This window comes from Chanodichthys erythropterus, chromosome 17 (assembly GCF_024489055.1).
Source record: "Chanodichthys erythropterus isolate Z2021 chromosome 17, ASM2448905v1, whole genome shotgun sequence".
NCBI lineage: Eukaryota > Metazoa > Chordata > Actinopteri > Cypriniformes > Xenocyprididae > Chanodichthys > Chanodichthys erythropterus.
The window spans coordinates 16857066-17144048 of record NC_090237.1 but is presented as its reverse complement, the minus strand read 5'-3'; the positions used below and the strand labels follow the sequence as shown (position 1 = coordinate 17144048).

General features: G+C 37.6%; 21 protein-coding genes and 1 long non-coding RNA gene across 35 annotated transcripts in view; 14 read left to right on the top strand and 8 right to left on the bottom strand.

Moving 5' to 3' along the window:
• The first annotated feature begins 904 nt into the window (after positions 1-904).
• bbc3 (BCL2 binding component 3) lies at positions 905-13228 on the top strand. The gene is made up of 4 exons (XM_067365139.1): positions 905-1104; positions 3067-3325; positions 6958-7160; positions 10520-13228. The coding sequence occupies exons 2-4, from the start codon at positions 3079-3081 to the stop codon at positions 10619-10621; spliced, it is 552 nt and encodes a 183-aa protein (XP_067221240.1). The 5' UTR covers positions 905-1104; positions 3067-3078; the 3' UTR covers positions 10622-13228.
• A 4920-nt stretch (positions 13229-18148) lies between these two features.
• sae1 (SUMO1 activating enzyme subunit 1) lies at positions 18149-31844 on the bottom strand. The gene is made up of 9 exons (XM_067365083.1): positions 31288-31844; positions 30926-31037; positions 30062-30235; positions 25992-26137; positions 25798-25897; positions 23320-23425; positions 21754-21898; positions 20150-20219; positions 18149-18525 (listed from the first exon to the last, which is right to left on the bottom strand). Exons 1-9 carry the CDS (start codon positions 31386-31388, stop codon positions 18433-18435), a joined length of 1047 nt encoding a protein of 348 aa, XP_067221184.1. The 5' UTR covers positions 31389-31844; the 3' UTR covers positions 18149-18432.
• Positions 20588-30130, top strand: LOC137005305 (uncharacterized). The gene is made up of 3 exons (XR_010892223.1): positions 20588-21079; positions 29351-29426; positions 30011-30130. It is a non-coding gene; the product is annotated as an uncharacterized lncRNA (long non-coding RNA).
• A 1069-nt stretch (positions 31845-32913) lies between the features above and the next one.
• zc3h4 (zinc finger CCCH-type containing 4) lies at positions 32914-45784 on the top strand. 2 transcript variants are annotated; one of them, XM_067365369.1, is made up of 14 exons: positions 32914-33267; positions 36265-36496; positions 37071-37178; positions 37324-37555; positions 37810-37958; positions 38336-38432; positions 39212-39348; positions 39441-39542; positions 39729-39840; positions 39966-40075; positions 40167-40612; positions 40701-41035; positions 42318-42560; positions 43032-45784. In XM_067365369.1, the coding sequence occupies exons 1-14, from the start codon at positions 33188-33190 to the stop codon at positions 44648-44650; spliced, it is 4002 nt and encodes a 1333-aa protein (XP_067221470.1). In that variant the 5' UTR covers positions 32914-33187; the 3' UTR covers positions 44651-45784. The 2 variants fall into 2 exon arrangements, with proteins under 2 accessions (XP_067221470.1, XP_067221471.1); XM_067365370.1 differs by lacking the exon at positions 32914-33267 and adding an exon at positions 33279-34666.
• A 6256-nt stretch (positions 45785-52040) lies between these two features.
• On the top strand, positions 52041-55622 carry zgc:154093 (uncharacterized protein LOC777623 homolog). Its single transcript, XM_067365444.1, has 2 exons — positions 52041-52251; positions 53882-55622. The coding sequence occupies exon 2, from the start codon at positions 54101-54103 to the stop codon at positions 54935-54937; it is 837 nt and encodes a 278-aa protein (XP_067221545.1). The 5' UTR covers positions 52041-52251; positions 53882-54100; the 3' UTR covers positions 54938-55622.
• Positions 55623-56800: 1178 nt separating this feature from the next.
• ercc2 (excision repair cross-complementation group 2) lies at positions 56801-65448 on the top strand. Its single transcript, XM_067365394.1, has 23 exons — positions 56801-56934; positions 57049-57148; positions 57471-57548; positions 57652-57714; positions 57829-57942; positions 58036-58152; positions 58523-58639; positions 58737-58860; positions 58947-59043; positions 59133-59266; positions 59424-59592; positions 59702-59820; positions 62313-62382; positions 62480-62549; positions 62914-63015; positions 63451-63514; positions 63603-63724; positions 63811-63903; positions 64027-64099; positions 64186-64256; positions 64334-64477; positions 64884-65027; positions 65245-65448. The coding sequence occupies exons 1-23, from the start codon at positions 56930-56932 to the stop codon at positions 65335-65337; spliced, it is 2283 nt and encodes a 760-aa protein (XP_067221495.1). The 5' UTR covers positions 56801-56929; the 3' UTR covers positions 65338-65448.
• A 734-nt stretch (positions 65449-66182) lies between these two features.
• Positions 66183-82476, bottom strand: klc3 (kinesin light chain 3). Its single transcript, XM_067364915.1, has 13 exons — positions 82293-82476; positions 73334-73558; positions 73020-73250; positions 71404-71479; positions 70774-70999; positions 70609-70696; positions 70428-70529; positions 68917-69090; positions 68713-68812; positions 68557-68606; positions 68323-68453; positions 68169-68235; positions 66183-67798 (listed from the first exon to the last, which is right to left on the bottom strand). The coding sequence occupies exons 2-13, from the start codon at positions 73541-73543 to the stop codon at positions 67712-67714; spliced, it is 1542 nt and encodes a 513-aa protein (XP_067221016.1). The 5' UTR covers positions 73544-73558; positions 82293-82476; the 3' UTR covers positions 66183-67711.
• A 6804-nt stretch (positions 82477-89280) lies between these two features.
• On the top strand, positions 89281-92506 carry ckmb (creatine kinase, muscle b). The gene is made up of 7 exons (XM_067364774.1): positions 89281-89418; positions 90594-90803; positions 90924-91078; positions 91149-91281; positions 91364-91659; positions 91762-91951; positions 92041-92506. The coding sequence occupies exons 2-7, from the start codon at positions 90614-90616 to the stop codon at positions 92217-92219; spliced, it is 1143 nt and encodes a 380-aa protein (XP_067220875.1). The 5' UTR covers positions 89281-89418; positions 90594-90613; the 3' UTR covers positions 92220-92506.
• Positions 92330-142865, bottom strand: mark4b (MAP/microtubule affinity-regulating kinase 4b). Of its 9 annotated transcripts, XM_067364773.1 has the most exons (19): positions 142018-142865; positions 128958-129155; positions 128539-128592; positions 112599-112647; positions 111930-111995; positions 110372-110442; positions 110099-110155; positions 109700-109936; positions 108857-108976; positions 108636-108735; positions 107695-107804; positions 107433-107616; positions 106381-106592; positions 105634-105737; positions 101940-102215; positions 99202-99284; positions 96217-96261; positions 95916-95955; positions 92330-94408 (listed from the first exon to the last, which is right to left on the bottom strand). In XM_067364773.1, the coding sequence occupies exons 1-19, from the start codon at positions 142066-142068 to the stop codon at positions 94075-94077; spliced, it is 2391 nt and encodes a 796-aa protein (XP_067220874.1). In that variant the 5' UTR covers positions 142069-142865; the 3' UTR covers positions 92330-94074. The 9 variants fall into 9 exon arrangements, with proteins under 9 accessions (XP_067220874.1, XP_067220867.1, XP_067220866.1 ...); XM_067364766.1 differs by lacking the exons at positions 95916-95955; positions 99202-99284 and adding an exon at positions 129319-129355; XM_067364767.1 differs by lacking the exon at positions 95916-95955 and having other exon boundaries at positions 94202-94408.
• A 19644-nt stretch (positions 142866-162509) lies between these two features.
• Positions 162510-165084, top strand: si:dkey-182i3.11 (insulin-like growth factor-binding protein complex acid labile subunit). The gene is made up of 2 exons (XM_067366077.1): positions 162510-162608; positions 162999-165084. Exon 2 carries the CDS (start codon positions 163023-163025, stop codon positions 165060-165062), a length of 2040 nt encoding a protein of 679 aa, XP_067222178.1. The 5' UTR covers positions 162510-162608; positions 162999-163022; the 3' UTR covers positions 165063-165084.
• Positions 165085-167251: 2167 nt separating this feature from the next.
• si:dkey-182i3.10 (oocyte zinc finger protein XlCOF6) lies at positions 167252-172748 on the bottom strand. The gene is made up of 4 exons (XM_067366078.1): positions 172534-172748; positions 171904-172111; positions 171745-171812; positions 167252-168625 (listed from the first exon to the last, which is right to left on the bottom strand). Exons 1-4 carry the CDS (start codon positions 172684-172686, stop codon positions 167255-167257), a joined length of 1800 nt encoding a protein of 599 aa, XP_067222179.1. The 5' UTR covers positions 172687-172748; the 3' UTR covers positions 167252-167254.
• A 1295-nt stretch (positions 172749-174043) lies between these two features.
• On the bottom strand, positions 174044-178560 carry LOC137004802 (zinc finger protein 93-like). Its single transcript, XM_067365440.1, has 5 exons — positions 178291-178560; positions 177965-178157; positions 177784-177860; positions 177596-177674; positions 174044-175500 (listed from the first exon to the last, which is right to left on the bottom strand). The coding sequence occupies exons 1-5, from the start codon at positions 178438-178440 to the stop codon at positions 174059-174061; spliced, it is 1941 nt and encodes a 646-aa protein (XP_067221541.1). The 5' UTR covers positions 178441-178560; the 3' UTR covers positions 174044-174058.
• A 756-nt stretch (positions 178561-179316) lies between these two features.
• Positions 179317-185722, bottom strand: LOC137005078 (zinc finger protein 235-like). The gene is made up of 3 exons (XM_067365852.1): positions 185313-185722; positions 185093-185174; positions 179317-180832 (listed from the first exon to the last, which is right to left on the bottom strand). Exons 1-3 carry the CDS (start codon positions 185454-185456, stop codon positions 179559-179561), a joined length of 1500 nt encoding a protein of 499 aa, XP_067221953.1. The 5' UTR covers positions 185457-185722; the 3' UTR covers positions 179317-179558.
• Positions 185723-186240: 518 nt separating this feature from the next.
• Positions 186241-190514, bottom strand: si:dkey-182i3.9 (zinc finger protein 678). The gene is made up of 5 exons (XM_067365899.1): positions 190298-190514; positions 189809-190004; positions 189620-189717; positions 189451-189538; positions 186241-188083 (listed from the first exon to the last, which is right to left on the bottom strand). Exons 1-5 carry the CDS (start codon positions 190451-190453, stop codon positions 186615-186617), a joined length of 2007 nt encoding a protein of 668 aa, XP_067222000.1. The 5' UTR covers positions 190454-190514; the 3' UTR covers positions 186241-186614.
• Positions 190515-190643: 129 nt separating this feature from the next.
• Positions 190644-199193, top strand: hmbsb (hydroxymethylbilane synthase, b). Of its 2 annotated transcripts, none has more exons than XM_067364749.1 (14): positions 190644-190787; positions 191293-191346; positions 191823-191895; positions 192028-192077; positions 192174-192229; positions 192391-192468; positions 192678-192755; positions 195154-195229; positions 195387-195500; positions 195623-195661; positions 195766-195885; positions 197010-197063; positions 197151-197237; positions 197331-199193. In XM_067364749.1, exons 1-14 carry the CDS (start codon positions 190764-190766, stop codon positions 197508-197510), a joined length of 1083 nt encoding a protein of 360 aa, XP_067220850.1. In that variant the 5' UTR covers positions 190644-190763; the 3' UTR covers positions 197511-199193. The 2 variants fall into 2 exon arrangements, with proteins under 2 accessions (XP_067220850.1, XP_067220849.1); XM_067364748.1 differs by lacking the exon at positions 190644-190787 and adding an exon at positions 191066-191213.
• Positions 199194-201729: 2536 nt separating this feature from the next.
• On the top strand, positions 201730-210814 carry abcg4b (ATP-binding cassette, sub-family G (WHITE), member 4b). The gene is made up of 14 exons (XM_067365293.1): positions 201730-201961; positions 203929-204046; positions 204331-204463; positions 204630-204680; positions 204770-204915; positions 205034-205157; positions 205243-205357; positions 207599-207741; positions 207947-208045; positions 208197-208365; positions 208521-208621; positions 208790-208948; positions 210381-210499; positions 210589-210814. The coding sequence occupies exons 1-14, from the start codon at positions 201730-201732 to the stop codon at positions 210812-210814; spliced, it is 1935 nt and encodes a 644-aa protein (XP_067221394.1).
• A 2101-nt stretch (positions 210815-212915) lies between these two features.
• On the top strand, positions 212916-223471 carry nlrx1 (NLR family member X1). 2 transcript variants are annotated; one of them, XM_067364944.1, is made up of 9 exons: positions 212916-213274; positions 215533-215657; positions 216075-216144; positions 216230-216339; positions 216469-217091; positions 217855-219278; positions 220918-221004; positions 221343-221594; positions 221681-223471. In XM_067364944.1, exons 2-9 carry the CDS (start codon positions 215552-215554, stop codon positions 222033-222035), a joined length of 3027 nt encoding a protein of 1008 aa, XP_067221045.1. In that variant the 5' UTR covers positions 212916-213274; positions 215533-215551; the 3' UTR covers positions 222036-223471. The 2 variants fall into 2 exon arrangements, with proteins under 2 accessions (XP_067221045.1, XP_067221046.1); XM_067364945.1 differs by lacking the exon at positions 212916-213274 and having other exon boundaries at positions 215577-215657; positions 216088-216144.
• A 250-nt stretch (positions 223472-223721) lies between these two features.
• On the top strand, positions 223722-233243 carry nherf4a (NHERF family PDZ scaffold protein 4a). Its single transcript, XM_067364693.1, has 11 exons — positions 223722-223794; positions 224889-224916; positions 225104-225168; positions 225264-225469; positions 227412-227619; positions 228178-228314; positions 228423-228627; positions 230499-230695; positions 231025-231219; positions 232259-232507; positions 232587-233243. Exons 1-11 carry the CDS (start codon positions 223722-223724, stop codon positions 232617-232619), a joined length of 1596 nt encoding a protein of 531 aa, XP_067220794.1. The 3' UTR covers positions 232620-233243.
• An 83-nt stretch (positions 233244-233326) lies between these two features.
• Positions 233327-237837, bottom strand: phykpl (5-phosphohydroxy-L-lysine phospho-lyase). Its single transcript, XM_067364694.1, has 12 exons — positions 237636-237837; positions 237396-237514; positions 235446-235605; positions 235297-235371; positions 235108-235195; positions 234908-235024; positions 234565-234647; positions 234264-234489; positions 234006-234160; positions 233795-233884; positions 233590-233720; positions 233327-233463 (listed from the first exon to the last, which is right to left on the bottom strand). Exons 1-12 carry the CDS (start codon positions 237692-237694, stop codon positions 233420-233422), a joined length of 1347 nt encoding a protein of 448 aa, XP_067220795.1. The 5' UTR covers positions 237695-237837; the 3' UTR covers positions 233327-233419.
• Positions 237790-248901, top strand: ube4a (ubiquitination factor E4A (UFD2 homolog, yeast)). 2 transcript variants are annotated; one of them, XM_067364691.1, is made up of 20 exons: positions 237790-237907; positions 238544-238711; positions 238797-238973; positions 241205-241317; positions 241446-241598; positions 241738-241897; positions 241978-242180; positions 242274-242465; positions 242556-242889; positions 242972-243098; positions 243581-243885; positions 243974-244106; positions 244193-244383; positions 244464-244564; positions 244988-245101; positions 245285-245459; positions 245666-245846; positions 245955-246102; positions 246207-246364; positions 247316-248901. In XM_067364691.1, the coding sequence occupies exons 2-20, from the start codon at positions 238585-238587 to the stop codon at positions 247449-247451; spliced, it is 3228 nt and encodes a 1075-aa protein (XP_067220792.1). In that variant the 5' UTR covers positions 237790-237907; positions 238544-238584; the 3' UTR covers positions 247452-248901. The 2 variants fall into 2 exon arrangements, with proteins under 2 accessions (XP_067220792.1, XP_067220793.1); XM_067364692.1 differs by lacking the exons at positions 237790-237907; positions 238544-238711 and adding an exon at positions 240149-240215 and having other exon boundaries at positions 238835-238973.
• Positions 248902-249765: 864 nt separating this feature from the next.
• On the top strand, positions 249766-283527 carry kmt2a (lysine (K)-specific methyltransferase 2A). Of its 2 annotated transcripts, none has more exons than XM_067365544.1 (35): positions 249766-250083; positions 259687-259756; positions 261037-264395; positions 264482-264659; positions 264760-264985; positions 265082-265143; positions 265224-265700; positions 265955-266025; positions 266301-266537; positions 266622-266768; positions 268010-268105; positions 268194-268314; positions 268394-268507; positions 268868-269052; positions 269136-269309; positions 269487-269597; positions 269695-269768; positions 270444-270646; positions 270834-270931; positions 271048-271185; positions 271315-271473; positions 271569-271686; positions 271790-271868; positions 271952-272112; positions 272232-272351; positions 272453-276944; positions 277049-277117; positions 277210-277292; positions 277382-277549; positions 277692-277766; positions 277873-278047; positions 278208-278315; positions 278538-278621; positions 278720-278849; positions 278970-283527. In XM_067365544.1, the coding sequence occupies exons 1-35, from the start codon at positions 249838-249840 to the stop codon at positions 279243-279245; spliced, it is 12684 nt and encodes a 4227-aa protein (XP_067221645.1). In that variant the 5' UTR covers positions 249766-249837; the 3' UTR covers positions 279246-283527. The 2 variants fall into 2 exon arrangements, with proteins under 2 accessions (XP_067221645.1, XP_067221644.1); XM_067365543.1 differs by having other exon boundaries at positions 249767-250083; positions 272199-272351.
• Positions 283528-286152: 2625 nt separating this feature from the next.
• Positions 286153-286983, top strand: part of c1qtnf5 (C1q and TNF related 5) — a 6734-nt gene continuing 5903 nt past the window's right edge. The window contains exon 1 of the mRNA XM_067365338.1: positions 286153-286308. The gene's annotated coding sequence lies outside the window, so the exon portion shown is untranslated. The remainder of the gene's footprint in view (positions 286309-286983) is intronic.

The window sequence follows — 286983 nt, the reverse complement described above, 5'->3', positions numbered from 1 at the left end:
ACAAAAAGATCCTCTTTAGCACATTTAATTTTATGAAGCGATGAGAATACTTTTTGTGAGCGAAAACAAAACAAAATAATAATGAGTTTATTCAACAATATCTTCTCTTCTGTGTCATTCTCATACGCTGTTTACGTCCAGCGCTTCCAGGCTCTACGTCAGAACGCCGACTCATTATTGGCCGGCTCACACGCATGTGTTGTGCTGCTCACGTGAACAGCTTTGGCCAATACTGAGCCGGCATTCGTACGTAAACACGGAAGCCTTCACTGTGCTTACTGCGTCACCTACATATGAATAATGACAGAGAAGAGATTGTTGAATAAAGTCGTTTTTGCACCTTGAAAGTGCTGATTATATGGCTGTCTACAGACGAGTCACATACCTCTCGGATTTCATCAAAAATATCTTAATTTGTGTTCTGAGGATGGGTGTGGAATGACATGAGGGTGAGTAATTAATGACAGAAATTTCATTTTTGGGTGAACTAACCCTTTAAACTTGTTGTTTTGAATGTGAGCCACATTCTATTTTTTTTATGTCACTTTCTTGAATTAATGCTGTATGCAATATTCTATGCAAAACGGTTCCAATAAAGTAGTTTGTAAACTGAGAGACTGACAATCATCGACACGATCTCAGTACGCATTACAGTACAGCACACTCAGTACATACTACAGGAACGCTACTCGTATTGCCAATAAACAAACAACAGTGGGCGTGTAAGGGGTGCTGGTTCCTGTGCTGTCTTGACTGCTCGCTCTATGTGTGTGTGTGTGTGTGTGTGTGTGTACACTCGGACTGTCGCCACGCCCCTTGATGAGCATGTCAGGACTTGTTATGAGACTCTCAGAAGAGGGTGTGGCCTAAAGCGAGCACTTCGCGGGAGTGAAAGCAAGTTGCTGTCATCATAAGGCTACAGTTTACAACTGAGCACACGACTAATTACGCATCCCATGAACTGACAGCGTTTTTCTTTCCGACAGTTTGTGGAATAACATGAACGGACATTTCACGAAGTGATTTTGAAGCACGACACATAACTGGTGTCAGAGCATAACAGCACTGGAAAAACATCCACTGACTTACAACGCATTTTTGAAGGTAAGCATAAATGGGTTTTTATTCGTGATGCATCTCTTTGTTGTTTGCAGGAATCGGTGAAAAGTACTTATTTGGGAGCAAGTAGATGTGGCACATATTATGCACAAAAATACTATTTAGGTAAATGACAGAATCTGAATGCATTAGGTTACACGAATAATCATTTAAGGGTTAGATCAGGTAAGTTAGAAATAGATATTTTAGCCAACAACGTTACTATTTTTTACAGTTTGTGTAAAAATTGGGCTTGGTGTTTTCCTCCCCTGCTTACTAAAAAAAAGCACATGATGGAAACTGTGTTTTGGAATACAGTTGGTTTCTAGCTGGTCCGGGCTGCTCGTTTGTTCAGGTGCAAGCTGCTAGACCAGCTACCAGGTGGTCAGTCAAGCTGGTTTTTGGAACTGGTAGCTGGTCAACCAATAAATAAACAGCTTGGACCGTCTTAGACCAAAGTAAAAACCAGCTACCATATTGCACAACAGAACTACCTGCTTATGTTGGAAGAAGTGATTTTTGTACAACGCGTAGCGTTCATGTCCTATTACCTACTACATATAGCCATCGGGTATTTGTAGATGATAATAAAACAAGTATGTATATCAAAGAACTGTCAGTTTCCAAAAACTTCCACCTCTTCAAATCTTTGACCTTGCATCACTCAACAAGTCACCGGCTGCGCGTTTGTAGGTGCCACTTTTCCGACGCTTCACAATTTCCACGTTCACAACATGAGCCCTTGTTGCCAATTGAGAAAAAATCGATAAAATCATAGTCGGTGTCGTAATTAGGAAAATGTAATATGTATTCCAGTGGAATTAAGCTTTTTAAAAGCACTTGAGTGTTAGAGAGACTCGCTATATCGTAAGATTGTGTTAAAGAGCGCGAGAAGCTGTCTGTGACATCGCGTGCACGGATTTGTTTACAAACACACCCGTGAGCACGAGGCTGCAGTTTCTGCCCTCTGGTGGACGCTCAGAATATAGGTTGCTAGGTCAGATAAGAAAAATGTTTTGATTTTCTTAAATGTACGTACATTATTGTTACTATTAATAATAATTTATATACAATACATAATATTTGTTTTTATTTATAATAATAATAATAATAATAATAATAATAATAATAATATTTAATATTAATATTAAGTCTAAATGAGTGCAAATTTATGTTAATCTTTATTTTGGGATGAGGATGTTTTTTTTATTTACTTTACATTTTATTATTATTATTATTATTATTATTATTATTATTATTATTATTTATTCCATGAAGTCTAAATGAGTGCAAATTTTATCTTTATTTTGGGCTGAGGATGTTTTTTTATATTTACTTACATTTTATTATTATTATTTATTCCATGAAGTCTAAATGAGTGCAAATTTATATTAATCTTTATTTTGGGCTGAGGAAGTTTTTTTTTTTATTTACTTACATTTTATTATTGTTATAATTATAATAATAATTATTATTATTTATTCCATGAAGTCTAAATGAGTGCAAAATTATTTTCATCATTATTGTGGGCTGAGGATGTTTTTCTTTTCTGAAATGTACTTACATTTTATTATTATTATTATTATTATTTATTGTCATCATTATTTTGGGCTGAGGATGTTTTGATTTGTTTTTCTTTTCGGAAATATACTTACATTTTATTATTATTATTATTATTTATTGTCATCATTATTTTGGGCTGAGGATGTTTTGATTTGTTTTTCTTTTCGGAAATATACTTACATTTTATTATTATTATTATTATTAATTCCATTAAGTCTAAATGAGTGCACATTTTTATTTTCATCTTTATTATTGGCTAAAAAATGAAATAATTTTGACAGCATTCCCCTTAAAATTTAATTAGCATGCAATTACATATGATGTCATTGCTGCAGCTGCATCTGTAAACAAAACAGTTGACATTCAAACATTTTTATAACATTTTTCTGCTTTTCTCATGTCAAGGCTGTAACTGTTATGGCCCGACCAGAGATGGAAAGCAGGGTGGATGATCGCAACCCCGGAGCACCAAACAGCTGCAGGATGGAGGTGTTGCGTCAGGACGCCTGGCCGAGCGGCAGCATCATCCAGCCCTGCCACCGACACCGAACCATTGCCACGCAGACCAGCACTGTCTCCGCACCACTACCCCACGTCCCCACACAAGATGCCTTCAGCTCAGACAGTGTCCAGCAGCAGGACAGTCTACTCAGGGATAATACAGGTAAGGCACTGCAACATAGTGATCATGCTGCTGAACTGATGTTTATGCGATGTGCATTGGTGGAAATCATTAGCATAATATATTTAAATGAGATTCAGAAGACGAAATCAATGGCATTGAGTCCAAGGGTTAAAATTCAGCAGATGTGACTGCCCGCCCCTCCCCAGTCAGAGAGCTCTGTTTAGACATGTTTAGACATGTTCTTTGCTGTTGGCTTCCTGTCAAGCGCTGCTCAGTCCACAGTGGCAGCATGTCACAGAGAATCACATATCATCTCAATGTTGTGGTGTCTCTCTCTCCTTACGCTGTCTATTCCTCATGTTTTAAACTAACTTTAGCTATCAGTTAACCTTATCGGACACTTCTGCTGACACTCCTCCTTAAAGGCTTTCCTCACTGGCTGATAGCCTGTCCCTGGTCCCTCCCTGTCCTCCAACTGTCCACCCTATCCCAGCCCACCCCTCATTCCTGTCCACCAATGGCTGGATCTCAGCTCAGGCTGCACCGGCTTGCAGTTACCCTGGCAACAAGCCAGAACCCAGCACTCCCGCTTTCTCAAGTCACCTGCGCCGAGGATCAGCAGATTCTCATAGCTGCGCCACTAATCTCCTGCACGGAGGCATTTTCTCAGTGCGCAAAACAAGAAAAAGCTCACTTAAAGTTAATCTTTAATCTTTAAATGTAATGTTTAGTAAATTTGTAAATGAATATTAATTTTTCATACTGTACATTATAATTCTGCAGTGCCTAAATTCACTTGTAGCATTTAAAAAAAGATTGATTTTAGTCTTTTTATTATATTTATATATATATAATAAATATTATTTATTATATATATATATATATATATATAATATATGCGATTGGGCTAGTTTTAGCTGTGATAGGGAAGGTATTGAATAGGAATTGGGCTGGTTTTGTTAGGCAAACCTGGCAACCCTGCACACCAGTAATGTTTTTTTTTTCTATGGTACATTTTTAAAAGCTACTTAAATGTCCTAATTGAACTAAGGCCTACTTCTGGCTTAACCTAAGCCCTGTCTTGTGAAACCAGGCCATAAAGATGTTGTTAAGAAAAGAACAATACATTTTCATTTAATTGTAAATAACATGCATTTAAGTGTTCAACAACATTATATTCGATTCACACTTAAATATATTCTTTTAAAGTTTATCATTTCTGTAATAAGCACTCTTTTTAAAGGTATGCTTGTTCTTCTTACAAATGACTAACAATGAAGGTTTACTTTAAAAAGGCACAAGTATGAGAGGTGGGGACTGGGATTTTAAAGTGTGTTAGTAGCTATTCGCTGTTCGTGGATGTTGAATTAGGTCATTTGGTTGCCAAGTGTCACAGAAGGTTAGGAAGTCCACACTTCATGCCTTAAAGTTGGCATGAAACGGAAGATACATTTCACTTTTCGCCCCTATATGTATCCGAGTGAATTGGCCTCTTGAATGAGAAAAAATGAAGGGCGGGACTGTTTTTTGTTTATTGGGGAGTTATTTTGATTAAAGATTATGAGGGCACATTAATATAAAATAATAATGATGTGCACACTGCACAGATAAAAATCATTTATTAAAAAAACACTGCAATATCCCATAAAAAAATGAACTGCCCATTTTGATTTCATGGTGACTTTAAGAAGCTAGAAGATTTTGGGATGTTATGCCATGTTAAAATAGCAGTACTCATTCAGAGGTGATACATATTATTGCTTTCCTGCTGTCACCTAAACAATAAGGATATGAAGTTTGCATTCAGCCAATAATAGATGATGAGTGGTCATACATTTAATCAGATTAGTGTCGATGCTACCGTTACTGTACGGTACAGAACAGAATGTGAATGTTAAATAGACCATAACAGAACAACCATTGTGGCTCTACATGCTTACAAAAGTCACTTAAACAAATAGAGAATTTGGCGCACCCTTGCATATGAAATCTCACTGCTATTGTAATCTCTGTTTAATATGTATTTGGTTAGATTACCCACTCCTTTGCATGTCTGCCTGTGTTAAATGGTTGTATAAATAATATTGACCTCGACTGAACCCGTGTAACAGGCCCATATATCTCGGCCCATTATGAGAATACTGTTAACATTGTGCCAGTGGCAATTTTACTCAAAGTAGTAACCTCAAATGAACTTGGGTACTAGTTTGACAGTACTACCAGATTGTATGACAACAAATGACGACTTTCAATGGATCAATTGCACATGATTAATTAGTCCTTAAATACAAACAGCACTAGTTCACTTCTGAATAAACATTTCCTGATAATTTACTCACCCCTCATGTCATCCAAGATGTTCATGTCTTTCTTTCTTCAGTCGAAAAGAAATTAAGGTTTTTGAGGAAAACATTGTCAAAACATTTCGGTCAAAATTACAGTGATTACATGATCCCACCTGAGGAATAAGTGTCTTATCTAGTGAAACGATCAGTCATTTTAACTGACGCTCCACGCATTACATAATCATGTTGGAAAGGTAACGCTTGACGTAGACGAGAGTACTGATACAATGTCTACAAAGCAAATATGCAAATACTAAGCCAAACATCCTTTACAAATAAAAAAGGTAAAACAACAATGTCGGACGATTTTGAAATTAGAGGAGAAAATGAGATGGAGTACTTCCGCCTATGTCACACGTGACCTTTCCAACGTGATTACATAATGCATGGCGCATCGAAGAGCAGTGCAAGACAAGCATTTGTGGTTAAAAAGTATATAAATTTATATTTTTTTTAGAAAATGACCGCTCGTTTCACTAGATAAGACCCTAATTCATCTGGGATCGTGTAGAGCCCTTTGAAGCTGCACTGAAACTGCAATTTGGACCTTCAACACGTTGGTAACTGTTGAAGTCCACTGTATGGAGAAAAATCGTGGAAAACCTTACTTTCTTTTCAACTGAACAAAGAAAGACATGGATGACATGGGGGTGAGTAAATCATTAGGAAATTTTAATTCTGAAGTGACCTAACACTGAAGAGTGGTGTTGCATTTAGCTGAGGAACACGATTAAAACCCAAAGTATACTTCAGCCGCCTGTTCCGCGCACTGTCCAGGTGACGTAATCTTTATTATCAGGAGGGTCTGTGGAAGTCCATGCATTTTTAATTTCCTAATTAAACTTCGATTAATGAATTAATAATGAATCATTTTTAATGCTTTTTAAAAGTCATAAGGTCAAAAATGTTAGGGTGATATGATTTTTTTTTTTTATAAATATAAATTTTTGTCTACCAAATCATAATCATGTAGTGCTGTGCCAACACACAAACATGTTGGGGAAAAAAACAAAAACAGGAAGTGAAGTGATATGATAATCATACAGAGGGGACCCCTGCAGACTTTCATGACTGTGTCAAGGTCAATAAGTCTCTTAAAATAACTTATTTTAGACAAGGATTTTTATTAAAGACAAGGTTCATGTTGTAAAATATCATGTTGTGTGACTCCCCAAAAATGTAATTCATAAAATTCATATTTGTAAAATAAAAGATACTTTTAATTTGAAAGTAAAATCTTTTATGTACACTCATCTATTCAAGGTTTATAATAGGGGAATTGTGTACAATCAATAAATTATTTGTACTCTTATTGTTTTTATTTAGGTACAGGACAGGAACTCTCCAGCCCCAGAGAGAGACTGCTTCCCCTGCCGGATTTGGTAGGAGACCATTCAAGCTCCTCAGAAGACTCGTCCGGCAGCTCTACCAGTGAGGACAATCCCAGCTTGGAGGAACAAACAGTGGAGCGTGTGGCCTTGAAGCTGAGGACAATCGGGGACGAGATGAATGCAGTTTTTCTTCAGAGGGTAAGGTTCACATTTGTCTAGTTGCGTCATTGCATTTGTCTTAAAGCGTCATTAAGTGTGATAAAGTAAACAGGCGCGTACAGGGCAGTCTCTGTTTGTTAATATGAGCGAGTGTGGCAGGGCGTGCACAAATGTAGCCTCCAGTGGGTCTTCTAGTAAATGGATCAATATGATATTCACAATCCTGTAGTGAGTGTTGTGACTGGAATCGAGTTTCCAGTTGTGGCTGAACTTAATAACCTTTCCTCCCTCCCCCTCCCCGCTCTGGATCCCTGTTGTATCGCGTGAGGAGCTAGTCTGTGAAGCGAGCAGCAGTAAACACAGGCTAATCACCCCCCCCCCCCCCCCCCCCCCCCCGACTGAACCCACCTCCCTCTCCTCTCCTCAGAAAAACACACATGACGTCACTGCTTTGCCTTAGCGTGCAGCTCTCCGCTCTTTTATTTACCTATTTTTAAGTGTGTGCGGCACTTTCCTCATTTTCAGTAAGAGTCGATTGCTTTTACACACTCGTCCCAGTTTCCCGCACATGCAAACACACCTGCACCGACACACGTAATGTAATAAAACCAAGTATGACTTGTTGAGGCAGCTGCTGGCACGGTCATGTGCAGAAAGTCTGCGACCTGTCGTGTTGCCTCGTTGAACTCTGATGCCGGTATGTTTTTACTGGATGAAGGCTCTGTTTACTGTGGCCGGCAGAATGACATGATAGGGACTTCCCTAAACGGAGAAGTGCAACAAAAGCTCAGTGTGATTGTGCAGTATGCACGCTCACAAGTACCGTTCTCTTTCGCTGTAACATGTGAGACCAGCGGACCACAGATCCTCCTCCCACCCTCTTGAACTCAATCACTTCTCTCTGTTCCTTGTCCTCTTTGCTCCCTCCTGTAGTTTAAGCCTTCAGTTGTCCAGACACTTTCTCTTAGACTCAAGGCTGTAACCATGTATTGAACATTTGGGGGGCCCTGCCTACTTAGATTTGATTGGCCATCTCAATTGTTTTGACATTGACGAGCGCTGTTAGAGGCAGACCAGACTAAAAATGTAATTATTAAATCTTTTTGTCATCCCAACAACATCACATATATATATATATATATATATATATATATATATATATATATATATATATATATTTTTTTTTTTAAATATTGAGGATGATCATTGGGCCATTTCTAATTATTGGGGGGACTTATCCCCCTCAATGACTATGGTGGTTACGACCCTGCTTATACTCTTGCATTCCAACTTCCTTTTAATCTCTTTTGACAATGAAGACAAATCCCTAATTTCATACCTTCCAGGGATCCTCATTCAAATTTTAAAATCATGGAAATTAATAAAATCTTAAAAAAATATAATTTCTATAGTAAATATAATTTGTTAATAAACATTTTTTATTATATTATGGAAATATATTAAATGTAATTATATAAAAATATATATATATTTTATAATATAAAATTTTATTACAATATTTAATATAATATATGAATCATAGAAATTAATAAAATATTTTAAAAAATGACATTTCTATAGGAAGTATTATTTTTTTAAATATAGTATTATATATATATATATATATTCTATATCTATTTAAAATAGTATATAGTATTACTCATTGTCAGCTTTTGGCAAAAAGATTGAAATATGTTCCAAAATATTGGATCTGTGCAGCATAAATGAAGCCTAAAAGACATGCTGCTGTCTATTATGTCAATAAAAAATATTTAATCAACAATATTGACAAGAAAACCACACTGCTTCTTAATAATATTAATATTATTAAGTTAATAATTAAATATTATTAAGTTAAAATTAATAATTTTTCTTTAGTACTGTTTATTTGCGTTATTACTTGAAGCAATGTTTACTCAATTGACAAATTATTTTAATTAATTTTGTTTTAATTTAATTCGTTAATATTAGAGCTTTTAATTAGCATAATAGTTTATCCTGTTTTAACAAAAACTTGAAATTTTATTGTAAATATGCGTTTTTATATTGGAAATTCATCAGTCAAAAGATGTAGTAACCCTCACCTTCTCAATATTGTGTCAACATTACCCATCTTGCATCTTTCTCTCCGTTTAGCTCATTCTTTCACTGTCACTTTCTTGTTTTCCCTTCTCCCCCCTCCCATTAAGAGTTATTTTTAGTGGATGACTCATAGCAGCTGTTGACTAGTAATGCGCTCCTCTGTGCAGACATTGTCTGTCTGGGACTGCCTCACCCCACCTTGTGTCTATGCACACACACGTATACATAAACCTTGATACACACACTCCCACTCAAACACATCGTCAAAAAAGTTGAAGCAATTACCACACGGCTGCTGTAGGATAGAAGAGGTGGAAAAAGCTAATTACACAAAACAAAAGTTTCGAAATTCAGTTTTCAAAGGGGGAAGGAACTAAGGCACAGACCTCAAATTGAGTTTTGCTTCATACCCTTGTGACATAAAAGAAGTATTTAATAGTATTTACAAGAAGTTCTTAATAGGATTGAATGTGCACTTTGTAGTGTAGTAAAAAACTATATTTAATGTCATATAAATAAAATAAAAGACCACTTAAGTGCGTATTTAAAAAGAGTACACGCCTTAATTGCACTTCTTTGTAAGTTTTACTTTAAAGTACATTTTAAATCGTAATGTTTTAATAATCTTTTGACATGCTTTAAAGAAAGTCACTTATTTTGATTTGTGGAATAAGATACTAAACCACATGTAAAGTACTTGATTGTAATTTTAACTCTAGTGTGTTGTTCAATATTATATTTAAAGTTAATATATATTTTAAATGTACTAAATTGCATAAACAAGTTTCAATAGAAATGACATTGAAATGTCAGTACATTTTGAAACCATATTTCAAAGACTATAGAAATAATTATGAAATTACATATAAAGATGCACTTAAAGGTAGGGTAGGCAGTTTTTTTCATAAAGTTTTTGTTATACTGGTTAAAACTCCACATTCTGATAGCAACTAATAATAAAAGTTGTCTAAATATTAAAATAAATGTACATATATCTTCTGTGGAATTCTCAGGACTGAAAAATATTCGTCCAATCATTGAATTCGGTCCGAATGTTCCAATTTAGGTGTATTCTTTTAAAGTATATTTTTCCATAATATGTACTCTTCTTAAAAATAGGCTAAGTGTACTTGTTTTTCACAAAGGTAGGCAGATGATTAGAGCGAAATCTGAAATCTAAGTAGGTCAGCTGTTTCATTTTACAGTCCCTGAGTGCTTTGCAATGTACAAAAACAAGTTTTTTGTGACTCTTATGTTCCCTTTCACTTTTGCGTAAAACACATGATGAGCTCATTCTCCTCTCATTTTTGTTTCAGAATGCTGCCCCACGCTGGCACAACTGGAGAGGCCTGTACCACGGGCTTGTCACTTTCGTCGCCGACACCATCAACACTTTCTACCAGCACGGGCTCAGATAAACAGACGGGTTACGTCACAGGAGGAGTGCAGGCGCTCTCCTGCCGACCACTTAAAGACTCTGGGACTTTTCTGCAGGATCAGATGTCATGTTTGGTTCTTAATCTGTGTTTGTTTGTTTCTTTTTTTTTTTCATGAATTCTCATGTAGCATAGTGACTGAAGCGTGTGTCCCGGTATAGACGTCGGTAGGAAAGCGTGGCTCTCGGCGTGTTTGCATACTCCTTTGCAACTTTAACTGCAATGCTGAGAAGTTACATTAAGCCGGCTCGCTCTCTAACAAACAGAGTGATTAGATCTGCATAGCGCCTCGGGCCCAGAAGTGCATTATGTGTCATGGGTTTTCCTCTCAGTTGCCTTACAGGAGCAATAACTGCGCTGCACTATCAGTCACCGGTGGCGCAGGGCGCGCACCCGCACACCATTAATGGAAAACGGGCGATAATTATCGAGATAATGGAATGCTCATGTACTATGTTAATGGAGCACAGTTGGATCGTGCCTTGCTAACACCCTTCCTTTACTAAAGCCATCAGGGACAATCAGCAGATGGTGTGCGGGTAAACCGACCCTGTTGCCCCCTACCTGAATCTACACTTCGGGACACAAATTTGCCACTTAATTCAAAAATTGGCCACCTCCAATGGAGGTACGGGAGTGAGGCTGGTAGCCTTGTGGGAAAGCCAGACCACTAGTTATCAAAATGGCTGGAGAGCAGTGTTAATATTTGTATGGATTAAGCATGTACATATGTTGTGAGAAAAAAGGACAGGATTAGAATAAACAGGGAGTTTTGTTTTCTTATGTGTTTTGTATATTTTGATGAAATGACCTTAAAGTACTTAACATTAAGTTCCTTTTTTCGGTTTCATATTTGTTTTGTTCTGGTAACATTTTTTTGGACCAACACTGGAAGCAGTTGTTCTAAAATCCAGTGGATTTCTACTTTTATTTAGGAGCCCTGTAAAACATAAGTGAAAATCCCCATAAAATGTACTTTTCATAGAGAATTCTCAAAGAAATATTTGAGAAGCACAAGCTAATTTATTTTGTCCATCATTTGTACTTTTGATGATTTGTTATTGATAAAAATGTTCATTTTCTGCAATGATCAAGTGGATTAAATAAGCATGGAGAAGATATATGCATTATTGTTGTGTTCTATGGACCAAATATCTCTCTGAAGGTTGTGAGAAAAATCCATTTGTATTTTCTGCTGTAACTTATTTGTATACAAAAAGGACTAAACTGAGCCAAACTTCAATCATACTTGAACAAGTTTGTTCTCTATAGCCCTCTTCGGGCGGCAATTCTTTCTCATGGGAACGTAAGCTATTTTCAGCATTTACGGGGGTTAGTCTGTGATTTGCATTGCCAGTTGCATAAACAGCCATTATGTTAAGATAGTGTCAGGGGCAGTCGATCTTACTTTTCGGTGTTAAAGTAGGCCAAATTCCAATCTACATTGTTATGTACTGACAGCGAGTGGGAAGAATCTGTAAAGATTTGAAACGAGACGTTATGGCAAAAACAGGTATGCAATACAATTTCAAAATATGTATTTTATACATTAAAAACCTGAGCCAAGCAGCTATGTTTACCTTATGTAGGCTGAAAATAGAGGTTGCATTAACTTATTTCTGCAAATGTATACGTTTTTAAACTCCATCCATCATTCCGAGATAAAATTTCAACTATAGCGCGTCTGTTTTCCAATTTTTAAACAGGAGATTTAAATAATAAATAGGATATAATTTTCTTCCTATTAAATATAAATGTATTCTTAATATTTCAAGTGTATGACATTTAATTTATGCGCCTGACCACGTGAGTAGCACCTTTCTGGTTTCGTAGGATTACAGAACTGAAGTTTTATCACTGAGGTGCCATTCAAATTTATTCTTACAGACATCCACATGAGAAACAACTGCCGTCTTAATAGGGCATATGAATCAATGTGTAAGATACAGGTCTGTCTGGGCCTTTTACAGATACATAACACTGTTAGCCTATGGGTTTCAAGCACATTTGAAAAACTGTGGCCAATCGGTGGGAAAACTCCTTTAACCACTCATTTCTGTTTGCATTGGCTACGTCGAACAGAGTTTTTATGGTATATTGTGGAGCAGAGATTCCTTTCCTGTGGCTGCCTATCTCATGACTTCCTGTAAAACAGTTGTGTGGTCTCCTTCCTGTGGCCACCTTGTGACTTGTCATAGATACACGTGTTCTCTGATGCAGAAAGGCCTTATTTGTACACTGTAAAACATTTTCAGCTGGTTAAACTTAGAAATGAAAGTTCACCTGCTGCCTTAAAAATGTGAGAACTCAACTTGAAAATAACCTTTGTTTCAACTCAAAAATAGTCAAGACAACGCATTACTTTAAGTTAAAATTTAAACTTAAACTAATGCATTGTCTTGACTGGGAGTGAACTTTCATCGCTAAGTTTAACCAACTGAAAATGTTTTACAGTGTACTGTCAGATTTACACTAAAGTCATGTCAGACACATTTTCTAGCTTTGTACTTTTGTCGTTTTGAATTTTCGATGTAAAATTTCTACATGAATTTTTGTATTGTTTTTTTCCCTTACCATTTTCAATAAATACGAGAATTACAAATGTGTTTTGATGTGTGTGTGTTTTTTTTTTTAGACATCCTCAAACTCATTTAAAATACACAATTTTCAAAAACTAGCCATAATGGCTGTTCAAAAGTCAGTAAATCCAATGCAATCCCCATAGCCAGTATATTAGATAAGTTGTCTTCAACACCATTTTTAATCTTTAAAACAATTATTTCTTGTAAAAAAAAAAACACTATATTAATTCAACTGTTCATCAATAATGATTATTTTAATGTCTTTGCAGTGTACCCATCAAAACAAATACACAACTTAATATATTAAATACAAATACATTAATATGGTGCTATATGCATGTTTTTATAGGCCAGGCCTAAAATGCAACACAGTTTAAGATAATATTCAACAGAGGGGTCTCTGCTCCTGGTCTCTTTTTTCATTAAGGTATCTTCGACCTGCATTAAATGAACAAAAACCTTTTCTCATGCATGTTTCATCTGATATAGTGTAGGACTATTTTACTGTACTCACGCTGAGAAAACCACAAGTCATATCTGAACAAGATGTGACAGATTGGGATCCTCTGATTTGCGTGTGCCCAGAACATTTCCCATGCAGGCCCATTCAGGCTTCATCAGTGTTTCCAAAAGGGTTGTTGATCATTTGAGGCTTCTTTATCCTGTCACATGGTTATGCATTTCATAGCCAGAAGCAACACATCTGTTCTGAAGTAAGAACGTCTCGCCTTGGGGGTTCCTTCACGATAAGAGGAAGTTTGCTTAATTAAAACGAGGAGCTTAATGCAGAGTCCGTATTAATCCTGCTCTCTCCTCAGCTAGAGAAAGAGCAGTGGATCTTAATCAGTCAGGGTCTCTTTACAGCTGGCGCTGCAGTTTCATTTCTCACTATATCGGCACTGGCAGAGATGTGAAGTACTTAAGGAATTGGACTTAATTACTATACTTCATTATCTTGCTGTAAAATGAATAGTTGTACTCTCAATGACATTTCCAAGAAAAAGAAAATACTGTTTATATTTGTTTAAAACAACCAATGAAATCCATTTGAATATACAAACTGTGAATAAAAACAATGCAATGATGTGGAAGTTACAAATTTCAATATTTTATTCAGAATACAACATAGATGACATATCAAATGTTTAAACTGAGAAAATGTAATTTCATGACATCAACACATCTCAAAAAAGTTGGGACAAGGCCATGTTTACCACTGTGTTGCATCCCCTCTTTTTATAACAGTCTGCAAACGTCTGGGGACTGAGGAGACAAGTTGCTCAAGTTTAGGAATAGGAATGTTGTCCCATTCTTGTCTAATACAGGCTTCTAGTTGCTCAACTGTCTTTGTCGCATCTTCCTCTTTATGATGCGGCAAATGTTTTCTATGGGTGAAAGATCTGGACTGCAGGCTGGCCATTTCAGTACCCAAATTCTTCTTCTACGCAGCCATGATGTTGTAATTGATGCAGTATGTGGTCTGGCATTGTCATGTTGGAAAATGCAAGGTCTTCCCTGAAAGAGACGATGTCTGGATGGGAGCATATGTTGTTCTAGAACTTGGATATACCTTTCAGCATTGATGGTGCCTTTCCAGATGTGTAAGCTGCCCATGCCACACACACTCATGCAACCTGGGTTGTCCTTGTCCTCTTTAGTCCAGATGACATGGCTTCCCAGTTTTCCAAAAAGAACTTCAAATTTTGATTCGTCTGACCACAGAACAGTTTTCCACTTTGCCACAGTCCATTTTAAATGAGCCTTGGCCCACTTCTGGATCATGTTTAGATATGGCTTCTTTTTTGACCTATAGAGTTTTAGCAGGCAACGGCAAATGGCACGGTGGATTGTGTTCACCGACAATGTTTTCTGGAAGTATTCCTGAGCCCATGTTGTGATTTCCATTACAGTAGCATTCCTGTATGTGATGCAGTGCCGTTAAGGGCCCGAAGATCACGGGCATCCAGTATGGTTTTCCAGCCTTGACCCTTACGCACAGAGATTGTTCCAGATTCTCTGAATCTTTGGATGATATTATCCACTGTAGATGATGATAACTTCAAACTCTTTGCAATTTTTCTCTGAGAAACTCCTTTCTGATATTGCTCCACTATTTTTCACCGTAGCATTGGGGGAATTGGTGATCCTCTGCCCATCTTGACTTCTGAGAGACACTGACACTCTGAGAGGCCCTTTTTATACCCAATCATGTTGCCAATTGACCTAATAAGTTGCAAATTGGTCCTCCAGCTGTTCCTTATATGTACATTTAACTTTTCCGGCCTCTTATTGCTACCTGTCCCAAATTTTTTGGAATGTGTAGCTCTCATGAAATCCAAAATGAGCCAATATTTGGTTATCTATATTCTCTTAGTTATCTATATTTTATTGTGAATAAAATATAAGTTTATGAGATTTGTGAATTATTGCATTCCTTTTTTATTCACAATTTGTACAGTGTCCCAACTTTTTTGGAATTGGGTTTGTAAATTGTAATTGTCCATAATTAACTGTCCATAATATGGACAAAAAATTGTCCATAATAAGTCTGTGAGTCATCACATTGTGTAAAGTGATGCAATTTACACAACTATATGCTGAAGATGTGCCAAATGGTCAATGATATGTCTATAAACAACAATACACCAAATATAAATATAAAATCAGCTGCTGACTCTTTAAGGTGACAGGTGTAAGGATATTTAATGAGTGCTCGAGCCGAGAAAATATTGACTGCGCAGGTTGCTTTATAAAGTCAGATTTTTTTCAACCATAATGTGAAGTATATTCGAGTGAAATGGATTATCGGAAAGAAAAAAAATATGTAGGGCAGGACTTGGTATTAATTATCATTGTTAATTGGATAGAGGCAGAATGTGAGCTTGAGGTTGACTGTAAGAAAGACTATACGTGACCCTGGACCACAAAACTAGTCATAAGTAGCATGGGTATATTTTTAGCAATAGCCAACAACACATTGTATGGGTCAAAATTATTGATTTTTCTTTTATTCCAAAAATCATTAGGATATTAAGTAAAGATCATGTTCCATGAAGATATTTTGTAAATTTCCTACTGTAAATATATACAAAAAATTATTTTTTGTGAGTGGATATGCATTGCTAAGGACTTCATTTAAAGGACAACTTTAAAGGCCATTTTCTCAATATATATATATATATTATATATTATATATATATATATATATATATATATATATATATATATATATATTATATATATATATTATATATTATATATATATATATATTTTACTCTTTTACAGATTTTCAAATAGTTGTATCTCGCCCATATATAGTCAAACCAAAATTTATTCAGACACCTTGAACATTTCATTCATTATTACAGTTTATTCACTATAGTTAAAAACAATGGTAATAAAATATGACAAGATCTTTAATCTTTAAAAATTAATCTTAATTATGTCAGATAACACAAGCAAAACATGGTCAGGTCAAAGTGTTTTGGTTCCAGATTTTTATTGATATTACACCCAAAAATTCTTCATACAGTGGACTATGTCACAGTTTACTTTATTTTGCTATCCTCACTTACATAAATGAACTATAGTGTCCTGCACCCACTAGTAAAAATATACATCAAAAATGTCTGAATTTTTGGTTTGACTGTATCTTGTCATATCCTAATAAACCACACATCAATGTAAAGCTCATTTATTCAGCTTTCAGATGATGTATAAATCTTGATTTAAAAAAAATTACCCTTATGACTGGTTTTGTTTCTCCTGCATTCAACAGAATTTTTTTTGTTTTTAATTTCACGAAGTCTTTAGAATTCAATTTTAAAAATATTTTTTAATAATGTTGTTTTTGGTCTTTAAATCAAAATTTTAACATAATACCCAGACTTTACATTGAAAACATCCACATAACCGGGTACATGTTGGTAGAGACATCCTGTCTGATGTAGGAGGTTTGTCTCTCAGTGAACTTTAACAGCTGTTATTATTAGCACAGTAGTTAAAAATCTTTTCCATGTTGTTTCAAACCTGCAATGATAAGAATCATTTTTGTTTGGCCTATTAGTGGTACCCAGTAACCCATGTTTCCACTTTCAGCGCTTTCCCTGAACCTAAAAAAAAAAAAATCAAGAACGGTTACAAGACTTGCTACCACTCCCACTTAGCACCTGCTCAACCAGTCTGACCAGTCTCCTCATCTGACTCAGAATGACTCACTAATGCTGTTGTCATTAAAGGCACATGTTTATTATCTATTTAAGGCCTGAAGTCCCGATTTTGCATGTCTGCAGCACAGTCACAAGATCATAGTACATTTCAATTGTAAATCAACTGAACAAATGTGATACATTTAGTACTGTTTGTTCTATTACAAGAGGCTGTGGGTTTCCTAAACACATGATTGGACTATCAATTGTATCTAAAGTTACATTACGTTCTTTAGCATTCCTCGTTGCCTCTAACTGGACAGGCAGGATCATTTCCTTTTAGGAAAAAAAAAACAAAAAAACAATCAAACCATACAAGTTTCTTCTTGCCTCAGGGTTATAAACCCTGCAGTACCAGTCCAGTAAATGACATACCTGGGCTGAGCTAATAAAAAAACTTCCCGTTACGAACGTCACCCAAAAAAAAAAAAAAACCTAGACCTGACAAGATACGTCAAAATACGCCTCAGGCTTTCACTACAATGTCAGAATAATAACAAGTGTCAAAAAATCACCCGCCTCATTTCAGTGTGGGAATGAGAGGATTTTTTTTTTTTTTGTTTAATTTTCTGAAATAAATGTCTCAAGGGAGCATTAAACATTTCTGCATTCATTTTAAATTCCCTTTAAAGTTGTTTGCCTCATTTTTTAGCATAGAAAAAAATGCATGCAACAGATTAGAGGAAATTGTTGAAATCGATGACTGAAGAAGCACAAAACAATCCAAAACATGTTATTACCATTGGCCTTTTATTGTTTTAATACAAAACGTAGAAATCACATAACCCTGGTGAAAAACGTGTGTGCATGAATATTTAAGAGCGTGTGGACAAAATGTTCTTGTCGCTCTTGGCATCAGTTGATGGGCACACTGCGACGCAAAGGTACCGTCCAAAAGACAGATTTTGATGCCTGCGGCCACTGGCAGAGGATAAACTTCCATGGTGTTTTCGAGAGCGCGCATGCTTCGCCACACATCTCTCCGTGTTCTCCGGAGGCCACTTATTTGGATCCGAAGTAGTCGACCACCCCGCTGCCCTTCAGGCCGTCAAAGAAGAAAAAGTTCCTGTGCGGAGCATCTCTCTGAGACAGCGCCTGTCAAACACATGCAAACAAATCTCCTTCAGACACATCAGACGCCAAAGACCTAGAATTCTGTAATTAACTGCTTTGATCGAAGGCGTCGGACGCATTCTCTGTTGTGGCGACGGAGACTGATGGGCGAGGGGCAGCGAGGAACAGAGAGCCATATGCGAATTGCAGCCTGTTTCATCATGCAGGGAGATGGCGAGACAGCCTGGCTTCACTCCACCGCCATGTGGGTTCAAGGCCTGCCCAGTCACTGCCTCCGAGACCATGGCGTTCACTCCATCACCCCACACAGCCCTTATCCCCACCCTCAAAGACCCCACCGCATCCCGTTCTGGGCTATGACATCACCTTCTAAGAGAGATATTGACGTTTAGCATTTACTGCATCTAGAATGGTTTTGTGTTTTTAAATGGCCTATGCAACAGGAGATCCTCTTTCGGTTCATAATCCAGGTGTAATTATCCACTCTAGACTGACTGATTACATCACTACGCTTTGGGTTATTTAATCTCGTTCAGTTTATGGAATCATATGAGAGGATTTCAACTGCTCTCCGCTGGATTTCATCAGTGACCGGAATATTACCTCGTCATTTCTGGCATTAACACACCATCAACAGATAAAACTTTTGGATTTAGCCCAGATTCTGATGGAGAGGGCAGCTGCCATACGCTTCTCACTGTGCCTCATCAGAAAAGTCACTTTCGCAGCTAGTGAAAGCGGGTGGTTTTGTGGAGAACCAGATTGAAAGGTAATAAGGAGGAGGAAAAAGCGAGGAAACACATTTCACGTTTCATGTATAAATGGAACAAAAAACGTTACAGTAAACAAATCTACAAATCAAGAATTTAGGCAAGTATAAAACCCAAAATATACTTGGGCCATACCCACACACCCCGTCCGCGTGCAGCCCCATTTTTTAGGCCGTGTGGACGGTCTGCGTACAACAGTGCATGTGTGAGTGACTTGAGTGCTTGAAAGCAGCAGTCCGCATCTTTCCATGCTCACGGCCAAAGGAGTATACTTTGAAAGGCTTGTGGTCGAGACACAGAGGAACGCGGAAAACTAAGTATACCCAGGCCTATAGGGTCCTACCAAGATTGCTCTGGCCACTGCTCATTTTTGAGGTATCTGTCTCTACTGTGGAGACTAAACTATTTGAGGAGATTGGGCATTCTGAGAAGCTTCTGCTCCATAGGCCTGTATAGCACAGGCAGATACCTGCAGCTCCCAGTAACATCAGTGGTGGAGGAGTGTAAGGTAACAAAAACATGGCAGGCTATGATGCTGCAACACAAAAAAGATGCAAGAGTACGTCAGACGGACATTTAGGTTAGAACAGGTCGCAAGTGGTTAGCTGGCAGAGCACTGAGGGAGGCGGAGGAGCACCTGCATCATGCTGACATTGTCAGGTTTTAATCGACGAAACATCGAGGAAGGGGGGTGCCCATTTGATAACCCACAGAAGCCCTAAATTCAACCTAAACACAACTCAACTTAAAGTTTGAAGAAGGCATTTTGAGAGAGCAAGAAGAGATAGTGATGTCAATAGCTCACAGATGGTGCAGGGGGAGTGCCTGTAAATGTATGTATTTTGCATAGACATTTAAATGGATCAAAATCTCACCTTGACTATCTCTTGTCCAAGAACACCTCCAACTACAGCGCAGACTGGGGCCATCTCAGAGAAACAGTAACTGTGAGGAGAAAACACAAGCCGGGAGTTGAGAAGCACATTTAGTTTTTATGCGTATACTTAGTATATACGAACAACCGAATGCAAATATATAATATTATATATATATATATATATATATATATAATATTATATATATATATATATATATATATATATATATATATATATATATATATATATATATATATATATATATATATATATATATATATATATATATATATATATATATATATATATATATATATATACACACACACACAAATGCATATACTCCGCGAACACAGGCGCACACTAGAAAGTTTCATCTTTGTCCAGTCTGTGTCATTTCTCTCCATAAGTTATAATTAATGAAAATGTCTTTGTACTCATTTAAACTAAAGTTGTGTGTTTCTCTTAACCTCTTTACACTAGCACTCATCCAACACTGGCGCCTAATCCGTTTCTTTTTTTTTATTGTGAAACAACAGGCCAGGCCAGTGTTGTCAACGCGAATGTGCGACTTGAGCGTAGAGTATGTGCAGTTAGAAAAATCAGCCTGTGCATGTGCAATACACGTGTACTGTGATGAAACAAAATTGTCACGCATGGAATGTCGAAATAATTATAAGATTCTGACTTGTAAAAAGCATTCATGTCCTTGTAGAACTTGTAATTGCAACTTGTAAACTGAATTTTCTGCCACATTTGAGTGCTTCAGACAGGTCGACGTGTTTTGGAACGGCCAACATTTTAACTGCTGTTGTCACTCACAGTAAAAACCAATGAGTTTTTCAAGATGCAACAACATTGCGCAGCCTCTGGTTGTAAAAAACGCAGAGATTTAAATTTCCAAAGAAATGGGGTAACCTTTCACAGGTAAGAATGTTGGTTTGTTTTTATATGTATTAACTCAATGTTACTGGTTGTAAAAATATACTAACTTTTATTAGTTTAGCACTTATAATGTTTGACAAAATAAATCCTTTGGAAATCATTTGCTGAAGTCTATTGCAGATTTAGATATTCATATATGCCTATGGTTGTAAACGCAGTCAACTTGCTCTTGAGTGTTCACGGACCGGCTTTGACCGCTCCAATATGTGGATTGGCTTACATATAGAAACAGCTGCTAATGAGGCATCTATGTATACGAATCTATGGCGAATAGAGCATGTATACATAAACTAGCCTATGATGAAGTATACTTTGGGCTAAACTGAGAGAATATCAGTACATTGCCTCTCCCTTTCCCACACTATACACTATTTCTTAAATACCACGCCTGCCTCTGTGGCAATATACAAAGTGTTGTTTTGAACATTTGTTGTTTAAGAAGACGTGACTGGTTAAAAATAATTCATAAAAACGCCTGCATTCAGTTCTATTTCATTGCACTCTGTTGCACTTGAGAAGCTGGTCAGGGTCTGATGAACCTGAAACCAGACTTAATTATCTTGGTCGTTTACAACTAGATTTCCATATCCTTGGTTGGTAAGAAAATAAAATTGAGAAAATGAACGTGAACATCAAGTTTCTGGGTCAGTAAGTACCTGACAAAGGTGTTGGGGAGCAGCTCCGAGCTCAGGCCCATGGTCTCAAGAACATCATCGCGGATTTGCAAAAGCAGGTGAGAGTCTTCAGCAAAGCTGTCTGGTTGAGGATCGCGACCTTTATCTGTGCGAAACTTCAGAAGCACTGTTGGAGGAAGTAAGAGAAAGTGAGTGGGGAAAGAGTGGGTTTTCCACATTAAAACAGGACACGAGTGGAGGAAAGAAGCGTTTGAAGATTTGTACAGCATGTGAAAAGGCATTCAGCCCCTTAGGCTATTTTCCAAAGTATGACTTCCCCTTTTTGACTGCCCACCATCTACAACACAAAGAACCTCAGCCCACTGCATTTCCACCTGGCAGCGAAGCACACACACATACATGAAAGAAACACACACCCACTCATTCATGTTATCTCACTCTATCTGACACATAGATCAAATTTTAAGTTTCATAGCTGAATTTCTTTATAGAAATTTCTCCAGATTGTGAAAACAACATCTGAGAGTTTGGAAAAAAAATCATTGATGTAATAGTCGCACCACTGGGGTGATAAAACCTCAAATAAATCAGTGAGTTAAGACAGAGGAAACGGCTCTTCCTCAAAAGCTGTTTGAACTGATGTGTGGTATTTTTGAGCACAGCAATGTATTTAAAGTCTTGCTTCAGTGCACAAATAGGAAGTGTTATTTTTTCCATAAATGTAATACTAGATGTTGAGGGAGGGGCAGAGGTGCCGTCAGAGTCTGTTATAATGATAGAGAGGTGTGGAGGTGGCATGTTTTGTTTATGAGAGCCACTGCACATGACTGGCCATGGACAACCTGTGATGGAAAATGAGCCAGTCTCAGTGAGGACACCAGGTGAGCACTAGAATAAAAAGAGAAATGTTGACTATAATTACACAGATCAACAGGCCCTCCCCCTGATAACGGTGTACAACAGACCACAGGAAGAAACGGCAATGTGTTCAGTCACCTAAACAAACTGGAAAAAAAAAATTAACCACTTAAGGCCCTGTTTGCACCTGGTATCCATCTCAGGTGATATGATCACAAGTGGTCAGCAAAATAAAAAAATAAAATAAAATAAAATAAAATAATAAAGCATATTTCTGAAGGATCATGTGACACTGAAGCCTGGAGTAATGATCCTGAAACCTCAGCTTTGCTATCACAGGAATAAATAAAATATATTCAAATAGGAAGCAGTTATTTTTAAATTATAATGATATTTCACAATAGTACTGTAGTTTTGATCAAATAAATGCAGCCTTGGTGAGCATGAAAGACTTCTTTCAAAAATTAAAAACTGGCCCTAAACCTTTGAACAGTAATGTATAATTATGGGTTTTTCAAATCTTTTTTGAGATTTGGAGAAACAGTTGTCTACAGACACACATAACTAGCAGAGTATAAAACCTATTGCTTTGAGTCTGGAATGTAGTACAGACAATAAACCTGAAGATCAATCGGTAAATTACACAATTTAAGAAGGAAACACTCATTTTTCAAACTTTTTTTCAGATTAATTGAATTTTAAATTTATTTCAATAATCTGAAAGTGTACCTTGCAGAAGGAAGTAGTCTGTAGGAATGCGCTTTATATTGCTTTTGGCTTTCTCATTAGTCCAGTCAACCTCCAGGGCTGCTTTGAGAGGGCAGAAACTGGCAGTCTACATAAAGAGAGATGGAGGGGAAAAGTTGCATTAACTTAAAAGGTTAGTTCACCCAAAAATGAAATTTCTGTCATTACTACTCACCCTCATGTCGTTCCAAAACCGTAAGACTTTTGTTCATCTTCAGAACACAAATTAAGATATTTTTGATGAAATCCAAGGGTTTCTGAACCACGCAGACATCACTGTGGTTTGTGCAACATCATTGCACCTTTTGAGGTCCAGATAGGTATTAAAGACATTGTTAAAATAGTCAACATGACTACAGTGGTTCAACCTTAATGTTATGAGGAGACAAGAATACTTTTTGTGCGCAAAAACAAAACAAAAATAACGACTTTATTCAACAATTTCTTCTCTCCCGTCAGTCTCCTATGCCGATCACGCTGTGAACGCAGTGCAGCGCTTTAATGTTCTACATTCCAAAGATGAATGAAGGTCTTACGGTTTTGGAACGACATGAGGGTGAGTAATAAATGACAGAAATTTCATTTTTGGGTGAACTAACCCTTTAAAGGGATAGTTCACCCAAAAATGAAAATTTGATGTTTATCTGCTTACCCCCAGGGCATCCAAGATGTAGATGACTTTTTTTCTTCAGTCGAACGCAAATTATGATTTTTAACTGCAACCGCTGCCGTCTGTCAGTCAAATAATAGCAGTGATTGGGAACTTGAACAATAAGAGTCGAAAAAACTTCCATAGACAAATCAAAATTAAAACCTGCGGCTCGTGACGACACATTGATGTCCTAAGACACGAAACGATCGGTTTGTGCGAGAAACCGAACAGTATTTATATAACTTTTTTACCTCTAATAGGGTTAATAGGGTTTTTACCTCTAAGAGGTTTTTTGACCTCACTAACAGGAAGCTGAACGAAGTTGGACATAGTGGTGTATTAGAGGTAAAAATTATATAAATAATGTTCGGTTTCTCGCACAAACCGATCGTTTCGTCTCTTAGGACATTAATGTGTCGTCACGAGCCGCGGGTTTTAATTTTGATTTGTCTTAGCAAGTTTTATTTACTGTTATAGTTGAAGTTCCCATCTACTGCTATTATTTGACTGACAGAGGGCAGCAGTTGCAGTTAAAAATCATAATTTGCGTTTGACTGAAGAAAAAAAGTCACCTACATCTTGGATGCCCTGGGGGTAAGCTGATAAACATCAAAATTTTCATTTTTGGGTGAACTATCCCTTTAAGGTTGAACCACTGTAGTCACATGGACCATTTTAACTAGGGATGTACCGTAACCATTTTTTAAGGACCGAATACGAGTAATGATATTTTTTTTCCTGGTACTCGCCAATACCGATGCCTATACATTTATTAATTTCTTTTCTTTTTTGGTGATGTGGCAGTTTTCCAAGTACTACATAGTGAGACTAATGAATGTAGGACAGCTTCTTTATTATTACTGCAATGAAAAAAGTAATAATTGTTATGTGCTTGTCAAAAACCAAAGGGCATAATTACCAAAATCATAATGATAATAATAATAATAATAATAATAAAAAAAAAAGCAAGTCTTTTTTTTTACAGAACATATAACATAACACTGTGAACCAATGTAAACACAACTTAGGGTGACCAGATTTCTCATTGTGGAATAGTGGGAAATATGACAATCAATATATATATATATTAATGACAGACAAATATTTAATTAAGCTACTCTCCCTTTAAGACTGAATCCATGAATGTAATATACTGACACATATCCTGTTTTCACCCACCTGTTTACGTCCACTTAAGCCATAAACGACTGTATTTATGTGAGATACTCCACACAATGGACATTTGACAACTATTTGTGCATTTGACCATTCAGGCGCAAGGAGAACTGATTGCGTGCTGTTTGAGAGAACTGGGATCGCGCACAAGAAAGAGAGAGAGAGCACACGAGAGAGCGCTTCTGGTCTGTCATTCAGCGCGATTTGCATGCAGTTCGCAATGTGTCGGTTGTCATTAGTAATTCTGAAGTATTTCCACACCCCTTAGGCTGACATTGTTTCTGCTGCTGCTGCTTTCAGTTACTTCACATGAGGTATCAGTTTTTGGTATCGGTGGTATTTTTACGAGTATGAGTACAAGTACATGAGCATTACTACCTTTTTGGGCCTTGAAATCGGTTATGACGTTGCTGTCTATAGGTCAGAAAGCTCTCAGATTTCATTAAAAATATCTTAATTTGTGTTCCGAAGATGAACGAAGGTCTTATGAGTTTGGAACAACATGAGGGTGAGTAGTCAATGACAGAAATTAAATTTTTGGGTGAACTAACCCTTTAAGGTTGAGAGGTCATGGATATGAGTAAAAACTGGAAAATATAGTTTACAGACATCAAATCAACCAACAAACTCACCTTTTTCACCATTGTAGTCTCACTGGGGTCGACCTTCGGTTTCTTTGCCTCAGGACCATCATTGGCCTCATTAGACCCTTTCACCACTTTGGGCTTTTCTCTGGCAAGTTTGAATAGGATAGGAACATAAGTTTTTTTCCCCCCCACATGAAAATCAAACACAAACACCTTTTCATCCACATTTCCTGACTTACTCTACATAGTGATGCTCCTGGCCGAGGTCGGAGAACATGTATCCATGGTAGCCAAACACGTCTCCACAGAAGACCTTGATGTTCCTGGAGGCACACAGCTGGTCCACCCGCACCATGAGGTCTTTGGAGCACCTGGTTAGACAAATCTGAACAAAACAACATGCGTTAATATGTGGTTGTTTTCAAACCAGTGACCTTGATGTATGCTTAAAACGCATCTTGCTACCAAAAACTTGGAGGAACAAAGGTTTGGCAATGACACACAACTGACCAGAACACTGGCACTCTTATCCAAGGTCCCAAACCTCTCACACCCCCCATTTTGGGTTTGAGATAAGAATGGGGTGGTGTATTAATGCCATCTGAGATACTAATGGCATGTGCCATGATGCGTTAACTGGGTGTATCTTGAAGGACAGCTGAATCATCACAGTATCTGCTGTTGGTTTGTTTACCATTGATTTTGGTTGTTTACTTTTCTTGTCAGAACACCATCTGTGACCTCATAACTTAAAGTATATCTGAAATGAACTGATTATCTAAGCAGGCCTTTTTCAAATGATGTTCAAAGATTACACAATCCACACCTGGATATCAACAACACTTCTGAGAAATACTGTTGCAATGAAGTAGTGCCCTAAGGAGTAACACCTTCACTACTGTTCAAGTTCATCTGGGACATTATGAAACATACGGCGAGACATTGTCTTTTGACACATTCTTCCTGTGAGCATTACGCGCCTCAAGGCAGCCAAACGACTCCAAAGAACGCATCTTTATCAAGCAGTGACCCCTAGAGGAAAAGAAAAAAAACTCATGCCACAATGGAATATCAATCTGAGATGCCAGCATCTACCATATGCCTCTGCTAAATAGCTGCCACCACTTGGCATTGCATGACGTCTGTGCTGTCAAGTCTTTAATTCAGTTTAGTCCTCCACTACCTTCAGTCCTTCAAACCGTACAACCCGGCCAGGGCATGTGAACAGGTTCTTATGGACACCTAGCATACTATTCTCAAAATGATGAAAGTGTACTTAGAAAAAGAATCATAAAAGTGGTCCATATGACTATTTTCCAAGTCTTGTGAATCAATATGATAACTTTGTGTGAGGAACAGACTGAAATTGAAGTTTTATGGACAACTAAGCACTTTTGCATAATTTTTAATTAAAAATACAGTAAAAAATAGTAATATTGTGAAATATTATTACAATTTAAAATAACTGTGTACTATTTAAATATATTTGACAAAGTAATTTATTCCTGTGATGCAAAGCTGAATTTTCAGCATCGTTACTCCAGTCTTCAGTGTCACATGATCCTTCAGAAATCATTCTAATATGCTGATCTGCTGCTCAAGAAACATTTATGATTATTTTCAATGTTAAAAACAGTTGTGTACTTTTTTTTCAGGATTCCTTGATGAATAGAAAGTCCAAAAGAACAGCATTTATCTGAAATACAAAGCTTCTGTAGCATTACACACAACCGTTCAAAAGTTTGGGGTCAGTTTTTTTTTTCAAGGATGCATTAAATCAATCAAAATTGGCAGTAAAGACATTTATAATGTTACAAAAGATTAGATTTCAGATAAACACTGTTCTTTTGAACTTTCTATTCATCAAATAATCCTGAAAAAAAATATTGTACACAAATATTTTGTACAATTGTACACATTAAATGTTTCTTGAGCAGCAGATCAGCATATTAGAATGATTTCTGAAGGATCATGTGACCTGAAGACTGGAGTAATGATGCTGAAAATTCAGCTTTGCCATCACAGGAATAAATTACTTTGTGAAATATATTCAAATAGAAAACAGTTATTTTAAATTGTAGTAATATTTCACAATATTACATGTTTTTACTGTATTTGTATTAAATAAATGAAGCCATGGTGAGCAGACGAAACTTCTTTTAAAAACTTTAAAAATCTTAGTGGTTCCAAACTTTTGGACTGTACTGTACATCACAGCACTGGAGAAAAGTCGTTTGCAACTTCCGGTTCACGCGGACTTCATCTAATCGTCTCACACTGATGTTTAATATCAAAGCCCATTTCCACAACATAATAATGAGATAAAAAGTAGAATATATGGCATACTAAGTTATAATTGAGATTAGAATTCAAAATTAATATGTGAAGTCTAACTGATGACATGCTAAGTCATAATTATGAGATAAGCCAAAATTATGACATACTAAGTCATTATGAGATCATTCGAAATAATGACATAAAAAGTTGAAATTATGACATACTAAGTCATTATTATGATAGAAATGTGAAATTATGACAAATTATGATAAGTAATAATTAAAAAAGATATAATTGGCTAAAATAAATCAACTTTGTCATAATTATGATGTCATAATTTGAATTTATCTCATTATTATGACTTAGTATCTCATCATTATGGAAGTTTGTTTCCGCCACTAAATAAAAAAATAAAAAAAGGAAATTGCGAATTTTATCACACAATTCTGACTTTTTTCTCAGAATTGTGAGATTTTAATAATACAATTTCTGATTTTATGTCTCACAATTCTGAACTTTTTTCTCAGAATTGCAAGATATTGACTCACAATTGCGAGTTATAACGTCAGAATTTCATGATATAAACTCGCTATTGCATCTTATAAAGTCAGAATTGTGAGTTTATATCTCGCAATTCTGATTTTATAACATGCAATTGTGAGTTATAAAGTCTCGCAATTCTGAGAAAAAAATGTCAGTCTTTTCCCCCTAACAATTGAACACTATAACACACAATTTTGAGTTTATATCTCACAATTCTGACTTTATATCATGCAATTGCAAGAAAAAAAGGTCAGAATTGGGAGAAAAAAAAAGTGTCACAATTACCTTTTTTATTTAATTGCAAGCTTCCATACATCATGACTTTTTATGTCATCAATATGGAATACCAAAGCATGATATGTTTGTCCTTATGTAGCAGAAATGGGCTTTCATACATATAAATTGCTTATTTGTGATTCTGAAAATAAAAATTATTTTATCTCAACACCTGCACTTGCAATGCTTTGTACTTGTTGCACAAAACATTCTAGTACTTGTTGTCTCAAATGATCTTTTCATGTATGTACAGGTCCCGACGACAAATTAATTCAGTGTATCATTGGCTTCCCCTTTACTAAACACGTTGTTTATTAGGAAATCACATATAAATAACACGACACATAGGCAAGAGAAGACAAAGACATACACACGCAATGTTTTCTGTGCACTTCTCAACGAAATATCAAGAGAAGCAGATAAAAGAGAATAGATGATGTTAAACCCCCCTCCTCTTTCTGTGTCCCACCATCTCTTCCCCCTCCTCCTGAACTCTCACTAGCACTCCCAGAGGGAGAGTTCAGACGGCTCCCAGACAGAGAGAAGATGAAAGACTGACTGTCTGTGCTTTGAACAAGGTATGTATGCTGACTGCATCTTCCACAGCCAACAGAGTCCAGATTTAAAGAAAATATTGCCTGGAACATATCATATGCTTGGAAAAGAGCACACGCTTGGAAAAGACCAAACTCAAAGTCTCAGATAAAAGTCTAGATCTAGTGCCTAGATCTGACGCTGGCTGTTCATAGATGGGTTCACGCTGAGTTTAAGGGAAAAACAAGGTAAAAAGAAGTTATAAGCACCCTAAACAAAAATTATCAATTGTGTATAGAGACATCTAGTGGATATGAAAAGGCACAAAGGAAAATAATCTATCATAGATGAACCTCAATCACACCTTCAAATTACAGCGAGTCAAACAGACAATTCATGTCCATCAAACTTCCCATAGAAATATAATATTTCATATAGCATTTTTGTACAAAAATTGTACTATGTGCTGTAAAGTTGCATGACGAATTTGGTCCCATGCTGTTTTCGCAAGATTCTATTCTATTTTTTACAAAACTCTTTTGTTTCTGAAATATTTGTGTCATTTTTTACTTGACCAATTATCAAATATAATATAAAATAGTGTCCGTCTGTCTTTTGTATGCTTTAGTTATGTCAAGTCTACAGATGATCCAGTAAAATAGATTGTTCTGGCACTCACCGCATCAAACTGGAAGAAAAAGTCATCCGGTTTGCTCTCCACTGGATCGGTGTCTGCCTTCACTTCCACCATTGGGTTGAGGAACTGAGCTCTCTCCAGAGAGGCCTGAGCCTGGTTCTGACCATCTGCATCCACAGGAATCAAGAACTGAGCACGTCTGGACTCTTCTGTCACCTGATTGATGAAAGTCATAGAAAATACTACTTATTTATGTAGCTGTCAAGGTGCTCTCAGTCACCATTTAATTTTATTGCATGTCTTTTCCATAAAATAAAAATGCATGACGACTTGTCATTCTGCCTTACATCTCCTTTTCTGTTCCACAGAAGAGAAAAAAAGTCTGATTTGGGATGAGGGTGAGCAAATGATGACAGAATATTGTGAATTATCCCTTTGCGCCTTTTTAACCCTCCGTGTGAAGAAGACCCATTTAGATACACTCTGATGGATAGATCCGTTTAGATCCGCTCTGACGGACAACAAAGTTGTGTAGAGTTATCCCTGGATGGAGCTCTGGATAGAGTTAATCCAGGAAGATTTGTCTGTAAGGGTACCGTTTAAATAAACAGCTACCTGACAAATATAAATATTTTTACAGTTATCCCTCCGTGTGAGGAAGATCCATTTAGATCTGCTCTGATGGATAGATCCTTTTTGATCCGCTCTGAAGGACAACAAAAAACTCCCTGAAACTTCTAACTCTTCCATCCAGACAGTGGTATTCTCTGTTTTTACTGTTATTTTTATTTCTTATGCATTCCATTTTTAATCTTATGTATTTGGTTCTTCTTTATGTAAAGCATTTTGAATTACCATTGTATATGAAATGTGCTATACAAATAAAATTGCCAGTCAAATTGATACCTGCTCATGGTCCAGGAGAGTCAGTCCTTTGACTCCAGCCAAAATAAGGTTCTTTGCTACTTCTGCTCCAAGACCCCGGAGACCAACAAGAAGTACACGTGATCCCCTAAGTCTGAAAATGCAAAATTTATATACACGTCATATATTATGTTGTATTATATTGTTTATTATTTATGCATACCTAATCCAAAAATGAATTCGTGTGAATGGCCCTAATACAACACTTTTATTTCAGGCAAAAAGAACGAATGTAAAAGATACACAAATAATGCTTTTGAAATAATGCTTATGATTTCTCCTAGAGAATTCGTTTTAAACAGTCGAAAAAAATCTTTATGCACGTTAGCGAGTTGCCCACAAACCTCTTTTGAGCATCCAGACCCCAGAGGCGAATCTGACGATCATATTGTGCAGCCTCCTCCTCGCTGATAATATTATCTTCTTTTTCGATGGTATCAATCATTTCAAAATATTTCCGTTTTTAATAATAACTTGTAGGGAACTGACTGAGAGGTTAGTTTGACTATTCTACGCTGTTTTTTTCCGCTGCCCATTCAATGGGACAGAAATGCGGCTTTGTGATACTCGTAAAGGCGCGCAATGATGACGCATGAGTTGGGCAAAAGCGCCAGATTCAGAACGCAACAATGTGGCTAAAGCTGTTTTTTTTCTATGGGCTAAAGCTAAGCATTTCATAAAATAAATTAAACGATACGGTGCTACTTTACACAATATTAAAAACAAAAATGCAAAAAAGACTTATGAGGCACTATGCCACTTTAATTTGGTTAATTAATTGTTTAACAATTTTACCCTTTTTTCCCTTTGTTTTTTTTGTATATTTTTCCTATTTGTTGTGAGATGTATATTTGTACTAATTTTGTACATAATTGCATAATAAAAAACAACAACAACGCAACAATGGACAGCTTAAAGCTTTCACACTAGTATGTAATTTATATGTTTGAATTCTTACAAATTAAAATTAAATGATTTTGCATCTTTGACTTTTTTCTCGTTTCTTAAAAAAAAAAAAAAAAACCCACATGTCCCCCATATAAATAGGAAAGAATATGGTTTCCTACATTTGTTTTGTCCAAATGTCATTAAGAATAGTCCTTTGTCATTCTGGTATGATCTAATTACATATAAACAGAACATAAGAATAAGTCTATTTATAACATGGACTCATAATCACATTAGAAATTCAAAGAATAATGTTGGTTTTTTAACATTCTCAAAGAATGACTCAAAAATGTATGTATTAAGATCAAACTAACTTGATTTTCATTTTAAATGGATAATCTGAATAAGTCTTAAACAACTATATAGAGAGATAAAATATAACAAAAATATGTTTATACATCACTGTTTATATCATTAAATTATGTTTCCTTAGTGCATGCTCGATATAAAACTCAATATTTTAGTCTATACAAAACTGTGACGTTTTAATTTAAGACATTATAGTTTAATGAAGAGTGGATTATATAGACATAACCTATAGCCTGTACAATAATGTTCCCAAGCAATAATAAATAAATAATAAATTTTACACCAAGCAATACTATTTCATGTCACAGAATACTCAGCATAGCATATATATATATATATATATATATATATAAAACAGAATTTAAAGAGAACAGTATAGTTTATTTAAAGCATATTTAAAGCAATAGTTCTCAAGCATGGGGCCAAGGACCTAACCAAACAGGCCAGAATGACTTAAAATTACGAAAATTATTGTTATTATTATTATTACTATAATTAATATTAATAATATTATTAATATATTTAAACAATCAAACTTTATTCAAATGCTGAAAAACAAAACAAAAAAAAAACACATAAACAAGAAACTGAAATCGTGTTTTCCCCTTAATAACCATTGTTTTATTGAATAATCTGGAATCGCAGAATGTATTGTGATTCCAGATATATATATGGTCAAAAATACCGTATTGTTCTCCATGACCCGATCGGTCATTTCCGTGACAGACGACGTCACGTCGCATAAGCCCGCCTCTTCGCCTTGGAGAAGAAGCGTCGCCATTTTAAGTGAATGAGTTTCATTTCACATCGCAACTGTAGGACGGAGAACCTCAGGAACGTTTTCAACCTGTTTCTCTTTTAAACTGTTAATGGGGAATTGACTACTATGAACTGAATCTCTTCCTAAAGCCAATCAACAAGTAGATCAAAGTCAAGTAACGCATAAGACAGTTGATTTTTTGCACTGAATGTAGTACGTTAGAGGAAATGGCTGTGGAAAGCATGACTGTCCATCCAAACTCCCCAACAGCCAACCACGAACACAACAGCCTTCTCACTGACGAAAGGTCGAGTAATATCATCATATTTCTATCCAACTATTGATTTGTCCTTTGCTTTTTTCCAAAAACAAAAGCACGGGCATTTGCTTTTTTTCTTTCAAAGGGATTAAAGTCGCCTTTTCTGGGAAACGTACAGAGGTAACGAAACGCCATCTTGAAACGTTACACAGCGCAATCTGGAAGGTCATAAGCGAATCAGGAAAACATTCAGAATATGATCAAATTTACAGTTTCAGTCACTTTTCGAAGCTTTTTAAGTGATCGAAGACCAAGGGGTCCACCACTACGCCAAAACATTGCTCCAGTAACTCAATGTTTTCATCACAGATAAGAACGGACGGACAAAAGAAAAAACACGAGTAAATTAGATCTTGGTTATTAACATACAATTAAAATCTTAATGACGATCGCAAACTGTACGTAATGTGGCGGATAAGTGGTAAAATTCATCCCCGGTAACGCATTAAGGAATTTGTATCTTTAACCATCGCGAGGCCCGGACAAAGCTAAAGCTAACAGTTAGCCGACGACTAAGTAAAATGCAACAAAAACACGGCTAACGGAAGCTAATGAATAGCCACGGACTAGCATGGATATAACTTGCCAGCTTGATTAACCATTCTTTCAATTTATTTAATTAGTCATCGAATACAGTACGATTCAGTTTATCTTAATGTAATATCATTATTTAAGCTAGGCGATGTTAATTTTTCACCGTTTAGCGCTTAGCATGTGTGCTAAGTGTCACGAGCTACGCACGTAGATATATTGGAGACGTCACTAAATAACAAATATATGCTTATTCCTTTAGGATTTTGCTTGTCTGAGTTCTCATTTTAACGTTAAAAGGCAGTATATAATCATAATCATACCACTATATTTTCAAATAGTAGGTTCTTGGAGTGTACTCTTATTTTTAAAATACATTTAGTTAGTGAAGCTTTTTTTTTATTCTTATGTCTATTAAAAAAATCTAACTAATTTAGTATGAGATTTTAGTAACAGTACGACATTTTAATAGGAGCAAACAACGAAAAAATTTGTTTCCTCATTTTTAATGTTTTGACTTCCTTAAGTGGTTAACTATTCCTCAAGTCTTCAACGTCAAATCAATTGTTAAGCTGACAGTGGAAAAATATAATTTATTGTTAATAATTGTTTAAAGTTCCTCAACAGGTGCCCCTGTTTTAACATATTCTAGTTTTGTTGTAAACTAGTTAGTTTTATGTGCACATGCATCCCTTATGAACCAGTGCTTTGTCCAATGTCTCAGAAGCATTCAAGGTCTTACCAAAACATGAAGCAAAACACAAAGGTTCTTAATCATACCACCATTGTCTGCAAATGCCCCAACTGCAACCTTTCACCTTCCATAAAAATCATTTATGCATAAATTAATTTCGCAGTAAGTATTTTCAGTTCATTACCAGAGAAATGAAGGCCATTGTTTGTTAGTCAAATTTGTTTTGTTTTTGCATGATATTGTATCTTATTACTTGGATACTTGCAGTGAACAAAGTTTGTTAGAACCTTTTCTTTAGTAAAATTAGACGTAGTTCTCAAGTTGTCTATATGCCAAGATTTCCTTGCAACATTATATATGACTAAGCAATCCTTTCCTTGGTTACTTTGGCATCCTTTCTTTTGGCAGTTGTTTTTGCAAGGTGTGTTAGACAAGTAAATAATACAAGTGTGGCCTGGTTTTTGTCTGACCATATTGTTTTGGCACTTCACTATGTTCTATAACAAGCAGGAGTGAAAGATCTTCCCTCCGTGAGACTCACTTTGTTAGATAACTGCTGAAGCTTTTTATTCACAATATGATATAAACAGATTGTTTTGACAGAGATGGAGGGATTTGTAGTTAATGCAGTGTTATACTTTAAAGACATTAAATGTTCAGAGGAGTTTAGCCTAATTTAATGTAAGATCTTGTTTACACAATTCATTGAGAAAAGAAGTTTGTATCTTTATTGTAATTGTAAAAAGAAGAAAAAAAAGCTTTGGAAGAATCCTTAAAATTAGTTTAGAGGATTTAAAGTTCAGTAGGTTAAGTTTTGTTTTATAGGAATGGGTGGATTAAGAACTTCCTGCAGACTTCATACTGATTTTAAGATGACTTATAGTATTAAATTGTCATTGCTTACTGATTATTAATGGTTGCAAGTGAAGCTTTTTTGTACTAGATAAAGAGACTTAGATAAATTTTAAACATACAGATGTGTCAGCTGGTTTAACTTCTGTGGTAATTATCTTGTATCTTTTGAATCGTATCTCACACATAGCTTTGCATTGCAGTTCATCTGGTATCGCATGCTCTTGTCAGAAGTTGCTTTGCAGGGAGCTGTTGTTTTTATAGGCCAAAGTTGAGGGCTTAGTTGATAATGTTTTGTCAGTGCACAATTTAAAAGTGCAGCAATGTTTGTATGTCTAATGTGGCAACTCCTTATCTTAGTTTTAAAGGGCAGTCCTGCCTGAATGTAACAAGTGTTTACCAGGTGTCCTGTATATACTTTTATGTTAGATCTTCTATAAACAGAGCGGCTCTGTAATGACTCAGTGGGTGACAAATGAGCAGTGAACATTTGACACCAATAGTGTGATGCTTGAAGCAACTAAATTATAGTATTGCATCTGTAGATCGGCAGTCCTGTTGATCTCTCTTGCCCTTCAGCTCTACCCACACTGTCTATAGTCTGAAAGTTTGAAGCTCAAATGCTGATGTTTGGTTATCTACACTGTAAAGATGTGTGAGTTGTTAATAGCCAGACCAGCAGAAGTTGCTGTGTCAGAATTAAGAATGAAGGCCCAACTATAAAGCAGTCAATAGAGTTAATGTTCTGTTCTGCACAGTTTTTGACAACAGTAACCTTTGTGCAACTAGCCGGTTATCATAGATCAAGAGTTCTCGAATGGCAGTGAGTCAAATAAAAAAAAATCTAATGTCCTACGTAGTCCTATTCAGAGTTGTGATGTTCTTGCTGTGTTTTCCATGTCAAACAGGCAAGAAGATGGGGAACTGGAAGAAGGCGAGTTGGAGGACGATGGTGGAGAGGCAGAGGTGCCCAGCGGTGAGGGAGCTGATCCCCAGGATAAACCTCGCCACAGCAAAGAACGTCATGTCAGTGAATCGGATGATGAAAAGTCACATCGGCGCAGAAGAAAGAGAAAGAGGGAGAGAGAGCGTGAAAAAGAAAAAAGGAGGGCCAAGAAAAAGCGTAAATCAAAGCACAAGGTAAGTGTTTGTGTAGATAATGAAAGAAGTACTGCAATTATTTGATCAAAATACAGTAAAAAGGGTAATACTGTGAAAAATGTTTTCAATTTAGAAGAACTGTTTTCTATTTAATGCATTTTAAAATGTAATTTATTTCTGTGATAGCAAAGCTGAGTTTTCAGCATCATTACTCCTGTATTCAGTGTCACATGATCCTTCAGAAATCATTCTAAAATGCTGATTTGATGCTCAAGAAACATTTCTTATTATTATCAATGTTGAAAACAGTTGTGCTGCTCTGCTTAATATTTTTTCAGTTGAAATCACAAAAGTGTGTTTACCCAGTAATACTGTAGTAAATATATTTCATAGAAACCATGATAAAAATAAAAAAAAAATCAGGATTCTTTATGAATAGAAAGTTCAAAAGAACAGCATTTATTTGAAATACAAATCTTTTGTGACGTTATACATGTCTTTACTGTCCCATAATCAATTTTAACGTGTCCTTTCTGAATAAAAGTTTTTTTTTTTTTTTTTTCTTTAATCATACTGACCATCATCATATCAAATGTATTTGTGTGTAACGCAGCGTCACGCATCCTCTAGCGATGACCACTCAGACTTCAGTGATGACTCGGATTACAGTCCCAGTGAAAAGAGGAAATACAGGGAATACAGCCCTCAGTATCCTCCCGCTGTGAGTAAAACATAATTTTTAATCTATTTAAAGTAACATTTATATTAGTAAAACATTTTCATTTAAAGTAATACTCATAACACAACAACTCCCTGGACTGGCCAGCCAATCAGATTAGGTTTTAATCCCAGTCTATATATTGTAGTCTCAAGGAGGTTACCCTCCTGCCGCCTCTGGTCATGGAGGTCCCATGCCAAAGAAAGGCGGCTATATGAAGATGGACAAGCAGGGGTATGGTGGCTATGATGACTATGAGGAGGAAACGTATGAAGGCGAAGAGGATGAGGACATGGGTGAAGATGACTATGATGATTTCACCAAGGAATTAAACCAGTACCGCAAGGCCAAAGAGGTTGGAGGCGGTCCACGTGGCAGAGGTGAATGTTAATTTCAAAATGAGATAAATGTTTTTGGCTGAATGCATATCAACAGAAGTGCTATACATTATCCTCTAATAATGAGCAGTAGACTTGTGTAGTTTGTCGTTTAGTTACAATGTCATAGGTATGACAAGTACCACATGTTCAGTGTCTGCATACTTCTTTCTCTGGCTCAAAGAAGCGTGTGAAACCACACCAGTGTGCCAGCGTCTGTGTTATTACATATGCTGACCCTTATTACTGTCACACAGGTGGCAAAAACCGCATGAAGAACCTGAGAGGTCGAGGCAGAGGAGGAATGAGGGGGCGAGGTGGGAGAGGAGGAGGCAGAGGGAGAGGACGGGGCAAAATGGGAGGAGAGAATGATGATGGTGATGGCATGTTTGGAGATGAGATGGAGGTGGGTCATAATTCACAATTTTAACACCAAACAAAGCTCATACAACATATCCAGTGTTCTTATAGTCATGGAAATATAAGGGAATTTTAATATTGTGATTTCCAGGCCAAGAAAAAATTAAAACAATTAACAAAATCCTAAAACAACTTACATTTTTATAGGGAATATAGCTCTGCTATAAAATATTTAATGGGCTAAAATTTCTGTAAATGATTTCCAAAAATCATGAGTAGCTGGAAAAGATATGATTTGTCAGATTTCCCATTTATTCCATATCTGGGATTATCAAATCCGTCATTATTACTAGGCAAGCTATACACGTTATTTTGTCAGTTTGTCTTTTACTTCTTCTAAAGCATGCATGTTTTCTTTGACAGTATGGAGATGATGACTATGACAACATGGGAGACGATGACTATGATGACTATTCAAAAGAACTAAACCAGTACAGGAAATCGAAGGACAGAGGGCGGGGTGAGTTCTGCTTGGTTAATCCACCTTTTTCCTGAGTAAACAAAGAGCGCTGCCATGATGAATTCCAACTTCCGTTTGGAGGCTGTCCCGTCTCCATAAGAACACATTGTCAAGACGGGTTAAAAAAAGCATCTGAATTAAATAAACAGAAATTTGAACATTATTAAAAATAAAATTGTGTGCAGGGTTAATCTGTGCTGTTGTTGGCTGCTACATAACAGCAATAAACTGAAAAAAAAATCTTGGAAAGTACGTGTTTTGAGCACCAGCGAATCTGAAGAGAATGTCCGTACACAGCGCCGTATTCCTTGCATTTTATGCTACATTGGCAGGAGAAAACAAGTATGGCTTGCAGCACTTAAGTTAAAATACTCCCCAAATAGCGTATATGTGCGCTCTAATCATTTGAGGACAAAATCCCACAAATTTAATCCTGATCGGTAGCTGCATGTATGAGCGCTCATAAATGTTTTCAGTAACTTCGGACAGCTTTGCATCATATAGCTATGCACTCGTTAAACTTTGAGTGGGGCGCTGACAAAAGATAGTCATTGCGATACTGTGAAGGGATGGCACTCTGGAGCCATAACATTAATTATCATCAGCCCGGAAAATACGCTATTTTGACTAGAAACGCTGGAGTCCGGAAATGTAAAACATCATTCCAGTACGAGTCAGGCAAGACTTCCGCGTTTAGAAAAAGGTGGATAGATGTGGTGGTAAAGCGTTTTTTATGTTTGATTGTTTGGCATTTCTAACCTCATTTTTGTTTTCTTCAGGAGGAAAAGGTGGACGAGGTCGCGGGAGAGGGAAAGGAGGTCGAGGAATGAACCGGGGCAGAGGGAGAAATCGAGGGAGGGGCCGTGGAGGAGACCAAGGTCCTGATGAAGATAACGGTGGAGAAATGGACATGGGGGTAAGACAGTTCTTCAGATTATCCACTTGGTTCATATTTAATAGGCGGAACATAAATTAGCATCTGAATTATTTGTTCTCTGACTGCTTTAGGATGGAACTGGAGGCCCAAGGAGACATGAGCAGGAGAAACATGGGCCGGACAAGAAAGGGAAAGCCATCTGTAAATATTATATTGAGGGCCGCTGTACTTGGGTAAGCACAGTAAGATAAAATTGGTTGAAACACAATTTAGATATCCTTGTTATTTGAGTATTGAAAGAAAGTTTTGTATGTTTAAATAAATGACTCATGTGTAACTAACAAGATTAATTAAAATCACATATGACTTGTTGACGACAATAGTTATTTCTGTACTAATTGCTGTCACTTTATCATCAGGGTGACCACTGTAACTTCAGTCATGACATTGAGCTGCCTAAGAAGAAAGAACTCTGCAAGTTTTACATCACTGGCTTCTGTGCTCGAGCAGAAAACTGTCCCTACATGCATGATATCCTTTGGTCATTTTGCTTGCTGGTATTGTCATATAAGCTCTTATTATCTATAAAAGGACTTGTACCCTGAAAGAGTAAGAATTTCCACACGTGTCAAAATAATTCCTTGACTCCACTGCACGTGATTTCCCTTGCAAGTTGTTCCATACCACAGGGAACTGTGTGAATGGCGAGGAGTGCATGTTCTCTCATGAGTCCCTAACAGAAGATACTCAAGAGCTGCTGGATAAGGTGGTCATCACAGATATTTTAAATGCAGTTGTAGTGCTGTTGTTGTTTCTGTGCACCCTGACTAACATCACACATTTTTTTTCCTTTGAAGATGCTGGCAGAGGATGCAGAAGCTGGTGCAGAAGATGAAAAAGAGGTTGAGGAACTGAAAAAGCAAGGAATTAACCCTCTTCCAAAACCACCCCCTGGCGTTGGTCTTCTCCCAACTCCTCCAAGACCCTCTCCAGGTGATTCCTCCACGCCTATGGAATTTGGAATGCCTGGTGCCCCACATGGTAATGTCCCTCCAAGTGGTCCACCAGCTCCAGGCCCTGGTCCTGGCCCAGGTCCTGGTCCTGGAGTTGGGCCCTGCCCAGGCCCTCCTCCTCCTTGCCCAGATGGAGGCACCTTCCAAGGGCCACTAAACCCCAACGGTCCTCCTCCACCACCTATGGGTCCACCACCTGCTTGTGGAGGAAATGCTGGGAAGAAGATCCCCTCCTTGTTTGAGATTGTGGTGAAGCCCACAGGACAGCTAGCACAAAAACTGGGTGTCAGGTTAGCTATCTTTTTCTTTCTATCAGGTAATATTGGTTTACTTACTAGCCGCATACAGAATATACTGACACAGATGCACTCTTTACAGAGGACCAGGTCCTGGCAATGCTGCTGCAGGTTCTGCAGGACCTCAGGGCCCTCCTTCAGGTCCCCCAGGCGCACCTCCACCTCGCTTTCCTGGTGCCCCACCACCAGGACACATGGTACCAGGCGGTCCTCATGATATGCCTCCTATGGGCCCATCTAACATGAATCAAGGCCCTCCATCAGGACCACCAATGATGCAGAATTTTGGCCAGGGAGAAGGACCGCTAAACCCGGGCATGATGCCTCCAGGTGGTGGATCGTCTGGTAACAACTTCTATGATAACTTCTACCAGCAGCAGCAGCAAGTCATGTCGATAGATGGAGGTGGAAGAGATGGTGAGTTCATATTGTATTTTAACTATGGTTTTGTAAATTCAGAGCATGCAAAAGCACAGTTGCATTTAAAGGGAACCCTTGGTGTTAAGACCTATATGGCTTAATATAATGTAAATTATGTCTCTTACTGAAATATGTAGTGGAAAACCCATGAAATATTTACATTGCACCATTTTGTTTAGGTGCACAGTGCTTTATATGTCGATGACATCAAATGAGCTACTGACATCAGTGAGCTACTGACACTGTCCTATTGCTATTTTTACCGCAACGCAACTTGGAATATAATATACGATGCCACATTGTGCAGCTTTTGGTTGTAATTTTCAGTCGATGAGCCACAAGAGAAGCAATGTAACTCTTTACTGCTTTACTAGCGACCAGAGGAGAAAAGAATGGGAAGTTGTGAAGAATGTGGACGAATAAAACTTCCTAAAGATCTGCGTTTTTGTTCTCTTCACTTTAGCCCTGGTGCCTTTGAGAGTTTTAGTAGACCACAGCTGAAAGAGCTTACAGTTGCCAATGGATATAAGTGTATGCTTTAACCAAATGCCCCGCATATCATGGGCAGCCTATAACACATCTCGATTGAGACAGACTGCCTCAAAGCTTGTGTGTGCCGATATGCACAAGATATCTGTGATAGCATAAAACAGTAGCATCTTCTTAGCATGTTCAAATGTGTGTATGCATTTGTCAACATTCTTCACAACTTCCCATTCTTTTCTCCTCTTATCGCTAGTAAAGTAGTGAAGACTTAAATCTCTTCTCTTGTGGCTCATCGTCTGAAAATTACAACCAAAAGCTGCACAATGTGGCATCGTATATTATATTCCAAGTTGTGTTGCGGTAATAATAGCAATATGACCGTGTCAGTAGCTCACTGAGTGCAACCATTTGACATTAACATAGAACGCACTGTGCACCTAAACAAAATGGCCATTGTCCTAATATGTTGTGGATTTTTTAAATAACGTAAATCTTTCATGGGTTTTCTACTACATATTTCAGTTAGAGACATAATTTATGTTATATTAAGCCATACTCCATTAAGCCATAAGCCAAGTCTCAATACCAGGGGTTCCCTTTAAGCATTTGTTAGATGTTTTTATCCAAATTGATTTTAAATTTTATAAGTACTTGCATTCCCTGAGAGTCGAACCGATGGCCTTGTTGTTGCTAGCACCATTCTCTACAAGTTGAGCTGATGTGAGCTGCTTTATTGTCCTGTCCTATTTCTGAAACATTAGTATTCAGTCCCATTCCTTGCCTCCCGATACAGGTGACAACTTTCAGGGGGTAGGTGGTGGAAACTTCAATGATCAGTCACCTGGGAACCAGAACTCTGGAAGTATAGAGGGTGCAGCTAATGTGGGCCCATCTAATCCGCCTGGGATTGCAGTGCCAGATTTCTTGCCCCCAGCACAGCGTGTACTGTTTATGAGACTCCAGCAGAAACAGCAGGAGGATGAGGAGAGAGCCAGGAGACTGGCTGAAGGAGGAGGAACTGAAAGGGAGAATGAAGGTACTACTGCACAACTCCATTACTTGAGCTGGCAGCATTCAATACAATATCATACAACATATATTTTCTGTAGTAACAACATGCATAGCTTTTATACAAGAATGTTCCCTTTGTACCGAAATACCTTACAAGGAAGCTTTTCGATAATTATAACATCTTTGTCATACAAATAGCTGAGATTTTCAAAGTGCTGACTTCAAATGTGTATGTTGCCAAGGCTATTTCTGGTAAGGAAACATCTCAAGGACTCTGCTCAAAGCTTGACCCTGCCCAGGACTTCATAATACTGTAAACATCCTCTGGCCTGGGGTTGTGCAATCTTGTCACAAAAATATCTTGTCCCTCCACTAGATGGTGCTTTCTTGCACTAAAACTACTGAAACTAACAGAGGCCTCATGCTTTCAGATAATACTACCAGTAAAAGAAAATCAGGTTGAGCTCTAAATCTGTACACTTCCTTTTACCTACAGGAGATTCAGCAAACTGGTATTCCAGTGAAGATGAGGATGGTGGTGGCAGTGTCACTTCCATTCTCAAAACTTTACGGCAACAAACCCAGACCCAAGGCCCTGCCAAGCAGGATGGAGCTCCCAGTGATCCTCGTCTACAAAAGTCTCAGCCCGCACAGGCACCCAGCCGACCAGCAGACCCGCGGCTGGCACGAGATCCACGTCTATCCCGGAACACAGACTCTCAGGCACCTGAGGCCAGTGCTTCATCCTCCCTATCTCCTACCCCTTCAGACCCCCGACTTGCCCGGCATGCAGCTGCCCATGCCCCTAAACCCGAGCCTCCGCTTGTGTACAAACCTCCTCCTTTGACAACCCCAGCCAGTAATGAGGAAGAAGAGGGTGAGAGGATGCTGAGGGACAAGCCCGTGCCCATCCCTCTCGACCCTTTAATGGGCATGGCTTTGCGTGATCCCCGCTCCCAACTACAGCAGTTCAGCCACATCAAAAAGGATGTAGTCCTGAACAAGCCTTCGTTTTCTAAGGCGGTGCTATGGAGTCCTGAAGACCTCATTCCTATCCCCATTCCCAAACAAGACTTGCTCCCACTGCCCCCTGGCATCCCTCCAGTTACCGCCATGGATCCTCGTCTGTCTCGCACCCAGCCCCAGCACCACTCCGCCTCTCTCCCTCCTATTGCTCCTCCTGCTGAGCAGTCGAATCAATCCTCCTCTTCCCTTCCAGACTTTGAGCTACTCTCCCGCATCCTCAAAACTGTCAACGCCTCTTCATCCAGCCCCACTCAAGGTGCTTCTACAGGAATCTCGTCACCTCCGTCCATCTCTGCCGAGAAGCCCATTGACCCTCGCATGGCACGAAAGGCCCCTGCTGACCCCCGACTCCAGCCACAGAAATCTGCCCTTAAGTCCACCTCAGAGCCACCTGCTCCTCAAGGATCTCCCCCAGCTGCCTCCTTATCTCCATCTTCCACCAGCCCCACCATCGCACCCTATGACCCTCGGCTGCTATCGGCAGGAGGCTCTGTTAGAGGCGTGGGAGCTGGCGGTGTCAGTAGTGGCGGTGGCAGCGGCAGCAGCAGCGTGCTGAGCGGCATCAGTCTGTACGATCCTCGGACTCAGGGCTCAGATAAGGCTGAGGGTTCAGGGGCAACTAGAAACACTAGCCCTCCCCCTGAACCAAAGGCAAGTGAAAGTACAGCGGCTTCAGCTAAGCCAAAATCTAAAGAGCCGCTGTTTGTGCGCAAGTCTGCACTGGACCAGCCGGAACCCGAGAAGAGCTCGACGGAGCAGACTACGGATCGCTACAACAGCTACAATCGCCCTCGACCCAAACCTTCACCTTCGCCCAATGCAGGGACTGCTGCAGGGGCCCCTGCCACAGGTGGTCCATCCGCAGCTGGTCAGGGCCCAACTGGTTCTGCGGAGCAGCCCGCAGGGGTCCACAACCTGCCTGTATCCACACTGTTCACCATGGTAAAGCAGGTCAACAAACCAAGTGGCACTGGCAGCCCGTTTGGCGGCAATAGCCCCGCCCAGCCTGACACAACTGAACAGGACAATGCCTCTCTAAAGGACGTTTTCAAAGGCTTTGACCCCACAGCATCACCGTTTTGCCAGTGAACACTCAACTGTGTTGTTGTGAGCTGCTTTAGGACTTTTAGGTGTGCGGCTTCACTGATACCTGATGATATATAAAGACATTCACCCCTGCCAGGTTACACACCACAGTATTCACATATATATTTCTATTGGACAGTTGGGATTGGGAGGGATTAAGTCTGTACTAGTGAGGGAAAGATGAAAACTAAATGTCTATTTTAAAAACCAAATAAGAAACGTTTAAATAAATGTTCATTTTAAGGACCTCTATGGGTGTGTACATCAAGAGACACTGAATTAATTTTGGCATTGTGAAAGACAAACATTTTCATCAGCCTACACCAAACAGGTTTGTTGGCTTATGACCCATTAACCCAGCCACATCATCCTGCTCGAGTTTGCTCATCCGACTGACTTGCTCCACCTGGCAAGCAGGGAGACTTAATTTACTGCCACTCCCTCTGCCTCCTGTGGTGGAACTCAACTAGTTCCAGTTGCTCATCGACACTTTTCATTTGCTTCCCGCCAGTGATTTAAATACTTTTAAGAAATTTTAGCTATATTTCCTCTGCTTAGACTAGTTAGCTCCTTTTTCATGTCTGTATGGATACCCCTTATATTCCTATTGTTTCAAATTCGTGTTTAGCCTGTTGATGCCACTCCACAGATGAGACCTACTGTTGTATGTGTTTGTCACATGTGAGATCATTTTAATTTATTTTTTATACTTATACGGTCTGCTATTTTTTTCTTTGTAACGTGGCTATCAAATTGAACCATTTTATGAATGTGTATATATATATAAATATAAATATATATACATGTGTATAGTACATATTCTTCGCATCTGGTTTGTAAAATAACTTGGATTGCTCAACAGATGATGTTGATAGAAAATATATCATGTCTTTCTTTTGTTCTCTCACAGATCTGTCATTCTCCCTGAAACGTGGTATGTCTCATTGACTGCTCTGAAATATCTGGGTTTTTGTTTTTGGGTTGCCTCTCTGCAAAATGACAGCTTTGTAAATTGAAAAGTGTCCATATTTGAGAAAAGGTAACATTTTGTAACCATTCATTGTAGGTGAAATTGTGAAGTATTTAATAAAGGCAATACCAGATTGAAAACTAGCAGGACCTCAAACAATGGGTGAATCAGTGGTGGTGGTTGTTTTATTCTTTATTCCATCTGTCTGTGTGCGAGCATGATGTGAGTCATTTCCTCTAGATTCCAGGTCTTCAACATTCCTAACTCTGACTGTTGGTATGCTTTGAGAAAGGTATGATAAATGGGCTAGTTTGCAAAAAAATGAAAATTCTGACCTCATTCACTCACCTACATGTCATTCTGAAACCTGTAAGGCTTAGTTTCCTCTCTGAGCACAAAAAGAGCTACAACGCTTGTGACCAAACAGTTTTTGGTGACAATAATATTGGTTTTGGCTGTACTGTATTGGGGAAAAAAAAAAAAAAAATCTCAAAATATCCATGTTCCACAGAAAGAAAGAATGACATGAGGGTGAGTAAATAATGACAGAATTTTCATTTTTGGATGAACTATTCCACATAGGTTACCTTTATGGCTCTTCAAACACAGGTTCATCACCAATGTCAACTGAGGAGAAATTTCAGTTTATCCTCTCGACAGTGTCATTTGCTGTTAGGTTCAACCTCCCTAAATGAGAAACCCCAGAAAGGTTCCTATTTGACTATGTTTTACATGTAGTCCGTTATAAACATTTCTATACAGGGTATCGCCACACCCTGCTGTTTTTATAACTGGAGTGGCAAGAGTGTTGATTTTCTTTGGCAGGGGAAACGGGCGTGATTAAACAGAGGCTAAATTTGCGTAATGTTCTTATAAAGTAGCTTATTTTAGCCCAGCTCCTTTGTTTTTAACTGAATGCAAAGCTTTTCTCAGAACAAAACTTACAGCTACTTTTCACAGATGTAGCGTCAGCACTAATTGAAAATAGAAGAGTTGAATGATGCATTGGCATTTTTATCACTAATCCTCTTAAGGCAACAACTAAATTAAGAATAGGCTTGATTAAACAAAGTGCCCCTAAAATTAACCAAAAAAGATTATACAAATAGTTTTACTTTCTTGTATGAAAACGTTTTATATTTCAAATTAGGAAATATATAGGGCATTAAATACAATTAAAAGTAAAGCTCTCACAGCTAATAAATCCCCACGATTAAATGTTTTATGTGGAAAACAAAATGTCAAGAGACTACTGATAAAACTTTTTACTGTGAGCTTATTTTTAGTATTACTTTAACTGGAAGTCCTGCTGCCAATCTAGAACTGTTTAGGAGATTAAGTCGTACTAAACATCGTGCCAAATTTCTACAGCCGTCATGTTTGCGATTCCCATGTGGTCACAACTACAACCTTCTCTTTGGTCCCTCCACCCTATTTCCTGCCCTTTTTGAGGAATTCCACCCAGCGCTCATTTTTCTTGGGAAGACTGATCTGAGCCAGGCATTGGAGCAGGAACGAGATGTATGCTTGGGAGACCTCAAAAACAAAACTGGCTTCCTTTGGAAAAACAGTTGGGGAAATTCAATCAGTCAATGAGTGGAGCCTTCCTTTTCACTCAGAACACTTTCTTCCTATTCCACTAGTGTGGATGAAGGGGAAATAACATTAAAATAGATTGTTATGTAAAATAATACTGTGGTTGTGACAAAAATAGCATGGAATATTCTGAGTCCTTAACTTTATAAAAACAAAACAAAAAACTCCACAATTATGAAATGCAGTTTAACTGCAGTCATTGCAACTTTTTTTTTTTTTTTTTTTTTTAACCAAGCCATTTAATGTACATTCATTGATGCTTCACAGCGAGATTGTGGTACTGTAAAAGAACATTTTTGTTTGGTTGATTTCATGTGACATCCTGTAACCAAGTAAAATGTACTAAAATACCAAAACTTTTTCAACCATAATTTTTAAGTTGAAAACATTTTCATATCATTACTATAATTGTTTTTAGTTAGTATTTCATTTTCTTAGGGTTACTCCATTGGACCTCAACAAAATGTTTTTTTTAAATGTCCCAGTCATGAGGGTCTAAAAGGAGCCCAAGTTTTCTTGTCACATGACATATATGGCTGATTTTGAATGGGTGCGCAAAAAAAAAAAAATATATATATATTTATAAAGTAAATAAATTTTTCTTGACTTTCAGACATTTTGATTTTGTCAAACGTGTGAAAATTATTTTTTATTCAGAAATCATATTTAAGTCATTGTATAAATTTTATTTTTAAGGCATCTTAAATAAATAATAATGAATGCATATACTTTTACTTGGTTATACCAAGTAAGCAACTTTCAGATTTAACTCAACATGCATTACACGTGTCTGTGTGTGAAAGAGCTGCTTAATGATAATTACTGTAGTTAATTCAAACATAGTCTACTGAGTTCCCACAGCAGCCCCTCGGCCCTCTGGGAACTATCTGCACTAAATGGGTCATATGGTCTGTTTATTTCTTTTCCTGCTGAGCTGTGCCTTTTCCCAGGTCAGCTCTCATTAAATTGCTGTAGTAAATCACACCAATTTTTGTGACATGTCAATGAAACTGAAGTGTTAAGCTATTTCAGACTCAGCTAAAGATAAGATAAATACATAAATATTTTATTCGTCAGTCTTCTTTCTATTTAAACTGTCACCCCCATTTTTGGGGAATAGACATGAAAATTTACTATCCAAATGGTTGTAATTCAAGGATGCTTTGGAGTACAGACCTAAGTTTGGTCTTGTTTTAAAGACGACACTCAGCAGATTATTGCTGACGTGAAAGCACATGAAAAATGTATGGAAGTTTAAATTGCTGGGTTAAAAACAACCCAAGTTGGTTTGAAAATGGACAAACCCAGTGGTTGGGTTAAATGTTTGACCAACCTGCTGGTTAGTTTTATTTAACCCAATATTGTTTAAAAATTACTATATGTATGGCTGTCTTAAAATGAACCCAAAATAGTTTAGAAATTAAAAATCAGACACATAATTATTAGAGGCAACAATAATACACATGAAGGGCAGTACAAAATGAGGAAAAAAAAAAAAATGGACATCTTCATCCTGTTCAAAAGTTTTCACCCCCCAACTCTCAATGCATCATGTTTCCTTCTGGAGCATCAGTGAATGTTTGAACCTTTTTTAATAATTGTGTTTGAGTCCCTCAGTTGTCCTTAGTGTGAAGAGATGGATCTGAGAATCATACACTCACTGCTGGAAAGGGTTCAAATATGCAAGATGCTGGAAAACCAATGGTTCCCAAAGTTTTGAATGGGGTCATATTTATAAATTCAGCTTTTTTTTGTCTTGTGGACTATACGTAAACATATTTTATGTGAAATATCTTACTCAGGACAGTACTAAATAAAAAATAACATGCATTTTGTATGATCCCTCTTATTTTGTTACAATTATTCACATTTTCACAGATTCTGCAAGTGGTTCACATGCTTCTTCATGCAACTGTAATCAAAAGGTGAAAATTTATTCATAAGCAATTTAACAAATATTTATTGTTTAATCATTATTAATAAATTCTCATTTAATAAACATATTAATAAATGTTAATTTCCAACATATTTTGGGTTCATTTTAAGCAAGCAATACAGTAATTTTTAAACAATAGTTGGGTTAAATAAAAAAACCCAGCAGGTTGGGCAAATATTTAACCCAACCGCTGGGGTAAAATAACTCCATTTTCAACCCAACTTGGGTTGTTTTTAACCCCGCATTTTTTAGAGTGTAGTTTTAGAGTGTTTTATCTAATATATTTTATTCTAAAATTGCTATCAAATGAAAGCCATATGTCTAACCAAATTTGAAGTTGATATCACAAAAACTGAAGTTCCTATATGAGATTTTTTAGGCGACGTACCAAAAATAGTGACAGTTAATGGGTTAAGTCCTTTACTTTGTAATGTTTTCTCATCTAATATTGTATTCACTGCCCACACTGGCAGCAATGTATCCTTGAGGAGCAGAGACTAAATAGGCCATGAATGAAATCATGTAGTGTGACTAAAAACTGGTTCAATTCTGTCCATTTGTGTTTATGGCATGCAGGCTTTTAAAACATTCTTCCACCTTTTGAACTCCAGTTACAGTTTAATCTGTCTGTACAGTGATTAATAGGCTTTGTCAAGCTCCATCTACTGTATACAGCGTAACAAAGTTACTCTATAGACAGAACAAAATAAGCACTATTATATACTAAAAAGTCTAATAGGCATGTCCAGACATCACTATGCCAGACATCAGTAAAAGCCACAATTGTTGAGTGTGATTTCACAGTGGAATTACAGCTCTTTTTCCATCTCAGCTTAGTGTGTCATCCTCCCAGTATGCCTTCTGACAGGCCCGTGTGCTGAACACTGTGAAAACACTCAGAGCACTAATGCAAACCACATGTCATATCTCGAAATTCCCAGAATTCCCGCTATAAGGTCACTTAGCTAGTCAATTGTCCTGCAAAATTGGTCTCTCGTTCAGCATTCCCCATTTACTGCCCATTCATACAATATACACAGTAACGTCTTTGATGGATTGACGACTTGCAAGGGCCCCGCTGAAGGGGGTGCCGGTTGACCCGCAGGTTCATCCTGGCCCTCATGCGTCAGAGCTGACCAGTAACTGAACCCTCAAGTGCTAAACCGCTGATTAGTTCAACCAGAACAGACATTAGACCTTCCAAGAAGTGATATGTGGAGGAGACGGTCTTAATCCTCAGATGGTTTCTGCAGTAATCTGTGAATTGGGTGTTGTAAGGAATATATGTGACCTTATTGAAAACTCCCCAGTTTCACAAAACATCACAGAAGTATTTATGTCACTAAAGTTTTGTCTGTTGGAGGAGAAAGGGGAAATTCTAGGTCACTGAATCATAGTCTAAGGAACTTTTTCACACAGATAATGAGACATTATGGAACAGTATTCAGTCAAGTGGGTCAACACTACGACACATAACGCAGTTGAAATTTACAGGAAAAGCTCTTAAGGTTTACTGAAATACACTGAATACTGAACCTATTATATTGTGAAAAACTGGTTAGAATGTGGTGTGTTGAATGTGTGTTAAAGTTATAAATGTCAGTTTTGTGAATGCTGGAAGTCTGATAATAATTCCAGAGGTAGTCATTGATTTTAACATTAACTGGAGCTTAAACCCACAGAGCCATAAAACAGAGACCTGTTTTAAAGGATGGTTTGAGAGGGCCTTGTATGCATATTTGTAGTCTGAGATCAACTTGGCCCACAGTCCTAAAACTACGAAGACTGTGTCAAACAAATGTTTCTAATTTGGAGAAAATTAATTTAATAAAAGTACGTTCTCTACTGTTTTCAACATATTTTAAGATGCTCACGTCTGCATTTTTGTCTTTAAACGCTCTGATGATCTGACAGTCAGTCACACAGAAATGTCACCATTTCAAACTTCTTTGGAAAGATGATACATAATTATGCCATAAAAACCTCGCAAAACTATAATCAGAATGGTTAAAGTAAAGAGTTAATGTTTTATAACACTTGATTCTTAAAAGTTATTTCAACTGCTAATATTGTAGCCATAATAAATAATAAAGAAAACCAGTAAAATCCACAAAGTGGTTTTTAGGTTATTTAGGAAACATTTTTATATTTTATTGAACTTTCATGAAGTCTTTGACAAACATGTAATGCTTGTCAATTAAAATATGTAAATGGTTTCATGATCATTAGTACTTTGTTAAAAATTATTTTTTTTTTAAAAAGGTTCGAGGTGGCTTTTTTTTTTTTTTTTTACAAACGTTACCAGTAAAGGGATATTACAATATTGTTTCTGTACTTATGCAACATGTCTTATTTTGTCTATCACATGAGTCAATACAGCATCATCATGGGAAAAAACATTGCTAAGCACTTGCTATGCTGAGTGGCCTGAAGCTAAAGGAATAGTTCACCACTAAATGAAACTTCTGTCTACTACTGGTACATCAAAGTCCAATGAAGTCATATGATAGCTTTGTGTGAGGAACAGACTGAAATGTACCTTGCTGTTGTTGACTAAAACTTTACATCCCTGTTTGACATCCCTGGTCACCATTTAGGCCTACTTTCATTGTTTGTAAATGAGCAGCGTTGATATTATAGGCTACTATAATTAAATAATGTATTTTGTGTTTAACAGAAGACAAAAAGTCATGAGTGTCGAAAGGCATAAGATTGAAAAAATGGTTTAAAAATCGTTTTGAAGCTGAGTGAACTGTCCCTTTAATTACAAGAAATAACTGACGGAGGAAACGAGCACAAACTATGCTGTTCCTGTGCCTATATGAGAGCGCAATTCAATACAACTTAGAATAGATAGGCACTGTACAGCGGTGCAAACCCTCACAAACGGCTTCCTTCTCCTGTGCCAAAAATTTCATCATTCACGAGCATCATGAGCGCACGCCCCCGTCCCTGCCCTTCTGCTGCTCGTCACCCTCAGCTTCAGCGCACTTAAGAGGTTTATAGCTACCCAACCGAGAACGCGCACAGAGAACAGCTTATCCACTAACCCCCCGGAATAACCTCCCAGAACAAACGAGGGTTTCAACGCAAATATCAAAGGCAAGTACAGATACTTACTGAATATTGTCATTTAAATGTTAAACTCTACGCCAGTGCTGAGATTTACTGTGTCAGGTTGTGATTACTTGGTTGAATCTGATACATTGCCATTTCATTTGTACTATTAAAACAACAACAACAACTCATTAACACTGAAAACTTTGCTTCGTTAATGAGACTTTTAATTTAATTTATGATGAAAAAAACTGTACTGAAAACTCCCATGACTCATAAAACCAAGTAGACATGACAGACACGGTAAATGTATTGGATGTAAGCACACATACTATTACATAGTGAAGAAAACACTGTTTACATTGTGTTTAAGGAATATTTAATTATATCTAAAACTACTGTCATGGCTTTTTCTTTGCACAAATCTGTAAAAGCCCTTAAGTATTATACTTAAACAAGGTTTTAGTCATCCATGTATATACCAAAAATGAAGCAATATTAATTAAACTGATTAAAAATAAAAAATTATAAAATAAACTGGTAAATTACCAACCCTGCCACTATCTAAACACCATGGTGGGTGTGGACTGAAGTCTCAGATATGTTAAAGCAATGACACCATGTGGTTTACTAGGGAATTCTGGCTGATCTGGAGGACTAACAGTGTTTAAGCGTTACATAATAGGAGTGTGTTAGTGTAACTGGTCCAAGTGATTTTCTGAAGGTCACGAGGACGGATGTCATAATGTAAGAGATATACATTAGGTGATGTTTCTGCTCACCATTGACAGAACACTCAGCTTTTATACATTCAACATATATATTTGTCTTTCTTTTAACAAACATGTTTTCACAGTAGCGTCACACACCAATAAATCTCAGCAAGAAGCTGTGAACAGTCTAAATGGTAAAAACATATGGCTCTCATAGAGAAACAATAACACAAATGTGCTTGTTTTAATGCAAACAGTGCCAGCAATGGTGTAATTAGCTTAAGTCTGCTGGGTGAAGCAAAAATAACCACCTTTGATGCTGTCCTTTCCTTTCCTTTCCCTGTCTATGGTCTGGATACATTTGCAGTCGCATGAACTGGTCGAAGCTTACCCTCAGACAGGAACTTACTTACTTATATATATATATTTACTACAAGTAAACAATAAAACTATGCTGTTAGCCTGTTGCGTTCAGTGGAGGGAAGATTTCCAAAGGTTGTGCAATCTTCACACTACATTCAAATGTTGAATACAATAGTATATGTCAGTGTTAATGTAATTTAATGGCTGGAGTTCAAAGGAGAAAAAAACCTGGGGATTTCTAATGTCATTCTCTACTAGCAGTAATGTCCAGGGGCAGTCGAAGGATACTCATAAAGGCATGCATGCAAACAACGTCTTTGCAATTATATCTCAGTAAAAAATCCAATAAATCCTTGCAACACGTTTTGGAAAAACTGAAATTTCAGAGGGTTTGTAATTTATAGGTAAGTAACTGCAAAGACTAGAGAGAAAAAATAGATAAATCACTGCTCAGGGGAGAAGAAAAACAGAGTTGTTTTCTTTCTTGTTCAAATTGCTCAGTAAATATATGTGCTTTTCTGTGTGTGTGTGTTTAATTCTACAATACACTCTTGACTTTCACAGGTTGTAAATCTTTCTTCTCCTTTTTTGTTCCTCAGATCTGCTGTTGTGATGATACATTCCAGGAGCTGCTGAAGAGTTTACATAAAGGACGTCCCGTCCAGGTTCCATTTGGAGATTTAAAAGTGAAATAAAGGCGACCGACCAATCAAAACGTATGAATGAGCTAATATCAGACTGAGGACTAGTTTCCTCTTCATTTCTGCTACAAATATCTTCACAGCACAGACGTTTGACACCGAATACTGGGAAACAGAATGCCAGCCAAGACACCCATGTACTTAAAGACATCTACACCAAAGCGAGGCAAGAAGTTGAAAATACGGGACGTTCTATCAGGCGACATGATTAGCCCGCCGCTGGGTGATGTGCGTCACAGCGCCCATGTCGGGCCTGAGGGAGAGGGGGACATGTTTGGCGATGTGGGATTCTTGCAAGGCAAACTTGACATGCTTCCTGCCCTCAATCAAGCGCCCAGCTCTCGTTCTCACAGCATGGACAGAAGAATGGATGAGATCTTCGATGTGAACGCCAAGAGCCACAGTTACCATCGCAGTCATAATTCTCATCACAATTCTCTCCTCAAAACCACAATCTCTATGCCGGTGTTTATCGCGCCAGTGCAGCCTCCTCCTAAACCCCCCCGTCTGCATTTAGACGAGCAGTCGTCTCCTGTTCATCAGCAGCAGAATCACCATCACAGTCCACAGCAGCAGCGCTCCATGTCTGTGTGTGAGGAAGGGATTGGGAAATGCAGGGATCCCTGCCGTGACCTCACTCTCTCTGCCTCGATCCCAGCCCTGCCGCATCTGGTGCCTTCCACGGGCTCCTTATCCGAGGCTTCCTCGGATGACTCCATGTCGGAAGGTTGTGGCCCGCTGGATCCAAAACGAGGCTTGAGTCTGGACTCTGATGCAGGGCTCAGTAATGAGGACCTGCGGAGCGAACACTGCGAGTCTCCGGCTATCTCACCCAGCATGTCACGCTCAGAGTCCCTAATGGGTTTGGACCTGGACCTGGGACCATCCATTTTGGATGATGTTCTTAGCATCATGGACCGTTATAAAAGTGTGGAAGAGAGACATGAGATATAATAGGATGCCCTTCAGATACTATGATATAGGTCAGCTCACCCATGCCATCTTATTATGCCTGTTTTAGAGGACAATGAAAGAATTGGGATTAAAGAGCAGTAGCTGGTTGTGGCGCAGATGCTGCAGAGTTATGGCACAGCTTTAACCACATGCAATTATCACAAATAGGCAATAATCGTTAATTGCTGTCATTTTTTAAAATGCAATGATCAGTCGATCAGTTCATTTACATAAGGTGATCAGGTAATAACACAACAGTGTTCATGGATAACATTACAAGAGCGGTGTTTTCCTGGGTTTTGGTCTTTCTGACCTAACTGGAGATGTTAAATATTTAAGCACTAACAATTTGTTCATTTTCATATTTGCTGTTACTTATTAAGCTATGTTTTTCAGGGAAAGGAATTGAGATTTTGGCTATATAGTGCATTTTTCTTGAAAATGTCATAAAGTTTAACACCATTTCGAGGAAGGTATCATTTTTAGCCAATTTAGGAGCATATTATCAAGGAATGGCCCAAAATGCATTTTTTGATTTACTTCCATATGAGTAAATATTATGCAGATAGATAAAACATTGTATTCTGTCTAGCTTGTGACCTAAGATACTTATTTTCCCTGCCTATGAGTACAAAGGAAATCACTTTGTAAATGTCTATCTTTGTTGGGGTATAATGTTACAGTTTATTTTATTGCATTGTAATATATGAAATAAAAATGTTCATGTAAATAAAATATTATATAAATATATGCCTCTGGTGTTTTAAATCTTTCTTTCTTTCTTTCTTTCTTTCTTTCTTTCTTTCTTTCTTTCTTTCTTTCTTTCTTTCTTTCTTGTATTTGATCTTTTCTTGTATTTATTCTTGTATTAATGTTTATTAAATATTCTATGGTCAAATTATTAATTATTTAATAAAAATGATTTATTATTTTATTTATTATGATTTATTTATTAAACTACTATTATTGTTATTATTATTATTATTTATAAATTTTAAACTTGTATTTATTCTTGTATTAATGTTTATTAAATATTCTATGGTCAAAATATTAATTATTTAATAACTAATGATTTATTATTTTATTTATTATGATTTATTTATTAAATAACTATTATTGTTATTATTATTATTATTATTTATAATTTTTAAACTTGTATTTATTCTTGTATTAATGTTTATTAAATATTCTATGGTCAAAATATTAATTATTTAATAACAAATGATTTATTATTTTATTTATTATGATTTATTTATTAAATAACTATTATTGTTATTATTATTATTATTTATCATTTTTAAACTTATTGTATTTATTCTTGTATTCATGTTTAATTATTAATAATAATTATTATATTATTATATTAATTATTTAATAACAAATGATTTATTATTTTATTTATTAAGATTTATTTATTAAATAACTATTATTATTATTATTATTTATAATTTTTAAACCTTGTATTTATTCTCGTATTAATGTTTATTAAATATTCTATGGTCAAAATATTAATTATTTAATAACACAAATGATTTATTATTTGATTTATTATGTTTATTTATTAAATTATTATTATTATTATTATTTATAATTTTTAAACATTTACACTCAACTAAATAAATGATCATAGTACAAAGTACAAAGTACAACTGGTCGGGCAGAACAATATTTTTCTAGTGAAAGTTTATTCCGGACTCCTTTTCGATTATTTGGGTCTAACCCCATGGTTCTAAATGTACTTCCTCCAAAAACTTGAATTGACATGCGTATAATCCAATGAGATGAGAGCCTGGGGAGGGGTTTCAAGCGAACAACCAATCACAGAAGCAAAATACCTTACGCGTTTTAATTGCGACAGCTTTTCGTGCTACTAACTCGATAGAAGTCTTTGTGTAATGCACGCATGACAGTTATATAAATACATATATCATTGTGTGGAGTTATTGAAAACTGACCACAAAAACACCCAGTGCTGTAAAGCTACCAGCTAACATGAAGTGAGTAAAACTGTCCAATTTCAATACATGGACTAACGTTACTGCTGCAAATGTCCAAAACCGTTGTTTATTTACCAGAAGTTTTCTGCACTAATGCCCATTTCATCCCTTTAGGCTGAATATCGATGGGTTATTAGTCTACTTTCCGTATGACTACATTTATCCCGAACAATACTCGTACATGCTTGAGCTGAAGAGGACGCTGGATGCAAAGGTATATTATGTCTTATATATAATACATTAACATCATGGGTAGTTGACATGGCATTGCATGCAATGTTACATGCTATTCGTAATCTAAAACTAGATTAAACTGCATTTTCTTTTACTTTATACATAACTATTTCTTTTCGAATTATCATACATGCATTTTTTGTAATCTTATAGTAATTGAGAGACTACATGGGATATTTGTACACAACAGGGGCATTTAAATGACCTAGTGAAAGTTAAAAGTAATTTAAAAACCTAAAGACATGTATGTGTATTTTTCCATTTATCTATAATTTTTTCTCCCTTCTATTATGTGTGCAAAGGGTCATGGAGTTCTCGAGATGCCCTCAGGAACAGGAAAAACAATTTCTCTTCTTTCCCTCATTGTTGCTTACCAGAAGGTGAGTGATTTCTGAATGACTGTGTTATATAATTGGAAACTTCACTATAATGACAGTTTGATAACTGTGAACATATCTTAATTTATATTATTACCTATTGCAGGCTTACCCTTTAGAAGTCACAAAGCTCGTCTACTGCTCTCGCACTGTGCCTGAGATAGAAAAGGTGCCTGACATTTTATACGTTTATAACCCATTGCATAAAAAAAAAATCATATTTTAATTGCTTTTCATCAGTTAATCATGTATGTCTTTTCTGCATCTTCTCTTCTTCTGCCAGGTTGTGGAAGAGCTAAGAAAACTAGTGGACTATTACACAAAGCAAACAGGAGCAAAAAACGACTTCCTCGCACTGGCACTTTCTTCACGGAAAAACCTGTGCATTCATCCTGAGGTAGAAGCTGCTAAATGAGCAGATTTGTGTGTTGTTTCAGTAAAATTTGTGTGCATGTGGACTCATTAAGTGGAAGTGAATGTGTGATTACAGGTGAGCTCTCTGCGTTTTGGAAAAGAAGTCGATGGAAAGTGTCACAGTTTGACAGCATCGTATATTCGAGCGCAGCATCACAGTAATCCGAGTCAACCTGTCTGCCAGTTCTATGAGGTATGAAGCATTTCTCAAGTATATTAGCATTTATTGTTTATTTTATTTTTTTACTTTTACTTTTTCAGTTAGTCATAAGTCGCTCAGTTTTAGGTCTGATTACAGTATATTTTATTGTATTCTAGTGTATAAAATAAACAAGTCCATGTAAATAAAATGCACATGAATGTTTTTTTAAATACAATTTTTTTATAAAAAATAATTTTAAATATTTTAAAACTATTATTATTATTTAAAATATTATAAGTATTTTTCCCAAATTGTAATTTGAACTGTATAAAATAACTGTTTTTTTAATCTTGTAATGAAAGTAAAATATTTAAATAACACTATAAAAATAACAATATTACAATCAATTTCCTGTATGCAGGAATTTGACACAGTTGGCAGACAAGTGCCCATTCCCCCTGGTATATATAACTTGGATGATCTGAAGGACTTTGGGCGTAGAAAGGGCTGGTGTCCGTACTTCCTGGCACGTTACGCAGTGAGTACTTGCTAGATTTAGTATGGTGCTACATTTAGTATAATGTTTTTTGTGCATGTAGTAGATTGTTGATGCTTTCATATGTTTCTTCATTCAGATTCTGCACGCAAACATAGTAGTGTACAGCTATCATTACTTACTAGATCCAAAAATTGCAGACCTGGTCTCAAAAGAGCTCGCAAAGAAATCTGTAGTCGTGTTCGACGAGGCTCACAACATCGGTGAGTAGCAAGTTGCAGGGCTTGTCACTATCATCCATATCATTTGGACAGATCATGGTTATTTAAGCTGATATTGTTCCCTATAGATAATGTGTGTATTGATTCCATGAGCGTCAACATTACCAGGAGGACTCTGGATCGCTGCCAGACTAATGTGGAAACCCTGCAAAACACCATTAGCAGGTGTGACAATATAGAAAGAGTGAATTAATGAGTATCTTATTTATTACTACTTAGATCATTTCCTGCATTCTGCTTGTGTTCTTTTAAAGAATTAAAGAAACAGATGCTGCCAAACTTCGAGAAGAATACAGGAGATTAGTTGAGGGTCTTAAAGAAGCAAATGTTGCCCGAGAAACTGACATATATCTGTCCAATCCAGTTTTGCCAGATGAAATCCTCCAAGGTCAGTTCTTACTATCTACAATGCTGTCTTTTGTGAAATGTTTTGCTTTAAATTTCTAAAAATACCATATTTTGGTTTATAAAGTAAAGACATTCATACATTTTTAAGTGTGGCTTAAGTGCGCAGATATGTTTGACATATGCGACTCTCACTACAGAGGCTGTTCCTGGCAGCATCCGCACCGCAGAGCACTTTGTAGGCTTTATGAAGCGCTTCCTCGAGTACCTGAAGGCACGTTTGCGGATCCATCATGTGGTGCAGGAGAGTGCTCCTCAGTTCCTCAAAGACATCTTCGAGAAAGTCTGCATTGACCGCAAACCCCTGAGGTGAGAAAAAGAAACAGTCCGTTCCATCTGCCAGTCCATACTGGAGATACTGATGGTCATTATTAAGCAATGAAGCCATATATTCACCCCAGCTTAAATCCACTTCCAGATTTTGTGCTGAGAGGCTGCGCTCACTGCTGAGGACATTGGAGATTGCAGACATTGCTGACTTCTCAGCCATTACCCTGATCTCACACTTTGCCACACTTGTCAGCACCTACAGCAAAGGTAAGAAATCCTCGTCCTGCCCTCCTGCCACCACGATGGTGGTCATATCTACCTTTGTTTTGCAAATTTACATGGCTGGAATCCAGTTATTCCAATCAATTAGAAATTTAGCTTGAAAACAAAATATTTCCCAATACAGATTTCACAAAATGTTCAAGTTGGTCACGGATACACCGCATTGACAAACAAAAAAAGCTGCTTGGTTTCAAAGCGACTTCTGTGTGAACTGTGCCTCATCCATTGCTGCACTATTGACAGTGTTGGGGAGTTACTTCAAAAAGTAATGTGTTTCAATATTGCGTTACTCCCATAAAAAGTAACATTACTTTTGTGTTATTTTTTCTCACCTGGGCTGGACTTGCTTGTTTTGTTTTATAAGAAAAGTTCTTTTTTGGGGCAAATGTTAAGGCCATTTTCACACCAAAATTGGTGAATAAGCCTCAGGCTGAAGGAAATGCAAATTCATACGTGTACAGAAGAGGGCGCAGCTCAAACAAACTTTTCAGCTGTGCTGCAGTTCTGGATTGCAGAAGAATAGGATGTAGGAGCACAGACATCATATAGGTAGACGCCCTATTGGCCGCTGGGCGCTGAGATTTGCGGCCGCCATCTTAGACCGGTCGTACTCCTAAACTGCGTCCCAATTCGCCTACTTATACTACGTTCTAAAAGCATTTACTGTTTTTGTAAAGAAAAAGTACATACTTTTGAGTGTGTAGCAGAAGAGTAGACAAGCTTTGGGACATACTACCTCGTCATAACTGCGTCTTTAACGGACGTTCTGTCGCTTATTTACGCAAACTGTAACGTTAACTGTTTAAACTACCCTGTCAATCATCTTGTCACAGTTCCTCCACATTTCCTCCACATTTAATTAAATTTATTTTCCTACCGTTTCGGAGAGAAATGTAGTCGCACGTTGATCTGCCAGTCATGGGTCTTTCATGCAGAGAACTCTCCTCATCTTTGCATAATGATGCATTTAAAAATTAATGACCAACGCATCATTATAAAAGTACACAATGCTGTTGCAGATGAAATATAATGTGGATAACATTTAATAAATATCTTTTCGTCAGGTTATATTGATTATTAATTATTCAAGCCCCTTTATCTTAACCGCTCTGCTTAACCGTCGGACCTCGCAAGTGTTTTCCACATAACTTACTATTCAGATCAGAAAGAAGTTCAAAAGCACTTGTTAGAATGCGCTCAATGCACGAAACTTACTTTTAGCGTTAGGTAACGTTAAGTGCCTATTACCAACACAATCCAATCTGAATTTAATACATACATTGTTCGACCGGACATAACTGTTATTTGTGTTTGTGCACGTGATATCAGGAAGCAATGTATACACATGGCAAAGCGCAAATCGAGTTACCCCTCCCACTTCTGCTAGTATTACTGAGATATCTTATTTTACTGCAACTATCTGTTTCTGCTTTTTTTTTAATCATATTTATAGTGTGTGATTTATAAATTACCTTATATCCTACATCACATATTTTGATTTTGGACGTCTGGTCATCTTATATCAGAATATTGTATAACTGTTAAGCCTACTATGAATATTAAAATACACTGAACAATGTGTCCTGTATCATAGCTACATGAATGACCTTTGCAGCAAAAAAACCCGCGTCAAAATCAGTTAGGTATTCAGTGAGATATGATTAATTAAATGCGCTGACAGCTCACTGCACCTGTCAAACAAGTTACACTGAGTGGAGCTGGCGACCGGTCCAAGATGGCGGCTCCACGGCTCGTCCGTGCCAATAGGCAGTAGCGTTCAATAGGGCGTCTACCTATATGATGTCTATGTGTAGGAGAAGAAAGTTTAACACTTACTTCACCGACTTGTGGCTGAATGTGTGATTGCAAAGGGGATCACTGAATGCTGGGGTGATGTACTTTGAAGTTTTGACTGTTGAACAATAAATAATAATAATTTAAAAAAAAAAACACTTCACCTCTAAAAAATCTAAAGTCATATTTGCTTATGGTTTAACTGATTCATCGAAGGTCAAGTCCATTTGTCAATTAAAGTGAGATTAAATGCATAAAATATATTTGTATTATTTAATATATTTAATTATTGGAGGTTTGCGAATCTTCAGTATACTGAATCATCTTGAATTATCATCGCACAATGCCTCTGCATTTTTTCTCAACTTGGGGACAGAAGAGCTTTCAGTCAATAAATGGGAAAGCAAAGTAACTTGCATTACTTACTTGAAAAAGTAACTCAGATATTTTGTTGTAAATTTAAAAGTAATGTGTTACTTTACTAGTTACTTGAAAAAAGTAATCTGATTACATAACTCAAATTACTTGTAATGCGTTACCCCCAACACTGACTACTGTCAATAGACAATGGACCTTACCCAAGAAATTTTCTGGAACTGTGACCAATAATATCTCAAACTCCCCTCAATCTACTAATGATTTCCTTCAAAAATGTGTTGTTATGAGTAATCGTTCTCTTTTAGGCTTCACCATCATCATTGAGCCCTTTGAAGATAAAACGCCAACAATAGCGAATCCTGTTCTTCACTTCAGGTGCATTAATTCTGCTCTGATACAATTTGTCATTTCTATTAAATGTCTCTTCATTTCAGTTTATTAGCATTATCACTAATTTTTTCTTTCTCTGCAGTTGTATGGACCCCTCTATCGCCATAAAGCCAGTGTTTGGGCGCTTTCAGTCAGTCATCATCACGTCTGGGGTAAGCTGCGCTCCTCGATCCATATGCCCCTATCTTTGCATGAATATTAGATTACATACGCCCTGCCGACTAATCTCTTCATTATAATCCCACTGTAACACTCATGCCATCTGTGTAAGACACACTTCACTTTCACCTTAAGATGTGTAGGCTGCATTTGAAATGGGTTTGCTTTAGCTGGCTAAATTGATTTAAAGGGCACCTTTAATCAAACATCAATAACCTACACTTCTACATCATCTGTTGTTGCAAAACACATGTATTACTACATCTTCTGAAGTTATTTATTTTAGAAGCTTCACCTTTTTTTGGGTTAGTAACTTTTGGATTTAAGATACATTTTTTTTATTCTCCCTTGAAATAGACACTCTCTCCTCTGGACATCTACCCACGCATCCTTGATTTTCGCCCAGTCACTGTGGCATCCTTCACCATGACACTGGCACGAACCTGCCTGTGCCCTCTTGTGAGTTATGACTGTGGCAATGCCACCGAACTGTTTAAGTGTAGTTTACCATTTAGAGAAAGCAATTATGCAAATATTTGCATATTTAATTGAAAGATTTAAATGAAGATAATAGGGACGGGTGTCTTTTAAAGACAAACTTATACAATATTCGAAGGTCCCCGCCATGTAAGCCAGATATTTCCTGTGTTTCAACTGCAATTATGACTATATATTAAATTGATCAACAGCAATTCATTTCTCGATTACACAAGTTACTTGTTGTATTTGTGATTTTTACAATTTTAATTTATAGTTAGATTGTTTTAAAATATTAATAATAATTTATTAATTTAAATACTTTTAAGTCATTCTCTGGCCTCCCTGTTAAGATCCACTGCATTAAGCAGAATTAGGAGTTTTTGCTAGAAAATTTTGTTTTTCCATCTTTTACAGATCGTTGGCCGAGGGAATGATCAGGTAGCGATGACCTCCAAGTTTGAGACCAGAGAAGATTTTGGTAAGTTGTTTTGTGAATTTTGTTCTTGAAATTGGCTTTATTTTGGAGTGCAGTTGAAAGATAACCATTTTGTTTATACATTCAATAGCTGTGATCCGGAACTATGGAAACTTGCTGCTGGAAATGTCCGCCATTGTCCCTGACGGAATTGTGGCATTCTTCACAAGTTACATGTACATGGAGAACATTGTGGCCTCTTGGTATGAACAGGTATGAAGAAGCAACTTGATTCCTTCTCAGATCATTTAAAGTGCTGTTATTATAATCATAACAAATTCTCTTTGCTGGATTTGTAGGGAATCCTTGAGAACATCCAAAGGAACAAGCTCATTTTCATAGAGACCCAGGATGCAGCCGAGACTAGCATGGCCCTGGAGAAGTATCAGGAGGTCAATAAACATTGGCTTTTTAATGCTCCCTAATCCTATTTCCCTTAATCGTGTTGTGTAACGTTGACTTTATTTCAAGTGTCCTGTATTAATGTAATCACTTTTGTTATCTTTCACTTTCAGGCCTGTGAGAACGGCAGAGGAGCAATTCTGCTCTCAGTGGCAAGAGGGAAAGTGTCAGAGGGGATTGACTTTGGTGGATACTTCTTGTTAATCAGCAGATTCTTAAAAAAACAATGAAGTATAAACTTTTGTTGATCAGTTTTTCTTCTTAACCCCCAGTTCATCATTTTGGACGTGCCGTTATCATGTTTGGAGTTCCGTATGTTTACACCCAGAGCCGAATTCTCAAGGTTTGTAGAGCTCCAAGATCATGGTTTATAATACATTCTTGAACTAATAAAAACCCTGACCTGTTTGCTTGAATCAGGCACGGTTGGAATACCTCAGAGATCAGTTTCAAATCCGGGAAAATGACTTCCTGACGTTTGATGCGATGCGCCATGCGGCTCAGTGTGTGGGTAGGGCCATCCGGGGCAAAACAGACTATGGCCTGATGATCTTTGCAGATAAAGTAAGTAAACTGTTGCATGAAAAAGTAGCATGAACTTTTTCGTTATTTACCCTTTATGGCAGTGGTTCTCAACCATGTTCCTGGAGGCCCCCCAACACTGCACATTTCGCATGTTTTTCTTTTGTCTGACACACCCATTTCAGGTCTTGGAGTCTCTGCTAATAAGCTGATGACTTGAATCAGGTGTGTTTGGTTAGGGAGACATGCAAAATGTGCAGTGTTGGGGGGCCTCCAGGAATGTGGTTGGGAACCCCTGCTCTATGGCATGAATTTGTATTTTTTTGGGGAAAAAACATTTTTACAAGCTTGGGAGACTCTGATAATAAAATGTATATCTATCATAAAACATGTCCCCCCTCAAGGGCAACACCATGCAATAGAGGGTTGATTGTTATTTTTCCCTCAGCGTTATGCACGAGCAGATAAGCGAGGAAAGCTGCCCCGCTGGATCCAGGAACACCTCACAGATGGAAGCCTAAATTTGACCATTGATGAGACGGTGCAGTTATCTAAACACTTTCTGCGACAGATGGCCCAGCCCTTCAGACGGGTAAGGTCAACGCATGGGTGACCATGATCATCCGTTCAATGATCTAAAGCTTAGTGGGTTTCATTCAGTAAGTTTGTACTTATTTTCTTTCTAAATGTAATCATATGTACGCAAAAAGTGAGAACGTCAAGATAAGTTTGCAGGAATGAGTTTGTGAGGTGTATATTATTCTCATTTATCTTGAATTAAGAGTCTTTGTGTGGTTTTTGTGTGGCAGGAGGATCAGTTGGGTTTGTCTCTGCTGACCCTGGAACAACTGCAGTCTGAGGACATGCTCCAGAAAATTGCTCAGATTGCGCATCAAGCCTGAGGTCTTACAGCGGAAAGAAACAAAATTAAGCAAATGTATATATATATTTTTTATGATGCTTTAATACAGTGTTTTCTACAACAATCCCAGAAGCATGAATAAATGCTGTTCTTTAACCAATGTCGTTCTGTACTGTTTGAAGTGAAACATGTGGTCTCAAAAGTAGCTGTAGATGGCACACAAACGTACTAAATCACAACTGTAGACTACTGGAAGACACCAGGGGCCTCATTTATAAAATGTGCGTATGCACAGATTTGACCTTATAGTGTGTATGTTAAAATTCACGCCAACATTCATATTTATAAGAACTTTGACGTGGAAAAGTGCTTAGTGCCACGTCAGGTTCTAAGCAGATGTACACACTTTTCCATGTGGATTTGGGAGAGTCCAGAAAGTCTGATTTGGAAATCGAAGCAATTCTTGCTGCTCATGTAGTAAAGGATTTGGATGATTACCGGTGCTCTTTTATATTTTAACAACATTAATTAGGGGGCGTTTACAAGGAAGACGGAGATCTGAACCCATTCAGCTGCGCACAATTTCAAGATCATTTTTGATTTTATAGATTTCACATCTGGAAACGAGCTGTGCACATGTTTTTTTTGTGTGTACATTTGTTCTCTGAATCACATGTACACACATTTGAGAAATGATCTAAGATCAAATGTAGGACAGTCTCTGTGCAACAATGAGGCCCAAAGACTTGGATTCCAGCTATTGATTCAGGCAATATCAGCTATCATTAACCTATTTATCAGACAGTACACATTTCGATTAAGACAGAGGTAGAACAATTTTATTTGGTTCATCAGCAACATTGTGTACATAAATATACTCTCTAAGCTCATGGGATATGTAACATTCAACCATATAGCATGCACAACTGTTAAAGTTATGTAACAACTCATTGATTTCCAGTTGCAAATGCCTTTACCTCTCAATAGCTATTTCCACTAGCTAGATTCAAGCTATATACTGTAGATTACCCTTGTACCCTGAAGTTCTGTTCTTATAAAATCCTTCCTTCCTATTGTCATGAGTGCTAAAACTAAAACAATTCAGCATATATATATATATATATATATATATATGTGCTTGAAATTGAAAAATAAAAAGTCCCTTATTTTATAGGCACAAGTAAGTACCACAATTGTTTGACATTACCTCATAAATATGTTTCATTCATCTTGGAATGTGACATCATGTAGCTGTAGGAATTTTAAGTGCGTTTAGATCCGATTTTAAAACTTATGCGCAATTGAAACGGTTCAATTCCAATACTATAATTTTACAGCATGATGGTGTGAGAACATGAAATGTATTTCAAATAATGCTACAATATTCAAAATAAACAGTGTTAAGGTGTAGTCACTGGCAAAAATTTGTAGAAATGTAATGCTGTGAATTGATAAAAAAAAAAAATCAATTAGTTAATTGCACATTTGACCCATGTAATCTTGTAAACAGTGCTTTAAGATTTTTAGGTAGGTCTAACAGGTTTTGGAAAGTTGTTATAATGCTACTCTGTGCATTTCGCTATTTATAATGTAAGTACACAAGTCAACAAAATATATAACATTGTTCTAGTGGTTTTTGGATATTTTAATCCAAAAATCGTACATATTGTGCCTTTAAATGACAGACAACGGCAGGTTTATTAGGCTGCTGTCACTTTAAGACCTGACGCAGATCTGACACGCATCCCGTTTTTTAACTCATGTAAGACTGCTTGTGAGGATACTAGAGAGACAGGCATTTTGCCATAATTTTGTGTTTTTGTCTAAGCGCTGTCTGAAACGTCTTTCTGTGTGCACAAGTCGTGTGTAAGTCACAAAGGAGATTCACAGAGTAACACACTGCGTTCTCTTTTGTGTCTTGTCATGCATGAATAAAGAGTGTGATCATATAATGTAACAACTGTATTTCGCCAGCAAAATTTTGCCAAGCAACAGTAAATGTGACTGCACCTTTAGTGAAAAACTGCATCCTGATGAAGGTTGTGGTAAAATTATAGTAATCTTAGGAATGAATATGTATTAATATTGGATTGTATTATTAGCAAAACCTCAATCTGGTCATAGCTTTGGAATGCAATTAGGTTAAGATTTTCTGTGACTTTTTATATTGCAACTGGCTTTTAAAAAAAATACAGAGATCAAACTGATTTCAACAAAGTAAAAAAAGCTTCTTCTTTTTGTAAAGCCAAAGTGTGTTTCCCTTTCCCAGGAGCACTTTGACATTGCTTTGACGTGTGTGCCTCAGGGAGGCCTGCATTCATTGTCACATACTATTTCTCATATTATTGTCAAATATGATCTCTGCAGTAATTACAGACCAGTACAGTCCTGATGTCATATGGTGTGGCTGAAGGTTAGCGGTCTCCACCCAGAGATGCGCGGCGGGCTAAACTCTGCGTGCTGGAACTCAGACCCCGTGTGTCTGTCAGCCTATTGGGCTTCTGAAAAGACAAAAACTAGACTTTAATCATCTGTTAACCATCTCAATCTTATTCCTAATTACTGTGAATTTATTTTTCACAATATTACTATTTTTACTGTATTTCTGATCAAATAAATGCAGTCTTGGTGAGCAAAAGAGACTTCTCTCAAAAACATTAAAAACTTTGAAATGTAATAGCATACCACTCCTAAACAACATTTGACGTATCATACATGTCCAAACCACAACCAGTGGGAAACAAGTTTAATATTTATGGTTCGGGGTCTGTTCAAATCCCAAACCCCAAGTATGAGAACACTATAAGAGGATTATATGTGAAATATTTTTAAATACTTGAGAAAATTTGAAGCAAAAGACTCAGCACTTACCATAGCACCCTCTTGATTTTCTTTAAGACCCACATTAAGCACATTGAGAGAATTGGCTCGCTTCATCCTTTTTAAAAATAAAAGAGTAGTTTAAAATACTGCTCTATTCGACATAAAAAGTGATGAGAGCTGAATAAGAAGCAGAAATCATTACCCAGCAGCTCGAGGGGTCGTTTCTTGTGGTCCAACTCCTTTCAGCTTCCGAACAAGTTTTTCACTGCTTCGTCTTATGGATTCTCGGAGCTTGGTAAATGATCCACTGCGCTTCAGACTTCCCAGACCATCCTACAGTACACACACACATACACAGAGGGAGAGACAGAGAGGGGAAAATGTCAAATAAAAAGCTATTTCTTATAAAACATAGATGTTTGCATTGGAAACATACCTGTCTAGAGCTTCCTTCCTCTGTATGTATCCAAACTGGCCGGCCGTCCCCTTTATGGATGTGAAAATATTAATTTACTATTGGACAGGTATGTTTAATAGGCCAAACTACGGAGTGTAGATAATTCTTTGAAGGCAGATGTAAAATTAATTTTACCCTCCACTGAGCCGAACTCCTTCTCATGAGCACGAGTCAGAATCTCTTTATAAAGAGCCTCAGCTTGCCTGTATTTACCCTGCTTGAGGTAGCAGGAGGCCTGAGGAGCACATGAGCCGCAAGTTATGTTAACGCGTATAATATAAAACTGCTAGCATTATTAAAACACTGATCTTTGACAAGCAAGTCGCTTCCTATCCTCACCAGGTTGTTCTTTGTCTTGGCCACATTGGCATCGTCAGGACCCAGCTGGCTCTGGTAAATATGCAGGGCACGTTCATAGTACTGCTCCACCTCTTGGTATTTGCCCTGGTTCTGGCATAGGAGGGCTAAGTTATTCAGCTGCTTGGCTACATCAGGGTGATCCAACCCAAGCACCTGTCAACAGACAAGATATTTAAAATAGACCATTGATTTTCAACCTTTTTGACTCCAAGGCCCCCCAATGTCCACAATAATATTTTAAAGGGCTCAAGACTTTTCCAGTTATTCTTGATTTACTGGATAAAGATAAAGGATATGGATTTTTAAAAATATCATTACTCACAATTTTAGCTGGATAAAATAGAACATAGCTAGAAAAAAGTTTATTCGTTATAAAAATGCCTGTGTGGAGTTATAAGATTTTATTAATATACATGACTAGTAGAAATCAAACATCATATATCGAGGTTTCCAAGATTGTAGAAATCTGGTTCTTCAAAGACAAAAAATGAGTACAAATTGTCTCATTTTAAGAATTGTAAGTCATCTTTAGGCCCCTAGTTGAGAAGATGTGTGTATGCAAAATATTATTATTATTATTATTTTTATAGGTAGAAATTTAAAGGTATATAAATAAGTGGTGTAATGTACACTAGCATTCAGATGTTTGTGGTTGGTAAAAAAAAAAAAAGTTTTTGACAGTAGTTTCTTATTTTCACCAAGGCTGCATTATCAGCAAATACAGTAAAAACAGTAATATTGTGAAATATTAATAAAATTGTATTTGTTTTCACTGCAAAAAATGCTCTTCTTACTTAGTATTTTTGTCTTTTTCCAGTCCAAATATCTAAAAATTCTGAAATCAAGATGCATTTACTAAAGTAGTAAAACGCCATGATGTCTTGTTTTCTGGGGAAACAATAAAAATTAAATGATTTTTTGCTTAAAACAAGCAAAATTATCTGCCAATGGGGTAAGAAAACAAGACATCTTGTTATTTTACTCATCTAGTAAATGCATCTTGATTTAAGAATTATTAGATATTTGGACTGGAAACAAAACAAAAATACTAAGATTTTGTTTTGCTGCAGTGTTTTAATATATTTTAAAATATAATTTATTCCTGTAATGGCAAAGCTGTAATTTTCAGCAGCAATTACTCCAGTCTTCACATGTTCCTTCAGAAATCATTCTAATATGCTGATTTGCTGCTCAAGAAACCTTTCTTAATATTATAAATGCTGAAAACAGTTGTTCTGCTTAATATTTTGGTGAAAAACAAGATGTAGTTATTTTTTCAAAATTCTCTGACAAGTTTAAAGAACAGCATTTTTTTGAAGTCGAAATTTTCTGTAACAATGTAAAAGTATTTACCATCATTTTTGATCAATTTAATGCATCCAAGCTGAATAAAAGTATTCATTACTTTCAACGGTAGTGTACGATGATATGATCTGTCAGTTGCTATAGAAAGGACAAGTGGGATTACCATTCTTCTATTATGTCAGTACCTTTTCTCTGATCTCCAGAGCTCTTTTACACAGTGGCTCTGCCTCTTTGTACTTCCCCCTTTTTCCATACAACACGGCCAGATTATTCAGAGTAGCGGCCACCTACAAACACAAACCCATGTAATCAAGAAAAGGAGTAAGTGAATTGTTTGACTTCCTAAAGCACTCAAACAGTACATACAGCTGGATGGTCCATGCCTAGCGTCTTCTCACGGATGGCCAATGCATCATTCAGGAGATTGGCAGCTTCCTTGTATTTGTTCTGATCCCTGTAAATAATAATTATTTAATAAGATTAGATTTTAAATAACAGTTCAATGATTATTTGATGTTATACATCACTAACCTGTACACTAAAGCCAGGATATTGAGCATGGTGGCAACATCTGGGTGGCTGTGGCCTGAGGATTTCTCCAGGTCCTCCAGAGCTTGCTTGCAGAGCGGCACAGCCACCTCGTAGCGGCCCTGAGATGCGTACTGGATCACCAGGTTGTGGAGCGTTCGGAGACGGGCAGGGATCTCATATCCTCCTTGCTGGGCAGCAGCAGCGGCACTACTGTGTGGCCGAGACACTGCAAATACAAGAGCTGCGCTGAAACACATGTGCACATGCTCCAACAGACAGATCATGAGTTCAAATCCATCTTGTGAGATTCTCAATTTCCTGTCCTATACTCTTATCTCAATAAAAAAAGGGTAAAAACAATCATTTAGAAGTTTAAATTCTAGTTGAGGTTATACTAAATCCTAATCCATCTTGTGACATTCTCAATTTCCTGTCCTGTACTCTTATCTCAATAAAAAAAAGGGTAAAAACAATCATTTAGAAGTTTAAATATTAGTTGAGGTTATACTAAATCCTAACTGTGCTTGAAATCAAACACCGCTCTAAACCTAGCTTACTCTATCCCAACAGCTGACATGGCAAAAACTCTGAAAACAAATGTGTGAAGGAACAGCTGTGAAGAGTATTTACTGTGTGACTGCTCCTCTTCTTCAGTAGGAAAGAGATCATCAAGGGACTCCTTCCCTGAAGAAGCGTCTTTATCCTCCTGTAAGAAACAAACATCATGAACATGTCATGAGTGTACTATTTAATATTTTGGAAAGCAAGATGTAATATGCAATCATATTTCTTTTTCTTAGTTGTTCTTATTGAAGTACATACAGTTCTTAAAATCCCTTTTCCCAGATCTAGAAATCACACTTATACCCCCGGTTTCACAGACAAGGCCTAAGCTTAGTCACAGACTAAAATGCACGTTTAAGCTGTTTTAACTGAAAGCAACTGACGTATCTTTAAATATGTCAGTACCATTGTTTTGTCTCAATATGCACATCAGTAATGTTTTTTTTTTTCTAAGGAATGTTTATAAAAGCTACTTAAATGTCCTAATTGAACTAAGGCCTAATCCTGTCTTAATCTAAGCCATGTCTGTGAAACCAGGCCATAACATTATAAAATACTTATAATATTAACTTATAACTTACAAAAAAAAAGCAGGAATTCTGGTTCTTCAAAGAGAATTTTAAGGCCTCTAGTTGGACACTGGATTAGACAACTTGATTGAGACATCAAATGTATATCTTATGCTTCTAAATATTTTATTTAGATAAGATAATTAAAGATATATAAATAAGTGTTATGTACACTAGATGTTCAAAAGATGTAAAATGCAATGATATCTATTTTTTCTTATTTAATTAGTTCTTATTGAAGAACATACACAAAAAGAATCATGGTTAATCAATTTAATATATTAATACTACCAGTTTTTGGTAACAAAAAAAGCTTTGTCATAATAACAGCAGAAATACCAAGAAAAATCTTCATCAAAGTTGTGCGTTTCTTTAACTTTGGGTACTTTTATGTCCCAGGGGTTGATTTTTGAACAGATTTCAACCTTTTCTTTTTGTTATATGAAGGTCAAACACACTTTTAAACGATTTTTTTCATACCATGCACTTATTTTTGCTACTTTTCAAATGCCTTTATATAAGGATATTATTGTTTTTACATTGTCCCAAACCATTGTCCCAGACTTTTGACATAATACATTATTTAAATCTATGACAATCCAAACAAAAAATAAAGTATACATAACTATACAAGTAAATATAATTTATATAATTTACAACTGTCCCACTGCTGTGTGCCATTAATTCCACAACACATATAAATAAAAAATGCCTGAGATGAAATACAAGATGTAATGTGTGAATAAAAGAGAAGAAAAATCCAGATAAATATCAATTGTGAACAGAACATTGTTATTATTTACAATAAAGCTGTAATTTTGTGTATTTCAGATGCATAAAATGTTTATCAAGACAAAGGAGTCTGCCATTTTATAATTCCAAAAAGTTCATCGAATTAAAAAGTAATTTCCACCACAGAATGCTACTAAAAACAACTTGAGATGTGGTGTAAATGGGACTGTGGTGGGAATTGTTTTATTAATGTTTGTTTAATTATTATCAGGAAACATGATTGAACACACAACAAGAAAACCACAAAGCTAGTCTAGAACAAAATGTTTAGCCTAAGCAGCTAATATTAACCGTATGAATGTTTTCAAGGTGAACCCTTACCAGAGATGACTCTTCGTGGTCGTATTTGCGGATGCTGCTCATGAACTGCAGGTGTCTGTTCTGCTCCTCTAAAGTAACCACTTCCTGTTCTCGCTCCTGTAGCTGCTGCTGGGCCCGGGCCAGCTCATCCCTCAGCCACTGGTTCTCCTGGCACAACCTCCGCACCTGAGCACGCAACTTTTGCTTCTCTGCCTCCAAGGAGCCCAGGTGTGCTGACAGCGCCATCATTACCTGGATGAGCGGGAAATAGACAGCTAGGGTGAGTGGAAACGCTCTTAACATGACAGATGAATGAAGATGACTGTGTTGCTCACTTGTGCCTCTCCTAAGCCCAGCTCAATCCTCTCTAGAGACTCTAAAATGATGCTGGTCTTCTCCTGTTCCAGGCTGCCGCTCTCGCTGGATGTCTGGCACTGGAGTGTTTCCTGCAGGCTATCCAGCAGCGTGCGGTTCTCTCCACGCAAAGCCTCCAGCCCTGCGATCACCTGCTGGGTGCTGCATAAGATTTCCTCCCCTGACAACATGTCTGACCTCAGAACCTGGAAAGGAAAATATGTATTTGGTATTAATGTGCATTTAATGTGCAAATTGAGCAAGGCCCTTTTTGCATTTAGAAATGCATTATAACTTTCCTACTTAAATGATCTAAATTATTTACGGGGGGGAAATTGACAAAAAAAAGATGCTTTTTAAAGAAATTAATAATTTTATTCAGCAAGACTGCATTAATATGATAAAAAATGATAGTAAATCCTTTTAAACTGATACAAAAGATTTCTATTTCAAATAAATGCTGTTCTTTTAAACTTTCTATTAATCAAAAAATCATATTAATCATAAAAATCACAAAAATATTAATTAGTTTTAACACTGATAATAATTAGAAAAGTTTACTGAGCACCAAATCAGCATATGAGAATGATTTCTGAAGGATCATATGAAACTGAAGACTGGAGTAATAATGCTGAAAATTCAGCTTTGCCATCACAGGAATAAATTAAATTTTATAATATATTAAAATAGAAATTTTTAAATTGCAATAATATTTCACAATATTACTTTTTTACTGTATTTTTGATCACTTGATGAGCATGAGAAACTTCTTTCATACACTGTAAACCCGGATTGTACTACTAACTTATAAAGATTGAGTACGCTGCAGTTAAAGTCTGTTAAATCATTGATGCAACTTAAAAGAATTACATTTTCTGAACAAGGAGTTTAGTTTTATTTTTGTGTAGCTCAACATTTTTGAGTAAACTCTTATACTTAAATTATTAAGTTTACTGAGCAATATAAAGTGATGTCATCCATGTCACATCGTTGCCAATGTTGGTTTTAATGCAGTTAAAACGTCGTAACCGATGTTATCAGAAGAGTCTATTTAACATTAAACTGAGTTGGAGCAGATTTCAAGTTCCCAGCATGCTTTGCATCACACCGTGTAAGGGAGAATAAATGTTGAAAATGAGTGTTATTTTGTGTGTTTTTGCTCAAGATTAATACAGATGTGTTATTGTTTAATGTTCTGTTATTTTGGTATTTAAATGTGTTTCTGTGATGTTTAAGTTTTTAGGGTTACCATTGTAGTGAAGAGTAGTGCCTGTGGTTAGGTCGGGAATGGGCTGTAAAACTTTAAGGCTACATATGCTGCATGTTGATTAGTAGTGATGGGAAGTTCGGATCATTTTACTGACTTGGACTTTTGAGTCTCGTTCAACAAAATGAACAAATTTTTTTTGAGTCATTTCGTTGATTTTAGCAAAATATAATTAAAATGTTACGTGTTACTTCCCCAACACATCTACTACTTATGCAAACGTTGATCCCACTACAAACAATACAAAACTACAATGCTATAAGATTCAGAAATGATTAATTCATTACCTGGGTCTTCAGTTTATGACAAGCTGATTAAGCTCGCCTCACCTCTTGTCTGACAAGTCTTCGGGTTTAAGTAATTCCTTAATGACGTGACAGGCAGTCCCATGCTAAACCAATGCATTCTGAGCCGGTAAGAGAATTGATTAGTTCTCTTCATGAGTCTTTTGGGTTTTGAGTCGTTCCTTAATCACGTAACAGACCCATATGCTATTTCTGACATTTCTGTCACTGTTTTTGTTACTGTTTCTTGAGGATCTGTGGTGTGTTATTATAAATAAAGCCCTGTTATAAATAAAATATTGATTCATTTATCTTTTTGACTGTCTATCTGTAAATAAACACTAGGTTATATAATAATAATAATCCAAGCCTACAATACAAAGTATTTATAGCCTAGTTTGTTCATTTTTACTCCAATTTTGAGTTTGCTGTTATAATAATTGCTTTTCCTAGGCAGACTTGACATATTGGTCTTATATAAAAAGATTGCTCAAAAAGGACATAATGACAAATTAAAAGCAAATAACATTTTGAATTTGAATTATTAATGTTAGTTTAAAACATCAAGGTTATGATAACTTCAGCTTTAACAGTTGTAACACAAACTCAAACAAAACTGGAGAGTTAACGTTATTTACTAATACATATAATGTGCTTGGGTCACACAGCATAGTGTATGGGTCTGTCACGTGATTAAGGAACGACTCAAAACCCGAAAGACTCATGAAATGAACTAATCAATTGAATCATCAGGTGAATTACTTCTAGCAGTACAGAACCTGTAGAATATTGCACATGCGCGAATGAACGAATCACCCCCCGAGACGACTCTTTCTTCCCGAGTCACATTAAAGATTTGTTCAAAATGAACGAATCGTTCAAGAACGACACATCACTATTGATTAGCAGTTCGTACAAGTAAATAATGGTAGTCTCTTTGATGGTTACATTAGTGTATGCTGTGCTGCAGAGGTGGGAAGTCCAGGGGTCAGAGAGTAAAAGTCCTGCCATATTTTTATTCCACCCACTGAAGCATTAATGAGATGAATAAGTTTTTAGTTGAGTGATGATTGACCATTATTGAACACACCTGATGATAACAAGCAGAATCACCAAAGGAGAAAATCACTTTTTTAAGTTACCATCATCGAGGTCAGGGTTTGTTTTAGTTGAGCTCTTGACTCTTTAATTTTACATTTTGTTTGGGCAGTTTTAACTGCATTAAAACCAATATTAAAAGATGATCAGGTGGTGTTGGTTATGTTTTCACATAATCATTATTTGATCTGAATCACTGAACTGAACTCGTTTAGAGCCCAATCTTTACATTATTAGTTTAAATTATTGATTACAGCAGCACTGTGATTCTACAGCAGATCAACTTTATCAATACAAACTTTTTTTTTAAAGTTATCCTTATCACACACACACACAAAAAATTATTTTAGGCACATACAGACATCAAGAATCAGCGCATGAATCTCAACAACTGTGACAAGCAACATATTCTGATAAACAGATCAACTCTGAACATTAGAAAACAAGCTACTAAAAAGTCACAGAAAAACAGCAAAATTTAAATAGTGAGAATAGAGAAAATTACTAAGACAATTTAGCTCATAATTTATTCATGCAGCAATGCATGATGGGAGGCATGGATGAATTTTGTTTGGTGGCACCTAGAATGCATTGCAACATGCTTTATTACTCTCACCACTGTTGAGATTCACAGACTGATTCTTGATGTCTGTGTGTTTAAAAAAAAGTTGTTTTTTTTTTAAATCAGAACTTTAAAAAATATATATTTGTAATATTTGTATTGTAAAAGTTGATATTCTGCTGTAGTAGTCAACAATGTAAATCTAACTAAGATTGGGCTCAAAATTAGTTCAGTGATTCAGATCAAATAATGATTATGTGAAAACAAAACCAACACCACCTGATCATCTTTTAATTTTGCTTGGCTGGTTGGTTTTAATGCAGTTAAAACTGCTCAAACAAAATCTAATATTAAAAGGTTAAGGGTCAAGAGTTCACCTAAAACAAACCCTGACCTCGATGATGGTAACTTAAAAATAGTGATTTTCTCTTTTGGTGATTCTGCTTGTTATCATCAGGTGTCTTCAATAATGGTCAACCATCACTCAATTAAACACTTATTGGTCTCATTAATGCTTCAGTGGGTGGAATAAAAATATGGCAGGACTTTTACTCTGTGACCCCTGGACTTCCCACCTCTGCTGTGCTGTTACTAACTAACACTTAAAGGGTTAGTTCACCCAAAAAGGAAAATTCCATCATTTATTACTTATCCTCATGTCGTTCCACACCTGTAAGACCTTTGTTCATATTCGGAACACAAATTAAGATATTTTAGTTGAAATCACATTGACATGACATTTCCTCTCTCAAGATCCATAAAGGTACTAAAAACATATTTAAATCAGTTCGTGTGAGTTCAGTGGTTTAATATTAATAATATAAAACGACGAGAATATTTTTGGTGCCCCAAAAAAACAAAATAACTTATATAGTGATGGCCGATTTCAAAACACTGCTTCAGGAAGCTTCGGAGCGTTATGAATCAGCTGTTCGAAGCGCCAAAGTCACGTGATTTCAGCAGTTTTGCAGTTTGACATTTTGTTTTTTTGGCGCACCAAAAATATTCTCGTCGCTTTATAATAATAATATTGAACCACTGTCCTCACATGAACTGTTTTAAATGTTTTTAGTACCTTTATGGATCTCGAGAGAGAAAATATCATTGCTCCCCATGTAGGCCTCATGGAGTTATCGGATTTCAACAAAATATCTTAATTTGTGTTCCGAAGATGAACGAAGGTCTTACGGGTGTGGAACGGAATGAGGGTGAGTAATAAATGACATTATTTTCATTTTTGGGTGAACTAACCCTTTAACTGTAAAGATTAGTTTATCTAAATTTTTTAAATATTATAATTACTGAATTTGGGCAATCTAAAATATATTTTAAGTTCTACTAAAATAATCTCTGAGTTGTTTACTTAAAAGTTTTTATTATTCTGAACTTATTGGGTTTTACAACCACTGCATCAAAATAATTGAAAAATAAGAAACATTATGTATAGTAAACAATAGTTTTAAGTACAGTGGACTTAAACATTAAATAAAACTAAAATTAAAATTCATTTAACTTATAAGATTTGAGTTGCTTTACTTAAATTTTTTGAGGTAATCGGTGTCTACAATAATTTTGAGTACTCTGAACTTATCGGGTTTCACAGTGTAGTCTTTCAAATATTACAAAAGCTTACCAACCACTAACTTTTGGGTTACATCCAAATTTTTTACATGCAAATAATTAATCTACACAGATCAGAACTCAAAGTGTAGCTAGAGTGGATTGAATCAGATTTACTGATTAGCAAGCTGTTTGTGTGCCTGTCACAACTTTTTACAACTTTCATCACACTGTTAGACCTTGCCGGGCTTTTTTACAGTAAAATACTGGCAACACTGTTTCCAGTTATTTACTGTAATCTATGTTACTGTAAAGATACCATGAACTAAATTAAAACTTGTGTTACCTCATTTCATTTGCAGAAACCAACTGCCTTAAATTGTCAGAAAGGCATTTAATTTACAAAACATTTTTTTTTATTATATGCTAATAATATGAGCATATCATTACTATGAACTTATTTCTTTAGAGTTCAATAAAAACATTTTTAAAAAAGAGATATTCACTGCATCAGCAACTACACAGTCACCATCTATTGAATAAAACAACATGCAGCATATCATCAACATCACTTGATCTTCTCCTGAAATTAAGCACAGGCTCTACTCTTCAGCACAATAGTGACCCACAAAACTCAATTTTACAGTAAACTACTGGCAACAGTGTTGCTAGTACATAACTGTTTTTTTAACTTACATTTTGTTACTGTTAACATACATTTTGTGGGTGTGTCTTTTTATCTTACACTTTTAACCCTTTCAACCCCACAGGAACATCTTCTAGTGTCCACACTACAGAGTAAAAGTAACATTGATGTTGTGTTGCATTGAGATAATTAAGTTAATATTTAAGTGATGATTGAGCATTAATGATGAACACCTGCTGTTAACAAGCAGAACCACTGAAAAGAGGAACAAGAACAGAATAAATACGAGCAGAACTACAACTGTCTTCCAGCCATTACAGATCATTACACTTATTACTGACCAGATTAGCTTTATTTCTACAAAAGAAATCTTATTGATAATTAACAGAAGTTAAGATGTTGATATTTTGGTGAAAATGTTTGGTTTGATGTTACCATTGAGGAGATCAGCATTTGCTTTAGTTGAGCTCTTTACCCATGACCGTTTAATACATCAGTTGTTTTTTGTTTTTGTTTTCTGTGGCTGCTTAAACTATTCGTATATTTATGACAGAAACAAATGTAAAGAAAAAAATGTTGAGTGCTGATAGTTATGTGTTGGTGAAGACATAACCATCACATAGTCTCTTGATTCACTGACTTAATACTGTGTTTTATCCATTGTTATGTTATTAACAGACTAAAATTTTGCATTATTGCCACTGTGAAACTACAGCAAGAGTTCCAACAGCTAAAAAAAAAGTTTATTTTTAAATGCCATGCACTAAAAACAGCTGCAGCTTTATCTAGACACACACATATATCAAAAATCAGCACATCAATCTCAACAATGGTGGCAATAAAGCTACATAATTTATTCATTCTGCAGTGCATGCTGGGAGTTTTGTACTATGCTGGCATCCAGCATGAACTGCAACATTAAACTTTTGGATGTCACCATTGTTGATATTCATATTCTGATTGTTGATGTCTTTGCTGTGCAAGATATGCAGGAGCTCAAAATATTTTTTGCATTATATGACATATATTCTCCTAAATAACTGACTGTTATAAGCTAATAATTGTGGAATCACAGGTATAGTACAATCAATAACAATAAAATACCCATTAAAACAAAGACTAAACACAGAAAGAGATCAGTGAATTAGACAAGTTTAAGATGATTACAGAATCATCACAACAGCCAAACACCTGATCAACTTCATGTTGGTTTTTTCCTGCCATAACAAATGTGTTTTATAAACACACAGTTACAAAAGCCAGAGAAAGCGAATGTAAAAGAGTCAAGAGCCCAACTAAAGCAGACACTGGTCGCCATGATGGTGACTGCAAACTTCAATACATTTTTATTTTCAATAAAACATCAACATCCAAATCTGTTAATTCTCAACAAGAACTTCTGTACATGTATGAAAGAAATAATGTGAAACTGGTTTGTGAACTGGTTTCACACTCAGTGTGGCTGAAGTCAGTTGTACTTCTTGTGTTTCTGCTCGTCTCATTTTTCTGGTCTTGTTTCTGTGTCCTTCGGTGATTCTGCTAATCAGGTGTTCACAAAGTTTCTAAATTCACTCACTTCTTTTTATTCAATCTGTCAAGTGAACTATATTAGTGATCTAATGTAGGGAATAGTGAAAGAGGGTATAGGGTGTGATTTGGAACACAGCCTCTGAGTGTCGACTTTGAGCGATGTTAACTCACAGTATATTCCTGTAGGCTACTTTCTTGAAAATGACAAATATTACCCAGAATGCAGAATGTTTTCTACAGTATATTACTGTTTTAATGGAAAATGGTTTGTTACTGTCAGCATTTGGCTGTTGATGTTTAGACAAACTCTACACAAGCAACTAAACAAGCACAAAAGGGTCATAGGTAAAATTATATTACACACAGTATAGAATATCAGAAACTGACCTTAATTCCAACTAAAAGCACAATGTCCTTTTGGCAGCAAGGAAAGAAAAAGCTTCATAATAAAAATGGATTCTCTGATGGGAAAATAACATGTAAAAGTAACTGCATTGACGAAACAGCCCCATATGTGTGATATGTTCAGTTGGGCAATATATATATAAATATAATATGTTTTTCAGAATACAACTATTTTAGTTTTAGTTTTTAATGAAATAATAGCAGAGACCCCTTATAGCCTTAAAAGACTGAAGTGAAGTGAAGCTTCTTTGCCACCCCAACAAGATGAAAACAAGCAGAAGGGTTGCTAGGTAAGAATCAGTTTACATGTAGGAACAGAGATCCCTCTGGGGAGGTAAAGGCCTGAGATAATGTTTACACCAGACCGATGACGTCATCATACACAGGATACATGGTTTTAATGGTAATTAATTGAGAAAATAACCAAAAAATTATGAATGATAAATTAGGTACCAGTTTAGCATGTTTAAAGGGTGGAGCAGACTGACGGCTAACTTGCATGTTATTTTCACTTGTGTCAACAACTGAGAAGCTTTTCAGTTCTAATCTGTTTGAAATTACATTGCATTCCCTGATTTAATGATGCAGTTCAACACTTAAAGGATTTGTTTCCCCCCAAAAAGAAAAAAAAAGTCATTATTTACTCACCCTCATGTCATTTCAAACTGTGGGACACAAAAACAGAAATGTTGTGCATTGCGCTGGTCGCTCTTCATCGTGCAATTATAATGAATGAAGACTGGAGATTTCAAGACTCCAAAAGGATGCAAGACCATCTTAATGTTTGTTCATATGACTAGTGTACTATTTTCCAAGTCATATAATTCAGAATATCAGTGAATAGCAAACTAAATTTCAGTCTGTTTGTAATAAAAGCTATTGTATGGCTTCAGAGGACAGAAAAAGAGTCATATGTTGTCATTTTAGAGGTTGACTAAACCGATCACTGTTTACTTTCTGTATAGTGAAAAGAATTGCTAAAATATGCAAGGAAGAAAGTCATACAAGTTTGGATCATAGGTTTGGATTGACACGAGGGTGAGTAGGCTATGGTTTTGACTTTTGAATATTACAGTAACTAAAAAAAAAAAAAAAAAAAAAAAATATATATATATATATATATATATATATATATATATATATATATATATATATATATATATATATATATATATATATATATATATATATATATATATATATATATATATATGTATGTATATGTATATATACACACACACACACAAATACACATTTAAATATATAAGTGTATATATATATATGATATTTATGTACTATTTATAACCTAAAATGAACTGAATGAATATTTCCTTATAATAAACACGTTATAAGATGGGCAGGCCCCTTAAAAAGTTAATTTTTTGTAATGATAATTGCAGTCGACTTAATAAACATGTCGACTTTTACCAGATTAGCAGTAGTATCGAATGTTAATTCAGGAAAACAAACACTGACCATGAAACGAGAGTATAACAGTCTATTAAACCGCATAGTAAAGCTGTTTATTCTCCCAGCTCATTAAAAGAGACTATCGGTCAGTGAGTGTAAATACCTGATATTTATTTACCTGCAGTAACTCGGACAAGTGTCCGCGACGCGTCCCAACTTTACAGCCAGACAATTCCGACTAAAATATTCCACATCACATCTTTATTTCCTTGATGTAGTGGCTATAAACGATTAAAGCCTCCGTCGCTGTCATTCATTCACCTGTTGTTGCGTCGCAGACAGGCTGAATTAACAGCGCTTACCTGATCCGTCGGTTCACACCATGTACTGCGGCTGCGCGCGACCACAAGCCACCTATCTGTGACAGCTCTGAACTGCGTTTGGCAAAGCATAATGACTAAGTTAGTTACAAATAGAAGTTACATCAGATATGGAATTAAAATGAAGTTAAGTTGGCTTGAAAAAGCCAACCGACTTATGGTTTTCCTAAAAATGACTATTAAAGCTCGGAAAAATCCCATTGACTTTCATTGACGGAATGTTCAAATGAGCCAAGACTTTTCTTCCAACTGTCAAAATTCAAATTTAAAAAACTTTCTAGCTAGGCTTTTTCAAGCCAATTTAAAGTTTGTCTTCAAACTTTTTAATCTAGTTTCTTCTTAATCTCATTTGGCTCAAATTTAGAAAAGACAGGCTAACCATACAATAATGCAGCACTGTTTGTAAAGCTTGTAAAAATGGTAAAAACCTGTAAAAATTGTAAACTGAGTAGGCTAATTATATGTAAAAAGACACATGATTATATGTTATTTAAATATTTTGTTTGTTATATTTTTATCATTATGGTATATGCATGTTTTGTGTTATTTATTTTTTTAGTATTTTGTAAGCCTACTGTGAATTTCTGACAACCACAGCAGCCAAATTACCTACAAAGTAAATGTCTGTGTACATCTATTTGTTGCATCACACAGTCACAAATCATTCTAAACAGACTCTGTATTGGACATGCATAGGGAGGAGTCTTACTGTGACGCCACATTGGCATAGTTTCAATAAAGCCGCTTAGGGTGGTTGGGGTGTTGTCTGGGTGTGTAAAATAAGCAGCATTAGCCTCGGACCCATCAGACGGGCTTAACTTAACGATAGGAACTACACAGATCAGGATGCATCTTGGAAACGTGTTGAGTTTAACATATAGACTTATCAAAATAAGACTGTGCAGAGTTGAGAGTGACGAAAGGGAGGGATTAACTGAATCAGAATGCAACAGACAAATTAAAAAAGCTGATAATGGCACACTTTTGCATGGAAAGAGTAAAACCAGCATGTGATTTAGGAAGAAAAATGAGTCGAGGGATATAAAGTGGAAGGAGCGTGATGGCGATGGAGCAACTGTGGGCAGATATATGAGACTGGAGTGATTAATGGTTCAGCTGCTAGAGGAGCTGGGGGCAAATTGGTACTCCCAATAAGGGCAGATTGGCTGGGCCAGTGCAGTGCAATGTGCTCAAACAGGGAGAGAGCTAATCTATATTTCTAAATGTGATGAGGCCAAAGTCAATAGAACCACTAAAAACCCCTTTTGAACTGTCTCTCTCTCTGTTGTGTTAGCTCAACCACACTTAATGGTTTATGTGTCATGACTGAATTTAGTTTGTATCTGAGGATACTAGACAGTATCTGAAATTGCCAGTAAAATGCAAATTCAGCAATGCCTTTCCAATTATTATTCCTCAACAACAAAAACAAAAAATTACAATTCTTAAGCTACTACCTTTAGACTTACAAAGTAGCAGTAGGGAAGAATTGTTACTAAAAATATTCATATACTTTGAATAGATAACTCTAAAATCATTCAGTTTCACTGTGGCTCATAAAAGGCACATTATTGGGAAAGAAATAGTAGCCTATGAGATTTCTCTGTAAAAACATTTTTAGGGTTAGGGTTAAGGCAAGGCAGGGCAATTTTAATGTATAGCACATTTCATACACAATGGTAATTCAAAGTGCTTTACATATAGAAATAGCCAATAATGGTCTGCTATACAAAAAAGCTGCAAATAGCCTTTCTCCAATATAGAATATGTTATTCTTTCACATTTATGTGCAATAATACATAATATTAATAAGCATTATCGTCAGGACATACACAGACACAGGAAAGAGAGGGGCAGAACTTGAGAACACAATGGTAAGTTTATTTATGAAGGCAGCAGGATCAAGGCAATGCAGGTGAGAAGTGATTTGATTGTAGAATATAGGATTGAAAGACTGAATGATACAGTAACTGTGGTTTCTTATCTTGGCAGGCGTATGTGAGAATACTTTTTGTGCACCAAAAAAACTAAATAATGACTTTATTCAGCAATATCTAGTGATGGGTGATTTCAAAATCAATTTTACAAATCTTTTGTTTCGAATCAGTGGTTTGAAGCATGTATCAAACTGCCAAAGTCACATCAACCACTGAAATTTCAAAACACTTATGTCGTAACGAAGCTTCGTTTACTGAAATCATGTGACTTTCATGCTCCAAACCACTAATTCAAAACAAAAGATTTGTAAAGCTTCGAAACTTCATGAATCAGTTTTTTGAAATCGCCCATCACTAGATATTATTGAATTAAGTCGTTATTTTGTTTTTTTTTGCCGTGCAAAAAGTATTCTCATCGCTTCATAACATTAAGATTGAACCACTGTATTCACATGAACCATTTTAAATGTATTTAGTTCCTTTCTGATTTTTAATTATCTTTCTGGCAACGCAAGCCTCACTGAGCCATTGGATTTATCAAAAATATCTTATTTTGTGTTCCAAAGATGAACAAAGGTCTTACAGGTGTGGAACGACATGAGGGTGAGTATTTAATAACAGAGTTTTGACTTTTGGGTGAACTAACCCTTTAAATGAGACTTTGGTCTAAGCAGACAGGTTATGGAGAGCAGTGCTAAGCACAGAGAATTCACTGAACATGTCTGTGTAAAGCCCCTCCACACACCAGGTGACGCGCACAGCACAGCTGTTAATTCTGGCTGCTATAGCTGTGCTTTCAAGGAGGAGTTCTGTAACAGCGCATGTACAGAGAACAGTCAATGGGTATCTGTGGGTAAGTTGATTGTATAGATGTGGGAGATGTAATACTATACAGAGCCAGCAAAGTGTCAGTACAAATCAAATGCTCAATGACCTTTTCACTGATGGTAAAAGCAAAGCGAGAACATATCTGGCACATTAGCGCTAAACCATGTGACTTGATGCTATCCAGCAATGTTTATTTTCAAAAAATATTTACAGACCTGTACTGCTGCACTAGAAAAACATAACATGTGGGACATTAAACATGCATTTCACATGCATAAACAAAGTTTGAATATGGTCACTCTAAATTCTGGGGGCAGAGGTCAATGGACAGGCAGAGCGAGGGACAGACAAACTGAGGGACTCATAACTGAGTCAGTGCAATTCAATCTGGCGAGATGGCATGGGGAAAGAGACAACCTTGCAACCTAGCACTAAACATAGTGCCTGTAAGCCAGTTCACCAACTCTGATTTCAACAGAAGAGATTTCAGCAGATGTACGTTTAGAAAATCGCTTTCAAAACTCAGCTTTTTATAAAATATAAAATTATAACCTTTACATTGACAGTAAAAGCAAAGCAAGAACATATCTGGCACATTAGCGCTAAACCATGTGACTCAATGACAAGCAATTTTTTTTTTATTTTATTTTTTTTATGGAAGATATACAGACACGTACCGCTGCACTAAAAACCCCCACCACGTGTGCATAAACGCATTTTGATTACGGTCAGTTTTTTATAAAATAAAAAAAGGGGAAAAGTAAGATTGCAAATGTAGCCTAAATCAAGTTTGCTAGATAGTTTGGGGGCAAAACTTAGTTTGTAGTTATTGATACTTGAACTTTTATTATAAACTTATTTCCTGTAATTAAAGAAAATATGTGTTTGATCATTTTTTCTTTCAACAACATTGGTAATAGGGTTGAATGGTTGAGCTTGCCGAATATAGGCGACACTACAAACTGTGTAAAAATTGATAAAATGTAATGAGTTTATTAACTTGTCTTTTCACCATGCTGTAGAATGGAACCAAATGGGGAAAATCATGGTAGGAAACAGCTAAATATTATGCTTTTGGTCATCAAAACTAGTTAATAATTAAAAATATTTTATAACAAAGATTTGAATATACTGTTAATGAAGTATATCAAAATGATGACATTGTCACACAGGAAAGTCAAGCCCTTGAGAGGCAATACAGGCCAAAATCACCATTTTAAAGTACAAACGTGTGTAAAACTAGCAACTTTTTATGCTAGATTAATTTTATCTTAGCTAAAAAAAGTCACGGGACAGCATTTTTTACCGTAGAAAGTGAAATATACAAAGGTCAAAGTCCAGCACCTTTGTCATGCAGTCATGGGACACACGTCCCACCTCTACTACTTATGTAAGATCAAATGGAATAAACTTGCTGTCTGTTAAAACCAGACTGTAGCTCAATTACGTCTCTCGTTACATCTGCCTGGGCCCCAGCAGCTTGTCACTGACTGCTAATTCGAATGTTGAGTTGGCTGGGTTAAACTGTTAACTTTTCAGACCTGAAGTATGAGACCAAACCAAATTTGAATATGTATGTCACATGTAAATTCGTTTGAAAGCATGTGCATTGTACAATCCTGAAATACAACAGCTATCGAATGGCAAGAGACCATCACGCATATTTGACTAAATATATCTCAAGGTAATCAGCTGACTGAGTTATATAACAATGTGCAGACTGGTATTGACAAGTGCAACAGCCCAAAGTAAAATTTGCAAGGCATTTATTATCAATGAGGTTCATTATCTTTTATGGTCATAGATAAAAAGAACAATTGTTCTCAGAACCATTTCAGTGAAATGAAGTTTACGGAGCTTGTTAAGTGTGGCTATATTTTTGACACGGAGCTTTCAGAGGTCGTGCCCTACACATGGGGTCAAAAGAAGGTACCATTATAACCCATCTACATACCTTTTGTCCAAACAGCTGTGGAGAACCCTAGACCTAACGTTTAGAAGGTTCTCTACGTCAAATCACTCTTTTACCCTTCTATAAATGTCTCAAACATTCACCTAGAAGTATGCAATCAACATGCGCGTAGATATGATACTCTGCATGTACACTGTGCAGCGACCCCCTATCCACTATCATTTCTTAAAAGACATACATGTATGCTGTTATGAGATGAGGGGGTTTTCTCTGTTTATGGGGACCCCCACTCACCCCGTTATCTCATGGCTGGTGGCAACGCAGTTATGTGGCTGTCTTCTCTCACTGCTAGGCATGCTATGGTGTTGGATGCATGGCTGCTAATTTTGGAGCAGCCTGTGAGCTTGAGTTTTTTCCTTTCCACTTTTAACCCTTCGCTTCTTCACCAAATCCAAAGGATCTCCTGTACTATAGTAGACAAAACTCAATGCTTTTTTAAATTGCAAATATTTGGTCATCAGCAAAATAGACTGACGTAACATTTTGATCTGTTTTTGTGCTTATTTTCATATCAAGTAATCCTGAGGTAAAACAAGAAGTTTAGATCACATCAGTGTCTAGATACAAATAAGTTTATGTTGTTGAGGAATAAGTATCTGGCAGATAAGCAAGAAGGGGATAATGGTTAAACTAATTTTGTCACATTGGGACACATAGCAGGGGTGCAACTGTGAAATTGGACACTGGGTATTAATATAGTGTAGGGGGGATGGCTGAGTTTTGTCCTCTTCCATCTTTCTGTACTGTACACACACCTTCACAAACCTGTCGCTTCACTGCTGTTATAGTTTTTTTTCCCCCTCTCAACAGGGTTCCTGAACCTTCTGCCCACCTGTCATATTTTCAGTCATGTGCTCTTAAAGCATTTCCCAGGGTGGGAACAACTAATGAACCAATGGATGCACACTGGAGTTTAACTTACAAAAAACTCCATAATGTTTTCTGGTTTAGTTCCAAGACCATCAGGCTGTGGATGTATCTGTAGGCAGCTTCCTTCTGACTTCACTTTACAATAAGCAATTTACATACATAACAACATAGGGCAATAATACCAATATAGATAATTTTGAAAAAAAAAAAATGACTTAAAACAGAGTTTTTACAAAAAGTTGTCTCCTGAGGACACAGTTTTCATAGCATCGTGTCTAATAATCTAAAATAAATTCAAGTGAGCTTTAGAGAGAACTGAGCAATTTTTTTTTATGACTCCAATGCTTATTTCTAAGGAGTAATGGAATCATAAATTTAAAAAGTGAAAAATTAACAATTTAAAATTAGAATTTAGAATTGCTCCATCAGACCAAACTGTATGCACAGTATTGTGTGATTTCAGATTTGCCTTTGAAAACCAATCAGATGAAAGCATATTCTCTTGAATCTAGTCAATAAATCTTTCAAATATGCTACAGTCACCGTTTGTATATTGCATGCAATGGTTTTAAGCAGTCGAGCTCACTAACTGGACACTGAGAACACTAGTGTGTACTGTACAGTACAAACTGTCTTCACCTCAAGGGACACATGATGCCTTCTCTTACGTTCTCTTAGTATATATTACAAGACACTGATGAATACAGAGCCAACTACTATTTAATGAGAACAGCCATTAATGTACACTATTTCATAGGTAAATAATATTTTATATTATTAAAGTACCATATAAGGCTATTCTAAATCATACATTCAAATCAACAACAATGAATATTATGATTCATTTTAAGGGGTTTTGTTTAAATTTAATTTTTTCTTTATTTTTTTTACAATTTCCTTTAGAAAATGGAGTAAGTAGCAAAGACATTTTGCTAGGCCTCAACACAACAGTACTATAAAATTAATAACTAAATGCATTATAATTCATTAAAATGACAATTTGTGCTTCTGCAGTGCCTTCGAGTTTATTTCATAACTGAACACGGACTGGGAACGGGCCACTATGAGGGGGTGAGGACAGCTGTCTGCCCGTCTCGGGTGTTGTGATGCAGCTTCTTTCCTTTTAGAACTTGAAACCCCTATCAAGGAGTGCAGCTGTCCAATCAGGTTTAAGCATGCAAGAGCCGAGCAGCCAATGGGCAACAAACATCGAAGTATATAAACCAAGGTCTGACATCTAGCAAAGTTGGGCAACCCCTACATTGGCTTGGTGAACAGGATCTGATCCCAAGGACTGTTACCTTTTCTCCCATACAGGTAAACTAAACTACGGTTCAGAGATTTTCAAAGGGTGGGAATAAGGGGTACTCGATGAAACATGAAAAACCTCAGAAAAAAAAGGACATAATACATTGCGGCTTACAGTGTGGTTGATCCAAATTTTTCCCCATTCAAATTAATCAAACCACATTGGTGTTAATGACTCAATCCCTCATGCACTGGATTCTGGATTCTTGTGGAAAAACTATCTTGATTGTGGGAATGTTAAAAATTCTCAGTTTCATATTTTTGAAGATGCTTTGCTTATGCTAGGTCTGCAGAAAGCTTGTCCTTGCCTGATAAGCTTCAGAGCCATAATGTATTGGAAAGCTAACAAAAGTGCAGTCTGGAGTAGATATGCTGTCTATGGCAGGAATGATCTGTGTGTTCTTGACACTTGTTGTATTTTGGTTCAAGGTCATGCCGTCTGGGGTTCATAGCTGATGCATTTTACTCAAGTCTATTTATAATGTCTCAGACATTGCATACTTTTTGTATGCAACTCTATGCAAAGCCTCTAAATATAGACAAATGGAATAGTATGATTTATTACTCCTAAACTATAAGCATTTTTGATATTTCGAATATTATTAAAATGAAATTAAGTTTTGCAAAAGCTAAATTGACGTGGACGTAATACCATATGGGGCGAGTGTGCTCCACCCCCAGCAGAAACTAGAGAGGTGAATGCTATCTGCTGTGAGTGATGGGAGTTTGGCAGCCATGCTAAAAATATCACCTGCTGTCTGATGCATATAAGCATGCAAGCTATGCAACCACCACTCCATGTAGAAATATGAGGTGCTGGTTAGAAAAAGCAACATATTTTGTTACTAAGAGACTGAAGATTACTTGGGACCAGAAATATAGTATGCATTAACTGTTTCTGCAACTGCTGGCATCTTATTATGGATACTAGTGCAGCTTATCCTTGACTAAATACAAATCGGTAGCTGTAATTCTCAACATCAATGTCAGCGAGCAGGGCCGTTGGTTCACCTTCATTCCTGGATCCAATGAGTAAGCTACACTATAAAAGACCTTAGTAGGCTTGGGACAATCTTCCTGGTTGTCCACCCTGATAACGGCCATGTCGGCAAGAGTTGCAGACTTATCCTAGTCCCAAAAGCACATTATAGGTGCCAACTTGCCTTACTTTTGTCTTGTGGCAGGTCGTCGGAAAAGTGCAATCATGACTAAGAACTGCCACAACGATCACAAGATGAAGTTCGCTCTGGAAGAGGAGTTCCCTGACCTCTCCCTGCACAACAACCATATGGCCAAGGTCCTGACTAAGGACATCTACGACAAACTTAGGGGCAAGTCAACTCCCAGTGGATTCACCCTGGATGACTGCATCCAGACCGGTGTGGACAACCCTGGTAAGCAGAACATGTTTGAATACATTCCCCCATTGCAGCCGATCTCTCAAAGATGCCACAAACAACATTTTATTTGTTCTTGAAGATATATAAAGCACTTCCTTTTAATCCTAACTCAAGGCCACCCCTTCATCATGACTGTTGGTTGTGTGGCTGGTGACGAGGAGTCCTACGAAGTCTTCAAGGAGCTGTTCGACCCCATCATTTCTGACCGTCACAGTGGCTACAAACCCACCGACAAGCACCATACTGATCTGAACTGGGAGAACCTGAAGGTACTCTAAAGTTCTTTACATGATCATGGCTGTTTTACTCGTACCATGGTTGATGTTTTCCTGTGTGCAGGGTGGTGATGACCTTGACCCCAACTACGTTCTGAGCAGCCGTGTGCGTACAGGCCGCAGCATCAAGGGAATCACCCTGCCTCCCCACAACAGCCGTGGTGAGCGTAGAAAGGTGGAGAAGCTGTCCATTGAGGGTGAGTCTCAGTCACGTCATGTACTGACTTCTACAAAGCAACATGCCTGGTCTTACTGACATTCACATTGTTCCTCTCACAGCTCTGAACAGCCTGGATGGCGAGTTCAAGGGCAAGTACTACCCTCTGAAGGACATGACTGACAAGGAGCAAGAGCAGCTCATTGCTGACCACTTCCTGTTTGACAAGCCTGTGTCCCCACTGCTGTTGGCTGCCGGCATGGCCCGCGACTGGCCTGACGCAAGAGGCATCTGGCACAACGACAACAAGACCTTCCTTGTGTGGGTGAACGAGGAGGATCACCTGCGTGTCATCTCCATGCAGAAGGGTGGCAACATGAAGGAGGTCTTTAAGAGGTTCTGCGTTGGCCTGCAGAAGGTAAATCCCATTATTTACTACCTAATCACACTGTACTTTTAATCTTTTGGCCATGTAATGCAAAGATAAGCAACCAAAGGCCTGACTCCTTGTATATTGCAGATTGAGGACGTCTTCAAGAAGCACAACCACGGTTTCATGTGGAACGAGCATCTTGGTTTCATCCTGACCTGCCCCTCTAACTTGGGTACCGGTCTTCGTGGTGGTGTGCACGTCAAGCTGCCTAAACTCAGCACACATGCCAAATTCGAGGAAATCCTGACCAGACTGCGTCTTCAGAAGCGTGGCACAGGTGAGCTTGAATTCAGTGAACGTATAAAATGGCAGAGCGTTACACTGTGATCATCTATTTGAGCGACTCTTCCTACCTTTATTATCCAGGTGGTGTGGACACTGCTTCTGTCGGTGGTGTGTTTGACATCTCCAATGCTGACCGTCTGGGCTCTTCCGAGGTGCAGCAGGTGCAGCTGGTAGTCGATGGTGTGAAGCTTATGGTTGAAATGGAAAAGAAACTGGAGAAGGGCGAGTCCATCGATGACATGATCCCTGCCCAGAAGTAAAATGGCAAAAGTGCTTTTCTTTTTTTATTTGTTCTTTCATGCAGTCATGCCACCTTGACTTTTCCAAGAGACAATCCACCCTGCTCCCTTTTTCCTACTTTTTTCCTCCTTCCTTTCTTTCCTGTCGTCTTCTTTTTCTTGGACTTTTCCTTATCTCCCTGTTCCTCTTGTAACATCCTGGGATCAAACCTCCACATAGCTAGAAAACCCTAGCTATGTTGTATTCACCTAAACTCATTTTTTTTTTGGTTGTACAAAGTCAATAAACAGCCCCATGTAACAATCAACCTGTTTTAAGTCTTTACATTCTTTGCAAGTCTTGGTTTTTACCTCTACACAGCTATAAACTTAAAGTTTATGTATGTACATTAATGACTCTATTGTGGGGAATTTATTCAGAATTCTCAAAACTGGACGCCAATATTTAATTGAAACTTTAAGCACACCTTTATGAATCCAATCAGCTAAGCTGACCCAACAGACATTACAGGCACTAAAAGATCAGTTTGTACAGAATAGCACAATGGCAGCCAACAATAATTCAAGCAAACATGATTTGTCATTTCTTTTGGTTATAATGAAGCCAGATCAATGCTTGCTTGAATTATAATGTGTCAGTATATTTGAAAATCATACACATTTTCCAACCTGCAATAAATTAAAAGAAATTGCTGGTACAATGGTAAATATGTCTTATAATTAATTCACTAACTGAAAATTTTAATTATTAATTAATTTGATTATCTTAGATTATAATACCCCCATTGTTATACATTCCTAATATTTTAAAAATCTTCATTATATAAATATCTTTGTTAAATTTTTAATTGGATTTCACAGAGTGCATTTGCTACAAAAAATAAAAATGTTTGAAAAGTGTTTGTTTGCCACGCAAACAAAAGGAAAGAAATCTACTAAATAAACAGACACACAAATCACTGGATTTCAGACAAATATTGTATTAATCATTCTTGCATTTTCTCACATTGCACAGCTCTGACATATTCCAATCTTGACGATGAGGACTTACTATGTCAAATCAGAGATAAACAAAGTCAACAGTCTGTTTGTAGCCATTCAGCAGAGTGCACTTCCGGCAAGATAACAGAGGTTTCTCATCAGCGTAACACATACAAGAGCAACACAAAAAGCACTGTGTCTCAACTTGGCTCAACAGGGTAAATTGCACCATTTGAAGGGAGAACTGCTTTAAAACAGGTGATGTTGCTCACTCAGCCCTAAAGTGCTACGGTGTGACCATGTAATATGACGAATCTAAAAACAAGGAGGCTCAGGAAAGCAGACATCACTTACTCAACCTGCATCACTGGCAAGTTCGATGGCTAAAACAACCAACAAGGACAGATCATTAAAAAAAAATTAGGAGAAATTGCTATCACTTTCAGCACTTGCATTGTCAGTGGCTCCGCATGTTGTCTACGGTTCGAAATGGTGTGGCATCACATGTTTTTTTGTGAATATGGTTACTGAAATGAGGATAGAATAAAACATACTCTTCTCGCCAGCACAGCAGAAGAATAGAAACCAAAAAATGAGTTAAATAGCAGCAGTTGAAAAGGAATGACATTGTACAGAGTGAATACGCAAAAAAAAAAAAAAAAAAACGGTGTTACAAAACAACATGGCTAAGATACCAGGTAAAATCAGCGGTAAAACAGACCCGGTAAAGGGAGTTCCTTCAGCAGGGCTTTTGTGTGAACAGGTGCCCAGTTCTCAATGTGTGTGTGCCAGTCTTTGTAGGCTTAGAGGGGGCGGGGGTGTGGGCGGGGCTACTTCCAATCATCCCATCTTTCTGTCCCATGCTTTTGTCCCTGCCCTCCACCCCCTGTTGCCCTCAGAGTTCGAGTTCTTTGGACACTTTGGTGGCGATGTCCCGAAAGGCAAGCGGTGCCCCCCATAGGCGCTTAAATCGAACACCGCTGGTCTCTGCGGGGCCGTTGGGCAGCTGGCAAACCTCTGCTTCGAAGGCAACGCGGGATCCAGCGGCTCCATGGGTGCAGGAGAGGAGGAAGGGCCCGGCCTGGTGGACCTGGCAACCGCAGCCCTGCGCCGCCTCCCGCAGCGCCAGAACCACCTCGGCCGGGTCCCGCGGGCTCCGCACCCTCACATCCCAGCCGCATCGGGGGGTCCGGGGCTCTGCCGCTTTTTGATACCCAGATAGATAGCGACTGTGGAGGGAGGAGGTGGTGAAATGGGGGAGAAATGGGAGGTGGGTGGTGATGTGAGTGGGCGGATGTGGGGTGGAGGGGGAACAAGAGAGAAATATATTAGAAATCTGTAAGAGCAAAAACCCAAAGTTCTTAAAGACTGACTAAACTGTGTGGACTGCTAGTCTATGATATTATTTAACAAAGCTAATTCATTTCAGAATTTCAGGGATCAGTAAATAGAAAGGTAGCACTTTTTACAGTAAGGTTCAATTTGTTAACATTAGGTAGAGCATTAGGTAACAACTTTTTTTATACAACATTTAAAAATCTAGATTAACGTTAATTTGTAATATACACTATTGTTCATTGTTAATTCATGTTAGATCATATTACATTAAATAAAATTTAATAAAGTTTTAACTAAACTTTAACTGAAATGATACATCTTGAAATGTAAAAAATGTATTATTATAAGAAGAAATTAACATTAACCTAGATAAATAAATGCTTGAAACGTATTGTGCATTGTTAGTTCATGATAATGCGTTAACTAATGTCAAATGAACCTTATGGTGAAGTGTTCCCAATAAAATAATTCTAAATGGTTTGAAAGAAACATCTTAAATATTTTTGAAACCCTTCTACAATAAAAAAGGAAATGTTTAGATAAAAACTAAAACCAGTTACCTTGCAGGAGACACTGGAGTTCTTCAGGATAATAAAACTATTTTCAAAACCAGTTAAAATCTAAGCATTATTTAAATTCAGTGTGACTATCAGCAAAAGGCTGTAGAACATTTTGCAAGGCCTGAATAAAACGTGAATGCCATTCCTTTTTAAAGGTGACGAAGTAAACTACCGTTCAAAAGTTTGGTGTGTGTGAGTTTTTTGCTCACCAAGGGTGCATTTAATTGATCAAAAATACAGTAAAAACAATTTTTTTTTTTACTAAACCCAAACTTTTGAATGGTAGAGTAAAAAAAACATTCATACTTACTTTATTGGGCACATACAAATATAGAAATAAAATACATAATAATCAAGCAAAGTACAGAAAAAAGTGTATAGGTAGAGCACTATGTGTACACTGAAATCAGTACAACCTGTGCAGCCAAACATCACCTGTCATGCACTTCATATGCCTCATACACATTGTACCTCAATGTAAATCTCAACTGAATGTAAACTGCATTCCAAATAAATTCAACTTTTACCATTAATATATATTGAGATTAGCTGGTCACTATTAGCACAGAAAAAAAAAATGTCATTCAAACATCCATGTTTAAAAAACTGAAATGTGACTTTCAAAATGCAATAGCCAACCACTTTCAATGAATATTATATTGTGAATATGGAAAAGGTAAAGGGAAGGACAAATACAGGTCTAAACAAACTCTATTATATCTAAGCTAGTTTTGATGCACAGTATACATACAGTACACAGTTCTAAATAATTAACAAAAAGCAGTCACATTCTTATCAAACTGATCTGACATGGCACAGAGCACATGCTAGCAATTACCTGTATTTTTTAGCCTGACTTTTTGTAGCTGTATCTGTAGCTAAGGAGAAGTAACAGAGTTAAAATAAATTATGTGAGGACGTTTTTACATTTTTACTGAGCAAATAACATTTGTTCGTTTATCTAGATTTTCTTTGTGCTATTATTGTTCATTTTCCGCTACCTATTTTCTGTCTTTCTTCTGTTTGAGTTGCTTGCTTGTTTTCTGTAATGAAGAAAATGGTCTATAATTGGGAGATGGGTGGCTTATGTTTCTCCCTCTGTGAAATTTGTGTATTAAAAAGACTATGGAAACACTCACCTTGTGACCGGAGATCTGCAGACTCTCTCAGGTTCGTCTGTGACCCTCAAGAAGAAGACAAAAAAGGTTCATGTTAGAAATCGATCAGCCAATAGAGCGGCAATTAGCACAGTTTACCCCGCCCTCCACAAACAACCAATCGCAAGAGCTCACATCTAAGACCACAGACTTGCACTGACGTCACCTTTAATCCACAAAAATCACCACTGACAACAAAAGAAACTGACGGCAGTGATGGGTTTTATAAAGCTAGGATTAAGTATGTTTCTTAGAGAATATATTAATTATGTTTTTGAGATGTCACCACACGTTCATGTCAGTGTAACACAAACTAAAGAAATTTAATAAATGTATCTTTAATAACACCATATAAAATAATTTTCTTGTGTGTCTGGTAATTAGCTTTTGAGTGTATTAATCTAATATCTACATGAGATGTTAGTAGTTGCATTAATACATCTTTAAACAAAGAAAGTGCTAGTTGACTGATGTCCACATGAGGGCGCTACAGTTCAAGGCTGCTTTTATGAACACTTGTGAAACTTTCCATTCACATGATGTAGCGAATGAGGTGGCCAGTATATTCCCTCTTAAAGGGACAGTACACGGCCCTCTTCCTCAAACATTACAGTGAAAATGGAGGGCTCTCTGTTGGGTGTGAATAAACCATATCTGGACAGAGAAACATCATGTGGTAAGCAGGGGAGGCAAATGAGCTTGGCCAACAGTGAGTGGGATTTGACAAGAGAGGATAAAATACAAGTTACAACTAATCTGGGTCTAAAGTGAGATGGTCCTCACTGCAGAACACAAGATCCAGGGGTGGGGTTGGATCTAGATCCAACTCCTCCCAATTTACATATCCCTAAACCTACCCATCTCCACCCCCTGATTCTAGATCCGACTCCTCCCACTTTACATATACCTTAACCTACCCGACTCCGCCCGCTGGATCTAGAGTGTTCTGCAGTGAGGGGCTACTGATCTAAAGTGGCGAGAGGGAGACCCTGCTTGGCTCTGCCTTTTCCAAAATTAGGCTTTTGTGATAGAACAGTCCAGATGAAATTGTTTTACAAAGCTCCTTCTGCATCTTAACTGCATTAAGAATCATTAGAAATCTAATAAAGGCACATAGTATTTTTTGGGCCAAGCTAAATGCCATTCCTGTGAATGAGTAAAAGGTGAGAGAAATGCATGAATGAGTGCATGAAAAAAAGTGATACATGGATGGCGCTATGGTGTAAAAGACCTTTTGAGCATCAAACACAAAGAATGCACTTTCTCAAATCTTAACATATCTGCAAAATCTTTTACAAAATGCATTTACAATAATAATCAACATAAGTGTTGGTTCACCCAAAAAATACAATTTCTGTCAAAACTGAAATAATTTGTCAGTCCAAACATGTATAATTCTTTTCTTCTCTTCACAACCAAAATATTTTGCAGAATACCCAAATTGGGACTGTTATTTTGTGGAAATAAAGTAGCATGAATTTGGCCCATACAATTTGTATGCAAGCCTTCCCCTTTGCTGTTGTGCCAAGTCCTGCCACATTATGTCTGACATACCATGTTTAAAATGAATGCAATTTAAGAACCACAGCAAAGAGGATGATTTTTGGTGAATTAAGTAATCATATGACTTCAGAAGACTTACAATAGAGTGTAATGGTGCCTGCCAAATAGGGATTGTTAAAGAGTTAGAAGCCATGAATTAAACCAACCAGCTACAAAGGTAAAAGACTGTGTTCTCAGCAGAATTAATGAGGGAAAGAACTACAATCCCATGAAGCATTGCGAATGACAATCAAATTAAAATGATGGGTAACATAAAACTAATTGATTAATGTATAATTATCATTAATTATCATAGAATCATTGGTACCAGGAATTCTGCTGTTAAACACAAGGCCTTTTCACACTCCGATTAACCCCCGGGTTATGGTCGTTCTAAACACTGATTTTAACCAGTGTAAAGGAACGTTTCACACTTGTAATTTAGAAGCGGGGTTAGCGCCGCTTTTTACCTGGGGTTATGAAACTCTGCTCCGGAGCAGGGTTAGCACCGCTTTTGCCGTGCCAAACTTGTACATTGTGAAATGATGTGGCCTTATAATGTCACAGCTAGACACTTAGCAACAGACAACCAATCGCGTACTTTGCCTGCTCTGGACAGTAACGGAAACACGGCGGCGTATTGTATATAAACAGTAAATTCAGCGTTTGACAGGAAAAATGTCAAATGCTGACGGAAAACGTGACAATTTGAGTTAAGAAGGAACCATTTCATTCTTACCTTTATAGTCCGAAATGTGCATTCAGTAAACTCTATAGTACAGTCGGCAATACGAGGATGCGCAACGCTAAAGCTATGTAAACAGTGACAATGTAAACAATGCTATGTAAACAATGACAACGCAAATACACATTACGCAAATATTAACGTTAACCGAGGGTTTAGGAATGTACAATGTGAAACTTCACATTTAGCCTTCACGGGTAAATTATGGGCAGTGTGAAACGTGACTCAAGTTAACTGTTTACCCGGGATTTAGAATGACCCAGGGTTAACAATTTCAAGTATGAAACGCCCTATAATTGTATGTTAAATTAGAGCAGATTAATGGCTTCAACAAAACCAAAATATCGATTAACAACCCTGAAACTCACATTAGGTCTGCCTTTAAAGGTTATAAGTTATCATTCAAAAACAATTCCCACTGTGGCAAACAAGTAATATTCTACTTTTCTGGTCCTTTTTAGAGCTCGAAAGCTCTCAACATCCAACAAAACCATACAGGTTTGGAATGACATGAGGGTAAGTAAATGATGACAGAATTTAAATTTTGATTTATGTTTCAAAGCTCAAAGAGGTGCTCCGACACCCAGCGCCAACACAGGTGCCAAAGAAAGTGGTGAGACTGTGAGTATTTTTGACAGACTGAGAGATGGAACAAGGCCACAAACAGGAAGAAAACTTACTAACTGTTTTTGATCCCTGTGGCAGAGTGCAGCCCGAGACTGACTTGTTTGAGCTCTGGCGCTTAGAGGGGTCAAGATTGACCCTAAGAGTTGATGAGGGGAAGGAAAAAGAGAAAAGGACAGTGTGATAGACAGAAAGTAGGGGGGGAACAGGAAGATTGAGAGAGAAATAAGATTGCAGCAAGGAAAAAAAGGCAAAGAAACAAATAAACAAAACAGAAACACTGAGCACCCAACAACAGCCAAGACCAAGAGATAGAGGAACACGAGGGGGAGCAGGCGCCTGAAGCTGTCGGTTAATAACAGAGGAGGCTTGAGGAAGAGTTAATACAGAGAGTACATATGCAAACTTATGCGGAAAAAGGACTTTATCCATTGGATGTCACCCTAGATAGGTGCTTAATCTAATCGGGAAGTTTCTTTTAAGAGATGGAAGTGTTGTTCTAATCTAATAAAGAGCTTCTAGCTGCGTATCTCTGCAAAAGTCATTCTTTCTGGCTTTTAGCCCAGACAGGCACATAAACAATTTCACTGAGGATGCTGAAGAGCAAAGCGCCCCATCAGCATTCCTACTTTCTACTGAACATCTCAATCACATTACGGACTCCAAACGCTCCCATATCTAACTAAATTACCTCCTCAGATTCCACAGGACAATGGGCACCAAACTAAATGAAAGATGACTTGATTGGCTCTAGCAGTCAAGCCCGTGCCATTTTGATCTTATGCGGCTAAAGAGCAATTCACATCAAGGATGATAACTAAAAGGATAACTATAACTGTGAAGTTTTAAAACTTCCTTCTAATTTTGTGAGAATAGGGAAGTTCACACCACATATTTAATGATAACCCAATTGTACTCATTGTATTATAACAACATTGTTGTATTTGCTTTCAGAACCAGTTTTTTTCTAGCCTATGTACAATAAAAACAATGTGAATATAAATAATTATCATTATAGTTTTTATAGCTATAGTCCTTTGGTGTGGATGCTAAAATAGTTATTGTTAAAATTATTGTCGGTTGGTGTGGATGCTAATATAGTTATCGTTATAATTAACAGCGGTTGGTGTGGACGCTAATAAAGTTATTGTTAAATTTATCAGTTGGTGTGGACGCTAATATAGTTATTGTTGAAATTAACGTTGGTTGGTGTGGACCCCAATATAGTTATTTGTTAAAATTATCAGTTGGTGTGGATGCCAATATAGTTATTGTTAAAATTATCGTCGGTTGGTGTGGATGCTAATATAGTTATCGTTATAATTATCGTTGTTTGGTGTGGACGCTAATATAGTTATTGTTGAAATTAACGTCAGTTGGTGTGGATGCTAATATAGTTATCGTTATAATTATCGTTGGTTGGTGTGGACGCTAATATAGTTATTGTTGAAATTAACGTCAGTTGGTGTGGATGCTAATATAGTTATCGTTATAATTATCGTTGTTTGGTGTGGACGCTAATATAGTTATTGTTGAAATTAACGTCAGTTGGTGTGGATGCTAATATAGTTATCGTTATAATTATCGTTGGTTGGTGTGGACGCTAATATAGTTATTGTTGAAATTAACATCGGTTGGTGTGGACCCCAATATAGTTATTGTTAAAATTATCAGTTGGTGTGGACGCTAATATAGTTATTGTTGAAATTAACGTCGGTTGGTGTGGATGCTAATATAGTTATCATTATAATTATCGTTGGTTGGTGTGGACGCTAATATAATATAGTTATTGTTAAAATTATCGTCAGTTGGTGTGGACGGTGTCAGTTGGTGTGGACGATATCATAGTTATCGCTAAAATTACTGCTGGATGGTGTGGATCCTAATATAGTTATTGTTGTAGTTATCTTTATTATTATTGTCCTTTGGTGTGGACCCCAATATAGTTATTGTTAAAATTATCAGTTGGTGTGGACGCTAATATAGTTATTGTTGAAATTAACGTCGGTTGGTGTGGATGCTAATATAGTTATCATTATAATTATCGTTGGTTGGTGTGGACGCTAATATAATATAGTTATTGTTAAAATTATCGTCAGTTGGTGTGGACGGTGTCAGTTGGTGTGGACGATATCATAGTTATCGCTAAAATTACTGCTGGATGGTGTGGATCCTAATATAGTTATTGTTGTAGTTATCTTTATTATTATTGTCCTTTAGTGTGGGTACTAATATAATTATCGTTATCGTCTGGTGGTGTGGATACTAATATAGTTATCGTTATAGATATGTATTGTTCTTGGGATGAACAATAATATTGCTATAGTTATCTTTATAATTTTCATTCATTAGTGTCGACGCTGTTCTTTATACAGTAGTTATTGTTCATGTTATAGTTATGTTTATAGATATAGTTGGTATATAGTTGGTCTATTGGTATAAATACTAATATAGTTATAATTTTAGTTATGTTTATAGTTATTGTTCTTGGTGTAAATGCTAATATAGTTATCTTTAAAGCTATGTTTATAGTTATTGTTCTTGGTGTGAATGCTAATATAGTTATTGTTCTTGGTGTGGATGCTAATATAGTTATCGTTATAGTTATCTTTCTTAGTGTGAAGGACACTTAAACATCTTCTGATAGCACAATGCTATACTAAAAAGTGGACAATTTGGAAATCTTGATGTGGGCTTTGATTATATTTCGATCTATTTTTATCTATAATCTTCAAATGTTTACTCTTACAAATTCATTCTGGTTAACAAGATGAAACCGTCGCTCTCCTCTTACCTGCGGGTAAGTTTTGAGGTCAGCTTAGTGAACAGGTTTGTGGTGGCACGGCTACGGGAGTGTGGCAGAGGGCTGGCTTCGTGGGAGAGGGTGGGTGAGGTGGGGGGTGCGTGGGTAGGAGGCCGGTGGTCCCTTAGCTGGCCACCATGGAAGGTGCTGCGGATGGTGGATCCCCTTGTCAGCCGAGAACGTTCGGATGATGTGGAGCCGGAGGCCCCGGCCCCAGAGATGCTGTGGGTGGATGGGGAGGCTGGAGGTAATCGATGTGACAAGGAGCTGAGGAAAGAGATGGAAAAAATGGATGAAAATGAAATTCTCCCTAAACCAAAGTTTTGTAACTTGTCCTGCATTGCCTTTGCTCTGAACAAGAATGATATCCACCAAGAACAACCATAGCAGCATGCTAACAACCACCAAGAGCGCGTTAGCAACAGCATGGCAATGGCCTAGCAAAATGTTAACAACCACTTTAGCAATGCTATAGTATTAAAGTGAAGCCGTTCCCAACCAAGCCTTGGTTCTGGAAGTATTATTCCCGTAGGGATTTTAAAGTTTTCTTTAAAGAGTTATAAGCCATGAACCAAACCAACCAGCGACAAGGTGAAGCACAACATTACAAACTTTGAAAAAAGTGTTAAAAATTTGGACATGCAAATATTTAAGTAGTTTGAGAGTGTAAGGAGACTGACTAGGGATATTGTGTAAGTCAGAGTGGCTGGGCGCTAAAGAGTTATTTTTGTGTTTTGATTCTCTGAATGGTGGTGATGTATTTGCAGAATCATGGGTAATGTAGTTTTTCACCAGGAATTTCACTGTTATTTAAAAAATAACAGTTGAAATAATGCAGGTTGATGGCTTCAACAAAAGCATATACCATCCATTAACAACCTCGTTGCTCAAAGTAGGTTTTTCTTTAGCAGTTTTTAAAGGGGCTCTATGTAGGAATTACAAAGGAATTTCTGAGGAACAAGTAAGTGAACTTAGCATGTTTCCTAAATATCTGAAAACATATCAGGGTATTTTTATGCTTTATTAAAGTAAAAATCTTACATAGAGTCCCTTTAAGTTATTGGTCGAAGTCAGTCCTCTATGGACAAAATGCCTATCCCAATAACATTTTTAGAACACCTTAGCAAAATGAATTTTGCACAGGCAAAGACTCCAGAAAATGCAAAAATCTGGATTCAAATATGACTGCTGTGATACGTACATTCATTATTCCCGCTCATTAGCAGTCATAGTGGTTCTAACTGGAGGCTACTTTGGTGACAGAACTTAATCCATCAGACAAAGTCTAAAACGTACCACAGTAGCAGCTCTATAGTGATACAATTAGACTGATATCAGATCTCGGTGCTTGAAGAGGCAGCTCTCGTTGAGTTTAGTTGAGGATAAATGTGAGGCAGGATGCTGAGTCACTGAGGCATGAGCTCTCTTGTGTTCTTATTCCCATCTCAGAAACAGCCACTTAAGGCAAATTAAAACTGAACCCTTAGCGGAAAAAAAGCTTGCACACGACTGCACATCTCAACGCTGGAGTCAGAGATACCCAGAGAAAAGGCGAGACAAATCACTCTACTTTCCATTTATCAAACTAGTCCCAACCCAGTTCAAAGGACAAAAAGTCAAACAACAAAGAGAGAAAATGAGAGCAAGAAGAAAAGATGATGATTCAAAACTAACACCCACAATTCTACTGGCATTACTAAGGTGTTCTTAATAGTGGATAACATGTTGCTGTGCAATAGAAGAGTATTCTAGGTGGTTACTATGGTGTTGCCATACAATTGCTGTGGTGTTCTGGGTTGTTACTAGGGTGTTGCTATACAGTAGCTATGGTGTTCTGGATGATTATTAGGGTTATTCTGGGTGGTTACTGGTTACTAAGGTGTTTCTATGTATAACCCCTCCTGTTCAAACAGCCCGTTCTAAGTGGGACTCGAACCTGGGTCTGCCGACACAGGAGTTGGGCACAACGAGGAGGCTAAAGACCACAGTCTCTAGCATCAGTCACTAGAGCACCTCTCGAGATCAGGGGAGTGAGGTTTACACGCACAGCTTTTACCAGCCTACGTCCGTTACATATGCAGCTACTAAGGTGTTCTGGGTTGTTACCATGATGTTTCTATGCAGTTGCAAGTGTGTTTTGGGTGGTTGCAAGGGTGTTGCTATGATGCTTCTGAGTGATTACTAGGGTGTTGTGTTGCAGTTGCTATGGTGTTCTGGGTGATTACTTGGGTGTTGTTATGCCACTGCTTTGGTGTTCTGGGTGCTAACCAGGGTATTGCTGTGCAGTTGCCATGATGCTCTGGGTGGTTACTAGGGTGTTGCTTTGCAGTTGCTTTGTTCTACAGTAGGTGGTTACTAGAGTGTTGTTTTGCAGTTACTGTGGTATTCTGGGTGATTGCCAGGGTGTTGTTGATGTTCTAGGTAGTTACTAGAGTGTTGCTATGCAGTTTCTATAGTATTCTGGGTGGTTACCAAGGTGCTGCTATGCAGTTGCTAGGTGGTTACCAAGGACTACTTGACTGCTGTTGGAACCTGATGTTGTCTGATCACAGTAGCACACCTCTCCTTTTATGAGCAATAGGAATAGTCATGCTTTCCATAGCAATCAGCACTAATAATCTCTACGTTCAGATGGGTTCACTTCACTGACGTGCATCACTTGGCATCGGACTGCCTTTGTCCCCTCTATCTCGCTCAGTTTTGGCATAGATCTAACAGATCTCACATGCTGCCTCAGTCTGCCCACTGGCCTGGGGCCACTTCACTTAACGCTCTAAATAACCCTGCGCTGATGGACCTTACACATGCACACACACACACACACACACACACACACACACACACACACACACACACACACACACACACACACACACACACACACACACACACACACACACACACACACACAGGATTTCCTATAACAGGGTTTCACATATTAGCTTCCATTGGTCGGCCACACTGTAGACATTAATAACAGTGCTGGGCAGAAAATTAACGTGATGAAGGGGTCTGAAAAAGCACGGCTGGGTGTGTGCATACAGTACAGTACACATGCTTTAGTGTGCATAAATGGGGTCCAAAAATGTAAGACTAGTCTGGGATTAAAGTTTTTAAAAATATATATTTAAGTATTATTTTTAAAGTAACTAATCAAATAAGCAAATTTGTGACATTAATATCAAATGTAAAATATCAATTCAAATTTAATCAAATTGTAATATTTATAATACCATTTGTAATAAAAACATTGTATTAAATTATAAAAATTATTTTCACTGGTGTTCTCAGATTTCTGTGTATTTGTCAATTATGGTGATGGTAATTTTGTGTGTAGACACGTGTACTGTACTGGCTGGGCTCGGGGGAGGGAGGCTTCTGTAGGTCAACCAGTCAAGCAGCCTTATGACCCAGACCATCCACGTGCCTCCTCTCATTCTCTTTAAGTCACATGACACCCAGTCTTTGGACCTCCCCCAAAGAGGGGGAAAAAAGAGAGAAGGGTGATAGAAAGACAGCTAAGCAGACACCATCTGCCACTGCTGAAGCATAACAGACCTAATCCATCTCAATAATCAAGCACACAGGAAAAAGAAATTTCAGCTTCAGCATGTACATCAATTATAAAACTTCAATACACATACACACACAAAACACAGTGACACATATGCAGAGACACGTTTACCTGTTCTCTTTCCCATTCTGTAGTAAGGAGTGTCTGTCAATGTTGGTGCGGTCCGTACATACATAAGTGTTCCTACGGGTCATGGCACTGGCAGGGATGTTATTCTAAAACATGAAACAGGAAGCAGGAATTGAAAACTAAAAAAGATGGAAATTAACACAGATATATTGCATGTCACTAAGGCTATCTAAATATAACCAGAGTTTCTGACACAGTTGTCCTCAGAAATTGATGCATTTTGTCCCATGGAACATTTTAGGAACAAGCTTGCTAAGAGAACATCACTTTATGACCCGAGAATGCCGATAACGAATCTGAACATGTGCCATTACATCCCAGGGGAAAAGTTGTTGTTATTGATGTATTTGGTGTACAGGAACAATTTAATTGTCATCAGGATGATTTATATTTTCTTCTCTATTAAAGGAAATTAGCTTCCAAAAATGACATCATCATTTACTTATGTCATTCAAAACTGCATGATTTTCTATCTTTCATGGAATACAAAAGGAGTTATTTATAGCAGAATGTCCAGCTTTCCTTTTCCATAGAATGAAAGTGAATGGTGACTATGGCTGTAAGCAAGGTTAATGGCTTAAATTTCAGTCGGTTCCTCACATAAATCAATTATATGTCTTTAAAAGACTTGGAATATAGTGCACAAGCCCTAAGACAATAAACAAACAATCACCTTAACAATTAATATTTCCTGTAACCGTATGTACGTGATTTCCCGTGCTTGATTACCGTTGTTGCATTGATGTCCTTGCGACGGTCAGGGATCTCGGCCTTGTTGGGGTTGTTGGCTGTGCTGACCATGGGGCTCGACGGAGGGATGCTACGACTGCCCACCACGCTGCAGCTGGCCTTCCTTGAGGGGAGACGTTCCTCTTTTAGATCCCCATCTCCTGTACTGGTGGGGCTACGCTTGGGGTGGGTTACTGGCACTGATGGCCCACCTGACAAACATAGTTCATAATAAATAATTATATTATTATTATTACTACTACTACTATTACTTAAGGAAGCTTTTTTCCGCCACTAAATAAAAAATAAAAAGGTAATTGCGAGTTTACATCTTGCAATTCTGACTTCTTTTCTCAGAATTGCGAGTTTATATCTCACAATTCTGACTTTATAACTCGCAAGAAAAAAGTTAGAATTGCTAGTTTATATCTAACTTTATAACACAATTGCAACTATATCTCGCAATTCTGACTTTATAACATGCAATTGGGAGTATATATCACAATAATTCTGACTTTATAATATGCAATTATGAGTTATAAAGTCAGAATTGCGAGTTTATATCTGACTTTATAACACGCAATTACGACTTTATATCTCACAATTTTGACAATATCTGGCAATTCTGACTTTATAACTCACAATTGCGTTAAAAAGTCAGAATTTTAAGGTAAACTCACAATTCTGAGAAAAAAAGTCTTTATAAGACTTTATAACTCGCAATTGTGAGTTTATTTCACAAAATTCTGAGAAAGTGAATATTATGAGATAAAAAGCTGCAATTTTATCTTTTTAATTTTTTTTATTAATAATATTAATTATTTTAATAATAATAATTTTACTATTAATTGTTATAAATATTATATTATTCATGTTTTTTCACAGTATTATAATTTAAGCTATAATTATAATTAAGCTATATATAGCTTATATTAATGCTAATGCTATAACTGGCAGACCCCCCAGCAATACTAACATGGATCACCTGTGAAAACCTCTGATTTAGGCCATTTATAAATATAAAATTATCCTTGAGAAGTGTAGGGACTCACAGAAGTCGCTGTGCCTCCTCTGGCGATGGTAGGTGGAGGCACTGCGCTGGGGTTTAGTGTGACTGGAGGCAGAGGTGGAGCTGGAGGAGGAGGTGGAGGAGTGTTTGCTGGTGCCATTTGTGATGGGACTGGGTCGTACCCGTGCTATAGACAGACTGCTGCTTGACCGGGACTCCGTGCCATCCTATATGGGAAACATATAAGATATTACACACTTATAGGACACAGGCTGCTCACAGGTCAGTGGCAATCCCTATCTTACCTCATTCTTGCGACCTAGCAGCAGATACGTGGCAAATATCTCATTGTACTTCTGCGTGGTCAGAGCATCTTTGATTTCATCACGGGAGTAACCCATTCCCACCATTACATCTGTATAAGCAGAGAGAGACAAAAATAATTTATTAAATAAGCAAGTAGCCATTTAGCAGATGATTTTAGCGACACTTTGAGCAATCTGGGTTTAAGTGTCTTGTTAGCAGGGTTTTGAACTACGGTCTGGTTGCTACAATGCAAAAAAAGTTTATTCTTACTTTTTAATCAGTAATATTTCTTTTAATATGTCTTTGAAAAGCAATATTTTTACAGAATATACACTACAAAGACATTAAATTGAACAAAAGACTTTTACATTGTTACAAAAGATTTCTTAGAATGATTTCTGAAGGATCATGTGACATTACTGGAGTAATGGCTGCTAAAATTCAGATTTGCCACCACAGGAATAAATGACATTTTTCTCTTTCTTTTCTTTTCTTTTTTTATTTTTATTTTTTAAATATATTAAAATAGAAAACAGATCATTTCAATTTTAATAATTTTTCACAATATTACTGTTTTACAGTTTTTTTGGTCAAATAAATGCAGCTTGGTGAGCAGAAGAGACTCCAAAGTTTTAAACTGTATATTACAGTATATTAAATTGTTTATTTTATAATTTGCAAATTGATTTAGTCATATATCTAAGAAAACACAATTTGCCAATAGTGTAAAATAATACAATATATCTTGATTTGTTTCTTAAATCAAGGTATATTGTTTGAAAAAAAGAAGAAGATTAATTTACAAGCAAAATTGTGCAATATCTTGTTTTAAAATGTTTAAATACTGGAAAATAAGACAAAAATACTGATTATTTATATTAAAAGTGTCAATGGTCATGTAAATGGGCTAAAAAGGGGAAGATGTGGCTACGTTTCTTACCTATACGGCTGCTGTCATTATAGTCCTCCACCGGCTCTATATGAGGCTTCAGCTCATCACTTTCATACCCGACATTCATCCACTTATCCTTCATGATTTGCTGAAAGGGAAGAACAGAAAGTCAGATAGAGTGAGCCAAAGGCCACAAGATCTATGTAAACTCAATAAGACGTGTTATCAGCTGTAATGGTCGATTGCGGGTCGCAGTTGCTCCTCCTCACCTCCAGGGTGCAGCGCTTGGTGGGGTTGAGCACAAGAAACCGGCGCAGGATGCTCTCACAGTCGGTAGACATGTAGAATGGCACCCGGTATTTCCCCCTCAACACACGCTCACGCAGCTCCTGAAGGAACAACACATACTTCTATTCAACACCTAATCTTATTCTGAACCAGTCAGCCACCGAATCGCCCCCACGGTACAGAGTAACAATCGCAGCTCACTTGACCTACATTACTTGAGAGCAAAGCATGTCATAAGAGCACTTGATGCACGTGAGGGGCCTTAGAAAATGTCTCAAAATGTTGCCATAAAACTGTTTGGAAATGATACAAAAGAGATTTTACACTGAATATTAGTGGTGACTAGACTTATTAAAAAGTTTGTTACAAAAGTAAACAAAAATGTCTTTAAAATTAAAGTTGAAGCACACTGTGGGAAATATTTAATAAAGTCAAAATTAATTTGATCTACCAATCATGTTTTTTACTATGACTAAAATATAGACAATATGTGTTTTGATGCTTAAATTCACTTGTAGCATGTTTTTGTTTTTTTAGTGTTTTATTTTTCATTTATTTACACAGAATAGTGCAGAATGTTAATAATGACATTTATTGATGATCCGCCATAATGTAAAAATAATTATTGGCTTTAATTATCAGCGATAACTTTATTATTGGGGCATTCCTACCTATTAATGTTAAAAACATTAAAACGAAAGTGAATATCTAGATAAACATGTTTGTTGGATGGCATTTTTGACATGCAAATCAGGAAATGATCCCTGTACTCTTTTACAAAGCATTTCTTTCTTTCGTTTCATATATTATACTTTGTAATTTACCTTGAGGTTCTGTCCATCAAAGGGCAGTGATCCACTGACCAGCGTGTAGAGGATAACCCCCAGACTCCAAATGTCTACCTCAGGCCCGTCATACTTTTTCCCTTGAAAGAGCTCTGGGGCGGCGTAGGGCGGGCTGCCGCAGAACGTGTCCAGTTTACTGCCCAGCGTAAATTCATTACTGAAGCCAAAGTCAGCAATCTTGATGTTGGAGTCTGCATCAAGCAGGAGGTTTTCCGCCTGAGTGAGGTATAAGAATGGGGTATATGACCATGAGCAGGAATTTAATAGTTTTATGCTTTGAGGGTGTTTTAAAAGAGAGCAAAGTGTGTAGCCTTTACTCTTTTATGAAAGCTCCAGAGGTAATAAAAGGATGTATAAGTCATGAGAAAGAACAATAACCTTCAAGTCCCTGTGAACAATGTTCTTCTGGTGACAGTAATGAACCGCAGACACGATCTGAAAGGGAAACACTGACACTAACATCTCTGAAATAGGAAGTTAAACAAACCTGCTACATTTTTATGAGCATAAACTTTTTATAGCATCTTTAACACACCAAAACCAGAAAATAGAGCTTGGTTATGCACCGCTCAGATTTTTATTGTATTAAAGGTGAACAAGTTTTTGATTTATAGATATAGATTTATAGAATTAATTTATGATATGTCCTACCTGCCGGAATTTAGCACGTGCCTCCTTTTCCTTCATTCTCCCATGAGATACGAGGTAGTCAAATACTTCACCTGTCACAGAGGAAATATATTAAAAATATTGGCCAAAATGATTCATAAAAAAATTCAATCAACTCTTCCCCAAGGAAATTATTGAAACAAATCTTAACATGACATAAATCTGACTTATTTTCATTTATTTTACCTGATAACTGGTAAACCAGCCAATAATAAAAAGTCCAAAATTCAATTGAAATGAATCTAAAAATCAATCATTTTAAATGCTACAAGTGAATAGGCATCACAACATTATAGTGTACAGTACACATTTTTATTTTGAGATTTGCTAAACATTGAATTTAACAGTTATTATTGATATTATTAAAACAAATGTAAAGGATTAGCTCACACAGAATTACCACTGTTCTGCAATGCGCCCCGCATTACGTAATCATGTTGGAAAGGTCACGCGTGATGTAGACGGAAGTACCGATCCAGTCTCTACAAAGCGAATGTGCAAAGCCTTTTACACAAAAAAACAACAACAATGTCGGATGATTTTGAAGTTGGAGGACAAAATGAGATGGAGTTTTTTTCGCCCTACCGTGGTACTTCCACGTGTCACGTGTGACCTTTGCAACGTGATTACGTCATGCGTGGGGGATCGCAGAGCACTGCAAGATGAGCATTTCTGATTAAAATGTATATACATTTTTATTTTTTTAGAAAATGACATATTTTGCTAGACAAGACACTTATTCCTCGTCTGGGATCGTGTGGAGCTGCACTGAAACTGCAATTTCAGCACATTGTACTGGGGTACACTGTGTACACATTGTACACAAAGTCCACTACATGGAGAAAAATGTTTTCCTCAAAAACCTTAATTTCTTTTTGACTAAAGAAAGAAAGACAAACATCTTGGTTGACACAGGGGTGAGTAAATTATCAGGAAATTTTAATTTTGAAGTGAACAAATCCTTTAAATGAGTATTTCATAAATTAATGTTCACATATAAATAATCCATTTCCAAGCTACCGCTTTACATCAGTGTCCACACGCTGGCACGTGCATCAGATAGATTAGGAGTGGAAACGTGATTCATTAAGAGAGCAGCCGATTCAAGCGCCACGAATGGGATCTGCTAAAGTTAAAATAAGCCTGATTTGACTATGAGCATCTTTACTAGCTGCAAATCGCTCTAATTGCTGAGCTGTGTGGGCCTGGCTTCAGTGAATGCACATGAAACCTATAGAAGAGCCTGTGCAGCTGCATTCAGCGCAGAGTCTGATTGACGCGACAGTCGCACACATGCATTTTTACGCTTGAGCACGAATAAAGACTGGAGACACATGTGATCATTCATGTAGAAACTTATCAAAGCTTGATGGTACATACAGAAAATGAGAGAGAGAAAGCAAAAATAATATTTACTTTTATCAAGATTTACACAATAATGTAATTTGCTACTTTTAAGCAATGCTCTCCAACATTGTGCATTAGAGTATGTGTACATGTAGGAAGCATGTGTGTATGTTGAAGCGGGGAGGAATCATACCTCCACTGGCGTATTCCATCACAAGGTACAGTGTCTTCTCTGTCTCGATCACTTCAAAGAGTTGAACTGTAGATATGAGAAAAAGGTAATAAGTGTATTGACCAACCAATTGTTGTTATATGATTGGTTCAGGGAAAACCTAAAAATGTAAATTCAGCAAATAATTGAAATCTATATTTATTCAAAATGTTGTCTTCTCATTTGTGCTAGCAAATATTCAAATATGACACACCAGATTTGTCATGTTTTTTTTTCTGTCATTTTAGAAATTCAACAGTCCAACATGAAGTAAAATATATACATATTAGACAAAAATCTTAGAAAAATAGAAAGGTTTCCTTGTCAGCTAACTGAAATAATAAGTTGAAGTACTAAAGTTACTAAAACTGAAATAAAAATAAAGCTAAATAGATGAAAAAAAACATTGGAATGACAAAAGTACATAACAAAATTACTTAAACTTCAATTAAATGAAATTGAAAACATGAAAAATGAAAATAAAAGCCAATTCAAAATATTAATAAATAGTACATAATACTAAAACAACACTGCTTCAGATGCAGATAATATAAACTTCAGAGAGTGTGTTTTGAGAGACCTCAGAATGTCAATATGGATGAAAAGGATGAAATTAAGACATTTTTACTCAAAAGCATCTAAAATACTGACCTATGTTTGGGTGGTTGAGGCCCTTCATGATCCGTACCTCTCGAAAGAGCTGAGAAAAGATAAAAAGAGAATGTAATCAGTAAAATCAGCTATAATTTTTGTTTATACAACAACAAGAACATGGAGAGTATTATAATTCGTAATATATCACTCAAAAATAAATTTTGGATCCCTTATTCAGTCATGTTTAGTGGTTGATAAAGTCATCTCTGTCAGACATGCTTTTATTGATTATATTAATAAAACGGAAGCCGCAATAACTCTTCAAAGACTGACAGATGGGTATTCATCAGTTGTGCAAATCCATAAATACCATTTACACCAAAGTCCATGATAAATACAAAACACAGCCCACACTCTCTGTGATGCAACCCATGGTGCCGCCTGCTCGCAGACCAGCCTGTCCTTCTAACAGCAGTTAAATTGAACGGAAGAGGGATCAAGCCAAAAAAAGACCCATCTTGTGACCAATCTTTCTTTCTGTTGTCTAGGACATCAGAGCTATGCTGCAGTGTGTCTGCTGCTGAGAATCATGGTCTTGAGGTACAAGGTTGAATCGCTGTTATGCACAAAGAATCCTTCCCAATTTGTAACATTTCCTTAATGTAAATAATGACAGTATTTTCATTTTTGTGTGAACCATCCCTTCAAGTTTAAGAAGCTAATGGCCAGGATGAAATGACAAACAAGGTGGGTGAGAACCGTCTGCTGTTTGAAAGCAGAACTCGATTGCTGCAAGGACCTTGTATGACAAAAGGAGAGGGGCGGAGAGACAGAGTTAAAGAGAGAAGTGACGAACCAAGAAAAAGCGTGACTAAAAGACAAAGAGTCATGAAGATTACGAGTGCACATGAGTCTGACAAACAGAAAGGGAAGGTAAAGGAAAGAGAATGAAAACTCATAATAAGCGGCATGTGTCGACGGCTGACAGACACGACACCGTTAGAGCTAATTCTTCCCAAACACACTCAGTCACCCTGGGAGAAAGTCCAAATGAAATAGAGAGAGAGAAAGAGGCCATGTTTTCATTTGTCCTGTTTTTGTCCTCATTCACTGCCCTCTGTGCGTCCCATCAGTTAGTTTCCATTTTCCATTCGCTTTCAATTCAGGAGCTTGTGCTGCTTCACTTTTCCACCCCTGGGCCACAATCATAGGTTGACAAAAAGCATCACAACACAAAGCTCAACAAACTGATACGAAATCGGGCCAAGTTTACTTTTCAGAGCAGTATAAACACAATGATTATGAACACAGTGGCTCTGTTCCAAAGCCTACAGAGGCAGCGTTTTGAGGAATCACATGCCCTCTCAACACAAAGACAACTTAATTATGCTCTTATACTTAGTTTTGGAAACCTTTTAAGACAGAATCCTACGTATTCAGAATGCACTGTGATGAGCTCTGTAAAAAAAAAGCTAACACTTTAGTTTAGGGTCCAATTCTCACTATTAACTAGTTGCTTATTATCATATTGCTAGGATATTGGCTGTTTATTAGTACTTATAAAGCACAAATTAATGCTTATTCTGCATGACCATATTCTAGATGCCTTAATCCTACCCAATGCCTAAACTTAAAGGCGCCCTAGATTTAAAAATTGAATTTACCTTGGCATAGTTAAATAACAAGAGTTCAGTACATGGAAACGACATACAGTGAGTCTCAAACATCATTGTTTCCTCCTTCTTATATAAATCTCATTTGTTTAAAAGACCTCCGAAGAGCAGGAGAATCTCAACATAACACCGACTGTTACGTAAGAGTCAGGATCATTAATATGTATGACCCCAATATTTGCATATGCCAGCTCATGTTCAAGGCATTAGACAAGCCAGTATTAATTTCTGGAGCTGCACAGCTGAATCATCAGACTAGGTAAGCAAGCAAGGACAATAGTAAAAAATGGCAGATGGAGCAATAATTACTGACATGATCCATGATATCATGATATTTTTAGTGATATTTGTAAATTGTCTTTCTAAATGTTTCATTAGCATGTTGCTAATGTACTGTTAAATGTGGTTAAAGTTACCATTGTTTCTTACTGTATTCACGGAGACAAGAGCCTTCGCTATTTTCATTATTAAACACTTGCAGTCTGTATAATTCATAAACACAACTTCATTCTTTATAAATCTCTCCCACAGTGTAGCATTAGCCATTAGCCACGGAGCATAGCCATCAAAATAAACACTGTACTTACGCGATTAGACATGTTGCATGACGAACATCTTGTAAAGATCCATTTTGAGGGTTATATTAGCTGTGTGAACTTTGTTTATGTTGTTCAATGCAAGCGCGAGCTCCGGGGGCGGGGGAGCAAGAGAATTTAAAGGGGCCGTAGTCTGAATCGGTGCATAGTTAATGATGCCCCAATATAGGCAGTTAAAAAAATTAATAAAAAAAAAATCTATGGGGTATTTTGAGCTGAAACTTCACAGACACATTCAGGGGACACCTTAGACTTATATTACATCTTTTGAAAACACGTTCTACCGCACCTTTAACAACTACATTACTAACTATTAATAAGCAGTAATTGGAAGTTTGAGGCAAAAAGTCATAGTTAATGGTTAGTTAACAGTGAGAAGAGGACCCTAATCTAAAGTGTGACCAAAAAAAAAAAAAAAAAAAACCGCAAAAGAGAAATTTAGAATTTAAATATACATACACTATATATTCAGCCTAAAACTTTATTTTACTCAATACTTGTGTGATATGTATTTTATAATTATATAATATTAAAGGTGTTATTTCAGTACCATTGAGATGTATATCTGTTTAGTTTTTTATTTCAGTTTTAGTTAATTTGGTAAATAAACTAAATGAAAATTGGCAACTATCTGAAAAAAATGTCTTATATACAGTATATATATATATATATTTCAGTTAATGTTAATTGAATTTCAAAAGAAATATTTGGTTTTAGTTTTAGTTAACAGTGTCCCATTAGCTGTTTAAAACTTAGGATTGCAGTACTCAGAACTATGTTAAAAACAGTTCAGCCAAAATTTACCCAATATTTGTGTGCTATGTATTTTTATGATTACATACACAGTATCACGTTGTTAGCTTAGCAACATGCTAATATGGTTATTTGTGAATCAAGTCTCATATGTAGAGAGTTATTTGTGTGCTATGCAGTTGCGTTGTTTCCTATGTGGAGCACTCCAAATCAGTCATGTATTAGGTCGTATGAAGGATAGGATGCTCCCTTAGAAGGCAGCTGCCCAAGTAGACAGCAGGCAGCAAGGCCACTCAGTAGGTTTTGGGAAAAAAGCTAATGATTACCTACATTTCTTGATTGCTAGTAGAGCTTTTGAATAATGAAGGCCTATTTTGATGACTAAATTTCCAAAACGTTCGTATTTCTGTCTCTTCTGAAAGGCCTTTTCAAGACATACGACCTCATACGGCTTTATATTTGGCTGGAAGGAATTCCAGTGAAGTTCTCTCTAGATTTATACTGTCTGCATGCTGACAGCCCCCCGAGGAGTTTTGTTTTGCTTCTCGATGCACATACGCCTACCTTTGGGCATAATTTGTTCTAACAAAACCGGTACAGAAGCAGGTTTGCCCTTTATACATCAAACACACTCCAGATAACATTAAGATCAAATTGCCATTGCATGTATTTTGAGAAACACAAGGCCTGTTCGGTAAAGTCAAAGAGATAAAAGATCTTGACATGGTGTCAAAAGCAAGTAGGACTAGTTTTTAGACGCTACAGTACTAAAAAATATATTTTTAAGAGTTGAGTTGACAACATGAATTGGACAGATTATGATAACTGAGGTTTCTCGTGTACATTCTGACAGAAATTATGAAATACAATTTTGATTTCTACATTTTCAGAAGAAGTCAAGCACTTCACTTTAAACACAAAGGCAAAATTTGAGGTACTATAGCGAATGCGGTTCTGGTGGGACACACCAACAGTAAGCATCTGTTTAAGGTCACTAATCTGTTTGTTTTACGCATGTACGACTGGCACACACAAACACAGATGCTCTCAAATGCGAATTGAACTGATCAAGGCAGACAGGTTACATAATGACCCTGCTAATGCGAAAGACTCTGAGCCAGCAGCACAATCACTGTACACAGAAAAGGAAATCGAATCCACTTTCTCATCCCTTCTGTTACAGAGACTAAGTGCTGAAACAAAACAGAGCTGTTACATCACTATTATACACAGGTTATTTGTCTCGAATTAACTCCAGTGTGCCTCTGTTTTCACAAGTGCATTAAAAGTTCAATATATCCCGTGAACCAGCAGGTAAGCAATGCAAAAATGCAAATACTTGTTTTGTTTTATAGTAAAAATGTCAACATCAAGGTCAAATAACTGTTCAATTGCATGCATTGATCAATCGATCACAATAAGACCAGAAACAGTACATTAAGTTATTAAAAAAGGGATGATTTTAATTATCACTAAATAATGATTTGCTGCTCAAACATTTCTTGTTATTATCAATGGTGAATTAGATGTGCTGCTTAATATTTTTGTGAAAATCATGACCAACATGATTTTTTTGATGAATAAAAAGTTCAAAAGAACAGCATTTATTTAAAACAGAAATACTGTAACAATGTAAAAGTCTTTACTGTGATTTGTGGTCATTTTAATGCGGCCTTACTGAATAAAACCTGTAATTTCTTTAAAAAAAATATTACTGACCCCAAACCATATGTTGTACATTTACAGTATATTGTTCTACAGATGTTTTTTTTTTGTTGTTTTTTTAGATTTCTTTCTGTAAATAAGACATAAGAATAGGATCTTTTGCAACATGCATAAGTGACCTTGTCTTTTCAATTTGGAATGTGGAAGTGTATTTCTTTTGCTTTTATGAGCAGTCATTCAAGATGAATCATCACATGACACCAGGGGTATCCTGAGACAACATCAAACTTCACCTGGTACACACACACATACACGAACGGCCCCTTGAGAGTGGTTATAATTGAATTGCACATCAGCTGTTCACCTGAGCCCTAAAGATAACCATCAGATAATCCAGCCCCTCCCTCACTCTCTTTCCTCATGCATCTCTCCTGCTTTTCCTCAAAGACAGGACTTCCTGGTTCATTTCCCAGGCTCTGGCCTCACGTCACCGTTGCTATGGTGACCTGGTATTAAAGCAGGGACTTATCTCACCCCCTAAGTCAGGCAACGCTCCCTCTGCACCTGATGTAAAACCTGCCTCTGCCCCTACATTACTACTCTGTTTCTACCCTTCTCTCCTGTTTCTACTTTCCATTTTTCATGTTGTTGACTTCCAGACAGTGGTAATCAAACCCTGAATTGATCTACTTCCTTTTTTCTTCTTTTAGAGAGAAGAATTTGCTTACAAAAGATCTCTTTTCCTTCTCAGTTTCCCTCTGGATGGCATTGTGGGTGAATGAGGTCATGTTGGTGGTGCTGGACGCAAACATTTGTCGAGCCCAGAGCGTTGTTTGCGCAGGACCACCTCACCTTGACCCCACTGCAGGCCTCTCACCAGTTAATCCAGGCCTTTTGCTGGGAGCCTGATTGAGCAGCATTTACAGATGCAAAGAGCAAAAACCATAACTGTACATTTGCCGTTAAGTTATCATACTTATAAAGAAATGCACAAGCGAAAATAATCAAAATACCCATGGGAGGGTTTACAGTGAGCATTCACGCCAAAAACACAGAAACTCTAGAGTAGAAAAGTTTAAGAGATCAAGTCCAAACATGTAGAGACACCTCTTTATGCATCACAGTAAAAAAAATAAAAACAGAAAGATTGTTAGGTTACAGAAATGAAGTCACATTGTGAAATATAAACCGGCACTGTGATGTAAAGTCGAGTTTTTTTTATTTCTACATTTCTACTATTTATTTCACATTTAGTTTGAATAATTTTAGTACTAGAAATAAATTAAAAATAAAACTGAAATAAACTAAGTTTAAGTTAAATTTTTCATCATATATTTATATTTTATTTAAACTTTATTTTAATGAACGCAAATAATTCTGGTGTCCCCAGAGTGTGTCTGTGAAGTTTCAGCTTAAAATACCTCACATAATTTATTATAGCCTATCAAATTTGCCCCTATTTTGGTGTGAGCAAAAACATGCCGTTTTTGTTTCCCTTTAAATGCAAATGAGCTGCTGCTCCTGGCCCCCTTTCTAGAAGAGGGCGGAGCTTTAACAGCTCATGCTTCGGATACTTAACAACAACAAAACTGGAGAATCTCATGCAGCCAAAATTTCAGAAATTGTCAGTAGCAGTGTTCAACCTTACATTGTTCGAGTCCGACACTGATGGAGAGACAACTTTTAGAATGCAACTGGATGTTTTTGAATGGTTAGTGGATACATTTATGTAGTTGTTGTGGAGTTATCTAGATTAAACTCATTGACTAACATGTACCGTCATGTTAATCTTTTGCGCAAATTTAGCATTACTGACCCTCATTTGTGACCCTCAAGCAGTCTGGCGTAAAATATTTGCACAAATATATAACACTTTACCAACTTTCTTCTGTAATGAAGCAGGATTTTGGACCTATAAGATTTCATTGAGTGACACTTCAGAAGTAAAAACCAAGAAACCAATATAATGTCCATTAGCCCGTTGCTTGTCATACACAAAAACCTAGATTTACATGGAAGAGATAGCTTTAATCTCCTCACATCTGGTGTTAAGACAAGGTGTGTCACTTTACACTGAGGCAATCCTTCAGTATTAGGCATATTTCTTCATGCATCAGATCACTGAAAGTGTCGAATAACCTCAGTTTGCCCTTATGAAGCTCATCAGTCAGACATCAGCACATCACAGCCGTCCACATCCCACTGGGAATCATTTTTCATCTGTGTCTGGTTCTGTCCAGGCCGTCCTCTTTCCACACCGTCTCCAACTGCTCCACTGAGAGGGGGTGAAATATGCAAATCGGAGGCTTGACATTTTTGCATGTCTGAGCAAGAGAACAAAAACGCCCACGCAACACTTCTGACATCAAATAATAGCTATAACAATGAATATTAGCATGTGAATTATATTTTTCCTCAGATCACTGTTGCATAATTCCACAATTAAAGGGATAATTTACCAAAAAAATTAAATTCTCTCATCATTTTTTCATTCTCACGTCGTTCAAACCTGTATGACTTTTTTTCTTTTGTGGAACATAAAATAATATACTTAGAACGTTGGGGTCCAAACAGTATTGTTACCACCAGGTTTGGAACAGTGTTTTATATAATTTATATTTTATTTCACTTTTTTGTTTAGTTTAACATACTAAAATAACTAAAACTAAATAAACTAAAACAAATAAATACAAATTATAAAATTTTACAGACATTTTTAAAAAAAATGACCAAAACACACAGCAAAATTACTAAAACTAACGAACAAAATCTATAATAGCATATCAATGATACTAAAATAATGACCTGAGGGTGAATAAATGATGACAGAATTGTCATTTTTGGGTGAACTATCATTTTAAATATTATGGAGAGATGCAACACAATGGCTGATTGAATCTTACATCCATATGAGACAGTTCAGAATCTTTAAACTGGATCACATTTTGGAAGTCTTTGACAAGGTGCTTACATGGGTGCCACATTTTATCCAAGTCTGATTTTATCCAATCTGAAGACATTGTAAGAGCCTCTCAAGAGGGAAAGAACAGTTCTGCATCGCTGCATATTCTACAAAACATCTGCAAGACTTAGAAGAATCATCTTTGGCTCATGCTGTTCCCATAGGATAGTTTTTTTCAGAGTGATTGTCAGTAATGGCATTCTCATATGGCCGCAGTCGCCTGTCATTCTCTGTACACCATCTTAGTCTCACCTAAAGATGTCTAACATTCGGTCAATCTCACAAACACACAAACAAGCAGTCAGCCGAAGCCTGTAAGAATTTGCCATTGAGATGTGAAAACAAAACAGCGAGAGTATCGAGAAACATTGCAAATAAAGTGACTCATTCACATATATAAGTGATTTTACCAAAGGAAACACTTCAGGATTTCAAAGTACTCCTATGGCTCCCAGGCAATAGTCCATGCCCACGCCATTTCCCTAGCATTGATCTGGAGCCCGGTGAGTGACAGAGAGAGAAAGAGAGCTGGATCACCACAGAGAGCAAAGCAGATGGTCTCATCAGGGCACACCAACAGCTCAGGTCAAAGCTGCCTCTGGGGGGGCTGAACATCAGGACAGGAAGTGCCAGAGAAAAACTTCGGTGTACCCAGAAGCCTCATGGCCGCTCAAAGTGAGGGGGCACATCCCAAAGGAATATTTTATTGCTCAGTGCTCTTTCAAAGCTCTGGAGATTAATTGGAGATCTCAGCTGTCTTTAATGCATGCATCAGCTTGGTCTGAATTCTTTAGGAGAAATGAAAACATACTATAAAATATATGATCATTTGGACTTCTATCAGATAGAGTTTTGACTGCAGATTTTGGTATCTTTGCAAATCTGAGCACAGTCTGAGACATTGCTGAGACGTTCTCTGAGAGTGTTGGGCTCTTTTTCTCAGGAGAAACATCTGAGGAGGGGGAAACTTTCTGCTGGTCTCCATTTGCTCACAATTTGTATATATAATGTTAATATAAATATATAATAATAATATATTTTATATTCTATATAAAAAATGTTTAATATCATAAAGTTGCACAATTACTGTAGGTAAAAAAACAATTTGGGGAATTTTTTTGTCTGTTATGCTCACCAAGGATGCATTTATTTGATTAAAAATATGGTAAAAATGGTAATATTGTAATATTACTACAATTTGAAATATCCGTTTTGAATTAATATTTTAATATTTTGTATTAATATTTTATTTAAATTCTATTTTAAAGTGTAATTTATGTATTCCTTTGTTGGCAAAGCTGAATTTACAGCATCATTACTCCAATCTTCTTCAGTGTCACATGATCCTTCAGAAATCATTCTAATATTGTGATATGCTGCTCAAGAAACATTTCTTATTATTATTATTGTTGAAAACAGTTATGATGCTTAATATTTTTGTGGAAACTGATACATGGTCTCTGGAGATTTTAGTCTCCGAATGTAACAGTCTGAGTTTTGTTCTGCTTAGTTCATGTTTAGAGTTTGTTATTCTTTGGTCACATGTTCCCCTTTGTTCTCAGTTTCCCACCACTTGTTTGTTGTCATGGTTCCTGATTTGATTAGTGTTTGAGTTCAGCTGTGTCTTGTTAATTAGTATCGTTAGATCTTCTGTTCACTGTGTATTTAAGCCCTGTGTTTGTTCAATTCCATTGTCAGTTCTCTGTGTATACCTGGTTGTTCTGTTTGTATTTCCTTAGCCAAGAGTGTGTTTCAAGGTCTTTAAGTCTTTAAATAAACCTCACTGCTTGCAATTAGATCCTATTCCTCATCCTTTGCTGCAACCAGCGGTTACACCGACACTGACTTGCAAGAGAAGAAATTGTTGAATGCATTCCAAGGTAGGAAGACATTAAGGCACGTCCGAATCCACAGTTAACATCACTTCCTGCCTGCTGAGATACCTTCACTTGATCTTTTTTTTTTTTTTTTGAAGGCAGCATAGATGTATTCTTCGCTGCCATTAATGTCCCACAATCCTGTGCTTTCCATTCTGTGACATCTGGCGTCTGAAAGTTTAATAAACCTACTAATTATTGTTTTAATATAGTGTATTAATATTTATTAACTTTTAAATTAATGTAATTTATTACATTTCTTATTATGTCAGTTACAAAAAGAATCGTCAATCAAGTTTATATTGTTTTATCAACTCCATGTCATCACTCCAATGAATCATATCTTCATTGGAAAGCGTGTGTCTCCTCTTCTTTGCTGCCATCTTGTTACTTCTAACTAGGTAAGGAGACCTCTCCAGCTCTCCTAAATTCTTAACACTTAAACTTTTATAAATCCTACTTATTCTTAAGTCTATGAATAAGAGTAGAATTATTCTTAGAATTTTGACACACTTAAGTCTAAAATTTTACTCTGAGCGGCTTTATACATACGGGCCCTGGACTGCAGGCAGGCCAATTCAGCACCCGGACTCTTCTACAACAAAGCCATGCTGTTGTAATAGCTGCAGTATGTGGTTTTGCATTGTCCTGCTGAAATACACATGGCCTTCCCGGAAATAGACGTCATCTGGAGGGAAGCATGTTGCTCTAAAACCTTAAATACCTTTCAGCATTCATAGTGCCTTCCAAAACATGCAAGCTGCCCAAATCGCATGCACTCATGCACCCTCATACCATTACAGATGCTGGCTTTTGAACTGAATACTAATAACTCGCTGGAACGTCCATGATCTCCAACAAGACCACTTTTCCACTTTGAAACAGTCCATTTTAAATGAGCCTTGGTCCACATGACACGACGGTGCTTCTGGACCATGTTCACATATGGCTTCCTTTTTGCATGATAGAGATTTGGTTGGCATCTGCAGATGGCACGGCGGATTGTGTTTACAGACAGTGATTTCTGAAAGTATTCCTGGGCCCATTTAGTAATGTCATTGACACAATCATGCCGATAAGTGATGCAGTGTTATCTGAGGGCCCGAAGACCACGGGCATCCAATAAAGGTCTTTGGCCTTGTCCCTTACGCACAGAGATTTCACCCCGTTTCTCTGAATTTTCTGACGATGTTATGCACTGTGGATGATGAAATTTGACATTAAGGAACACTGTTTTTAAAGTATTCCACAATCTTTTAACGCACTCTTTCACAGTTTGGAGAGCCTCTGCCCATCTTTACTTCTGAGAGACTCTGCCTCTCTAAGACATCCCTTTTATAGCTAATCATGTTACAGACCTGATATCAATTAGCACGTAGCAAGTAGCAATTAGCAAGTAGTTGCTAGATGTTCTCCCAGCTGAATCTTTTCAAAATGTCTTGCTTTTTCAGCCATTTGTTGCCCCCATGCCAACTTTTTTGAGACCTGTAGCAGGCATCAAATTTGAAATGAGCTCATTTAGTGGATAAACGTGTAAAATTTCTCCATTTAAACATTTGTTATGTTATCTATGTTCTATTGTGAATAAAATATTTGCTCATAAAATTTGAAAGTCATTTAGTTTTTATTTTATTCAAATTTAAAAAATGTCCCAACATTTCCAGAATTTGGGTTGTAAATGTACGTTTTTGACCAACATTATCCATTTCTGATACCACTTCTAGCGAGAAATGACTATTGTAGTAATTAAATATTTGCTTAGTTATCACCAAAGCTTGCTCTATTTTGCTGTAGATCATTAAACCGTTACGCTGCCTCAGAAGACTCTCCGAAATCAGTTTTGTGAGGTACTTTTGTGTGGAAATGCTGCCTACAAAGTCAATGCTTAATAAGGCAGCGAGGCAACAACTTAGCTGCCTACGTTTTTGGACACAGTCGATGTCTCACTTATCTGACACACTCATCTGAGGTCTTGGAGTCTTTACTAATGAGCTGATGAGCTGAATCAGGTGCGTTTGATTAGGGAGACATCTAAACTGTGCAGTGCTGGCATTACTCCACGACCAGGTTTGGGAACCACTGTCCTAGATACATACAACACACAATGCCCTACAGTGCCAGAAATAGTGATAATCTCATAATTGATGGAGCTTACATAAGTAATCCATAAGTATTTGGAGTTGATCAGAAATAATCTTGAAGTGTTAGGCAGTGATGCATCCCCAGTGTGACTCATAAATGTCAAGTTTACTTCATCTACTTTTCTCTTTGGAGTTTATCTGGCTCTGCCTGTTAGCGCTCTTCCAGCAACTGCTCTCATTAATGATTTAACAGTTATAATGACCACATACATGGATAATATGCACTAAACTGAAAAGATTTTAAGACATTGAAGTTACTAATAATTGTATTTTGTAGGGATGCACCGATGCCAATACCAGTATCGGTATCGGGCCCAATACCAAGCTCATGTACTTGTACTCATAATCATAAAAATACCCCCGATAGCAAAGACTGATACCTCACGTGACATAACTGACAGAATTTTACGTGCACAGAGACACCAATGGCAGCAGCAGAAAAATGTCTGCCTCAGGGGTGTGGAAATACTTCAAAATTATTGTTGACCACCCACACATTGCGAACTGCATGCAAATCACGCTGAATGACACAGACCAGAAATGCTCTCTCGTGTGCTCTCTCTCTTTCTTGCGCGCGATCCCAGTTCTCTCAGACAGCGCGCGATCAGTTCTCCTTGCGCCAGAATGGTCAAATGCACAAATAGTTGTCAAAATGTCCATCGAGTGGAGTATTTCATGTAAATACATTCGTTATGGCTTAAGTGGACGTAAACAGGTGGGTGAAAACCCGATATGTGCCAGTATCCATGGATTTAGTCTCATGGTGAAATAAAATTTCTCATATCATGGCCATATTTCCCACTCGTCCCGTGTTCCACCATGAGAAATCTGGTCACCCTAGGTTGTTTTCACATTGGTTCACAGTGTTATTTCATAAACATTTGTTCTGTAATATTTGTTTAGCACTTTTTGAAAGGCAGGTTTAAAAAGACGATGTTTTTTTTATGATTTTGATAATTATGCCCTTTGAAGGTATTTGGACACTGAAATTTGTGTTTTAAGTTTAAATGACAAATTATTACTTTTTTCATTGGAGTAATAATAAAGAAGCTGTCCTACATTCATTAGTCTCACTGTGTTGTGCTTGAAAAACTGCCACATCACCAAAAAAAGAAGAAGATATTAATAAATGTATAGGCATTGGTATCAGTATATCGGTACTCGTACCCGGTCCTTAAAAATGGTATCGGTGCATCCCTAGTATTTTGTGGGACTGAGGAGTCAATCATCAATAATAATTCATTATTCATTCTCTTTGATACAATAATAGTCATACATCATTACATTTACAGTCATTTCAAGACTGTACAATGCAAATTATTCAATGATCTAACAACACATTTAAAGTTGCCAACCAAACCATGTTAAGTCAGGGCTTTTTCCCTTTCTGATATTGTGTTATAGACACTCCTCACTTCTCTTGTATGCAAGCTTGCTTTCTCAGGATCTCTGCTCCTGTGCTACGGCCCCTCTGGAGTCCCCCACCCCCTCCGGGCTCAGTTGCCCCCATTGTTCGTATGTCTGGAACGGCACTCCTGGCTGCAAGGGACTTGAATGAGGGACACCCAACCCCCTCTACCCTTCATCACCCACGGGCCAACTCCCGTCACCCTCCCTGAAGGTTTTTTTTTTTTTTATTATTATAGTAACACCGTGCTCTTATGATGACCCATACTTCCATGATCACACCCCAACCCTCACACACACGTTGTTAGAGGCAAATTCCATGTCTTTCCCGGCCCTTCTGAAATCCAGCTGCTGGGAAAGTTCATGGTCAGCTGATTGTGCTCTGCCCCCCTCCATCTCTAAACAGGATTAAACAGAGAGGAGATCGGAGAAGAAAGGAGAAGGAGGCTGCTGGAAGATCTCCAGTGCTGTGCCACATCAGACTAACAAAACCTCTTGATATGCACTAAACATGACACTGCAAATTGGGAGCAGGGCCGTAACCACCATAGACATCAAGAGAGGCACACAATTTTTAGATTTGGTCCACAATCTTGAGGATTTGATTACATGTAGGAGCTTGTCTATCATCACCATAGTTTTTGATGTCATTGTGAAGGCTTAAAATCATAATTAATTAATATTCATAATTAATCTTGACTAAAAACTGATGGAAATAAATGTTGTGATGTTATTTCCATCAAGAGGTGCATCAATTTTTGTTCAAAATCTTGTATTGAAAATGCAAGAGGTGAGCACTCTGTAAAGTCTCCTCCGGCACATCCCAAAGACTTTCAATGAAATTAAGGAGTGAAAATTCATGTGTGAAAATGATTCTTCATGCTCCCTCCCAACCATCCCTTCACAGTTTGAGCCTTGACTTTGTCATCCTGGAATATGGCCATGATACATTTTCCTACATTGTTGTTTAAAGGGGACCTATAATGCCCCTTTTAATAATGTAATAAAAGTGGTGTCCCCAGAATGTGTCTGTGAAGTTTCAGCTCAAAATACTCCACAGATGATTTATTATAGATTGTCAAATTTACCCCTATTTGGGTGTGAGCAAAAACATGCCATTTTTGTGTTCCTTTAAATGCAAATGAGCTGCTGCTCCTGGCCCAACATGGCCTCACCCCCTTTGTTGCGTGTTCTCGGGGGCGGGGTTTATGTAAATTTGAGGATTAGTGATGTCACCAACCCAGGAAGAAGCTTGTTGTAGTTCCTACCAGCCGTTTGTTGAAGTCCTTTAACAGAGATTTCTTTAAAAGAAAATATCTCCCTTTGCATTGAACTTTGAGCGTCGTAACTTCGCAGACATTGTTTGTGCTCTAACAGCAACACTGCACACTAACTAAAGTTAAAAATTGGAAATCATAATTAACCACCCTTTTAAGAAATGAAAAGCTACACCTTCCATCAATCATGGTTTGAAGAACTGTTGCCAAACATATAACATGCTAGAAATTTCATAATCACAGCAATAATGATCCAGTCATAGACTCTTATGCATTTGTCTATTTAAATCTAAACAGTGACTTTCTTTGGCCAGGCAGTGTATTTTGTGTGCATGTAAACGTAATTTGAGAGAATTTCATACACATCTGTCATTGTCAATCATGGAAATTTGTAAATTTGTAGGCCAGATGAAGAATGCAGTTGACAGTTGACCATGTGAGTGACTGAGAGAACAAAGAAAGAAAGAAAGGAGGAAGAGGTACAAAAAGATTCTACTCGAAAATGTCGCCTAGTGTGTTAAAATAATGCTGAAGGGAGAGGCCTGTTTCTGCTGCAGTGTCCAATACACACCAACAAAGACCACAAATGCCTTCAGCAGAATATACTGCAGTACACAAAGCCTCTGACCCATCATTTGCATTTGGTTTCGACCACATGACATCATTCACCAAGACATCACTGATAAAGTGTTACCAACAAATATAGCTAATTCTTACTGATGATGTGCCATCACATCATCTATCTAAAACTTGCTGTTACATACTTATTTATTTTCTTGACAGTCGTCATAAGTAACACTAATAATAATCTATAGGACTGAAATGCTGTTTTAGCAATAACAAAACTTCTGAATGAAGCAGCACACCACACTTCTCACATTTAAAGGTGTGATTATCAGACAGACTCACTCACAATATTCGCCAGTCATCAGGCCATATGTCTAATAGCTGGGAATATTCTGCACTTCATAAATGCATTTTTTCACTCTAAGATGGAAAATTCCTAATTATGATTCAATTCCTTTGATGTATTAACATTAAAACCAATTCTAAAAAAAGAAACATCATTTATTATTTTTTAGCTTGTTATTAAGTATAGAAACTTAAAATACATAAACTGATGTAATATTTACATGTAAGGATTATATTATCTCCACAAAGACAAATCAGCTAAAAACAAAACGTGCAAAATAATGATAACATGCCTATAAAGAAACAACAACTTCATAGCTCGACATCAATTTCAACAGCGTTCTCTTATTTGAATTTCTTATCTGATCTTTCCTGCCACTTTCCAGGGAATTAATATATTTAGCTGTAAACTAAACCAAGGACAAAAACAGTTCACTGTTGTATTTTCCAGATTTAACACAGATAAAGAGCTCAGACAGCTCCAGATATATTACAAAAGCATTAGACCACAGTCCACCTCAAAGCACAATGGTGGCAAAACAAAGCCACAGGGTCAAAGTTCACATTTTTACTGACCACTGCTAAACAGTGTCTAATCAAATTCAATTTGACCAAAACAAGCTCTCAATATGACCTTATACCTCGGGCACTGAGTGCAGATAAACATTAGCACGCAAAGGCATAATTAGGATCACAAGCTTACAAAAGTGCAGCGGTTATGACCTAGTTCCTACCTTCTGTAGGCTTGTAGGGTTGAGTTGGGTTTTGTCAATGATTTTTATTGCAACCTGAGAAGACAAAAAGTTTAAAAAAATCATCAGAATGCAGCTGACACATTGACTTGACAACTAAATTGCATATAAAAGGAGCGATCACCTGGAAAATTATGCTAACTGCGCACACCTCAGTAGGTTGATAACATAATTGCTTCTGGTCAAAGTGTGAAAAAACTGGATGAGCAAATGTAAAGTTTATATATATATATATATTTTCATATGCCATCTGGCTCAAAATGTATGGCAGAGGCCAGTCTGGTCACAAAGTAGAACAACTTGACTGAGAAGCTTTACCTAAGACTTAATCAGAAGAGCCTTGCAAATCTTTATTCATTTAATTTCCCACATTAATATAGCCACCTATATGGACATCTTACCTCCCTGCCGGTCAAGATATGGCGTGCCAACTTCACTTTGGCGAAATTGCCCTTGCCGATGGTCTTGAGCAGCCGGTAGTTGCCGATGTGAGGCTGTTCGTCCGAGCAGGAGGCGATGGAATTCCGGCAACGGGCTCCGAGCGAGCGACTCGACCATCCCGAGCCCTTCTCTGAACGACTGGCTGAGAGAGAAGCATGCTGGGGGTTGAAGAGAAAACGTTACTTAAGACCAAGATCAATAACAGGCAATGTTATTTTAGTGTAGAATATTTAGCACATTAATTCATAATCTTGCAAAATGTAAATAAATTCAGGTTCAAAAAGGTTCCCAAAAATTAATAATCTGCCATCATTTACTCACCCTCATGTTGTTCCAAACTTGTAAGATTTATTTTCTTCTGTGGAACATAAAAAGATGTTTTGAAGAAAGTTTTTTGTCAATACAATGAAAGTCAATAGGGATCGAAACATTGGACCTCGTTGACTTTCATTGGGGGGGACATTCAGACATTTTTCAAAATATCTTTTGTGTGTGGATGTGTATGTTCCACAGAAGAAAGTCATAAAGTTCTTGATCAAAAACAGGTGAGGAAATGATTTAGATGGGTACACTTAACAGTTTTTTTTTATATATATATATAGTTAAGCTTACTATAGTTGGTAAACAAACTATTAAAAAGGTTTTTGTTAATTGAAATACAACTGAAATAAAATAAAATAAAATATATTAGATGAAAAACCTAAACCTACATTTTTTTTTCAAATAACTGAAATGAAATAAGTTGAAATTGAAGTACTACAATTACTAAAACTGAAATAAATATAAATTAAAACTAAATAAAAATATTTAAAAAAGAGAAACTAATAAAAATGACAAAAGAACAAAACAAAACTAAAATTTAAACTGAAAATGTAAAAAATAAATAAATACAATAATAGCACTAAAATACAAAAATCTCTGCTTTGCTATACATTGCTGACATGTTTCATGTCTGGCTGTTCCAAGGTTTTAAATCTTAAATCTAATCTATCCAGGAATGCACTGCGACACTAAACTGCACTCGCACTCACACCTTGGCGCGATGTGACGCATGTGGCATTCCTATGTAGGAATAGAACCCCACATAAACAAATAACAAATAAAAATACATATTTGTCTTAAATTCTGACAAAAAATGATTTATTGTATATTGTACATTTTATATCTACAGTAAGGATATATTATATATAGTACATCGTTATGAGGAGAAATATTTTCTATAGCCTCATGATCTTAAATTTTAGTGACGGGAGCATATTTTTTTCACACCAATGAGGCCGTTTTAGTGACTCTACATCCCCACACCCCCTATTCCCAACAGTTTCAACCATTTTATGCTGACATAGACCTCATCGCCTATCACCCACCCATCCTCCTCCACCACCGCCCACTGCCCCACCCTGTCCAAGCCACACACATTGATTGTTCCACTGCTGCTCTCTGTCTGATTGCCCTTGCAATTTATATGAGAATGTGGGGGCAGGGGTGTTGATGAAGAAGGTTTCTCAGTGAAAGCAATATGCCACAGAAATAGATGGTTTAGATGGGGGAAGAAAGCGTCTTGCTACAGAGAACAATAAATGATGATGCATTTAGATATTCGGTTTACTCCCACTTAGTATGTTTACATGCACTTTAAAAGTTTGATTTAATTCTGACCAAAGCAATCATTCTTTTTTTAAAAGTCATGTAAAAGCTCTATTGCACCCAAAGCCATACCAGTCTGATTTTTGCAAAATTTCAATTAAGATGTGGTCACATTAGTGATATTTTGAAAAGTTTGTGGGCAAAAAAGATCTTTTGTTCACTGTCAATAGTGTAGCAATGCATAAAGCACTGCTCACACAGAAGTCACTTTCGAACCAAGCAGACTACTTTTGGTCAACGGAGTGAATTTACATGACCAACTTGAACACAAACAAAATCTTCATGGGGAACTTTTTCACCCTTATGCGAAATTCCGATTGTGTGGATTCCTGTCAAAATTACTGGATTTTGTATGCAAAATTTCAGCCAACAACACTAAATATTACATTGTGTTTTTGCTATGAAACAGAGGTGACTCTTCATTAATACTTCAAATATTCGATTACGCATGTATATTTATAGATGAACTCTGACGTTTAACAACAAAAATATGCAGTAGCTTAATTATAACTGCAGATTTAAAAATACATATCAATATAGACCTGGTAGGACTATGCAGATCCCAAGACATAATTCCACATAACATAATTCTAGAGTCCCACCCCAGACTGAGACAATAGACTGCCTATCTAGCCAGCATCCTGCTTGTGATAGGACAGGAGCACATTCGAAGGGGGTTGAGATGGGTCAGGGTCAGTCCATCTAGACACACATCCTGCTATTGCATCTTATGACTTACTCCCAAAACCCATTTACAGGGGTCTATGTCCTGTCCTGTCCTGTGAAGCTTTGCATTTGGTATTGCTGCAAAACAGTTTCCTCTGTGCTGATTTCTTTCACAGCGTTTCCTTGAAATTAATGCACAACAATGAGTTTTAGTCATTCATGACATCACTATGCTATGTTGTGTTGATGTGAGATAAAAGCGTGTGGGGAAACAGGTGTACGCCTGAGCCAGGTGTGAAGAACCCTGCCAAAACTCAAACTTGCTTGGTTTCCTGTCTTGAATGGATGTTGTGCCATCCCCTTGTAACAGTTTTCTGGTGTGGCTGCTTGCAACAAAGCTTCAGGCTTCCTTAACAGGTTCAGTGTAAAGGATTTATTGGTTTGTTCATACTTTATAGGCTTATGTTCATTGATATGGAAATAAAACAAACAATATATTTACTTCTAAAGCTTCTTTTTGTAATGTCTACTCAAAGATTTGCTAATCTGCCACAATAATAATAGGCAGCATGCAAAAACAAACATACAACGTAACCAGTGTAGCCGAATTCCCAAAACAAATTACTCTTATGAGTCGGTTCTTTTAACAAATAGTTCAAAAGATAGTGTGAATCAGTCTGAAACACTGCCCTGCATGATTTGCAGCATTAGCAGAGAAAGAATTTCTTTCATATGCAAGCAAAATGGATACTAAAACTGAAATATACTCAAATGAATCAAAATTAAAATCAAATAAAGAGCTTGTGAATCAGAATCAAACTGATTCTGGAAATCTGTATCAGCCATGCATATTAACTGTAATTAATCATCCAGCATATCATGCTATAGAATGGTGCAAGTATGACATCAATTTGTAGGCCAAAAAGTGCAAACCAGTTAGCATTTTAGAACTTCTGGTTCCATCATCCCAAAGTCAATGAGTTTTTTGAATGGGGTTTTGGTTAAATGGCTGAAATAAGGTCTGTGGTAATACACTGTCACATTTTAATCTACGACATAAGATACATCAGTATTACCCCACTCGTGATTTTTTAAGCTGCTTCGTGTCTTGAAAAAGATGGTTGCTAACAAGTGGCTAAATCAGACTACAGAGGCTGTCGGGAAGATTAAATGTCATCATACCGAACAGGTAAACTCAGTCTGCTTTTACAGCCTTGTTATGCTTATAATTGTGCTCTTATAATCTATTCTAGCACAAGCTTTCTGGGAAAATATTTTTAAATAAAAACTGAAAGCATTTTCGGAAGCTTAGTGATAATGACGTTGAAGTTGTGGGACCGTGGTGTAGTTCGTTTATAGCATACCTTTAGCTTTTTAATTCTGGAGTCTGCATTTAGGCTTCAAAATTCATTAAAATTGTGTTCATCTGTGAAAATTATCTTGTGCAAGTATCATAAACTTTTGTTTTTTGCGATAATCCAAAAGCCTTTGTAAAAATCCTATTGGGTTTTTGTTGAGGGAACCAGTGTGATGCTAACTGCCTTTTGGCCTATAGTGATGTCATACCTGCACCACTCTATTAATTTGATAACATTTTAGCTGAATTTGAACATTAATTTTAACAAGAAAGGTTAATTAACATGGTTATGAGTTAACTGAATCAAGAGCTTGTGAATCTGAATCAAACTGAAACTGGAAATCTGTATCAATACCCAGCCCTGACAATTAATTATGATTAACTATTCAGCATATCATGCAATTAACCCAATGGCATTTTTAACTTACCTCCAGTCCTACTTTGACAGATTTATTTTAACGTAGATAATTTACATCTTTGTTTGGATTTTTTTTTTTTTTTTTTTTTTTTTTTTGTAATTGTCTATTTAGCTTGTGCTAATGTTTTGTATAAGTGTTTATGATCTTGTGTTGTAAATTGTGTTTTATGTTTTATGTTCTGCAGAACAGGAACCTGCTGGAAACCAGTTTTTAAACTGAGTCAGGCCCGTTTAAATTGTACCTTAATGTTACTTTTTAACCTTTCCTGTATAATAAATGAAATGAATGAATGAATGACATACAGTGCTCAGCGTAAATGAGTACACCCCCTTTGAAAAGTAACATTTTAAACAATATTTCAATGAACACAAAAACAATTTCCAAAATGTTTACAAGACTAAGTTTAATATAACATCTGTTTAACTTATAAAATGAAAGTAAGGTTAATAATATAACTTAGATTACACATTTTTCAGTTTTACTCAAATTAGGGTGATGCAAAAATGAGTACACCCCACAACAAAAACTACTACATCTAGTACTTTGTATGGCCTCCATGATTTTTAATGACAGCACCAAGTCTTCTAGGTATTGGAATGAACAAGTTGGTGACATTTTGCATCATCTGTCTTTTTCCATTCTTCAAGAATGACCTCTTTTATAGACTGAATGCTGGATGGAGAGTGATGCTCATCTTGTCTCTTCAGAATTCCCCATAGGTGTTTGATTGGGTTCAGTCAGGAGCACTTTCATCCTGTTCTTCTTCAGAAATCCAACAGTGGCCTTAGATGTGTGTTTAGGATCATTGTCATGTTGAAAAAGTGCACGACGACCAAGGGCACGGAGTGATGGTTGCATCTTCTCTTTCAGTATAGAGCAGGACATCTGTGAATTCATGATGCCATCAATGAAATGCAGCTCCCCGACACCAGCAGCACTCATGCTGCCCCACATAAGGACACTGCCACAACCATGTTTCACTGTAGGCACCATGCATTTTTCTTTGTATTCTTCACCTGTGAGACGCCATACAGTTTTGAAGCCATCAGTTCCAAAAACATTTATCTTGGTCTCATCACTCCAGAGTATAGAGTCCCAGTAGTCTTCATCTTTGTCAGAATGGGCCCTGGCAAACTCTAGGTGGGCTTTTTTGTGCCTGGGCTTTAGGAGAGGCTTCTCTTGTGGACGGCACCCATGCATGCCATTCCTCTGCAGTGTACGCCATATTGTGTCACGGGAAATAGTCACCCCAGCATGGCTTTCTACTTTAGATAACTGCAGTGAACTTGCAAGCCGATTTACTTCAATCCTTCTCATCAGAAGATGCTCCTGTCGAGGTGTTAACTTCCATGGACGACCTGGACGTCTCTTTGAGATGGTTGCAGTTCCATCTTTTTTACATTTTTGTACCCCTTTTGCTACAGTATTCTGACTGATAAGTAAAGCTTTGCTGATCTTCTTGTAGCCTTCACCTTTCTGGTGTAAAGAAAATGTTTTCTTTCTCAGTTCCTGTGACATTTCTCTTCCATGTGGTGCCATTGCTGACAGCATGAAATGGGAAGGGGTTTTAACACCCTTTTATAGTCAACAGTCTGCTGGACACCTGTGTAATGAATAATTAGTTTAGCTTTTCTCCAGAGACTTTCAGTGGGGTGTACTCATTTTTGCATCACCCTAATTTGAGTAAAACTGAAAAATGTGTAATCTAAGTTATATTATTAACCTTACTTTCATGTTATAAGTTAAACAGAGTTTATAAAACTTAGTCTTGTCAACATTTTGGAAATTGTTTTTGTGTTCATTGAGATAGTGTTTAAAATGTTACTTTCAAAGGAGGTGTACTCATTTATGCTGAGCACTGTAGTTATTGTGAGTTAATCAAATCAAGAGCTTATAAATCGGAATTAAATTGAATCTGGAAACCTTTATCAATAATATCCCACCCAGGCAATTCACTGTGATTTATTATTAAGCATATCAGAATATAATTTAATTAATCACATAAAATGTTTAACTGAATGACAGTCCCACTTTGACAGATTAATTTTAAAATATATAATTCACATGGTTATTGAGAGATTCACATTTATGCAATCTCCCTCTATTCAGCAGATGACCCATTTCTAAGACACTGCCTCAATATCGACTCATGCCTTGTGACTGAAATGCCACTAGCCCCTCTGCAACTTGTTACCCTTTAGTAAGTGTCTGCCATGAGTGAAACATCTGAATAACTAATGGTGCTGCAGCCACAGACAGGCAGCAATCCTCATGACTAGAGAGCAAAAGTCTCACCTTGGCATCAGATGAGAGAGCCAAACAAAAAGCCCCAGCTGAGGCCCATCTGCTAACCGCACTCGGCAACCCCCCTCCCCACCAACTAGTAACATAACCCCCTCATGTGCGCGCACACACATTAGCCAAATACACAAGGAGACAACATCAATATCAGTTGTCAAGAGCAACTATTGGTGTGGCAACGGAACAGGGGGTGCTGCAATACTTCGACAATGACTAGCACAAAAACATGCTGATTGTGTGATTGTCGCTCATGGTCTAAACACACCCTCTTGACTCAAAAACATGCTCAGAGTTAAAGGTTCGACTATATAAACATGTTTACTTGTATTAGCTGGACAAAACAAAAGATAACTGCCTTGTGGTGGACAACAAAATGTATTAATTTAGGCTTGAAGAAAGTGCATGGCATCACTCATATACGGCACTGGATATTTACCACAGCAACATCACCACAACAAACTAGTAGTGCTATGAACAAGACATGCCATAGACTTATACTAGGAATCAACCAAGGAGCAAATGTTCTTTATAAAAGATGCACCTTCAACTTCAGTTTCTGTGCTTTCTTCACATACGGCAGACACAATAACCTCTTTATTCAGAACATGAGTGTCTAGGCCTAGGTTTCACTAGTTCCTTAGAAACAAGCCACCAGGCCTGTGGTTCCCCTGCCTATCTGACCTCTACATTGGATCAGCTTTCCTTCTTTACTGAGGAACAATGAAAAACCAATCCTCTTAGTGAATATCTTTTGGCTGAAAGTGGAGGCATAATGTCCAGTTACAACTGAAGTTTAGAAGGTGATAGTGTGTTACTGTTTCTCTTTAAGGGGTCATAATATCATTTTTAATTATTTTATTATTTGACAGACTTTTACAACAATTTTCACCCTCTCCCTGACCTTTAGAATTAAACAAGCCGTTTGTTGCTGCTGTCCATTTTAAAGGGTTAGTTCACCCCAAAATAAACATTCTGTCATTAATTACTCACCCTCATGTCATTCCAAACTTGTAAGACTTTCGTTCATGACAAATGAGCATATTTTTAATGAAATCTGAGCCATTTCTGTCCCTCCATTGACAGCTACACAACTAGCATTTTGGCGCTTCAAAAGAGATCGTAAAATAAATCCATATCAATTGAGTAGTTAAGTCCAAATTTTCAGAAGAGATGATTATATGATGAGCAGATTTAATTTAGGATTATATTCACATATAAACATTCATCAACTCAAACATTAGTTGTGGTAAATGGGAGCTCAAGCATGTTTGCTTGACGTGCGAGAACCAATGAGGTTCATTCTCGTGTGTTACGCAGCATGTTTGAGCTTCTGGAAGAGGCTTGTTCTCGTGGACGGTTCTGTTTATGTTCACTGATCAATGTTTATAAATGTGAATAAAAGCCTAAATTCAATCTGTTCATCATATAAAGTGATCGTGTCGCTTCAGAAATTTTTGACTAAACTGCACAATTCATATGAATTACTTTTACAATCTTTTTATAAACTTTTGAAGCGTTGCGTAGCTGTCAATGGAGGGACAGAAATCGCTCGGATTTCATTTAAGGTGCCCTAGAATTAAAAATTTAATTTATATTGGCATAGTTGAATAAAAAGAGTTCAGTACATGGAAATGACATACAGTGAGCCTCAAACTCCATTGTTTCCTCCTTCTTATGTAAATCTCATTTGTTTAAAAGACCTCCGAAGAACAGGCGAATCTCAACATAACACTACGTAACAGTCGGGGTGTACGCCCCCAATATTTGCATATGCCAGCTCATGTTCAAGCATTAGACAAGGGCAGGATGTCTGGATGTGCAGAGCTGAATCATCAGACTAGGTAAGCAAGCAAGGACAACAGCGAAAAATGGCAGATGGAGCAATAATAACTGACATGATCCATGATAACATGATATTTTTAGTGATATTTGTAAATGGTCTTTCTAAATGTTTCGTTAGCATGTTGCTAATGTATTGTTAAATGTGGTTAAAGTTACCATCGTTTCTTACTGTATTCACGGAGACAAGAGCTGTCGCTATTTTCATTTTTAAACACTTGCAGTCTGTATAATTCATAAACACAACAGTGTGTAATGTTAGCTTTAGCCACGGAGCAAAACCTCAAAATCATTCAGAATCAAATGTAAATATCCAAATAATACTCACATAATCCGACGCATGCACGCAGTATGCATGACGAACACTCTGTAAAGATCCATTTTGAGGGTTATATTAGCTGTGTAAACTTTGTTTATGCTGTTCAAGGCAAGCGCGAGCTACGGGGGCGGGGAGCACGAGATTTAAAGGGGCCGCAACCTATATATCGGTGCATAGTTAATGATGCCCCAAAATAGGAAGTTAAAAAAATGTTTTTAAAAAACTCTATGGGGTATTTTGAGCTGAAACTTCACAGACACATTCAGGGGACACCTTAGACTTATATTACATCTTGTAAAAAAACGTTCGATGGCACCTTTAAAAATATGTTCATTTGTGTTCCGAAGATGAATGAAAGTCTTACGGGTTTGAAACAACATGAGGGTGAGTAAATAATGACAGAATTTTTATTCTGGGACCCTTCAGAATGATGCGCAGAGCGGTAGGTGCTACACAGCCAGGAACAGCACATGGTTTTGCAGACTTGTTATTCATCTTAAGTGCAGTCACATTAGCGAAATTTCTTGGGCAAAAAAAGTCCATTGTCAGTAGTGTAGCAATACATGAGTCACTTTTTAAACCATGCAGATTTCTACTGGTTAATGCGGAGAATTTGCGTGACCACCTTTCACCCGTGACATTTTCGCTGACCAACAGTAAATGTGACTGCACCTTTACTAGGGATGCACAGTGTATCAGTACTAAATCAGTTATCAGCCAAAATTAGAGATTTTTTTATATTATCGGTATCAGTCACTGTTACTGTTTTATTTTAAATTTATTTAAACAAAATAATACAAAGCAGTAGAATTCCATTCCATTTATCAGCTTTAGGAACCGCAGCTTTTTTTAATTTTAGGAATCATATTCTTCTTATCATTAGCTCTTATGTATTGAAGAAAAATAGTATCTATCCTTTTCCTCATTACCTCACTGTGACTGGGAGGGGCAAATCTCTAAAAAAATGAATATATGTTGTTGACTATGTAAATGATGTGTAAGAGTATAAAAACATGTAACACATGAGCAATGAGGAAGTCGAATGCGGGGACACTTACGCACTTACTTTACCAATCAGTTTCCTCTTTTGATGTTTCGACACTTCAGCATAACTTAAATGTCCACAGTAGCTAACACATAAATATTTATTGTTTCACACCAGAGATTTTTAGCTGATATAGACATCATTAATAGTGTCTGCTCCTCTGTGAAAATTTGCATGCTTCAACACGTAATTAAAAATCAACATTTGTGCGAGTTTACAAAGTAAAACAGGATGATGCAATTCTAACATCTTATTTTCCACCCTTACATTTCCTTCGAGTGAGCTGTTAAAATGTGATGGTTATCAAGATGTCTGCTATTATAGAATAAATCTAACCTTGTAAATGAACATTAATTAAATTTCAGATATGCCCTATAAAATGTACTGGACATTCTAGGTTTCCTTTTCTAGTTGACCCAGTCCTCTAGACTGGCCTTGCACAACTTGTATTTGACAGACAACATGTTTCTCTGCCCTACATGGAATCTATGGATTCACTTGCAGGCTCTTTGTTTTGACATCATCGTTCCACTCTTGTTCCATTGCTATACAGAGAGTTTTAATAACCTCCCAGATCGGTAGACACATTTCCTATTGTGTTTGCTTTGCGTTCTTTCTCACTATCTCATCTCATCACATCAGCTCTCATCATTCTAGAAGGTCTCGCCGTGCCTCTGTGTGACATGCCACGCTGCTGTGTCTGCACTGGAGAACTGAAGCACAAAATATGCAGACTTTTCATCACCTTCAATCATTCATAGCCAACCACTCCTGTTTCTCTATGTATGCTCACTTTATTTTTCAGTCTATGACCATCACCACTAAGTAACTGTTCAGGGATCCCTTTGTGTGTTAATAGTTTTTGCATAACGTATAATCCGATTTTAGATTACAGTAGCAATAAATACAAGCAATCAACTTTCTCCAAAGCAATCAAATTCTGGAATGTGACGTAACAATTTGTACAGCAGATGTCTTTTATCTCTCTCAAAGAACTATTTAAGACCCAAGCCAGGTAAACGGACACCTGACATCCCATTTATATAAAGAGCTTTGGTAACAACGAGTACAGAAGTTATGTGACATTTTGAGGAGGAAATAGAGACAGCAATTCTGAACTGTTAATTACAAAATGTGTGAAAGCCGTATTTGCAACAGTCTACATGATTGACCACAGATAAATACTTGTTGCTGTTTGCCACGATCTTGCTACATTATGAAAAAAAAAAAAAATTCCAGCCAGACATCGTATGGAAGGAACCAAATAAAAAAAGGGAAAATTCTGCCATCACTGACTCACTTCCACAGCTATATGCCTTTTAATTTAAATTTCAGTCTTTTCATGACATTGTATAATGTATAATGCAATTTGCATTATAATTATGTATAATTATATTATAATGTATAATTATTGTATTATTGTATAATGCAATTTGAATTTTTAATAAGATACAGTGATATACAAGTTTGCGAGTAGACAAAAGCCACAATTTTCAATTTTATAAACTGCGTGTGCAATAATAAGGAACTGATAGCCTTGCTACCTTGCAAACATGTTTTTGTATTGTTTTGATATGCTCTGTGTTCAGCATGTTGTAATAAGATGCCGGGAACCTGTTCACATCATAATACCTTTGGTTTTTTAAGCTTTCAATTAAAATACAACAAAAAGGAAGCATAATTATGCCACTAAATACAACAAAAAAGCAATAAATATTATTCCAGTTTGGCAAATGCACAAAGGTGTAACCAAATATTCCTGACTGGGGGAGGGCAACAGTAAAATTTAATTATAAAACTGCCCATTGATCGAGCACTAATCTGAAGGTTGATGGTTATTAAGGCTCTGCTTCTGAATACATAACTTGGCCTTTGAAAGCTGAATTCACACTTTACTGACCACGAAAAGAAGTTAAGTGGGTTTACTTCGCATCCCATACAGTAGGCCTAAGATTTTGCACCAGGACACGAATAACATAGACCGCAAACAACTGCAAATTAATCATCCACAAATTAAACGCCATTGAAGGTCTGTAAAAGCATACATTTCTCCGTGATTTAAATGACAACAACGTTGCTGATACATGCCCTCAATCATTGCGTGGCATTTGTGACAGTGTTAAAAACATTGTTCATTTTAAAATTCATGTTTTAGTCAATGCAACTCCTTATAGTTTGATAACAGCCCCAAATACTACTGACAACTACAGCTCTGTAAAAATTATCCCATGATTTACTCACCCTCAAGCCATCCTAGGTGTATATGACTATCTTCTTCAGACAAACACAATCGGATTTATATTAAATAATATCCTGGCTCTTCCAAGCTTTGTAATGGTAGTGAATGGGGCTCGAGATTTTGAAGCCCAAAAAAGTGCATCCATCCATCAGAATCGCTTCTTTCTACTCCTTTTCGAACATGTATAAGTTATTTTTTTTTTTTTGTATTGTTTTGTTTTGTCTTTGTTTACTAGGTTTATTGTATTATTTTTTACGTTCGAAACAAAGTCTTCAAAATAAAATAAAAGTAGGCTAATCCACACAGCTCCGGGGGATAATGGCCTTCTGAAGCGATGTGATGGTTTTTGTAAGAAAAAAATCCATATTTGAAAATTATAATAACTGGATTCCAGCTACGGTCGTGCGCAAGTCAAATTCTGACGGAATAAATACATTTTCTTTTTTGGGTGAACTATCCCTTTAACGGGTTTTTTTCTGTAGACTCGAATCTTTTCAATGAATCGGCTGAACTGGTTGTGAAAATCGGTCCGATTCGTTCAAGAATTCGACTGAATTTGTTAGCGGGGTTCTTGAGAACCGATTACTCTTTTTTCGGTGCTGTCCGACTCATATTATGAACCGAGAACCGAACATTTGGAGTGAACCGATGAATCGACAAATAGACCAAATAAAGATAACCTATAACGTTAGCCGAATAACAGAAATATCGCTAACGGACTATTACGTGTTGTACTTTATGTCACAAAAATATGACTGTATGGCAGTTTTATCTTCTACACAAGTACAAAACAACATTTTTGTTTTGTGTAACTCGTTTTTATCCACCCAAATGACTTTTTAACGTCAATACAAATTATAGGCCTGTTTCGTTTTTCAAGGACTCTTTATGAGTGGCTGCAACAAACTGAACTAGGACATATGACACTACAATAAACACCTTTGTTGATTAAAAAACAATAAGAAAATAGGAATAAACAGTAATATGTAACATAGAACATTTAATAATGTGTCAGAATGTCGTAATAATTACATGATGACGTAAAGGAGTCGCTGATGTTATTTTGAACCATTTCTTTGAAGCGAACTGTTTCGAAAGAACCGATTCGCATAAATGAGTCTCACTTCCCATCACTACATTTGACGACAAACGTTGTAATCAAATGACGTAAGAAAGCTTTAAACTTACGTGGTCTACATTCCTTTCGTTCCCAGGCTGCAGTGCTGCGCGTGAGGACATCGTCCCTGGTACTTTATCCTTTAGCAAAACCGGGTTTATTTCAGCAGTCCGTGTACAGTTAATTGAATCAGGACAGACAGAGAAGCAGTCCGAAAGCCGAGCCAGTATCGCGAGGCTATCGCTGCTGCCCTCTCCGACCACCAATACAGCGTTTTCCTTAAACAATCCTCATTTTTGGTCAAGTTTACTTGATTTTACACGCAATGCTGGTGGGATGTGAACACAGATTAAAGAAATGCTATATGATGCTCATGTCTGTGGTGGTTTGGCTAGCCGGAACAATAGATCATTTTGTACTTAGCTAAACGAAAATGTTCCATCCAGCAGTCCGTATACAGTGTCTGTTTTGCAGAAATGTCTGTTGAATCCTCAAGGATCCGCCGTCAAACGATTGTAGACCACGAGACAGACAGAAAGAAAACAAAAGCAGAACAGAAAAATTGAGCTACCGCAGCATCAAACAGGGGAAAACAGCCTCATTTTTTCAATGAGTCTGGGTTGTCCAGAGAAAATAAACCACTCCCACGGACGCAGCGTCCCTTCAAAGAGTCATCTGTGTACATTTCCAGGAAAACAATATATTAATAAATAAACAACAGCGAATAGCCTACAATACGAAATACTATCTATTAAGCGTATATCGAGCACACTCCCGTCCCAACAAAGACCAGTGAACAATATCCTTTTCGAAGAGGCAGGGAATGTCAATGTTCCCAAACATAAAAACTGTACAGTCGCTGTAAAATGCTCATCCCCAGCAGCGTGTGACACTGGCATCAAGGAAGGACGTCAGGAGAAAGAATAGGCTGGGCAGGGCTGCGGCGGACGCTCACACACACCCTTCCCCCATGGTCCTAAACACACTGCCTGTTCATTCATTCATGTAACAGACCCATCGCCAGACAAACAGGGATGCCAAGTAAATGTGTACCTCCTCCAGCTGGTCACTGTATGCTAGTACAATCTGGTTCTGGAAACCTGATTCAGAATGCATAATATGATAATGATGTAAATAATATAATAAATATAATTAATGCTGAACTTTCTATATAACTGTTCATACACAACACTGATAATAAAAAGAAATGTTTCTTGAGCGAAAAATCAGCATATTATGATTTCTGAAGGGTCATGTGACACTGAAGAAGACTGGAGTAATGATGCTGAAAATTCAGCTTTGCCATCACTGGAATAAATTACATTTTAAAATAGAAAGTTATTTTTTTTTAAATGTAATAATATTTCAGTAATATTTCATTAAATTACTGTTTTACAGCCGTGGCCAAAAGTATTGGCAGTGACATAAATTTTGTGTTTTGCAAAATTTGCTGCTTCAGTGTTTGTCGATACTGGAAAACAATGATAAGAATTTCACAAATTTTAAAGGATTTATTGGCAAAAACATTCAATATATGCAAATTCTTTGTTGACACTTCAACGCAGTTCACTCTGGCATGCTGGATATCAGTTTCTGGGCCAAATCCTGACTGATGGCGATCCATACTTGCCTTATTAGTACTGGAGTTGATCACAATTTTGGGTGCACTCATTTTTTGAGGATTGACCACAAGTTCTCTATGGGACTGAGATCCAGGAGTTGCCTGCATGGATCCAAAATTTCAATGCAATGATCTCTGAGCCACTTCATTATCACTCTTGCCTTGTGACATGGTGGTCCATCATGATGTAAAATTCACAGATCATTACCAAATTGCAAACACAAACAGATAAAAAGGCACTAGACTAAATATCCAGTATTTAACAACTTTGGGCTGAGATTGATTAAAGCTTAGTTGCTTCAGGTCATGATAGCATCATTGTTTCATTCATTTGATTTTATATACTTATAGCTATTATTGTGATGCAAAAGCTGATGGTTAACAACACAGGGAAACAGGCTGACTTAACATACAGTATACTTGTTAAATTGCAGATCAAATCCAGAATTTACTGTTCTCTGGATTGATAAATGTCAACCAACTGTATCAAGGCTGGGAAAAACAACTCTTGTTAGAATGCAGTGATTACATAATTCATGCAGTTCCTTTTACCAGTAAATGTGCTATGAACTCAACATAATGAACAATATTTATTTACCACCTGTTTGATTTTTCGATGTGATTTGGTGGATCAATGGTGTATTAAACTAATTACCCAGACACACAGATATGTGGGGTCCAGATGGGTGTCACCTGGGCTGTCTAACTGGGGCCCAGCTGGTTTTGTCCACAGTTTCCATGGAGGCCCCACATGGGTTAGCCCAGATGAAATGAACACTGCTCAGTGTGCACACTACAGGCTGTTAAATATAACACAGAAACATGCTGGAGTTAATGAGATAATTAGGTGATAACGAGCAGACTCAGTGAAGGACACACAACAAGAACAACAAGAACTACAACTTCAGCCACAGCCTTCGATGAAATCAACTGAAGATAAAAGACATTAAATCTCTCAAGATCTGATTAAACATCTCCACAAACAGCATTACCAGCTTCACTTATTACTAACCAGATTGACTTTATCTCTGACATATATCTACAGAAGTTGTTATTGAGAATTACCAGAGGTTTAGATGTTGATTTGTTGAAAATAAGTTTTTGTCAAGTTTTTGTTAAGTTTGATGTCACCATGATCGAGGTTAGTGCTTGCTTCAGATAGACAGTTTGATGACCTTTTTTAGTGTTGGTTTTTCTCTGGCTGCTCTAGCTGTTTGTTATAGTGAGAAAAGCAAGAGAAAATACAGCTGTTTGATAAGAATATAACTGTCATGTAGTAGTGGCTTTATATGAAAAAAAATATTAATGTTGTGTCGGATCTTTTCTAGAATTACAAAACCTATGAATAAATAAAAACAAATTAATAAATCTGAATAACACATTGTACACTAAAAACTTATTCACACACAGACATCAAGAATCGACATATGAATCTCAACAATGGTGACATGCTTCATGCTGCAATGCATTCTGGGTGCCTCTTACAAAACTCATCAATGGCTCCCAGAATGCATTGTGGCATTAAGCATGTCACCATTGTTGAGATTCATACGCTGATTCTTGATGTCTGTGTGTAAGTAAATCTTGCAGGAGGTTTGAAGTGTTTAGTGAACAATATGTTTTTCAAATTTCTGATTAAAACGGTTTTATTGTTATAATTCTAGAAGAGATCAAGCACAAATCACATCGTAATCACAATTATCACAATATGGACCTAAAAAACTCAGTCATTAGATCAGTAAATTAAGCCACTAAATGATGAGTACATTCTTCTAGAAACATTTTTTAAAAAAGTCAAGTCAAACTGCCTAACTGAAGTAAGCACTGACCTCTATCATGGTGACATCAAACCAAATTTATTTTCAACAAATTATCAACATCTAAACCTCTGGTAATTCTCAATAATAACTTTTGTAGATGCAGAAATTAAGACCGTCTGGTTAGTAATAAGTGAAGCTGGTAATGCTGTTTGTGGAGATGTTTAATCAGATCTTGAGACATTTAATGTCTTTCATCTTCAGTTCATTGAAGGCTGTGGCTGAAGTCGTAGTTCTTGTTATTCCCCTGTCCTTCGGCGATTCTGCTCATTATCACAAAATTATCTCATTAACTCCAGGATGTTTCTGTGTTACATTTAACAGCCTGTAGTGTGCACACTGAGCAGTGTTCATTTCATCTGGGCTAACACATGTGGGGCCTACATGGAAACTGTGGACAAAACCGGCTGGGCCCCAGTTAGACAGCCCAGGTGACACCCATCTGGGCCGCACATAGCTGTGCTGGCTGGGTATTTACTGGAAGAATTAACCTGAAACCTATAATGTCGACACAACAATATCCAGTACATATCAATATTTTTGTTTACAAGCAGAAAATTGTAGATTTGTTGGACTATGCTGGATATTAACTGAAAACATCTCCCAAAATATTTGTTTTACTGACTGTCCAGAACTTCTGAATGGCAAAAGCCATTTTTCATCTCAACTGCGCCATCTTTTGGTTAATAATGGACCGTACAGTGAATTAATTAATTTCCTTGTTTTGTCAGGCAGTGAATGAAGAGCTTTCACGTATTGAGCGTGACCCGTGGGTTGAGCCTGTTGGGTCATTTTTGGAGGTTATTTTTTGGTGTATTCATCCAACACAAAGGACGTTTCTTGTAGGCTAAAGAGCGGTTGTGTAGTATATTTTTTATTTTCCAGGATTTTAGTTAATCTAGAAATATTAACTAAAAAATAACTAGTATTTTTGTAATTAGTAACTAGTAATTTTAGTTCCTGTAAAATTAACTTGCATAAATCAACCCATTATGCTGCGTTCAATGCATGCCAAGCCTTTGGAAACAAGGCAGCCAACTTTGTTTGGGGAGGGGGACGGTATTGACCAGTAGCGGCTCCTGGCCGTATTTAGGTAGGGTAGATTCTGGGTTTTAGTGCTAGTTTATGATAAACATTGTGTAAGCTTCCTAATCGCTGTACACATCAGACATACTTTTTTTTTCAGAATTCTAATGTCCTTGCATTATTCAGCCTGAGGATGTCGCTCTAATGATGATTGACAGACTTTAGTACACACAACATGACAAATGCACAGAATGCAATCTTAGAATTGCTTAAAGGATTAGTTCACTTTCAAATGAAAATTACCCCAAGCTTTACTCACCCTCAAGCCATCCTAGGTGTATATGACTTTCTTCTTTCTTATGAACACAATCAGAGATATATTAAAAAAATATCCTGACGCATATGAGCTTTATAATGGCAGTGAGCAGGACCAGCAAGTATGAAGCGTGTGCCTCCATCCACATCCATCCATCATAAATGTACTCCACATGGTTCTGGGGGGTTAATAATGGCTTTCTGAAGTGAAGCCAACAAAAGTGGCTGTTCAAACAAAAACTAATTTTTCTCAAATGTCTTACAAAAAAGCTCTTTACAGGTAATTGCTGGATTAATATTATGAAACCTTTTCTTTAAAATGCAAATCTATTGCAGTAAGTCATTAGCTGACAACAGCACACGCATGACCTATAATGTAACTACTGTATCACTGCATCAACAACTACACAATTACTGCAGCCTTTAAAGTCAAGTCAAGTCAAGTCACCTTTATTTATATAGCGCTTTTTACAATGCAGATTGTGTCAAAGCAGCTTTACATTGATAAATGGTACATAATTTTTGCTGCACAGCAGCTCTTCAAGAATAGTGTCAATGCAGGCAGATCAAAGCAGTGTTGAATATGAAATGTCAAGTCAAATGTCAAGTGTCCCCAACTAAGCAAGCCAAAGGCAACAGCGGCAAGGAACCCAAACTCCAACAGGTGACATCAGGTAGCAAACAAGTGGCAAATAGGTGTTTAAATGGAGAAAACAGGCTTAGTCGGGGGGGCAGTTCTCCTCTGACGAACAGTGCTTTGTTACGAATCAGGTTGCTATCATAAGTCTGATAGGATCGCAACAATCAAAGTATTTATTTCTGGCTCTGCATATAAAGCAATATGCAGCAGAACATCAATGTTTCTAGATCATCACTGACTGAAGCACAGGCTCTACTCTCCAGCACAATGGTAACCTCACAAAACTCAGATAACAGAAACAGAATATTAAACACTAACAGATCTTTCTAGATCTCAGCATCTTCACTTATTACAAACCACTCTGACTTTAAGTTATGCAATCTCAGTGGTGGTGGGATTTTGTTCTGTCATGAACTTTCAAAAGTCGTCTGGTTTCGTTACTTCGCTCTCTCTTACCAGAATTTGAAGACAAAGGCAGTCGGTTTTGTTATATCATGAGATTTCACTGTTTTGTTGTGTTATGAACTTTCAAAAGACAGCAATTTTGGATTCTTTGCTCTTTTACCAACTTTTGAAGACAAAGGCAGTTGATCTTGTTCTGATTCTAAATTTCACTGATGGCTGGTTTTCTTAGGACATGCTATCTCAGTGGTGGTGGGATTTTGTTGTGTTATGAACTTTCAAAGGATAGCCGGTTTGGTTACTTCGCTCTCTTACCAGATTTTGAAGACAAAGGCGGTCAATATCTAGCCTGACTACGTCAGACTTCCTACTTCCGCTCAATTTCATTTCGCTTCTGCATCAGAGCTTTCTGTTTACCACCGGTCTGGAAACAGCCGGGCCAATCAACGAACAGAGGGCGGGCTGAGAGCCGTGACGTAGATGCTAAGCGCCGAGTTTTACATTGTAGGTTAGAGAAATCGAAAACTGAAACGACCGCGGAAATGGGAAATGAGACACGGGAGGCAATTCGCTCTGTTATGGAGAACATTCAACTCTTTTTCAAACTGAAGCCAGAACAAGAAGAGTGTTTGATAAACATTTGTTTTATCATGTGTTTACAACAGGTTTACAGTGGAAGTTCAATCATAGATTTGAGTTCGATGCATGATGTCTGTGCTTCGATGCGGCTGTACAGGCACATAACATAACTAAACGTATCTGATTGGCTTACGGGTAACCAATGATTTTAAACTTCAGACAAGCGCCCCCTGGCGAGAGAGAAAACACTTCTCTATTATGCCATTCCAGACTCTGTCTACGAAGCAAAGTGAAGTAGCAGAGTCTGGTATTTCCAGGCTAGTCAATATCGTTCTGTCTCTAGATTTCACTGATGGCCTTTTTTTTACATTACACAATCTCAGTGGTGGTGGGATTTTGTTCTGTCATGCACATTCATAACATGGCCAGTTTGTTTAGTTTGTTTGTTTTTTACAAGATTTCAAGGACAAAGTCAGTTGGTTTTTGTTCTGTCCTAAGATTTCACTGACGGCTGTTTTTCTTAGGACTCGCTATCTCAGTGGTGGTGGGATTTTGTTCTGACATGAACTTTCAAAGTTCAGCTGAGGGCTGTTTCATAAAACAAGATTAGAAAACAAGCCAGGCTTATTTTACTTAGTCAGACTTCTTGTCAGCGAATTCTGTTTCATAAAACAAACTTAAATGAGTTCAAACTCAGTTACTCTGGCAACTTATGCCGGGAAACTAGCCTGGTCCGGGGCAGGCTAACAGTGATGCGCGGGTTGATCCAAAATGAGCGGGTGCCTGCGGTCATCCGCTGTCACCCGCGGTTACGAGTCATCCAAAAATATTTTTAATGATATTCGGGTCGCGGTCGGTCGGGTCGTTTGAAATAAAGATGCCAATTAAACCTTTGTAATTTTCAGTTTTACTTAATAAAGGTTTCAGTTTTACTTTCATGGGTATTTGTGAACATTTATTTATGGTTATTGTAGCCTCAGTCTTTGGCTTAGCCTACCTGTTTTTGTTAGTCTAAAATGCGTTAATAAATACTTTATTAACATATTCTATCCCTGCATTTTGTGCTTGTGAGAGCTTCAATTTGGCATTCACGTGGCGAAATAGCCAAGCCTACTAATACAAGTGAGAAATCCTTATTTACCTTTTGAATGTTGAGCGTTATTAACTTTTGAATAAATGCTGACGCGGGACAAAATGCCCGATTTCCCAACACGTTGAACTGAGCAATGAAATAGTACAATTTTAATAGGCTACGTTACTTTTAAACGCATATAGCTCAGTAATGTCAGTTTTATGTATTTTCTAAGAGGGGGCGGGATTTTTGTTGGGAAAGTCGGGGGAGAGACGCGCACTTCGATTAGACTGGATAAACACATGCAGCATCTTAATTGTTAAGAAAATGAAACGAAATAAATGAATAAATCAAGCCTTTATTACATAACACATTCAGAAAAAGAACGGTTTGCGCTCATAAGGGCTTTCACGCTTTTCCAAAAGTGGGCCTTCTCTCAGATGACCTGCTGATTAGGCTAATTCTTTAAGCAGGGTCGAAACATAAACATCGCATTCATCAATAATATGCATCTGACAGCTGAAATGAAAAATGATGGGCCGCCTCAAGAACTGCCTGCTCTCGCCGCTGCACCTCTGAGGGCACCACGTCAGGTCCTGAAACATTTCTCTCCTCCACAGGCCGGATATTAGCTATTGGCCAGGGAGGCTGATGGGGGGTTCTTACGTCTATGGCCCAATGACGCTACAATGAGCATTTACTGCTTTTAAAAAAATGCGGGTCAGGAAGCGGGTCGGGTACAATATTTTCTTCTTCTTTTTTTTTGCGGTCCGAGTTGCGGGCGGGTTAGTTGAAAACATCGGTCGGGTGCGGGTTGTTTATACATTGACCCGCGCATCACTGCAGGCTAACTGTCAGGCTAACACTGACCAATAGGAACGCAATGATATTTCAGCTGACTCTCTCACATACAATTATTTGACTTTATTAACACACACACACACACACATTTTATATATATATATATATATATATATATATATATATATATATATATATATATATATATATATATATATATATATATGAACCAAACATTTAAAGAGAAGTAATTTCTTAAAAATTAAGTGATATATAGCCACTGAATCATTGTCAGACTTAATACTGACAACAGTGGAAGCACTTGGGAGAGAACTGGAGACTTATTTCTTAGCACAGAAGAGGACAAGAGGATTACCAAATCATTGTTTTAAGTGTGAAAATATAGCAAAAGTAACACAGAAATGCAAAATCAATAAACCTGTGACAAGGCCCCTGAAACAATCAGGCATTCATTTTTAATCTTTCATTAAGTGATGATTTTTTTTTTTTTTTTTTTTTGCTAGACAAAGAACAGGAGAAATACCAAGCAAGTGTCTTGGAGCCAGCAAAAGCTATGAAAAGAGTGACAAAGTAAGATGCAGCCTGCAGAAGTGACATGCATGGTTGTTGTCCACACTGGAACTACCCACTGTAGTCAAAGCACAATAAAGTCAGCTAGCCTTTTCCAAGGCCCATATTTAATCTATACTCTGGTCTCTATATATAATATATATAATATAGTGAATTCAGGTTGATTGGGACACTTATTGCTATTGAAATGACTGGGAATCCTAATCAACCTAATCAACCTGAATTATATATATGTATGTGTGTGTGTTCCTTTCTTACTGGCTAATTGTTTTGTGCCCAATATTTAATTGTTTTAAAATATATGAATACATTTCTCTCTGGTTTTGTTTGGCAGCTGTAGTACTCTTTATGGTTATTAGAAGAGCAGAAATTAAAATCACAAAATTAAAAATTGAAATAAATATAAATATGCACAGATTAAATTTTAATTGGTAAGATGAATCTAAACTCAGTAATTGTCCCAGAGTATATTCATTGACTCCATTACAATAGCCTAGTCCATTTACAGTTACTATCATAAAAATACACTTACTTGTAGGTTTAAACTTGTACATAAGGCACATTTATTGTCCAACATCAAATATTTTAGCGAAATGTATATTTTATTGCGCTTCTATTGCATTCCGTCTGTTTAGCGAGCATGCGCGCAGCTGCGCTCGTTCACTGTGAAGTTTAACCACAAAATGGAAATATATGCATTACTTTCTTACATTTACAGATGGAGAATAAACTTGTGAAAAGTAAGTTATGCACTGAGGAAAACACCATGTCTCAAACGCATAAAATAGCACAAAATGTATGCCGTTTCCTATGGTGGATCGATTTGATCCATGATCGACCTCTAGGGCTGCTTAAGAAAAGCGTGCACGCGAAATTATCTTGACTAGGTAAACCTGGATCGAATTAGTGGGACTGCGTGAACTTCAATTACCTTTTATGAAACCGTTTTAACCCAAACTCATTTGTTAGGTTAATTCAAGTCAGGTTTTAGAGTTTAATCCTCGCTTTTCTTAGCATCTTTTACGAAACAGCCCTCTGGTTTGGTTACTTTGCTCTCTCTTACAATATTTTGAAAACAAAGACAGTTAGTTTCATTATATCATGAGATTTCACTGATGGCCACTTTTTTTAGGTTATGCAATCTCAGTGGTGGTGGGATTTTGTTCTGTCATGAACTTTCAAAAGTCGGCCGGTTTGGTTACTTTGCTCTCTTACCAGATTTTGAAGACAAAAGCGGTAGATCTGGTTATATCATGAAAGACAGCCGGTTTGGTTAGTTTGTTTTTTTACAATATTTACAAGACAAAGGCAGTCAGTTTTGTTCTGTCTCTAGATTTTACTGATGGCCAGTTTTCTTAGGTTACATGATCTCAGTGGCAGTGGGGTTTTGTTTTGTCATGAACTTTCAAAACGCGGCCGGTTTGGTTAGTTTGGCTTTTTTTACGAGATTTCAAGGACAGAGGCAATCGGTTTTGTTCTAGCTCAAGATTTCACTGATGGCTCGTTTTCTTAAGACACGCTATCTCAGTGGTGGTAGGATATTGTTCTGTCATGAACTTTTAAAAGGCGGCCGATTTGGTTACTTTGCTCTCTTACCAGAACTTGAAGACAAAGGTGGTCGATTTTGTTCTGTCTCTAGATTTAACTGATGGCCGTTTTCTTAGGTTACGTGATGTCAGTGGTGGTGGGATTTTGTTCTGTCATGAACTTTCTAAAGTCAGCCGGTTTGGTTACTTCACTCTCTTACCAGATTTTGAAGACAAAAGCGGTCTATTTTTTTTGGGGGGGGGTCTACATTTCACTAATGGGCGTTTTTCTTAGGTTACGCTATCTCAGTGGTGGTGGAATTTTGTTCTATCAAGAACTTTCAAAAGACGGCTGGTTTGGGCACTTTGTTTTACTGTCTCTAGATTTCACTGATGGTCGGTTCTCTTAGGACACGCTATTTCAGTGGTGGTTGGATTATGTTCTATTTTGAAGACACAGGTGGTTGATTATGTTCTGTCTCTAGATTTCTCTGATGGACGCTTTTTTTAGGTTACACTTTTTCAGTGGTGGTGGGATATTGTTCTGTCATGAACTTTCAAAAGGCAGCTGATTTGGTTAGTTTGCTTTCTTACGAGATTTTGAAGACAAAAGCAGTCAGTTTTGTTTTGTCTCTAGATTTTACTGATCGCCGTTTTTCTTAGGTAACGCTTTCTCAGTGGTGGTGGGATATTGTTCTGTCATGAACTTTCAAAAGACAGCCGGTTTGGTTACTTCGCTCTCTTACGAGATTTTGAAGACAAAAGCTGTCGATTTTTTTCTGGCTCTAGGCGGTCGGTTTTGTCATATATCATGAGATTTCACAGATGGCTGCTTTTCTTAGGTTACGCTACCTCAGTGGTGGTGGGATTTTGTTCTGTCACGAACTTTCAAAAGACAGCCGTTTACTTTGACAAAGGTGGTCGATTTCGTTCTATCTTTAGATTTCACTGATGGCCGCTTTTTTTTAGGTTGTGCAATCTCAGTGGTGGTGGGATTTTGTTGTGTTATGAACTTTCAAAAGACAGCCGGTTTGGTTAGTTTGCTCTCTTACCAGATTTCAAAGACAAAAGCAGTCAGTTTTGTCTCTAGATTTTACTGATCGCCGGTTTTCTTAGGTTACGCTTTCTCAGTGGTGGTGGGATATTGTTCTGTCATGAACTTTCAAAAGACAGCCGGTTTGGTTATTTTGGTTCTTTACGAGATTTCGAAGACAAATGTAGTCAGTTTTGTACTGTCTCTAGATTTCACTGATGGCTGGTTTTCTTAGGTTACATGATCTCAGTGGTTGTGGGATTATGTTCTGTCATGAACATTCAAAAGACGGCTGGTTTGGTTACTTTGTTTTTTTTTCTGAGATTTTGAAGAAAAAAAGCGGTTGACTTTGTTCTGTCTCTAGATTTCACTGATGGCCAGTTTTCTTAGGACACGCTACCTCAGTGGTGGTGGGATTTTGTTCTGTCACGAACTTTCAAAAGACAGCCGTTTACTTTGACAAAGGTGGTCGATTTCGTTCTATCTTTCTATCTATTTCGTTCTATCTATTTCACTGAGGGCCGCTTTTTTTTAGGTTGTGCAATCTCAGTGGTGGTGGGATTTTGTTGTGTTATGAACTTTCAAAAGACAGCCGGTTTGGTTAGTTTGCTCTCTTACCAGATTTCAAAGACAAAAGCAGTCAGTTTTGTCTCTAGATTTTAGGACACGCTACCTCAGTGGTGGTGGGATTTTGTTCTGTCATGAACTTTCAAAAGTCGGCCGGTTTCGGCTCTTACCAGATTTTGAAGACAAAGGTGGTCGATTTTGTTCTGTCTCTAGATGTCAGTGGTGGTGAGATTTTTTTCTGTCATGAACTTTCTAAAGTCAGCCGGGGTTTAGTTACTTCACTCTCTTACCAGATTTTAAAGACAAAAGCGGCCGTTTCTTTTTTTTCTGGGTCTAGATTTCACTAATGGGCGCTTTTCTTAGGTTATGCTATCTCAGTGGTGGTGGAATTTTGTTCTGTCATGAACTTTCAAAATACCGCCGGTTTGGTTAGTTTTTTTTTTTTTTTTACGAGATTCTGAAGACAAAGGCAGTCAGTTTTGTTCTGTCTCTAGATTTAACTGATGGTCAATTTTCTCAGTGGTGGTGGGATTTTGTTCTGTCATGAACTTTCAAAGTACGGCCAGTTTGGTTACTTCGCTCTCTCTTACCAGATTTTGAAGACAAAAGCGGTCGGTTTTTTTTTGGGTCTAGATTTCACTAATGGGCGCTTTTCTTAGGTTACGCTATTTCAGTGGTGGTGTTTTTTTTGTTCCATCATGAACTTTCAAAAGACGGCATGTTTGGTTATTTCTTTTTCTTGCAAGATTTCAAAGACAAAAGCAGTCGATTTTATTCCATTACTAGAGTTTTACTGATGGCCAGTTCTCTTAGGACACGCTATTTCAGGGGTGGTTGTATTTTGCTCTGTCATGAACTTTCAAAATTCTGCCAGTTTGGGTTCTTTTGTTGTCTTTTACCAGAATTTTAAGACAAAGGCAGTCAGTTTCGTTATATCATGAGATTTCACTGATGGATGCTTTTTTTTAGGTTATGCAATATCAGTGGTGGTGGGATTTTATTCTGTCATGAACTTTCAAAAGACAGCCGGTTTGGTTACTTAGCTCTCTTACCAGATTTTGAAGACAAAGGCGGTCAATTTTGTTCTGTCTTTAGATTTAACTGATGGCTGGTTTTCTTAGGTTACGTGATCTCAGTGGTGGTGGGATTTTGTTCAGTCGTGAACTTTCAAAAGACAGCCAGTTTGATTATTTTGCTCTTTCTTACCAGAACTTGAATACAAAGGCGGTCGGTTTCGTTGTATCATGAGATTTCACTGATGGCCACTTTTTTTAGGTTATGCAATCTCAGTGGTGGTGGGATTTTGTTGTGTTATGAACTTTCAAAAGACAGCCGGTTTGATTACTTAGCTCTCTTACTAGATTTTGAAGACAAAGGTCGTCGATTTTGTTCTGTCTCTAGATTTAACTGATGGCCGGTTTTCTTAGGTTACATGATCTCAGTGGTGGTGGGATTTTGTTCTGTCATGAACTTTCTAAAGTCAACTGGTTTGGATACTTAGCTCTCTTACCAGATTTTGAAGACAAAAGCGGTCGTTTTTTTTTTTGGGTCTAGATTTCACTAATGGGCGCTTTTCTTAGGTTACGCTATTTCAGTGGTGGTGGAATTTCGTTCTGTCATGAACTTTCAAAAGACAGCTGGTTTGGGCAGTTTGCTTTATTTACAGGATTTCGAAGACAAAGGCAGCCGATTTTCTTACATCACGAGAGTTCACTGATGGCTGCTATTTTTAGGACACGCTATCTCAGTGGTGGTGGTATTTTGTTCCGTCATGAACTTTCAAAAGACGGCATGTTTGGTTATTTCTCTCTCTTGCAAGATTTCAAAGACAAAAGCAGTCGATTTTATTCCGTTACTAGATTTTTACTGATGGCCAGTTCTCTTAGGACACGCTATTTCAGGGGTGGTTGGATTTTGCTCTGTCATGAACTTTCAAAATTCTGCCGGTTTGGTTACTTCGCTGTCTTTTACCAGAATTTGAAGACAAAGGCAGTCAGTTTCGTTATATCATGAGATTTTTAACTGATGGATGCTTTTTTTTTAGGTTATGCAATATCAGTGGTGGTGGGATTTTATTCTGTCATGAACTTTCAAAAGGCAGCCGGTTTGGTTACTTCGCTTTCTTACAAGATTTCGAAGACAAAAGCAGACAACTTTATTCTGCCTCTAGATTTCACTGATGGCTGTTTTCCTTAGGACACGCTATCTCAGTGGTGGTTGGATTTTGTTCTGCCATTAACTTTCAAAAGACAGCCGGTTTGGTTACTTCGCTCTCTCTTACCAAAATTTGAAGACAAAGGCAGTCGACTATATTCTGTCTCTAGATTTCACTGATGGCCGGTTCTCTTAGGACACGCTATTTCAGTGGTGGTTGGATTATGTTCTGTCATGAACTTTCAAAAGATGGCCGGTATGTTTAGTTTGGTTTATTTACAAGATTTTGAAGACAAAAGCTGTTGGTTTTGTTCTGTCTTTAGATTTCACTGATGGCCGGTTTTCTTAGGTTACACAATCTCAGTGGTGGCGGGATTTTGTTTTCTCATGAACATTCAAAAGATGGCCGGTTTGGTTACTTTGCCCTCGCTTACCAGATTTTTAAAACAAAGGCAGTCAGTTTCGTTAGGTCATGAGATTTCACTGATGGATGCTTTTTTTAGGTTATGCAATATCAGTGGTGGTGGGATTTTGTTCTGTCATGAACTTTCAAAAGGTGGCCAGTTTGGTTACTTCGCTTTCTTACGAGATTTCGAAGACAAAAGCAATCGATTATTCTGCCTTTAGATTTATTTACGGTTATTTTTAGGACACGCTATCTCAGTGGTGGTGGTAGTTTGTTCTCTCACAAACTTTCAAAAGATGGCCGGTTTGGTTACTTCACTTTCTTACGAGACTTTGAAGACAAAAGCAGTTGATTTTTTTCTGCCTCTAGATTTCACTGATGGCTGTTTTTCTTAGGACACGCTATCTCAGTAGTGGTGGGATTTTGTTCTGTCATGAACTTTCAAAGTTCAGCTGGTTTGGTTACTTTGCCCTCGCTTACAAGATTTTGAAAACAAAGGCAGTCAGTTTCATTATATTATGAGATTTCACTGACGGCCACTTTGTTTTAGGTTATGCAATCTCAGTGGTGTTGGGATTTTGTTCTGTCATGAGCTTTCAAAAGGCAGCCAGTTTGGTTATTTTGCTCTCTTACCAGATTTTGAAGACAAAGGGGATCGATTTGGTTATAGCATTAGATTTTACTGATAGTCTTTTTTTAGGTTACGCAATCTCAGTGGTGGTGAGATTTTGTTCTGTCATGAACTTTCAAAAGGCAGCCGGTTTGGTTACTTCGCTCTCTTTTACCACCTTTTGAAAACGAAGGCAGTCAGTTTCGTTATATCATGAAATTTCACTGATGGATGCTTTTTTTAGGTTATGCAATATCAGTGGTGGTGGGATTTTGTTCTGTCATGAACTTTCAAAAGGCGGCCGGTTTGGTTACTTCGCTTTCTTACGAGATTTCGAAGTAGAGTTGTGACGTTCGCAAACGAACCGATTCTTTTGAACGGCTCATAAACATGAACGATGGGAGCCGAGTCGCGGCTGGAGGGGAACCGTTCTTTCTGTTGTTCTTTTTTCCTATGCGTGTTTCACACAGATGCACACAAATGAGCTCCTCCGCGAGACAGAACAGTTAGGCCGTGTGTCCACCTAAGTGTTTTTTCCAGCTGCTAACGTATTTTTTCAATTGTTTTCAATGGAAACGCAGCGTTTTTAAAACGCCAGGAGCGTAACGAGGCCCTGAGCATCTTTTTCACGCTCAAGCGCTGAGAGCTGGGCTTTTTTTACTGGTCGCCTTGAGTTGAAGAATGTTCAACTTTGAGTAAAACGCTGCGCTCATCACTGTCACTTTTTAGCCAGCCGTCCAATCAGAGTGGAGGAGGGGCGGGACAAATGAAACTTGTGACCAACTGTCACATTCTTGCTGTACAGCGACATCAACAAACAGAAACAAAATGGATGAGAAATTAATATTGCTGGTCTCCGAACATACATAGCAAGTAATTCCACATCGTGTGAACATTTTTAGTATGAAACAAATTACCTGCAAAATCAGTTATAAGTAACAGTGCCGCGGATATTCCGCATCATAGCAACGAAGCGTCTCAACAGAAAAAAAATGATGTGCTGCAGAAGCGATCTCAAGTGCTCACAGACGAGCGTTTTAAGCAGAGCGCTTAGCGTTTTCAGTTGGCTAAAAACGCTTAGGTGGACACACGGCCTTAGACCGTAGGGAGAGGGGCGCACCCAGCACAGGCCAACCCTTTATAGCGTGATGATATTAGTTATTAGTTGTGCACGCATCCTTCACGTGAGTACTCCAGTTTGTGTTCATTTAAAACTTGTTCTTTTAAAAACATTAAAAATGTTCTTTTGTGATACTGTTCTTGTGTTGAAATTTTTCACTAAAAGCTGTTTTGCACAGAAATTCATTGCAGCCGGCTTTGTTTTTGATGTTTATTTGTGAGTAGGTATTGTATGAATAACATAAGTCAACGTATCTCAGTCTTCTGTCATGAACTTTCAAAGTTCAGCTGGTTTGGTTACTTTTCCCTCGCTTACCAGATTTTGAAAACAAAGGCAGTCAGTTTCATTATATTATGAGATTTCACTGATGGCCACTTTGTTTTAGGTTATGCAAATTCAGTGGTGTTGGGATTTTGTTCTGTCATGAGCTTTCAAAAGACAAAGACAAAGGTGGTCGATTTTGTTCTGTCTCTAGATTTAACTGATGGCCGGTTTTCTTAGGTTACGTGATCTCAGTGGTGGTGGGATTTTGTTCTGTCATGAACTTTCTAAAGTCAGCCGGTTTGGTTACTTCACTCTCTTACCAGATTTCGAAGACAAAAGCGGTCGTTTTTTTTTTTTTTTCTGGGTCTAGATTTCACTAATGGGCGCTTTTCTTAGGTTATGCTATCTCATTGGTGGTGGAATTTTGTTCTGTCATGAACTTTCAAAAGACCGCCGGTTTGGTTATTATTATTATTTTTTTTTTACGAGATTCTGAAGACAAAGGCAGTCAGTTTTGTTCTGTCTCTAGATTTAACTGATGGCCAGTATTCTCAGTGGTGGTGGGATTTTGTTCTGTCATGAACTTTCAAAGTACGCTCGGTTTGGTTAATTTGCTCTCTCTTACCAGACTTTGAAAACAAAGGAAGCCAGTTTCATTATATCATGAGATTTCACTGATGGCCACTTTGTTTTAGGTTATGCAATCTCAGTGGTGGTGGGATTTTGTTGTGTTATGAACTTTCAAAAGACAGCTGGTTTTGTTTACTTTGCTCTCTTACCAGATTTTGAAGACAAAAGCAGTCAGTTTTGTTTTGTCTCTAGATTTTAGTGATCGCCGGATTACTTAGGTTACGTTTTCTCAGTGGTGGTGGGATATTGTTCTGTCATGAACTTTCAAAAGACAGCTGGTTTGGTTAGTTTGGTTCTTTACGAGATTTCGAAGACAAAGGCAGTCAGTTTTGTACTGTCTCTAGATTTCACTGATGGCCGGTTTTCTTAAGTTACGTGATCTCAGTGGTGGTGGGATTATGTTCTGTCATGAACATTCAAAAGACGGCTGGCTTGCTACTTTGCTTTTTTTCTGAGATTTCAAAGAAAAAAAGCAATTGACTTTTTTCTGTCTCTAGATTTCACTGATGGCCAGTTTTCTTAGGACACGCTACCTCAGTGGTGGTGGGATTTTGTTCTGTCACGAACTTTCAAAAGTCGCCCGGTTTGGTTACTTCGCTCTCTCTTACCAGAATTTGAAGACAAAGGCAGTCGGTTTTGTTACATCATGAGATTTCACTGATGGTTGTTTTTTTAGGTTATGCAATCTCAGTGGTGGTGGGATTTTGTTCTGTCATGAACTTTCAAAAGACAGCCGGCTTGGTTATTTCGCTCTCTCTTACCAAAATTTGAAGACAAAGACAGTCGACTTTATTCTGTCTCTAGTTTTCACTGATGGTCGGTTTTCTTAGGTTATGCAATCTCAGTGGTAGTGGGATTTTGTTCTGTCATGAATTTTCAAAAAGCAGCCAGTTTGGTTACTTTGCTGTCTTACAAGATTTCGAAGACAAAAGCAGTCGATTTTTTTTCTGGTTCTAGATTTCACTGACGGCTGCTTTTCTTAGATTATCTCGGTATCTCAGTGGTGGTGGGATTTTGTTCTGTCATGGACTTTCAAAAATCATCCGGTTTGGTTACTTTGCTCTCTCTTATCAGAATTTGAAGACAAAGGCAGTCAGTTTCGTTATATCACAAGATTTAACTGATGACCGGTTTTGTTAGATTACGCAATCTCAGTGGTCGTGGGATTTTGTTGTGTTATGAACTTGCAAAAGACAGCTGGGTTCGTTACACTGCTCTGTTACAAGATTTTGAAGACAAAGGCGGTCGGTTTTGTTCTGTCTCTAGATTTAACTGATGGACGGTTTTCTTAGGTTACGTGATCTCAGTGGTGGTGGGATGTTATTCTGTCATGAACTTTCAAAAGATAGCCAATCTGGTTACTTTTAATGAGATTCTAAGACAAAGGCGTTCAGTTTTGTCTGTAGATTTCACTGATGGATCGTTTTCTTAGGACACGCTATCTTAGTGGTGGTGGGATTTTGTTCTGTCATGAACTTTCTAAAGACAGTCGATGTTGGTTACTTTGCTCTCTCTTACCAGATTTTGAAAACAAAAGCAGTCAGTTTCGTTATATCGTGAGATTTCACCGATGGCTGTTTTTTTTAGGTTATGCAATCTCAGTGGTGGTGGGATTTTGTTCTGTCATGAACTTTCAAAAAACTCTCTTACAAGATTTCAAAGACAAAAGTGGCCAACTTTGTTCTGTCTATAGATTTAATTGATGGCTGGTTTTCTTAAATTACGTGATCTCAGTGGTTGTGGGATTTTGTTCCGTCATGAACTTTCAAAAGGTGGCTGGTTTGGTTTCTTCACTTACTTACAAGATTTCAAAGACAAAAGCGGTTGAGATGGCCGGATTTCTTAGGTTACGTGATTTCAGTGGTGGTGGGATTTTGTTCTGTCATTAACTTTCTAAAGTCGTCCGGTTTGGGTACTTCGCTCTATTACCAAATTTCGAAGACAAAGGCGGTTGGTCCAGCCGGTTTGGTTACTTTGCGCTCTCTTACCAGAAATTAAAGACAAAGGCATTCAGTTTTGTTATGTCATGAGATTTCACTGATGGCCGTTTTTTTAGGTTACGCAATCTCAGTGGTGGTGAGTCGTTGTGTGACGAACAGAGGTGGAAAGTCCAGGGGTCAGAGAGTCCTGCCATATTTTTATTCCACCCACTGATGCATTAATGAGATAAATAAGTGTTTAATTGAGTGATGATTAACCATTATTGAAGACACCTGATGATAATAAGCAGAATCACCAAAGGAGAAAATCACTATTTTTAAGTTACCATCATCTAGGTCAGGGTTTGTTTTATGTGAGCTCTTGACCCTTGACTTTTTAATATTAGATTTTTTTAAAAATCTAATATTAATTTTTTTAAAATTTTGCTGTTTTTCTGTGACTTTTTAGTAGCTTGTTTTCTAACGTTCATATTTGATCTGTTTATCAGAATATGTTGCTTGTCACCGTTGTTGAGATTCATGCGCTGATTCTTGATGTCTGTGTGTGCCTAAAATAACTTTTTTTGTGATAAGGACAACTTTCAAAAAAAAAAATGTTGTATTGATAAAGTTGATTGTCTGTAGAATCACAGTGCTGCTGTAATCAACAATGTAAATCTAACTAAGATTGGGCTCTAAATGATTCAAGTCAAATAATGATTATGTGAAAACATAACCAACACCACCTGATCATCTTTTAACTTTGCTTGTCTGGTTGGTTTAATGCAGTTAAAACTGACAAAACAAGATCTAATATAAAATAGTCAAGAGCTCAACTAAAACAAACCCTGACCTCGATGATGGTAACTTAAAAATTGTGTGGTGATTCTGTTTGTTATCGTCAGGTGTCTTCAATAATGGTTAATCAACACTCAATTGAACACTTATTTATCTCATTAATGCTTCAGTGGGTGGAATAAAAAATATGGCAGGACTTTTACTCTCTGACCCCTGGACTTCCCACCTCTAATAATGATTAAACTACTTCAGTGCCTTTCAAAGGCACCATTTTAGGTAGCTGGTGTAAAGGGATGGATTCTGTGTGTGTGTGTGTGTGTGTGTGTGAGAGAGAGAGAGAGAGAGAGAGAGAGAGAGAGAGAGAGAGAGAAAGAGAGTCTGGTGGTACCTCCAATACTACAAAGATATAAATAATTTAATGAATTATGCCTATTTCACTACTTTTTAAACCAATATATAAAAATGTTTATGGTACATTAGCCACAACCCATTTTTTTTTTCATTCACCTGTTTGTATGGTTTTGAATTGTAGCTACCTGTTGTCTATTGTTTGCTGAGTTTCCCCGAGCTGTGGTGAGATTTTAGTTGCGTCCATGTGGTTAAGATGAAAAAAATGTTTTTTTTTTTTCTTCAAGGGTGTATTGCATGTGACATCAAAGATAGGATGTTGTTCTGCTGACAGGTCATTTTTTTTTTACCTTATGCTATTGTGATACGGGGCATTTCACAAATTTCACAACCATTCTGTTTGCTGGCCGGTTCTTTTTGCAGGTAAGTCTGTCTATATGCATTAAGAGCAATGTAAAAGAATCATCAAAGTTGCTGATGATATATCAGTTGTGTGTATTTAAATGTAGAGGTACATCTAGTTAATAGATTTGTGACATTTAAAAATGTGTTACCATTCAACATTTTTATCATTTGATTTTTTAATATGATACATGATTGATAATTTCAAAAACTAATAAAAAATGAAATCAATGATAGATGAGAATGGATTTTCTGCTATGATTTCATTAAAATCCTAGGAAAAAAAAAAGCATTAAAATACTTTCATTCTGTCTCATAACTCACTGTCAGTTGTTTAAAATGAAAAGGAGAACATTTGAATATATGCTCGGTTTCACATTGTGTCACAATGTAACTTGTGGGTTTCTTTAGGTCTTTCAGATCACATCATTAAAAATGTTTTGGCCATTGTCAGTGGTTCTGGCTCTCATCGCATTGGTTGACGCCTGTCCGATACCATGTAAATGTGAAGATACTGACATCATAGTATGTTCAAGCCAGGAACTTTTGGAACTCCCTCATCTGCCACAGGGTATCAAGCATTTATATGCTACACATAACATGATTCAAGCACTCCCAAATGAAGGTTTGGAAAAATTGTTGGTTCTCGACCTCACCAATAATATCTTCAATATGTCACTGAATACCAACTGGCAGAACATGAGCAGTCTTTCAAAGCTATTTCTGAGTGGAAATGAACTGAGTACATTACGACCAAGACAATTTTACGGGCTGCTGAACCTCACAGTGCTGGATCTCAGTGACAATTTTATTAAAACTCTTCCTCAGATGTTTCTATATGGTCTGACCAAACTTCAAATCCTCAATCTGAATATGAACCAAATATTTAGTTTATCATATGGGGTCCTGGAAGGAGCTCCTGCCCTTATGGACCTCCAACTGAGAAATAACGTGATCGAAATGATTGAGGTGGATGTATTTGAGAATTGCACCCATCTAGCTAAACTCTATCTGTCAATAAACAACCTAAAAAGTGTAGGCAATAGGAGTTTTAAGGGTGCCATATGGCTAGATCACCTCGATCTTAGTCGAAATGGACTAGATGCCATACCTACCAGTGTCCTTCAAGATACTCCAAACCTCTATAGCCTCTATCTTCAAAAAAATTACATAACTTCAATTCCCGAGGACGTTTTCTCTAAGATTCCTAAAGTGATGCATTTGGATTTGAGTTATAATGCTCTTGTTTCCATGTCTGACGGTTCTCTCAGAGGCCTTTCCCAGTTGGGCGCATTGGATTTGAGTTACAATCAGTTGAAGACACTGACGCCACACGTGTTTCAAGATGTGGGGAAGCTTGAGAGCCTTAATTTGTATCACAACAATCTGAGGTCTCTTCCGAACATCGTGTTTAAGAACTTAAGCAACTTAACTGAACTCCAGCTGGACAGCAATAATATTTTTGCTATTCCACTGGACCTCTTTCACCCACTTTCAGCATTGCACGATCTACAATTGGACAACAATCACATTTCAGAGCTCCACTCAGGCACATTTATGAAGCTAAGGAAGCTTAAGCATCTTGATCTTAGCAACAACAACCTCATGAAGATTCCTAAACACCTCTTCAGAAGGACACATAGCCTGAGGGATCTCAATCTGGAGAAAAATCATATCCAATCCATTCCAAAGGTGTCCCTTAGAGGTTTAGCCAGACTACGGACTCTGAAACTCAGCAACAACCACCTGGCAAGACTATCTACAGAGCTACTGACTAGCCTTATTCATTTACGGGAGTTATGGCTGAACAACAACTGGATAGAAACCATCCCTATTGGATTTTTCACAGGTCTTACAGACCTGAGGGTTCTAGATTTGTCCAACAATAAATTGCATTCCATCTCCTCCACTATCTTTAAAGATCTGTCCAAACTGAAAGAGCTGGATCTGAGCTTTAATACTCTCAATAAGCTTCCAGATGGCATCTTCACATCTTTGAGAAGTCTCACAATGCTCCACCTGCAAAACAATCAGCTGACACACTTGCCCACTAAAGTGTTCTCTGCTCTAGCCAATTTGGAAGAGCTCCATTTGGACAGAAACCATCTCCAGCATATTCATCCAGCACAGTTTCAAGGCTTAGTGAAATTACGTGAACTCGATATTAAATTTAATCAACTCCACTCAATGGAAAATGGGACTCTGATGCCTCTAGGAAACCGAGCATTTATCCATCTTGATGGGAATCCATGGGATTGCTCTTGTGTGTTCATTCTGTATTTAAGTCAGTGGTTTAACAATAATTCTCAGTTGGTCAAACCTACACCCATGTGCTCCTCTGGGCAAAATCTCTCCTACCCAGCTCTTTTCCCATCAACGTTATCACATAATTGCATAAGTTCAGACTGTTTCTCTATAAATATGGAGAAACAAACAGTTCTGATTATTTTCTTTCTGGTTTTACTTTTCTTATGAGATTGCTTTGCTATGCTAAACCACCATATATGTGGTTAAAGTGTTGAGAAAAGAAACCGCCACTGCTTGTGTGCAAGAGATTTATGCTTTTAATATATCTGAAATGCAAATGTTCATCAGAGAAGCAATATATATTCCGTAATACAAATCTCAGATGCATCATTTTGTCAGTGTTTTACATTATTATTCTATAACATAAACTGCTACAATGAATACTTGCAGCCTATTCTCAGAGAGCATGTGACAAGACAAAGCATTTTAATGAGGCCGCATTCTGATGCTGCTACAGGGGATTTCCATTTACTCATTTCAGAACCCAGAGATTCAGATTCTTATGCATTCACTCATCTGGGTGTTTCTAAGAACTACATCTCAAGGTAAAGATGTACGACCGGCTGTAAATTGTGGTTGCTTTTCTGTAAAACTAGTTTAATCAGATTTGTCTTCACAAATATAAACATTTTCTGTGTACTTCATTTTATTGGCCCAAGCTTGTAAATAAAAAATGGATGATAAGATTAAAAAGGATGACAAGAAACTGACAACTATGGTATTAATTAATATTCATAGATGCCTGGATTAAATTGTAACTTCTGTACATCTAACAAATGTTTTGGACAATGTATTTGTGGAATTTGTTTTTTTTAGTCTACTTCTTTTTCATAATGAAATCACTGTAGTTTGTATAAAAAATAAAGTTATGCAACTTGGGTAGAGACTGGCAATGATGGAAGATAGTATATTCAGGAAGTGTGGAAGATAAGGAAATGCCATGAAACATCTATATCTAAATTATATTCTACTAGTTATTTTTGTTTTTAAGGTTTATCAGTATGAAAGATTTTCCTATTTTCAAATTGGAAACAAGTAACACTTTTTTAAATGGAGTGGAATTCATTAAACATCTAGAAAATTCATATACAGGAAGTCAGAATATCCACAACAAATAATGTTTTGACTTTTGTGTGATCAAGTCAGTATTATTAATACAGTATTTCGCTAACACTTTACAATAAGGTTCATTAGTTAAACATTAGTTAATATATTAGCTAACATGAACTAACCATGAACAATATATTTGTTACTGTATTTACTAATCTTTGTTAAGGTTAGTTAACAAACATGTTAGTTTGTCATGTTAGTTCACAGTACATTAACTAATGTTAACAAATACAACTCTTGATTTTAGTAATATATTAGTAAATGTTGAAACTAACATTAACAAAGATTAATAAATGCTGTAGAAGTGCAGTTCATTATTAGTTCATGTAAACTAATGTAGTTAACTAATGAACCTTATTGTAAAGTGTTACCAGTATTTCCTTTCAAAATGAATACGAGTCAAATTAACACAGCACTGTTGTTACAAGCCATGTAACAAACTAGAACCAAGACGAATGATGTAGGCTACATTTTATTATGTAAATAAATAATCATGACCCCTTTAATCAAAATATAGCATTATATGCATGTTGCTCACATCCTTAAGCTTGTTCTTAAATTGAATTAAAAAATTTTAAAGAAGAAACACTGTGTCTGTAATTGAATGTAATGATTTGATTAGATCTTATCAATTATGTTTCATGTTGGTTTTTAAGACTATTTTGCAAGTTATGGAGCAGGAAAGAAAATTTCCCTATTCTGTCTCATTTCCCAATTTAAAAATACAAAGATTAAAGAATGCATTCAAAAAAGAATTCAGACATTACTAAAAAACTAGATCACTAGATAATCTGATGACTTTGATTTATTTGTCATAACAAAGAGCTTTACAGTTTACTTCACATAAATTTGAAGATCATTTTCTACATTAAACAGATTTTTGAAGGAAACTAATGTACTGAAATATTTATATCAAACTTAAGAACTGAAAAAATCATCTGCATATTAACAAAGCTCACAGATCCCTATTAAGACACACATATTCCTGTCTGGAACAGTTTAACTGTGTAACTTAAAAGGGATAGTTTACCCAAAAATGTAAATTCTGTCATCGATCACTCACCCACCTGCCTCTCCAAACCTGTACGATTTTCCTTCTTTCTCCAGAACACAGAAGAAATTATTTTGAGAAATTTTTTTGGTCAATGGGGTCCAAAGAGGGTTGTTTAAAAAAAAAAAGAAGAAAAAAAAGAAGAAAGCTGTATCAAGAGTAAACGATGACAATTTTCAGGCGAACAATCCCTTTAAATCTATACACATTTATGGGACCTCAGATTTCTTAGATAAGCAAAACACTTCCCACACTTGTCACACACATATTGCTTCTCCCCAGTGTGAACATGCATGTGAGCTTTGAGTGAATTTGACTGGTTAAACTCCCGCCCGCATGTGGCACATCTGAACGGCTTTTCTCCGGTGTGTATGCGCTGATGTCGACGGAGATTTCCCAATGTGCGAAAACGTTTTCCACACACGTCACAATTAAAAGGTTTTTCACCAGTGTGCAAGGTCTGGTGAGCCTTAAGGCAATTCTGCTGCCGAAATGTTTTCCCACACACCGAGCAGCAATAGGGCTTCTCTCCTGTATGAATCATCTCGTGAGCTCTCACACCGGCAACACTCTGAAAAGACTTTCCACACACACAACAGCTGTGTTTGGTGGTAGTGACAGTTTGTTTATGATGGTGAGATTTCAAGGTGTTAATAGAGCCGAGGGTCTCTCCACACACCGTACAGGTGACCGGAAACTGTCCCTCATGAATAGGGAGGTGCGTTTTCAGGGCGTTTATGCACCCCAAAACCTCCCCGCATACAACGCATCCATGCCCGGTTTGTCCCGTTTGCTCTCCCTCATGCAGCCGGAGCATCCACTTCTGGACAAAGCCCTGACCGCACAGTTTGCATTTGTGCGGTTTCTCGCCGGTGTGAGTTAGTTTGTGTGCCTTCAGCGAATCAAGCTGGTTGAAACTTCGCCCACACGTCTGGCAGGTGAACGGCTTCTCGCCTGTATGGATTCTCTGGTGCCGGAGTAGATTGTTTCGAAAGTGGAAGTTCTTCCCACATACGTCACATTTATGCAGCTTCTCTCCTGAATGCACGACCAGATGCTTCCTGAGACTGTAAGCTTGATGAAAAGACTTCCCACAAACTTTACACATAAAAGTCTTGTCTTGGTTATGAATCCTCTGGTGATACATCAGCTGTTTGTGTTCGGTGAAGGTCTTGCCACAATGATTGCAAACATAAGGGCTCTTGTCAGTATGAAGCTGGTGGTGAACATCCAAATTGCCTTTACTGCCAAACCGCCGACCGCACTGCGAGCAGCTGAAGGTTTTCTCTCCCGCTACATGAACGACCCGATGAGCTCTCAGCAGAACAAGCGAGTCAAATTTCCTTCTGCAGTGTTTACAGCTGAACGCTTTGCCTTTTTTCCGACATCTCAACTGAACACTTCTGCTTTTTAAAACGCTCAAAATTCTAGATTCTTCCTCATCATCTTCCACCGTATCATCCCACAGTATCATATCTTCCTGCAAAGCCACAAATTGAGGATGGTTGCTGTTTTCTGAAAAATCCACTGACTTGTCATCCTTAATGATCACCGTCTGTGTTTGAGTGGGCTTTTCAAAACAGAAAAAGAACAATTTAAGTCAACATGAAAGAAATTTATTATTGGGATATACACTCCAATTAAAAAGTTTTGGGTCTGTAAGATTTTTTAATGTTTTGTAGGATTTTGGAGTAAAGATTTTTCATTTTACTACATTTTAAAATGTAATTTATTCCTGTAATGGCAAAGCTGAATTTTCAGCAGTCATCACTCCAGTCTTCAGTGTCACATGATCCTTCAGAAATCATTCTAATATGATGGTTTTATTTATGGTATTTTATTTATGGTATTATTATCAATGTGGAAAACTGTTGTGCTGCTTAATTTTTTTGTGGAAACCGTGATACTTTTTTTCAGGAATCTTTGATGAATAGAAAGTTCAAAAGAACAGCATTCATTTGAAATATAAATCTCTATAGTATCACTTTTAAAGAATTTAATGTGTTCTTGTTGAATAAAAGTATTAATTTCTTTAAAGGTGCCCTATAACTTTTTTTTAAAAGATGTAATATAAGTCTAAGTAGGGCTGCACGATTAATCGCATGCTATTCTCACGCGCATTTCGTCAGTAAAGCCGGTTCCCTGATTACCGCTAAATCGCCATCACCTGTTTTTAAACGGAGCGCCTTTTAATAGACAGAGCCGTAGTTCACAGACAAGCCACGCAATATCGCGTTCATTATCGCAGGCGATTCATCTGCGATATGAACGCGATATTGCGTGGCTTTTCAGTGATCTACGGCTCTGTCTATTAAATGCCGCTTCATTTGAAAGCAGGTGATGGCGATTTAGCGTAATCAGGGAACCGGCTTTACTGACGAAATGCGCGTGAGAATAGCATGCGATTAATCGTGCAGCCCTAAGTCTAAGGTGTCCCCTGAATGTGTCTGAAGTTTCAGCTCAAAATACCCCATAGATTTTTTTTAATAAATTTTTTTAACTGCCTATTTTGGGGCACAATTAGAAATGAGCCGATTCAGGGTGTGTGGCCCTTTAAATCTGGTGCTCCACGCCCCAAGAGCTCACGCTTGCCTTAAACAACATAAAAAAAGTTCAAACAGCTAATATAACCCTCAAAATGGATCTTTCCAAAGTGTTCATCACGCAGCATGTCTAATCGCGTAAGTACAGTGTTTATTTTGAAGTTTACATTTGATTTTGAATGAGTTTATGGCTATGCTCCGTGGCTAACGGCTAATGCTACACTGTTGGAGAGATTTATAAAGAATGAAGTTGTGTTTATGAATTATACAGACTGCAAGTGTTTAAAAAATGAAAATAGCGACGGCTCTTGTCTCCGTGAATACAGTAAGAAACGATAGTAACTTTAACCACATTTAACAGTACATTAGCAACAATGCTAACGAAACATTTAGAAAGACAATTTATAAATATCACTAAAAATATAATGTTATCATGAATCATGTCAGTTATTATCGCTCCATCTGCCATTTTTCGCTGTTGTTCTTGCTTGCTTACCTAGTCTGATGATTCAGCTGTGCACATCCAGAAGTTAATACTGGCTGCCCTTGTCTAACGCCTCGACCATGGGCTGGCATATGCAAATATTGGGGTCATACATATTAATGATCCCGACTGTTACGTAACAGTCGGTGTTATGTTGAGATTCGCCAGTTCTTCTGAGGTATTTTAAACAAATGAGATTTATATAAGGAGGAGGAAACAATGGAGTTTGAGACTCACTGTATGTCATTTCCATGTACTGAACTCTTGTTATTCAACTATCCCGAGGTAAATTCAATTTTTGAATCTAGGGCACCTTTAAAAAAAAATCTTACTGACCCCAAACTTTTGAACGGTAGTGTACAATTACAGCTAAGAGTTTATTAGGTTATGCAAACTGCTAAATTAAACCCACCTCTTGTATAAAGTACAATAGGAACCACTTTTTCAGCAGCCCTGAATCTTTTCAAAATATTCAAAAAAATAATAATTCGATAAAGAGTTCTAGGCCTTGAACCAAACAAACCAGCTCTGAGATTAATTAGACATTATAAACTTTGATTGTAATTGATATAGCATTGTAAATATCAAAAAATGAAAAATGTTTTAATATAATACTACTGTCTTTAGAATTATGAGTAGTTAAGTTCTTCACCTGGAATTCAAAAATTAAAGGGTTAGTTCACCCAAAAATTAAATTTCTGTCATTTATTACTCAGCCTCATGTCTTTTCACACCCGTAAGACCTTTATTCATCTTCGGAACAAAAATACGATATTTTTGATAAAATCCAAGAGTTTTTTTTGTCCCCCATAAAAAGCAATGCAAGTACCACATTCAAGGTCCAGAAAGTAGTAAAGACATAATTAAAATAGTCCACGTAACTACAGTGGTTCAACCTTAATGTTATGAAGTGACGAGAATACTTTTTGTGCACAAAAACAAAACAAAAATCATGACTTTACTCAACAAATTCATCTCATCCCTGTCATTCTTCAATGTTATTTATGTGGCAGCGCTTCCAGGTTCTACGTCAGAACGCGACTCATTATTGGCTGGCTCCTGCGTCAGCATCACATGCATGTGTCGTGCTGCTCACATGTGCAGCGTCGGCCAATAATGAGCCGGCATTCTGACATAGAACCTGGAAGCTATGCAATGTAAACAACGTAAGAGAATGACAGGGGAGAGATGAATTTGTTGAATAAAGTCGTTATTTTTGTTTTGTTTTTGTGCACAAAAAGGATTCTCGTCACTTCATAACATTAAGGTTGAACCACTCTAATTACGTTGACAGTTTTAACAATGTTTTTACTACTTTTCTGGACCTTGAATGTTGTTTTTTATCCCTTCTGTTGAGAAAGGATTTCATAAAAAATATCTTAATTTGCATTTCAAAGATGAATGAAGGTCTTACGGGTTTGGAAAGAAATGATGGTGAGTAATTAATGACAGAAATGTCATTTTTGGGTGAACTAGCCCTTTAAACATGATTTTTCACATTAATATGTAGCTTTCACAAAAGCATATGCCATAGTTTAACCTCCGAGCTAATGGTAGGGCTTTATGGAAAGGTTTGTATGGTATTGTTCAATTTGCCTACAATCAAGAGATTTTTACCCAAAGAAACTAACTGCTGTGCTCCATTATGTGTGAATAACTTACTCTTTTCACATGCTCAGTCTCTATAATCTCCTCCTGTGCCCAGCTCACATCGATGTTCTCCCCAGAGACTGCAATGGCACAACAGCACAGATCATAAATCTTAATGACTTGCTCTGAGAAGCATAGTGGTGTGAATGAAGCATAAGTAATGAATCTCACCTAGAGTAAGCTGGTCACTAGACTGACTTGTCAGGAGAGCATTGTCTGTAAGTAGAGTCTTCTGCCGTTTCTCAACTTGCTTTGGTCTTGTTTTCAAGCCATCCTGTGCACTCTGACTCGTTTCAAGATGCTGAAGTGCAGAGAAAAGCTGGCATATTTTTTCCACAGCTTCCTTTGCGTTACGTTCTAACACACAGTTCAGATGGGTCTAAAATATAGAAAGAAATCAATTATAAACCAGCTTAAATTAAGCTGTCATTCAGCAGTGGCTAGCTAGCTTGTGACCAAAATATTTGCTGGACATTTTTTCTTACATTAACTTGGATAACAGATTTGAATGGTTGAGCTTGATGCAGTCAACAATACAATTGGTGAACAAACTGAGAATCTGGAAAGAGATTATTTATTCTAAACGATGTTATTAGGGTGCCACAATATCAAGAAATTAATATTTTATCTGTGACACTTGTATTTGGTTGTGTGGACCTGATGCTTTCATATAATAAGTCACTTAACACATTTGATTTAATGCCATATATCCAGTTAAATCATGCAGGTTATGGTGTATGGCTTAAAAACAAACGCCACAAGCAAAAATTCAGTAATTTCGTCAACTTTTTGTTCACTTACTGCAAAGTCTGGGCTGGCAGACTTGTTTGCTGTAACGTTAGTTTCTGTCAGTGGAGGTATGCCTGATATGTCCACGAACTTAGTCATTTCTTTTACCGTTGCCTTTACAAGCGTCTCCAAAACAGAGACGACCTCAGACTCCAACAACGACATTATTCTCCTGCTGTTGTTTTTGATGACAGAGATTATAATTTCAATAAAGCCATTACAAGCTTCCTAACCTGTTTTCTTCTCTTGTACTGAACAGCATTGGGCTTGTGCTCATGTGCTGCCCCTCACTGGACTGGAGTTTATTTGCAAAAAATGCTAAACAAAAACAGTGCGTGTGTGTTTGTGTACAGATATGGCTATACTTGTGAAGGCCAAATGTCCTCACTTATATAGCCTAATGAAATATTATGACAACCGACCAGTGAGGATATTGTTTAAAAGGTTAATAAAGCGGCCAAAACTTTTTTTTCCAATCTAGTGTTTTGCACATTTCTGTGATGTTTAATGGGTAGAGGTTGGGTTAGGCAATAGAAAATATCAGTATCTAATATAAAATCAATGGAAGTCTATGTAATGTCCTCACTAACATAGGGAACACACACACACACACACACACACACACACACACACACACACACACACACACACACACACACACACACACACACAAATGACATATTTAATTATATAAATACACTACATATTTTTTTGGTGGTGACAAAAATACATTTTTTACAGATTTTGTTGGGGGTGACAAATTCAAGATGTTTTCACAAAATATTGAATATATTTTCTGAATATTTTAAATGATAGTACAAGCAGTGAAAGTCCTCATGTTGTTGGGGCTAAAGACTTTTATTGCTCCCTTAATATTCAAAAAATGATGTTTTGTTAGACCTTTATATTGGGACCTGAACAAAAAAATAAGTATTTTCACATATGCTTAATTGGAACTGATTTTATGTTTATTATAATAAATTTGATTTTAACAGATTGAATTAAAGGGATAGTTTACACAAAAATGAAAATTCTCTCATCACTTACCCTCATGTTGTTCCAAAAATATATGAGTTTCTTTCTTCTGTTGAACACGAAAGAAGATAGAAGATTGAATAATGTTGGTAACCAGACGGTTGACGGTATCCATTGACTTCCATAGTTTTTTTTTTTTTCTTCTATGCAAGTCAATGGCTACTGTCAACTGTCTGGTTACCAACATTCTTCAAAATATCTTCTTTTATGTTCAACAGAACAAAGAAACTCATACTGGTTTGGAACAACAAAATTATGACAAAATTTTCATTTTTGGGTGAACTATCCCTTTAACACATTGGCTTTTAGTTTTATATTCTTAACTTGAAACACACACACACACACACACAAAAAAACATTTAACTGTCAGATAGACGATAAAAAAGACAAAAATAACATGGAAAATCTTTTTAATTTTCACAAAATTATTTACAATCCTACATAAAAAACCTGTAGGTAGACATTACTCAATTTAGTTATTTGTTCATAAGGCTGAAACCTTTTAAAGTGGAGTGCATTTGTGATCTTTGTAATTTCTCTGATAGGCAAAACTTTTCCAACACTTAGTGCACGTGTACGGCTTGTTGCCAGTGTGAATGTGCATGTGTGCCTTTAAATTGTTGGGCTGTGTGAAACTCTTCAAGCAAATGTCACAGGTAAATGGCTTTTCCCCAGTGTGAACAAGCCAGTGTCTTTTCAGATTGGATGATAAATGAAACGCCTTCCCACACGTTTCACACTTGTGAGGTTTTTCACCGGTATGAGTGCGTATATGCATCTTCAGAGAGCTTGCCAACTTGAATCTTTTCCCACACATAACGCATTTGTGAGGTCTTTCTCCTGAATGCAGAAACATATGGGTTTTATAAGAAGCCCTCAGAGAAAAGTCCTTACCGCAGATCTCGCACTTGAAAGGTTTCTCCCCAGTGTGAAGCTGCTCGTGCATCCGGAGGGAATGTATGCTGCTGTACTTCCTGTCACATAACGAGCACGTAAAGGGTTTGCTGTTGTCCGAATGCAGCTGCAGGTGAGTTTTTAATGCGTAGGTGGAGCTCAGGAACTTCCCACACACTTCGCAGCGATGAGCGTTGCTCTTATCTCCTGGATCTCCATGATTGTGTGTTAGAATGTGGTTCCTTAGGATATAATTATACTGGAACGTTTTCCCACACATTTCACACATAAACCGCTTCTCTCCGTGCACTCGCATGTGACCTTTGAGAGTGCTTCTCTGACTGAATCTTCTGCCGCACACCTCGCAGACGTACGGCTTGTCCCCGGTGTGAATGAGGATGTGGCGTTTCAGAGTCCCGGAAAGCGCAAAACTTTTCCCACAGATGTCGCACGTGTGCGGTCTCTCACCTGTGTGCACACGGAGGTGGTGTTTCAAAAGTTTATGGTACTTGAAGCTCTTATTGCAGTGGCTGCACTTTATCGGCCTATCATTTGAATGAATTCTCTTGTGGTAGTTTAACGTGCCAATCAGGGAGAAACACTTTCCACAGGTGTCACATATGTATGGTTTTTCGCCCGTGTGCACCCTCTGGTGCATGTATAAACTTCTTTTGATTGTGAATCCCTGTCCGCATATATCACAGGTAAATGGTTTGACATCCGCATGGACCAGTTCATGCGCTGCGAGATCCCTGAAGCTCTTTCCACACGTAGTGCAGGGAAATTTCTTCTTGTCGAACTTCTGTGAGTGTTTGCGAAAGTGATTCTCTAGCGCTCTCAGCAGTGTGAATTTCTTCCCACACTTTTCACAATTGTACGGCCTCACGATCGAATGCACGCGTTTGTGCTGCACAAGAGAAAGCATCTTTGGAAAGGCCTTTCCGCACTGCTCACATTCAAAAGACTCTTTGTCTTGTGGCTTTTCAGGTTGCTTGGTTGATGTCTGCAACACGCCTTCCTGATCTTCAGACCAGCCCATGTCATCAGCAGCTGGCAAAATGAAAAACAACATTACATCGGTCACAATCTATTCATATATTCACAGTTTAGCAAAACTCATGCTGGGTAAATTGTTGGCCTGAAAGGTTCTAATTAAACTAGTAAACAATAAGACCAAGAATGTGCCAAAAAGTCAGTCAATAAGGTCACTTTTCATTTCAGGTTGACTTACAGAAATAAATATTTCTTTTTAATATACAGTGGGTACGGAAAGTATTCAGACCCCCTTAAATTTTTCACTCTTTGTTATATTGCAGCCATTTTCTAAAATCATTTAAGTTCATTCTTTTCCTCAATGTACACACAGCATCCCATATTGACAGAAAAACACAGAATTGTTGACATTTTTGCAGATTTATTAAAAAAGAAAAACTGAAATATCACATGGTCCTAAGTATTCAGACCCTTTGCTCAGTATTTAGTAGAAGCACCCTTTTGATCTAATACAGCCATGAGTCTTTTTGGGAAAGATAAAACAAGTTTTTCACACCTGAATTTGGCGATCCTCTGCCATTCCTCCTTGCAGATCCTCTCCAGTTCTGTCAGGTTGGATGGTAAACGTTGGTGGACAGCCATTTTTAGGTCTCTCCAGAGATGCTCAATTGGGTTTAAGTCAGGGCTCTGGCTGGGCCATTCAAGAACAGTCACAGAGTTGTTGCGAAGCCACTCCGTTATTTTAGCTGTGTGCTTAGGGTCATTGTCTTGTTGGAAGGTAAACCTTTGGCCCAGTCTGAGGTCCTGAGCACTCTGGAGAAGGTTTTCGTCCAGGATATCCCTGTTTTTGGCCGCATTCATCTTTCCCTCGATTGCAACCAGTCGTCCTGTCCCTGCAGCTGAAAAACACCCCCACAGCATGATGCTGCCACCACCATGCTTCACTGTTGGGACTGTATTGGACAGGTGATGAGCAGTGCCTGGTTTTCTCCACACATACCGCTTAGAATTAAGGCCAAAAAGTTCTATCTTGGTCTCATCAGACCAGAGAATCTTATTTCTCACCATCTTTCAAACTCCATGCGGGCTTTCATGTATCTTGCACTGAGGAGAGGCTACCGTCGGGCCACTCTGCCATAAAACCCCGACTGGTGGAGGGCTGCAGTGATGGTTGACTTTCTAAAACTTTCTCCCATCTCCCATCTGCATCTCTGGAGCTCAGCCACAGTGATCTTTGGGTTCTTCTTTACCTCTCTCACCAAGGCTCTTCTCCCCTGATAGCTCAGTTTGGCCTGACAGCCGGCTCTAGGAAGGGTTCTGGTCGTCCCAAATGTTTTCCATTTAAGGATTATGGAGGCCACTGTGCTCTTAGGAATCTTAAGTGCAGCAGAATTTTTTTTGTAACCTTGGCCAGATCTGTGCCTTGCCACAATTCTGTCTCTGAGCTCTTCAGGCAGTTCCTTTGACCTCATGATTCCCATTTGCTCTGACATGCACTGTGAGCTGTAAGGTCTTACATAGACAGGTGTGTGGCTTTACTAATCAAGTCCAATCAGTATAATCAAACACAGCTGGACTCAAATGAACCATCTCAAGGATGATCAGAAGAAATGGACAGCACCTGAGTTAAATATATGAGTGTCACAGCAAAGGGTCTGAATACTTAGGACCATGTGATATTTCAGTTTTTCTTTTATAATAAATCTACAAAAACGTCAACAATTCATTGTTTTTCTGTCAATATGGGGTGCTGTGTGTACATTAATGAGGAAAAAATGAACAAATGATTTTTTTTGTAATAGTGAATAAATAGTGAATTAACCTTTATTTTTATTTTTCTAATTTCTTTTAATTTTAGTTGAAGTTTTAGTAATGCTGTTATGTGTTTTTATTATTAATGGTACTTTTATATATATTAATAGCTTTTGTTTTTTTATTATATGTATAATATTTCAGTTTTAGTACTTTGACTTATTTCAGTTGCTTGTTATTTAGTTAGTATTTTAGTTAATAACAACACTGTCATACTATACTAATAATGCATGTAAGTTTTGGTGGACTAAAACAGCATCAATTTAGATGCTCTCGAGACAATCATTTTTTGCAAATGGTAGAGACTTTGTAATTACCCACTGAAAGTTGGGACTCTTACCGTCACCAATGAATGTTGTCTGAATGGCTGCTCTGTCCTCCACCATAAGACACTGGCTTGCATTACCGTCCTGTTCATGCTATAGTTCACATTACATGTAAATGTTTTAAATCAACATTTAGCACCCTGTAAGTTATATCCTTAAAATAAATTCCTCTTTAAAATAGCACTGTATTATTACTACTCACCTCAGTGCTTGAAGGTTGCTGGTGAGACGGTGATGAAAGCTCATTCAGAGGACTTACAGAAACAGAGACAGCATCTCCTGTGAGAGAGGAACACAAAACAAAAATGACAGAGAGAAGAGAGTGCTAAATCTTCAGGCTTATAAATCTCTAGAGTGGCCTGATATTGAAATCTGTCAAGTACCCTGAAACTTTTGGTTTTGGATAGATGTTGTTCCACTGAGATCACGTCCCATCTGAGATGAAGTCTTCCTTATGTCATCTCGGCCGTTCAAACACATTTGTGCTGGAACTGGTGCAACAGATGAACAGTATCTGAAGAGACTGCAAATCTTCTGCACTGCTTCTTTGGAAAACATCTCCATTATGGAATTAAGCTGCATTGATACGAGAAACATGTTACAATTATGAACAAAACAAAAACCCTGAAATTATAGGTTTTAAAAATGTAAATATAACGAAGGAAAAAGCACAGTTCTCATAACCATACACGTTAAAGGACTTTCATACCATGTGAATCTGAGAATCGTTTGGTTTGATGGTGAGATGAGATTCATCGTAGCTGCATGTAAAAACATTTCGTATCTCCTGCTTAGCAGTGTCCGTCAGTAATGACATGACCAGAGTGGTTTGACTCTGAAAAAGCTCATAACGGGCCATAGTGACCACAGTTAAGAGACGTGCAGATAACCAAACTCAGTTTGTGATTGACAGCTGGCAAAGCCAGAATTTGAGGAAAAAAACTCCCTACAACATTTGCACTAGGCAGCAAGTACTTCCTCTTTATTATACTTCTTCTTAGTTTCATGGCGGATTGCAACTATGGCTTATCAGGTGCATACCGCCACCTACTGTATAGGAGTATGCAGCATGAATTATACGGCAATGAATCTACTTTACATTAACAACAATAAAAACTCAAATCTAAATCCTATAATATACCCTTGTATCCTTAAGATATTCCAGAACAGCATCCTGTCAATATTCTTTGATCCTGTGTACCTCTTTATTATATTGTAAAATAAAATTTTAAAACCCTAATATTTGATTATGATTAACAAACAAAACATAAGCCTTATATATTTGTATGCACTTAACTGTTGAGGCTATTTGACTTGGTTTGATAAGAAGCTGTTTTTGGATCAGTTTGTTCCTAAAAATAAGATCTCAGGAACAAATATACTTCAGAAAGAGATCATTTCAAAATAAAAGTCTTTCGTCGCTGTCAAAGGAAGCATGCTCAATTACAAAAATTAATAATAAAAATTCCTAATTATATTTTAATTTTCATGTTTAAGGTCAATGGTTTAATAACAAGTGCCATGGTGATTTTATTCCCTCAAATGTCATTTTTATAACAAAGAGTCATAAAGCTTTTTGATGATTACCATTTCTGTAATTTGTGATGACTTTTATCAGATACATTTATTGAGATAAATTCAGATCTTTTTGAATATTCATTGAAAAGCATAAACCGATAACATTTATTCGCAAGCATCTTCATTCAAGCATCTTTTACAACAGCTTGTTCAGTAGTGTTTTATTTTAATGTTTTCACAATGGAAACATTTGCCTGGTAAAAATATTACAATATGAAAAGAGTCCTGCAATTGTTACAAGTTTCTACAACATCTTTTTCACACAGGTTTGCATTTGTGATCAATGTAATGTCTAAGATATACATAATTCTTCCCACACTTCTGGCATGTGTAAGTTTTCACTCCAGTATGAATTTGCATATGTGCTTTAACATGGTCGGGATCCTGAAACCCATCCCCTCAGACCTTACAACTGAATGTCTTCTCCACAGTATGGACACGCTTGTGACGCTTTAAATTTCCATACAAGCGAAAGGTCTTTCCACAAGTCTTACATTTGTGAGTTTTTTCATCAGTATGAGTCTTCATATGCATTTTCAGAGAGCCAGACCACTTGAACGTTTTCCCGCATGCTATACATTTGTAAGGTCTTTCTCCTGAATGGCACAACATATGCGTTTTGAAGGATTTCCTGAGTGCGTAGGCCTTACCGCAGATCTCACACTTGAATGGGGTCTCCCCCGAATGAAGCTTCTCATGAATGCGAAGATTATAAACGTTGCTGTAGCTCTTCTCACACAATTTGCATGTAAACAGCTTGCTATTGTCGGAATGTGGCTGCGTTTTAAATGCAGAGTTGGAGTTCGGAAACTGGCCATTGCTCTTATCTCCAGAATTTTCAGTCTGATTATGTGTTAACATATGGTTCTGTAGCAAAAACTCATGCTGGAATGTTTTCCCACACATTTCACACTTAAATTGCGTCTCTTCGTGTAACCGCATATGGACTTTCAAATTGCTTCTCTGGCGAAATCTTTTACCACACACCTCACAGATGTACGGCTTTTCACCGGTGTGAATGAGGACATGGCGTGTCATAGCTTCATGATGCGCAAAAGTTTTACCACAGGTTTCACACGTATATCGTCTCTCACCGGTGTGCACAGGAAGGTGGCGTCTCAAATGACTCTTGCACTTGAAGCTCTTATTGCAGTGGTTGCACTTTATTGGCCTGTCATTTGAATGAAACTTCTTGTGGCAGTTTAGGGTGCCTATCAGGGAGAAACACTTCCCACAGGTATCACATGTGTATGGTTTTTCGCCCGTGTGCACCCTCTGATGCATGTATAAACTTCCTTTGACCGTGAATCCCTGTCCACATATATCGCAGGTAAATGGTCTGATTTCCGCGTGAACCCGTTCATGCGCTGCGAGATCCTTGAAGCTCTTCCCACATGTACTGCACGGAAATTTCTTCTTCTCAAATTTCTGTGCATGTTTGCGGAGATGAGTTTCTAGTGCTCTTAATTGTGAGAACTTCTTCCCGCATTTTTCACAACAGTGCTTCTTTATGACCAAATGCACACGTTTGTGTCGCAGAAGAGAAAACATCTTTGGAAAGGCCTTTCCACATTGCTCACATGCAAAAGACTCTTCGTCTTGCAGCTTTTCAGGTTGCTCGATTGATGTCTGCAACACGCCTTCCTGATCTTCAGAACAGCCCCTGTCATCAGCTGATGAAAAAAGAACACAATAATACAAAATTAGTGTTAAACATTTATGCCATTATGATTTCTTATGACAGAAGTGCTTTAAAGATGAAATGCTTGAAATGTTATTGAAAAATTAAGTTGGGGACATCAGTGGTTCTCAACCTTTTTGACTTTTGGCTCCCGTGTTGTCCAGCACAATATTCAAAATCTCCCAGATATAGGCTAGGTCTATTTCCATTTATGATAATTATGACAAAGCTGCTTGTTTTCAAATGTTTTTATGAACAGAGAGTGGGAGTATTGATATATTAACCCTGTAAAGCCTGACATAAATAATAGTCAAAAAACAGTTTGAACCTTTAAATACAATTTATTTTTTTAAATCTAAAATAAAAATGCATTTGTTTTATGTTTTGTATCATATTTGATACATCAAGCTTTTATCCATATATAGTATGATATAGTGAGAATATGTTTCTCATACTTGGAGGAAAATACACCAGAGACCCAGAGGCCATTTTATTGGTACCTATATCGATGCCTGGCCAATGAACAACGCCATCCAGTGCGATTTGGCATGTGGTAATAAATATTTGCATATGTATGAGACACCATTTTAATTAAAACATCATTAGTTTTATCGGGTTTTTTTTATATTACAGTGAAAGAGTAGTAAAGTCGTTTATTGGGTGACTGCTACATGTACCCATAGACTGTAAAAAAAAAGATGGACGCCGCGACGCCGCTTCCTTCTAGAACCCTTCCTAGATCTGGCCGTCTGGCCAAACTGAAGCCAAAACGGACGCCGATGTGCGCTGACCATAGACTGTAAAAAAAGATGGACGACGCGACGTCGCTTCCTTCCATTGTATTGAACTGAAGCCAAAATGGGCTGATGAATGGGCGCTGACACGTTACGCAATACGTCAAAAAAAAAAAAAAAGTTTGGAGCCTGGGCATGTCAGTTGAGCCGGAGGCGGAGTCGCGATATCAAACTTCCGCCCAGACGACTGCGTCATCATTCATGTATTTTAAATAGACTATAAAAATTATACACAATTTAAAATTCTACCTATAAAATAATATGCTATTCTGTTTCTAGAGCAATAATATTTTTGAAACAGCAAATTCAGTAGATAAAATCAATATAATATGCCACTAGAAACAACTCTAAATCGTCAGAAACGGTCCTGCCATTTTAAATCAAGTTCAACTAATGTTACAGGAGATCGATTGCTGTAATTAGAGTAAGCTATCATTAGTTTTGTCCTGCTAATTATTATTTTATACCCATAAAAATAATAAGTAACTGCCAGATAACGATCACCTGCTTTTTCCCGACATGGTTAACATTAGGTGTGTTATCTTAACTAATAACATTTATTAATTAGCTTATAACGCCCACATTTGATGTTACAGAAAAAAAGTTCAGTGATCCGTCAGATCCTGTAGGTCGGTTAGTACAGTTTACTGCTGAACAACTCATTTTGTTGGTGTTAATGACAAAGAAATCGAAAATTAACAGTTAGTTAATACATCTTCAATCTCCCCTCGAAGCTCCGACAGTCCTCAGACAAGCTGTCAATCAACTTCGAATCATGACGACACGCCCCGTTTTTATAGAATCAAATTGCTAGCTAAAATCTAAATCATCACAAAAACGAACAATTGAATATATATCAGTGTGATAACAACTACCTTAAATGTCCAAAACCATCTTTCAGAAAGTTTTATTTGAAGCAGAATTTATTTTTAAGTTTTCACTGAAGTCTCATTCGACTGCATTGAGAGGGCGGGGTTTATGACCTGTACTGCATCCAGCCTCCAGGGGGCGATCAAAGAGCCCGTGGCTTCACTTTTCAGAACGTATGAGACACACCCGGTGCTGACACGTTATGCAAAAACGTCAGTTTGGAACCTGGGCATGCGCAGAAGGAATCGTCAGTGGAGCCCGGAGACGGAAGGCTTGTTCGAGATGCATCGGCGCTGCGCAGACCGATCGTCGAATGACATCAAAGTACCGCGAGAGTGATTGGAGACCAGACGACTCCTTATGCTTTTGAATCGTTCTCGCGGTACTTTGATGTCACACGCCGATCGGTCTGCGCAGCGCCGATGCATCTCGAACAAGCCTGGAGTCGCGGTATCAAACTTCCGCCCAGACAGCTGCGTCATCATTGATGTATTTTAAATAGGCTATATAAATTATACGTTATTTAAAATTCTACCTATAAAATCATAAGCTATTCTGTTTCTAGAGCAATAATATTTTTGAAACAGCAAATTCAGTAGATAAACTCAATATAATATGCCACTAGAAACAACTCTAAAATGTCAGAAATGGTACTGCCACTTTAAATAAAAGGTTTAAACTAACATTACAGGAGATCGATTGCTGTAGACGGTGCTCTATAATTGAGTAGGCTATCATTAGTTTTATCCTGCTAATTATTATTTCATACCCAAAAAAATAATTGGTAACTGCCAGATAACGATCACCTGCTTTTTTCCGTCATGGCTAACGTTAGGTGTGTTATCTTAACTAATAACGTTTATTAATTAGCTTATGAAGCCCACATTTAACGTTACCGAGAAAAGCTCAGATATCCGTCAGATCCTGTAGGTCAGTTAGTACAGTTTACTGCTGAACAGCTCAATTTGTCGGTGTGAAATAACACAGAAACTGAAAATTAATAGTTATTTATATATCTTCAATCTCCCCTCGAAGCCCGACAGTCCTCAGACGAGCTGTCAATCAACTGTGAATCACGATGACACGCCCCGTTTCTATAGCACCAAATTGCTAGCTAAAATCAAACGTATCACAAAAACGAACAATTGAATATAAATCAGCGTGATAACAACTACCTTAAATGACCAGAACCATCTTTCGGAAAATTTTATTTGAAGCATAATTTATTTTTATGTTTTAATTTAAGTCTCATTCGTCTGCATTGAGCGGGCGGGGTTTATGACCTGTACTGCATCCAGCCTCCAGGGGCGATCAAAGAGCCCGCAGCTTCACTTTTCAGGACATATGAGGCACACACGCATGTACCACCAAAACGGCGCGATCTGATCTATGTAGTGACGTCATCGTGTACAAAAACCGCCCATTTCATTGGCTGACTCTAACCAATAAACTACTTTACTACTCTTACTGTAATGTAAAACTCAGTAAAAACTAATGATATTTTAATGAAAACAGGGATTTTTTATCTCAGGGCACAGAACTTCAAATGTTTCAGTTGAATTTAGCTTTTTTATTGAGCATTTACTAATTTTTAGCCTGTTTTTTTTTAAACATTAACGTCATATCCAATCAGATTTCTTTTCACCCACATTCCCCATGCTCACAATGCACGCACATACACACATTTGACTTTACAACACACAAACGCACACCTTTATTTATTCTCATTCTCTCTTGCTCTCTTAATATGTAATGAGTTAACGTAGAAAGATTTTAATAATCAATTTAAAAATTTTGTAAAAAAATTAATTAAATAAGAATAGCGCCCTCTCATGGTATACGAACAGTGCGTACACTGGTGTTGTTCATTGGTCAGGCATCGACCAATAAAATGGTCGATGCCGCCCCCTCGGGTTTTGCTAATTTTTTTACAGTCTATGGTTTTGCTACTGTTTTACCTTCATAAAAGATCTATATAACAGTATAGCAGACTACTTTCATAAAATGTACATAAATATCAGTTGTAATATCTATATTTCCCAATAATGTCTTAGTACGATTATATTTAAATGTAGTTTTTATTGTGGCGGGCAGAACTTATAGTCAGTGCAACAGTGATTGAGAGGTGCACAAATAAACGTTCCTCAAAAGCCGGTTTTATATTTGATACTCACATTTTAACATGATTTTTCTAAAAAATAGTGTATGACTAGAGAGAATATCTAAAAAAAAAAAAAAAAAATTAGTGAAGGATGAGTCATCAATATTTTTAAGTCAAATTTAACATTTTAAGACTGTAAATTTTTAATGTGTGAAGTTTAACTTTTATGAAAACACTAGCATATAGATGACCTAAATGCTAAAATATGGGTTAAAAAAAACTTATCAAAACTGGGCTAAAAGCAACAACACGACAACAAAATTTCATTTCATGGGCTCTGTCATCTGTCAAAACGTAATTTCATAAAAACTTAATGCAGTCATCACAAAGAAATAGCCTACAATGTACTACCAACAGGAGCTGTACTTATTAAGGTGTTTATGTAAATGACATAAATAATAATTTGAGTATGAGAACTGTAACTTACAATCACCAGTGACAGTCTGAATGTTTTCTTCTGCTCTGTCCTCCACCAAAAGACATCTGCTTGCATTATTCTCCTGTGCAGGCTTTGATTCATGTCACATGGAAATGGTGAAGAAAGAAATATATTAAACATTTTTTTTTTTTTTAAATGACTGATGGACAAGGATACAAGCTAGCCTTCTACAACTATTCAAACAATTTTTAATAACAGAAATTCTTACCATGCGAGTCTGAGTGTCGTTTTGTTTTATGTTGAGATGAGGTTCAACAGAGCCGCAAGCCTTTGGTGTGCCCTGCTTTGGCGTGTCCGGCATTAATAAGATGAATAGAGTAGTTTGACTCTGTAAAAACTCATATCTGGACATAGTGACCACAATTACGAGATGTGTAAAAATGAAGAATTGTGTTTGAAAGCTATTTCAAAATTATATTGCTGCAAGTATTAGAGGAAAAAACGTTCTGGTTTGGCAGTCCGATCTGTAGAGCCACTTTGAATACATGCAATCAAATTATCGCCATAATCCTAATAGAACGTGGAAAACAAAAGCTCTCGATGTAAAGCCAAACCATGATATTTGTAATTGTCCGTCTGGAATGCAAACTACCTGGAAAAGTTGCACTCTGCGTTAAACACTTCCTCTTTTTTCATGACCATTTCAAAGTAAAAGTACGTGAATATGTGCAATTTGACCAAAATATAAGCAGGTCAACAAATGAAATACGACCTACAATACATAATACTTTACTGTATTATTTTATAATAGTCAAAGCCCTTTCTGGTTAATTGATTAAATGCTTTTATTGTTTTGTTGTAATACAAAATTAGCTTTTATTTATTTATTTTTTGCTTTGAAATGCAAATGTTGAGAACCTGTTTTCAGGAAAATGGACTTGACCGTCTATCAAATGGTCAGTCTCTGTACTCCCGAGGCAAACTTTTCAAAATAAAAGTCATTTAGCGTGAAATACAAAAAGCAGGATGATTTAGTATCCACTGTTTAATTTAGCAGTTTGCATAGGAAAAGTCAAACGTAATGACAATTCAACCATTAGAGCATTCAACTATGTATACAACAATTTATGTGCTTTATTTATAATAAAGATTCTGTCATTATACACTATTCCTAATAGCAGTGTCTCTTTGGCTTTTAACCACAGGAATAATTATGTTAGTTTTTCCTGCCAAAAATAAAATAAATTAATTAAAAAATTGCATTCTCAACAAACTGTTTATTCTTGGCCATAAAGTACACAGCAGAACTATTGATTTGGCATATTATTAATTGGCTTAAAAACGATTTGATTTCAGAACCAATCCTTAATGTTTCTCTATGGAACGAATGAAAATTTTTCTTATCCAGAATTTCTTCTATGAAGGAAATTAAATGTAAAACAAATACACTGTGATATTGTACATATGTTTGTCTTTAACAGAACCTTGACTGAAAGTAATTGTAAATATAACAAAGAAAATGTCACTAAAATTCAGCTCAAAAAAGAATTCCATTAAAGCAACATCTTTTTCACACAGGTATACATTTGTGATCATTGTAATTTCTACGGTACGCATATTTCTTTCCGCATTTCTGGCACGTGTAGGGTTTCACACCAGTGTGGATTTGCATGTGTGCCTTCACATGGCTAAGTTGTACAAAGCTTTTCCCACAGACCTCACAGCTGAACGGTCTCTCACCAGTGTGCACCCGCTTGTGTCGGCTTAAGTTTCCAGATAAGCGAAAGCACATTCCGCATGTTTCGCACTTGTGTGGCTTTTCACCGGAGTGAATGCGCATATGCAGTTTAAGACTGTTAGGAAGTCCAAATTTGCTCCCACAAACAGAACATTTGTAGGGTTTTTCTTTGGTATGAACAACCTCGTGCGTTTTCAAACCAACTCTCTGAGTAAAAGTCTTATCACACACGTTACACTTGAACGGCGTCACTCCTGAATGAAGTTTCTCATGTTCCTTCAGCGAATACATGCTGCTGTAACTTTTGCCACAGACTTTACACATGTACGGATCCTTTTCCGAATGGAGTCTCTCATGCATTCTGAGCAAAGCGGTAGAACTGTAGCGTTTTCCACATGCATCACATGGGAAAGAGTTCTTCCCATCTCCAGATTTGCCATCCAGATTTGCTCCAGATTTCTCACTATGTGTGAGTAAGTGTTTCTGTAAAGCATAGTTAAAAACAAAGCTCTTCCCACATATTTCACACATGAATGACTTCAGAGCTCCATGTATTGCCATGTGCCTCTTCAGAGATTTGCTCTGATAAAACTGCTTGGAACAGATTTCACACACATGCCGTTTCACACCACTGTGCACAAGGAGATGCCTTCTGAGGTTTGTAATGTGGCCAAACTTCTGCCCGCATATATGACATATATGGGGTTTCTCTCCTGTATGCACAACCTGGTGAAACTTCATTTGTTTTTCTGTTTTGAAAGTCTTGTCACAGAGGCTGCATTTCCACGGTTTCTCATTTAAATGAACAGTCAGATGGTTGGTGAGGTTGCCAGAGTGTGAAAAGTGCTTCCCGCATGTCTCACAGCTGTATGGTTTTTCACCTGTATGGATCCTCTGGTGTGCCAGTAAACTTCCCTTTACGGTGAAGCCGTGTCCACATACGGAACAAAGAAACGGCTTCACGTCCAGGTGGACACGTTCGTGCATCTTAACGTTAGCAAAAGTTTTCCCGCATGTTTTACAAAGTCCTTTCTTCTCGGATGAACTGTGACGCAGTAGGTGTTTCTCCAATCCTTTTAAGAATTTAAACTTCTTCCCGCACTGCTCACAACTGTGAGGCCCTTTTAAATGTCCACATTTGTGCTGATTTAGTGAGTGTCTCCAGAGAAAATTCTTTCCGCACTCATTACAGTCAAATGATATTGTCTTCTTGGTTTTCTCGGAATTTGTACTGATTTGCTCTGCCTGTGGGTTTACTTCAGGTTGCTGGTCTTCAACAGAGGCAATGGTACTGTATTCAACTGCAAAACATTAACAGGGTTTCAGTTACTACAAGTTATTACTACAAGTAATAAATACAATACTACATTTATATGTATTTGTGTATATCAACATTGATAATAATTAGAAATGTTTCTTGAGCATCAAATCATCATATTAGAATGATTTCTGAAGGATCATGTGACACTGAAAACTGGAGTAACGATGCTGAAAATTTAGCTTTGCCATCACAGGAATTAATTACATTTTAAAATATATTAAAAAAGAAAAGAGTTATTATACACTGTATTCGTATTATTTCTATCAAAATAAATGCCTAAAAAAACTAAATCTAAATAAATAAAATGTATTGTAAATGACACTAAATTTAATAAATAACTAGCTAGTGAACAGTTGTCTATCAACAATGATAATAATAATAATAATAAGAAGAAGAAGAAGAAGAAATGTTTCTTGACTGTCAAATCAGCAAATTAGAATGATTTCTGAAGGATCATGTGACACTGAAGACTGGAGTAATGATGCTGAAAATTCAGATTCACAGGAATAAATAGAAAATAGTAATTAAACACGGTAATAATTTTTTCCTTCAAAATAAAAGCCTTTAAATAAAAAAAATCTAAAAAAATTAATTTATTATAATTGACACCAAATTTAATAAATAACTAGCTGAACAGTTGTCGTATATAGATTCATTAGATAAAAGTAACCGTAGTAAATTTCAGTGAAATTATAAAAAAGTAGTAGAATTAAAATAAAAATAAAAATGTGCAACGATTAATCGCGATTAATCGTTAGCAAAATAAAAGTTTGTGTTTACGTAATATATGTGTGTGGTCTGTGTATAATAATTATGTATATATAAATACACACACATACATGTATAAAATAAAGAAATATATGCATGTTTAAATACATTATATATTTATATTTATATATATTTTATAGTACATGTAAATATAAATATTTTATATATAAATCTAACATTTTTCTTAAATATATACATGTATGTGTCTGTATTTATTTATACATAACTATTATAAACAGAACACACACATATATTACGTAAACACAGACTTTTATTTTGCAAACGATTAATCACTTTTAATCGTTGCACATCCCTAAGGCTATTACAAGATATAACTATAATGTCTAAAAAAATCTAATAAATTAAATTGAGGTACTTGGGGTGTTAGGCGGTCCAGAATTTTTGTATTAATGTTGACGTGGTCCACTGCCTGAAGAAGTTTGAAAGTCACAGGTCTAGAGTCTAGTGTTTTATTATTTAGTAAGGCCAAACATACGGAGGTGTATAAATAAATAATCAATTTCCTCAACTTCCTTAGCTTGTTAGTTCACATAAATATAAAAGCTGTGCAGCACATACCTTCTATTAAAAATGCTTGCACTGGCTTCTCTTTTCCACCGCTTGACAACTCAGGATAAAATGCAGAAATGTTACCCCCCTCTGCACACTAATAAAAAAGAAAATCAATAAAAAAAAGTTGTTGCATGCATCTAGGCAAACAATACAGAGTTACATCTTTTCAACTGACCTGCTGGACAGAATCTGGTGGTTGTACACTTTCTTCAGATGATGCAGTGAAGCGATTCGGACTCTCTGGAGACACTGATGGAGCTACAGCTTCAGAATCTGACAGGAGGTTGAGAAATTACTAGTTAAAATTGTAGTGGATTAAATATTCTTAACATATGAAATTAAATTAAAATGTAGGACATCTTACCAGGCACATTTCTGACATTTTGATTGTTTTTTCTTTCTGGTTTCTTCACCAACTCTTTCACGTTTACTACATCATCATGGTAACTTTTATAACCCTTCAGCTGAGCTGGCTTAAGAGTAAAGCAATAACTGAAGACTTTGCATATGTTTTGAACAGCCACGTTGGTAAAGGTCTCCATCACAGCAGTGAGCCTTGCCTGCAACAAATATTAACTTCTGATTGTTTTTATGGACTTCTTCATCTGCATTAATGTTCAGTTTTGGAACTAGCAAGATGACTTCATTTAATTATAGTTACTTATTACAGTGTTAAACACAGAAAAAGACTTGAATAATCATATAAAATGCATCTTAATCTTGAAATAAAAGGCTACACAGAGGAAAAACTTCAGGAACCGACTGTCTGATAGATCACAACTGGGGAAAAAAAAATTGTATTGATAAAAATTAATTAGCACGCAGAATATCTGCAGAATAAAAATAAACTTACCAGTCTGCTTTCTCTGTCACTACCAGTTTCAGTGTGGGATGGGCGATATTCACAGTCAAAAACTTTCTGAATTTCCTCTCGAGCTGTTTCTGACAACAGTGTCATTATAGACACAGTTTGTTTATGAAATAATTCATACTCCACCATTGTGCTCATTCAATAATTGCAATATAATTAAATAACACAAACGGTACCGCGTTTGCTGTGTTCATGTTAACTTCCGTTTCTAGGACTACACCTTCAAAATAAAAGTTTTAAAAACGTTTATTTTGTACTCTGCTCTTGTCGTTGTGACTTTTATTTTGAATTTCAAAAATGCCTCACTTTACGGAAGTCATATTCAACCTGTAACCGTTGTGAATGACATTCCCACTTAACGTAAATATTTTCTATTTCACAATCATGAATGAGAAATTACTGCAGTTACGGCGAGTTCAGCACTAGCTCACGTGGCTCATCTTAGAAAATGTCGGAAAAGACCAATCTTCAGGTATGTTTTCATTCATTCACTACTCAAAACCCAAATTTAACTTAATTTAACCGTGTTTAATTAATTTCACAGACACATTAGCATGTTGTTATGACCTAATGGCTAAGGTTATTTTGGTTTATGGCTGGTGGTTTATAGGAAATATCATCTGAACCATCTTAACCCAAAAATGTTGAATAATATTGTCAAATATGACATCTCAGTAACATTAGTTTACTCCTCCCTTGTGTATAACGGACACAATGAATAGGCATTATTGTCTTATCTGCTGAAGCCAGGACACTGGGGCGTAGTGCCTCCTCCTGCATCATACTATCCTGCTTCTTCTTGTTCACTATACATTGCTTTCTCGCACTCAAAAGTGTCTGAAGACTCCAGTTCATCTCACTACAAACTATGGCAGATGGACCTTATAAATACATTAGGGTCAGAACATAATTTAAATGAATGTTACTCTGTGCTGTTTGTGTTGGTTCTAACCTTTGCTTGGAATATTATTTTACAGGACAGTGATGGCAGAGTCAGTAGGGTGATCCGTGTTGGCACTAGAAAAAGCCAGGTAATTTAATATATGTATGCTTATTGTACATATATATCCCAAACGTTTAAGTGATAGTGTACATACAAATTAGATAACCTAAAATATTGTTAGAATATCTAACCCCATTTAATAAATGTAAATGTACGTTTCACCATTTTTATGACTGCTTGTCACTGGAATCATCCATTTATTTTATTTTAAGTACCAATGTAAAAGCTTTACTTTCCATATTATAACTGTACATATTTTGCCTCTTCATCACTTAGTAGTATAAGTGTTACATAAAAAAAAAAAAAAAGTAGGTTTTTAAGTTTGATTGGGTGTGTCAGTGGTGTTGATGGGATTGATAAGCTTTCTGTCTTTGTAAGGGTGGGTGTAAGATTGCTTAGTTTTATAAAAAAAACTGGTTACAACCTTCAACCAGAAGATGAGCCTTAAATGACACTCATATTTTAGGTCAAATCTAATATTGTTGAACCTTTTTGTTACTTCAGCTGGCTCGGATTCAGACAGACAGTGTTGTAGAGAAACTCAAGGAGTTGCACCCTGATGTTAATTTTGAAATAGGTAAGAGATTATTGTCTAATATGCAAAACAGTTCTTGTTTATTTGTAATTGAGTTTACCAAGTATGACGTAAGTTAATATTCACTCTGCTTAAACAGATTTCCACTTCATATAATCTTTTATTTTGTTTCAGTGGCTATGTCAACAACGGGAGATAAAATACTTGACACAGCTTTATCCAAAGTATGTCCTAATCTAAATCCCCCCAAAAAATAGTTTTGTGAATTTTAATGTATATAAAGAAGAAAATGAAGTATTGTTCAACATTTTGTGTTAAAGATCGGTGAAAAGAGTCTCTTCACAAAGGAATTGGAGAATGCTTTGGAAAAGAATGAGTGAGTCTTTGCTTCTTTATATCACTCATGTATACTTTGCAGTATATAAAGATTTGTTCTTTGGTCTTTTGGTGCATTTGATGTTTCAGAAGTTTGTATTGCTACATTGCTGCAGATGTTTCAGTATGAATAAGGCTGTTGTAATATTTGTGTCTCTGTAGGGTAGACCTGGTCGTGCACTCTTTGAAAGACTTGCCTACTGTTCTTCCTGTGGGCTTCACTATAGGAGCTGTGCTGAAGTAAGGAAATCACAATAGTGTCTCTATGTTCTGAATAGTCTTTTATCTTAAAAGTAGCTGACATGTCATGTTACACACAAACATCAACCTAAATGTTCATAAATGATTATTAAAATGTATGGAAATACTCATGTACAGTTTATAGCGTATTGCAAATACTTTTAATTATGAAGCCAACATTGAGATTTGACATTTCCCTCTCTTCAAAGACGAGAAAACCCCCATGATGCTGTTGTCTTGCACCCCAAAAATAAAGGCAAACGTCTCGACTCTCTAGCCAACAAAAGGTAAGAGGTGCCCTGTACACAGAATCATATTTTTAAATATATATTGATACATTTTTAAGAAATTAATACTTTTATTCAGCAAGGACGCATTAAATTAATTAAAAGACACAGCTGTTTCATGACAACAGTTGTGTGTTTTGTGTTTATTCAGACACCTGCAGTACCACTAATGCTCCCAAATCTTTGTTTTTATAACAGTAAAAGCTCTTTTCATGTAGTTGCAATATTATATTGTCATGTTTATCAAAATATAACTGATTTTAAAAAAAGTAGACCCCACTTCATTGGTATTTGAATAGTATGGTTTATTTTGAACTTTATTCTTGTACAAACAGACCCTGTATTAAAGGAACACTCCACTTTTTTTGAAAATAGGCTAATTTTCCAACTCCCCTAGAGTTAAACAGTTGAGTTTTACCGTTTTCGAATCCATTCAGCCGATCTCCGGTTCTGGCGGTACCACTTTTAGCATAGCTTAGCATAGTTAATTGAATCTGATTAGACCGTTAGCATCGCGCTTAAAAATGACCAAAGAGTTTTGATATTTTTCCTATTTAAAACTTGACTCTTCTGTAGTTAAATCGCGTACTAACACCGACAGAAAATAAAAAGTTGTGATTTTCTAGGCTGATATGGCTAGGAACTATACTCTCATTCCGGCGTAAAAATCAAGGAACTTTGCTGCCGTTCCATGGCTGCAGCAGTGCAATGATATTACGCAGCGCCTGTGAGCCCCTGCTTGCACAGGGAACGTGCCTTGCAACCATGGAGACGTTTGTGAGAGACGCTGCGTAATATCATTGCACTGCTGCAGCCATGGAACGGCAGCAAAGTTCCTTGATTTTTACGCCGGAATGAGAGTATAGTTCCTAGCCATATCAGCCTAGAAAATCGCAACTTTTCATTTTCCGCCGGTCTTAGTACACGATTTAACTACAGAAGAGTCAAGTTTTAAATAGGAAAAATATCAAAACTCTTTGGTCATTTTTAAGCGCAATGCTAACGGTCTAATCAGATTCAATGAACTATGCTAAGCTATGCTAAAAGTGGTACTGCCAGAACCGGAGATCGGCTGAATGGATTCGAAAACGGTAAAACTCAACTGTTTAACTCTAGGGGAGGTGGAAAATTAGCCTATTTTCAAAAAAAATGGAGTGTTCCTTTAAGTAGTGTAATGAATGAATGAATGAATCAATGAAAATGTCTCTGAAACATCTGTGTATTTGACAAATATTGCATTTATTTCACTTCATCTGTGATAAAGTATGCAAGCACAGTGCGAGCATCATTACGGGAAGTCGAACACTAAATTCTTGAGAACCAAATCAGTATATTAGAAAGATTTCTGAAGAATTGTGTTGTAATCCACATGTTGTGGTGAGTCACATGATGTCTTGAGTCACATGATGTTCTGGTGCACATGGCTTAAAACTAATACATATGAATTGAGCGGTTTACTCCACATTTTCTGAAGAGACTCGATTGCTTTATATGATCAACAGATTTAATTTTGGTTTTAGGATTTAACTTTTATTCACATGTAAACATTAATCAACTCGCACATCAGTTGTGGTAAACGGAAGCTCTGACTTTTTGTTGAAAGTTTTTGTCATGATAAATGAGCCCCTTAATTGGGAATTAAGTATTTGAATTTCTGGGATATTTTTCTTATATATATATATATACAGCTATGGAAAAAATTAAGAGACCACTCCAAGTTCAGAAATCAATGTTAAGTGGTCTCTTAATTTTTTCCATAGCTGTATATATATATATATATATATATATATATATATATATATATATATATATATATATATATATATATATATAATTTTTTTTTTTTTTTTTTTTTTTTACTGTGCATTTGTGAATCATTAATGCTTTGCCCTAACTGACTGGTATTTTGGTCAAAAAAAGAATTACAGTTTCTATGAATTTAGCCTTGCTAAATGAATTTAGCCTGTTTGGGTGTTAATACTTCATCCACATATTAAGGGTTCCTACTTCTTTAAATGTGTGAATCCTTTGTATGGTTGTCTGACTGATAGACTGAAGAAATTTAGTAGGTTTAATCACCTGTTTGGCACCCCAGTTAATCAGGTCAATCTGTTAAAATCTGTTGACTGAGGTAACAATGCTGAAAATTCAGCTTTGCTATAACAGGAATAAATTACATTTTTAAATGGACTAAAATAGAAAAGGATTTTTATTGTAATATTTTACAGTATTACTGTTTTTACTATATTTTTGATCAAATAAATGCAGCATAAGAGACTTTACAGACCCCAAACTGTTTAATGGTAACGTATGTATATTTATATATATTTTTAAATTGTATATTTACAGGATACATGTTTTTTTTAATAATACATACATTTACATTTTATATTTAAAGTGTTATAGGTACCAGTTCTCTTCGCCGGGCTGCACAGCTGAAGAAAAGATTTCCCCACCTGGAGTTCAAAGACATTGTATCTTTCAATGCAGTGTGCAGCACTTTTTCCCTCACTTTTTCTGACTGTAATAATTATATTATGTAGATGCAGATAACAAGTAAATTATGATTTCAGTGTGTTAACAAGCACTCATTGTTTTGTGTGAGGTTATGCCTTAACAGTTGTGTTTCAGAGAGGTAATCTCAACACCCGTCTGAAGAAGCTGGATGAAAAGGATGACTTTTCTGCCATCATCTTAGCAGCAGCTGGTCTTCGGAGAATGGGCTGGGAGAACCGCATTAGCCAGGTGCCTCTATCCTCCTTTAACCTACAGTGCACCGCACTGTCTTCCCTCAGGTCAACGCTACTGATTATTGCATTTATTACCCTATAATGCATATTGATATATTTTGTATCATCTTGTTTCAGATCCTTGGGCCTGAGGACTGCATGTATGCAGTTGGACAGGTGGGCCAGTATTCAGTGTCCCTATTGAGCAAATGTCCTGCACAGCGGTGAGTGTATGTCCATCAAACTGAGCCTTACTGACTGCTCTTTCTGTCCTGTTAAAGGGTGCTCTGGCAGTCGAGGTGAGAGCTCGAGACCGGGACATACTGGAAATGGTGTCAGTATTAAATGACTCGGACACTGTGTTGAGCTGCATCGCGGAGAGAGCGTTCCTCAGACACCTGGTAGGCATCCTGCTGCACTATAAAACCCCACATACCTGCTTGAATTAATTAATAATTAATAAATAAATACACTGTAATTCAAAAGTTTGGAGTTGGTACTTTTTTTTTTATGTTTTTGATCAAAAGTACAGTAAAAACAGTAATATTGTGAAATATTATTACAAGTTAAAATTACTGTGTTCTAGTTTAATATATATTAAAATTTAATTTATTCCTGTGATGTCAAAGCTGAATTTTCAGCATCATTACTCCAGTCTTCAGTGTCACGTGATCCTTCAGAATTCATTCTGATGATGATTTGGTGCTCACAAAAAAAATTCTTATCAACGTTGAACAGTTGTACGGTTTAATATTTGATACAGCTGGTACATGTTCAGAATTCATTGATGAATAGAAAGTTTAAACGATTAACTTGAAATAGAAATCTTTTGCAACACTAGGAGTGTGTCTCAATCAGCTCCCTAGTAGTCAGTGCACTTATCAGGTCACTGATGTCGGCCATTTTAAGGGCTGTTTCAATCGCAAAACCCTTCCAGTCCACTGTAAACCTTTGCTCCAGGGAGCATTGATGCTCACTATGTTCCCTTAACGAAAAACGTACATTTTGTGAGCCAACTCAATACACATAATGATGTGTGATAGATGTTTTGAAAAAGCAAACCGTTATTAAATGATATTTCAGCATAAACATACCTTGTTATATAGGTGCTAAACGTAAACATTTAAAATTAATTTACAGCTGAAATGTTGCAGGTCTATGAAAAATGTAAAAAACATAAAAAAATAATAAATGTTCTGCTGCTGTTCTTAAATATCAGTAGTGTCTACTGTCACTTGATCAATGATCAATGTGACCTTGCTAAACAAAAAAATAATTTCTTAATGACCCCAAAATATTTTAATGACAGTGTAAATATTTAATAATGAATTAAATATATTTAAAAACTATGTGTAATGAAAAGATATTACTCTTTACTTGGTGGTTAAACCATATGACATTTTTGAAGTCATTAAATGGAAACTTTCAATGGAAAAATTCAAAACCATATAAAGCCAACACAAACAAAGAATACATTTCCACAAACTTTGCACATGTGCCTTAAACTACTTTTTTCTTTTTATAGGAAGGGGGGTGCAGTGTTCCAGTTGCTGTTTACACTGAAGTTAAGAATTCACAGGTAGTGAGGAGCTACATGCTGGTTTTAATTTATACTCAACTAGAAAATATCTCTCAGCTGAATGTCAGATCTGTGTTTGTTTTACAGGTCTACATGACTGGAGCGGTGTACAGTCTTGATGGCTCAGACAGTCTGAAGGAGACGATGCAGACAAGCATCAGCTCAGAAAATCAGGTTGTTAATCCACTCTAGGTATAATTTCCTGTATTCTGGATGCTTTTCTTTTCTTGAAACTGATCTGAGCATGTGTAACCTCATTATTCCCAGACTGAGGAGCAGGAGAAGGTTGATGAGAAGGTCCAGCGTGTGGGTATTACTGCTTTAAAGGTGTCAGAAGCAGCCCAGGATGCCGCAGTGAAGTTAGGAGTTGACCTTGGAAATCTGCTGCTCAGCAAAGGTGCCAAAGAGATACTCACTGTAGCCAGACAGCTTAACGATGCCCGATAGCTATATAATACTCTGTAACTGAAGAGCAACCACCCTCTTTTCCAGAAGTATTTTATTAAATGTTTATGTGTCATCCTATATAGATGAACTTTATATTTTGTGTGTAATTAAGATTTTAGGTTTTTCACAGAAAAAAAAAAGCAACTTTGTATTGTATTTACAGGATTTTTAGCGATGGTCAATTTACAGTTACTACTTAAAACAGACTTGGATGATGCATAAAAATAATGCCAAAATAACGACTCTGCTATTCACTATTCACCGCATTACAGAGAGCTAATAGGCAGAAATTATATCTGCTCCCATATTAAGCCATGAATACACAATCATGCCTTTTAAGATGGTGTGTGTTGTATAGACACATGCTTATGTGAAACTTGAATTATTCTAGGATGTACATTTTTGAAAGCTGCTTGAGGTATCATCTACATTTTATCTTCACTGACTGTGAAGCTACACAACGTAATAACTTGTATACCACTACATAATTTTTTTTGTATGGATGGGCCAGCTGATTTTTGATAGTATTTAGTGTGAAAATGTTTTTTTTTTTTCATGTTTTATGCCTTAAATGTTTTTATTGAAACCTTTAAATTGTTTATCAGATCTAACATCAGTGACTGGAAATTAAACATATTTCCTTTGCAAATTTCTTTGTGTATTAGCGCATGGTCTGATAACTGTATGGAGTTTGTATGCACTGCCTCATACTTTTCATTTATTCCACTCAAATATGAATTTGTTACTTTATTTATTTGGCTAAATGTCTTTGCTGGACATCCTCTTGTTCTTGGATTTGTATGATGATGTATGTCGAAACTAAGCCAGTATTCATTCGCTATGATATTCTAAAACACTGATTTATATTTTTTATGGTTAAGAGCCAGCTTAACTGATATCAACTTGATTTAATGTGAGCATATGCAAGATTTTTAGAATGTACTGAAGAGTTTTTCATTTTAGCATAGTTTTATGGCATTTTCTGAGTCAGTGGTATACTGGTAAACTGAACTCTTTCATGACTTTGAAAGTGGGCATCTACATTACATGAAACAGTGCATTTGAAATGTTTGGTGGTTTTAAAGGAGCTAAAGAGGATGTTTTGTTTTATACATTTTTGCAATATTACTTGAAACTGTCTTTACTAACTGATAAAAGACTATTTATTAGGTTCACTGAAAGGAATAACATTAATATACATCATCTATGCATGAGGTAGGGCCTTAAAAACATCAGCCAAACGTTTACGCGATGATGGCCCTCTGGCTTGTCAATCACTGCCATTACGTTCATTGTGAAAGATGTGCGAGACGTGCACGTCTGCGCGCTCCAGTAACTTTCCACACTCCACAGGCGCCGCATGCAATGTTTTTGTCAGGAGACAGGAGTAACAACTGCAGATTATGAGTTACCTGCGGTGAGTCCGACATAATAAATCCACTAACACAACACAGCGAATGCCGGTGGTAAACACTCGTGTTCCAATACTCGTGCACGAGTTTTGGGAGGTGTTCCCTCGAAATGAGCTGTGAAGGAGGGGGGTTCTTACGCATGCGCTCATTTCAAAAACTCACTAACAGTCTTTGGTTTCTCAGTCGACGAAAAGATCCTCTTTAGCACCTTTAAGAGCAGAGTTGGTTTTACTTACTGTATTTGCCAGTCCTAAATAAATCAATCAATAAAAATGCAATCATCTGTTTTGGACTTTCTTTGCTATTTTTTTTTTTTTTTTACAAACTGCACTAAACTGTAAGATATCACCAGAATTCACTTTTTTAATAAATTTAAAAATAAAGACCTGACAAGTGATGGTTGAGGGTATACATATGGAAACTTTAGAATAAAAAAATAGTTTTATTTTTTATGTGCACACTTTTCAAGATTGATGTTTCATATATATCTATTCCAGGTACCAGGTGGCATGTAAACAGTGAAGGACTGCCTGTCAGATGTCAAGCTTAGACTAGCTAGTCAGATCTTGTTCTGAGGGTGAACTCGCTTTATAAGCGCGTGGCTTCTTCTGGCAACCAGTTGTGGCATGTCGCCATCGCGTCCACTCATTTTCACAGGAAATTGCATACCACACTGTCCACAGAAGTCTATAATCGCATACCTGCTTTTATAAACAAACATACATTTTTAAAAAACACGCACATATTTGTGTGACAGTTTTACACAAGATATAAAATATTTTTAAAAAATTACAGGCCTACATTAAACTTTGAATATAATATAAATTAAAAATATTTCACTCCAAATATCAAAAATAAATAGGTAAAAATGAATTTATTTATGTATTGTTTTGTCGGTTTTCATGGAAGAGTGTGCATGTGATGTGAGCGCGCGCAGGTCTGGTTTGGAGCATCACTGAAAATTAGCTGCGGTCATGTGGTGCTCACTGACGTCCAGCTCCCCCTCTCTGGACGTGATGGATTGAGTTTTGAGTTTGACCTAGTCCAGCTCCACCTCCACCTCTGTGGATATAACGGGTGGAGGGATAGAGTAAGGGTGGGTTATGGCTGGACCTTCCAGCTCCACCCATTATGCCCAAATTACATCTAGAGAGGGGGAGATGGACTTCACGCTCCACCCGTGGTTCTGCAGGCTCTGCGGCTCTTCCATCAATCCCAGGTTTTGCGTCACGCCTCACCACGAAACCCCCTCAGGGCTTGATTTTTCATTCAGTCCTGTACGGGATTACCAGTGGCAGGACATATTTCTGGTACTTACTGTAAAGGATAAAAGTGACGTGCATTTCAGCACTTAAACGAATATATTTCCTCTCAAGTGTGAGCCAAGGTAAGTGATTTCCCCCTCTAAATTTAAACATTTGGTTAGTCATAGCAGTTCATTCTCAGCAGGAGCATAACTTTACAATACTTGTTTTTATCATATATGACTGACTTTAGAACAATAACATAACGCCTGATTAGTAATCATCTTTTATTATTTAGTAAAATGTTATTTACGGTATTAATGTTTTTTTCACATTATATTTTAATCGTAATACTATACTATATGCTGTGATATGGTATTATAAGAGGGTTTGATAAGCTCAATCATGTTTTTTTTTTTTTTCATTAATTAATATTATTTAATCAAAGTAATAAAGCAATATATATGTGCATGGTATTAATACAGATAAAACTACTAACTCTTGTGGATTAGCCTACATACACAGCATAAAGACCACAAAGCAAAATCTCTTGTTGGCCTGTTAAACTTTTTTTCTTTGTGTCCAATAAAACTATCCTAATATCCTTAAAAGGGCAATGAACATATTAATACATTACCTTTTTTCTAACACTTTAGGGCTCATATGATACAATTTAAAAAGTTTTATGTTCAAATTTTATTTACAGTTTGTATTTCCAATTTGTACATTTTTTTTTATTTTCTTTTTTTTCTTCTATTCTTCTAAAGGAAGCCGGGGGTTCAGAGACCCCCGGCTTCCTTTATATCATTTAAAGGGTTGATAATAAGAAATGTTTACAAAATATTTGAATACACATTAAGTGTTTTAGATATGTATGTTATCTTACTTGTAAATGAACATGCACAGTATCTCACCAAATAGTGGGCAAAAATCACAGTGGCAATAATTTGTATCACAATGGCAATAATTTGTTCAACCTGTACCTCTATGAAAAATTCTGATTATGTTTCACTGGATACAATACATTCCAACAAGATTTCCATTGTACAGGCTGTCTCCGCACGGCACAATCTACTAAGTCTCATGTGAACGCTCAAGCGATCCCCTCCTACCTAGTGTTCTCTGTGGGACTGAGCCAATGATGTCTGTCTCTGACCTGGCTATTCACATTCTCTGATTTCGCTCTTCCTTTTGGCTCCAAACTCCAGGGACTTACATCTAGCCGGTCAATTCAGTGTGTCAGCACAATGCGGTCTCTTGGAGGAAACCAAATCCCAGCCTTTTACAAGAGCACCAAATTCTAAACCAGATCAATTTGACAGAGTAGGGGCCTCTCCTGTATGAGCAGACGGTGTAAAAAGCTTTGCGTTTCAAGGGGAAAGTATAGGAAGACGCTCCCCTTGGAGATTTCTCATTTTGAATGCATTGTTATGTACTGTATGATGACTCATGTACTTTGTTGACTAGAAGTCACAGTGAAATTAAATGTAAAAATGTAATCATGTAGTTTTTTAGACATAATCACAGCACTGAAGTATTTTTGCTCCCTTTTAGACATTTGGAATGGCAGAGAAGACATCTGATCCTGGGTCAGTTAGTATTACTATGGAGGACAGCTTTTGTAATGGGGGAACACAGCCCCAGGAAGCTCCATTGCTAACCCATCTGAAGAAGGTGGAGAACCACATTACAGAGGCACAGCGCTTCTCTCACCTGCCCAAACGCACTGCTGTGGACCTGGAGTTCAGTGACCTCTCCTACACCATCCGAGAAGGACCATGGTGGAAGAAACAAGGTCAGGACCGTGCACACATTTTGATTAATGTAAACATTCATATAAAGGAAATGCAAGTTCACGTCTGTACAGTAGAGGGCGCAACTCAAACAAACCTTTCATCTGTGCAGCCATTCTGAATTGCAAAAGAATAGTTATAGGACAAAGGAAAAGGAAGTTCAACAATTTACAATAAGGTTCATTAGTTGAACATTAGTTAATTTATTAACTAACATGAACTAACCTTGAGCAATACATTTGTTACTGTATTTACTAATCTTCGTTAACATTAGTTAATGAAAATACAGTTGTTCATTGTTTGTTCATGTTAGTTCACGGTGCATTAACTAATGTTAACAAGATTTTAATAATGTATTAGTAAATGGGGAAATTAACATTAATAAAGATTAATAAATGCTGTATAAGTGCAGTTCATTATTAGTTCATGTTAACTAACGTAGTTAACTAATGACCCTTATTGTAGTGTATAAGTGTTACCCTTCTGTTACTTATTTGAAAAAGTAACTCTTTTGTTGTAAATTTAAAAGTAAATGCATTACTTTACTAGTTACTTGAAAAAGTAATCTAATTACCTCAACACTGGTCGTCCCTGAATAATCGTGCACAAATGAACACAGCACAACTATATAGAAATATAAACCAGATCAGGTTAGGAGAGAAATCCAAACTTTAAAAAAAAAAATGGAGCCTAAATGACATTACTATGTGCAATGATCGACTTTTTATATCTTGGTTGTACAAGTCAAATAGGAAATTAAAACATTCAGGTTTTGGCTAGATGCATTCTTATAGTAGTAGCTTTTGTTCATTTACAAAGCGGATACGGTAAGCAATCGTATTTTACCAGCTTAGCATACAGAGGAGATTAAAATCACATTTGAACAATAAACAAGAGTGAATCTGATGGAGACCTTGCCTTGCTATTGGATATTTAGATCTATCGATTTGCAGGTAACGTCATGAATGCTGGTATCTCATACGGATCACTTCTGTTCTTATGTGATGAAGCTGACTCATGCTCTGTCTAATCTGGCCAAAAGATAGCAGTTGGGTCTTTGCTCTCATGATTTATTAGTGAAAAGATACCAGTGTGGAAGATGCTACTATTTTGCAGCCTTCATAGGCCAACAAGACTTATTTTTGCAGTGCCATCACCACAAGTAATTTAAAGTAGATGAGATCACATCTGACATCACTAGGGAGAACAGAATTTTTCATGTGGAACTGGCATATGATATCGTCCTAATGCTTGTGCCTTGGTAATTCTCCTGACTATTCTTATGCATGCTGAGTGTAGCATTTAATATGTCTGCACTATGATAAAGAAATACAGAATGAAATGTATTTGTAAAGGTGATACATGCGAATGTAAGAGTGTTAAATGTAATTTGCACTCACTATGCTTCCATTGTGGCCTAAAGCAAGAGCTCCACCAATGATGAAAATATGGTAGCCATCAAACAAGTGAACAGACATGTATGGGAATAAAGTCAAAGGGTAAAGAAACTGTGAGAACAGAGCTTTTGGGCTAATAGGCTGCTAATTAGGGTGCCTTGCTTTGAAATACAGTAAGTCTGTCTTTGACAATCCTGGGAGTGTATCCTCTCCCTCTCTCTCTCTCTTTACATTTTGCTATATTAGTGACTCTACAAAATGTCTTTTTTTAATGAGACCTTTCAGTCTGTGGGTGGGTGAAAGCCTTCTTGGTGGACTCATAGAAAGGTCAATGAGCAGACTTGTCCAGAGTGTTTTAATTAGCCACTGGACTTAAAGGTTTTGGAGTCTGATTCACCTTTATCACTCGCTTTCTCACATTTCTTAGCTTTGGAGAAAATATGTAGTACAGTCATGAGGTTCATGGATTAAACCATACTTCTTATTTGAAGGGATTAACTGCAAGTGGACCATTTGTTTCAAAGGAGAACCAACCATATGACTCCAAGCATATATCTTTTCCCCCCCTGCAGGATATAAGGCATTGCTCAAGTGTCTGTCGGGCAAGTTCTGCAGTCGGGAACTCATTGGCATTATGGGCCCCTCTGGGGCTGGAAAGTCTACCTTGATGAACATCCTGGCAGGGTACAGGTGAGGGTAAATTGAGTGCAAAAGTAATGTGAAAAAAATAATAAAATAGCAAGAAAGCATGCTGCACTTTTCATTCTAATTGATCATATTATTGGAATTTCACAAGTAAACTTTATTATGAATTTAAAAAAATAAATAAAAATGTATACATTCCTTACATTTAAAAAATAAATGTATTTAAAATAAATAAAATATAATTTATATATACATCTTTTTATTTTATTTAAATTAAATTCAATCTTAAAAGCTTACATACTCATAGCTGCTTGTTATGTGCGTTAAAGGGAAACAGGGATGACTGGACAGATCCTGGTAAATGGAAAGCTCAGAGACCTCCGAACCTTTCGTAAAATGTCCTGTTACATAATGCAGGAGGACAGATTGCTGCCCCACTTGAATGTTCAAGAAGCAATGATGGTGAGTCTGTAGGGAGAATGATGTGGTAAAGGATGCCCCCTACTGCTGGTTTGCTAATGCTCATATTACAATCACTTGTGAATGCTTTTCACTTGCAGAAAAAGGTAGTTTCTAAAGAGAAACCCATGACTGAACTCAACTGAATGATTTTTCCTCTGTTTTTTAGGTATCAGCCAACCTGAAGCTCAATGAAAACACAGAGGTGAAAAAAGAGCTGGTAGGTTAAGCTCATCACCTCATTCAAACTTAAAATATCTTTCCCTCTGAAATTGTCTCTACTTTCTGTGTGTTTATGTTGGCATGTAGATAAAAGAAATTCTGACAGCACTGGGACTACATGAGTGTGTCCACACTCGTACTGTCTCTCTCTCTGGGGGCCAGTGTAAGAGGTTGGCTATTGCCCTTGAGCTAGTAAACAATCCCCCAGTCATGTTCTTTGATGAGCCCACCAGGTATTGATGTTATCGTCTTTAGACACAAATAAAACACAAATATATATGCTTGTGACACTGAACGATTTTTATATATAACCATACTGTATGTTTTTTAACATTTGCTTTTTGATTGCAGTGGTTTGGATAGTGCATCCTGTTTCCAGGTAGTGTCTTTGATGAAGTCTCTGGCACAAGGAGGGCGAACCATCATTTGTACTATTCATCAGCCCAGTGCCAAACTCTTCGAGATGTTTGATAAGGTACATGTGCAAATCTTTTTGGGAATCCGAAACATTTTCAGATCACTTCAGTCATCATTTGATTTCTTCTGTGTCTCTTTCACAGCTGTATATTTTAAGCCAAGGCCAGTGCATATATAAGGGAAGTGTCCCATACCTCATCCCTTATTTGAGAGGACTGGGTCTTCACTGCCCAACATACCACAATCCTGCAGATTTCAGTGAGTTGACCATGTGTTTTATAAATACTCATTCGTTTTGCAGTGTGTTCACTACTCACTACTCTTAATGTGTTTGGACTAACTTGGATGGGTTAAATGGAGAGGACAAACTCCAACCATACTTCGCCTTCATATGTCACTTACATACTCACATATACAAGCATATACATGTGTGTGTGTGTGTGTGTGTGTGTGTGTGTGTGTGTGTGTGTGTGTGTATGTGTGTGTGTACTGTGTATATTTATTATGTATATATAAATACACAAACATCCATGTATATATATTTAGGAAATATGTACATATATATATATATATATATATATATATATATATATATATATATATATATATATATATATATATATATATATATATATATATATATATATATATATTATTTATAAATATTATATTTGTTATAAATAAAATATTTTTGTTAAATATATACAAACATGCGTGTGTATTTATATAATCATACTAAATATACACAGTACACACACATATATTATGTAAACACAAACTTTAATTTTGGATGCGATTAATCATTTGACAGCACTATATATTTAGCAAGGACTAATAATTTCAAAAGATTTCTACAAGTGCATCTCAATAAATTAGAATGTTGTGGAAAAGTTCATTTATTTCAGTAATTCAACTCAAATTGTGAAACCTGTGTATTAAATAAATTCAATGCACACAGACTGAAGTCAAGTCTTTGGTTCTTTTAATTTTGATGATTTTGGCTCACATTTAATAAAAAACCCACCAATTCACTATCTCAATAAATTAGAATACCTCATAAGATCAAAAAAGAAAAAAATGATATTTTAAACAGAAATGTCAGGCTTCTGAAAAGTATGTTCATTTCTATGCACTCAATACTTTGTTGGGCCTCCTTTTGCATGAATTACTGCATCAATGTGGCGTGGCATGGAGGCAATCAGCCTGTGGCACTGCTCAGGTGTAATGGAAGCCCAGGTTGCTTTGATAGCGGCCTTCAGGTCATCTGCATTATTGGGTCTGGTGTCTCTCATCTTCCTCTTGACAATACCCCATAGATTCTCTATGGGGTTCAGGTCAGGCGAGTTTGCTGGCCAATCAAGCACAGTAACACCATGGTCATTGAACCAGCTTTTGGTACCTTTGGCAGTGTGGGCAGGTGCCAAATCCTGCTGGAAAATGAAATCAGCATCTTCATAAAGCTTGTCAGCAGAAGGAAGCATGAAGTGCTCTAAAATTTCCTGGTAGATGGCTGTGTTGACTGTGGACTTCAGAAAACATAGTGGACGAACACCAGCAGATGACATGGCAGCCCAAATCATCACTGACTGTGAAAACTTCACACTTGACTTCAAGCAACATGGTTTCTGTGCCTCTCCACTCTTCCTCCAGACTCTGGGACCTTTTTTTTCCAAATGAAATGCAAAATTGACTTTCATCTGAAAAGAGGACTTTGGACCACTGAGCAACAGTCCAGTTCTTTTTCTCCTTAGCCCAGGTAAGACGCTTCTGACGTTGTCTTTGGTTCAGAAGTGGCTTGGTACGTGGAATGTGACAGTTGTAGCCCATTTCATGAAGACGTCTGTGTGTGGTGGCTCTTGATGCACTGACTCCAGCTTCAGTCCACTCCTTTTGAAGCTCTCCTAAGTTCTTTAATCGGCTTCGCCTGACAATCTTCTCAAGCCTGCGGTCATTCCTTTCACTTTTACACCTTTTCCTACCACAGTCAACTTTCCATGAATATGCTTTGGCACAGCACTCTGCGAACAGCCAGCTCTTTCAGCAGTGACCCTCTGTGGCTTACCCTCATTGTAGAGGGTCTTGATGATCGTCTTCTGGACTGCTGTTGGGATTACTGACCTAAACCCAGTATTTATACCCTGAGAATGGTAATTTAATAGAACTTGAAATTAAATATTCTAATAATTTCTGATACTTATTTTTTTATTTTAATGAGCAGCAAGCTGTAATCATCAAAATGAAAACAAAAAATTATGGAAATATTTTACTTTATGTCTAATAAATCTAGAATATATTTAAGTTTTACTTTTTGAATTAAATTACAGGGAAAAAAGTAACTTTTTCATTATATTCTAATTTATTGAGATGCACCTGTATTTCAAATTAATGTTGTCCATTTGAATTTTCTATTCATTAAAGAATCCTGAAAAAAATCATGGTAAAATATTAGATATGCCTATATATATTGCATCATGCATTTCTCCTCTGTTTTGTGTTTAGTCATTGAGGTAGCATCAGGAGAGTATGGTGACTTGAACCCAGTGTTGTTTGAGGCTGTTCAGGGCGGCATGTGTGCTTTGGAGGAAAAGTGCAACTGTATCGACAAAACCACCGTAACCTCATGCACTGCAAAATGTGTCAAAGTGAGTGAGTGATGCTAGTTTCATAATTAACCATTTCTGCCGGTGGATAGCATCTGTAATGCTTACTTGCATAAAGTGTGATCAGGATGTATGCAAGACAAACTGATCCACTGTGTTCAAAAGCCTCTTTCACATCAAAAAATACTGTATGTGTTTAATATGATATAACTGTCACCTTAATGTTTTCCTACACTTGCTTTTACAGGATTCAGGACACATTGAGAGCCATACTTTTGCGACAAGCTCTCTGACTCAGTTCTGCATTCTCTTTAAAAGAACATTTATTACAATATGCAGAGACCAGGTACACTGTTGTTACATTTAGTTGATAGTTGGTATGTCAGTCCTAAACTTTTAAAAAGTAAGTTTTTGGTATGCCTTTCAAAGTAAATATACCAACACTAAAAGAGACAAAAAATATTTTCTTTTTTTATTGCATTTGGTTCCTGTTCTAGGTTTTGACACATCTGCGGTTAATGTCACACATCTCAATTGGAGTGTTGATAGGCCTGCTGTATCTCAATATTGGCAATGATGCCAGCAAAGTCTTCAACAACACCGGTTTCCTCTTCTTCTCAATGCTTTTTCTCATGTTTGGAGCACTGATGCCTACAGTTCTTACCTGTAAGTCAGTAAAGAGAAATGTAAGAACGTAGCAGCCATGTCACAGTTTCAATATCAACACATGTACCACAAATGTGGGTCTAAAGTAATGTCCTACATTCAGCAGGGGAAGTGAAAGTGGTTTTGATCTGATAGATTCTCTTTCCTGCATTCAGTTCCCTTAGAGATGGCTGTGTTTCTGAGGGAACATCTAAACTACTGGTACAGCCTGAAGGCTTACTATCTGGCTAAGACAATGGCTGACATTCCATTCCAGGTGGGTGCTTGCCTGCCTAAGCCTTACTGACTCCATTTTATGCCTGATATAAGCTGAGCATATTTGGACAGTATTGAAAGTTTAATATAATGGAAGTAAGACAAAGAAATCATGGACCCTTATAATACCAACATTTGATATTGCCATGGGTTGTCCACACTTTCTCAGGTCCTTTGTCCCATCATGTACTGCAGTATTGTGTATTGGATGACTGAACAGCCTCCAGAGGCAAGCCGCTACTTGCTGTTTTTGGCTTTGTCAATCTGTACAGCTTTAGTAGCCCAGTCTCTTGGGCTTCTGGTCGGTGCTGCCTCCACATCCCTTCAGGTACATGTTGCAGCTACTATCTCTGTTAACTAAATATTTTTGCCTCTCAGGGCTTTAGACTGTGACAAAAATATTTACAACAATAATTTGCTTTGCTTTCATATTAAAAGAAAAAAAAGTTTAAGAGATGCCTGCAACCCTAGTTTACAAAGACATCAGTCTTATGGAAAAAATAGCGGAGATACTGGTCAAAGATTAATGTTTTTTGGTGTTATCAAATGAAGTATACTTTGCACATTCAGCTGTATTAGCGTTCACTTAAAAAACGAACAATAAACCTTGTTTTTAACCTTTTTAAAAAAATGATTTTAGTTAAAAGGATTCGGGAAATAGCCTTGAACTCGTTTGTTAACTAGTGGTTCGAACATTCGGAGCCATTACCCAGTTCGCAGATGACTCCCGAGTCATTTTTTGGTGCGCTTTGAAATTAACCTGGAACCTTTACTTACTTTATAGTCTATTTACCGACTTTTTGTTCATATGAGAAGATCTTGTAGTTAAAAAAACATATTAGGCTAATACATATCAGTGATATATGCTAAAATAACATTTTTCTTATTTTACAAAATAAATTGGTTACCCTTGTTTGAATTGGCTTTAACACCTGTCTACACGAGACGCAAGCGGCGCGATATGACGCGACAAAATCCGAAAGAGCCCATTATAATCAATGATACTTTCTACACTGGATGCGGTGCAACCAGACACAACAAATTCCCAACAGTAAACTGATGCCCCGTTCTATTTCTGATGTACTTCAATCAAGCGCACTACTTCTGACACTAAGAACAAATGGATTTGGATTTTTTCCTCATTAATGTACACACAGCACCCCATATTGACAGAAAAACACAGAATTGTTGACATTTTTGCAGATTTATTTAAAAAAAAACTGAAATATCACATGGTCCTTTTTGCTGGATACTTAGGATGTTATAGAATATAGTAATGTTATATAGTAATATAGTAATGTTCATATGAATATATATATTCATATGAACATTATTTGATACAGTCATCTCTGACTGATAATAGAATAGGCACATTTTTGCAGATTTATTGAAAAAAAACCCTGAAATATCACATGGTCCTTTTTGTTGGATACTTAGGATGTTATGTTATATAGTAATATGGTAATGTTCATATGAATATATGTATTCATATGAACATTACTTTGATACAGTCATCTCTGACTGATAATAGAATAGGCACTTACTAAATTTTAACATGGAAACAAGCATTTTCTGTAAAGCTGCTTTGAAAAAATATTTATTGTGAAAATCGCTATACAAATAAACTCGAACTGAATTAAATGTTTCATTTTTTTGGATCCAATGGCTAGTCATCTGGAGGCATGCTTTTGGTTATAATAATTTTTCAGCTTGTCTTGGCATAGAATTTTTTTAATACATATTGTGCATCTTCTTAACAGGTGGCCACTTTTGTTGGTCCAGTTACAGCCATTCCAGTCCTACTCTTCTCAGGCTTCTTTGTGAACTTTGACACCATTCCAGAATACTTACAATGGAGTTCTTATGTGTCCTATGTGCGGTATGCTATTTATATCTTAAATAGATGTGTTTGCTTTCACTATGTAAACTATGCACAGTTTCATGTATGTTTGATTGTGCTTATGATAGGTATGGATTTGAGGGGGTGATTTTGTCCATTTATGGGATGAACCGAACCGAGCTTGAATGTCCAGGAAGGGTTTGCAAGTTTCAAAGACCTGAAGAAGTTCTGCAGTTGTTGGATGTAGAAGATGCCAAGCTCTACATGGACTTCATCGTATTGGGTATTTTCTTCCTCATCCTGCGACTCGCCACCTACTTGGTTCTTCGGTACAAAATAAAATCAGAGCGATAATAATAAAGTCCTGGCCTTGCATGGTCTCCACCTCCTGTGGCCTGTTTTCAGGCTACTCTATAGACCATTTCCAAAGGTGTCATTCATTATCTGCTCAGGAAGGTCAGATTTACTTGTTGATCATTTTGGTGTTCTAGTTTTTGTTTTTCATTTGGATTAAATAAATCACATTTCATTGCCTACAGAATTAACTTTAAAATTTGGAGTAAATAATTTCATGTTTTTCAGTGTTACATTGATGCAGTACCAGGTGTTGAAAACATTTGGTGTCATTTGGGCTGCTATATCCAAATGTAACTAGTGATACCAAATTTAAATATGCATGCAAATGATAATTTACTGAACTTACTGTTAGTTGTGGCAATTCTGGAATTAACCCCAAGCTTTATTCACCTTCAATCCATCCTAGGTCTATATGACTTAATTCTTTTTGATGAACACATTCGTATAAATATTAATAAATATCCTGACGCATCCGAGCTTTATAATGGCAGTATGCTTTACCAAACGAGCATGAGCTGAAGAAAGTGCCTTTATCCACAGCCATCCATCATAAACATATTTCATACGGCTCCGGGAGGTTAATAAAGGCCTTCTAAAGCAAAGTGATGCATTTGTGTAAAAAAATCCATATTTAACAAGTTATGAAGTAAAATATCTAGCTTCCGCCAGACCGCCTTCCGTATTCAAATTACAGAAAAAACATAACTGGCGTCACATCAATTCTGTAGGCTTAGGATGTACATCATAAGCTTTTTGAAGAATACGGAAGGCAATCTGGTTAGATATTTTACTTTATAACTTGTTAAATATGGATATTTTTCTTACACAAACACATCGCTTCACTTCAGAATATGGAATATGTTTATGATGGATGGATGTGAATAGAGACACTTTCTTCATCTCATACTCGTTTGGCAACACATACTGCCATTATAAAGCTTGGATGCGTCAGGATAATTATTAATATTACTACGATTGTGTTCATCAGAAAGAAGTAAGTCATGTACACTTAGGATGGCGTGGGGGTCATTTTCATTTCAAAGTGAACTAATCCTTTAAGGTCACACTAACATTGATGTCATTTTTTTTTTTTTTACTCGAACACTAAATAGAATGAAGATTTTTTTTTTTTGTATTTTCAGTTTAGGAAAAGGTCATCATGAACATTATTTAGCCTGAGGTGAGGATGTTTACATATCATGCACAAGTCCAAAAAGGGTTTTAATTCAAACCAGAATACTGTGACGGTTTACACAGTGCCTGTGTTTCTATTAAACCATTGTATCAAACTTTTTGTATAGTAGATTTTATTATAGGTTTCTTTCTTTTTTGATTATTTAGTATTTTTTTGTCTAGAGATTTGATGTAACTACCTGGTGCTACAAATTATGTATTAAAGCAAAGTTATAATTTTTTAGACCAATAAACTTTCTATGTATATCAACATGTCATACTGCCAAATGTGCATAGTGTGTTTAGAAATAAAATTATGAGACACATCAGAAGTGCAGTTTCTGACACAATTGCAAAACACTGCTTGAATGTAGTGCTCATACTGGTTCGTATAAGGACGTAGAATCATTTATTGATAAATGCTTTAATTATAATTTATTTTACTTCTTACAGTAATTAATATCTAAGCCATTTGACAGTGCATTTTGAAAAAAAAAAAAAAAAACTTTTTTGAACATTTACTAACTCTGACTCATTGAACTTCAACTGAAGAAGTGCATGTGACAAAGAAACCTGTTTGTTTCATGTTTCATCAAAGAACCTTTCTAAGAATTGTTGTGAATTACCCAGAATCCCTTGGAGCTACAAAGAGCTTACATTGGAAGAGGCATTCATCATCCTAGACCTTGAGGAACCCCTTTAAAGATCCATATATAGAACTTGTTGGACTTGAAAAGTTTAGGTGTGTCAATTTGATCAGGGCTGTCCAAAGTAAAACAGCTTGTATGAAACATTGCATAATTAGTTAGTTGGGTTTTTGGTTTTTATTAAGTAATAGTTGGGTGGGCCTATAAAATTGTGAAATGCTGTATAATTTTGCTGTCTGAATGTGTCAGACTGAAAACCCGTCAGAACCCTGAAGAAAAATGGTCTATTGTAGATTTAAAGCTGCTGTAAGATAGAACTTAAAAAAAAAACAAACACTATGCTTTCACGTTGTAGTCCTGCATGCATATGTGGTTTCACTATGTGTATTTTATGATTTTTGAAGTCATTTGACTTTCGCTACGGCGTTGTAAAATTAAGAGCAAAGCTGAAAGTTGAATTGTGTTTGTGGGCGGTACTATGGCTGACTAGCAGCTTAGCAGGAAGTAGGAGCGGAGAGCTCTCATCATCCTGCCGTAGAATGGACCCTTTCCTCGGCTTTGATCTGAGGGTCAGAACGCTGCCAGAGTCCGAGGAAAATCAATGAAGAATTCTCCGCATTGCCAGCCTGTAGATTAGGTAAAGACTTACATGAATTACAAGCATCTTAATCGTTACGTCTGATTTCTCATGTTAACGGTAGCAGTCATTGTGCTCTGTTGCTCTGATTCATCATGTCACCTAACAGTGGTTTAAAAATACTGAAATAAAGAACGTTACGACGCGCCTGAAACCAAGTTCAGAACTGATTTTGCGTCGAATTCCAAAATCGAAATCTCTCAATTCGAACATGCATGACAGGCACGTGTAGCGACGGATACGTAGTCTGTTTACATTTACAGACAAAACTGTTTGACCTGTATGCATTGTTTTAAAGTGCAGTTGGATATGCAAATGGTTTGTAGATAAGGAAACAGCTAGGAAGAGCTGTACAAGTCAAATAATAATAACAATAATAAAAAAAAAAAAAAAAGATATATATAATAAGCACATAAAAATGAGCTCTGACCTGATTGTACTATTTTTAGACGGTGGCAGCCATACTAGTATCTTAAGCCATACTATCTTAAGCTTGACATTGTCATTGTATGTAATACTTGGTATCAATTTCTTTAAGCTTTATGACTTTAAAAAGAACCCATATTGTTTAATATTACCATTACCCGTATAGTTTTAGGTTATTTTGGACTGTAACTGTCTGGAATATTTGTCTCTATTTGTGTCTGTGTTGTTAACTGTTTGGGAATGTAGTAGCTGGTTTCCAGATCAGTGGTCCCAATCAGTGGTTCTCAACCAAGGGATCAGGGCCCCCAACTTCCAATGGGGGCCCAATCATACACTAAAAAAAAAACAAAACAAAAAAACAAACTTAAAGGGTTAGTTCACCCAAAAATGAAATTTCATTTATTAATTACTCACCCATATGCAATTCCACACCTGTAAGACCTTTGTTCATCTTCAGAACACAAACTAAGATATTTTTGATGAAATCCAATGTTTGTTTGTTTTTTTTATCCCCCCTAGGAAGTAGTCAATGTGACTGCAGTGGTTCAACCTTAATGTTATGAAGCGAGGTGAATACTTTTTGTGTGTAAAAACGAAACAAAAATAATGACTTTGTTCAGCAATTTCTTCTCTACCCTTTCAGACTCATACACAGTTGACGCAGTGAACACAGTTCAGCGCTTCTGTGTTTACATCCGAACTCTGGCTCAATACTGAAAATGGCGTAGGAGAATGACCGGGGAGAGACAAATTTGTTGAATAAAGTTGTTATCTTTGTTTTGTTTTTGCACACAAAAAGTATTCTCGTCGCCTCATAACATTAAGGTTGAACCACTGTAGTCATGGTGACTATTTTAACAATGTTTCTGCTACTTTTCTGGACCTTGAATGTGGTAATTTTCGTTGCTTTCTATTGAGGAAAAAAACCTTTTTATTTCATCAAGAATATTTTAATTTGTGTTCTGAAGATGAACAAAGGTCATACGGGTTTGGAACAACATGAGGGTGAGTAATTAATGACAGAAATTTCATTTTTGGGTGAACTAACCCTTTAAAATGATTTAGATTTATTTATATTAACATATTCTTTTTTTATTTTTGAGTTTATTTTTATTAGAACAGAAGTACTGGGTTTACATATCATCTTAAATAGGAGGGCCTTTGAATATTAACTTGGACAAAGGGGGAGAGGGCTTGGAGTCAAAAAGGTTAACAACCACTCGTCCAAGCTGGTTGATGGATGAATTAAATGCAGAGTATTGTCGTTATGTTGTAAATGACTTAATGACAATGAGTTTTCAGTACTGGTTTAGATACAGGTGTGGTGACAGGTCACACCTTTAAAGGTTTTGGTCATAGTCATCATCACAATCATCAAACATTTTCTGTTGTGTATTAAATACACAGACTAATCACTTGACCTTCTTGATCATTCATCAATATCAACTTGACTGATGAATTTCAACTCTTCTTGTGAAGAATTGTTTTATATATATGTATATAAATCATTTCTGGAATTGATTTTGGGAAGTATTTAAATGCCACATTGGTCACACTTAGTGATGCACCATGCAGTTTCTTTAGAAAATGGACATTATTCAAAATTAACACTTTGGGTGTGTTGTTAAAAAATATGTGTATCACGTAACTGTGTAAGCATCATGTGTCATTGAAACACAAAGCCAAAGGAGTGACCTTACAAGGTTTGGCTTGTTTTTCTCAGGTACGCTTATGTTACTGTGTTGATTGTAGCATTTGTTTCCCTGAACTACTCAATTTCCAGACCTGTTTATCCTTTTTAAGTCACTTTGACAAAACATATCCTATTTTAGGGGTTATTTAAAAATCAAAATGTGGAGATTTGGAAGGCCATCAGGAACGGAAGTGTTAAGATGGAGATGCCAAGGGTCCTCAAGAGATGTCTGCTGCAAATTTCACACCAGGGCTCTTGAAACAAGTAGGTGTTTGATAACATTAAAACATTTAAACTATCAATTATCAAATGTGAGTTTTATTTTACTTATTTAGAAATATATATGTGTTCACACACACGCAATTTATTTTAACAGAAATATCTTAAGCTCACCAAGGCTGCATTTATTTGATCAAAAATAAAAATAAAAACTTAATATTGTAAAATATTATTTGAAATAACTTTCTATTATATTAATCATTTTCAGGATTATTTGATTAATAGAAAGTTAAACAATTTATTTGAGATAGAAATATGTTGTATTGATGTAAAACTCATGCTGACCCCAAATTTTTGAACATAATGTATATCAGTTTTTTAGCATTATTAGCATTATAATGCTAATAAAACGGAACCTTTTAATTTTGTACAATTTAAAGAAATAATAATTGCTCATTTCAGCTTTTAACTTAAGCCTCCGATCAGATGGCATCTGCGGTACCATAAAACGACATCACTTGTCATTCCCAAAGTAAGTATAATTCTGAGAAATCCATCATCTATGTCTAGTGTTATCAGAGAATATATTTTGATATTGTCTGTGTATTGTCCATCAGCAAGACAACAAGCTGTTATAGAAATACATGGAGAGAACCGAGAACGTCTATGTGCTATTCCATCTCTGGATTGAACTCCAGGTTCTTTTGTACCTATGAGCCCGTCACAGGTGAGTTTATGTGTTAATTATTTACATTTGGATGCCATATTAAAACATCTTAGTGATTTTGTGCCTCTTAATCAGTAATCATTCAGCTTATAAAATAGCAATGTATTTCATGCTTGTATTAACCTGCAGATCCCATTGAGATCCACAAACAGAAGTTGGCATTATGGTTCGGTCACCTTCCTCAAGAGGAGAGGCAGTTCGGTGGCTACTTTTCTCCCGAAACAATGCATGTGGAGCCACTTATCCTAGAGCGTCATCCTGATGAGGATAGAGGACTTAGTCCCTTCAAGGCAAAGGAAAGGATATCTATACGCCCCTCTCTCACAGTTGAACAGCTCTTTGATGCAAACATTAATGCAAACAAGGCACGAGGACTAAATGTTTTGCTATATGGGGCTGTCGGCACAGGGAAAAGTACTGTCGTCCGTAAACTGGTGCTGGATTGGTGCGCTGGATCTATTTACTCTCAGTTCAAACTTGTGTTGCCATTCTCCTGTGAGGATCTCTCCCATTTGTCCAAATCAACATCCCTTCGAGACCTCGTAGGCAGGAAATACATGCACCTTCGCAAGACACCTTATCTTAGTGGAGATAATGACAAGGCTAAGGATGTCCTCTTTATCTTCAACGGAATGGAGAAAATGAAGCTGGATTTTCGTATCGGCTCAACGGAGTTATGCAGCGATCCCAATGAGGCTATCCCATCAGGAGCTGTTGTTGTTAATCTTCTTAGGAAGTACCTGCTACCTGAGGTACTGCATGAGGCTCAGCTCTTTACTTTTTGAAGCTTTTTCTTATGTGACCTGGCATGTGGAATCATGTCATGTCCTAGATTAAATTGGTCATGGTTTTGTGATGTAATTTGCCATGGGTTAATAACATGACCTCTTTTCTTTTTTTGTCTGGATCTATTAATTTATTTAAAAATTCATTAAAAATGCAATTCATAAATATAGTGACTTTAATACACCTGCTCTATGATAAGCATTTTTTTTTTATTTCTGAATTTAAATTAATTGATATTTTGTTTTTCATAATGAATAAAATAAAATCAAGTGTTTTTATTAGAAAAACTAAGTTAACTAATTGTATATTTTGTTAAAATGATATTTGTAAAACCTTTTGACCTTTATCAAAGTCATGTGGCGCTACCAACATACCAAAAAAAAAAAAAAAAAAACACAAAAGAGTAAGTTATATCATAAAGAGGACTCCTACAGACTCCTACTGAATATTTATGAATTCCTGATATTTATTTGTAATCATTTTTACATTGGAACATATAAAAATAAAAAATGGAAAATAATGATAAAGATGTGCACACATTCTTTTAAAATTATATTAAAATAATTACTTTTTACTTGGTTATATTTTAGTTTAAACTGTACTTTTCTTGACAGTCATATAAAAGTTTTTCAAAACCGTATGAGATCAAAATGAATTTGGAGAATACATTTGTAAGTACTTATTGTTAACTAATTCATAGCTGCTAAAATATGTTGATTTTTCTTACAGGCCAGCATTTTGGTTACAACCAGACTATCTGCCGTGGACAGAGTTCCTAAAAAATACATAAAACGTTATGTACAGATCTGTGGCTTCAATGATCCTGATCGCCAGAGAGCCTACTTCACCAGTAGGCTCTTGCAACAGAATAGAGACAAGCCAGACAAGGCGGCCGAGATGCTCATAGAGATGCTTTATCTAAATCTACAGCGGGAGACTCAGTTAGCAACCGCCTGCTTCTTACCATCTTACTGCTGGCTTACATGCGCCACTCTTCATTTGTTGCATTTTACTGATACGAAGGCACCGATTCGAACCCTCACTGGCACTTACACCAGTTTCATGAGGCTCAACTTCGGAGGAGAAGTGATAACTCTGGATGGAAGCGTCTCTTCACAAGAGCAACAGAACTCATTAATGCTCTATGTGGTCCGTACTGTTGGTAAACTAGCTTTTGATGGCATCACCAACAAACGGACTTCGTTCTCCGATGAAGAACTGGAGCAGTGGGTAGGCGGCAAGACTAAAACAGACGAAGAGCTCCAGCAACTGGCGGTTTTTCGCACAGATGTGCTTGACTTCTTTCTGGTGCCTCGTGACGATCATGGTGCAGATCCCGAATCTAGTGGTAGACGCTACGTGTTTGCTGTTCCTGCCATGCAGGAATATCTAGCTGCTCTTTATGTCGTTCTTGGCGAGAACAAAACCGTCCTGGAGAAGTTGACTAAGGAGGTTTCGGAGGCTTTGGGACAAGCCAGTGAGGACATCACAAGCCTACTGAGCATCCTCTCCAAACTCATACCTTTCCGAATCTTTGCCATTTTCAACTTACTTAAATTGTTCCCAAAACTCTTCGAGCGAGTCAGCAGCCTCAGCAAAGGGCGTATCGCAAACACCATGGCAGCAGAAATGTTTCGTTCAGAGGACAGCTTCAATGAAGATGTCTTGGACCAGGTGGAGCAAAGTCTGCTGGGAGTGCATGGTCCACAGCCACAACAGGAAACCTACACCAGGGCGTTTGAACTCTACCCTATCTTCATGGGTGGACTACTTCATTACGGGAACCGGAGGCTGTTAGATCAGCTCGGATGCAACATCAAGAGTCATACGGTTGCTCAGATCACCCGTGCACTGAGAAGACACCTGATCAAGGAGAGTCAGAAGAAGCAGCCTCCTGAGGAACTCATGGACCTTCTGGTCCTGCTGTATGAGTTTCAGAACCCTCGACTCACAGCTGAAGTCCTACAGTCCATCAAGACCATCAACTTGTCCACCGTACGCATGACACCACACAAGTGCTTCGTGCTGAGCACCGTTCTGGGCTGCACACGCTCGAGCTTCCACCTGAATGAGCTCAACCTCTCCTCCTGCCACATCACTCCAGAGTTACTGCAGATGCTCTGGCCAGCCTTCCATCACACCAGCAACCTCAAGTGAGACATGCACGTACTATAGAGAAATCTAGTTAATGTTTTGCATGCATGAAACATCTAATCATACTGAACATCTAACATAAGCTTTTTATTGACCTCTTTAAATATTGCTAAATTTGATATTAATACATGTTTGACAGGGCTGGGCGATATATCGCATGCGATTGTCACGCGCATTTCGTCAGTAAAGCCGGTTCCCTGATTACCGCTAAATCGCCATCACGTGCTTTCAAATGGAGCGCCATTTAATAGACAGAGCCGTAGTTCAATGACAAGCCACGCAATATCGCGTTCAATATCGAAGGCGATTCATCTGCGATAATGAACACGATATTGCGTAGCTACTACGGCTCTGTCTATTAAATGGCGCTCCATTTGAAAGCAGGTGATGGCGATTTAGCGGTAATCAGGGAACCGGCTTTACTGACGAAATGCGTGTGACAGTCGCATGCGATATATCGCCCAGCCCTAGTTTGACATTCAATTAGTTAGTGTATTCCAGGGCTCATCAACTAGCAGTCTGCTCTCCTTACAAATGTTTCCTGCTGAAAACAAAAACTAGCAAACCAGCCGAAGAAGTTTTGCTGGTCTTAGCTGGTGTAAAATGGTCTCCCAGTCTGGTCAAGCTAGTGTATTTTAAGCTGGTTCTCTCAACATAACCAGCTTGAAAGTGCCCAAAACCAGCCTTCAGGCCACCCTGACCAGTCTAGGATACCAACTAAAACCAGCAAGCCAGTATTTTTTTTTTTTTTTTTTTTTTTTTTTTTTAGTAGCGTTTTGGTTTTGGTTTTGAAAGCAAGGTATGAGTGGACTTTCACAATTACACACTATTAATTTGAACTTTATATTCATCAAAGATTAAAAAAAAAAATAAAAAAAAATGTATCACTATTTCCAAAAAAAAATAGTAAGCAACACAACTTTTCTCAATATTGATAAGAAGAAATGTTTCTTGAGCTGCAAATCAGCATATTAGAATGATTTCTGAATGAAGAAAAATCAGCTTTGCCATCACAGGAATAAATTACATATTAAATATATAAAAATAGAAAACATTTCTAATTTTTTTTAAATTGTAAAAATATTTCATACTATAACTATTTTTAATGTATTTTTGATCAAATAAATGCAGCCTTGGTGAGCATAAGAGACTTTTAAAAGCATAAAAAAAATCTTACCAACCTTAAATTTTTCAGTGCTTTCGTACCCCTGATTTATACTAATATTAATAAAAACACAGCATTACATGCGTTTAGTGTTTTTCATGACACCATGTTAAACTGGCAATTAAAGTGCTAGATTTTGATAATTTAGATTTAATCATTTAAAAGTTTATTAAAATATTCTGATTCTTAAGAAACTAACTGAAGTGCCCTGTATTAATACACTGACCTCAAGTTTTATGAATAACCAAAAAGTTTTTAATGTGCTGCATCTTATTGAGTTAAAAGTATTGGACCTTTAACATGCAACTTTGTACTATGGATTCAATTGTTGCCTTCAAGTTGCTTTGCTTGCAGAATGCAGTCAGTAATATTTACACCAAAGCACATTTACCTCATTAGTTATTGATTTTCTGTCTGGGAAATCGGTAAACTAATGGCATGCGTGTGTGTTTTTGCTCAATGTGTGTTTACAGTCTCCAGTTTAACAGCCTGGGCTCCGAGTCCTGCATTCTACTGCGAGATCTCCTGCTTGAGCCCAACTGTACTATTAAGTCATTACAGTAAGCATATTTTCAATAACACATTGTTACTGTCATGGTTGAACAAAAAATTACACTTCTGTATTGCTGGAAAACTTAATGTAAAGTATTTTTAAGTGGAATATAGCATCTGTTGACTGATTCTTAAGACAAATTGCAACACTTTTTCCACTATTTGTGGGAAAATGGAAGATGCCGGAGGTTGCGTCCAAATGTAAATATACAACTGCAACAATTTTTTACAGATTTTAACAGATACATAAACTAGTATTTCAGTTCTGTCCTAGTACTCAAAAATCAGTGCATTTATACATATGAAAAAAGTTTCCTGTTTCCATTTTGTGTTGCTCTGATCACAGGTTGTGTGACAACTACTTGTCTGACACCGGCATCAGCTATTTACTGGAAGCTCTATCTGGTAACCAATCTCTGCAACAGCTGAGTCTGATGCACACAGGCCTCGGCGACCAATCGGCACAAATGCTGGCTGAGAGACTGGGCCAGCATGACATGTTAAAGGAGCTGAACGTGGCCTACAACAACATTGGAGACAGTGCAGCTCTCATGCTGGTCGATGCCTGTCGTGAACATCCCAACATCCACACAGTACAGTGAGTAGCAAAATTCATGTGTTGTCATTTTCATAGTCCAATCATAAATATCTCTCTTATAAATCCACCTGTTTTCATTCTCCCAGTCTGTACCTGAACCAGCTTACAGATGTGGGCAAGCAGTCGTTGTACGTGCGTGGTGGTCCTCGGGTGAAGGAGGGCCGGCGGGTGAAAGTCCTGGCCTCTGTAACGGAGGGTTCGGACATCTCAGAGGACTGGCATCCCATTCTGAGCGTTATTGGAAAAAATTCTCTTTCCTGGGAGAGAGACCGTGTACGTGAACAACTGCTGGTCTTCCTGAAAGACCTGGAATGGGGTCGGAAACAGCACCCGAGTTTCTGGAAAAAGATGCACTTCCGACGAGTAGAGAGCGTTGTGAGGCAAACTCTGCGCTTATTGGAAAAGAGCAGTGATACAGGAACAGGAACTGGTACAAAATGATGCAATTATCATTGAAGCTAAAGGAATGGGTGTCTAATTTTACAAAGGGATATTTGTTGCCATGTTTCAGTTAAGTCAGCCTTAAAGGGATAGTTCACCCAATAATGAAAATTCTCTCATTGTTTACTCAACCTCAAGCCATCCTCGTTGTTTATGACTTTCTTTCTTCAGATAAACAAAAATGAAGATTTTTAGGAAAATAATCTACCTCTGTGAGTCTATATAATGCAAGTGAATGGGTGCCACTTGGTTGATTGTGACGGTGATCCATACAAACCCACTGGATAAATCAGTGTCTTCTCAAGGAAGACAATAGGTGTGTGTAAGAACTTTTAACCAGTACTTGAAGTGGGAAAAAAGTGCTGGTACTCTTGCTTTGACTTTGAGTGGTAAAGTACGCAAGAAAAGTGAAGGTACGCTAAAGATTAAAGTATAGAAGTGCCAGTACTGCATACCGGTGTGTACCGGCCCACTTCGAGCACTGCCTTTTAGCTATAAACAGTTATTCTCGGCCATCTGTCTTAGGCGTGTTCACAAGTTCAGCTTGACATAATTGTAAGTATCTTGTGAAGTTTGTATAGGAAGTAATGCTTAAGCACAGAGGGTGGCCACTTCTCGCGCAAGCTTCACAACACACTTAAATCGTGTCAAAACCTCCTTTCCAAAAATGCTTGTATCAAAGTAGACCAGAAGCAATGTTAAGAGAATAAAAATATTAGTATTTTTACTACACACACCTATCATTTCGAAAGACATTGATTCATCCAATGAGCTCGTATGGATTACATCATGATAGCTATGTATGGTTTTTCAAGCATCAACCATGAATTATTTTCCTAAAAAAAGGAAGGTTTTGTGGTTATCTGAAGAAAGAAAGGCATATACATTGGGGATGGTATAAGGGTGAATAAATGATGAAAGAATTTTTGGGTGAACTGTCCCTTTAATATTTCTCTGTGAGTTTGTAAAGGGTTGATTTTACTAATCATTGTGTTTACAGCACATCCATCTACATTAGTATTGGGTCATGTTGAGAAAACACTGTGACAAATGTATTTTATTTGATTGTTTGAGGAAAAGGTCAATATTTGCTACTTCAGAATTTGTCAGATTACTACTTGAAAACTCCTTGTTGCACAATAACAAATGTTGCCATTTAAAGCCATTTCCTATGCATATCTGTTCAGGGATATTTTAGGGTCTCTTGTTATCATATGAATTATTTGTTCACAGTTCTGAAACCTTTTTGTGTATATTAAAGAACACAATGTTTGAGTGACAAATGGTGCTCTAGACAAGGTTAACCAAGACAAGGCTTTAGATGCATATGCAATATTAACATATATCTTTTGCCTTAATCCATGATTGAAAAAATGTTTGTACTGACAAATTGTGACTGGAATCTGCTGTGCAATAAAAGCAAAATAAAACTAAAAGTGCGGATTAAAGACTTGGGTTGTTTGTCAGTGTATTGGTTTGACTTTCACTAAAAAAAGATGCTGGTTTCTAACCATCTCAAACAATCAAGCTTATTAGGGGAGTTTGTAGTTAGTCGTCTTAATTACAGTTGTTTATGTAATACTTCCTTCATATCTGATGATGGCAGAGGTGTTGTCTCATAAACCTGAGATTAAATATTAATCTCCTGGTGGAACAAGGAGGAGCCATACTAACAAAAGCCTTTTAATGCTTCATTTAAATGTGTACCTTGCACCTTTACAAAGCTCAGGGCTCAGCAGGATCATGAGATTCACCACAGGTAATTTACCTCTCTAAATATATATTCATACAATGTTTCCATTGCAGTGATTGCACAGCTTGTAATATGAATGTTAGAAAATACCTTTTTAATGGGGTTTGTTTTTACAAACCAATGGAGATCAACAACCTTTACTGTATAAAAAACGGGGGGGGGGGGGGGGGAGGAAATAAGTCAATAGTGATAGATGGATAGGTGTGATATTTGCTTAGTTATTATATATAGATAACACATTTCTTTCGATGCACACTATTAAAATTACATCTGAGAATTTGGAACATTTTCTAAAGATTGTGTAAAAAAGCTTTACACTTTTTAAACTGTCAAACAGTTGCATTTATATAAATGAGGTCATTTCTTAATTGCCTTTATGTACAAAAGTTATTAAACCAAAAGTACAGACAAAAATAAACACTGGATCCAGCCAACTAAAGATTTTCTTCTTGAACTCTAACCTCAAGTCTTGTCAGCATTTAGTACATATTGACTGCGTGATGATTTCAAATCGTGTTTCCGTGAAGGCAAACTCCTGAGTGTTATTTTAATGTAAAGCAGCTTGGTCCTTGCCGTGCATCTCACAGGCAAATACTGGATATAAAACCCTGCCAAGAACTGTATGTTCTGTGAATTTGAATCAATGGAAATGAGTAAACTGAAATATTGTGGCCTGCTTATACATGTTTAAGCAGAACATCTTAGAAAGGCTTAATGTCTGCCATTTAAGTATTTCATGAAAATAGTTTGTCCTCTTCAAATAAGCAAGTTGTTGGTTGCCAGTCACATGCCACTGGACAACAGTTAATATTAAACTATACTGAAGACTCTTTCACTTGTCTTTGAAAGTTAACACATCATGATATTTTGAGTACACTCTCAGAAAAAAAGGTATAAAATCTGTCACTGGGGTGGTACCTTTTCAAAAGGTACACCTTTTGTACCTTATATACTCCTAAAGGGTGCATATTAATACCTTAAAAGTACATATTAATAACTTTTTAAAGGGAACCAACGCGGTGGCAGCTTTTGTACCTTTTTGTCAAAGAGCGTAGGCATGGATTATCTGTTTAAAATATTTGAATTGTTTACTATTACAGATCCAGTGGATGCCCCAGAGTTACCAAAGTAAGTCTTCAGAATGCTCTTTAAATGTGACCTTTTGCCCTCTGATGATCGTACATGTGCAAACTGACAACACAAGCAATGAGACATTCTTAATAAATCTGGTTTAACTTGTAGTCATTAAATGATCTTATTGTTGGTTTGTTTACATAAAACATAAATACAGCACAGAGTAAATGTTTTCCCACAGGAAATTCACTTTCAACCCGAAAGAAGGAATTGACAACCCTGCTTTAGTGATCTCGGATGACAAAGGTTACTCTCTCAATCATTTTTATCCAATCAGCAACTGATAGATCATTAACTGGCTTAAAGAAAAATATTTGACATGATGAATTAAATGTCCCCAGAGCCTGATGTGCATCCGCGGCTGTGTGTTCTGAAGCGGGAGGAGGGTCAGGGCTTTGGTTTCTACCTGAGCAAGGACACTGGCTGCAGGGGACATGTGGTTCGGCAGGTGGAGCCTTGGAGCAGCGCAGAGCGGGGTGGGCTGAAAAAGGGGGACCGTGTTTTGGAGGTCAATGAGGACTTTGTGGATGACAAGGAGCACTCGACTGTGAGAGCACTTCCTTATGCAAACATGAGACTTTTGTACCATGTGAATTAAACACACAGACACTGGAATACAAATGATATTGTCAAGTAGACGCACAGCATTAAAGGGACTGTTCACTCTAAATTCACTCATTATTTACTCACTGTCATGTTGTTGCAAACATATGTGACTATCTTAGATATTTAAAAAAATATTCCCCCCCCCCCCATGTACAATAACTACAAAATGATGATAAATTGCCATTGTCGATGACGAATATTATGGAAATATTTGACAGATAAATGACACGATTACCCAATGAGAATCAAGTATTACAGAGTGTTACAAAACTATCATTATGTTCTGTTTTTTTATTGAACATAGCAGAAACGCTTTACAATAAGGTTCAATTTGTTAACATTAGTTAAATGATTAGTTCACTTTGAAATGACAATTAGCCCAAGCTTTACTCACCCTCAAGCCATCCTAGGTGTATATGACTTTCTTCTTTCTGATGAACACAATCTGAGATTTATTAATAAATATCCTGACCCATCCCAGCTTTATAATAGCAGTGATAGGGATCAATGAGTATTGAAGTTACGAAGAAAGTGTAAACTGGCATCACGTCAGTTACACTTTTTCCGTAAGTTAAATAGAGTACCTCAGAGATGATGTGTTTTTGTATGCAAAACCCAGAAGCGAGTTAGCATTTTTCCATCGCCCTAAAGTCTATGGGTTTTTTTAATGGGTTTTTGCTAAATCGCCTAATATAAGGTCTGTGGTTAATAAAGCCTCTAAATATTTTCACGTTTTGATCTATGACATAAAACACACCAGTTATAACCTTTATTGTGTCTTAAAAACGGTGGTTGCTAACAAGTTGCTAAAAGGAACTACTTCCTTTGGCGGGGACTTTAGACATCATCATGACAAACAGGACATTTGGACAGCATTTCTCATGAAAAACTGGATAAGTATTCATAACAGCGCAGATCATAATCAGTGAGCATGTTTTTAAATAAAGTTGTTTTTAAAATAAAGTTTGAGGAAGCTTGGTGGTGGCGATGCTGATCCGCGACCACCGTGTGCTGTAGTCCGTTTATAGCCTACTGTTAGCTTTTTATATCTGACGACTTTATTTAGACTTCAAAATGTATAAATGTTGTGTTAACTTGTAAAGATTATCTTGATATACAAAACGTGTGTCATAACCCTTTGTTAAACACAGAGCTTATTTTTTGCGATTCTCCAAAAGTCTATGGGAAAAATGCATAGGCTTTCGATCGAGAGAACCCGTGCGCTGCTAACTTCCGGGTTGGCCTACAAAAACACGTCATCCCTGAGGTACTCTATAGGGAAGGCGTAGGACATAGTGTAAGCTTGGTGAACTGCAACAGTTTTAAACTTTCTGCATAAGTTGAATACGGAAGGCTGTTCATGCGGAAGATAGATATTTTACTTCATAACTTGTTAAATATGGATATTTTTTTAAACAAACGCATCACTTCGCTTCAGAAGGCCTTTATTAACCCCCCGGAGCCATGTGGAGCACATATTTATGATGGATGGATGTGGATGGAGACACTTTCTTCAGCTCATACTCATTGATCCCGTTCACTGCCATTATAAATCTCGGATACGTCAGGATATTTATTAATATTTCTGCGATTATGTTCATCAGAAAGAAGAAAGTCATATACACCTGGGCTTTTCATTTCAAAGTGAACTAATCCTTTATGAACTAACAATGAAAAATACTTCCAAAGAAATTCTTAATCTTTGTTAATACAAAGTTTAACATTTACTAATTTATTATTCAAATTAAAAGCTGTATATTTTAATATGATAACATTTTAGACAATAAGGTCTCATTTGTTAGCATTAGAATAACCTTTGTCAAGTATTTCCAGCATACCGTACTGTGTATATTCAGCCTTGTGAACTTGTGTCTTGTTTTCAGGTGGTGCTGAAGGTGCAGGCGTCTGGGCTGAAGCTATATCTGTTAGTGCTGAGTGCTCAGGATTATGAGGTTGCGGTTTCGGAGGGAAGAGACCTTATGTCGCTCGCTAGAGCTTACCATCCCGTGGAGGGCTGTTCTCGCCCACGGTTATGTTACATCACTAAAGAGCCTGGTAGCGGCTTGGGCCTCAGAATCATTCCTATTGAAGGTACTGCTCCTTTTGCAACTGCAATAAACACACGATTGAAGCTAATGATGACATTTTTACATTTATTAAAGATTACTAGTTTAAGAAAACACATAATAAGCACTAAAACATTTTTATCATGACAAGAGTTTAGCATGGTAATGGATAAGACAATGTATTTGGTCTTGGTGGAATATATACATTGCTGCTGCTGCAGAGCAAATAGAGACTTGCTACTGCCAATACGTACACTGACACGCTACAAATAGCTTATATGAAATTTCCCGTAACAGATCTATACAATACACACATTTTAACTATTTAAAAGTGTACATACTGTAGATAGCAGGGGAATCAATTGTGGATTGAGAGTAAACATACTCTTGAATATAGGCCTATTGTTTATTTATGCGTCCATAGGTTTCATGATGTCCAAGTACACTAAATAAGGAACTCTTCCCCTAGAAGGGATCATAAAAAAGTAGTTGATGCACATCTTCATTGAATGTTTCAGCATGGTGTACGTATACATGGATCATTGTGGACAGTTTTGGTTCATTTCTTTAAACATGTGAGTAGGTGTGCGAAGCAGTTATCGTCTCAGCCCAGTGAGTGATGGTCCAGCTGAGAGAGCAGGAGTCCAGAATGGAGACAGGCTGATCTGGATCAATGGAGTCATGATTTCAGCACTCACAAATGCAGCACTGTCAAAAATGGTAAGTGTAGTCATATAGTATCTATGTGATACCTTCCTTACAGTGTAATCTCCAATGTTTTCAGTTTTAGGGACCACAGAACTTCTAGATTGCACTTTGTTTCATCAGGTGAAGAAATGTGAGGACCACGTGACTGTCTTGGTTATTGACAGCAGGAGTGAAGAGAGTTATAATCGCATGAGATTACCCATACTTCCTGCATTCGCCAAAACTCATAATCTACCCTACAGACCAAAAACGCTACACTTGACTCAAGGACCACAGGGATACGGGTTCCTCTTAAGGCAAGAGAAGTTAAGATCTGGGCGTATTGGTAAGAAATCACTTATTCTTTAATAATCACTGAGATATTAACTAAAACTATTAAAATGTTTTTGTTACCTGAAATAAAGTTAAAATAAAATATAAATATTTGATGAAAAACAAACTAAATGAAAATTAAAAATGTTGTCTTGGCAACTAACTGATATATTTTTAAGTCAAAGCACTAAAATTAAAGGTAGGGTAGGCAATTTCAGACCGTGATTTTAACGGTAAAAGACTGTAAAAATGCTACAGTGAAAAACAGTTACAGGTGCCCTCGAATTAAAAAATTGAATTTACCTCTGCAAAGTTAAATAACAAAAGTTTAGTACATGGAAATGCAATACAGTGAGTCTCAAACACCATTGTTTCCTCCTTCTTATATAAATCTCATTTGTTTAAAAGACCTCTGAAGAACAGGCAAATCTCAACATAACACCGACTGTTACGTAACAGTTGGGATCATTAATATGTACGCCCCCAACATTTGCATATGGCAGCTCATGTTCAAGGCATTACACAAAGGCAGCGAGTATTAACGTCTGGATCTGTGCACAGCTGAATCATCAGAGTAGATAAGCAAGCAAGAACAAAAATAATGGCAGATGGAGAGATAATAACTGACATGATTCATGATAACATGATATTTTAGTGATATTTGTAAATTGTCTTTCTAAATGTTTCGTTAGCATGTTGCTAATGTACTGTTAAATGTGGTTAAAGTTACCATCGTTTCTTACTGTATTCACGGAAACAAGACTGTCGCTATTTTCATTTTTAAACACTTGCAGTCTGTATAATTCATAAACACATCTTCATTCTTTATAAATCTCTCCAACAGTATGTAATGTTAGCTTTAGCCACGGAGCACCATCAAACTCATTCAGAATCAAATGTAAACATCCAAATAAATACTATACTTACACGATTAGACGTGCTGCATGACGAACACTTTGTAAAGATCCATTTTGAGGGTTATATTAGCTGTGTGAACTTTGTTTATGCACTGTTTAAGGCAAGCGTGAGCTCCGTGGGTGGGGAGCACGAGAATTTAAAGGGGCCGCAGCCTGAATCGGCTCATATTTAATGATGCCCCAAAATAGGCAGTTAAAAAATGAATTAAAAAAAATCTATGGGGCATTTTGAGCTGAAACTTCACAAACACATTCAGGGGACACCTTAGGCTTATTACATCTTTTAAAAAGACGTTCTATGGCACCTTTAATTGATTAACAGAAAGTTTCCGTACTATATACGATGAATTACTGTAATAGATTTAATGGTACATTTAATGTAATTTTACAGTAAAATATTATTACATTTGTAGTTTTTGGAAGTGACAAATAAGTGAAAAACTGTAAATTGACATCCCCAAAATTCCCTGCATGACACTTCCCATTTGATGTATTTTCTACGTTTTCCTTATTTTTTTCTAATTCTGGCAACCACAGCTGCAGTTTTTTTTTTTTTACGTAAATTTTACGGGTATTTTTTTTTACAGTGTAGCAATAGCAAGCTTAGCTTTGAAAGCACAAGATCCCACCCTCCCTTAATATAAAATAAAAAAAATAATATAAATATAATAATAATAATAATTTAATATGTATTATTAAATATAAATGTATAAATAATATAATAAATTATAAAAAAAACTACAATAATAATATTACTATTAAATAATTCTATTATAAATTAATAAATATTTACATAAATATGTAATTACTATTTAAATAACATAGCGAAAGGGAGTCCCTCATAAAAGGAATATCATTTTGGGGGTCTGTGGCTGCTTTAGAAGTCCAATGTGCTACTTGCCAGAAACACTGTAACATTTCAGCATAAAGTATATTTCCATCACTTTGTGATATAATTACTCTATAGCTCATGTATTACGAGAGATTGACCCCTGCAGCCCAGCTGAAACTGTAGGAATGGAGGATGGAGAGCTTGTGCTAGCGGTAAACGGGGAGCAGGTGGAGGATGCAGAGCATGAGGGCATCGTCAGCAAAATACGGCAAAGTGGCCAGCAGGTCACCCTAACCACCATCTCCATCCCAGGCAGAGACTATTACACACAGGTGCTTACATGCACGCAAATGCACATGCTCATACAGAGAAGAGGAGCAATAACATTCAGCTTGCGAACAGCTGCTAAATCAACATATTTTATCTTTGATTGAAGACAGTTGACCCTGAGGGCTAACCAAGAGCCCAAGTTCATGCTCCTAATGCTTATGATACACTGAAACAGGTTTTTTAAATTAAATGAATCTACTGTGTGGAACAGACATGGACCCCAGGGAATGGGTGGGGTTGCTGTGACCTACATAGCATAGGGAAACATTATTCTTGTAGTATGTGCTTGGAATTATCACTGAGAAGGTGTTTGTTATTTGATCCACTACAGCTGGGTATTTCTCCATTGCTGTTCTATGAAGACCATATTCCAAAAAGGGAACAGTTCCCTAAACCTCCTCCACAACATCATGAGGGACACCAAATTCCACCGCACCCTCGACTTTGTGTGCTTCACAAAGAGGGCTCGGGATTTGGCTTCAACCTAGGCTGTGTTCAGAATAAGCCTGGGACTTATATCGGCCAGGTACTAGTTGTAGTTATTATTTTATTGTTAGATCTACTAAATGTCTTGAATGTTCATTTAAATTTCAGCAAATGGAATAGAGTGCTGCAGTAATGATGTAATTATATAGGCCAACCAGGAAGTTAGCATCTCTGTTTCCCCCGTGACAAAAACCCAATAGGATTTTTCTTTTGGCTTTTGGATTATTGGAGAAAATAAGCTCTGAGACCAGCACAAGTTTATGATTCTTATACGTTTAATTCATCATGATGATTCTGCAATAGAATGCAACTTGTATGAATTTTGAAGCCTAAATACAAATCGGCAGATATAATAAAAAGCTAAAAATAAGCTACAAAGAATGTCACCACCATTAAGCTCGCATCAACTCTTTTAGTCTTTTTTGAAAAACATTCTGAAAGTTTGAGTAAGTATATTTTGCAAGAGTGCGAACACAATGGGGCTGTTAAAACAGACAAAGATGATGTTTAATATCCTCGATAACCTCCGTACTCCCATTTAGCCACTTGTTAGCATACACCTTTTTCAAGACAAGTAAAGGATTTTAAAAAGTCATAATGGGTATTACTAATGTATTTTATGTTGTAGCATAAAATGTGAAAATATATTTCGCTTGGTTTGGCATTTAACCAAAAACCCATTTAAAAAACCCACTAACTTCAGGACCATGCTAAAATGCTAACTCATTTCTGGGTTTTAGCCAACAAAAATATGTCATCCCTGCAGCACTCTAGAGCAAAAATGACTGTTTTCACACAAGTCTCCTTGAACATGCCCCTCATATGCCATTGGTCAGGCAAATTATAGTCCTGCCCCCAGACTTATGGCATTGGCTAAGACAGTGATGTATTGATATCACCACACTGTTTACATTTTCAGCAAAAAATAACTTGACTTATACTTGTCTTTGCATATTAAAGGAATAGTTCACCCCAAAATGAAAATTTTAGCTTAAACGTTAAAAAAAATTACAGACTACAGCTTTAAATAAATATGCTTTTCAAAGTCTGATATGTGTAATTCTCATTCTTGTCAATAGGTGATGACGGGGAGCACAGGAGAGAGAGCTGGGCTGTGTGAGTGGGATGTGGTGGTAGAGGTGAATGGACAGAATGTGGAGGAAGAGTATTTTGATGAAGTGGTGAGGCTGATAAAAGAGGGAGGAACTCCTCTCAGGCTGCTAGTCGTGGAGGGAGGAGGATATCAGAAACTGAGAAACACCATGCAGACTTCAGGTCTCAAAGCCAGCCAGACTTCAAGTTCAGGACTCAGTCTTTGCAGTAACACGGTGAGACCCGCTAACACACATAAATGCATGCATTTTGTAATTTCAGGATTATTTTTAAAATTTAAATCTTGCTTTACAGTTTCCAGACACTTCACAAGAAGATTTTGTATGAATTAATATAACGAGGTAAAAACAGTAAATTTATTAAGTTATTAATTTAACAATTCCTGTAAAAATTGCATTTTTAAAAATATAATAAAAGATGACTCACAAGACGATTTTGTATGTATTACTATCACTAGGTAAAAACTGTAATTTTGTTAACTTATTAATTTAACAATTGCTGTAATTATTTATTTATTTTTTCTTTTTAAATTTACAATAAAACTAAACAACAGTAAATTCCCCTTCCCGTCTCTCTGCTGGAGAACACAAATACTGTCTATATAGTCATTTCAACTGATTTGTACACAATTACGAAGATTGTCTTATGTCTAGCATAAATATTGAAAAAGGGGAAGATGTTTTTCAGATAAAAGCAAATCTGCTTGTCAATAACCACATTTATTATTAGTGTCATTATTTAGTGGAACCACAACACATGAGTACAAATGTAATATAGATTAAAATATAAAGACTGGAGTACTTGTGTACCATCAGGTTTACAAAAAGTGATTTATATTGTTCTATGACTGCATAGTATAAAAACACAATGCAATCTTAAACTCCTAATCATTCTGGAAACTTGCATGTAGAAATGTGATTTCATGTTAATATAAAAAGTTTTATTTCAAAAGTATTCCATGTCAGATTTGTAGCATGAGTGAATTTCAGTATTTTTAAATGGCTTCTGAATATAAACAGATTTATATTTAGGAATTCAAATCGCATGATTATTTACTTAAATCAAATGTAATATGTTTGCTCTATGCACCACATTAATAAATTCTTTTCAAAATGTTTTTTTAAACCTCAACTTTTTCCACAGTTCTCTTTTTGGTGGGTAGCCTCCAATTCTGTAAGTCCAAAGACAAATAGTTAATTTCTCATTTAATTATTATTATTTAAACAAAATTAGTGTAGTTGCAGAGTCAGATTAATAAGTTACCACATGCTGAACTAACTGTTAAATTACTACCAACCTCCAAGAATTTGGTCAAAGCAAGTAGCGACTCTTTCAGCATCCTCCTTACTGAAGCACATTGGAGGTTTGAATTTGATGACACTGTCCCATGGTCCATCAGTGCTGATAACTATACGCTCCTCTTTCAGCCTGAACGAATCAGAAAGCGCAGTTGGTTATCAGATAAATGCAACAAGCTGAGAAAGAAGAGAAATTGTCAGTACCTTCGAACAAGATGTGCTGCTTCTTCTGTTGCTGGTTTTCGGGACACCCTGTCTTTAACTAGCTCCATACCTATGAACAGTCCAACACCACTGTAAAAAAGAACAAAAGACACATCTGTTCATTTTCTTCTTTGAGAATGCTGCATGTTGTTACAGTATTGGTATTCGACGAGGACTCAATAAAAATTGATTTTCTGCATTTCACGCTTACCGCACATCTCCAATGAGTTGATGTTTAGTCTGAAGCTGAAGGAGCAGCTGTTTAAGATGACCACCGACACGCACAGCATTGCCTCTGAGGTCTTCCTTCTCGATCACATCTAACACCGCCAGACCAATGGCACAGGATACTGGGTTACCACCAAACTGCATCAGCCAAAAAGGTTAAATGTTACTTAAACTCACTCTACAAAGGATGTAAAATATAAATACAGTAGCAAAAGGTATTTCTGAGCATAACGGTTCTCACTGTGTTGAAGTACTCCACACCATTGTCTGTAAAAGCATCAGCTATCTCCTTTGTAGTGGCCACACATGCAATCGGATGACCATTGCCCATTGGTTTGCCCATGGTCACAATGTCAGGGCAGAATTCTTCACCTTCAAGCTGAAAAGCCCAGAAATGACTCCCAACACGACCGAAGCCCGTCTGAATCTCATCTGCCACATAAACTCCTCCTGCTTCATGAACGTATCTGAGGGGAAAGCTTCATTCAGTGGGTTCTGAATAAAAAGTAAAGACACTCAACAAAAGTTACAAAAAGACTTACTCTGCTACTCTTTTACAATAACCAGCTGGAAAAATGATCTGGCCACCAACACTGGGTAAAGATTCAGCAAAAAAAGACGAAATCTGTACAAATTAAAGGAACAGTTCACCCAAAAATGTACATTCTTCCATCATTTACTAAACCTAATGTCATTTCAAACTAAAATAACATTAGATGCCATTGACTTTCATTGTATGGACAAAAACTGAAAATTTGAAAAATACCTTCTTCTTGTGTTTCACACAAGTAGGAGGTTTTGAATGATGTGAGAGTGAGTATTTTGCATGAACTATTAAGAAGTAATATATTTTAGTTAAAAATATACTGATTTTCCCCACCATACCTTGTGGCCTTTCTTTTGCGCCTCTTCAATAAGACTTTTCACTGTGTCTGCATAAGCCTGTCCTGGGTCAGGATGATCTTCTCTGTAAATACCGTGGTAAGTATCAGGGAGAGGTGCCTGTAGATATGCAATAAAGAATGATATGTAGCAAAAAGCCTTAATTACTGATTTAAAAGGATGTTTCTATGTTCTGTACATACCACATGAACCCATTCCTTTTGGCCCTCTAGTTTCCGGAACTTGTACGGGCTGATGTCGATGAGTGGGGTGAGATGTCCATGATATGCACTGGAGAGGCAGGTAAAGATGACACAAAAATAAGTCTGATGTAGCCATTACCTGCTGATATAATCTTAATTGTTTAAAATGTCACATTTAAAAACTCTTACTGATCTAGCACGACGACATCCTGGTGTTGGGTATACTGACGGGCCAGTCTCAAAGCAAGATCATTAGCCTCTGAACTTTGGAAGAAGACAGTATCTACATAAGATTTCATTGAAAATGTCTTTTAAACTATATAAACAGAGTTACTAACCCTGAGTTGACAAAATAAAAGACACAAATCTTCTTTGGCAGTGTGGCTGCCAGCCGATCTGCATACTGCACTATATTATCATGAAGGAATCTAGTGTTTGTATTTAGAAGATCCATCTGAGCAGCAGCGGCCTGAGTGATGCTGGGGTGACAGTGTCCCACTGCAAAGACAAGATGCATCAAGTATGTCATCATGGGTCTGTGATTTGATACTTGACACTTCCTGTAAGTGCTTTGGAAAGCCTATTTAAAATTCAGTGGGATAATGACTAGAGCTGATTATGTTTCTATAAGCACTGATTTTATGACAATGGTTTTATGAAATAGTTTTATGAATTGTACTATTTCATGGTTTTATTACAGTAACTTTAACTATGGTATGCAAACAGAAATGCTGTAGGAGAGCCAAGGATTACTTCACTTGCATTGCAAATAAACCAGATTTTTTTTTTTTCAGTTACAATATCTAGATGTGTTTGACTATAGTTATAAATGTGTTCTGACTTTTTTGAATCAAATAAAGAAAGAACGAAATAAAGAGTCATTGACGAATAAGGTTTTTAAAAGTGTAAAAAAACCAAAAACATAATGGAGATATAATTAATTTTTGAAGTTTTATTACGTTTTAACAATGCGATTATGTGGTTTTTATAATAAATTAACATTGCTTTTGTCATTTTTTACAAGATGGACAAAATTTGTTACCAAAAATTCATTCGGTTTAACCAAAATTACAGTTTTACCGAATGACACTTTTGGTTATACCGGATGACAATATTTTCAAACAATGCTAACAGGCTGATAGCTAGCTAGTTAGCTAGCTAGCAAAAGGACAATCAAACATTTTATATTTAGTACAAGCTTTTTAAATATTGCAACATTTTCCATGTTTTATAGCGGTTGTACCGAATGACCTGATATTTCGGGACATGCGTATGAATGGGAAGGGAATTTTTCAAATAGTTAAGGAAGAGTTAGTTACTTTGCTTCAGGACCATGTGGTCCTTTGCAGGTGTCTGAATGATGTCACATCCTGTTACATGATACTGACCACATGACTTGATCTAAAATGGTTCCTTTATATTGGTTACTCCAAATGACATCAATGAAATTCATTTTTCTGGACATTTTTTCTCATAACAAAGCAACGACTTCTACACATATTTTTAATAGCATTTTGCACTATGTTGATATATGATGTTATAAAATCATGCCAGAATAAAAAATATATACATTTATTACATTTTAAGATATTTTAATCACAGATGAAATGGTTGAATTGTCCTTTGGACGGTTAAACCAAATGACCTTTTGACACTTCAAAATCTTTAAAATACCATCATATGTATATAATCTAAATCTTTTGGATTCAATAAAAGAGATCTAGTTGTATTACCTTACATGCTTTGGATGTCATATCTTTGTTTTTTATTATTATTAAGGCCTTTGGACAAAAAATTTACCCGAATACAAGAAAGAAAGAATACTTTTGATTAAGTTGATCAAAAGTGACAAAAAAAAAATTATATTTCAAGCAAATGGTGTTTTTTTTACTTTATATTCATCAAAGAAAAATGGTTTTCACAAAAATATTAAACCGCGCACAACTATTTTCAACATTGATTATAATAAAAAACGTTTATGAGTACCGAATCAGCATATTAGAATTATTTCTGAAGGATAAATTATATTTTAAAATGTGCTAAAATAGAAACAGTCATTCAAAATTGTTATAATATTTCACAATAGCACTGTTTTACAGTATTTTTGATCAAATAAATGCCTTGGAGAGCATAAGAGACTTAGAAAATGTGTGTGTGGTGTTTTATTTTAAAATAGTAGTTTTTAATACTTTTATAAATTAACAAGGAATCATGGAAGTTTATCATGAATTTTAATGACACTTAAGATACCCATAAGCATGCATGACATAATTTCAAAATTTCCTTACCATGTTGAACATTACTAATGCAATCCAAGTACTGCATGCCATTCTCATCATATAAATATTGGCCCCGTGCTCTCACGATTTTAACAGGATCATGGGAGAAAAAGAGTCTGCAGGACTGTCTGAAAAGACATTGGAAAGAGTATTTAATCAGAACCGTTTACAAATGTGCATTTATTATAATTAGAAAACAACACCAGGCCTTACATAACAGCGCGACGTGTAATATTTGATCCAACTTACCCAATCAGCTTCCTGCGCATTTGCAAAGTCTCATCTTTGTGAAAAACTTCCAGAGCCATTCCAACGATATGGTTTGGTCTTCTGCTACAACTGACCGTTTACCCCCTAGACATCTAAGAAGACTTTGAACTGCAAAAAAAAAAAAAAAAAAAAAAATTGAAAGAAACAGCCGACAGTGTACTGTCCATTTCTGATGACGTCACACGCCGAGTATGATCTGGATCTTCTGTACTGGACCACATCAGATTTACCATATTTCAATCCAAATCCAGGTATGGCATGCATCCACACGGATATATCTCAACGTACTTCTGCTATTTAATGTATTATTTACTTCACTTCGCCTTGAATTGCTGTGTTTCAGCAGCATCACCAGCGCGCTGTCAGTTGCTAAGCACGTTGCTAACGTTAGTTATTCAGTTAGATTAAGACACCTGACAGCCAGGAAGGAAATCTGTCAGTTAGTGACTTTGACAGCTATTAAGCTCATGTTTATCAAGGTTTACATTCATTACACATCTTTTCAGACCACTTAGTGTTTGGCTATTGTAGTCTAATTTCCTGACTGCGATTAATATGACACGTACTATGTGTAGCAAGTTAGCATACCTGCTGCTGACCATAATATACAGTCAGGTTGGTTATTGTGAGGTCACTTGATCTGTTTTCTGGTCTTCTGTTGCTTAAATATGGCTCACAGATTCCTTAATGAATTTGTTCATTTTGATTAGTGATTCATCAGAAGAGTAAAAAAGGGAATACTTTTGCTGTTTAATATAGAATGTCCCTTTCATATAGGGAAACCCTTTTGCAGTGAGCATATAAGACTTTGTCATTTACCTAGATGGATCTCAGATGGTCTTGGGATATTAGATGCTGGGTGTAATTCACACATTTTTTCCCTGCAGGCTGTAAAAACACCAGTTGATGGAGGACATGCTCCAGGGAAATGACAGACCAGGGCAATAACAATCAGAACATCTCACAAAACCCCTTCGCAGCACTCTTCAGTTCTCTCGCTGACGCAAAACAGTTTGCATCCGGGCAAAAGCAACGCCGGCAAGCTGAGCAACAATGTAAGGTCTTGGTAATAAGCACTGCTCTGCTATTATACTTGCAGGAGAACATTAATTTGATAGTAGCAATTGTTCATCCCTACAGCTGTAGATTCGGGAGAGAGCCAGTCTGAGTCAGACAATTCTGTGTCTGACAGCATCGATGAAAATGATGACTCAGTCGCAGAGATCAGTCGATCTTTCCGCTCACGACAGGAGCTCTGCGAGCAGCTCAATGTCAACCACATGATCCAGAGGATCTTCCTCATCACTCTGGACAACAGTGAGTTTTAAACATCTACCCGTTATGAGAACTACCTGTCCCATTTTCCAAACATTAAGTATTTACTGATTGTGAATAGTTTTTTCTATGTGATCATAAATATACACTACCGTTCAAAAGTTTGGGGTCGTAAAATTAAAAAGTAAGTCTCTTATGCTCACCAAGGCTGCATTTATTTGATAAAAAATAGAGTAAAAACATACTTTATTATTACAATTTCAAATAACTGTTTTCTATTTAATATATTTTAAAATGTCATTTATTCCTGTGATGCAAAGCTGAATTTTCAGCATCACTACTCCAGTCTTTAGTGTCACATGATCCTTCAGAAATCATTCTAATATGCTGATTTGGTGCTTAACATTTCTTATTATTATCAGTTGAAAACAGTTGTGCTGCTGCTGCTTAAAATTTTTGTGGAAACTGTGATCTAATTTTTTTTTTTTTTTTTTTTTTTTAGAATTTTAAGCCATGATTTATTTATTTATTTATTTATTTTTAGATTTGATAAATTAGAAAAAACAGCATTTACTTGAAATAGACATTTTTTGTAACATAATTGTTCTACTGTCACTTTTGTCACTCTACTGTCACTAACACATGCAACAAATACTATATTAATAAAAATTATAAGAAGTGCACAACATATAAATGAGACATCAGTGCAGCTAAATATATAAAATGACTTTCTTATATCCTTCATAGTTTTGGCATCTTCCTAATTTAGCTAGCTTTTTATATTGGTTCTTACTGGTTTCATTTTCTCCTTTTTTTTTTTTTTTTTTTTTTTAAAGTTTAATTTATTTAAATTTGTTCTATTATTAGCATTTTCCCCTGCTGTCCATGACCATATCATAATATTTTAACATTTTTATATTTTTTAATACATATTTTTTCAGTTTTAATTTTTTTTTTTTAAAGTTGTGCTATTATTTGCATTAAGCATCATTTCCCCCTGCTGTACATGATGCTATCAGAACCTTTTGAATGGTAGTGTGTGTTTTTTGGGTCATCAAAAACCCATTTTTGGGTTACCAGTTGCGAGACACTACTTCTGATATACTTTCCGTAATTGATCCATTTCATACGTATGCTGAAAAGTACTTCTAGATAGTTTGGGAAGAAAGGAGCATTAGATTGTTTACAGTAAATGACTGATTTCTCGATGATCTCAGTTTAGGTGATCGTATCACGATGACATGCAGTTTCCAGGCAGCGCTGCAGATGACCTCATCCTCTGCAGTTTGGCCCATTACGTCATTTATGTTGCTTTCATTTGTATCTTTATCTTTATCTTCTACATCTATCTACTGTCCATCGCACTGGTCTGTTTGTTATTCAAATCTTTAACACCGTTTGTGTCAGTCATGCTGAAAGGAACGTTTTGCAAACATGATGTCTGAGCCACTTATATGATCAAAAGTGACAGTAACAACATATATAATGTCACAAAAGATTTCTATTTCAAATAATTGCTGTTCTTTTCAACTTTCATGAAAGATTCATGAAAAAATGGCACAATTGTTGCCACAAAAATATTAAGCAGCATATATTTCAACATTGATAATAGTAATAAAGGTTTCTTGAGCACCAAATTAGTAGATAAGATTTATATAAATATAAGATTTCTGAAGGATCATGTGACACTGACGACTGGAGTAATGATGCTGAAAATTCAGCTTTGTCATTACAGGAATAAATGACATTTTAAAATGTATTCAAATGGAAAACGGTTATTTTAATCCAACAGCCTTGGATTAAAATCATTAAATACTTCTTTCAAAAACATAGATTCTTATCTTCAAAAACATTAAATTCTTATTTTAATCCTTTCTCATTAGTTTCATTAGTTAACTACTATACTTAACGTGAACTAAGAATTATCAATACTTCTACAACATTTATTTATCTTGGATAATGTTAATTTCAACATTTGCTAATACATTATTAAAATATTGTATACAAATATTGTATTTGTAAAACTAATGTATTTGTTAACATTAGTTAATGCTCTGTGAACTAACATGAATAAACAATGTGCAGCTGGAATGTTATTAACTAACATTACAAATATTAATAAATACTGACCCCAAATAGATATAATAATAATAATACCCCAAACTTTTAAATGGTTGTGAATATGTGAGTTCATAATATGCACCAAGAATTGATTTACTGTTGTATTAAGATATTGTGCTTGTAATGATCCATGTTGGTTAATATCTTTCCAGGTGACCCCAGTCTAAGAGGTGGTAATGGCATCCCACCACGCTGTGTATACCTTGAGGAAATGGCCGCTGATCTTGATGGCCAGGACTGGCTTAACATGGACACCATAGAGCAGGTACAATATGTTAAGGCTGTCTTTCTTTTCCATATTTGTGTAATATCAGAAAAGTTGGACACACACACATGTGCACATATATTATGAACTTTGAGTAAGAATAATATTCTTTCATTTGCCCCCTCCAGGCTTTGTTCAACAGGCTGCTTTTGCAAGAGCCAGGTAACCATCTCATTTACATGACCTCCTGCAGTGTAGTGAATCTCTCAGCAGATCGTGATGCTGGGGATAAACGTGCCATACCGTACCTTTATGCCTGCTATCAGAGAGCAAAGGAGGAGGTATCTTCTGCAGACTCTATACTTTGTCGACGTATATGGTTGTGCCAAAAGAATGAAATATGTCTGCGCATTGTACTGTTTATTCGCACACACTGTTTGTGACCTATTCAATGTGTCAATGTGCTTCAAAACAACACAGATCACTAAAGTCCCAGAGAAGCTGTTGTCGTATGCTGTTCGATGCAAAAACCTGACTGTGTCCAATGCCCGCACGGTGCTGCTGACCCCAGAGATCTACATCAGTCAGAACGTTTATGAGCAGCTTCTGGACCTGTTGCTGGAAGCTGTGAGAGGAGCCCGTAAGTGTCACATTTGAGGACATGTGATATGTCTGACGGTCCTGAACTGATTCCATTTGTTTGCATTGTGGTCTTTGCAGAGTTTGAGGAAGTGGTGGAGTTTTTGGAGGAGGTCATCGCCAGTCTGTTGGCTGACCAAGAGGTACGGACCTTTGGGGAAGTTATGGTGCCAGTGTTTGATATTTTCCAAGGCCGAGTCAAAGACTTAGACCTCTGTCAGCTGCTGCTGTATTCATACCTGGAAATTCTCCTGTACTTCAGTCGGCAAAAGGATATTTCTAAGGTTTGTATGCATTGCTCAGTAATGCTAATGTCATCACCTGCAGTTTCCTTTCATACAGATCTGCATTTTTGGATAATAATTTTCTTATCATAGGTTTTAATGGAGCACAGTCAGCCCAAAGATCCTAACAGTGGGATTCAGTATCAGAAAACACTTCTGGGAACGATCCTGAATATTTCATGTCTGCTGAAAACTCCTGGTGTGGTTGAGAACCATGGCTTTTTCCTCAATCCTTCTCGCTCCAGCCCACAGGAAATGAAGGTTCAAGAGTCAAATATACACCAGGTGAGCAGAAAGTTTACAAAAGATTTTCAGGCTTGGTGACATGAAGCCAGCCACCTAACCCCTTTCATTTTTTGTCTTCCCATGTGCTAGTTTATGGGGCAGTTTCATGATAAGCTGTATCAGATTCTGAAAAACTTACTGCAGCAGTCCAGCGAAACTCGCCACCTGCTGCTCTCGTGGCTGGGAGGCTGCCTGCAGGCCAACATGGGGCGGGCTAAAATCTGGGCAAACCAGATGCCCGAAATATTCTTCCAAATGTTTGCTTCGGATGCATTCTTCTTGAATCTGGGAGCTGCGCTTCTCAAGCTCTGCCAGCCGTTTTCTCGACCCTACTCCGCCAAGCTCCTGACCTTTAACCCCACGTACTGCTTGCTTAAGGAGCTGAGTGAGGAAGAGCGGCGTAACAGAAACGTGCATGCAAGAGGTGATCTACCTGTGCTCCACCTTAACAAACTTTTTCTTCTCAGACATGACATAATCTAAACTAATTATACTTCTTTCTACAGGTCTGGACAAAGAGACATGTCTGATACCTGTGCCCCCTCAAAAAACAGTTGAATTTGCCCAATCGTACAGCCTTCTCACAGAAAACCTCATCATTACACAACTTACCATGCACCTGGGCTTCCATAGGTAATAGTTCATTACAAAAGAGGGATGACAATTTTACAATTTATATTACATTTATACATATATACCGTTCAGCACGATCTTCAGCGTGATTCGCATGATTCTTCAGAAATCATTCTAATACAGTATGCTGATCTGGAGCTCAAAAAACATTTCTTATTTTTATCAATGTTGAAAACATTTGTGCTGCTTAATATTTTTATACAAACCATTATACTTTTTTTCCATAAATCTTTGATGAAAAATGTTCAAAACAGCATTTATTTGAAATAATATAAATCTTTTGTAACACTATAAATCTCTTTTAATCAATTTAATACATTCTTGAATAAAAGTATAAATGTATTAATTTAAATCTATGTATGTATATAAAATATAAGTAGTTAGGACCAGTTCTGAGGATGGAAGGGCTAAAACAGCATTCTGTGGGAAACACACTGATGTGCAGAAAATAAACATATGCTTTAATGGTATTTGTTTGTCAGACTTCATGATCAGATGGTGAAGATGAATCAGTCTCTGCACCGGCTCCAGGGGACGTGGCGGGACACGCAGCTCAGTGGAGGCCCAGCAACAGAGCTACGGGAACAGTTTGAACGCCTTATGACAGTCTATCTTTCAACCAAAGCTGCTACCACACAGCCCGCCATGCTACAAAACTGCCTCAACCTCCAAGCCTCCTGCGCTGCCCTGCTGGTTCAGCTCAGCCTGGGCAACCAGGGCCCTGAACACATCCCTCTCACCTTTCCTTTACCCGAACTGGAGAATAGCCTGCTATGCTTTGTGCCAGGTATCCTCGTTTTTGTTTTCCTTTTGAGAAAACACCTTAACCGTCTTAGCAGTTTTTTTGAAAACAAAATCTCCTGCCTCTTTCACAGAGTTCTTTGCTGAAAACATGGGCGATTTCTTCATATTCCTCCGCCGCTTTGCTGACGAGGTGTTGGAATCCTCTGCGGAAAGCTTAGAACATGTCCTGACCTTCATCACTGTGTTCATGGGCAACGTTGATAGGTGCGAGCCGGTGTGATGCTGAGTTTCTCACGCTTTTTTGTGCATGCCATGTGGCTTGTTGTTTACTCTAGGTTATTTACTCACAGAATGAAGAATCCTCATTTGCGGGCAAAGCTGGCAGAGGTTCTTGAGGCTGTGATGCCCCATATGGAGACTCTGTCACCTGGCGCTACCCAGCCCATCATGTTTCAGCGCCAAAGGGTGTTCAGTTCATATCGGCATGCACCCCAACTCGCTGAAGCACTCATTACAGTGTTTGTGGATATAGAGTTCACCGGTCGGTTTCTGAAGTGTTTTTCATTTGTTTATTTGTTTGTTACAGCCTATATAAGATTTTGTCTATGGCCTATTCCTCAGGTGATCCTCATCAGTTTGAGCAGAAGTTTAATTACAGGAGGCCAATGTATGCCATTCTAAAGTACATGTGGGGAGAAGAAAGTTACAGGGAGAGCATTAAGGTGAGAACCTTGCATAAAAATAAAATTAAGTTAAAATTAAATATAATATGAAATATTAAAATTAAATAATATGAAATAAAATAAAAGCTAATAAAATAATAAAATGACTTGCTTTACAATAAGGTTTTATTTGTTTACTATTGGTTAACTACACTAGTTACCCTAAACTTACAATAAACAATACTTCTACAGCATTTATTACAACTTTTGATTTTATCAAAGTTTATATGTTAACATTACAATGCACTGTGAACTAACATGAACAAACAATGAAAAACTCTATTTTTATTAACTAACATTATCAATAGTTAATAATTGCTGTAAAAATTGTAGGTAGTTAGTTCATGTTAACTAATGAATTTACTTGTTAACAAATGAGACCTTATTGTAAAGTGTTACATTGTAAAATGTTTTTCCTCACAGCATCTTGCTGATTATGCCTCTGAAAACCTTGAAGCCATGAATCCGCCACTCTTCCTAAGGTTTCTCAATCTCCTCATGAATGATGCCATCTTCTTACTTGACGAGGCTATACAGGTACTTTTATGTTTTGTGCAAATCCCAACTATTCACACAGGTAACGGGTAACTAAATTGTTTGTTCAATTTAGTTTGGTTGTTTAATTAGATTAACATATATTAACCTCTATGGCTGATATCAGGAAATATTTAATTGACTGATTAAAGATGTGTTATTCACACATGCATCTGTTCCTTCCAGTACTTAAGTAAGATCAAAATCCTCCAGCTGGAGAGGGATCGGGGAGAGTGGGACAGTCTGGCCCCTGATGCCCGCAGAGAGAAAGAATCTAGCCTGCAGATGTTTGGACAGCTGGGTCGCTTCCACAACATCATGTCAAATGAGACCATTGGCACCTTGGCTTTTCTCACATCTGGTAAGAGACGTGAAAGAAACCAAATGCACTAAAATATTAACACACTCACAGAATTATTATTCATTTTTGGGGGGTTATAAACTACCTGACCAATTTAGAACTGAACAGAAGGGTTTAAAATATTTATTGCGAGGAAAAACTTGGCTTTTAGTGTACTAAAATGACACTGAAACTCAGACTTTTAATGTATTTATTTTTCCCTCCAGAGATAAAAGGTCTTTTTGTTCATCCCTTTCTTGCTGAGAGGATCATCTCGATGCTCAACTACTTTTTGCAGCACCTGGTAGGCCCCAAGATGGGTGCCCTGAAGGTAAAAGACTTCAGTGAATTCGACTTCAAGCCCCAGCAGCTAGTGTCGGACATCTGTACTATTTACCTAAACCTGGGGTAGGCTCTTTGTTTAAATATTTAACATTTACTCTGAATTCATTTATTTATTTATTTGAGAAAAATATTAAACAAGTAAACTATTATGGATGCTTTTTTTGGCCACAGAGATGAAGAAAATTTCTGCGCCACCGTCCCAAAAGATGGAAGGTCATATTCACCCACTCTGTTCTGCCAAACTGTTCGTGTCCTCAAGAAAATCAACAAGCCTGGCGACATGATTGTATCTTTTAGTCTTCTAGCAGATAAAATTAAGGTTCATTTAATTGCTATTCATATTTATATTAGATACACACCTTTCTTAGTAAGTCATGGGTGTGTTTATGATAATCTTACAGATTTTTTTTGTGTCTTGTTCAGTCCCTTGCAGACAGGCATCAGCAAGAGGAGGAGACCTACTCTGATGCTCCGGATGAATTCCTGGATCCCATCATGTCTACCTTGATGCTTGATCCGGTGCTGCTACCTTCTTCAAACGTCACAGTGGACCGTTCAACAATAGCACGACACTTACTAAGGTGAGCCATGTATACAACATTACTGACTGCTAATTGACAGTTTATATATAGCAGGGGTGGCAAACGTCGGTCCTGGAGAGCCACAGTCCTGCAGAGTTTAGCTTCAACCCTAATCAAACACACCCGAACAAGCTAATCAAGGTCTGAAGGGTTACTAGAAAGCTACAGGCAGGTGAGTCTTTATCAGGGTTGGAGCTAAACTCTGCAGGACTGAGGCTGTCCAGGACTGGAGTTCACCACCCCTGATATAGCTTTCATTTTTTTATTTTAGTACTTTAACTTGAAGGGTTAGTTCACCCACAAATTAAATTTCTGTCATTAATTACTCACCCTCATGTCATTCCACACACCTCTTTGGAACACAAACTAAACCCTCCATAGGCCGCAATTGTAATTACCACTTTCAAGGCATAGAAAGGTAGTAAAGAGATTGTTAAAATAGTCCATGTGACTACATTAGTTCAACCTTAATGTTATGAAGCGATGAGAATACTTTTTGTGCGAAAAATTGTTAAAGTCATTATTTTTGTTTTGTTTTTGCGCACAAAACATATTCTTGTTGCTTCATAAAACTAAGGTTGAACCACTGTAGTCACATGGACTATTTTAATGATGTTTTTACTACCTTTCTGGGCCTTGAAAGTGATAATTAAATTGCTGTTTATGGAGGAGTTAGAGAGCTCTTGGATTTCATCAAAAATATCTTAATTTGTGTTCTGAAAATTAACAAAGGTCTTACGGGTTTGGAATGACATGAGGGTGGGCAATTAATGACAGAATTTTTGGTGAACTAACCCTTTAAACTTAGTTTTTCATCTAGTATATTTCTATTTTATTTCAGCTTTACAGAAAACGGTTTTAATAGTTTTAGTTGAAGTTAACAATAACAACACTGCTATTTGATTAGGTAAAAGTCTAATACCAGTGTTGGTCGTGTCTTTTTTGCTCTAGTGACCAGACAGACCCGTTCAACCGTAGTCCGCTCACCATGGATCAGATTAGGCCTAACGAAGAGCTCAGGCAAAAGATCATGAAGTGGCTTGCTGATCATAAGCAAAGCAACCAGCAAATGGGACCCAGTGGCTAAACCACATTACCCCTTCCCCCAGCACCAAGGCATGCTCTGTATGACTCAGCCAATCAGATGTTTCTGGCCTCTCTCATACCGCTTTGAAACAAGAACACTTAACCACATTTGGAGGAGCACGTCTGCATTTATGGTGTTAGTATGCTCCTCAAAGGTCAAATGCAAATCTCCAAATGCCATATCACTGTAGCATATTCGGCTAGCCGTTCTCTCACACTTCTCTGACGCTTGAGGTTTCTCTAGACAGAACTCAAACTTTTGCATTTTGCCTTTCCGAGCTGTTCACTGTGGGAAATGAAACTTGGGTTTGATGACGTTTAAGGTTTGCTTACCTGTTCAATGCATTCGCCCTACCTCTGACTTAATTCACATGTATGCAATATTTTCTATGCACTGCTTATTTGTTAACTTTTTAAGTTAGAATATAAGCAGTGTACCTCATTTGATATTAAGGAAGAAGTTGGCTGCAAAAGAGATTAAACTATCATAGAATATTTAGCTAAGATCATCAGCATTATATTCCACAGAGTTTCAGTTTCATAGTTATACTTATTGGTTTTAAAGGCATTTTTGTTCCATAATGCGGCAGTCACATGTCAGATTATTTTCGGGCTGGTCGGGAACTCTACCATTTGTCAAAATGCTTTTGTTCATTACAAACATTTTGTGCTTGAAACTCAAGAAGCATATGCTATAATGTGCACTTTTATGAGACTCATTAAGAATATTGAGTTCTTGTTGAAATGTTTGGAAATTTTCAAGAATCCATTGCGTCTTTTAACAGTGCAATATGTCCCAAGTAATGACTTTTTTGACTGCTGAGTCAGCCTTATGACCTCCTCATGCAGAGTGACATCATGTCCTTTTGTTAACAGTTGCAAAACTGCATGCATTGGGTGGATGGACCTTGCTACTGACAAGTCTTAAAAGATGACATTGATAGGACACTGTCCACTCAGTGGCTTCAGTACTTAAGTGAGTTAGTTGGTTTTAAGTCTTTCCAAATTCTTTGTTCCCTCATATGCTCAAGACCTCATCCAATCAATAAATCTGACCCCATGAATTCTCTAAGGAAACAGAATGCTGATATTTCTGCCTGTTGAGCTGAGCATATGCACTCATTTGTCTCTTTTAATCACAATTAAATAACTGAATTTGAGTTAATAGCATTATAGACAGTAGTCATATAATGTACAAGCTAACATGTCCATCTTGAATATAGAACTAGACTTTCTACAGTGGTATAAGATGAATGATTCTGTCAACTAAACAAATTGAACTGCCCCAAATAACAGCATGCTTTACTGATGTTAATTTTTTATTTTTTTTGGCAACTTTTTAAATCATATATTAATTGTGCTTATGGCTTGTTTATTGCAATAAAATAAATAAAATTATTAAAAAAAAAATCTATGTATTGTAATTAAAATTTACAAAATTAAAAGCAGTGATGTGTGAATTATTTTTAATCTTTTTTTAAAGTTTTTGTAAAAGTCAAAGGCTTTCAGAGATTTTTTTGTAATTTTTTGTGCTTGTGGTTCTTTGAAATTTTACAAGTCAATTTTTATCCAAAAAATGTATCCTCTGCTGTCAAAACATTGCTCTTTGAGCAGGCACGACAAATAGTGAGTTCAGGGCGGGGCTATTTGTTTCCCTGACCAATAGCAGATGGGGGCGTGTTCATAGAAACCTGTGAGAAAACAGTCACTATTTTAAAGTACAGGTCTCTGCAGGACAGTAATAGGAGTTACCAGATCAGTGGGCGAGGCCATAAACAGAGGGGGTTTTTGAGCAGATTTGAGTGTGAGTAGGGTTTACGGGTGGGGTCGGGTGAAGGGGATCATTTCCATTACATGATGTATAAACACCCACCAGTATAAAAACACCCACAAATTCAGAAACGCCCACTTTTGTTCAGCAGAGACCTCATACTCACTTTTTTTGCAATTCCCTTTGGTGACGGTAGGGTGCATAAAAGTGTGTTTCACGCAATTAAGTGTAATTTCTGCAATCTAATAATATACAATAAATGCAGCGAATGCTTAAAACTTATTTTTTTCTTTAATATAATTACGTTCTAAAGGACTATATTTCAAACTCAAAGGCCTATATATAAAAAAAAAATTACGGAATTTTACTAAGAATTGTTGCTGTGCCCGATGTACAGTTTTTTTTTCCTCCCATGAGTATCGCCGGCGAACATGCGTAAAAACATCACTGAGCGTAGTCTGCGCTGGGATCTTGTCGGGGTCCTCGGTACCACCACCCCGAAACATGGATAATCCATTCTGACCGCTAGACTACAGCGGCCGTGTTCTGAGATCGCTCGTTCGGGGCTACGCCCACACTGAGCTCCTGATCCTAGGGCAGGCAGGCAGAGTGTAAAATGGCGCACAGCTGTCGGTGGCGGTTCCCTGCTCGGCCCGGAGGGAGCAGCAGCTCGGGCACCGGGAGAAAAGCGGGCCGAATTCGAGTCAATGCTTCCCTCCTAAACAGCGCGGGGACTAATCCGAACGCGAACGGGCTCGGGCCCGGTTTCGACGCTGCGTTGCAAGTGTCCGCTGCCATCAGCAGCAACCTGCAGAAATTTCGGGATGTTTTGGGGGAGTCGAGCGGCTCCAGCAGCGGGGAGGTAAGCGGGACCCTGGCTAAAGCGTTAGCCTCATTCATGATCAATGCAGGAATTACAAATAACTCCGCGTTTGTGTAGCAGCTCTAAGTTGCTCAGTGAGGAGAGTGAGTGAGTGAGTGAGTGTGCTAGTTATTTTGCTGCGCAGCAGACACATGTCTCCATCCATGTGCTGTTTTTCTCACTATGGGACCACTGACAGGCTAAACTGCTAGCTAGCCCACATCAAAACATGCACCTATTCATAACTAATGACTGATGTTGCTGTGCTTCTGTAGTCTGTAAGTCTATGTTGAGGCGGTCGAGCATCATATTTTGCGACCCTGAAGAGTTTACTGCCATTTTTGACAGGATGGGATGTGAAGCTAGATAACTGTAAGCTGCTCTGGGCTGAACTTCAATTTAACTCGGAGTCTCGTGCGTTTCATGTGACACCGCTTTTTGACTTAAAACAGTGAAAGCACTTTTTAAGCTAAAAAGAACAGAAAATAGCCAGAATAACGCGCAGCTTCTGCCAAAAATGAAGTCTAAAAGAGCTTAACGACCTATAAAGGATCAAATTTAAATATATTTACCACCTTTCAGTTACTCAAAATACTCTTTTACCCCAAAAAGAGATAAAATTATACCTTTGATGACTCTATATTGGACTTCCAAGTTGGCCCATCGTGTACCTTTCACCAAAAGACAGCTTGGATCAAAACTGGTGGTGTATAACGGATTTTCCTCTTTTAGAGAAATACGCTGGTCAGGGTGTTTAAATAAACATAAATGAGCCGATTTTAGCAGGGCTGAACACCTGGTGCCAGTTTGTTGTTGTTGTCTGAGCATTTAGCGGTAGCACGCAGAGTGCATCTATCCCATCTTTAAACTTTATTTTAAAGTATTGACCTACATAGAAGGGTAGATTGAGCTCAGAAGATGTAATGTTCTGTTCCTAAAACTACTGTGTCCCTGCACTTATGATATTATTTTGTCCAGTTATACATTGCCCTCTAGCTTGGGTTAAGAAATGGATGATGCTAGTAGCAGTAAACCGTGTTGCTATAAAATATGCAACATGGTGTGTTTATTTAGCGGAGAGTGGGTCATATATTCTCAAATCGTTCATTTTGTTGCAAAAGTTTGCAGTGTGTAATTTTAAACCTCTTCTGTTTGATCTCCTTCACCCTCGAGAGGAGGCTGGCTAACGTGTTAGCCTGTTAGCATCCGCTGATGCACGGGAAAATGGGAGGTGGACATGTTTTTTTTTTCCCTCTCAGATATTGCGTAGTAGCAGTACGCATTCGGAAAAAATGTCATTTCTAAGAGGAATCAAGCGATTCCTGTGCAAAACCTTGCCGAGGCTACAAAGGCCATATGATTAGTCAAAGACACGCCAAATGCAGCGTTTTGAGCGGTGCAAACGGCGGTTGCAATAAAAGGCAGCTATTGACGGAGGCTGTTATGTGTGGGGGTGTGTACTGTGACAAACTACCATCTTCCTTTCTCAGTAGTAGAGCGCTGCGCATCGGAAACACGGGGACATCGAAACGAGAGCGGGCGCGAACCAGAAACACGCAAATAGCTTGCTTGATTTTAAGTTTCGCCTACGGGAAATTTTGCGTTTGAAAACGTGGCACAGATTTAAGTGCGTGGTGGATATGTGGTTATTAGACATGATGTCTTCAGATCTTCAGGCGTGTATGTGCACACACACTCACACAAAATTATTGCTTTAGTCTTTTTGTGTACATATGTTGTGGTTTGTTTGCCATGGTAAATCACTCAGAACCATGCCAACTAATGTTTATAATTGTCATCATTAAATCAAAATGGACCTATTTGTCTTTTTATAGGCCTAGTTCTTCGAGGTCTTATTGTTAAAATGCGTGTTGTTGAAAACAGTTGTTTTTATAGGTTTTAATAAAAATGTAATAGATTGCTCCGCCTCTAAAAACAACTTTCTTTGTTTTGTGATGTCACTTAGGCCATGCAGGCTATTGAATAATGTTGCCAAATAGCAATGTAGGCAACATTGTTGTTGTTTTTTTCTTATTGAATATCCCGATTCATTCATAAATATACCTCATTATGGATGCAAACAAGTATGTGAATGTCAAATTATGTTGACTGTAAGAAATGATTGTAAAAATAGCGACCAAGCCATACATTTCCAGTGCTTTTATTGTGTGCATTTGTAGCAGTTCAGTATGCTTTAATACACACTTGGAGTCTTTTTGAAGAGTGCTCAATTAAACCACGAATCCATTTGTTAAACGTTTTGGTATACGAGCCAGACAGACGGCTAAAATCCCAGCGGAGCTTGCAGCTCATGCGAGTTGCGGACACAGCATTGTAGTTTCATTCAGAGGGGATGTTGTGCCTGGGTAGGATTGTTCTGGTTCATCGCAGCCCGCTGAGCTCACAGAGCAGCCTAAGGCCAGTAGCATGCTCAGTAAACAGAAGCACGCCGCCCCTCCTTCCCATCAGACCCAAATCCAACAGCACGGGCCCACAGGGCCCCCAACAGGATTTCACTTCTGATGGCTGCCTTTTAGACTACTTCATTAACCCATTTGGACAGCTTAAAATGTTTACATAGAGGTAATACGTTTGTGTGATTTTCTTGCAGCTCCAGAAATTGCAGCTTGCTTTCGCTTTCATCTTCCAAACCATATTTTCATCTAAATCTAAAGTGCAAATACAAGTCCGTGGCTGTTTGCTAGACAACTGTTACTTTCAGGAGGTGTCCTGTTTAAGTCTCCATTCATCGGTTTCTTTGTGAGGGACGCCATTTGGCTTGCCTTTTAATGTCCGGAGTAAAGCCCCGCTTACAGAAGCAGAATGAGGATCAATATCAAGGCCTCATACAAAAGTGCAGTTGAATGGATACAGCAAATGAATGCTTTGCTCCGCTGCTTTCTAATGAATGGCGTGGCCTATACGGAGGGAAGAAGTCCAGCAGGTGTTTGGCCTATTTATCTGGAGAGGGCCCTGTCCCCTAGACAGCGTGTGGATCATAGCAGGAAGCTTTGTGTCTGCTTTTATTCCAGCCTTTAAGAAGTGCAGGCAGCTGAAAGAGCGCAGACGTGGATATCAAAGGGTGAAGAGCAAGCCCTCCTCCCCCTGGGACAGCGCTGGGAGGGAATTAGACACAGGCCGTCCCATCCATGGCTTTATTCCGCTTTTGTAGGCGGGCAGAGGGGGTTTCGCCTCCCGCTTTTTGCTCTGGGGGGAGCAGCAGCAGCCATTGAGCGCATGGAGCAATTCTCTCCAAATTTATGTCCCTCATTACACCTCGCAGGAGGCACATCTTTGTTTTTATCTTAAAGCCATGGCTCCTCATTAGCGTGGGTGTGAGGTGTTGGTACATGTTGTTTCAGAAACTCTCAGTTTTGGGTGCTTTGAATGTGGGTGCATGAGCAACATCAGAGCATTAGATCTGCATCTCACAAAGGGAAATTTCTCCTGATGCCTTTTGTGTTTTGAAAGTATTTCGAGAGGCTTAAATAATCGCTGCTGAGAACTACCGGGGTTCCCCAGCAGTTTCGTGTTGTTTTTGCTGGGGGTTCTGAAACAACCTAAATGATTTCTCATATGTGACCACGTAAAGTGCTCTTTTTTTAGTCATATGTCCAGACTGGTTTCTTTTGCTGTGCGTTGTCCTGGGTTTGTCCATTTTGGCCGTAAGCTGAGAATGCTATCCGTCTGACCCCAATTTAATGTTTTATGCATTGCATTTATTTTTTATACAGGCATTTTTGAGGGAATCTGATGCCTCAGCAGTTGTCAAAACTTCACATTGTTTAGAAAATGGTGATTCAGTGAATTTATGAAAGGCCTTACTATCACATATCCCCAGGCTTAGAGATGATAATCAGTTACATGTCTTGATGTGGATGTGTTGGCTTACTGTGATTATAGGGGTGTGTGTGTGTGTGTGTGTGTGTGTGTGTTTGGTATCGTTGGCCACACACACAGTAGTGCAATTATGTCCCGCTCTGGGGAGGGAGAGTTGCCAGGTTGCAGTGTGCTTGCCAGTTTATGCCCAGTTCTTAAGCGAACTGTAGATGCCATGTTGAGCAACTTTCCTGGGTTTGTGACCATCTGCTCAGAACAGGATGTAATGAGTTTATGTAAACAAATAGTCTTGTTTGCTTACCTTTTATTTACGGGAACTCCGGAGTGGCACGAACAAGTGCTTTTATCTCTTCTTTTTAGAAGGGAGGATGTCGATTTGATCCTGTCCCTCTACTGTACATATTCACATGTTTGGTGTTTTGATGATCACAACCAGACATTCTTAAATCTCAGTGGCCCTAAAAAGTTTTTAAAATATCAAACCAAGCAGCATCTGCAAACAAATGATTGTAGGAACTTTTCTGAGACATTTTTACAATGACTTTTAACCAGCTGGCTTCAAAGTGATTGTCACCATTATTTTGTAAAAAAAAAAAAATATATATATTATTATTTATTTAACATAAATATAGCATTCAATATTATTTTTTATATTTATTATTATTGATGATTATTATTATTATATTTATTGTATGTATTTTTTCCTTAAAGCACATTCTCTTTAAAATATTTTCTTTATTCTTTAAAGCCTATTTTTAGAAATATAGCACTTTTCTATTACTATTATTTGTATTCTTGCTTAGTGGTATTTCCTTCAAATTTGCTGTTCAAAATAAAGACCAAGTTCTTCATTATTCTATTTTCTTTAAAGTCAGTTTATTTTAGAAATGTAGCACTTTACTATTATTATTGTCATTTAATATTATGTTTTGCTTGAAGTGCTGTACGCAGCTTTGTGTGAATTTATGTAATGTAATAATATATTTAAAAAAAAAAATTCCATAATACATTTTTTTTTCTTTTTCTTTTTTTCTCCCTTGGTTATTTTTAGTCATTTTGTACATTTTTGAAAAAACTGTTTGGGAAATAAAGAAGAGGGAACACCAATGAAAAAAAAGAAGAAGAGAATAACAAACAAGTGTTTTTGTGTCACCCTCTCTGCCACCACTTTCTCTCCTCCCCCATCCTGCACTGGCAGCAGGTGCTCGGGCGCCTTGGCTGAGCCGAGTGTCACTTTCTCGAGCCCAGTATCGCCGTTCCCCCCTCCGTCTCAGCCGTGGGTGTTGATTGAGTAGCTCCGTCGAAGCGGATAGTCAGAAAAACTTGTACTGTGTGGGTGGGTTGTTTAGATGAGCTTTTCATGTGTCCTTGTCGGCCACTGAGCCTTTTCATCATGTTGCATCTTCCCTCCATGCCTTTATGGTTAGAATGATGCTCTCTACCCTGTTTCTCCCACCCTGCATCCCTCCGTCCCTCCTCCCTTTCCTCATGTCTAAGGACGTTGTTTACATCTTGCAGTGTGCCTTGCGCACAAGGTGGAGGAGGGTGCGTGTGTGCGCACCAGTGTGTATGTGTGTGTGCCCAAGCATGCTTTTGAGTGCCTGAGGCAGAGTCGTGCTGTCATTGAGAGCTACTCATGGTGTCACACTGACTTTGAGCTCCACTGCTCGCAGCTCTCTAGTACTCTATCACCTTCGGCTCAACAGTAAAGCTGCAATGAAGTCAAAGTAGCTCTGAGAGCCTGCATCCAAAAGAGCTGGAGGAAAAATATTAGACTAACAAATTCACTATCATTGAATTTTCACTGTAAACATGATCTCTGGAGAGTTATGTGTATTATTTCAACCTTATCTGCATAAGGTCTTCATTTTTATTTTCATTTTTTTACTTGTCTTTTATCCATTGGATATGAAGAAAAAGCTCAATTAAGATGATCTGTTAACACTGATCATCTAATAATGCACTCTCATTTAATTTTGGTCTGCTTCCCATAAGAAATTTGTCACCATATGTTGAAATTAAAGCTGAATGGGGATTTGTTAGTGAGACTGGACATGTATGTGTGCAGTCTCTGGTGGCATCTGTTCTATAAACTGGACCGAAGGGAGTTTAGCTGCAGCCCCACATGCTGCTATAAATAAAGAATATGAAATGAAACGCCCCCTAAGGCTTGAAAATCAACACAATAGGCTGTTTAAGGAACTTGCACACATTAATCATCTTTGAGAGTATGGCCTAGTGCATAGTGAAATGATGTCAGTACTTGTTCAATGTAATGATGACCCATTTACTCTCTGTAATAGTAGTAGAAGTAGCAACATGTAGCAAACTATAAGAAAACGTTGGACACATAGGGCTTTCGCGGTGAAGGAATTTCAGTGTATTTGTAGTGATTTTTAGTGGCTCAATATCGCGATATGCGATGATATCACCTTTTTTTGCTGTATAAGTAAGTGTTACAATGTGGTCAGCAAGCACAAAGTCGAATGAGACTCAAAAACAAAACGGGCTTTATTAATAATTCAAACACTCTGAATGAACATGCAGGAGAATAACGCAAACCACACCATGCGCAAATGAGAACTGACCAAGAAAACAAACACGGCTATAAATAAAAGGGTAGAACAAAGGAACCTAAACTAGACACAGGTGAAACTAATACCTAACTATAGAAACAAATGAGGACATGATCAGTAACTAATGAAACCATAACTAAACAGAGTGGGGAAACGAGCTAAAGGAAAAAGAACAGGATGTCAAAATAAGGGTCCACATAACAGAACATAAACCTGACACTAAGCTTGTTGGGCTATTGTTATTATGCTATTATGTATAAGGGGCTGTTCACACGTCGTGTCGGCAAGCACCGCGGTCGCGACACGCTCGTTTTTCCAGGCGTAGCGAGATGAAAAATCTCAACAGATTCTAGAAGTTTCAGAATGCCGCAAGCGCACTGCAGGTCACGTGACAAGAACCATCCGATCAGCTTTGGCCTTTCCAAAACAACATCGAAACCTCAGTAGTTCCAATCTGTGAATCTGACTGGATGAGAGGCTTTCCAAGACTGTTGATATTTCACCAGCATTGGCTCTGTGACTTGTTTTTGCACATTCTAGACTGGCTGTCAGTCGATGCAGGTTACAATTACGCCAGTAGGTGGCGGCAAGGAAGTCTCTTTACTTGAGTCATTAAACCTTTCATTCACCTAATATGTTCAAAAACGCTGATTCATTCATTATTGAAACGAGGTGTTGAAATTATTTTAACTTGGGGCATCACTTTATAAGACGCAGCCGACGAGCAATGCATCACTGGGCTAACACTAAGCTGATGCTTCACTCCATAGAGATCAGTGGCATTGATTAAATGGATTGGTTTTTTTTTTTCCAGTTGGTGGAAAAAATTACATTCTTCACTCTTGTTATCATCATTAACTAATTTAGCGTTATATACACATGTATGAAATTTAAGGGCGTAGCTTCATGGAAAAAAAAGAAGAAAAAAACAAGCACAATCGCGATTGCCGTTGGCTTGTCAGCATTGGGGTATTAAAATCACTTGCTTACTCTTTTCTGATTGGTTGAAATACATTTATAAATTTAGTTTATAAATGTTTTTCTTTTTTGTGTGTGTAAATTCATCCCCTTAAGACCACCAGTGCTACAGCCATACACATGCAGATAGATGTCTTTTTGCCATTGCCACATTTTTATATGAGCGTTATGCTATGAGTGTTGAAACGGCATGTTTAAAATGTCTAGTAAACTGCTCTTTCCCATTGAATTCCTCTCTATATAGCTGTTTTTGAATGCAAAAGCGGACCTGATTTAAATTCCTTTGTCAAATACAGGACTGTCTGGTTGACTACTTGATTATTTGATTTTAAAAATGTCACTTTTTGTCTCTATTTCAGAAGTCACAGTTACAGGGAATTCCTTTTGATGTGTTCCCAGTTTCAGTTAGGCCAAAAAAATCCTTTTAAATTCTCCGTGGAACTCTTCTCTACACATACAGACAATTGAGTACGTTTTCTCTCAGTGTGTGTCCTTGTGAGTACAACTTAATTCACACCAAGGACACTTCAATGACTGAGACATTTTTATCACAACATAAAACACAGTGTGCCCAGCTGCAGAGCAGACAGTAATTACAGTAATCATCTGCACTGTAAGCCTGTTGAAAAATCTGATAAATGTGGGAAATGTGGCTGACTTAAAGGGATATGGAGCGTTTAAGTTGACTCGAAAATGGAATTGGAATTATGGCTTACCTAAAATGTTGTGACAGAATTAGATCAGGAAGGCAAGAGCCCAAATGGGCCATGTAATCAGCATTCCTCCCTGTATCCCTCATGTCAGGTGTGAGATAAGCACAGGGCTATCATAAAAGCCTGGAGCTTTATAAAATCCTATCATAGGACGTCTGCAAAGCTTAGCCTGTTTGATTGACAGAGGTGGAGCAGTTGTCAGGCGATACAGCCACTGCAACAGATGTCCTAACAGTGAGATCAGCATTGATGTCATATGGCCTGGCGACAGCATCTCCTAAGGATACCTGATTGGAATCTGCTGTTAAAAACTAATCTCAGAATCGATTTGAGAGAGAATCGCGATGCATTCGGAAAATCTCAGAATCAAGCAATGCATCGATTTATTGTCCCAGCCCTATCACAGATGTGTTTGTTACTTCCTCAAGATGTCTGAAGAACACAAGACGTTGGTTTGCCTACTTTTGAGCGATTAAAAGTCTGTTCATTTGGACAATCCGGCAAGTAGATGCTAGGCTGAAAATTGATTGTTTCATTTAGGTTACAACCAAATCTCACGAAAACTGTTTGCACTGGATTCAGATGATTCAGTCTCTTAATTCATTAGAGTTACTGAACTTGATCTTTTAGTGATGACAGGGTCATTTAATGCATTATTGCAGTTTTATTATGAGGGTCATGTTAAAGGGTTAGTTCACCCAAAAATGAAATTTCTGTCATCAAGTACTCACCCACATGTCATTCCAAACCCGTAAGACCTTCGTTCATCTTCCGAACACAAAGTTATTTTTGATGAAATCCAAGACTTACCTGAACCACACATAGGGGGCAACGTCATTTCTCTTTTCAAGGCCCAGAAAGGTAGCAAAGACATTGTTAAAATAGTTCGCGTTGCTACAGTTTTTCAACCACACAAGAATGAACCACATTGGTTACACAGCATGTTTGAGCTTACGGAAGAGGTTTGTTCTTGTGCGTCATTCATGTTTGGTTGAGCATCTGTTTATGTTCGCTGATCAAGGTTTAAAAGCCTAAATTAAATCTGTTCATAAAAAGCGATCAAGCCAAATTTGGACTAAACCGCTCGATTCATATGGATTAGTTCTCCGATCTCTTTATAAACTTTTTTTGAAGCGTCAAAGATCAAGTTGCAAAGGCAGTCTATGGAAGCACAGGATGCTGTCAGATTTCATCAAAAAGATCTTCAATTGTGTTCCCAAGATGAACAAAAGACTTGTGGGTTTTGAACATCTTGAGGATGAGTAATCAATGACAGAATTTTCATTTTGGGGTGAACTAACCCTTTAATGAGTGATCTCTTGGCCTCAGCATTTTCTCAGTCATGTGATGGGAATGTAGCTCAACTGAATGACTCTTTAGACAATAGCCACTTTGGTTTTTTTGAACACAAATTTAGAAAAAACTAAATCTCTCGGTTAAATCGGATAAACTGACACCCCCGAACCAACCTGAGTCTCACCTGTTTTTCTTTTTAGGAGGAATTTGGAGGCTTTACCACAGTCAGTGACAACAGAAGAATACACAGCCCAGGAAGGACGTTAATAGGTAAAGTATCACTTACATCTCTTAATTTTGTATTCTTTCTCCAAGTGTGTTGTAAAATAATTTTGATTGAAAAACTTTAATTGGGACTGGGCTTGCTGCAATAGTCTGTGTTACATGGTGTTCAGATACACACCGATTACATCACTTGCCGACCATGGCACTGCCCCCCACTGTCGTTTTAGTAATAAAAATCATTTAGTTCAGTTGGAGAACAGACACTAAAGTTAAAAACTGAACACATCTGCTCAATTCACCATGAACCTAACGACAGTCGCAGCACAGATCAGCATAGTGTATGCGTCAGTTTAGTGTATGCGTAAGTATGTAAGTTTTGTTAATAAATGTTCTACGTTTAATATAAGCGAGTTCATATTCATTTATTTATTTGGTTCCACAGTGTTTTTTGTTTAAACTTTATTTAAGTTATTTGTTGTTTTATATTAGGCCTATAGCATGGTGTATGTAGTGCTTATATTAATCATAGAACTTTTATTAAAAAAATAAGCAAGCTTGTCATTATACTGTTTTGTTGTTGTGTTTTTCATTAAGACTAATAATGAACCCACCATTCAAGCAAATGCCGCCCCTGAATTGCTGCTAATTCGAAAGCAAAAGTAAATTGCTCATGGCCATTCATAATAGGGCTGGGAGAATAAATCAATTAATCTCGATTCATGAATTGATTCAGAGATTTTCCGAATGCATCCTGATTGCTTTCTAGGCTAGTTTTCAACCGCACGCTCAAATGCTGACGAAGAACGCTCATGCATTCAGTTATGTACTTGCACCTCAGAATGCTTTTATGACGCCAGTTTAATGTAAACAGCCCACTGCAAACACCCTTGTAATTCGCTACAACCTTTTGGAACTTTATGAATGATTATTTCATAGAAGTGGTGTGTGTAAGGAATTGGAAGAGAGCACAGTAAGGCTGTTTCTAAAGCCCGCAGTGTCTTCTGCTGTTAAAAACTAAGCTCAGAATCGATTCGAGAGAGAAACACAATGGATTCGGAAAATCCAAGAATCACTTCTCGATTTGCGATTCAATTTATTGTCCCAGCCCTAATTCATAAGCGATTTAAATACGAGATCGAAAAGAGGGAAAAAACTCCAAAGTTGTTGTCACACGTTGATTAACTGGTGTGAAAATTTCCTTAATATCACATCCCTAATTGGGACCTTGTATGGTCTAACTTGCTATTTTGCTCAATTGTTATTGGGATGCATTTAAGCATGAATAAATGTAGTGCATGTTAATGGAGTGTTTCTCTTTCTGTCAGGTCCTGTCACACCGGAAAAGAAGCCCAGAGGACGTCCTCCTAGGGCACTGGCTGCACAGAGGTTTGGCACTGGTATTGAGACAGCTCCTTTGCCGGTCGCCACAGCTCCTACAGAGAAGGTAAAACGACCACCAGGGAGGCCTCCTGGCACTGGAGAAAAAAAAAGAGGCCGCCCTCCTGCTTCTGCCAGCCAGAGGAGCTGGCAACAGAGTGGCCATGCACTGCCTAAAGATGGTAATGACGCAGCGTTGGAGTGCAGCTCCAGTCCTCCACATTGCAAGGACGGTGTGGAGGACGAAGACAAGGAAAAAAGGCAAACTCTGCTTGGGTCTGGGCATCATCAGGGATCTGAGGCTAAGCTTCACAAAATCAGCCGAGAGTCCAAGGTGACCAAACTGAAAAGACTGCGGGATGTCAAACTGAGCCCCTTGAAGTCTAAGCTGAAGGCCATCGTGAAGAAGAATGTCCCAGTTCCTGGTGCGCAAAGACGGAAGAGGGGCAGGCCGCCTTCTGCCGAGCGCCTCAAAGCTGAGGCTGCTGCCGCTGCTGCTCAGGCTGCTAACGCCTCCTCTGTCCAGGAGATGTCCACCACAGCATCTGGGACTGCTAAACATAAGGCCTTCAGGGTTCGTCGGGAACAAGATTTGGGTGCCTGCACTCCACATGATCTTAAGCTCAGGGCTTCTCATCCTGCTGATGAATGCACTAGCCCAGATCCCCAAGACTCTTCTACAACAGTCAACCCAGTGACCCCAACTAAACCCGGGAGGCCGTTAGGGTTACGTCAGAGCCCTCGCCATATCAAACCTGTGCGGGTCGTTCCTCCCTCCAAACGCACTGATGCCACTATTGCAAAGCAGCTACTGCAGCGGGCAAAGAAGGGGGCCCAGAAGAAGAAACTATTGGCAAAAGAAGCCATTGGCACCCAGGGAACTGCCAATCCTGAGGGTGGGAAGCACAGGAGGCGAACGCAGCTAACAAACATCAGGCAGTTTATCATGCCTGTTGTGAGCACTGTGTCCTTGCGCATAATCAAGACTCCAAAGCGGTTTATTGAGGATGAGGGCAGTTTCAGCACTCCACCAACACACATGAAAATTGCTAGATTGGACACGGCAGCTTCTGCCCCAGCACCTCAACCCATAGCATCATCCTCCCCAGCCCTTGTTTCCACAGCTCCCGTCACAAGTGGAACCACTGCCACACTTGGGGCAGGGCCTGCTGTTGACTCTCTCCCTCCTCCCCCACCTCCTGTCCCAACTGGCAGTGCCACTGCCATTGCAGCTAGTCTCCTTAACAGCAGCTGCAACAATAGCACTAGCAACGGGCGCTTCAGTAGCAGTGCTGCATCCTGTGGCTCCAGCGCTGTTTCGCAGCATTCCTCTCAGCTCTCTTCTGGCGAGTCATCTCGATCCAGCAGTCCTAGTCTTGATGACTCCTCCTGTGATTCCCAGGCCTCTGAGGGCACCCAGGCCCTTTCAGAAGAGGGCGATCATTCCCCTGCCTCACAGGGAGAGACAGAGGCCAGCATGCACCACACCTCACACCCACCCTCACCACCGTCAGAGCCGGAGCCAGAACATGTAGTATTGATGGAGCACAACAGACGGGGTCGCAAAGCTCAGAGTCATAGGAGGGGTGCTTTAGTGGCACGTGGTCGGGGCAGCCTGATTGGTGGAAGGAAACGGGTCATCATCAGCCCAGCCACAGGGGTTTCACAAGCTGGATCTCAGCAAGCCTCTTCCACTGCATCGTTGTCCTCTTCCCCACCACCGCCTCCTCTTCTCAGCCCTTCTCAACCTCCCCAAGCAGCTTCATCCAATGCACCGGAGCATCACTCCCACTCTCCATGGATGATGTCACATTCCATTGCCCCTTTTCTGCCCACCCCTCCAATACTTTCCAGTTCTCATGACAAACGTCGCTCCATACTACGAGAGCCCACTTTCCGCTGGACGTCTTTGTCATGTGCAGAAAATAAGTACTTCTCCTCTGCTAAGTATGCAAAAGAGGGCCTTATCCGCAAACCCACTTTCGACAACTTTCGTCCTCCTCCACTGACTGCTGAAGATGTGGGTCTTATGCCACCAGGGCCTGGTGGAGGTGGCGTTGCACCAGGAGGATTCCCAGCACCTGGTGGCGCATCTGGGACAGGTGCCAGACTTTTCTCCCCCCTGCATCATCATCCTCACCACAATCACCACCAGCATCCCTCATCACGGATTGAAACGCCACTCCAAAAGCGCAGCCCCCTACTACGTCCCCCTTTCTTCACTCCAAGTCCAGCTCATTCCCGTATATTTGAGTCTGTCACCCTCCCATCTTCCTCAGGGAGCAGCCCTGGTTCTCTGTCTCCCCTTCAGGTCTCACCAACATCAAACAAAAAGAGAAAGGGGTCTAGGTTCTCACGTGGACAACCCAGGTCACCTTCACACTCTATGACTACCAGGAGCAGTCAGTCAGGAGTTCAAACAGGGAAGGCCTCTGAACAATCCATGATTAGCAGTTCTGTTCCCATAAGCGTGACTGGAAATTCCAGCCCTTTGCCTGGAGTTGCAGTCAGTGCACTTGCTCCCAGTGCCTTAAATCAAGCTTCTTTCAGCGGCTTCCCCTCAGGCTCCATTGGTCTTACAAGCCATGGAGTTTCAGATGGGCGGCGAGCAGCAGGAGGTCTTGGTGTGAGTGGGAGTTCTGCTTCATCTTCACAGCTCTTCCCTCTTTTTACCCCCAGTCCTCAAGGATCAGGTGGGGGTACTGGAAAAGCTGGAAGGGAACGGAGTGTTTCTGCTACTAGAGACACAGGTACAAAGGAGAAGGACAGGGAGACGGAGAAGAGTAGAGATCGTGAAAAGGAAAATAAAAGAGAAGGAAGGAAAGATTGGGATAAAAGAGGGAAAAGCTTTCCATCAGAGGCTTCCCCCAATTCTACATCCAGCCTCTTTGCGGTGGAGGCCAGGGACATTGAAGAATCTCTCACACAAAAAAGGACACCTGGTCGAAAGAAGTCAGTCACAGTTGACTCTGGTGCAGAGGCCTCCCCAAGCGACTCAGCAGCAGTTCAACCTGTTGGGGCCTTGTCATCTAAGGGTCGTCTGGCCAAAAAAGGCAGACCTTCAGAGAAGAGTACTGAAGCGGAGGGGGTAGAGAGGGAGAAGATCAAGGAGAAATTGAGTGCTCTTACCCAAGCGGGGCAGATGGGAAAACCCCCTACAACCACATCACTGGGCTCTGTGTTAGCTCGTGCCGAAAAACAGCCAGTCACAGACAGGCGTGTTGCAGGACTGCTGAAAAAAGCTAAAGCTCAGCTCAATAAGTTAGAGAAGAGAGGGGTACAACCTGGTGATCAACCTAAATTACCGGTACGTCCTGTCTTTTACTATCCCCTTTTCTTTGGAAAATGTTCCTAAGTTGTTGAAAGCCATTTCCATTTATTTGTCCTGTGCAGGGTCAAGAAAGTGACTCCTCTGAGACGTCAGTCCGTGGTCCACGCATTAAGCATGTGTGTCGTCGTGCAGCTGTAGCTCTGGGTCGCAATCGTGCTGTGTTCCCAGATGATATGCCTACCCTTAGTGCCTTGCCATGGGAGGAGAGAGAAAAGATCTTGTCTTCCATGGGAAATGATGGTGAGAAAAAATCTTAGAACTTTGTTTGATTTTGTTAAAAAAAAAAAAAAAAAAAAAAAAGTGACATTGTTTTTAAATCTTAAATTGTATACTTGAATAGACAAATCATCAGTGGCGGGGTCAGAGGAGGCGGAGCCACCCACACCTCCTATTAAGCCAGTAACAAGGCAGAAAACAGTCCACGAGGCCCCACCCAGGAAGGGCCGGCGCTCTCGACGCTGCGGGCAGTGTCCAGGCTGCCAAGTCCCAAATGACTGTGGGGTCTGCACTAACTGCTTGGATAAGCCCAAATTTGGGGGGCGCAATATTAAAAAGCAGTGTTGCAAGTAAGTGTGAAATTTTGTTATAAATATAATAAATTGGGGGTTTCAGAACCTTTGCTCATTAAAATTGCCCTTAAAACTTTGTGCTTGTTATCACAGAGTACGGAAGTGTCAGAACTTGCAATGGATGCCGTCAAAGTTTCTTCAGAAGCAGGCGAAAGGTCAGTTTTCTGAGAATACCTTATTATAAGCCAGAGATGCTCTTATATTTCAATTAATTGTCCGTTTGCATTAATTTCAGGTAAAAAGGACAAGAGGAGGAATAAATTGACTGAAAAAAAGGATTCTCATCACAAATCCCAGTGTTCTGAATCAAGCCCCAAGCCAGCCGTTCCTCCAAAGGATGACCCTCCCCGTAAGAAGAGTGAAACTCCACCACCTGCACAGGGAGAGGACAAACAAAAGCAGACACAGTCTTCAACACCATCTTCACCAGCTTCCTCCCCAAAGGACCTTTTACTCTCGAGTGCTTCTGATGACCCCAAGCATTCTCAGACCCCTTTGAGCTCAGCCTTTAGAAAGGAACGGAAGCAGCAGCCCAGTTCTTCACCCACTTCCCTGCACGCTGACCCATCTTCCCCACCAGCACAGTCCCAGCAGTCCTTGCAGCAGCAAAGCCAAATGCCAGCAAAAAAGGAAGGTCTTGCAAAGTCCCAGCCCTCTGAGCCCAAGAAGAAATCTCAGCAACAAAGTCAACCCAGCTCTGCAGCAGACACAGGTAAATAGATGAGGAGATTTACTGTTGCTAACTTAACACAGGGGTGTCCAATCCTGTTCCTGGAGGGAAGTCTTCTAGCCGAGTTTAGCTCCAGCAATAATTAAACACCTGAGGTCTTTAGGATCACCAGAAATTTCCAGACAGGTCTGTTGTAGCTAAATTTTGCAGGAAGATGTCCCTCCATGAGCAGGATTGGACACCCCTGACTAAACATAGCTTTAATGTTTTTGTTTTATGGTCATGTCATCTTTTAGCATCCGAAGCAAAGCTAAAGAAGCAGACCTCTCGATGTGTTCAACCACTCAAGCCTAAACCAAAAGAAAAGGTAAGCAGATCTTGCAGGCAGCTTTGTATTTTATTATGCCATAAACGGTTTCTTTAAAAACAGTTGTCTCTTGCCTCTTCCCCTATGTATATTGGTTGATATTCTTTGTAATGTTGATATTTCTGAGGCTCATAGCACAAATGATGCCAAGGTCACAGGCTCAATTCCCAGGGGATGTACATACTGACAAAATTTACCTTGAATACACTGTAAGTCACTTTGAGTAAAAGCGTCTTGCATATGCACCAATTTAATGTAAATGTGATTGTTTACAGGAGAAACAGATACACAAACCTGACGACAGTACTTTAAACTCCCAGAGCACTCCTTCGACTGGGGGCACCGCCAAGCAGAAAGCGCCCTGCGATGGAGTGCATCGAATCAGAGTAGATTTCAAGGAGGACTATGACATTGAGAATGTGTGGGAAATGGGTGGCCTCAGCATTCTCACCTCTGTGCCAATCACCCCGCCGGTGGTGTGCTTTCTTTGTGCCAGCAGTGGTAATGTAGAGGTGGGCTGTCTTTTGTTTGTAATTCTTGTCTTATGAATTGAAGGGGAAAAAATTAGATGTGTTCTTATGGTTTTTCGTCTTCAGTTTGTTTTCTGCCAGGTGTGCTGTGAACCCTTCCACCTCTTCTGCTTGGGGGAGACAGAACGCCCCCATGAGGAACAGTGGGAGAACTGGTGTTGTCGTCGATGCCGCTTTTGCCATGTCTGTGGCAGGAATTATCAGAAAACAAAAGTAAGACTTTCTATTCTGTTACGTTTCTGTCATGATATAGATTCCAGAAATCTCTGCAGAAATGCTCATAAAAAATGGGGGAAACATGTAAATAAGGGAAACCAATAGAATAATTACTATGCAAGTAACTCAATTGCAGGTATTTTCATGTTTTAAAGGGATAGTTCACCCAAAAAGGAAAATTCTGTCATTAATTACTCATCTTCATGTCGTTCCAAATTTCATTCATCTTCGTAACGCATATGAAGATCTTTTTGATGAAATCTGAGAGCTTTCTGTCCCTCCATAGACTGCTACACAACTACCACTTTGACGCCTCAAAAAGTTAATAGAGATTGTAAAACTGATCCGTAAGAATTGAGTTGTTTAATCCAAATTTTCTGAAGGGACACAATCACTTTATATGATAAACAGATTTAATTTAGGCTTATATTCACATATAAACATTCATCAACTCACACATCAGTTTGGGTAAAGGTTCATTCTTTTGTGTTTCGCAGCACATTTGAGCTTCTGCAAGAGATTTGTTCTCGCATGTCAAGCGGGTGTGGTTGAGCTTCTGTTTATGTTCGCTGATCAATCAAGCCTAAATTCAATGTTCATCATATAAAGCGATTGATTCTCTTCAGAAAATTTTTACTAAACTACTCAATTCATATGGATTCGTTTTACGATCTCTTTATGAACTAACCACTCCAAACTCACTACTGATAGTGCAACATTTCGACCGTCAGGTCTTCATCAGGCAGAATGCTGTTATTTTCAATATGCGGACATCATGCTGCTCTTTTTCTATTATTGTTATTTTGTTGTCCTGCACCTGAGCCTAATTAAGGTGGGATGTGCATGCCTTGTTTGTATTTTTGATTAAATAGTAAAGTGTTTCCAATATAAGTGATTTTTTAAAAGAAGACATCATTGGAACAGAGGGAGGCACATTCTGTAGCACATTCTGATGTAATGGTTAAAGATAAATGGAAAAGTTTAATATTCAAAGCATGAGTCCGCTTGGATCAACAATGGTATGTTCTAATGAAAAATACCTCCTTATGAAAGGCAAATACTTGTCAGCTCTCTGGAATTATCATTTCCTTTTGGTACATTTAATAACCGACTAAGCAACTTCCAAGTTTGAGCTTTTTTTCTCTCTAAAAGCCCCTAGCCACTCCCAAAACCTTCAAAAATGACAAACGCTCAATACCAGAATTAAAATTTAAATTTTTATCCTTTCCATCATCTAGCAGCTACTGGAGTGTGACAAGTGCCGAAACTGCTATCACCCTGAGTGCCTGGGACCCAACCACCCTAACAGACCTACCAAGAAGAAAAGAGTCTGGGTACTTAGACACTCTCAATCCTAGATGTCTGTAACATCTGTTGTATTTTTGCTACATTCCCCCATAATTATTTTTCCTTCTGCCACAGATTTGCACCAAGTGTGTGTGCTGTAAGAGTTGTGGAGCCACCAAACCAGGGAAGGCCTGGGATGCCCAGTGGTCACATGATTTCACTTTGTGTCATGACTGTGCCAAAGTCTTAGCTAAAGGTCAGTGCTGAACATCCTGGATGTTTATTGTATGTTTCTGAACTATCACTAAACTATGTAATCCATGTTTTTCTTCCAGGCAACTTCTGCCCACTCTGTAATAAGTGCTATGATGACGATGACTGTGATAGCAAAATGATGAAGTGCAGGAAGTGTGATTGCTGGGTCCATGCCAACTGTGAAAGTTTAACTGGTGAATTAACCATTTTTCTCCACATCTTTTATGTCTTGTGGCATTACAGGGCACCATGACCTTTTAACTAATAAAACTTGGTTGGTTTAAATTACAAATGTACAAAATTTACAATTACTTAATTTCTCACAATATTACTGTTTTTAGTGTAGTTTTGATCAAATAAATGCAGCCTTATGGAGTCTTCTTTCCACAAACTTTCCACAAACAGTCTTACTGACCACAAACTTTTGAATGGTAGTGTTTGCATCTGGTCAGTTCTAACATGGCTATGGTTATTAAAGATAAGGTAGCATTCTAGATTTTGGATGCTTCTGTAATACAACAATATTTAAGTAATCTTTCCCTTTGCATATTTAGATGATATGTATGAGCTCTTGTCTAACCTGCCTGAGAGTGTGGTCTACACCTGCACAAACTGCACTGAGCCCAATCCCGCTGAGTGGCGGGCCGTCTTAGAGAAAGAAATTCAGAAGTCCATGCGGCAAGTTCTCACTTCTCTGCTCAACTCCCGCACATCCACACACTTGCTTCGCTACAGACAGGTGAATTGCCATCTCAAGTCCTGGAAGTTTTCACCAGCTATATTTTCACCACCAAAGTAATGGCACTATCTTCTTTGTCTCAGGCGGTTATGAAGCCACCTGAGTTGAACCCAGAGACAGAAGAGAGCCTTCCCTCACGCCGTTCCCCAGAGGGCCCTGACCCCCCTGTGCTGACAGAGGTCTCTCCACCAATTGATTCGCCACTTGATTTGGAGTCTGTGGAGAAGAAAATGGATTCTGGACGCTATAAAACAGTGGTAAGAGTTTTTAAATATGTCCTTCTTTAAAACGGTTTAAAGCAAAAATGGTAGCTTTTATGTTTCTATTCTTCTTTGAAAGATTACCTGCTGCCTTTTGAGCTTCTAATGCAGCAGGGTTCATATGCCGGTCAAATACATGAGAGCCAGGTGTCATTTTCTGCTCCTCTCTTTCAGTTGGAGTTCAGTGATGACATTGTGAAAATCATCCAGACAGCCTTCAATTCAGACGGAGGTCAGCTAGAGAGCAGAAAAGCCAACAGCATGCTTAAGTCCTTTTTTATCCGGGTGAGGAAAAGCTGGACGACACACAATTCTGACAATGGAACATCTCGCAGTCCTAAATTATTGTTTCTAATGGCACTGTCACTGTTATTTGTTACAGCAAATGGAGCGGATTTTTCCATGGTACAAGGTGAAGGAGTCCAAATTCTGGGAGACGTGCAAAGTCTCTTCTAAGTGAGTCCTTCCCGTGAATCGAATGATTTGTTTCAATTTATTTGTTTGTTTTAATTTGGACTTTGAATCATTCTATTTACATTCTTTGGTCCGAAACAATTTTCAGGAACAAGCTGTTTAGTTTGATGGTGAATAGTGGGACCAGTTAAGCTAGTGTATGAGCATCGAGAACAAACTCACCTTTGAGTGTCTGTCTATTCTTTGCTCTCCTCTAGAGCAGAAATATCACCTTTCCATAGGGAATGCACCCTGTATAGTCTAGTTCCATTGTTTGAGGTCGACAGGCAGTGTCACATTTCACATGGGTGCTTTGACAAGTCTTGTGGTTGGCAAGTTTTGTGTGTGTGTGTTACTATGTATGCATGCCTGATCTTGAATACAGGGTCTTTAAAGAGAGAACAGTGTTTATATTATTTCCATTTTCAATTATGCTATCAGCTTTTAGTCATTCTTTTTTGTACTGTGATTTGGCCATTGGCACTTTTTTTTCTAATGCATATTTTCCTCTTACTACCGTTGAGCACCAATTCAGCTTATTAAAATATCTGAATGGTTATGTGACATTGAAAACTTTAAAATGGTACTGTATAAGCATACATTTGTCCATATGTTAGATAATTAAACATTGTTGTTTAACAAAGACATGACTAACAAGACAGTGTTGTATCTTTACAGTAGTGGACTGCTTCCCAATGCTGTGCTACCCCCTTCTTTGGATCACAACTATGCCCAGTGGCAGGAGAGGGAGGAGATAGCCAGGGCTGAGCAGCCTGTGCTCATGAAAAAGATCATCCCAGCTCCCCATCCTAAAGCCCCTGGAGAACCCAACTCCCCAATGGCCCCCACACCACCTCCTCCACCACCCTTGCTTATCCACGGTGAGAAAGTTGCTTTAAAACCCTATAAAAACTAACATGTAAAGCAACTACTGGTATGGTACATTGTGTTAGGAGTTAAATAACTATATTCTTTTGCATTCTGATCATTTTTCATTACAAACAGAGTTAAAGTGTATGTAGATAAGTTACACAGGAATATTTTTTTATTTATTTTTTTTGTCTTCAGACCATAGTCCTGAAGACAGCCCTGTGATTCCCCCTCCTGGTGTTGGTGACAACAGACAATGTGCGCTTTGTCTGAATTATGGAGATGAGAACACAAATGTGAGTAATAACCAAACAAAAAGAATGCATTAGCATGTACAGATATGTATTTATTATAATTCTTTATTTCAGTCATGTTTGATTTGTAAGACATTGTTGGCTAATCTGTTTTCTAGGACTGTGGTAGACTGCTTTATATTGGCCAGAATGAGTGGGCCCATGTGAACTGTGCACTGTGGTCAGCAGAGGTGTTCGAGGATGTTGACGGTGCTCTCAAAAATGTCCATATGGCAGTCGGCCGAGGCAAACAGCTGGTACACAATGAACAAACACGACACTTGGCTTATATTGAGTTACAGTTGCCGAATAAGCCTACTAATAAGACTATAGGCAACAAATCATTCCCCGCCCAAAATAAATTGCATTATGCTTTGCTTTTTCAGCAATGTGAGAATTGTCACAAACCCGGAGCCACGGTGAGTTGTTGTCTGACCTCCTGTACCAACAACTACCATTTCATGTGTGCACGTCAGCAGCAGTGTGCCTTTTTAGAGGACAAGAAGGTTTATTGTCAGCATCACAGAGATCTAATAAAGGGCGAGGTAAGGAATGATGCTTGCATCGGTAAGCAAGTTATGTTTTTGTATATTTTGTTGTGAATTGTTGAATTTATTATTAATAATAAACCTTTTTAAAGGTGGTGCCAGAGTCGGGCTTTGAAGTGACTCGTAGGGTCCTTGTGGACTTTGAGGGAATCAGTCTGAGAAGGAAGTTTGTTAATGGACTTGAACCAGATAATATCCACATGATGATAGGTATGTATGTCTTTGCAGGGTGCTTGCCATTGACAAGTAATAAACAACACACACTATATCAAAATTAAATGTAATTTATTTATTTATTTATTTTTTGGTTCAGGGTCTATGACTATTGACTGTCTTGGTATGTTAACTGAACTGTCAGATTGTGAGAGGAAGCTGTTTCCTGTGGGATACCAGTAAGTCTTTGAAATTACAGTTTTGTCTTTCAGTAAACATAACTAGATATTAAATGAAATGACCGCTTGGTTTTTTTACACAGATGCTCAAGGGTCTACTGGAGCACTCTAGATGCCCGTAAGCGATGTGTTTATAAATGTAGAATTTTAGTGTGCCGCCCCACTATGACAGAAACTATCAATAACGACACAGTAGCTCAAGAGGAAAACCACACAGTTGCTCATAGTCCTCCAGCTGTTTCAGGTAAGTAGATTTAGATGTATTATGGTCCTCATTGAGACATTTTGCTGGCATTTTAAAAACTGATCAATCATTATGAAATATTTCAGCTGAAGTGGACTCTGCTTTGCCTGGACCCACAGATTCCATAAAACCATCGAATGTGCCTTCAACACCAAAACAAAGGGTTTATTTTAGGAACAGACACCCCAGCTACCCACCATGTCATCGTTCTCCCTCAACCAGACCACTTCCCTCCCCAGGTAGGAGTTATATATAGTATTTATATTGCTTTATTTCCTTTGAGATAAAGTTTTTTGTTTTTGTTTTTAATGTTGTTCAATGTATTTTCCCCCCTTTTTAGATGGTTTTGGTAGTTCAGTCCATGAGATTGTGACTGTGGGAGACCCTCTGCTGAACTCCAGTCTACGAAGCATTGGATCTCGTCGACACAGCACTTCCTCCATCTTCACTCAACAACCTAGGCAAAAGCTTTCCTCGCCTCCACAGGGAGGCACAGTATCCAGTCAGACAGGCAATACATCTGCCCCTTCCCTGTCCTCAACCTCTAAGGAACCTTTAACCAGGGACATAGGGAAAGAAAGAGCACCATCTGGAGAAAGATCTCACTATCGAGAGGCAAATTCAGTAAACAGTGGAGCACAGCGTCGACCCGGATTTGGTTTCACCGAAAGAATAGATGGTAATAGAGAAGCATCCAAAAAGCAGTCTGATGGTGAGAGTTTGAAGTCATCTCAACCAGCTAGCGTAAGTCAAGTGTCACCACCTCCTGGAACTGCAGTTTTGACAGGACATCAGAGAGGAAGTGGCAGTTTAAAAACCGAGAAAGGGAAACAAACCGCAAAAGATACTGACCTTCCAGCCGCAGCCACTTTTATGTCCAGTCATCCACTCGCCACCCTTCCAAAAGACAAAGCTAATCCAATCAAGGAAGGAAATGTGACATCAATGACTGCATCAAAAGACTCAGGAAAGACTGGGTCTCTGCAGCCGGTTTACAGCAAAAGTGGGAATAGAAAGTCTCATGACTATGCTTCTGGCCCAGCTGCGGCAGCGGCAATGAAGCCTCTCTGGTCATCTGGTGCCAAGGTGGGAGAGGAAGAAATAAAGCGTAGCTTCCAGGCAAGTGCTGCCATCACTGCTAGTCATGGAACCTCTAGCACCAAAGAAAAACACTCCAAAGTCAAAATGAATATGAGCAGGGATGTTTCAAAAGAAAGAAAAGAGACTCCTCAGAACCGAAACCCAGTTCTCAACAGCAACTCTAAAAGCAGTAATGTTAAAACACAAGGTCAGGGTCCACCTCCGCATAACAGTAGCAATAAAGACACAGCACTGAGCAGCAACACGGGATCTGGCACAGTGGAAGTTAATAAATTTGATCAGAAGGAAGTGGAGAAGCCATTAAAGTCTAAAGAGAGATTTAGCCTCGAGAAGAAGCATAGTTCAAACATGGATGCTATTCAACCGAAAGCAGGGGGTGAGAGAGGTAATAGACCACCACAGGTACACCCTAAATCAAGCAAGGATGTTACTCCAGTGGTGAAGAAACAAACTGAGAGGCTGTCTCTATTGTCTCAGAAAATGGATCCTAATGGTACCAAAGCTGTCAGCATATCTCCTAACACAAACACGTACACTTCTGTTACCCCTAGCAACCAGGGCCCCCAAAGAAGGTCCTCCCGAGCAATGGTTTTTTCTCCATCTGCAAGTTCTGAAAGCTCAGAATCAGACAGCCATATCCACCCAGATGATCCTGAGGAGCACCTAATGGACCACCAGTGTGCTGATGATGGGGAGGACAATAATTTAGAGGACGAAGGCAGCATCGATAAGCACCACGAGGAGGATAGTGATGGTTCGGCAGGGTCAGCAAAACGCAGATACCCAAGGCGGAGTGCTCGTGCTCGATCGAACATGTTCTTTGGGCTAACCCCTTTCTACGGTGTCCGATCATATGGTGAGGAAGACATACCTTTCTACAGAAGTGGTGAAATCTCCATGAAGAAGCGGACTGGGAGCAGCAAGCGTTCAGCTGAAGGACAAGTCGATGGGGCAGATGATATGAGCACCTCATCTTCTGCGGACAGTGGAGAAGATGAAGAAGGAGGAATTGGTTCAAATAAGGACACATATTACTACAACTTCACACGCACCATAATCAACCCCAACTCTGGTCTTCCGTCTATTGCAGGTATTGATCAGTGTTTGGGAAGAGGGTCGCAGATCCACAGGTTCTTGAGGGACCAGGCAAAGGAACATGAAGACGACAGTGATGAGGTATCAACAGCTACAAAGAATTTGGAGCTGCAACAAATTGGCCAGCTGGATGGTGTGGACGATGGTTCTGAGAGTGACGTTAGTATAAGCACTAGCAGCACAACCACAGCTACTACTTCTTCCACACACAAAAGTGCGACAAAAAGGAAGGGTAGAGAAAGCAGGACAGAGAAATCAAGCATTGACTCAGGGAAGGAGGCAGAAAATAACACAAGTGGTAACAGTCGCGAAAGTCGTAAAAATCAGAAGGATAACTGTCATCCATTAGGGAGCGTAAAAACACAAGGACAAGACCCCCTTGAAACTCAGTTGTCACTCACCACGGATCTCCTCAAGTCTGACTCTGATAACAACAACAGTGATGACTGTGGTAACATCCTGCCTTCTGATATTATGGAGTTTGTGCTCAATACTCCTTCAATGCAGTCTTTGGGACAGCAGACAGAAGCTCCTTCTGCTGAACCATTCTCTTTAGATGAGAGTTATGGAGTGGATGTTAACCAAAGAAAGGACATGCTTTTTGAAGATTTCACTCAGCCACTGGCCAGTGCTGAACCTGGCGAGAGTGGGGTGAACACCTCCATTGCTGTAGAAGAGTCATATGGTCTTCCTCTCGAGTTGCCCTCAGACCTCTCTGTGTTAACAACTCGAAGTCCCACCGTAAATAATCAAAATCACAGCTCATTGATCTCTGAGAGCTCTGACCGTACCATGCTGGCTTTGGCCACAGAAGAATCGGGAGTCGAGAAAAGTGGGAAGAAACAGAGAACAGGATCCACTGTATCCAGCAAGAGCCCGCAGGAGAGATGTACCGATTCCCAGGTTCCGGAAGGTCACATGACTCCAGAACACTTCATTCCTGCACACATTGATGGCGACCATATAACAAGTCCTGGAGCAGAACCTGTGGGAGAGACAGGGAACCGAGATCTGACGAGAACTACTAGCACACCAGGTCTTCCCAGCTCACCCACCTTGCCTCTCCAGAGTCAGAAGTTCATCCCTGCTGCTACCGTTAGCTCAGGTCCCACTCCAATTGCAAGCTCTGCTGTTCAAGCTACCGCCTCTCAATTGAAGCCTGGTCCAGAGAAACTGATAGTGCTAAACCAACATCTGCAGCCACTCTATGTATTTCAAACCCTTCCCAATGGTGTAACCCAAAAGATCCAGATTGCACCATCTGTTAGTGCAACAGGTGTCATGAACACTAGTGCCCCTGTATTGACAGGCCTCAGTGGTGGCATTTCCACCTCTCAATCCATTTTTCCTGCTGGCAGCAAAGGTTTAGTGCCTGTACCTCATCACTCACAAATCCATGCATTCACAGGTACCACTCAGACAGGTTTCCAGCCAGTCATTCCTAGCACTACATCAAGCCTCATCATAGGAGTCCCCTCGCATGATCCCCAGATTGGTGTGACAGAAGCAGGTCATAGGCATGATCATGCCCCTAGTGTTGCTATGGTATCTAGTGCTTCATCTATCACCCCAGCTCCGACTATGCTCCCCTCTGGACATGGCAAGAAACGCTTAATTTCTCGTCTTCAGAGTCACAAGAGCAAGAAACAGGCTCGTCCAAAAACTCAGCCCACGCTTGCTCCTTCCGATGTTGGGCCCAATATTATGATAAACTTGACACCTTCACAAATTGCTGCAGGAATCCCTGCTCAGACAGGCCTGATGGAACTGGGGACTATAACTGCAACTGCCACACCTCATAGAAAAATTCCTAACATCATAAAACGTCCAAAGCAAGGGGTAATGTACTTGGAGCCTACTCTCCTTCCACAACCCATGCCTATTTCAACCACAACTCAGCCTGGCATATTGGGACATGATTCTTCAACTCACCTGCTCCCATGTACTGTGTCAGGGCTCAACCCAAGTCAGTCAGTTTTGAATGTGGTGTCGGTGCCTTCCAGTGCACCTGGAAACTTTTTGGGAGCGAGCTCCGTAGCGCTGAGCGCTCCAGGCCTCATCAGCTCGACTGAGATCACACGACCCATAAATAGCCTCATTATCAACCCTCACAACCTGAGCCTTCCAGAGCAACAGATGGTTCTTCATTCAGGAACCCCCATGATGTCTCATCTTACTAATCCTGCCCAGACGTCCATTGCAAGTAGCATCTGTGTTTTTCCCCCAAACCAAAGCATAAGCATGTCTGTCAACCAGCAGGTGGAGAAAGAGGGCAGTGTTCATCTCCAGCACCAAGTCAGTCGAGTCCTGGCAGATAAATCCATTGACCCAAATGTCAGTTCAGCTGGTCAAGTGGCTCTTGCGCCTAATCCCATCGCTCAAGACCTGAACAAAGGTCATGTTGTTGGCGTTCTCACTCAGAGCTCACGAACCTCTCCAATCTCTCGACCACCACATCAGCAACAATCCTCAAAGTTATCTGCTGGAGCAGCCTCCACAGCTGTTGGGAAAGGAAAGCAAAAGGCCAAAAGACCTCGACCAAGCCCAGATAAGAGCAGTGGAAAGAAACACAAAGGACTTCAGTCAGATACACCAACTGTTGACACATCTGCAATCCAATTATCATATTTTCCAGGGTAAGAGTCTGACATTTTGTAATGCATCTTGCTTATTGTTGGTTTAAAAAAAGAAGAAAAGTTGAAACATGCTAAAATGTGTTTTTTGTTTGTTTGTTTTGTAGCGACCAGGAACTTTCATCACCTGAGCCAATGGATACAGGGCAGTCAAATGAAACGGGTTCAAAAAAGAGGTAAACAATTATTATAAAGATCAATCTTAATTTTTCAATTTACTTAGATGTATCCTATGTAATTAAACTATTTTCCTTTTTTCCGTTCACAGTGACTCTTCCACTATGACAGCTGATTCCTCTGCTCTTAAACAAAAAACCATGGATGCACATGATGAGAAACCAAAGAATGCAGGTGGGGTAAAATGGCAGGTCTTTCTGTCCATCTCTCTGTTAAATGTTGCAGTTGTTACAGATAATTTTTTGTAACATTTTTTTTTGTAGGTTTACCTAGTAAAGGTGATGGGAAAGGATCTAACTCATTCTCAGTGGAAACACCTGATCAGAGGGACAGTGGGAGAGACTCCTCTCTTGACTACAAGCCCAAAAAAGGGCTTATATTTGAAATCTGCAGTGATGACGGATTTCAAATCCGCTGTGAAAGTATTGAGGGTAAGTGAGATCTAGATAATAAAGTGTAATGCAAAGTTTTGACCCGACATGAAATATAATGTTTATTTATTTGATAATTACAGTCAGTCTTCTGTGAAATTAATTTCTTGTTTCACATTTTACACATCCTATTTCGTTTCAGAGGCTTGGAAGTCCCTGACAGATAAAGTGCAAGAAGCCCGGTCCAATGCTAGACTCAAGGCACTCTCATTTGATGGTAAAAACATATTAGAGCATTTATTGTAAACATTATACTGATTTTGTTTTACTTATTTTTAGTTTGGCAAACACATCTTGTATTTCACATCACTTTTCTTTTTCAGGAGTGAATGGGTTGAAGATGCTGGGTGTTGTTCATGATGCTGTAGTGTTTTTACTGGAGCAGTTGTATGGAGCTAGACATTGCCGAAATTACAGGTTCCGCTTCCATAAACCTGAGAAGCCAGAAGATCCTCCTGTCAACCCTCATGGATCTGCCCGTGCTGAGGTGTACCACAGGTATTTGTCATGGCCAGGGTGGTTGGTTTATTTTTTTCGATCCCTGAGAATCTTAAACCTTTCCAGAATAGAAAATCTATAATAAGTAATTTTGTAAAGAACTGTTGTGAATATGATATCTCTAATTGACTTTCTTCTGCTTGAATTCATAATTTTTCAGGCGATCATTTCTGGACATGTTTAATTTCCTGGCTTCCAAACACCGTCAGCCCCCTGTATACAACCCCCAGGAGGAAGATGAGGAGGAGATGCAGCAGAAGTCGGCACGGTGAGCCACTTTACTGACCTTGTTGTAACCTCTTTTCAGTTATGGATCAGTGGTCCCTGGAGACCCCCCAACACTGCGCATTTTGCATGTCTCCTTGATCAAACATGCATGATTCAGATCATCAGCTCATTAATAGACTCCCAAGACATGAAATGGGTGTGTCAGACAAAGGAGAGATTCAAACTGAGCAAAAAATCATCATAACCCCTGGTGTTTTCACAGACGGGCCACCAGCATGGACTTGCCACTGCCTATGAGGTTCAGGCACTTGAAGAAAGCATCCAGGGAAGCTGTGGGTGTCTACAGGTATATACACTTTTTATTTAAACCAGAAATGGATGAATTAAAAACAAACATGCATCTTTGTTGCATACCATCTTATTCATCCTGTGTATTGTTCACAGATCAGCCATACATGGCAGAGGTCTGTTCTGCAGGAAGAACATTGACGCTGGAGAGATGGTCATTGAGTATTCTGGCAATGTCATTCGCTCTGTCCTCACTGACAAGCGGGAGAAGTACTACGATGGCAAGGTAGAAATCTAATACTTGGTGGTCTATTAGTGCAAGGCATTTAAAACAAAACTGCACCAGTGTTCTTTATGGATTTGTCGTCTTTTTTCTTTTTTTTAATTCTTTTTTGCTTGTACTCAGGGCATTGGCTGCTACATGTTTCGTATCGATGACTACGAGGTGGTTGATGCCACCATCCACGGCAATGCAGCCCGTTTCATTAACCACTCCTGCGAGCCCAACTGCTACTCCCGGGTGGTCAATGTTGACGGTCAGAAGCACATTGTCATTTTCGCCATGCGCAAAATCTATAGAGGCGAGGAGCTCACATACGATTACAAGTTCCCCATCGAAGAACCAGGCAATAAGCTGCCTTGCAACTGCGGGGCAAAGAAGTGTCGCAAGTTCCTCAATTGAAAGCGAACTCACAAGCTAATACTGTCTGTGAAATGCTATCAAGAGTGTATACTTGCCAGGGAAGAGACATTTTTAAATGTTTTTTTTTTACTGAAGCAGGCTCAGGTTATCAGAAGGTTAATGGTATTGTGCCTCTTAAGTTGTTTGATTTTTAGAAAAGACAATTGACAGGAGTCGCAATGGCGAAGATTGCCCTTATGTCCCCTTTATTAATGCCCAATTTAAGAGATTAGTGCCCCCTTATTTTTTAACTTTTGTATATGATCTTTTCTTTTTATTTTCGTTTTTTCAAAGAAGGATATTGTGAACGGTTTTAAATTTGCAAGTCGAGTCTGGCCTGCCCTTACTTTTTGAGTGTGACAAATTACTGAAAAAATGCCACTTCGTTCCATTCTACACCAAAGTGCAATTTTGGAAGGGAAAGATTTAATGTTTTTAGATTGATGATACATAATCCTTTTTTTAGCCTGACCTGTTTAGACATCTCTCCCTTTTTGAATGTACATTGAAGCCTTCAGAGCATACATGGTCATCCTTGCCAAGCTGGGCCTGATTCTCTGTATGAAAGACACTGTAAATATCTCAGAGGAGAGATGATGAGGGGAAACACCAGGGGGAGCAGTGGTCCCTGGAATAATGGTCATTAGAAAGACAAGATGGTAAATGGTCTTTTTGTCAATGGTTGAAAGAAACTTGTTTGATATATGAAAAATAGGCCAGCAAAGAGCTTGGGAGCTGTAAGGGCTGGCTGGGTTGAGATCCTGGTGGACTGACAGCCAATGGACCAGAGCAATTTCTGAGGTCTGGGGGGGAATAACATGCTTTTATTTACTATACATTTTGATAGTAATTCAGAGAGAAAGTAGCTTAATTGCAATGTATTGCAAAAAACGTATAATTTGTATGTTCCAAGGCTTCTTGTGAAACCTTGTAGGATTTAATTGATTTTAGCTCAGAGTCCAAATGCTATTACCAGTTTATTTGTCTCTCACCAATAGGGAATATTTTTTCCCTCCCTAGGCCCATAGTTGTGCATGAAATTATAAGATCATGTTTTTTTTTAGGCAGTTTAAAACTTGACTATTTTGTTCTGTCTTATCGCTGACAGAAATATCATTCGTTGAATATGTGAATATGTATATTTTTCTATACAAATGACTAAAAAAAAGCACTCATTGGTAAATAGCACTTAACAATGGTATTTATATTTTTAATAAAACATTGTATTTATTTTATCAACATTTTTGTAGGAAATAATAGATTTACAACACTAATGCTTTGTCCAGACATTTTTATAGTGCTGTCTTCTAAAAGATTTTTTTTTAGTTAGATTTGATTTTTTTGTAGCCCGAATGTTTCTTTCTGTTCCAAAGACTGAAGCAGTTACTGTTCCCACAGAGTGCGGTCCACCAGAGGCTCTCGTTGTGAACCCAAGTCAAGCATGGACATTTCAAATATCATTTCAAACAGGTGTTTAGGTTTAGTGAGCTTTTCAAAGTGCAGATCGGTTTGATATAACTCTCCTTTCTTAGTGCCAGCCTTAAAATTACATGCAAGAATAGCCCATCTTCCCCTAAAAGGCCCACTTTGCATTTTCTAAACTTGGAGAAAATCTCGAAAAGATGCATGAAATCCTTCTCTAGCATTCTAGCAACTGACAAGTCCCAAAGTTTATTCCATATATTTTGTTATATCAAAATATTTTCTTAGAGATTGGTGTAATGCAAGGAATTGCCACAGAGGCTGTCCCATTTAAAACTACTTCTAAAGCACTATATATATATATATGGAGGAGGAGATGGCGGAGGGCTCTTGTTTCCTCACGATCTTGTGCACTGAAGATTAGTCTTCTTCCCAGTCTTCTTCAACACATGTTGCCTTGGCACTGCATGGAAGCTCCAGCCAGCCATTCAGTCAATGCACATTATTTGCTCGTATCATCTCTTTCTCTTTTAAATGTAGTCACCTTCAACACCTGTCCCCATCTGTGCCCTTTTCAGGGCTCAAATTTTGTTTGACCCCTAGGCTGAGACAGATGTGGCTTCATTATTGTTGTGGATGTTCTGTGGATTGTTCTTCCATGGTTCTTCCATCTTTCAGATCAAGAGTTTGGTGCCTTCTCTGTAAATTTCTCTGGTTGTTTTAGTTTTTGCATGTGTTTGTGTTAGAACTTGATTGGACAGTCAGCTGAGGATCTCCAGACTATGGAGAAAAGTTCAAAGCTGTTTTAACTAGGGCACAAACAGATTCCACTTGACGTTTGACTCTTGTTTTATTTTTCATGTAAAGTTATGATGTTTTTCAAAGGGATGCTGTAGCACGAGTATGTGGGTATTGCAGAACGGCTTGGGATCTGTACATACCTCTAGACGAAGCTGCTTTGTGCAACCGTGGCTTCCTTAGTGAGCCATTTTTAAGGCCAGTTCTTTTGTGTCATTGCCTCGTAAGTTTAACTCTAATAAATTTTATTTTATTTTTTTCCTTTCCTCGGCCACTGCAGACCCCCCTCCAGCCCTCTCTGTACCTAGGCTGCAATAATTTTGACCTTTCCCAGAATTTAATTTTTGACTATGGCACTGAAGATCAGAGTTCTGTACATTTCCTCACATTGAGCATTTGTTGGCTGTTGCCTCATATTTGTATACGTGTTTATATTGATCAGAATTTGTGGTTTAGCCATCTTTTTCAGGGATTCTTGGGGGTCTTGCCCAACTTTCCTCTTGCCCTGGCACCCCTGTGGAGCAGGGACATGCTGAACTCTGCAGCTAGGCCGTTGTTGAATGTATTCTAGAATTTCTTTTCTTTAAAAACTTTTATTTTCCAACATGAAAGGCTGGGAAGACACAGGACAGCTTTTTATTTCATAAAATGGGTGGACTATACAGCAATGGCAATCTTTGCAGGGTTCTACAGAAACTATTGCTCAGTCTAACTAAATAAAACTTTTATTTTATTATTTTTTTTTTTATTTTTTTTTTATTTTTTTTTGTAATGCAGTTACTAATCCTAAGGGCTTTGTAATAGACTCCTGCACAGACATCAATACAACTTCAGATGCTCCATAAACTGGTGTAACAGTGATCGGTCAGTGTTTCAGAAGCAGACACGCTCTGCTGTTTTCTTGGACTTTACTCCTCCACACCACGCAAGTGGTACCACACCTTCTCCTGTAATTATAATCAACAGTATATATGTATACACAATATACATGGATATATATATAAACTAAACGTGTATGAATAGTAACTTGTATTTCAATATCTACACAATATACGGAATGGACAGACAAACTTAGTTACAGTAGCAAACCGCAGCTTCATAATGGTTAATTGCAATGTTCAGTGTATAATCTGTAATGCTTTTGTGTTACAGATAACTTTAGAGTAACTAATGTGCATCATTTTAATATCAAGATCAAGTACCAGTTTTCCTGTGCCTGTGTATGCTCCCTCAATGGAGCATTGCAGTTTTTTCTTTTTTTTTTTTCTTTTTCTTTTAATTTGTTTTAACTTCTTTATTTGGAAAGGAGCGGTATTTATATTATGAAACAAGTTCATGTAAAATGTGGTTGTAAACTTTTTAAGCATTGATATTTTGTTTGCTTTTGATGGTGTAGTTGGCTTTATTTTACTCTGTACATTTTTAACAGTTTGTGGACATCAGGAAAAAAAATTTGTCCTTTCCTAAACCCAGCTATGTCACCTATACCTCTCCTATTGGATCTTAAGTTGTACTTTTTCTTATGTGATGTTCTGTAATGAGTAATGGTAACCATTCTATTTATTTATTTCTGCAAGCATCTCTAGATGTACATTGAGGTAAAGCTCCTTCTGAGAGCAGGTGACAGCGCTCCCTGTTTTTGGAATTTTAACTTGGTTCACTTTGTACAGAAATAAGTTGCGGACCATCGGAGGTACTTTAGAGAGTCTGAGAGGTCTTGAGAAGGAGAGATTTTAATTTGTTCCTCTTGGAAAACACAAGTTTTCCATTGTCTTACCAACACTTGTAGCTTTGAGAGATCATGTTGATGTTGAGACTGACAGTTTTTCTTATTTTTTTCTCCAAGTTGCCCCATCAGTGTTTTACCGTTTTACAGAAAAATGAAGGAAAATTTGTTAATCCTAAAATATTCAACCACAAACTACTTAAGGATGAATGTATAATGAGGAAAAAATTGTACATAACAACTGTAAAAAGGAAAGTTTCTAATCATGTTTATTTTCTATGCACTTTTTTTATTTAAGTGATAGTTTAAATAATAAACATGTCTTGTTTACTCAAACTGGATGTCTTGTTGTTTAACCTTTCCATAATTGTTACTAGTTCTCTGGTCTTGCATCAAGACCCATATTTTATACTGGACGTCAAGTGGCGACAACATGGAACACTCTTGAAATAAGTTCCGAAAGGGGATTTCGCAACAGTGCCACAGAAGAACCATTTTTCTTTCTTAGTGCAGAACAATAAAGTGCCCCAGGGATGACGCGTTTTTGTAGGCCAACCCGGAAGTTACGGGTTCCCTCGACTGAAAGCCTATTCATTTTTCCCATAGACTTTTGGAAAATCGCAGAAAATAAGCTCTGTGTTTAACAAAGGGTTATGACACTTGCACGTTTTGTCTATCAAGATAATCTTTACAAGTTAACACAACGTTTATAGATTTTGAAGCATAAATAAAGTCGTCAGATATAAAAGGCTAACAGTAGGCTATAAACGGACTACAGCACACCATGGTCGCGGATCAACGTCGTCACCACAAAGCGTCCTCAAACTTTATTTAGAAATCAACTCTATTTTAAAACATGCTCACTGATTATGATCTGTGCTGTTATGAATACTTATCCACTTTTTCATGAGAAATGCTGTCCAAATGTCCCGTTTTTAATGATGACGTCTGAAGTCCCCGCCAAAGGAAGCTAACAATTTGCTAACAATTTGTTAGCAACCACCGATTTGAAGACACAGTAAAAGTTTAAAAAATCACAAGTGGGTTATAACTGTTGTTTTATTTCATGGATCAAAACGTGAAAGTATTTAGAGACTTTGTTAACCACAGACCTTATTTCAGGCGATTTAACAAAAACCCATTCAAAAAACCCATAGACTTTACGGCGTTGGAACCGGAAGTCCTAAAATGCTAACTCGCTTCCGGTTTTTGCCTACAAAAACGCGTCATCCCTGAGGCACTCTATTTAGTAACCTAAAGAACCTTTTGTGCAGTGGAAGGTTTTTCCATGTATGTTAAAGTTTATGCATGGAATTAAAGGCCGTGTTTCTATGGAAATTGCCCGAAACAATTTGTCCCGGAACTTTTTTCCCCCAGACCTGTTGCTGTCTTGTTTCCATTGCGGCCTAAAGTACAGTAAAGATTAGGCACTTAGCATGCAGTTCTATGACCAATATACCGGGCGCGACTTTCCAGTTCCTGCAGGATTCCGTCCTCCGCATAAACTTAATAAAGCCTGAACCTTGATGTCAGTACATTGGTCGTAATATTTTAAACTCCATTGTTGATTCAAATAGCAAACAACTCTTACTGTGTGCACCGCAACAGATTTTTAAAGAATGGTGGTTGAAATAAAATGCTGCGTGGAGTCAACCAATCAAAATGCTGCATGAACTCGATCAGCATGTTCAGCGCCCAAGTCCCACCACCGAATATTCCTGAACTTTTTATCTCACGAGCAGGGACTTTCTGAGGGGGAATTTTTTACCCAGATACTATTTCTCTAAAACACCTTTTTCCTTTCTTAAAGGAAATAAATCCCAATGCCAGAAGTAATGTGCTGTTTCTGGCTTTTGTGTAGCACCTGCAGCTCTGCGTTTCCATTTGAAGGATCCCATTGTTAGGAAAGAGCTGCTGAAGTTTATTTTCAACACTTGATTCCTGATTGATTCAATATGCTCTAAACAGATTGTTTAGCAAATATTATCAACTGGTCATAATACAGGCCTTGCAAAAAGGGTTGTAGTGAAGAAAGAAGCAGTTAAACACTTAGCTTTGGTTTTACATGGAAAGAGTATTAAAAAAAAAAGTGCATTAAAAAATCTTTAGTTTTAAGAATTATGATTTTACAATTTATTTTATTTATTTATTTTATTTTATTTTATTTTTTTAAATAAATGTGGCACTTTATTGAAACCATTCACACCAAGAGATCAAGAAGTCCAAAAAGTCCATCTACCTGTTCATAATATGAAGTACCTGGCCACATGAAACCTTAGACAACAAGGAGCCACTAGCAGTCTCCCTGAAGTACTTTATGAGCCATTAGACCTATAATGAGAATTACAAGGCTGGATAAGTGTTCTAGACAGGCCTGGATACCCCTAATGGGGAAGCTTTGCCCTTTAAATAAAGCTACCAAAGTAACTAGAACCATGTGCCTTAACTGCAACCCACATCAGCATATCTCCCAGCTTTCATTCATGTCTGCAGATTTTCACTGCTCATTTAAACTGAGAAATAACCACTTTTTTTCCCAAATGCAACAAGTATGGGTTTTTTTTTTCTCTCGCTTGATGTGGCAACTATGAATCCAGAGGATTTGTTTACATAAAATGGTCATGTCACATGATCATTGACATTGTTTAGAAAGTATGCTTTGTGTTTTTAAAGTAAAAATAGTTCAATCTTCCATTTGACCACAGGGCTGTAATCCTTGAATGGTTTATTTCTCGCAAATTCGCCACAATAAACTGGCAATCTTCCTTTGTAAACCCCACACTAATTAAATACACAAGGGTCTCGTCAGACTGTTCACTGGCGCCCAAAACCCCATCTTTAAGGCTGTGCTGTATCAGATAATGTTTATGCTTATAAAGTTGGACAAGCTACAAACATTTAGTCTTCGTACTTTGGATGATCCCTCTTTCTCCCTCCCCATCTCCCAGCCTCTCTCCATTTCTAATTGGCTTCCAATAGCTTCCCATTTCCTCTAAAGGCTAGGAGGGCTCATTTTTTCCCAGACGCCTTGGACGGCAAAGAAAAGAGTTTCACTGCTCGTTTCTCTTTTGCCTGCTCAAGACTGTCAATCCGGTGGAGCTTCAAAAAACGTAAATGGTAAGTTTGATTTTTTTATTTTTTATTTTACATAATTGTGAAATGTGTTTAGTCATGAGGGATCTGACTGCTACTACTAATAATGTGTTAAGGTAACTTTTTTTGTTTTGTTTTTATAGGCAAATTCTTAATTTTGCCTTGACAATCTGCACTTTAGACTCTTTGACGCAGATATAACTATTATTATTTCACTTCGACTACCAATAATGTTGTTTATTATGAAATGACACTGCTGAGTATTGAAATGGAAATATTATCCAGTCTCTTATGTAACTTTTGTTTTTGTCAAGATTGTTTATCATTACTGCTCGATCCTGATCTCAGCTTGGTCATTTTTTTTCCTGCTAATGAGACTGGCAAAGATTCAGTTTACTACAATTCACATTTCTGAAGCCAAATATTTAAAAACTGAGAGATTACCTTTTCTTCCTACAAATTTATGATTAATACCAGTTGAGAGACCCATTTATAATGCACTGAAGCTTCAGGATAAGCACCTATGGAGAAAACTAATTCCTCCCATATTTCATCCCAAAGTTTAATTTGTAATATAGTGTAAAGGTTGCACTGATATTGTGGGAATGTACCCCAGCGTTAAAAGTTTGTGCCGATACAAAGCTGCAATAATAAAGAATGTGACTCATATAAGAATGAGTGATGCTTTATTTTGGAAAT

Bases quoted from the DNA above. Each gene is read 5' to 3' on its own strand.
- bbc3 (XM_067365139.1), top strand. From the start codon at position 3,079: ATGGCCCGACCAGAGATGGAAAGCAGGGTGGATGATCGCAACCCCGGA. The intron at 3,326-6,957 runs GTAAGGCACTGC...GTTTTTATTTAG, and splicing joins TCTACTCAGGGATAATACAG to GTACAGGACAGGAACTCTCC. The intron at 7,161-10,519 runs GTAAGGTTCACA...TTTTTGTTTCAG, and splicing joins ATGCAGTTTTTCTTCAGAGG to AATGCTGCCCCACGCTGGCA.
- sae1 (XM_067365083.1), bottom strand. From the start codon at position 31,388: ATGATTGATACCATCGAAAAAGAAGATAATATTATCAGCGAGGAGGAG. The intron at 30,236-30,925 runs GTATCAATTTGA...TTCATCAATCAG, and splicing joins CTCTCCTGGACCATGAGCAG to GTGACAGAAGAGTCCAGACG. The intron at 18,526-20,149 runs GTGAGATTTTGA...TGTGTTTGACAG, and splicing joins TTGGACAAGAGATAGTCAAG to GCGCTGTCTCAGAGAGATGC.
- zc3h4 (XM_067365369.1), top strand. From the start codon at position 33,188: ATGGCTGTGGAAAGCATGACTGTCCATCCAAACTCCCCAACAGCCAAC. The intron at 37,179-37,323 runs GTGAGTAAAACA...TATATATTGTAG, and splicing joins GCCCTCAGTATCCTCCCGCT to TCTCAAGGAGGTTACCCTCC. The intron at 39,543-39,728 runs GTAAGCACAGTA...CTTTATCATCAG, and splicing joins TTGAGGGCCGCTGTACTTGG to GGTGACCACTGTAACTTCAG.
- zgc:154093 (XM_067365444.1), top strand. From the start codon at position 54,101: ATGCCAGCCAAGACACCCATGTACTTAAAGACATCTACACCAAAGCGA.
- ercc2 (XM_067365394.1), top strand. The intron at 62,550-62,913 runs GTAAGCTGCGCT...CCCTTGAAATAG, and splicing joins CAGTCATCATCACGTCTGGG to ACACTCTCTCCTCTGGACAT. The intron at 63,016-63,450 runs GTGAGTTATGAC...CATCTTTTACAG, and splicing joins GAACCTGCCTGTGCCCTCTT to ATCGTTGGCCGAGGGAATGA.
- klc3 (XM_067364915.1), bottom strand. From the start codon at position 73,543: ATGTTGTCAGGGGAGGAAATCTTATGCAGCACCCAGCAGGTGATCGCA. The intron at 71,480-73,019 runs GTAAGGGTTCAC...TGTTTCTTACAG, and splicing joins ACCACGAAGAGTCATCTCTG to GAGGATAAAGACGCTTCTTC. The intron at 68,607-68,712 runs GTAAAATTAATT...ACATCCATAAAG, and splicing joins GGAGTTCGGCTCAGTGGAGG to GGGACGGCCGGCCAGTTTGG.
- ckmb (XM_067364774.1), top strand. From the start codon at position 90,614: ATGACTAAGAACTGCCACAACGATCACAAGATGAAGTTCGCTCTGGAA. The intron at 90,804-90,923 runs GTAAGCAGAACA...TCCTAACTCAAG, and splicing joins GACCGGTGTGGACAACCCTG to GCCACCCCTTCATCATGACT. The intron at 91,952-92,040 runs GTGAGCTTGAAT...TTTATTATCCAG, and splicing joins TCTTCAGAAGCGTGGCACAG to GTGGTGTGGACACTGCTTCT.
- mark4b (XM_067364773.1), bottom strand. From the start codon at position 142,068: ATGTCCTCACGCGCAGCACTGCAGCCTGGGAACGAAAGGAATGTAGAC. The intron at 129,156-142,017 runs GTAAGTTTAAAG...TTCAACCCCCAG, and splicing joins ACGAAAGGAATGTAGACCAC to CATGCTTCTCTCTCAGCCAG. The intron at 94,409-95,915 runs GTAATTGCTAGC...CTCCCTCCACAG, and splicing joins AGTCAGGCTAAAAAATACAG to TCGCTATCTATCTGGGTATC.
- si:dkey-182i3.11 (XM_067366077.1), top strand. From the start codon at position 163,023: ATGTTTTGGCCATTGTCAGTGGTTCTGGCTCTCATCGCATTGGTTGAC.
- si:dkey-182i3.10 (XM_067366078.1), bottom strand. From the start codon at position 172,686: ATGTCGTTGTTGGAGTCTGAGGTCGTCTCTGTTTTGGAGACGCTTGTA. The intron at 172,112-172,533 runs GTAAGTGAACAA...TCTATATTTTAG, and splicing joins CTGCCAGCCCAGACTTTGCA to ACCCATCTGAACTGTGTGTT. The intron at 171,813-171,903 runs GTGAGATTCATT...GTGCCATTGCAG, and splicing joins TAGTGACCAGCTTACTCTAG to TCTCTGGGGAGAACATCGAT.
- LOC137004802 (XM_067365440.1), bottom strand. From the start codon at position 178,440: ATGGCCCGTTATGAGCTTTTTCAGAGTCAAACCACTCTGGTCATGTCA. The intron at 178,158-178,290 runs GTATGAAAGTCC...GTATCAATGCAG, and splicing joins ACGATTCTCAGATTCACATG to CTTAATTCCATAATGGAGAT. The intron at 175,501-177,595 runs GTAAGAGTCCCA...TCATTTTGCCAG, and splicing joins GACAACATTCATTGGTGACG to CTGCTGATGACATGGGCTGG.
- LOC137005078 (XM_067365852.1), bottom strand. From the start codon at position 185,456: ATGTCCAGATATGAGTTTTTACAGAGTCAAACTACTCTATTCATCTTA. The intron at 185,175-185,312 runs GTAAGAATTTCT...CATGAATCAAAG, and splicing joins ACGACACTCAGACTCGCATG to CCTGCACAGGAGAATAATGC. The intron at 180,833-185,092 runs GTAAGTTACAGT...TTTTTTCATCAG, and splicing joins TCAGACTGTCACTGGTGATT to CTGATGACAGGGGCTGTTCT.
- si:dkey-182i3.9 (XM_067365899.1), bottom strand. From the start codon at position 190,453: ATGAGCACAATGGTGGAGTATGAATTATTTCATAAACAAACTGTGTCT. The intron at 190,005-190,297 runs GTAAGTTTATTT...TATTTGTTGCAG, and splicing joins GTGACAGAGAAAGCAGACTG to GCAAGGCTCACTGCTGTGAT. The intron at 189,718-189,808 runs GTAAGATGTCCT...ACCTCCTGTCAG, and splicing joins AAATGTCAGAAATGTGCCTG to ATTCTGAAGCTGTAGCTCCA.
- hmbsb (XM_067364748.1), top strand. From the start codon at position 191,184: ATGGCAGATGGACCTTATAAATACATTAGG. The intron at 191,896-192,027 runs GTAAGAGATTAT...ATTTTGTTTCAG, and splicing joins TGATGTTAATTTTGAAATAG to TGGCTATGTCAACAACGGGA. The intron at 195,501-195,622 runs GTGCCTCTATCC...ATCTTGTTTCAG, and splicing joins GGGAGAACCGCATTAGCCAG to ATCCTTGGGCCTGAGGACTG.
- abcg4b (XM_067365293.1), top strand. From the start codon at position 201,730: ATGGCAGAGAAGACATCTGATCCTGGGTCAGTTAGTATTACTATGGAG. The intron at 204,047-204,330 runs GTGAGGGTAAAT...TGTGCGTTAAAG, and splicing joins AACATCCTGGCAGGGTACAG to GGAAACAGGGATGACTGGAC. The intron at 208,366-208,520 runs GTAAGTCAGTAA...TCCTGCATTCAG, and splicing joins GATGCCTACAGTTCTTACCT to TTCCCTTAGAGATGGCTGTG.
- nlrx1 (XM_067364944.1), top strand. From the start codon at position 215,552: ATGTGGAGATTTGGAAGGCCATCAGGAACGGAAGTGTTAAGATGGAGA. The intron at 216,340-216,468 runs GTGAGTTTATGT...ATTAACCTGCAG, and splicing joins TACCTATGAGCCCGTCACAG to ATCCCATTGAGATCCACAAA. The intron at 219,279-220,917 runs GTGAGACATGCA...GTGTGTTTACAG, and splicing joins CATCACACCAGCAACCTCAA to TCTCCAGTTTAACAGCCTGG.
- nherf4a (XM_067364693.1), top strand. From the start codon at position 223,722: ATGCTTCATTTAAATGTGTACCTTGCACCTTTACAAAGCTCAGGGCTC. The intron at 225,470-227,411 runs GTGAGAGCACTT...TCTTGTTTTCAG, and splicing joins ATGACAAGGAGCACTCGACT to GTGGTGCTGAAGGTGCAGGC. The intron at 230,696-231,024 runs GTGCTTACATGC...GATCCACTACAG, and splicing joins GCAGAGACTATTACACACAG to CTGGGTATTTCTCCATTGCT.
- phykpl (XM_067364694.1), bottom strand. From the start codon at position 237,694: ATGGCTCTGGAAGTTTTTCACAAAGATGAGACTTTGCAAATGCGCAGG. The intron at 237,515-237,635 runs GTAAGTTGGATC...ATGTCTTTTCAG, and splicing joins ATGCGCAGGAAGCTGATTGG to ACAGTCCTGCAGACTCTTTT. The intron at 235,196-235,296 runs GTAAGAGTTTTT...CTGCCTCTCCAG, and splicing joins GATGTCGTCGTGCTAGATCA to TGCATATCATGGACATCTCA.
- ube4a (XM_067364691.1), top strand. From the start codon at position 238,585: ATGACAGACCAGGGCAATAACAATCAGAACATCTCACAAAACCCCTTC. The intron at 241,898-241,977 runs GTAAGTGTCACA...TGGTCTTTGCAG, and splicing joins GGAAGCTGTGAGAGGAGCCC to AGTTTGAGGAAGTGGTGGAG. The intron at 242,466-242,555 runs GTGAGCAGAAAG...CCCATGTGCTAG, and splicing joins AAGAGTCAAATATACACCAG to TTTATGGGGCAGTTTCATGA.
- kmt2a (XM_067365543.1), top strand. From the start codon at position 249,838: ATGGCGCACAGCTGTCGGTGGCGGTTCCCTGCTCGGCCCGGAGGGAGC. The intron at 265,701-265,954 runs GTAAATAGATGA...GTCATCTTTTAG, and splicing joins CAGCTCTGCAGCAGACACAG to CATCCGAAGCAAAGCTAAAG. The intron at 266,769-268,009 runs GTAAGACTTTCT...TCCATCATCTAG, and splicing joins GGAATTATCAGAAAACAAAA to CAGCTACTGGAGTGTGACAA.